The sequence below is a fragment of the Microcebus murinus genome, chromosome 2 (genome assembly GCF_040939455.1).
Source record: "Microcebus murinus isolate Inina chromosome 2, M.murinus_Inina_mat1.0, whole genome shotgun sequence".
NCBI lineage: Eukaryota > Metazoa > Chordata > Mammalia > Primates > Cheirogaleidae > Microcebus > Microcebus murinus.
The window spans coordinates 32,176,685-32,424,284 of NC_134105.1; the positions used below are offsets into that span (position 1 = coordinate 32,176,685).

Below are 247,600 nucleotides of genomic sequence, written 5' to 3' on the forward strand. Positions count from 1 at the left end.
GGCAGATGGCATCCCCAGAGCAAGTGTCCCAAGATAGCCAAGTGGAAGCTGCTTGGCCTTTTCTTACCTAGCCTTGGAAGCCACACAGCATCCCTTATGCTGCATTTTTGGGGTTAGAGGCAAGTCATAAAGCCAGTCAGGTACAAGGGGAGGGAATTAGCTTCTACCTCCTGATGGAGAAGCAGCGAGGTCACCTTGTAGAAGTGCTACACTACAGTGTGGGATGGGAGATGTTGTCGAGGCCATCTTTGGAAAAATACGGTTGTCCAGAAGCTGTGTGTGAGTAGATGGAAGAAGTCATGGGACAGTCACTAGGGACTCAGTGCTGCCGCCTGGTGGGGAGAGAGTCAGCCTTTGTATCTCTTCAGTCAGGACAGTCACGGGATTTATGTTCTTTGCCCTAAAGGAGTTTCATATACCAGGGCCTTGTGATATCTCTCCCTCTTTCATCTCATCCCCTAGGAGAAACGAATTTATGATCTGAAAAAGAAAAACCAAGAACTAGAGAAATTCAAGTTTGTGCTTGACTACAAAATAAAGGAGCTGAAAAAGCAGATAGAACCTCGAGAGAATGAGATCAAGGTGATGAAGGAACAGATTCAGGAGGTAAGAAGCAAGCCATCTGCAACACCGTGGCCTCTCAGACCCTTTGTCTCCTCTTCCACTGTTGCTAGCTGGTGTGGTGGGAATGAAAGGAAACTCCTCACAGCCCCTTCTGCTCCCAAGGTGTCTGCAGCCTCCACTCCACAGGGGTTCCACAGGGAAGGCCATGGCCCAACTCAGGGGTCAGTTGTCCAAAAGCAAAATGTGTTCAGCTTTAGCTGGCCAGGGGACCCTGGGATGAACTTTGGCTTTACTGGCACCTCAGTGTGCTGCGCTCTGTGCCCTCAAAAGGGAGACGCAGCTGTTGGGCCTTTGGCCACGAGAGGGCAGTGTGTGCTCGGCCAACAGCTACCACCGGGCAGCACGCCCCTCTGGTTCAACATCTTTTCTCAAACTGGAAATGTTGGTTGGGGCCCTAGGCAGGCCAGGGTGTTTGTACTTCATCTGATAAACAAGGAGAGGTCATAAGACTCTTGAGCAGGAGAGTAGCATAATTAAGAACATGTTCTGAGAAGCAAACAGGATGAAGGTAGAGAGGAAAGAGATTAGAAGCAAGATCAACTGGACAAGGGTTTCTGAGAGCCCAGTGAGGTACAAGTGTTCCTCTTAGTCCCCTGTGCCCCGTACACATTTCATCTCCTTACCGCGTGTGCTGACCTGTCATGTGTCAGCTCCCCTCACCGGGAAGAAAGCAGCTGATGGTGAGGGCCGTGTTTAATCTAAAACTGAATTCGTGATTTTTCCCTCTCCTTTCCTCCAGTTTCTCTGTAAACAGTTCCATCATTCACCCAGTTACTTAAGGTAGAAATGTCTTTCTTGATTCTGCCTTCCCTTAACTCCTATATCCAAATCATCACCAACGCCTATCTGATCAATTTCCAAACGATATCGCAGATCCAACCCTCTTCCCCTACCCCCATCAACCGAGTCCATTCCTCCACCGTCTCTCATCTGGACTTGACTCCAGCCTCCAGTCACAGCCAGGGTGACTCCCCAGCAAGGTCCCGTCCCACCTAGAATAAAACCCAAAGTATCAGCCCAGACCCACAGGCCCCTCGTGATCCAGCCTCCCCACCTCTCCTGTCTCTCCCCTGCTCCAGGCACAGGCTCTCTGGCAGTTCCTACAAGCCAGGTTTGTCCATCTCAGGGCCTTTGCAGGGCTGCTCCCTCTGCCTGGAAGGCCCTCCCCCCAGATCGTCACATGACTGGCTTCCCTGCACCTTTCAGGCCTCAGCTTATATGCTACCTCTTTAAGGAAGCCTTCCCTGACCACCTAGACAAAATAGGTTCCTGCTCCCCCTCCATTTCCTCTATCTGTGCTGAGCAAGGATAACAGAACAAGGGTGTCAGAGAGCACTGATGACCCAACCAGAATCGGACATCCAAGAGCTGTGGTGGTGCCAGTCTGCCCAGTGAAGCCTTTGCTCTGGGAGCCCCAGTAAAAAGGGCCAGGTGGGGATCAAGCCAGGGCTGGGGAGTCCAGAGAGGGTCCTGTGGCAATGACTTTCTCCCAGGCTTCTGGGATGAGGAAGGATGCCCCCAGCTGACCACAGAGCAGCCTCCTCTGGGCTTCCTGCCGTTCTCAAGTGACTTCAGAGCCCAAAGATGATAGCTGTCTTAGACCATATGGGCTGCTATAACAAAATACCTTAGAAGGGGTGATTTATAAACAACAGAAATTTATTGCTCAAAGTTCTGAAGGCTGAGAAGGCCAAGATCAAGACTCCAGCAGATTTGGTGTCTGGTGAGGGCCTGTTCCTCATAGATGGCACCTGCTATGTGTCCTCATGTGGCAGAAGGGCAAAAGGGGCTGACAGGGTCCCTCTGGTCCCTCTTGTAAGGGCACTAATCCCATTCAGGAGCCCTGTGACCTAATCACCTCCCAGAGGCCCTACCTCCTGATCCCATCCCCTTATGGGTTAGGTTTCAGCATGTGAATTCTGGGAGGACACACACATTCAGACCAGCGCAGCAGCCCGAGAAGATGAGGAAAAGAGTAGAGGCCCCACCCACCTGGAAGGTCAGCATGCCACAGGCCCCTGGAAATTGCTGCCCCATTTCTCCGCCCTCGTTAGACATGTCTGTCAGCTGGATTTAAGGTTGGGTCAGTCCTTTGCTAAAGCTCAGCTTAACTTTCCGCCCCAACACACCTGGGGGATTATCACCTTCTCAGGAAGTAACATGCCAGCCACAGCCTTGATTCTTAGCAGGGAATATATTCGCACCTTGGGCCCCTCCTACCTCCACCCCTGGTGCCAACTGCTGTGAGGCCAGATATCTGGGCCTGGGTCCTTCCAGAGGCCTCTGACCTTGGGGCTTCCCTCTGGGGGTCATAGACACCTTTGGCCCATCTGCGGTGGGTCTTCTATGAAGTTCCTTTTCCTGTAGGAAGGAAGCCTCAAGTAGAGCTGTGACCTCTAATAACACTCCCTGATTCAGGTATTAACACCTTCCCTCACAAACACTTGGCCAGCCTCTCTCTGATGACTCAAGGGTCCCTCTGGCCTGCCTAATGGAGAGGTTTCCAGAACCTTGTCCTTTTAGTTTACAATCACGTATTTATATGTCATGGGCAGGGTTTTCGCAGCCTTGGCACTACTAATATTTGGGGTGGATAATTCTGTATTGTGGGGGGTCTGTCCTGTGCATTGTGGGATATCCAGCAGCATCCCTGGTCGCTAGCCACTAGATGCCAGTAGCACCCCCTGCCTAAGGTATTACAACCAAAATTATTTGCAATGATACATTTCTTAAACTAGGTTGTGAATGCCTGGATGCTCATTTAATGTTTGTCCTTTATGTCTTACCTATACATTTATATCATTTTATGTATTAAATATTTAATAACAGAAATAAAAATACTAAGTAAAATGAAAGAAAAATGTCTCCAGGCATCACCAAATATCCCCTGGGGGCAAAATACTTTCCCCTTCCCCACTGAGAATCCCTGAGTGTGATGAAAAGCACATGGAAAAGTCGATGTATTTCCACACTGGGAGAGGGTACTCACTCCCACACACCACGCTAGTCTTTTGGCTGTGCAGCCAGCTCCTCAAATTTGATGTGTTTCACAATTTTTCTACAAAATGGATTACTTTTATTCTTAGAGTGGTTTGAGGCTTTGCCTGGGGGGAAGAAAGAGCAGCAGTAAATAATACACTGTGTATCTCTTCCATTCTAACCTAATCTGTCACTGCGGATTCAAGATTGTAGAGAAAGAAGCACAGTTAGCTGTAGGCACTTAGTCATGACCTTCAGGAGCCCTGCAAACTAGAGAAGCCTCTTTTCTCTCTTCCAGCTGCCATTTCCTCGGTCTGGGACACTGTCTCCTCTCTCAGGCCACAGTGCCAGCCTCTTGACTGGTCTGCCTGGCTCCAGCCTTGCTCTTTCCAGTAGCACCTCTGCATCAGGCCCTCCAACATGCAAATTAGATCAGCCCACCCCTGGTACAATCCTTCAGTGACTCCCCGAGCTTTCAGGACAAAGGCCAAACCTCTCGCCATTCAAGCCTCTGCCCTTGGGTCCCACATGACCTCGCTCAGCCACCCTCCCCAGCTCTTCTCCTCTCTCTTCTTCCTCACATGCCCCCTCCCACAGCCACCCTGAACCACTGTAGCTGCAGAGACGCACCAGGCTGCCCACGCCTCTAGTCCTCTCTGTGTAGGCTGTTCTCTCTGCCTGGAATTCTCTTTCCCCATTTGTCCTCTAGCACTGATTTTTCCTACAAAATCAAGCTGAAGTATCCCTTCTTTGGGTGCTGCCTGCTCAGCTCCTCTGTGTACACATGGGGTGCTGTCTACCTCAAACACAATGTGTATCCTCTTCTACCTTAACTTCTGGTTTCTTTCTTGTCCCAGACCTGAGGCCTCTGGAAGACAGAAACTACCTTTTATTCAGTTTTATATCCCTAAGCCTACGACAGCTTGGCAGCCCTTTCTAATGGGCACATTCTTTCTTTAGCTGTGCAAATACCCACACTTGATGTGTATCCAAGTGCCCAAGCCAAGGTGGCTCTACATAGCTCCACCAACACTACCTATTTCTCTCAGCAGGTCGTTTCAGGCCTTCTCGGGACCTTCACTGTTGTTCCCCTTTGCCAACCACACTTGTCATTCATTCATTCATTTATTCATCAAATATATATTGAGTACACACCCTTTATGCAAGGCATTGGGTCAAAGGGCTGTTCTATCTATACAAAATGCTTCCAATAATGAGGAAAACATTCTTGTTAAAGCTACCCCTTCATGTCCAGAGCATGGATGTGGCTCATTAAGGCATACCCCAGAAGGTTGCCAAGACCCTCAAAATTTAACCAAAGGACCTGGGATAGATTAGGGGGAGAACTCTATCCAGCCATGAAAAAAAATAGTGAACTCTCTCATGTCCCCAATATTATGTGCACCAGATTTCGTGTGTAAATCAAATATCACTTCTTTGCTTTGCGCAGGAATTAGGTCAACTGAAAGCTCACACACGGCTTGTCTCATCTTAAATCAAATGCTCCAGTTGTCATTCCTATGTCTTTGGTTAATACAAATGCCACAATACATTTTAAAATCTGTCAGAAGCTCACCGGTGGTTTCTTATTTTTCTTTTGAAGATAGGACATTCCTCTGTTGTACTTTTTAAGACTTTTTCAACAGAATGATGGCTGAGATTTCTTCTCAGCCTCCCCTTTCCTGTTTTGTGCCTTGGAGCAGGGATGACTACATGCCTGCTGGTCCCTCAAAACTTTCTGCTTTAGAGTCAACTCCAGACTTTCTGCTCTACAATGACTTGTGGCCCCAGAGGGTCAAGATTCACCTTTTACAACCTCACAAAGCAGGTGAGAAAGGTGCTTCTCTGGAGGACCCTGCCTCATGTTAGAATTGAGGCTCCAGTGCCTGAGCATTAGCCACTTATAAAGAATTCAAAAAGAGAAAGAAATCAGCATGGTGGAAGGAAAGGGTAAGTGACTAGGAGGGAAGACTTCCAGCCTGGCCATAGAACCACATGCTCCTATTTTAACATATCAGCCCTGGGAGTGGGGAGAATTTAGGATGGCAAGGAGTAAGAAGAAAGGTTTTGATCCAGAGAACATATGTTGGAACTATTAATAGAAAAAATAAATGTCCTGGTATTAGGGGAAACGTTCCCACCAAAAGACTTCAACTCTCAAATATAATTTTCATTCTCTTAACTTTCTTGTTCTTGACTCTTTTTTCCTTGTTGACCACAGATGGAAAGTGAACTGGAGAGTTTCCATAAGCAGAACACGCAACTGGAGCTGAACATCACGGAATTGTGGCAGAAATTACGAGCCACTGATCAGGAGATGCGCAAAGAGCAACAGAAGGTGTGAGGGTTTTCTTGGATTCAGGATCTGGCGCCTGTCTACAGCGGGCAGCTGGCTTCCAAGAGACAGAGCCAGCCATTGCAAAGATACAATTTTAACTCACATTCCTCACTTGCTCACAGCCCTGCCTGATTACAGGCCCACGTACATGTACGTGACTGAAACCATTTGGGACTATTATAATACCTGGCTTTGGGTAAGGTGATCATGGTGTGGGAAGCCAGTTTCCCAGGAGCATTTGGCTTGTTTGGCCTAGGGAAGAACATGCTCAGAGAGGTCATTTGTAGTCACTGGTTTAAGGCTTTAATTACCAAAAAATTGCTGAGGCTAGGAGAGCCTCAAAGATCATCTATTCTAGTCTCTTTATGTAACAAATAAGGAAAGTAAGGTCAGAGAAATAAGGAGGTTAAGAAACTTCACCCAGCAGCCATAGCTAGCTGTACACACAGAGCCAGCACTGGAAACGGAGTCTTCTGGGCCTAGGCCCTTGCTCGGCTGTGCCCTCGTCCCCTAGCACAGGCCACTCCATAACACGTGTTGGATCAGATTGGGTTTTTCCATCCATCGTGTTAGGCATCGGCTCTGTACAAGGCAACACTGGAAGCTGCAGAGCTGCAAACATGAGTGGACAGAGATCCTGCCCTTCTCCCTCTGAAGAGGCAGGTGATGATGCCCAATAATGCACAATAATGGTGTTGCACGGTAGAAAATGATGCAGTATGGAGAAAGGGCTATGGGAGCAAAGGAAAGAGAGACTCTCTCCAGGCCAAGGCGTGGGGGAGGCGGGTAAGAGCTGCGAGCAGAGGGGGAGCCAGCCTGAATGTGCAGAGGAACCAATCCGCAGGCTGTGCGATTTGTTCCCTGCCTGCTCATGCCCTGCTTGCTCCTGGGTGTCGAGAAGAATAAGCACTGGGTAAGCTAATAAGGGGGACGTGGAAGCCCTGGCCAGGGATCTGCAAGAGAAATGGTGCCACGTATCTTGGCTCTAAAGGGATATGGGGGCCACATGAGCTCCCGTTCATCTTTTAAGGCCTGTGGTCCTGAAAGGAATCCAGAGCCAGTAAAGGAGCCCATCAGTGTGTCTTAAGGATGAAGTGCACTGCAGGCTGTTCAGGCTGGTGCCCAGCCCAAGGCAGGCGCCCGAGAATTTTGGTGCCTCCACCTCTCAGCTGTGTGCCCATCTAGGTCTCTATGCCCTCTGTGGCCCCTGGCGGTCATCTGTGAGTCCCACATGACGTGTCTCTTGTCCCTTCTGGTGCTGTTAGCCTCTGCCTGCACCCCCTGCCCCTCCACCAGGGAGCACCCTACAGGGCCAGAAGGCAATGTCTCTGATTGCAGGAGCGGGACTTGGAAGCGCTGGTCAGGCGGTTTAAGACAGACCTTCACAACTGCGTGGCCTACTTCCAGGAACCGCGGCTGCTGAAGGAGAAGGTCCGTGGCCTCTTTGTGAAGTACGTGCAGCGAGCAGACATGGTGAGCTCAGCCTCCCCTCCTGCCCCGCCATGCCCTCCCGGGTCCCCCACCCTCGCTGAGAATCCCCTGGGCCCATCAGGTGGAGATCGCAGGGCTGAACTCAGACCTGCAGCAGGAGTATGCCCGGCAGCGCGAGCACCTGGAGAGGAACCTGGCCACGCTCAAGAAGAAGGTGGTCAAGGAGGGCGAGCTGCACCGCACCGACTACGTCCGCATCATGCAGGTACCTGCGCACTGCCCTCCGCTCCCCTGGCCGCCGAGCCATCAGAGAGGATGGGGCTTGTTGAGGGTCCCTCTGAGATGTCTGGGACTGGGAGCTTGCCCTAAGACTTTCTTTTGGCTTTTAGCTCCTCTCCTCTGGCCCTCCACAGCCCGTGCTGGCTGTGACCGTGGCCTAGAGCCCACCAAGGAGGTTTCTAGGCACCTGCATGCCCCACCAGTGCCCCCCTCACTTCACTGGGCACCTTGTTCCATTTGCCCGCCCCGTCTTTATCCGAAGTGCGCCTGCGTCCTGCCTCACTCCTCTCATGGCCTCTGGCCCCTCCAGACTTATATCCACGTCACTGTAGCTCTCTGAGTCACTCTCCCCCTTTCTCTCTCCTCTGTCTCCAACTCTCATTTCACCTTACTTTGTTAGCTGCTTTGTATCCTGCTATTCACGTCACGCAGCCCTGCTGAAACATACCATTCTCTGCCTGCCCCATCTGACTTTTCTGGTGCCTCGGTTCCCTACCCTTATCTCTTGGGTCCCAGCCACGCCACCTGGAGTTGGCCTGACTGATTTAATGAGCTCTTCACACCCACCTCCCAGGATCCTTCCTCGGCTGTCACTGTCAAGAGCCTGACCCCATTCTTGCCGCCTCCACTTACGCACATTAGCAGGACTGCCAGTCGGGATTCTTCTGCCAGATTTCTATTTGGGTGTCAGTATCGTCTGAGGCAATTAATGTGAATTAATATCAAAAGAGAACATCAGAATCACATTTATAAAGCACATACCTTTTTACGTTCACATTTCTTTAATGCCATAATTAAAATACTGGAATGGAGACAGGTTGCAGTTGGATTGAAACAAACCAGTTCCCAGCTTGGCCAGTTTGTACACAGCCGGGCAGAGCACACTGTAGTTCAGGCCAGACCCAGGCACAGCTGGTCTCATGTCATCTTACCACCACCCCCCACTGAAAAGCAGCCTGGTTCATCTAACCATTGCCCTACTCAGGGCCACCAAAGCAGCTGGAGGCCCAGAGACAGGAGTGGATCAACCAATAGAGCCCTTAGGCACCAGCAGCCACACACACAGCCTTTGCTAAGGACCTCAAGTGCCCAGAGCATGGAGAGCCCCAGGCTCTGGAGGACAGCGAGTAAGGCAGTGGAAACAGAGTGACAACAGAAGCAGTTGTCAACACTGAGCACCCCTCTGTGCCCTGCTACCAGAGCACAGGGACTGGGTCCCTCTCTCCATGCCAAGCAGATGCCCAAAGAAAATGTCTGTCCTAGGACAAGGAAGAGAAGGAAAGAAGTGATGACCACAGCTAGCCAGAGGGTGCAAGCATCAGCATGAGGCTGCTGGGGGTGGGCATCTTGTCCTCTTTTGCTCCCCCATATGCTAGAGGGTGCTGGGCCAGGGTGGGGGTAGGGAGCAGAGGAGACCCAGGCAGAGGGGCCATCAACAAGGCAATTCCTTGGAAGGGTGTCTTCTCCAGGAGCTTACAATGCTTGAGGATTGCTTGAGCCCAGGAATTCAAACCTGCAGTGAGCTGTGATCAGCCAGTGCACTCCAGCCTGGGTGACAAGGCCCTGTTGGTAGGGGGAATAAAAAGATCCAAGGTAGAAATCCAGTGGGAGGGCTCAGAGCCAGAGTCACAGAACAGCTGGGGTGCATGTGGCCTGGGGGAGGGAAGGGGACAGCGCAGCTGATCCTAGACCCTAGCTGGTGATCAGGGCTCCTGATGCCTTGGTGGGTGTTGGTCAGGAGCTGGCTGGAGCCACAATCTGTAGGCACCAGGTCCCTGGCACTTCAATCCAGAAGAGCTGAGGAAGGCCAGGGCAGACATGGCATCAGAAAATAAGGTCACTGCCTCATCTGTATATTCAGATAGGAGCTCAGGGCCTCCCCACCCATTCCTCAGCACACTTGCAGATATGAAAATAAGAGTTGCTATGAAATACAAACATCTAGGACACACATTTTATTCATTCAGTACACATTTTTTGACAGAGCAAGCTCTGTGTCAGCCATGGAGGATTCCAAGATGAATGTGATAGTGTTCCTACCCTCCAGGAGTTCATCATTGGGAACTTGGACCAGATATAAGTAACTACTGCTCAATTCAGTGTGTGCAGTGCTATAGGCTTGTCACAGAAGTAGGGTTCAGTTATGCCTTGAGGACCCAGAAGGTTCCTGAGGGGAATGGGCATTTGAGCTGGGCCTTGAAGGGTGAGCAGAAGGTGATCATGGAACAACCAGGGGGAGAGCCTTACAGGCAGAGAGAAAGCAGAGAAGAGCGAGGCCTGTGGGGAGTCTGGAGTCCCGAGAAGACCTGAGCTGATTCCAGGGCATGGGGCAGGGAGCAGAGCCCACTGGGGTGGGAGGGAGCTGAGGGTCAGGTTGAAAAGCCATGCCAAGAAGCACAGTTTATCCTGCACACAGGTGTCCCTGTAGGTTTCTTAGTAGGTAGGGGTATTTCTTTGTTTCAAAAGGATTAACTCAGTTGGCAAGGCGCAGGACTCGTGGGGAAAGGAGCAGGTGTCAGGCAAAGCATTAGGGGTTAAGGGTGGATGAGCAGGGCTTGGAAGGGGAAAGTGGTGACGTCAAAAGGCATTTCAGAGTAGAAACGGTGCACAGAAATGTCAGGTTAGACATGGGAGGAGGACTGAAAGAAGAGCGGAGAAGGATTCCAGGATGGCTTATTTGTGCGGTTAGGCAGATGGCGATCTCACTAACTGTGGGTTCCAGAAAGACGCCACTGATGCAAGGATTCCAAGTTCATGGACTAAATCTGTTGCCTGCTTTTTCCACACTGTGAGACTCCGCCCTATTTTTAAAGGCATCAACTCAGCCATGCCAGTAGGGGGTGCTGTGGGCATTCCCTTCCCTCTCCACCTGCTGTGACTGTGAAAGATCTGCTGGGGACATTAGTCAGCTCCAAAGGCCACGGGCCGTTCTGGACAGCTCACCATAGGCTTTTTGTTTAGAAACGTTTTTATGTAAACAGACTTCATCGTCCACTTCCAGTCTCACATTCCCCAGGATGTGGCACTTGATAGACCCCAGGTCAGAGTTTCCCTATAGCCAAGTAGCTGGGTAGGAGTGTGGAGGATTGGAGGGGCTTTGGGAGGCCATCCTGACTAGGGAGGGTCAGGGACAGGAGGCTCCACAAGGCCATTGGGTTCACATTGGATTCACATTTTTATTCACGAAGCACGTACAGTTGATGTCAATGTGACCTCCGGGCCCCTCGGAACACAGCCACTGAGAAAACATCTTGGGGGAAGCCAGACTCGTACTTACTGGGAGTGTCCTTGGCCATCACATCATAGCACATGTGAGGTTGTGAGACATTAGAATGGAGGGGACATACATGGGAGATGAGAAAATAGAGTCTGGGTAGCAGGGAACATAGAGGAACAGGGTGCCCTGGAGGCAGACACAACCCAATTCAAACGCCAGCTCCACCGTGTGTACACTGCCTCGCTTTCCTCCTAAGGCCACTGGAAGGATGAAGGAGGTAACATGTGCAAACTGCTGGATATGTTGCAGGGATCCAGTCAACTCTGCAGTTATGATTACTCTTGTTGTTATTGTTATCATTAGGCTTTTTTTTTTTTTTTTTTTTTTAGACAGAGCCTTACTCTGTTGCCCAGGCTAGAGTGCCGTGGCGTCAGCCTAGCTCACAGCAACCTCAAACTCCTGGACTCAAGCGATGTTCCTGCCTCAGCCTCCCGAGTAGCTGGGATTACATGCATGCACCACCATTCCGGGCTAATTTTTTCTATATATTTTTAGTTGTCCAGCTAATTTGTTTCTATTTTTTCAGTAGAGACAGGGTCTTGCTCTTGCTCAGGCTGGTCCTGAACTCCTCAGCTCAAATGATCCGCCCGCCTCAGCTTTCCCAAGTGCTAGAGCCACCGCACCTGGCCTATCATTAAGCTTTTAGGGTCTTAAGTTCTGCTGCTCCCTCTTGGCTCCAGGCCTGGAACACTCTTCTCCATCTCCTGACTCCCCTGGGAGCCTCCTTCACACTGGCTTGGGCCTCCGCTTCAGACTCTCTCGGCATCTCTCCACATTGCAGCCAAGCAGGACCTCCCATGTCCGGCTCGATGACCAGTGTATAGTAAGCTTTCGGGAACTGGTTCTCAGGCGATTTTTTTTTTTTAATGAATGAACAGAACAAGCGAATCAGGCTGCCTTGAGCCGTGGGCCGCCATCACACTCTAATAAGGTTAAGTCGTGCCCTGGAGGCCCATGTGGGTTTGGTCGCATTGTGAAGGTGTCAAATCTGGCAGTAGATTCAGAACAGGCGTTCACTCCACAAGGTGCCAGGAGCCAGGAATCCCAATCCAAGGGACAGTGGCGGGGAGGCTAGAGAAACAGGGAGATGCTGGGGCAGGGCTCCATCTGGGGCCATTGCAGATTCAGCTCAGACACAAAATCCATAGGATTTAGCAGCAGAATAGTTCGAGATGACCAAGAAGAGAAAGTAACTTAAGAAGTGAACTAAGAGGACTGGCACATGGCGCTAGGGTTAGGGTTAGGGTTCACTAAAAATCGGAAGGTATAGACCTGTGCTTAGATGAAGAGCCTCTGCAGGGACGGGATCTGTTGGGGTGTCTCCAGCTCAGCCCCTGCTCCCTCCTGGGCTCCACAGGCGCATCCCCATAGCAGAGAACTGCTCGTGGCAGCTCAGTGAGGACAGTGCATAAGGTCATCCTGTTCTCTGGGATCTGACCTCGTCCATATTCACCACTCTTGAGATAAAATCCCAACTAAAAGCACAATTTGTTCCTGGCACAAGTCTGTTTTGTGTAGATTTGGCCTGCATTTGCTTTTCTGGTACTCAGACCCTCCAGGGCTTTGCTACTCAAAGTGTGGTCTGGCTAGCGGACCAGCAGCAGCATCTCTTGAGAGCTGGTTAGATTTGCACAACGCCAGGACCCATTCCAGACCTACTGAGTCAGAGCTGAGTCTAACAAGATGCTCAGTCACTGCTGTAGACAAGCTGATTACTGAGGCTGTGGGCTTTAAAAGCAAAGCAATCAGTGTCTCTGGAAGAGTCCATGGTGACGGGGACTCTTCCATGGTGCCACCTTAGGGCACTCGTGCTGAGTGTGAAATGGAAGGCAGAGATTTGAGATCGGGGAAAAGAAGAGAAGAGACTGCTTGGTCCCAGAGTACAGAATCCCCACCCCCATCTGGCCTCCAGCAAACTTCACCTTCACTCCTCTCTCTTCCCTTTACTCCCTTCGCAGAAATGCTGCAGGGCCCCCAGCTGTGGCATACTTCTGTGCCTATGCTCCTGCTGTCCAGTTGTCTGGGACACCCTTTGCTTTCTCCTTGGTAACTCCTTCAAGCCTCAGCCCAGGGATCAGTTCCTTGGAACACACTCTGGTCATTCAGGCAGGGCTAAGTGCCTGCCCTCTGTGCCCCACTCTTCCGTCACAACAAGGACCACCACACTAAGCTGTGTCCATATCCCCCACCAAACTGTAAACTCCTTAGAAGCAGGGGCTAGGACTTACTCTGTGCATACCCTAGGATCAGCACAGAGCATGCATAATATCGGATGCGTACATAGTAAGTATTTATTGATGAATATGTGCATGGATGGATAAATATTTGTCCAATACAAATAATAAGATAAGTGAAATTCCAATGGATATAGCAAATCTTAAATCTCTGTTTACTTTTCTGTGTTACTCACTAAACAGCATGCTGCTGAGGGCAGACCATGTCTGCATTCCAAGAACTTACCAAGTTTGCTGGTACCTCAAGAGGCTGAGCAATGAGCTGGAATAAAAGCTCAAGCCCCAACAGTGGATCCATAGAGTTAACCTGGGACCAGACCCAACCCTGCCCATTCCCCACACCCTCAGCCCCAGGAGACCATGCCCTGTGCCCACTGATCACTCATCCATACATACGTCCTCTCTCTTCCTTCTTTTCTGCAGGAAAATGTCTCTCTGATCAAGGAAATTAATGAGCTCCGCAGGGAGCTGAAATACACTCGCTCCCAAGTCTATGACCTAGAAGCAGCTCTGAAACTGTCCAAGAAATTCCGACCACAAGAAGTTGTAGACTCAGGTAATGTCACCAGTGGCCAGAGGAGATGGGCATTGGGATCAAGAGACTAATGGCAGCCATGAGCAGGTCTCCCTTTGGCTTCCCCTGTGTCAGGTCACATGCACCCATGGCCTTCTAGGAGCCTTTCCATGCCACGTGCCTGCTCTCTAAAGGATCTGTGAGGACCTTCCTACATTCAAACACACACAGGTCCCCTGTCTGAAATCCTTGGGGTTAGCTGTGGTTCGAATTTTAGAATCTTTCAGACTTTAGAAAGCGCATACTATATATAACATACGTTCCCCAGAGGGGTCTGGGGCAGTGCTCTGAAATCAAACACTTTAGTATTTCTGTAGTGACATATGAATATTCACACTAAGCTTCCTGAATTTCAAAAAGCATTCCATTTTTAGATCTTTTTGAATTTTAGAATTGTGGATAAGGGATTGTGAACCTGTACAATTTAAATGAAGACAAAAAGAAAGATGAGAAACTATTTAAAGTGAGAAGGGAAAGAATTACATAAATATTAAATGAGATAGTTACTGCAATTAACTATCCTAAAGTTTCTCTGAATTTCTGACAGCCAAGGCAAAAAAGGAAACAAAGAAATATGATAGTGTATATAGTTTTCATTGTAAGGCAAAGGAAGCTCTCTTTTCTGAAGAAACAAACCTTTTCCTGGTGCTAAATTCTCTGAGAAACTTATCACTTGGATCCTTAGGAAAAGAATGTTGAATAACAATGGATAGTCACGTAACTACAGGTTTTCAGGCAATAACCATTCTTTGAGTATCTACTTCTCATCTGAGCAGTCAATAAAAACCAAGAGTATAAGGCACTTCCATGGAAAATTAAGCCAACATAGTTCCAGTATTTTGTTCTCTGGTGGTTTATATTCAGGATTAGAGATTAGAGACCTTGATGAATGGAAACGTCCCACAGCTATGGATTGGTTCTTTCAAATGTCAGTTGTCTTGTACACTATGATTATGTAAGATATTAGCACTGGGGGAGGAGACTGAGGGTACACAGGAACTCTATACTATTTTTGCAACTTCTTATTAGTCTTACATTCCATCACTGTATATATTTAATTACAAAATTAAATATATATGTAATTATATATGTATATGTTTATAGTTTTGTTGTCTCATGTACCCTTTTGGTTAGAGTTGAAGTTGAGAAAGGAGGAGTACCTGAGTGGCAATATTTAGGTCCACAGGACTGACTTGAGAGCACAGAATGTGTTATAAAGACTGAGATAGTTGACTTCTTAGAGGTTGAAACCATCTTCTCTTGGAAATAAAGCACAAAGGTGCTTGTGAACAATTGCAGGACTTCTGTTTTAAAGTGTTTCAAATATGCCCAAGCATCCTAAAAGACACTCAGTTGGGACCTCCTCAGGATGCTAACCAGGTTCTTCATATTATTATTATGGAAATTTCCAGACATACAAAAATTGAGAGAAGAGTCTAATGAATACCCATGAATCCATTCCCCAACTTCAACAAGTACCAATCAGCTCCTGTCACTCTTATTTCATCAGTAACCCCCCCACCCACCTATTTCCTTCCACACCCACCATGGATTGTTTTGAAGCAAACTAAACATCATATCATTATTTTACTGAAGGAAAATTTCATTTTACTCAAGGAAGATTTCATTTGAAACAATTGAAGACAGGTATAACCAACTGTCTGCCTTGATCTTAAAAAACCAAAGTCCGACCTCTGATTTTGAACATGAGTCAACCAAGACAAGTAAGCTCAAAATATACAGATTGTTTAAGGAATTGACCAGTTATGTTGGTACATAAGAATTCTTTGTCTGAACAAGAGAAGTTGTCATCCCCAAACCACTATTTTAGTTTTAGCAGCATTTATATTAAGTTTCCATATGCATGACAGTTAACAGACTAATAGAATATACCTGCTTGTTTTTCAGTTATCAAAACTATATCATTAGAACTTCTGATTGAATGTGGATAGCTGAAAACCCACTAAAATGGCATAAATAAACCATAGAAACAAAGAGAGCAAGAAAGGAAATGAGACACAAAATTTTGAAAGTTGGAAAAATGGATGGATTAATAACTGACTTCATATATCAGAGAAACCGGAATCCTAAGCCAGAAGCCAGAGTGGGGAACCTAGAAGAAACCTAACGTATACCACAAAACCCTCAAAAGGTTTGGAAATTATGAGGAACAGATATCTCTGGAAGCAGAGATAAAGGTGGGGCTGAAATCAGGAGAGAAAATCTGTTTAAGAAGCTGTTAAACTGGGCACGGTGACTCATACCTGTAATCCTAGCACTTTGAGAGGCTGAGGCAGGAGGATTGTTTGAGCCCATGAGTTCAAGACTAGCCTGGGCAAAATAGGGAGACCTTCTCTCTACAAAAAATAAAAAAATTCGCGGGTGTGGTAATGCACACCTATAGTCCCAACTATTCAGGAGGCTGAGGTAGGGGGATCACTTGAGCCCAGAATGTGAGGTTGCAATGAGCTATGATGATGCCACTGCACTCTACACTCTGGCCCAAGCAACAGAGAGAGACTGTCTCAAAAAAAAAAAAAAAAAAAAAAGGAGAAGAAGCTGTTAGATCCAAAACAATGGCTAAAAATAGACCCACGTTATGAAATTTCAGAATACCAGAGCACAAAGATAAAAATCCTCCAAACTTCCAAAGGGGATAGGGGAAGTTTTCATACAGAAGATCAATAATCCCAATTACAAGAAACAAAATCAACATGTAAAATTCAGTTGCGTTTTTTATACACTAACAATGTACAATCCAAAAAGGAAATTAAGAAAACAATTGCATTTACAATTGCATCAAAAAATAAAATACTTAGGAATAAACTCAACCAAGGAGGGAAAATACTAAAAACTACAAAACATTTCTGAAAGAAATTAGACACTAATAAATCAGAAGACATCCTGTGTTCATGGATTGGAAGGCTTAGTATTTTTAAGATGTTAGTATTACCCAAAGCAATCTACAGATTCAATGCAATCCCTATCAAAATCTCAATGACATTTTTGCAGAAACAGAAAAATCCATCGTAAAATTCATATGGAATCTTAAGGAAGTCTGAATAGTCACAATTATCTTGATAAAGAAGAACAAAGTTGGAGGCCAGGCATGGTAGCTCATGCCTGTAATCCTAGCACTCTGTGATACCGAGGCGGGAGGATTGCTTGAGGTCAGGAGTTTGAGACCAGCCTGAGCAAGGGTGAGACCTAGTCTCTACTAAAAATAGAAAAAATTAGCTGGGCATGGTGGTGCACTCCTGTAGTTCCAGCTACTTGGGAGGCTAAGGCAGGAGGATTGCTTGAGCCCCAGGAGTTTGAGGTTGCTGTGAGCTAAGCTGATGCCATGGCACTCTAGCTCAGGCAACAGAGTGTCTCAAAAAAAAAAAAAAAAAAGAAAGAAAAGAAAAGAAAAAGAACAAAGTTGAAGGTCTCACATTTCCTAATTTCAAAGCTTACTACAAAGCTACACTAATCAAAATAGTGTGATATAGACTATTATAGTGTAAGGACAGACATGCAAACCGATGGAATAGAATAGAGAGCCCAGAAATAAACACTTGCATGTACAGTTAAATGATTGTCAGCAAGAGTGCCAAAACCATTTAATGGGGAAAGGACAGTCTTTTCAATAAGTCATGTTGGGAAAACTGGATGTCCACATGCAAAAGAATTGAGGTGGACTCTCACCTTATGCTATGTACAAAAATTAGCTCAAAACAGATCAAAGATCTAAATATAAGAGCTAAAATTATAAAATTTGTAGAAGAAAGCATAGAGGGAAAGCTTCATAACATTGGATTTTGCAATTATTTCTTTGGTGGATGACACCAAAAGCACAGGCAACAAAGAAAAAATAAATTGAACTACATCAAAATTCAAAACTTTCATGCATCAAAGAACACTATCAACTGAGTGAAAAGGCAGCCAACAGAATGGGAGACAGATATTTGCAAATCATATATGTGATAAAGGATTGGTATCCAGAATATAAAAGGACTCCTACAACTCAACAACAACAACAAAAATTTAAAATGGACAAAGGATATGAATAGACATTTCTCCAAAGAAAATATCCAGATGGCCAATAAGCACATGAAAAGATGTTCGATATCACTAAGCAGGAAGAAAATGTAAATCAAAGCCATAATGAGATACTACTTCTCACCCATTTGGATGGCTGCTATAAAAAACAAAAACAACAAACTGAAAATAGCAAATGTAGACAAGGATGTAGAGGAATTAGAACCCTTATCCACTGCTGGTAGCATTGTAAAATGGTACAGCCACTGTAGAAAACAGTACAGAACTTCTTCATAAAGTTAAATAGGATCACCATATGATCCAGCAGTTCCACTTCTGGGTATATACACAAAAGAATTGAAAGCAGGGACTCAAAAATAGATGTGTACCCCCACACTCATAGCAGCATTGTTCATAATTGCCAAAAGTGGAAGAAGCCCAAATGTCTTTTGATGGATGAATGGATAAACAAAATGTGGTATATATATGTGATGGAATAGTGTTTAGCCTTAAAAAGGAAGGAAATTCTGACACATACCACAACATGGATGAACTTTGAAGACACTATGCTAAGTGAAATAAGCCAGTCACAAGAGGTCACATATATGATTCTGCTTAAACGAGGTTCCTGGAATAGTTAAATTCATAGAGACAGAAAGCAGAGTGGTGGTTGCCAGGGGCTGGGGAGTAGAGGGGAATGGGGAGTTGGTGTGTAATGGGTATAGAGTTTTAGTTGGATAAGACAAAAGGTTCTGGAAATGGATGGTGGCCATGGTTGTACAACATGTGAATGTACTTAAGTTCACAGAACTGTACACTTAAAATGGTAAATTTTATGTTATATAGATTTTACCACAACTTTTTTAATTTTAAATTTAAAAAATTATGACATCATCCATGTATAACCATAGGAAAAAAATGTCTTTTTCATTTAGCCTTTTGGCATTAAAAATCCCCATTGCATTGGACTTATCAGTAATAGTGAGAAGCTAGAAGACAATGGACCAATGTCTTTAATCTTCCAAAGAAAAATGAAATTGTAAACCCAGCCAAACGAGCAATCAGGGAGAGGTTAGAATTAAGACATTTTCAGATATACAAGTGTCTCCGTAGATTTCCCTCCCATGCACACTTTCTCAGGAAGCTACTCATGGATGATGTTCATCAAATAAAGGCAGTAAAGCAAGAAAGACAAAGGATTCAAGAAACAGGACACTTAATAACAGAGAAGCAAAAAAATCCCTAAAATGCTGACAAAGGCAGATTGCCAGCTATAGCTGTGCCGCAGGACTAGGGACCAGTCAGCCAGACTGAGCAGGTCAGAAGGCTCTTGGAGAAGATGAAATTGATAGAATGTCTAAATATCTAATGAGAGAACATTTACATAACTACCAAAGAGTTGAGATGGAATTAGCAATATGTACATATAAATTAGGCAACTGAAAAAAAATGATTAACTCCAGAGAAAGCAAATTATTGGGGAGAAAAGGAAAATGAATCATTGTGTACTACATGGCTCAGCTGTGACCAGCAGTTACGTAAATGATAACAGTGTAAGTTCTGACTATTAATCCACTCAGAATTGGAAGGATCGAAGGAGGAGAAGCATGCATGGGGCAGGGGAGGGTGCTGAAGAAAAGCTACATCTTCATCATTCACAGTGGGAAGTCAGTGGGTAATGCCTAAATATGATAAATCAAAGAAGCCACACAAACACATCAATCAAAGCGGAGTGTGGAAGTAAATTTCAAAAAAATTAGCTAAAATAACTGAAATTGTTGCCTCTGAGGATTGAGAAATGAAGTGGAATATCGAACAAGAGATTACCATTATTTGTAATAAGGCTTATAGAGTTATTTAACTCCAAGCTACGGGCATATATAACGTTGATAACTAATAATTATTAAATTAAGCAAATATTAGGAAAAGCATGCTTTCCTTCCAGTTTTCTATTGCAGGCATATCTTTAAAAAGAAAAGAAAGAGTCAAAGCAATAGAGAATGAATTAGGAAACTAAAGGTTAAGTAGAGGGGGAAACCTCTGCGGTCTGCGGTGTCTGGCCTCCCTGCCTCCGTGAGCGGGAAGAGCCGGCCGGGGCAGTGCGTCCCACCGCCTGGCCTCTGGGGACGGTGGACCTCAGCCGGTGACTGGGCAGCCTGGAGGGCCTGACAGCTGCCTCCGCATCGGGATCCTTATAACACCTGAGAAATCACTGGGGCAAAGAGACGATGGTGTGGCCAGGCCTGCTGGTGGCAGGGCAGAGAGAGGAAGAATTCCAAGTGCTGAAACACTGTCAGCCTCACTCCGCTGGTACGTGTAGGACTGTGGCTTCACAGACACAGGGTGGGTCCCCCGGGCAGCCAGATAGTGACTGGGTAAGTAGCTGTGTGTAAAGGCAGATGGGAGAGAACACAGGGATATGTTGAGAGACTATGCCAATAACCAGGAAAGAGAGGAGGGAACTGAGAGCAGGTGAGTGGGCTTGTAGGCCTGTGTGTGCCATGCCTCCCCTGCTCACTGAGGGGCCCAGGGCCAGGGCACAACTTGACTGAGGGGATGGTTACCAGGGGCATCCAGCAGCTGAGAGAGGATGGAGAGTGAAGACCAGGAAAAGAAGAAGTACTAACGATCGAGAGCCTAGGGCTGGGTGTGGTAGCTCACGCCTGTAATCCTAGCACTTTGAGAGGCCAAGGCAGGAGGATCACTGGAGGTCAGCAGTTCTGAGACCAGCCTGGACAAGAGTGAGACCCTGTCTCTACCAAAAATATAAAAAACTAGCTGAGTGTGTTGGTGCACACCTGTAGGCCCAGCTACTCCAGAGACTGAGGGAGGAGGATTCCTTGAGCCCAGGAGGTTGAGGTTGCTGTGAGCTGTGATAACACCACTGTACTCTATCCTGAGCAACAGAGCACAGGCCTGTCTCCAAAAAAAAAAAAAGATCAAGAGTCTAGAAACTGCAGAAAAGGAGAAGAGAAGAATCAAGGAGCAAAAGGCAGAAAGAGAAGGATCCAGGCTTCTCCTGGAAAGGTGGACAGAAGGGGCTGAGTGCTCTTTGAATGCTGAGCTATTAGACCAGTTAGAGGCCCAAGGCAGGGCTGATCACTTGCTCTTTGAAACTCTCTTCCTTGGCCTCCACCACCTACTCTTTTCCAGTTTTCCTCCAGACATATAAGAGTGGCAGTGGGCAGGAGAAAGCCTCCCCTTGCACTGAGATGTTGGACAGTGTCAGAAGCTGTCTGTCTGCAGACAGTTTCTTTGTGAAGGAGATGGCAGTGCCACCTGTGAAGAGCGAGGGCGAGGAGGTAGAGCACAGGTCCAAGTCTGGAAATGCTGCTGTGGGGGATGGGAGGGTCTGCCAACTGTGGACATAAAGCCCTCTGGGGTTGGAGCCCTGGAATCTCAGTTTTTGCAGCAGTGCACGGTGGCCTACAGTGGCAGTGGGGACAGTGAAGGGGTTTGGGGGCATCTCAGGCCTGGGCCGCACAGGGCACACGGGACAGGAGGACCAGGCAGCTGGAACACTGAGGGGTCATCAGGAAGGTGGAGGAGGAAGCTCCAGTGAGTCCCACTGGCCAGAAAAGGGAGTGACCCTAAAAGGAACCCATGTGGTAGGTAAGAAATGGAGCTGTCCAGGAAGGAAGGGTGTCAGTTCAGTGAGAGAGCTCTTGTGTGTTGAGCACAAGGCAGTTGGAAAGGTTGTGGGATCCAGGTGGTGATGAGGGAGGGGAAGCCACAGGAGCGGATGCTGACACAGCGTGGAGGCCAAGGCCATTACTGCTGGGAGCTCAACGTGCAGGGCCAGGGGACGTGGTGACCCCTGGATGCTGGTGGACACTGATGTTGCCCAAGATGACAGCAGCCTCCAAGACAGGGAGGATGATTCAGCCAAAGAACACCATTAGTGAGTTCACACCGGCAGGGCTGTCTGTCTGCAGGAGCAGGGGTTTTACAAGAGGAGGACTAGTGGTTTGGAAGTCAACACGGGTCAACAGGGAGTGCCACCCTCCCCGAGGTGTGCGGAGCAGGAGAAAGGGCCATGGGGAGTGCCTCAGGGCGGGTGGATTCTCGGTCTCAGGGGCTAGGCTGGGTCATGTCCCCCATTCACCTCATCACTCAGAAGTGTGTCTCTTCATTTGTCCGTCTCTGCTAGACAATGAAGGGGTTTGTCTCTGTGTTTGGCATCTGGGATTATCTGCCCCATGGTAGGTGCCCAATCAATGTTTGAGAAAGCAGGGAGGGAGGAGGGGGAAAAAGGTGGCGGTCCAGTGAACACACCCGCACTGGTCCTGCTCTGTCCCTTACAGAGCCCAGCAGGGACAAGGTCAGCGGCAGCCCCACCATGAGACTGAACGAGCTGGAAGAAACGGGGAGAATCATCGAAATGCAACGCCTGGAAATCCAGCGCCTGAGAGACCAGATTCAGGAGCAGGAGCAGGTCCCCGGCTTCCACACCCTTGCTGGAACCCGGCTTCCTTCCCTTGGCTCAGAGGTGAACTGAGAGGTGCAGATCAAGTGACCCCTCTGCTGAGCCATGTGCCGCCACAGCCAGAAGCGCAGCACTGCGTGCCTGCAGCTGGGATCCCTGGAGTCCCTGCAGCCCTGACCCCACCCGCCTCTCTCGCCCTGGGGAGTCTGGGACACAGTCGGAATAAAGGTGTTTGCCCACACCTTGTCCAGATTCTGCTTAGCTGAGGGTCGGAGCAGGGAGGGGAAGTGGGGAGCCTGAGAACTGGGGGCTCCAGTTCGTCCAAAGCCACCGCTGCTTGTCCCTGTATGGGCACAGGGCAGCCTGGTACTGAGCTCACACTGGACTTGGAGCTGGCCTCCTGCCACCCCTCTCCTCTCGAGGATGGGGCTTCCTGCTGCTTCTCACCAGGCTTTCTCCTCTGCCAGCTCCATCAGGACCAGACAAAGCCTGCTACGTGTCCTTCTCCTTTATGAAACGCAGTGAGGCTTTCTGGGGATTTTTATGTCCGTGTAAAGAGGAGGAAAAGACAGCAGTAAAGTAATGGACATGGAAATGTTACAAGAATTCCCCTAAAGTCTTACGGTATATGCTGACCCTGTTCTTGGGACGATAAGCAGAGCTCGGCCCTCATTCCTCTCACCTCCACCATTCCACATTTGCCGTCTTTGCTCTGCGGGGCCTTGCCCCACTCCTCCGTTTCTGGGGGCACTTGTCACTCTAGCTGTTCCTCTCAGGTCCTGAGACACACGCAGGCACCGGGAAAGATAGTTCTTTATGCACTAATGAGCAAAAGAATATAATCCAGCATCCCTGTCTCCTGCCTGCAGAGGCCGGACACTCCTCCAATACTGAGATGACAAATGTTTAAGCCCACAGTCCCTGCTGTTCCCTTTGGCTGGCCATCTTAAACCTGGCATCTTCCCATCTTCCCCTAATCTGCTTTCCCGAAACTCTGGGCACTGCTCTTGGGCTAGTTTCAAATGATCACTGAGACTTGGCTATCGTGTTCGGCAAGGTTCTCCTGAAGCCTGTGGATAGCAGAAGGAAGGTGCATGCAGAGCCAAGTGTTCCACAGGTCTACAGGGGACTCTCCTCTGCGCCCCTATGTCCCCTACCCCAGTCTGCACCTGTCATAGCAGCCAGCTTGTCCCCCCCCATACCTGCGTGCTCTCCACATGTCCTCCCCCATGGGGGACCAGGTCCAGAAAGCAGGGAAGAGTCCAGACACCCTGGAAACTTCAGCCGCAAAGACATTGCAGGCTGGGTAGGCGGGCTCTTCTGGACTCAAGCTCCACTCCAAGCTCGCATCTTGGCTTTACCTTTGCAGAAGAAACTGACTTGAAATGAGATTGGGGGGCAGAGTCAGACCGTGCAGGGAAGAAGGTGCATGGGCGTCACTGCCCAAAACTCTCCAAGCTCTGGTGTCACTGGCCTTTCAGTTCCTATGAGAGGCCGAGGTCTTTCCCCTCCGGGTGGCTCCACACGTGGTTTCTTCTGCCTGAAGTGCTCTCGCCCCTTGTGACACCTCCCTTGTGACTCCTTATCCTTCATACCTTAGCTTCAATGTCACCTCAGAAAGGCAGTCCTGACTCTCCCCCCCTGCATGACACCCGCCGTGCTGTTTCCCTCCTCACCCTCATGTCTGCGTCTGCTACGAGGAGGGATCCATGAGGGCAAGAGCTGCACCTGCTTTTAAAGCTCATCTGTGTGGGGACCCGATTGAGGGGAACCTGATAGTGCAGGCAGGCGGCCCAGGTAGGGGCAGTTGTGGATGTCCAGCTGGGAGAGGACAGTGGCTTGGACCCCGATGAGGGCAGGGGAGGGAGAGGATGACTCGAGGATGGCGGGAGTTGGCCGAGCCAAGGGGAGGCGAGCACCGGCCGGGAAGGGGAACGATGGATGAAGAGGAAGCTGGAGCTTTTCTGAGGCCCAGAAGGAAATTCGCTGTGGCCAAGACATGTTGACACTAAAGTGATAGATTTTGCAACTGAAAAATATCTTAGAGTCAAGACGTCCCATTTCATGTAAAGATGGACCTTGGTTTACCGACAAGGAATCAAAACCAAGAGGAGGAAAGGACTGGCCGTGGCCGCACAGGCAGGGCCGGGTCCAGCCCAGGCTGCCTGGTGACTGCGAGCCCACGCTCCGGTGCCCTGCGCTGGAGAGTCCCAAACAGAGCACCACAGGCCAAGTGGTGGAGAAATGTGACACCCAGAGAGTCTACGCCAAAGGTTAAAGGAGCTGAAAGCTCCCAGGCCAAGCTAACCTGAGCCTGAACCTGGCCGCTGTCCAGCTGGTGAGGAGGAGGAGGAGGAAGTCCAGGCCAGGGAGAGCCCCACCCTGCGGAGCCCGGCGCCTTGGCCAGCAGGTCGGCGGGCTGTTTTCTTGACTACACAGGGTGAACACACTCCTTGCTAGTAAGTCCCAGACCAGAGGCACAGCCTGGTTCTCCTCTTCATGCTCTGTCTTCAGTGCTGCTACAGCAATCTGCTGGGTGGCGTTGGTTCTCTGGCTGCGGCCAAGACCTCCCTCTCCTTCGTCTGCCCTGACTCCATGGGAGGCCAGAGGCACTCACCCCTCTGGTGTCCCCTCCTCCCTCACAAGGTCTCTTCAGCCAGTTGACCCCTCATGGAGGCAGCAGGCCGGGCAGTCACCTCCTCCTGCGGCAGCCACAGAGTCCCTGCTTGTCACCCTAGTGACTAGGCAGGGACTGTGCTTTTGCTCTGCTTGTTGCAATCCACTGTTGGGCTCTGAGGACTCATTTAATTCTGGTGTGACAGCTGGTGCCATTGGTGGCTGCTGTGCTACCCTGGTGTGAGAGCCTCCAGAATTCCTCTCTCTGGGCCCCAGTCATCCACTGGGCCCCCTCCTTCTAGAGTCTTGGCATCAGCTGTGGCCAGTGTGAACTGCCAGCTGAGCCTCCTCTGCCATCCTTTCTCTCAGCACTGAGGACCCTGCCCTGCAAGATGTTCTGGCCTCACCATCCTGCTTGGTACACAAACATGGTCAGCCATTGCCAACCAACTGGTCCCAGGCCCCTGATGGGCTGGGTGGGCCTGGGTGCCCAGGTAGGACCCTGTTACAATCATTGCTCTAGATGTGGAGTGAGAAGTGAAAAGGAAGCCATCTCAGTTCCAGGAGTGGGGTTCACTCTTCCTGAACTCAACTGGGGTGAGCTCTCCTAGACCACTGGAGGTTCAGGGCCTACTTACACACGTTTAAGATGCAGCCAGACTCCCCTGAGCTGGGCGGGGCTGGGGAGCAGATTTACAAGGAAGTAACCCTGCTGCTCGCACCCAGCAGTAGGAGGGACTAGCGTTACTGATTACCTACTATGACCAACAGTGTGCGAGAATTTGTTTTTATTGCTCATCTAGTATGTGTCGTATGGTGGGACTTGGCAGGGGCAGTGAATGTGAACTAGTACCTACTAAGTACCTACTGCATGTATTTATACAGCAAATGTGTTATAAGTGGGACTATGAGATTCTAGTTCTGTACATGGGAGAACCAACTCCAGCCAGTTTAAGCAAAAAAAGGAGAATTTTTTATCTGGCTTTGGGGGTGTCTCATGGAATCTCATGGTAGAGATGCAACCAGGCCTCAAGGACTTGAACCAGGGCCCGAGACACTGCTGGAAGCCCTCTCCCTCTCCTGTCCTTGTTCCTCTCTGCAGACCAGCTTCCCACTGCCAGTTCAGCTGGCACAGGGTACCGGAGCGCCTCTCATTAGTAGAAGCCCTCAAGCTGAAACAAAATCTCTGGTCCAATTTTCAGTTGTCAAAGGAGAATCTTTTCAGCTAGCTTGGGGCTCACTCTATCTAATCAACTACAGCCGTAACAGTCATCACGAAACATAATCCTGGTTGCTGGGGTTCTGCCCTGCAGTGAGGATGGTTGCTGTGGGTGGGAATGACGTCTATCTCGGGGAACTGTCACTTACTGACCATGGGGTGGGGGTGCCTGGGCCACTGAGGACCTGTGGTTGTGCTGCCTTTACACCCACTTGTCCCCAAGCCTGCCCTTCAGGACAGCCGGGAGGCACCTCTCCACTCTCCACTGTCTCTCCAGCCTGTGCACAACACCTGCTCCAGAGAAGGGGTGCAGTAAATGTTTGCTGAATTAATTAACTCTATTATTTTTAGTCCCCCCAACTATGTAGACTAAGTACTGGTGTCCCTGTTTTACAAATGAAGAGACAGAGATGCATAGAGACTAAGCAGTTTCTCTAAGGCTACACAGCTAGAGCTAAGACTTGAAACTTCAAGACCAATTTAGCTCCAAAACCAGTGTTCTTTCCACCATTCATTCATTCATCCAGCAAACATCTATTGAGTATATGCCGGGCGTGTATACTAGGAGCTGGGGATGTGACAATGAACCAACAGACTCAAGTCCTTTCCTTCATGAAGCTTACATTCTAGGGGTGAGGACAGACAAAATTCCAGATTGCTAAGAAAAATATACAGCATATGAGAGAGTGACGAGTGCTAAGGAGAAACATAAGGAATAAAGGCAGTAAAAGAAGTAAGGTCAGGGGTAGAAAGTATTAGGGGAGGTTGTGATTTTAGATGGGGTGGCCAGGAGGTCTCCCTGAGAAGGTGACCTCTGAGAACATTCCTGAAGGGAGGGAGGGAGCCAGGTGGGAGAGACGCACTCCAGGCAGCAGGAACAGCCAGTGCAAAGGCTCTGAGGCAGCAGGAAGGAAGAGGTGGTGGGCAGACGCTGTTCCTCTGAGAGAGGTGAGCAGTGGCATGACCTGCTCCACCTTTTCATGGGCTCACTGTGGCCACCAGGTTGAGACTAGCCCAAGATGGGACGTGAGAAGCAGGGAAGCGGCCGCAGCCCCTCCTCTCTCCCCTCCGTACTCCCGCCCGCCCCCCCCCCCAGATGCATCTGGGGGCTGGTCATCCTCACCTTCCACTCCGTGCCCATGGCCACTACCTGCTCCTGACCTTCATCACCGCCCATCTCAGCTACCCAACAATTTCTGCTTTGGGGACAGAGTTCAACAGCCCTGAGGGGAGCCTGCTTTTCCACTTTAACTCCAAGCTAACTGGTAAGACCCAAAAGTAGGAAAAAGACTTGCACAGTCAATGTTTAAACCGAGGAAGCTACTGCAGACAACTTTGGAGAGACAGTAAATAAAAGAATGAGAAAAAAAATTTTTTTAAAGATAAAAAAGAATTTAAAAAGAAAAACAAACAAAGAAAAAATAAACAGAGGAAGATTTTAGGCTTTGTTTCTCCCTTCAAACCCCCAAGGGAACAGAAAAGGAAAGAAAATCTCATGGGTCCCCTGCCCCAGCTCTGCCCAGGATGGCTGGACTGTGGGGCTGGCTGGGGCTGGACCCTCCTTGGGACCAGAGGGTAAATGAATGTCAAATGTGTGCAAGAGTTTGCAGCCACCAGCCCTGCTGGGCCCCCTGCTGTGCTTGACCCTCTGGGTTAAGCCCCTTTATTATGAAGGGGATCCCTTGTAATGCTTTGCAACGAGCAGGGTGAAAGCCTGCAACGCCACACCATTGTCCCCAGTCCAGCCTGCCCTAACCCTTTCTTGAGGGGAAGGACATCTACAGCTGTGCCGTCCTGGAAGGACACAGCTGCAAGACAAAGGCAGTGGCTGAGCATTTGAAATGCGGCCGGTCTGACCTGAGATGCTCCGTAAGTATAAAACACACACCGAACTCTCAGGACTTTGTGCACAATAAAACTATAAAATAGCTCATAAATAACTTGTATATTCAAATGTATTTTGGAATCAAATAAAATATCTTCCTTTCAGTGTATTGTTTTCACCTGTTTTTAAGTTTTTAATGTGGCTGTTAGAAAAGTTTAAGTTGCAATGTGACTCACACTGTATCTCTATTAGACAGGGCTGTTCTAGAGTTTGATGGGCCCCTGATCAGCTCCAGGGAGCAGGGCAAAGAGAAGCACAGTTATTTTGTGAACTGGTAATGGAAAGATAACTTTGACTTTGTTTTTCTTTTCTACTTCATCCCCATCACAAGGACAGAGCAAGAGGCATCGTAAGGGTGCAGGAGACAAGGGACAGCCTGCTCCCTTCCAACCAGCCACCCCTTCACCAGTCTGGAGTACGGGGTGTGTGAGGCCAGATTTGCCTTTTAGGACCAGAGGCCCGGCCATGTCTTTGATACTCTTCGGAACCCTCCAGGGGCACCTCACACAGTCCACATGCCTCACCCTGGCCTCCCAGGTCCTGTGCAGCCTGAGCCAAACTTGTCTTCCAGCTCCATCTCACGTGCTCCCTGCTCAAAACCCCACACCTGTCAGTTCCCACTTTCATTTCTTCAGCCAGTCATTCAGCAGGTTTCTTGGTTACTCCCCACATGCTGGCACCTGAGGTCATGATGGTTAGCAAAACAGACACTATTCCTGCACTCACTGGGGACATGTCTAGTAGGGAATGACAGGTAAGTAAATAAAGGACAATTAAGTACACTGCAGTATGAACAGTTGTGGGAGAAGCACAGCTGGCGTGGGTATACCAAACAGTCTCCTAAACCAGCCTGGTGGTCAGGGAGGGCTTCCTGGAGGAGGTGTCGACTCAGTTGAAGAATGTGAAGCTGGGAAGTGGTAAATATTCCAGGCAGGGGGACTCTGGATTCAAAAACCAGAAGAGCAGAGTGGAGTGCAGAGCCTGCAGAACTGAACGCCACTGACTGATTGGAGGGCAGGGTGCCAATGGCAAATGCCTGGCCTGGTGTGGATGGCAGGGGCTTTGTGAGCTTTGTGAAGGAGGGTGGCATCACCTGAAAGGCCTTTACCCTTCCTCCCTGTTCACTCAAATCCTGCCTCCCCTAGCAGGGTCTGGCCATGTTGGGCAGGCCTGCCTGGGCCAGATATTCAAGCCTTTGAAGGAGAATGAACAGGGGCTTTGGGGGCTCCAACCCGGGACCAAGGGATAGAGGTACTGGGGCTGGGTTTGGGGGTCAGCTGGTGTTGGCATTGGGTTTGGGGGACTGGAATCAGGAGCAGGAGTCAAGTTTGGGGCCAACGGTGGGGTTGGGGTCTAGAACCTAAGTCCCGAGTTTGGGTTAGACTTAGAAGTTGGAGCTGAGATTTCAAGCCAGATTTGGGGTTGTATTTGGAGCTGGGATGAGAACTGGATTTGGAAATGGGGCTGGGGCTGGGGCTCAGACGGGCAGCAGGAGCTGGGGCAGGGATAGGAGCTGTGGCTGGAGTTGAGGCTAGGTTCTGAGGCTGGGGCGAAAGCCACACTGGGGTTGGAGCTGGGGGTGGGTTGGGGCCCAGGCTCTGGGACAGGTACACAACATTCCTCCTGCTGCCCAGGTCTGCGAATTTTTGTTCAGAGCCCTACAACAGCAGGCAGAGGCCCCTCCCTTCCCAAGAATGCCTCTGCCCAGTAGAAGGAGCAGTGCCACGTCAGCCAATCGGCTCAGGCCCAGCCTGGAAACAACACCTGTTAATCCCTCTCCCGCCAGGCTCACCTGAGCGCAGTTTAAGCAGGTGAAGCGTCTCCCCGGAAACGGAGCTGGAGCGCCCCACCTGCCCGGTCCTGTCTGCTCGGATCAGATCCAGCCCATCCAGGCCTCTCGTGAGTTCCCCACAGTCCCTGCCGTTTCCCTCTCCCCCACTTTCTCCCACTGGCCCTTCCCCTGCAAACCTCCATCCCAGCCCCAGCCTAGCCCTGGGTCTCAGCACACCTGTGCAAGCACTTTCGGAAAAGTGAAGTCACAGCCACAGGAATGCTGGACCTGACTCCACAGCCCCACCCACAGCCCCTCCCCCACTTGGGGGGGTCAGCACCAGCCCCGCCCACCCTGTGGGGCAGGGCAGCCCCCACAGAGGGTCTCCTGGAGGACAAATACCTCCCCAGGGTGTAACCTGTGCATGGCCACGTAGTCATATTCCTGAAGTGATCCAGGACCTAAGTCCTGTGTCCTCCTGGAATGGGAGGGGTAACATGGTGTTCATTTATTCAGAAAGCGCGCTTTGAGCATCTACACAGGCTCTAGGCCACATTGGAATTCTGAAACAAAGATGTCAAATGACTCAAACCCCCTCCCCAAGATAAATGTTCTTGTCCTCACTTTTCAGATAAGGAGACTGAGGTTCTCAGAGATGAGCTCACTGGGAAACCCAGACCCTCTTGTGAGCCCCACACCCAGCACTAAAGGCAGGAACCAGCCCTGCTTGCTTCTGCCCCCTGCTGCAGCCTGGGGCTCCCAGAGCCCGCATGTCCCCGGCTGCTTCACTTTTGCCCTGCTGTCCTCCAGGACAGGTTAAATGAGCAACTGCTGTCACATACCTCACCAAGCTCCCACCAATGGGAAGGATGGGGGTGGGGTTCAACTCCAGAGCCCTCCTTTCTCCTTCCTCACTTTAGGGAAAGCATGGAGGAGGTTGGTAGGGGGTGTGGGGGTGGAGAAGAGAGGGGCGAGCAGGGGTGTAGGGGGCAAGGAGGCAGGAGCAGTGGGAGGAGAGCTGGGAACTGCATGGAGAAATGCCGGAGGTAGACTTCCGGGATGGGAAGGGCCTGGCCGAGGTGGATTAGCTGCCAGGAGGGAGGAGGAGTCCAGTGGTGGCTGAGAGTGTGGTGATGTCTTGTGTGCCTGAAGTGAGGAACACAGGAGGAAGAGCAGGACATGCGGGCTCTGGGAGCCCCAGGCTGCAGCAGGGGGCAGAAGCAAGCAGGGCTGGTTCCTGCCTTTAGTGCTGGGTGTGGGGCTCACAAGAGGGTCTGGGTTTCCCAGTGAGCTCATCTCTGAGTACGATGACGAGCTTGGGTTGGGACCTGTTGCATCAGGGGTGACTGTGGGACATCAAGGTAACAATTGACCAGGGAGATCAGGTTGGAGAGACACGGATTTGGGCACCAGCAGTTTATAGCACCAAACTCAGGCTGTAAGATTGGTCAGGATGTCGGGGGCGTGACAGAGTCCGATCCTAAACCACAAAGAAGGAGGAGACAGCCTAAGAGAGAAGATGCAGGGCCAGGCTTCTGGTTCCAGAAGGGTTAAGTCATAAGCCCCTGTCCCTCCCCACAGCTCCCCACAGGAACCAGCAGTGACAGCTGAGGCCATGTGAGTAGGTCCTGAATGAGGCTTTATCTCTGGCTGTTCGTCCCATCGTCCACCGTGGCACCAGCTCCCTTGGCCAGCCGGGATGGGACAGGCGACTGGGAGAGCCAGAGCCAGAGAGGTCAGGGCCGGCAAGGGGATTCCCCAAAGGGTGCTGGGGGACTGTGGCGGGGCAACTCTCCTGGGGTCACAGGAGAGGCTTTCCCAAGGGACAAAGCTGGGGAGGGGCTTTCCTGGGGGGATTCCAGGGGACATGGGGAGGATTCTCAGGGGTCACCTGCAAGGCTCCCAGGTGCAACCATGATGCACAGGTGACTGGGGAGGTAAGACTGTGATTCTTCCCCTGCAGGTGATGGGGACCACAGCCTGCACTGCAAGAGGAACGGGACTCTGGGCCTGTAGCTACCAAGCAGGTCGTGGGGGCACCAGGCCATGAACTGCACCCTCTGACCCCTGACTCTGCCCTCTGCCCTGACGGCTGCCTGAGCACGCCATGTCTGAACAGGCGGCCCAAGCCCGGGAGTCGCAGGGGCTGCCCCCGGATGTGCTGGCGGAGCAGGTGGAGCTGTGGTGGTCCCAGCAGCCGCGGCGCTCGGCGCTCTGCTTCGCCGTGGCTGTGTGCCTCGTGGCGGGCTGTGGGGCAGGTGGCGTGGTCCTGCTGTCGTCCACCAGCAGCCGCTCGGGCGAGTGGCGCCTAGCGACCGGCACCGTGCTCTGCCTGCTGGCCCTGCTGGTTCTGGTCAAGCAGCTGATGAGCTCGGCCGTGCAGGACATGAACTGCATACGCCAGGCCCACCATGTGGCCCTGCTGCGCAGCGGCGGAGGGGCTGATGCCCTCGTGGTGCTGCTCAGTGGCCTGGTGCTGCTGGTCACCGGCCTGACCCTGGCGGGACTGGCCGCTGCCCCAGCCCCTGCTCGGCCCCTGGCTGCCATGCTGTCGGTGGGCATCACTCTGGCTGCCTTGGGCTCGCTCTTGCTGCTGGGCTTGCTGCTGTATCAGGTGGGCGTGAGCGGACACTGCGCCTCCATCTGTACAGCCGCCCCCACCCACGGGGGCCACGGCGGCAATGGCAGCATCTTCAGCATCTCAGGACAGTTGTCAGCTGGCCAGCGTCACGAGACCACATCCAGCATTGCCAACCTCATCTGACAGAGCCAGAGCCCTTCCCCCCACCTGCCTCAGCGACCCCAGAATCGTGCCAGGTGTGTGTGTGTGTGGTGCATGTGTGCATACGTGTGTGGCTAGGCGTGCCCAGGGTGCGGCAGCCCTTGGTGGGACTGTGTAATGTGTGATTAAGAGCCCGCGTGCTCCCACACATCTGCACCCCGGGAAGGGTAGTGTGTTCCTCCTCGGAATTGAGTATTTGTGTCCATGGAACGGCCCGTCTGTGTCTGGGACCCCTGTTTCCAGCACCCCTCAAACCCTGTCCAGCAGCCACCAAGGATTTCCACAGGGGTGACTATTGCCCACTCGAGACGGCACAGGGACCACTCATCGGGGAGAGTAACTGGTGGCAGAGTGGGAGGAACGGGGGCTCTGGAACAGGACAGACCTAGCACGGCCTCCCCCCGGAGCACTCCGCAGCTGGGGTTCTGGGGCAAGCGACCGAACCTCTCTAGCCGCAGGTGCTTGTGGTTAGTGGTTGTGGTCACAGACTGTGAGGATGAAGCGTCATGTGTGTGGAAGGACTGGGCTCATGCAGATGTGCAATAAAACGGTGGCTGCTACTGTCTTGTCATCACCTCACCGTCTCACCCCAGAGACCCCCCCCCCCGGCCCCGGCCCCAGCTGTCCAAAGTGAGCCCTTTGCTCCTGTCCCAGCCTTATAAACAGCACCACAGAGGTCCCCTCAGCCAGGCCAGGCACTAGAGGGGAGCGGGCTGAGTAGATGCTGAGCTTCGGGTAGGTGGAGGGTTTGCAGTCCCAGGGAGGTGGTGCAGGGACCTGAGTCCTTCGTGTTTGCTCCCTCACGGGTTCAGGACGAGGTCGTCAGTACTGGGCTGTCCGGAGCTGGTCTCTCTGAAGACTGCTCCTCCCTCTCACTGCGTCCCTTCAGCTGATTCCCTGCAGCTCCCCACCCCACCCCTGAAACCAGCACGTCCTGTGTCTGTGCAGTGGCTGCACCAGCTGGCCCGCTTCTGGGCTCCTGGGCTGGTAAGAGTCACTTCCTGCTTGGAGTCAGCCGTGGAAGGGAGCTCCCCTTCTGTGGTGTGCAGTTACATTTCCTGGGTGGCAACAATAAAGTTCCACTGGAAGCAGTGCTCAAGTTACTCTGTCATCACTTCCTGCTTTGCGAGGCGCAGGTTGCACGGGGCTGGGGCCCCGTGGAAGAAGACACCCAGAGAGGCAGGCGGGGAAAGGAGACCCGCCTCCAAAGAGACTACCCTAGAGCTACCAAGGCTTTGACTAGAAACGATTGCTTTCAGCAGGCAAGGTTGAGGATGTCTCCTTGAGAAAATGCTGGGCTGGCAGTGAGGGCAAAGGTGTCGCAAACTGAGGGAGGGAGCAGCGGGAGGAGACCAGAACGCCAAGGACACGCCTCTCCCTGGGGGTTCCGTGGGCGACTCTGCTCAGCATATTCAAAATCTTGCTTCTCTCATCTGGAACTAACTGGCTCCTCTGTCCCGTCTGGAGGTGCCACCGCTCAGCAGGCATCCAGGTGAGAAACCTCAGGTGACCCAAGACAGCCACGGCAGCTTCACTCTCTCTATACCCAAGTCCAATAGCAAATCTCCAGCTCCTGTGGCTCCCCTCGCAGACACTGAATCCATGTTTTCATACCCACTGCCTCGCAGGGACCCTCTGTCTTCGCTTGACTCGCACACTGTCCTCCTTACTCTTCTCCCTGCCTTTGCTCCCTTCCCCTCTCAGATCCCCTTCTCCCAGCCCCGCCCCCACTCACACACGCTTGAGCCAGAGGGATCATCCTAAAAACGAAAATGAAAATCTACCTTAAAACCTCCCAGTGGCTCCCCACCTCTCACGGCTCCCGGACACAGTTTGGTCTCACTCTCCCCACAAAGCCCCCCACGAGCCACGAACTTGCCATGTCCTCTCACCTCAGATGTTCTGTTCTCTTTGCCTTCTGTTCTCCACATCCTCTGGGGCATCTTCCCTGACCCTCTCCCCCTAAACTCCTGAGCTGCCCCCGCCTGTGCCGTGACACCCTGCATGGTGGCTCCCATCTGCGGCTCTCTCTCTGCGTGCCCGTCTCCCCATCAGGAGGGGAGCTCCTCCCACAGGGTCTGCGCCCACTTCTCTGTGCACCCCTAGTTCCTGGCACGAGCCCCCCACACAGTCAGTGCTTTGTTGGATGGGGGAAGAAGAACTCCCGCTTGGCCAGCAGGCAGGTGTGTGCAAGGGGCAGGGAGAGACCCTCTGTAACTTGGCCGGGGGGGGGGGGGGGTGTAGTTAGGCCACTACCCATGTTTCCCAGAATCTTTTGCCCCCGCCCCGGGCCCTGTGCTCTCTACCCCAGAAGTTCATTCTTCCTGGATTCCCAAAGGGATCTCTCACTATGAGCACCTCCTCCGTGGCTGTTAGAGGACCACAGAATGCCCTTCTATCCTATAGGATAGGGAGAAATTCCTTTTCCTTTCATCCGAGACAAGGTCACACTCTTTCACGATTCTCACAATATTTCTTTTCTAAAGGAAAACAGATGCACAGAACCTAGAAGGTGGGGAGGGGGAGTGTTAGCATAAACCCCTGATGGAGCAGCTGCCGAGGGCAGGGCCGGCGCCAGCCTCTCCTGGGACGGTGTGAGGCTGAGGTGAGGGCTTAGCCCGCAGGGTAGTGGCAGTCGGCACCTGCACGCCCAACTCTAACAGGAGACTGGTGACGGTGCGAGCCGGGTGGAGGCACAGGCCAGGCAGAGATGCGTCCACTCCTCAGTCCCCAAAGCAGACTTCCCACCACTTCTGCCTTCCGATAGTGCAAACTGTTTCTCTAAAGCCCTCCTCTGTCTACGTGGCAACCAGCGGCCTACCAGCCTCTCTGCTCGCTCCCTCTACTGCTGCCCCTGCTGTCTTCACCCCCTACTATCCAGCTAAACTTCTGCATCTCATCACTCACCCAGCGGAGGAATTTGGACTTTGTCCTGAGGAACTGAAAAACATGGAAAGATTTTAACCAGGGAAGGAGAGTCCTGTGGCCAGATAGGATTTGGGACTTGGTGGCTGCTCTGTGGAGCTGGAGATTGGCCTTAGAAAAATAAGAAGAAATGGCCAAACAAAAGCCCATCTTGGCTGGCCACTGAGGGATGAGAAGTTGCCAAGCTAGCAAGGGTGGGAAGAGTATCCCAGAAAGAAGGAATAGCATGAAGAAGGGGCCATACCCTGAAATCTAAACTGGTATTGAACGAAGAGAAAAGGTGAGAGGGGGCTAATGGGGAGACAGGGAGAATGGCCTGGACCTAGAGGCTCCCATCAGGTGGCAGGTGAAGTGTAGAGAAAGTTGACATATGTCCCTCCTGGGCTTAACGGTCAAACTCCAGGTTCTCAGCTGTGTCACCTGCATGTCTGAGAAGAACACTTTCTAGAAACTGCCAAATCTGGGCCAGTCCAGGTGGTCCTCACATGATATCCAGTCACATCCCACAAGAGACCTGGGCTTTCTGGGGACACTCAAGTTTCCCTTGAGGAGCTTCCTCCAGGCCCCAGGGGATCTGCACATGTCCCCTCATGTCCCGATTCCTGCACAAGGACAGGGGCTGCCTTCCTGATTCTTCTCCAGGGGACCTGTGAGACTCCCCTGGGCATAGCCTTGGCAGTCACCCCAGGAATGAGCCACAGATGCTGAGGGCCAAGCCCAGACACCAACAAGACCCTCTGGCTCTGCCCTCATGGCATGCTCCCCAGGACTGGAGCCTGCACCCTGAAACTCCTCAGCCCCATTCGCTGGGGGAGGGAGGAGCCAGCCCAAGCAAGATGGGAGCGACTCCAACAAGCAAGAAGTTCCTCTCGGAGTCTGTTTTATCATTTCTTCATGGTGAGGTCATGGCATTATTGCTGGGTGAAGTAGGCACATTGCAGTTAACTTGCTTGAGCTGCATCTCGATCTACAAAAGGGGCTGCCCAGCAGGACTGTTAGAAGAAAGTGCTAGAACAACATCAGTGCCTTAGAACACTAATGATAGTGTCATTTGTGTTGCTATTATATTCTTCTGCATCAGAGATTCTAATTCTAATCCTTTGCTCTCCTGACCAGATCCTGCCATCCGAGTCCTGAGAAACAGAGATGGTCAAATCCCCAGCCAGGAAGTGAATGAGGAAGGAGGCGGCTTGGCAACTCCTCCCTCAGGATTAACACTGGTTACCCCTTGCAGGTACCCAGTGCCCTGGGGGTGCCCGTAGGGACATAACTAACACTTGCTCTGTTCCATCTTGCATAGAAACTCATTTACTCCTGCTAACGCCCATAGGAGGTAAGTGATGTTAGGATCCCCATTTTACTGAGAGGTTGGAGCACTGAGGGGCTAAGTAACTTGCCCAAGGCCACACAGCATGTACATGGCAGAGCTGGGGTTTGAATCCAAGTAACTTGTGCTCTCAACTCACTTCCCCACTCCACCAGAACTCTGTGGGAATTTCTGTGCCCTTCACCCAGGGTAAGGGACACGGCCTTGTCCTTGGAGGCCTCAGGCCAAGGCAGCAGGTGTCTGGATTGACCCCCATGGTCAGTCTGGGTTTCGGTTCCCAGGGCAGAGTAGGCAGTAGCAGCTGCTGGGGAGTAGGGGACAAGGTGTAGGCCCAGGCTGGGCCTGATGCTGGAGAGGCCAGACCAGAGAGGGCCTGGCCGAATCACAGGCCCCCGCGCCTCTTTGCGTCTGGGCGAGGCATGCGGAACACAGACCACAGTGGGAAGGAGTCCTCCAATCACAGGAGGTCTTGAAGGACAGGGTCCAGGGTTCTTGTGACTCCAGGCTCCTGCTCAACCCACTGTAGGTTCTGAGAGGAAGCCCCAGCTGTGGACCCTTGTGTGTACAGGCTCAGGAGGAGCAATGGCTGATCTGGGATCCGGCCCTTACTCTCTCCTGGATCCCTCAGAGGCCTGGACTCGGTCCCAAAGAGTACGTGGAAACAGGGACAGCTGAGCTGCTCCTGGCACAGAGCGGCATGTGGGGCAGCCTCTCTGTGCAGGGGGATCGAGGGAGCCTGAGGGCAGGGGTGCAGCTTCTCCTATGTACATGCTCTCAGCCCTTAGGTCTGTGGCCGGGCAGCCTCTGCTCCTCCCACGCCTGCCAAGGTCAGACCCTCTCTGGACTCAGGAACCACTGCCAGCCTGGGGCTCGGTGAGCCGGGCTCCCCTCCTCTCTGGCTGCTTCCTCGAAGCCTCCTCTGCTGATACTCCCTGCATGTCCCCCACTGGGTCCTCAACACCTCCTCCCACTCTGCCCTGCCCTGGAGATTTCATCCACTCCTGCCCTCAGTGACCCGAATGCTGAGTGTTCCCAAACCCATGTCACCGGCCTGGACTTCTCCCCTGGGAACTCAGCTGTCCCTGGGCACCTCCCCGTGGAAATCCTGCATCCAACATTAAAGCTCCATTCCCCCAGCCTGCTCTTCCTCAGTGCACCCTCCCACCCCCCCCCAGAAGCCGGGGCAGCTTTGTTGATGCCTGCCTACTCCCCAAATCCAGTCAACTCTGCCTCCCTCCCGTCCCTGGAGTCCCTGTTTCCATGCCGCACCTTAATCAGGTCTTATCACCTCCTCCCTGTCTGTCCTCTCCCATCCCTCTCTGCACGGCAGCCAGAAGGACTTCCCCGTTATGATCACGATACTCCCTTGCCACAGACGAGCCTCAGCTCAGGCTAAAGTGTGAGCTCTGTGTCTTGGCACCCAAGGCCCTCACCAATCCAGCCCACCCCTGGGCTTCCTCACTGTCGTGGGCACCCCTTACCCCCTGCCTCTTCCTCAAGCACCTCTCCCTGTTAGCCATCACAGACTCACCTTCTCTGCTGGCTCCTTCCTCAAAAGGTGAAACCACATGCAGGAGAACACACGTGGGGTGGCCGCCTGGCTTACAAGGACTGCCCCTTGTCTGGGAATGACCTTCAACAAATGAGCAGGCTCCCCAAACCACGGATGTGCCGTGTTCCCAAACCCCCTTGGCTGCTTGGACCAGTGGTGGGTACTTGACCCAAACTGGGCCAAACAGATTCTCTCCCTGAGAACTGGAAACTTGGAATCCAGAGTTTGGGAGTCCTATGCCCCTAAGTGACAGAGCGCTAGAGGTACAATGCCTGGCCTCTGGCTGCTGGGACCACCTGGCTTCCTGCCCTCCCAAGTCACTGTCCTTTGATTCCACGCAGCAGCCAGGATTTTCCCCAAAACTCCTTGTGTTGCTTGCAAATAGAAAGCAGCTTAACTCAAGCGTCTCCCACCTTAAACCTACCTCCCTTGCTCAGTTTCCCCACCAGCTGCTAGGACCCTGTGCTCCTCCTCTTCATCAAGACTCGTAAAGTCTTCCACATCAGACTCCACTTCCTCACCTTTCATCATTCCCTCTCTGCCCACAGTGAGTCAGACTATTTATTTGGCATCTGCCTTGTGCAGGAATCTGAGGATACAGAACAAGAACAGCCGGGGACCCCAGAGAGCTGTCTGGCTGTGCGGACAGGTGCAGCAAGGGGTAAGTGCACATTATAATAAAGATTAAAATAAAATGTGGCCAGGACTCACAGGGTGTTATTAGAGGAATGGGCTCATGTCCCTGGAGGAGGGAACATGTGAGCGGTGTCTACCGCTATGAGTGGTAAGTTTCAGTTCAGGAAAAATAAAAATGAGCTATGACTTTTTATTCAAAATGAAAATACGTTTATTAATCCCTGTGAAAAACATAATATATTATAACCAGAATACCCACTTCATTGATAGGAAAAAATTTCATTAAGGAGCTTGGCACTGGTTTTCACCTGCTCACATGTTATCACCTGGGCACATTTGAAATGCTGGCAAGTAGGCAGGCCACATGGGGCCTACTACTGGGGTTTTCGTCACTGTCACAGAGTTTTTAGGCAAAGGGACAATGTGAACAGAGGTGCATGGAGAAACTGCATGGGGTGGCAGGTGGGGAATGACAAACATTTAGTCACATAGGGAGAGGCAAGGAAGGAAATCAAGAGGGCGGATCACAGAGGGACTTTTTCCATGCCCAAGCCTTGGTTGGGCTTTGTCCTGAGAACAGCAGGGAGCCATTGAGGGTTATTGAGCAAGAGAGAAGTCATTGTTACGTTGGTGGCTAGTGTCAGGGAAGGAAGGATTGCTCTAACCCTGGTCAACCTTTAAGCCCTCTGCCTCTGTCCCTGAGACTCAAGGCTCCCACATAGAAGCCACTGTCCTTAAGCTGTCAGGCATGGAGGGAGGGGGCAATGTCCAAAGATTGGGGCTCAGAGGGAGAAGTGTTCCCTGCTACCCTCTGTCCCCAGCTCGCCAGCTCCAGGCTGAATATAATTGTCCTCAATGAAGCCGTCATCATCATCTTCGACCAACTCTGGGCGGTTCCCCCTCCCTGTCTCAGCCAGTGGGCGGTGCCGATAGCTGGCATAGTACCGGCGACAGAGGTGGCATTTGGCAGCAAGTGCGATGAGCAGAGAGAGGACCACAGCCCCCAGCACAACCCCGACCAGCACCGGCCATGCCCGGGCCCCAGTGCCTGGTCCAGGGGCTGTGGCTGATGCCGTGGGGAGCTCCGAGGTCCCCGTGATGGCTGCAAAGAAAGGGATAGCATTATGTGTGAGCCTCAGATGGGGCTCTCTGGGGACACCAAGAGGAGTGCAGGCAGGGTCCTTGCCACCAAGCCCAGCATCTAAGGGGAGCCTCCCCAGTCACCGCCCCATGGTCACTCACTGTGGTTTGGCTCAGTCATGGAGAAGCCTGACGATGCTGGTGAACCTCGGCCTCCACCAGAAAGAGCCCGGCTCCAAGGAGACGCCCCAGATGCCAGGCAGCCCCAGGGCAGTCCTGGAAAACACACATATGTGTAGGTGTCAGGGATGGCCGCAGGGTGCACACTCCAGGTCACACTCACAGCCATGTCAGTGCTGCACAAATGCTGGGCGTGGCAGAGCAGGCCACACCAGTGTCCACAGAAGAGAAACAAGCTGAGCTCACAGCAACTGTCCACCTATAAGGGACAGTTGCAGAGTCCGGCTCTAGAAGATACTAAAAAAATAAATAAATTCTAGAACTTACTGAGCACTCTTTATGATTCAGGCACCAGGCTCATAAAACCCTGTAATGTGGGTATAAGCATGACCCCCTCTTTGCAGATGAGGGCTCTAAGGCCGAGGATGGTGAACTGACTCAACCAAAGCCCCCAGCCTGCTGCACTGCTTGGCAAGCTAAGGACAGGAGATGGGGCAGAGGTGGCTCCCCAGCCAAAGTGGAGACCACACATGTGGAGGAGGATGCACGTCCCCACCCAGGGCAGGGGCCTTTCTATTCCTGAGTGGGAGCCACTGCTACTCCACCTCAAATCCCTGTCCATCCACCTCTACCAACAGGATGCCCACTCTCTGCCCCCAGAGGGAGGCTCGAGCCAGGAAGCATCCACACAAGCATCACCTGAACCAGGAAATTACCTGGATGGGAATCCCCAGGGCCAGGACACCTAGAGGAAGAACACCTGGATTAGGGGAGTAGCACGAGGAAGATCCTCTAGGCTTGGGAACACCTGGAGGAGCAGCACCTGAATCAAAGGTGTGTCTGAGGAGGCACACCTGAATCTGGGGAGTCTCTAGAGGAAGAGCAGCAGCGTTGGGGACATACCTGGGGGAGGAGCAGCTAGGGCTGGAGAGTATCTGCAGGAGGAGCACCTGACTCTAGGGAGTCACTGGGGTCAGAGTAGCCAGGCTAGAGGAGTGCCTAGGAGAGAAGCACCTAGTTGAGGGGAGTATCTGTCATATTTGTTGACACAGATACCTTAAAGACACCCTCGCTCATCACGTCCAAGCTGGTGTCAAGCCCTATCAGTTCTTCCTCTAAATATCACTGGAACGACTCTGCCCCCCCCACCACTGCCACTGCTGAGTCCAAGCCACCTTCACCTTGGACCTCGACTCTAGCCAGTATCTCCCACCGGTCTCTCCCCACCTCTACTCTGTTCCCCAGAGTGATGGGTTGAAAGTCCAAATCTGCCCCCATCACTTGCCTGCTTAAAACTCCTTCAAGAGCCCCCCACACCCTCAGTGCTGCCTGCAGACTCCTCCTTGCGCCCCTCAAGCCTTGCAAGCCAGCACGTGGTCCTCAGGCCAAACCCTCCCCCTCTTCCCTGCTTCTCCCTCCCCCACACCCAGACTCACCCACCCTCTCTTCCCCGCCATTCCCATTCCCTTTCTCTGCGTTTGGGACCCCTGCCCATCACGGCCAAATCAGTCCATACTTGCCCATGAGGTTGTCCCAGGGTCCCCCACCCCAGGTGACCCCACACTGTCCTGCCCAGTCTGCCATCAGTCAGAACTGGCAATTGCCAGGCGGGCAGCTCCCCGAGGGCCAGGCCTGGCTGATGAATCTGTGCCCTGGTGCCGCACGGAGCTGGGCACGCTCAGAGCTACTCGTGTGACGTGCGAGATGGGGGGGCGCCCTAGGAAGGTGCCGTCAACAGCTCACTCGTTCATTAGCCTACTGTGGGCACTGGGTCCTCAGAAAATGACAATTTGTTCAATTGGAATGAACTGAATTCAATTTGATGTTTCTAAGACTTTACTCCTCCCTGCCCTGGCCCTGGGAATTCTCCCCAAGGACACACATACAAACACACACACACCATAGCCTCCCAAGGGCACATATCTACTCCCCAAAACGCCTCTGAACGCACAGCCCACACTGAGCTGCCCGTCCCCCTACACACACACACACACACACACAGACGTCACGCCACCACCTCAGGTCACACTTTCCTCCACTAACAAGCGCACGCCTGCTCTGATCTGTACCTCTTTCCTGCTGCCAGGAGCCCCTGGGGATCTTGCAGAGCCTGGGGACCCCCTCGCAGCCCCCCACTAGCTTCCCCCTCTGCTCCCACCTTCAGGAACTGTACACAGTCCGTGGAGGAAGCTTCCGGCTGGGGCCGGCAGAACCTGGATCGGTGGGCGGGCCAGAGCGGCCACTTGACTCACCTGGGGAGGCAGCGGGCGGGCGGGGCGAGCTGCAGGGGGGCGGAGGCGGGGCAGCGGGCAGTGCTTCCAACCGGGAGGGCTCTTTCTGCATCTTCCCAGGCTTTTGCCTAGAACTTTACCAGCTCAGGCCTCACCCCAACCCTGTGCTGGGGGTGACACAGCTGGGATCCAGAGAGGGGTTCAGTGGGCCCTAGAAGGTGCAGACCCCGCAGCACACAGCTGCTCAGGCTAGTGGCCCCAATAAACAAGTGGATTTCCGGTGACAGGTCCAAAGTCCAGAGTTGCAGGGAGCTTTGCAGGCCTGTGAAGGCGGTGAGCTGGAACCAGAGGGAAGGGAGGGCATTCTTCCCAGGCAAGCCAGAGGGACTAAGGACACTCCAAAATTGCCTGCAAAGGTGTGTGTGTGTGTGTGTTCATCTGGACCTCAATGATCTTGTGACTCCACCAGCCAGACTCTGAACCTCTCCCGTGGTGCTCCCTGACTCCCTGTTGCCTCCCTGTCAGTCCCTGAGCCTGGCGCCTCCTTGTCCTTCAACACCCAGTTCAGGAGTCACCTTCCCTGAGCCTTCTACCTACAAGCCCCGCCTACCGCAGCACTTCTCTAGGGATCTTGTGATCATTTCTTCCCGGACTGCCTCCCCGCCTCCTGCCCCCACGCCCGCCCACTTAGCCTGGGAGCTCTCCCAGGGCAAGGCCAGGCTTTGACAGCCTCTGGGCTCCCAGCACCCAGCACAGTGCCTGCCCCGGCTGGGTCCTAGAGGCACTGGAATTCACAGGGACCCGCAGGGCACGGCTGGAGCCAGGGCTGCGGAGAGGGATTGCAGGTGGGGCGTGGTAGAACCAGCTGCAAGGTGGAGGTAGGGTCATGCATGGCCTGGAATATCTTAGGACAGAGTCTGAACGCTCACCACCAATGACCCTTTCCACCTCTGCCACCTTGCCTGGGCAACACCTTCACCCTCTGTTCCAGCCACGCCAGACTGTTTTCTCTTCTATTCCCTGGCCTCCCAGGCTTTGCAGGCCCTGCCCCTACAGAAGACAATAAGTAAAGGCTCTGCACATCCATCATTCAGTCATTTATTCAATGAATATTTTTTTGAATGCCCACCACCGAGTCACAGCCAGCCCACGTGGCACACATTGCAAATCAGTGTAATTGCAAATCAGCAAATCATTGCAAATTGGCTATATCAGTTCCCACCGGCTCCTCAGCCTGGAGCTCTGGTGCAGTGAACAGCCTTTACAACCTTCTGTGGCGACCCAGGCAACCATGTGGTAGGCTCTGTGCTAACTATTGGGGGCAGACTTTGTACCCCCATAAAGCTTTCCTTCTGGTGGGGAAGAAGATGGATAATACACAAGTAAAGAAATAAATACGATTATTTCAGATAACGGTGAGTGCTATGAAGAAAGTAAAATAGCTTTACAATAGCTTCGTGGGAGCATCAGAAGAGACTGCTACTTCAGATGGAAAACGAGGGAGCTCACTGAAGAGGGCACGTTTGAGCTGAGATCTGGGTAAGGATAAGACAGTGATTGTGCCAGTACCTAGGGGAAGAGTGTTGCAGGCGAAGGGAATGGCACCTAGGCACAGACACCTACCTGGATGGAGTGCAAAAAGGGGAGGTGAGTCAGGAGCCACCTGTGGGACCTCAGGGTTGGGGGAGTCTTTGCCTGGGAAGGGAAGCCATTGGTCGCGTGGGCAAAGGACCGATCTTACATTTCAAAGGGATCGCTGTGTCTTCAGTGTACAGAATGGACTCTCGGAGGCCCAGGTAGAAGCTGGGAGGCCAGTTAGACGGTGTCACCAACCATCCAGGGGAGAGGACACATGGCATCAGGGAAGTCAGGAGGCGGGAGAAGTGCGCAGATTCCAGGTAAGTTGTAACGGTGAAGCTGACACAATTTGCTGATTAGATGTGGGTTTGCGATAAGGAAGGAAATCAGGAATAATTCCAAGTGGTGGCCTAAGCCACTGGAAGATGAGAGCTGTCATTTAGTGAAGTGGGAAGACTCTGGGAGAGGACCTGGGAACTCAGACACCTGGGAGACATCCACGCATCACATGGAGCAGGCAGAGGGGAGACCAGCCTGGATGCAGTGGGAGGTGGGGAATACGCATTTGGGAACCAGAAAAATGTGGGTGGCTTTTAAAGCCAGGATCTGGTGGGGATCCCCAGGGAGCAGTGTGGAGAGAGAAGCAGAGCCCTGGAATATGCAGGAGTAGAGGCTGGGTGGCGAGGAAAAGCAGGAAAGGAGAGTGAGGAGGGCATTGAGGCTGGAGGCAAACACTGAGACAGCGTCCTGGGCAGAGAGGACAGCTTTCCAAAGGCGAGGGCCTGGTTTGCCATTAGCCAACTGCTGCAGGCAGCTCAGAGAAGATATGGACTAGAATTGACCTTGGAAACTGGCCAAGTGGAGGTCACTGGTGACCTAGACAAGAGTGGTTTCAAGAGACATGACAGCATATTGGGGACAAACTCCCAAGTGGAGACCCAGGTGTATGGGAGCAGAGGAAGTGGAGGCTACTCCTCCAAGGAGTTTTGCAGAAAAAGGAGCAGAGAAATGGGTCAGACACTGGGGAGGGGGTGGGACCCAGGCAAGGAGCTATGAGACCATGGTCCGTTGGGGGCCTGCATCTTTTCCTCTGCCAGCCACTCCAAGTGCGGGGCCGGCGATTTGCCAGGCAGAAAGGATCAAGCAAGAGGGGGCCAGGGAGCCAGCTGCGGGCAAGGGCGTGGTTGCCATGAGCAACCGTGGGACCCTCCCCAGCACACAGAGGGCAGGGGGAACTGGAAAGGTGGTAAGGTCCCTGGATTTCAGGATGGACTGCTGGTGGCCTAGACAGGACGAAGGGAGAAAACAGGACATGCTGGGCAGATGTCGCCACATGGCAATGGAAGTTCCCTGCGGGATGCAGTTCTTGATGAAGTCCCAGCATTTGAACCATGGGGTGACCTGGAAGCAGGGGCTACAGACCAAAGGTGGTTTTTCTCTTATCTGAAGCATGTGATTAACTCAGCCTTCTGAAGCAGAGGTCCAAGGATGGCATTCTAAGAGCCCTGTTAATGAGCAACAGAGCTAGGATTCAACCCAGGCTTCTGACCCCACATCCAGAACCTTTTTAGTTACATCCCAGCTACACCCCTCTGCTCCTAGGGTACAGGTGCCCATCAAAGTGTTCAATTCCTCACAATCATTCTGAATGACAGATAAGCAATCACCTTCCTTTCAAATATGGGGTTGTATTTCCCAAAGGAAGCTCAGGGCGCTGCTACCAGACAGCCAGGAATGGATGCTGAACAAGCCAAGAGCCGGGCGCCCCGTCCCCACCCCACCCTGCCCGCAGCAGACAGGACTTCCAGCCGGGGCCTCCGCCTTGGGGTGGCTGCAGAGCCCCTTTGAGAAGCCGAGCAGAGCAGGAAGACACGTGTGCACACCAGTCGCCATTCTCGAATGTGCTCACAGGCCTGCCCTGATAGATGCTCAAGAAAAACTTGGGTGGACGCATGGTTAGTTCCAGGGGCTCACTGGCTCACTCCAGGTTAGAGCTGGTGTTAACCCTGTTCACTCTGCTCTATTGTAGACAAACAACCCTGGTAGATAGGTAGAGAGCACTTTCTCTCTACAAGCCTCTAGAGGAGGCTGCCCGCCTCCCATGCTTCCGGCCACTTCCAGCCACTTCCAGCCTTCCAGAGAGGAGTCAGCACCTCCTTGGGACTTAGAAGCGTCCTTAGGGGGACACCACACTCTTCCTCCTCTGCTCAGCCTCCACCTCCCCGGAGGGTGCCTTTCCCCACTCCTGGTCTGCCCTCGCTGACCTCCCAGACATGCCCAGCATCTGAAGCACCCCTGCGGTCCCACAGGGGACGTGGCCTGAAGCTTGGAGAAAACAAGCCCTCCGACCCAGTTACCCTAAGAAGTCACAGTTCACAGGGTAAGGTCACAGCATATGTCCTCAGTGGAGCTTCCCAGGAGGCCTGAAACCAGGGTAAAGTTTCCTGATTGCAACTTCTAGGGTTTCCTCACTTCCCCAAGGGCGACAAGACTATCCAGGCCCAGGGCATCCCATGAGGCTCCCAGGGCGAGCTGACCAAGCCTCTTAGATACCAACCGCACCACCCTGAAACTCCGGTATAATTACCTCATAGAGTTGCCACATTGGATCCAGCATCCAGCTTCCTGAGACAATTTCCTCCCCGGCCACCAGCTCCAATCTGCCACATCAGATATACCAAGATAATCAGACACCACATATGCACGGGGGAAGGACGTAGCAGTCTATGGGCCCCGTGGTTCCTTATGTCTGGGTAGCCAGGTCTCGGAGGAACAAAGCCTGGCAGGCTTGGCAGGGACTACCACACCCTCTCCTGCGGATGTCACGTCCGTGCAAGTGGCCAGGGTGGTGGACCAGCGAGGCAGCTGCCCACCCCACTGCCTCTCTGGGCCCAGGCAATTCGAAGAGCCATCTCAGCCACATTCTTGCTTTCTCGTGGAAGCCCTGTTAGAAAGGGAAAAGTAGGAACTAGGGGCCCACCTGAGCCCCCAGGGGTGTTGGAGCAGTTCCAACGCAGAAATTCACTGGTGGCAGACACCACTTAGGCCTGGAAGGAGAGGTCTGTCCCCTGGGGGCAGGACGCCCACACCAGCGTGTTGTTGCAATAGCACACACTCAGTCCTCCGCTCCCCAGTTGGAACAAGTGTCCCTTCCTCACGGTGGGGGAGGGGTGGGGGTGGCAAAGTGCCTATATGGCTTGGGGAGAAGGGTTAAGAAAAGGGCGGAGTTGAGATGCTGCCTTCAAATCTTGCCTAATCCCGGTGTAAGCAAAGAAAGTAAATAAGGAGTGAGCCTAATGGACTTGTGTTGTCACTACCTCTTGTCCTCAAACCAACAATTAAAATAAGACTGAACAACCAAGAGGCAAGAGGAGGAGAGTGGCTCCTGTGAGGAGTGTGGCTGTGGCCCATGGTGGCAGCTGTCCCTCATAAAATGTGTTTTGTATGCTACGCAGGCTGCTATTGTTTGAGGCCGAAGGACAATGAGTCACTTGTGTCTAGTGCTACTGGGCGTGCTGCTGGTTCTAGGATTTCAGAGCGACCTGGGGTGAAGCAAGGACCTGGTGCACCTCAAAGGCAAGAGGCCCTTAGATCCTCGCCCGCCCATCTCTCCTGGTCTGTCCCCCGCCTTTCCAAAGGCCCTGCCCCGTCATAACACGCACGCTCCTTGTTTGTTCAGAATAAAATCTCTAATGCTTTCTGAGCACATGAGGACTGATTTCCTTAAATCATTTTTAAGAATTTGAGGGATGACAAGTGCAGACGATGGAAACCTCCCTGTGTACACCAGCAGAGACTTTTAACCGCTTCCTGCCTAGGTAACACAGTCCGATAGGCCAGTGCGTAGTTAAATTCTCTGGCTGTGGCTCTGACCGTCTGGGGTCAAAGCTGAGCTCCACCACTTTACTAACCTGAGGATGCATCAGTTTCCACGTCTGCAGAATGGAGATAATAGTAATAATAATGAAACTTATCTCAAAAGGGTGGGAGTCCATGAAGCGTAGCTAACACTTTTTCCTGGCCCCTGTAAATGTTTAATAATTGTTAGCCATTGTGATTGAGGTTGCTTGGTGTTCTAACAGTGCAAGACTGCATTTCTGAGTAACTTCATTCTGACCACGATAAATAAAAGTTTGTTATGCTTTAATAAGTCCTGAACTTCAAACTATCTGAACCCCGTGTGGGGCGTTGATTTCAGCTTCTGACCTCACAGGGCCAAATGGCCTTTGTCAATTAGTTTGTATAAAAGGGACTTCATTCAAAGCCTTGTTGAATTAACTGGGGCTTCCTTTAAATAAGGGCTTGTTTTTAGAAGCTTTCTTTTTCCAACAAGGAAAAGAACACAATGGGTTCCAAGTAATCTACTGTCCTCATCACAGCTTGTCACAAACACCTGGCACATCTTTCAGACCAGAGTGAAAACACAAATACACACTAACTTGCTAACTTCAGGGACACAGCCTCAGCCTGATGTTCCAAAGCATTTGCTAATAAACTTCCTCTCACTACAGAGTTATTTCCTGGAAAAACAGCAAAAATTGTTTTTGAATTGACAAGATGGCTTTAGTTGTTGCTGAAGTTAAGTGAAAGTACCATTGTTACTATTAACCTAAAAAAAAATCTTAAAAGAATTACTTTTTTTTCTTTTGACAAGAAGAAAAAGATACTTTTCCTTTCTTTGCTGATCAATATGAAGAATGATTAATCAGTAAAGTCAATTGCAGGCAAAGACAGAACTGAGGAATCTAGTTAATGTGTTGCTTGTTTCAACCAAAAAAAAAAACACTTCATAATGTTGTTTGGGCAAAATTTACTTGGTTCTTCAAAAAGCAATTGTAACAAACAGTAGAGAGAGTTAAGGCATTTATGGGATATACAAAGACACCAGCATTTGCAATTGCAATAACAAAGAAATATCTTAAATACTTTGCAAAATATTCTAGGAGCCAAGACACAAGGGCATGCTTTAGGAGAACACAGGAATGTAATTTGGGAGGAAAATTGGAATTACCCATTTCCTTTAAAATCACTAAGCAAAACAAAGCAGCATTCAACTTCACATACTGACTTTACATAGTTTATATATAATAGTTCGACTTAAATCCAAGAAGCAAAGTTGTGACTCTTACTTTGTTTATTTTGAAAAATAATTGCATGGACACCCAGATAGTCCATCTCAACATGACAGGTTTACTTTGGAGGAGTCTCTGTTACTTAGAAGAGGACCAATTGGACACTTCAATTCAAACTGACCCTGAAGTCAGTTTTGGGGGGCAACTTGGAGAGATTCATTCTCTTCCCCCTGGTACAGCCTCTGTTGATCCATCCCTAAATTTCACCAGCTTTTTTGTGCATAATTTGCATAACAATTTCACCCGAATGGGTCTCAATTGCACCACCATTTCTGCAAGAAGACTGCAGACCTTGTCCACATAGAAAATTAAATCAAATCCATAGACATTTTCAAAAGAGTCTGTCAAATGTTTCCACATATATTCGAGGGATGTCTGGAAAGTATGCAGCCATACAACCATTCTCGTTATATTAATAATGGGTGGATACTTTCCAGACAGTCCTCGTAGTATATTTACACGTGGTCTAAAACCCTCAGGGAAGTCTAAGAAGCCACATGGAGGACCAAAATGAATGTTGCAAGAGGTATAGATCAGTTTGTTCTCTAAGCCACCTATTAATAGAACCTGGGGAGTCAGGCTTTTCTGTCCCTCTTGAACATGAGGGTCCCGTGGAGAACAATGGGCCCAGCCCACTGAGGGGACCACAGAGGATGAGATTTTACTTTCCTAAAATGAAAGAAAAAGAAAATAGAATTTTCTGTTCCATTGTTGCATGGTTCTGGCTCATTCAGAAGCAAAAGAAAATATTGCTTTGACTGGCTTTCAGCTGAGCATGCCCCCCAAAATAGAACTTGATACCACCACAGCCTTTCAGCTTACCCAAATACAGATTGAACATCTCCAATCCAAAAATTTGAAATCCGAGATGCTCCAAATTCCAAAGATTTTTGAGTGCCGCTGTGATGCCTCAAGTGGAAAATTTCACACCTGACCTCATGTGACAGGTCACACACTTTATTGAAAATGTATAAAATTACCTTCAGGTTATGTGTATAAATAAATTTCATGTTTAGGATTGGGTCTTATCCTCGAGATACTACATTATGTATATGCAAATATTCCAAAATTTAAAAAAAAAAAAAAATCCAGAATCTGAAACACTCTGGTCCCAAACATTTCAGATAGAGGATACTCAACCTGCACAAGCAGTATGAATATATGAGGTCTGTCCTGAAAGTATCCAGCCACATAATATGAAAATGGAGACATTTATTGAAGAAGATACGAGAAACACTGTGCATAGGACAATGACACCTCAGTCCCCTTCAAAGTAGGCACCTCGGGACCCCACACAGTTCTCCCAGCATCTCTTAACCTAACCTGTACACGTTCAACATTCTCAGGTGTTCTGCTTGTTGCAGGCCTTCCAGAACGTGGATCACTTTCAACAGATTCTCAACCATCTTTGAAGCATTTGTGCCACATTTTTATTTGCTGTGCACTCATTGCATCATCCCCCAAAGCCTTCTGAAGCATCCAAATAGTTTCTGCGGAGGAATGTTCAGGCTTAACGCAAAATTTGATGTAGATTCATTGCTCTACTCGCTCAGGCATTTTGAATGCAATGGCCACACAGTACATGTGCTCACTCAACAGCGTCTAGCGCCCCACTGACTAGTACAGTCCACTCTCCTTGCCTGCCAGGTTACAGAGATGTTGCACAAACCATTCCTTGTTATATTCACAATGGCTAGATACTTTCCATACAGACCTTGGATATTCTTACTTTGTCCTTGCTTAGGCAAAAACTAACATACTATATATACTCTTCTGTGCCTTGTTTTTTTCACTTACTAATTAATGTGGCTTGGAGTGCTTTCGAAAATCAACATATAACCAGGTACAGTAGCTCACACCTGTAATCTCAGCACTTGGGAGACCGAGGCAAGAGAATCACTTGAGCCCAGGAGTTTGAGACCAACCTGGGCAACAGAGCGAGACCCTGAATCTTAAAAAAAAAAAAAAAATTATGGTTGGTCCGAGTGCAGTGGTGTTTACAACTAATTGATCGCAACCAGTTACAGATTCCTTTGTTCCCTCTCCACTCCCACTGCTCCACTTGACCAGCCTTAAAAAAAATAAAATTAAAAATTAAAAAAAATCAGTGTATGGACTTAGAAAGTTTCTTCAACTATTTTCACAGCTGTATAATACAACATTTATTTAACCAGTTCCCTGTTGATTGACACAAACTGTTCCTAATCTTCTGTCATTACATATAATGCTATAATGAATAACCATGACATTTGGTATTATGCGACTATATCTGTAGGATAAATTCCCAAGGGTGCAATTGTGAGTCAAGGGTAAATGTATTTATGATTTTGACAGATATTCCCAAGTTGCCCTCGGTGGGAGTTATACCAACATGCGCTATATATGAGCATGACTACTTCACAACCTCACCAAGACAGGGTGTTATAAAACTCGTGGATTTCTGCCAAATTGATAGGTGAGAATGGTAGTTAGGAAGAATTTTATTTTTTTTTATTACTCTCACAGCGAGTGAGGTTGAGCATGTTAGGGGAACTTTTGTATTTATTTTTTTATAAACTTTTCATAATCATGAAACTATGTGTTAACCTTTTATCTTTTTCATAATCTTTGCCCATTTATCTATTGGATTTTATGAGGTTTTATTGCTTTCTAATCTGTAATATGAGTTACAAATATTTTTGACATTTGTCTCTTATTTTTGCCTTTTAGATTTTTTATGTGTAGTAAATTTGATTAGATTTTCTTTTAAGGTATGTGAATTTTGAGTTTTACTAAGAAAGGTCCATCCAATCTAAAGGTACAAAAGAATGCATGATTTTCAACAAGGCCTGTGTTGGAAAGGCGCGGGGCAGAGTCCCTTCACCTCATGCCTTGTGTCCCAGTCTATGTCACGATACAGCGTGTTCTGGACGGTGAAGGGGAAAAGGAGCATATCCTCAGAGACGACCCTCCCCAACACCTGTGGGACTTCTCCCGTGACCTTAATTTCCTTGCCACTTAACCTGCCACACCACAGACTCAATTCAGACCTCAGTCGTGACATCAGCCACCTACACCCCAGCCCTCTTTGTCCGTTACCCCACTAGACGAGCACCACTCAAAATGTGGTCCCTGGCCCAGCACTCATCTGAAGACTATTACAAAGACAAGGACAAAAATGAAGAGCAAGCATTCAGAAATTTTCACAGCAATTTGACCTCGCTACAACGTCCAAGTGCACAACCAGCAGACTCGTATAGACCAGATGGGGTGTCAAAGCATCCACACAAGAAGTGGTATGTAGCGAGAGCTGCCTACCATGGGTGTGCAGTAGGACCACGACTCTGTTGATATAATTTGAGAGGCTACATTAGACTGCTCTTTAGTCTTTCCTATCTTCAGCCTTAAAGGAGGTATTTCTTGCTCCTCCCATAACCCAGTGCTAGAGAAGAAACCCTTCTCCAGGAGAAATTCTTTAAAGTCTAGGCGTTCACCCCTCCCCTCTGGTTTCACTCTCTTCCCAACCCAACCTGGGTAGAACCTCCATGCACATTCACACTACTCAGTGCATCGGCCCCAACAGTCACAGTCTCCACCTGGAGTGAATCCACTTCTGACCCAGGCTGCCAATGAGTGCTGAGTTCCAGTTGGGGGCCCACCTCCTTCTGGGATCATGGAAACACAATTCCCTTCAAGGAAGACCCAGCCCTTGCCCATGCCTTTCCCTGTTGTATTAATAATACAACAGAACAAACACACAGTTATTTTGTTGTTGTTATTGTTAAATATTTATTGAGAGGCAATTATTTGCAGTGATGTCAACCATTTATAACTGTGGTCCTTGCCCACAAGGAGCTCACAGGCCAAAAGGAGACACTGCCCAGGTATTGCAAGGAAGTTGAAGGCTACACAAGGAGAGGTACAGGAGGCCATGAAAGAATGTAACCCTCACGGGGGAGGCATGCACGTTTGCAGCCGGGCAACAGCTGGGCACTGTGTGTGTGTGTGTGTGTGTGTGTGTGTGTGATATGGGGTGGTCAGTAGGAAGAGGAGATATTTTAGTTATATCTCTCCCTTCAAAATGGAAAAGGAAAAGGCAACTTCTGTTCTTTTAACGTTTTTCTTAGACTGAATAATTATTAGCACATGCAGGAAAAAATAGTGCAATCGGGGTTGTGCCTCCTGATGGCCAAATCAGATCCTCCTTGCACTTCCCTGTGCCTCTGCAGCTGTGATCTGGAAACTAGACCCCAAAAAGAAACACCACTCCCCAGGAACCTCAATATGGGCCAGATGTCACCGGGTATGTTGCTAAATCATACACTCAGTCTCTAAGAGGAACCTCAGTAAAACATGGGCCTTGCCAACAAAAAAAGTAGGCTGGTCCCATTCTTTGGACAAATGCCTTGAGGCTTTGCGTCTTCAAGTTTCTGCCACGACACAATCTCTCCTGCTCTCAGGCTATACATTCCAAGGCATGATGTCTGTCCTTTTGTGATTGTATCCTCAGCATGTGTCGAAGGGTCTGGCACATGGGGTAATGTCATAAATACACACATACATGGCATGCTCTCACCTTGGTCTCACCAGCCTGCTCTAAAGAAGGACTTCTCCAAAGGCAGCACAACAATACTGAAAAATGCACAGTCTTCAGTATCACTGGAAGCAGGTGACACCGTCAAGCAAACACAGACCCATTTAGTTCCACAGCCCACTGGACCCCCAGATGAGTCTTGGACAGTGCCAAAGCCCTTTATTCAGTTGTGATGGGCAAACAATTACTAATTTCATTAACTTTTCTTTTTAGATCCAATTATGGGCTACTTACAGTAACCTTCTAAATGAAGGTCACTAAAATTTAGCATTTGAAAACTAAAATTGGCATGTAGAGTTTACTAAAAACTCTAGAATTCTACTAGGAAGCCTGGCTGCCCGGGAACCCCAGCAACCCAGCAAACCTCCTGCATGTGCCCACGTGCCAAGAGCTGGAATGTCCACTATTTGCAGGAAGGAGGCTCTGTTAGCAGTGAATTATCTGCCTTATGTGGAGTTGGTCATGCTGCTGCTCTTGCTTTTTCCTTTTTGTATAAATTGTGTTTAGTTTAACTCCATCATTATCAATTTAGTTTGTTTTGGGTTGGGGGGTTAACCTTACAAAGTGTTACCTACACAAAGTATAGGATTGCATATTTGCATGGACATTATCATTGGCCCATAATTTTCCAGTGACTGAGACTTTAAGATGCACACTATGGATTAAGTATTCCTATTGCAACAGCAGATATATACACGACCCACTCAAAATGTGTGCAGTAACATTTTATTTGGGACATGCTGTTTGTAAACTGATGCTATTTAAATTATTTGCAACATAATCTCAGCACATATAAAAATTCTTTTATATTTATAGGATATTGTTTTATAATACAAATTCTTGTGTACAAATTCTATAATATTTGCATTTTATTTATCTACAAATCATTATTAGATTTCATTTCCCAGTGAAAGTGGGGAGGACAGATGGGCCCAGAGTCTACACGTGCCAGAGTCCTGGAGTCTCAAACTTCTCCATTCAGAGCAAACACCTATACCAACATCCATGTTACTTTTAAGAACAAATGCCCCCCAAGTGCTCTCCATACATTTGCAAAATGACATCAGGCCCACCAGGTCTTCCAAGAACAAAGGAAAGTTTCCACACAAGTGCACTCTGCCTACAAACCTGCCACACAAACGGCCCCAACATTTTCCAGCTCCTTTCTTGCCCCAGATTCAAAGATCTTGGCACCAAGATGTGCTGACGTCCAAGGCATCAGCCACTCTCCCCGCCCCCACTCCCACTCCCACCCAGAGCCTTGTCTAGAGAAAGCTCTTCTCGGCCTCAGACCTAGGAATGGGAGTCTTTGTGGGCCTCACGGGGTCGGGAAGTCTTCCCTGATCCTTTTTCATGCTACTCCAGGAGTCAAACCCTCTTTTCAGGGACCTTCAGAGAGCCCTGGGCCTAACCCCACTGAACCGAGCTACAGGGACCCAGTTTCCCCAGGAAAGTGCATTTGAGGGGGTAGATCCAGAGAATGACACCTATACCCAAAACAGACTCTGGGACAATGTCCCCACCCCAGAGGAAGGGTTTGGACTTCCAGACCTAAGTCATCTAAGCTGGCACCAGGTCTCGTCCCATCCCAACCATTCCATTCCAGGCCAGAGGGGTCCCCGATTTAACCAGCGAGCCTGGCCATCTGGCGGCTCCTCCCTCTGCCCCCAGAAGGCCCTCCCGTGGGCATTCCTTGCCTACGGGTCATGCTCTGTTCCGGTGACTGCCGGCGGTGGTGAGAGGTGGAACAGTGGATGCCAGGGCAGTGGGAGATGAGTGTGGGGAAGGCAGTGGAGGCAAGATCCACGGGGCTTTGGAGGCTTTGCCTAGAAACTGGGACTGTTCCCCTGTTATTGTCAGCCGTCAACAGTAAGCGCGCCTCCATGGGAAGACTTCTGCTGGCCCGGTGCCCGGGGATAGATGTGGGTTTGCTGCAAAAGGAATGACGTCTGGCACACAATAAGCAGACAATAAGCTGAAGCCTCTGTCAGCAGCTAAAGCTGAGGGCTATCTATGCAACAGACTCACTCCTGTGTGTCCCTCTAGGTCTGCTTAGCGTGTGCCCTTGTGGAGCGACCTGCCCACAAGAAAGTAAGGGCCAAGTCAGAAGTTCAAGTCTCAGCCTTGCCATGACCTCAGAGTGCCCTCGAGCACTGCAGGACTCAGTTTTCCTATCTGTAAAGTGAGAGGTACACAAAATAGACCCGAAGGCTCTCTGTTGCCCTGTGTTCCTCTGAGCGTGTGCGTTCTCAGAGCCACAAAGATCCTCGTGTCACACGTGTGAGCTGCTCTCTAGGATACCAGGTAACTTTCTGTGTCCTAGGGCACACCGCAAGGAGTCACGTGGGCTGCTTTGTGTGTATGTGCTGGGGGAGGGGAGACCCCAGAACAATGTCCTCCCCCCATCCCTCCTCAATAGGCGGAAGCCACTGGCTTCCTCCCTTTCCTGCCTCCCTTGCGCCAGCAAGACTGAGGACTGCAGGGAGAGGGGATGGGAAATCAGTCCAGCAGTCCCCAGGTCTGTCCTTATCACAGCCCTCCCCCCACCTCAAGTGACCCCATTCCAGGGCCCTCCAGGCCACACCCATTCCCAGCCTTGAGGAGGGCCAGATCGAGAGGCCTAGAGGTTCAGGGGCAGGATAAGTCCTCCCACCCCTCTGGCCTGCCACCCCTCCCACCCAAGCCACCTCATTTCCTCTTCCTCCCAGACACCGATGCACACTGACCAGCACTGGCTGAGCACTCAGACCCAGAGCAACTGACCCCAGGCCAGGCTCGTCCTGGCTGGCCTGGGTCAGCCTCCAGAGTATGGTCTGGCTGGGGCCCCCTCTCCTGCTCGCCATCCTCTTCCTTGCTTCTCATGTAGGTAAGTCTTCCTTGAGCCCTCACCCCATTTCCAGGCCCCAATGCCCTGATTTTCCCCCAAGAAACCCTATGCCATCATAGAGACAGAAAGTAGAACGGTGGTTGCCATAGGCGGGGGTGGGGGGGCAGGGGGGAGGAATGGAGAATCTTTGTTTAATGGGTATGGAGTTTCAGTTTACAAGATTAAAAGAGTGATGGACATGGGTGGTGCTAATGAATGCACGATACTATGAATATATTTAATAACACTGAACTGTATGTTTAAAAATGGTTAAGATGGTAGATTTTTATATGTATTTTACCACAATAAAAAATTTTGGAAAAAAAAAGAAAGAAACCCCATCATCACTGCCATCGCTTAGACCCACTAGAAAGTGAGATCAGGCCAGGAAAACCCAGGCAGGTGCTAGAAATCACTGCAGCCTGGGATAGGGCAGGGCAGGAGGTGGATCTTAGGACCAGAGGGAGCACCAGCACCCATGGGCCCCATGATGTTTTCAGTGGGTGCTCATAGGGTCAGTGTTGGATTCATTCAATTATTCATTGGAAAACATTTATTGAGCACCGATAATACCCTAGGAATTGTGCTAAGTGCTGGGCCATTAGCTGAGAGGTTGGCAACCTCCAGATCTGTACAATGACATTAAATAACGCTGACCTCCTACAGTCGTTATGGGGTTTAAATGAGATGCTGCGTGCAGAGCACATGGCACAGTGCCTGGCGCTGGGTAGGGGCTTCTGAGTACAGGGAAGCTGATTGCTCCAGCCCACTGGTCACAGGATTAGAACACAGAGGCTGCTTTTGGGTGGTTCCTGGTCTCATACAGAGAACGGGACATGGAAAGAGGGCTAAACGGAGAGAGACACAAGGAGTGCCAGAGGAACATTGAGGAGGAGGAGTCAGCTCACTCTCCCTCAGGTGACAGACGAAAAGGGAGTCAGGAAAGATCCACTAAGAGACAGTCTTATTCCAGGAGGCCAGAACAATACACGCGATTCTCAGGGGCAGGGCTGTGTTGGGAAAGAGGTGCCTGTGGGGAAGGCAGCAAGAGAGCCAGTGGGAACAACAAGGGCGTGGGAACATGTGCATTATCCCAAGGGCAGTGGGCAGCCATGAAAGGTTGTAGAAAAGAGAGTCATGAGGTCAGATTTGAGTCTTAGATGGATCACTTTGGAGGATGAGTTGGCTAAGGAGAGGGTATGGCTATCGGAACGGTCCAGGTGAGTAGGGATGAGGGCTGAACAAAGGCAGGCTTGGGAAATGCAGATGAAGTCAAGAAGCCTTTAGGAGAGTGGTCCCCACCTTTTTTAACACCAGGGACCAGTTTCATGAAAGACAATTTCTCCACGGGGGTTGGGGACCACAGTTTTAGGAAACAATGTGTGGAATTTTGTGACTGATTGAGGCAGCCACCATAATGCTCAGAGGTGTGGACTTTAGGATCAGACAACCTGGCTCTGCCAGTTGCTAATTGTATGACCGTGGGCAAGTTACTTAACTTCTCTGAGCTTTCCTTTCCTGGCTATAAAATAGGGATAATCGCACCCACCTCCCAGGACAGTCAGGATGGTAAGATGAGAGAACGTCAATTAAGTGCCCAGTACATAATTGACATCCAATAAACATTAAATATTATGACAGTGGGATTATGAGGTGACTCTGTAGTTTGTGTCTTGGGTGGCGGGTGCAGTCCACTGAGTCAGGGAGCACAGGAGAAGAACAGGTTTGGGAAAAGCCGATGAAAATACAGGTCACGGCCGAAAGGCTGTCCCCAAGTCATTGACTCAGAGGTGACAGTTAATTCCAAGGGAGTGGACAAGCTTGCCCAAGGAAACCTGTGGAACAATTGTCATGACCCTCCTCCCTAAATTGAAAGAATATCACCTTCCCTGGAGGGTGTGGGACTCCAATGGGAAAGGGGTGCTTGGTACGAGGTAGGTGGTCAGTAAATGCTGGCTTCCTGTACTCCTGGTAGGCTTTTAAAGAATGCTAACTGATAAGCTAAGTGGCACTTTAATTAATTACCTGACAGCCAGCAGGGACAGGGAAGGAAGGGCTCGGGAGGGCATGGGACCTAGAGCTGGGACAAGCTCGCCGGGCTGTCCACTGTCTGGCCTGGACTGGACTCTGGCCCCACCTGGTCTCCCTCACTCTCTGCCTCACACGTTGTGCTCCAGACACACTGAATGTGGGCAGCCTCATCCCCATACCATAATATTTTCACTCCAGACCATTACCCAATCTGTTCCTTCTGTCTAGAATGCCCTTTCCCTACCCCTGCCCTCTGTCCCTCTCTACTCTCCCCATCCCATCAAGTCCTGCTCCAGTTTCATCTCCCAGGAAGCATCTCCTCATCTGCCTGCCTCCCCCATGCCAGGTTAGAGGCCACTTCTCCGTGATGCAATGTATAGCACTCTGCATTGGGCACCTGCGTCCATGCCTGCTCCCCCAACTAGGCAGTGAGCTCTTTGGAAAGCAAAGACCAAGACCCACCTGGCCTTGGTGTCCGTCTGGGCCCCAGGCCTGCCCTGGGCCTGCCCCTCCCGCCTCTGGATCCACCCCAGCAAGCTGTTTCTGCTCCACAACCTGCTGGCTGCAGAGCCTCTCCTACTTCAAATCCCAGCCCACCAAACGTCTCTGCATGTCCGCAGAGACACTTCTGTTCTCCAGGGCTCCCCCAGCTTGCACCCTGGGAAGGTGGGGGGCGGGGAGAAGGAGCTCGGGGCAGCCAGTGCAGGACAGTTTTAGTGACAAGCTGGGAAACGGGACTGATAGGAATAGAGTGAGGAAATGGAGACAGGAGCATAGATCATTCTTTCCAAAAGCCGCTCAAAGGGAAGCCATCTGGCAGGAGAAGGAAGGGGATGCACAGCCAGAGAAGGATTTGTGGTTTTGTTTTTGTTCTTTTAGGATGAAGTGACTTGAGGGAAAGGGGCTGGTGCAGGTGCAAGGGGGGAGAGGGGAATGGAAGTGCCTAATAAAGTGTCCGCCTGTGGGGTCTGAGCCCCAGGGCAGGGCAAGGAAGAAGGGTGGAGGTGGGTACCCTCCTCAGGCTGTGGAATAGTAAGATCAGAGGACTGGGGTGGGGGGTCCCCAAGCAGAGGGATGGCTGGGCCCACGATGGAGTCACCAGTGCCCTGGCCCCAGGGGCGGCTGTGGACCTGACGCTGCTGGCCAACCTGCGCCTCACGGACCCCCAGCGCTTCTTCCTGACCTGCGTGTCCGGGGAGGCAGGGTCGGGGAGGGGCTCGGACGCCTGGGCCCCGCCGCTGCTGCTGGAGAAGGACGACCGCGTGGTGCGCACCCTGCCGCCCGGGCAGCCCCTGCGCCTGGCGCGCAACGGCTCGCACCAGGTCACGCTGCGCGGCTTCTCCAAGCCCTCGGACCTCGTGGGCGTCTTCTCCTGCGTGGGCGGCGCCGGGGCACGGCGCACGCGTGTCCTCTACGTGCACAACAGCCCCGGAGGTGAGTGTGGCGGGCAGGGGTCAGGGGCGGAGTGGGGGGACCGCCTAGCATGTCGCTGTGCTCCAGAGGCTGAACCCTCCTCCACCCCACAGCCCACCTGCTCCCAGACAAGGTCACACACACTGTGAACAAAGGGGACACAGCTGTGCTTTCCGCACACGTGCTCAAGGAGAAGCAGACAGATGTGATCTGGAAGAGCAACGGTGAGGGGCATTTGAACGCTGGGCAGGTAGACCCAGAGTTCCAACGCTGAACCTCCATCGCCCTCCGGATCCTCAGCTTTGGCCTCTTACACTTGTCACCCAGATACATCTCGTACCCTCCTGGCCAACCTCCAGGGCCCTCCTCTGTCCGGGACCAGGTCCCATGGGTTGCACCTGAACCCATCTCAGCTCAGCTCCGAGCTGACCTCCTACCAAACTCAGAGGACCAGGAGCCTGTGGACAGCTACCTCCTTCACTCTAACCCCCAGACGAGCACTATATTGAATCCTCATCTTTGTCCCCTGGGAGTTAGCAGGTGCTGTCACATGCCCCCCTGGAAGGAGAAAAGCAGCATCCCATAAGGAGGTAGAGAACTGGTAACAAAGTGCCAACACAGGCAGGGGTAGGTCTAGCCTCCCCCAAAGATCTATCCAGCCCAGATCCTTGATGCCTGCAACAGACACATGATGAGGCCTGGGCAGACCTGTGGGATCTCAGCCCCAGGCCTGCCCTCCATCCTGGCCCAAGCAGGCCCTTTGGCTAACCCCTGGGAGGAAGCTGCTTTCCTGTGTGGCCCCAGAGATTCCTGTGGAAGGAGGACCTTTCTCTTGGCCCAAGGAGTTCTGAGCTCCAGGCCCCCTGGAGAAAGGCAGGCAGACCTGGGTCTCTAGAGCCTGTTCAGTCCTGAGCAAAGAGGCAAGAAGGGGGTGGGGCAGGGACTGGGACACCCTTCTGATAAGGGATCTGCAGGTCGTGGAGGGAGGGGCTCAGAGGAGAAACCCCAGAGCAGATGGCACCTGAACTGTGCCCAGGAAAAGTGGGAAGACAAAGAAGCCAGGCAAAGACAGAAGGAAGGCTATTCCAGGAGGGGGCTGGTAAGAGCACAGGCTGGAGGGTCAGGAAAGCAGGGATGTCAGGTCCCAGGCAGGATGTGGAGCAGTGTGGGACTGAGGGCTCAGCAAGGGTGGAGTTGGTGAGCTGGGTGCTGAGGAGTTGGGTTCATCCTGAGGGCAGGGGAGAACTGGGAGCTGTGTGCAGGAGAGTTACAGAGGGGTCTGTTGTGGAAAGATCTCACTGGCTGCTGAGTGCGGACAGCAGGGAAAGGCCAGACTGGAGGCAAAGAGCCCGCTTACGAGGCCGTTGGTGGCTAGGACCAGGGTAGTGGCCGTGGGCTGGGGACTGATTTAGGAGCGGAGGAGCAGGTAGACTGAACAGGACTTGTGATTTGCTGGGTAGTTAGTGGAGCACAAAGAGGGTGCTTTCGAGCTCTCTGGCTTGGGTGCTCGGCTTTCATGGTGCTGTCCCCAGGTCTGACCACTGTGCCTGGAGCCCACTGGTGTGACGTGGGCAGAGATGGACACAGGGAACTGACACCAGCCCTCACATGGTGCTGAGGCCCCTGACCCGTTCTCCACCCCAGGATCCTACTTCTACACCCTGGACTGGCATGAGGCCCGGGATGGGCGGTTCCTGTTGCAGCTCCCAAACGTGCAGCCATCGTCGAGTGGCGTCTATAGTGCCACCTACCTGGAAGCCAGCCCCCTGGGCAGCGCCTTCTTTCGGCTCATCGTGCGGGGTCAGAGGCAGAGGACAGAGGTCTTGGGTGGTGTGGGAGGCTGGGAGCCCTGTGGGTATTTCCTGTGGGTCCGCTGGATCACCCAGATCCCAGAGCTACCCCAGTCTTCAGTGGCAGTGGCCAGAGGGGGGAAGGTCAGCCGCTGAAGACACTTCCCTCCAGGTTGTGGGGCCGGGCGCTGGGGGCCAGGCTGTGCTAAGGAATGCCCAGGCTGCCTGCATGGAGGTGTCTGCCACGACCATGACGGCGAGTGTGTGTGCCCCCCAGGATTCACTGGGACCCGCTGTGAGCAGGGTAAGGAGCAAGGGCACTAGGACCCAGACAGGGGAGGATGGCTGAATGGCAGAAGACCCTAGAGCCACGGGAATGGAGCTTGGAGGGTGAGGGTGCCAGGTAGACCCCTGGAACCCAACAGAGGCCTGTACACCCAGGCACCCTCTTTCTAGCCTGCAGAGAGGGCCGTTTTGGGCAGAGCTGCCAGGAGCAGTGCCTGGGCACATCAGGCTGCCGGGGCCTCACATTCTGCCTGCCGGACCCCTATGGCTGTTCTTGCGGGTCTGGCTGGAGAGGAAGCCAGTGCCAGGAAGGTACGCACTAGCCCACGCTCCCAGTCCCTGTCCAGGACAGCTGGCCACAAGCTTGACTGAGGCCCTGACTCTGACCCTGACTAACACCAAGCCCTCTGCAGTCCCCGCCCACCTGACCAGTGCCCTATCTGGGCCCTCCCTGCCCCTGCCCTGGGCCCCTCTAACCACACCTCCTCTGTTCCCAGCCTGCGCCCCTGGTCATTTTGGGGCTGACTGCCGCCTCCAGTGCCAGTGTCAGAATGGCGGCACCTGTGACCGGTTCAGCGGCTGTGTCTGCCCCTCTGGGTGGCATGGAGTGCACTGTGAGAAGTCAGGTATGAGCACCAGGGTCTCTGAGACCCCTGCAGATGAGCCGGCCTTCACCAAACACATCTCCCTGGCTCAGAAGCGACGCACCCCTCCTCTCCCTGTAACGTCCAAGCCCCGCGCTCAGGTAGCTGTATTCTGGCAGGAGTTCTCAGCCATCCTGACCCGAGGGACACCAGCCCAGAGCACATGGGAGTCCAGAGGACACCGCCAACCAGTTGCGGGGAGGGTTGGGGAGGGCTCTGGGAGGAACCGTGATCTCAGATTGGAGAGGAAGGACAGGAGAGGGATGGCCAGGGAAAGAACATGGGCAGAGGCCCAGGACTTGAGGACTCAGGCGTGGGTGCCAGGCCATGGAGTGGGGGCCTGGGGAGTGCTCAGAAGAGGTCAGAGCGTGGGACTTTAGAATGACCCGGCCAGAGGGTTTGCACTCAGTAGGATAAGGGCAAGAGGGAATCGTTGAAGAGGCACAAGGTGGTGAGATCTGAGTTTAAGAAAGGACCCCTAGCTGCTGGTGGGGGAGCGGAAGCAGGAAACCCTGGAGGAGTCCCCAGCGAGGGACCAGAAACGATGAGGCCCGAGCTGGTGTGCTGGCCTCAAGGACAGCGAGGGGCCGCCGGCGGGCATTAGAGGATGTTAGGAAGTGGGAGCGGGTAGGAGGCAGACTCTGCGCCGTGGGGCGTGAGGCTGAGGGTGCTAGAGGAGGACTTCGATGGCTTTCAGGCTTGAGTGACGAGGTAGATGGCGGTGACCCACTGCGAAGCAGAACACTGGATGAGGGGCACTTCGGTGGCCACGTGTCTGCCCCATGGGAGCTCCAGGATGAGTGTCCTCTCTGTCTCTCCCCAGACCGGATCCCCCAGATCCTCAACGTGGCCTCAGAACTGGAGTTCAACTTAGAGACAATGCCCCGGATCAACTGTGCAGCCGCCGGGAACCCCTTCCCAGTGCGGGGCAGCATGGAGCTGCGCAAGCCAGATGGCACCGTGCTCCTGGTCAGCCCCGAGCCCCTGAGCCCACGGGCCCCATCCCGCCAGCTGCATGGTCCATCCCTAAGACCCCTAACCCCTCAGAACTTTCTGCAGTCTCTACCCAGTGGCCAGACCACGCTCAAATGAGGTCGGGCTGGTTGGTGAGGGGCTACCACGGGCAGTCCAGACAAACACACATGTCTGCTACACCAGTGCTCACTCTCTGCGGTCTGTCCCCTTCCCCCATCCCTCAGTCCACCAAGGCCATCGTGGAGCCAGATAGGACCACAGCTGAGTTCGAGGTGCCCCCCTTGACTCTTGGGGACAGTGGGTTCTGGGAGTGCCGCGTGTCCACATCTGGTGGCCAAGACAGCCGGCGCTTCAAGGTCAATGTCAAAGGTCAGTGACATCCTAGCTCCATGGAGAAGGGACAGTGAGCAGAGTCAGCACTCTCTGATGCTGCTCAGACTGGGGATCTTAGCAGGAGGGCAAGGGCATCTAAGGTCACAGGCTAGCACCACACGAAAAGGGCTGTGGTCAACCAGAGGTCCAGGCTGGCCAGTATCAAGGCTGGAGCACAGCTTAGTCCCATCTGGAAAGGACATCTCCTGCCACAGACACTGGGGACACCCTACAGCCTCACCGTCCTCCTGCCTAGCCATGCTGCCCCTCCACCACCGCACACACACAAGTCCTAGTCCACCAGGGGAGTGCATGGGGCTGTGGATCTCAGAGGGTGACTGGCTTCGCTTCCAAGGGGCGGTGCATGCCTAGGAATCTGCCAGGAGAATAGGAGGGAACTGCCAGTCCTGGGGTTGCCCAGAGCAGAACACCCCATCCAAGTCCAGGTGCCCCTTCACCCTCTCCAGCACTGTGAGCCTCGGCCACTCACACACCTGCCACCCCTAAGCCCATCCCTGCTCCTGACCCCTTTTCCTCCACATGAGCACCCCTTGCATTGCTGTTTCTCACTGTCCACTCTCCCTCCAGTGCCTCGCCTTCCCCAAGCCCCACCACCTGGCTCCACCCTCCACCTTTCCCTACTCACTCTCCCCGGGCTGCGGGCTCAGACCACCTGGGTTTGAATCCTCTCCCCTCAAGTTCCTTGCTCCATCACCTTCAGCAAGGTACTTAACCTCTTTTGTTTCTCTCTCTGTAAAATGGGGATAAGGTTGCTATGAAGATAAAATTAGATAAGGTTGCTATGAGGATGAAATTAAAGGATGCATTTAAGCATTTAGCACAGTGCTTGATATAGGTGTGTGCTCAATATATGTTGACAATTACTGGTATTTTAAATGTCATCTAGTCCCAAGATTTTGATTGTTCTCTGGCAGTTCCCACATGAACCGAAGGCACAGGGACCCCTCAGGACCCAAACTGGGCCTGTGTTTCCCCCTAAATCAGCACCTCCTCATGACATGCTCATTGCTGCCTGACACCCCTCAGCTCACAGCTCTGCATCAGGCTTGTCCCTCTTCCCTCCCTCCCTCTCTTCCTTTCTGCCTTCTTAGAAAGTCAGTCTGGGTCCGCGGACACTATAGTTCACACCTGTCATCCCCACACTTTGGGAGGCTGAGGCTGGAGGATCAGTTGAGGCCAAGAGTTCAAGACCAGTCTTGGCAACATAGTGAGACCCCATTTCTACAAAGACTTTGTAAAAAGTAGCCTGGCACGGTAGTATGCACATGTAGTTTCAGCTACTCAGGAGGCTGAGGCAGGAGGATCCCTCAAGCCCAGGAGTTCAAGGCTGCAGTGAACTATGATGACACCACTGCACTCCAGCCCCAACAACGGAGTAAGACTTTGGCTCTGAAAAAAAAAGAAAGAAAGTCAGTCTTGGTTGGGCGCGGTGGCTCACGCCTGTAATCCCAGCTCTCTGGGAGGCCGAGGCGGACAGATTGCTGGAGGTCAGGAGTTTGAAACCAGCCTGAGCAAGAGCGAGACCCCGTCTCTACTATAAATAGAAACAAATTAGTTGGCCAACTAACATATATAGAACAAATTAGCCAGGCATGGTGGCGCATGCCTATAGTCCCAGCTACTCGGGAGGCTGAGGCAGAAGGATAGCTTGAGCCCAGGAGTTTGAGGTTGCTGTGAGGTAGGCTGATGCCACGGCACTCACTCTAGCCTGGGCAACAAAGCAAGACTCTGTCTCAAAAAATTAAAAAAAAAAAAAAAAAAAAAATTAGCAGCATAGTGGTGTGTGCCTGTAGTCCCAGCTACTCGGGAGGCTGAGGCAGGAGGATCACTTGAGCCCAGGAGTTTGAGGTTGCTGTGAGCTAGGCTGATGCCACAGCACTGTAGCCCAGGCAACAGAGTGAGACTCTATCTCAAAAAAGAAAAAAAAAGTCAGTCTGGTAATTATTTGGAATAGGCAAGGGATTCTGTCAAGGCATCAATGAAATAATGCCACATCACTCCCTCCCTCCCTCTGGAGAGAGAAACTGAGGCAGGAGAGGAACAGTGACCATGGAGTGGGGAGGCCAGGCAGGAACTTGAAAGCTGCTTTGGAGTAGAACCAATTGATTTGGGGTTGCCTGGCCAGACAGACCTAGTTCAAACCCTGGCTGTGTGACCGTAGGCAATCTATTTAATGTCTCTGAGCCCTGGTGTTTCCAGCTGGGTAATGAGCCTTGTCGGAAGGGCAGCTGTGCGAATCAGAGGCCATGCAATGAGGCATTGACTAGAGCAGGTGCTTCATCACCGGCACCTTTTTTTTTAAATTAAGAAAGTGGTGAGGCCGGGTGCGGTGGATTACACCACGCACGTCTGTAATCCTAGCACTCTGGGAGGCCCAGGCGGGCAGATTGCTCAAGGTCAGGAGTTCGAGACCAGCTTGAGCAACAGGGAGATTTCCCCCCCCCCCCTTGTCTCTACTAAAAATAGAAAGAAATTAGCTGGACAACTAAAATTATATAGAAAAAATTAGCCAGGCATGGTGGCGCATGCCTGTAGTCCCAGCTACTCGGAAGGCTGAGGCAGAAGGATTGCTTGAGCCCAGGAGTTTGAGGTTGCTGTGAGCTAGGCTGATGCCATGGCACTCACTCTAGCCTGGGCAACAGAGTGAGACTCTGTCTCAAAAAAAAAAAAAAAAAAAAATGGTGAATGCTGAGGGGAGTGGCGGAGAGCAGGGTTACACCCATGTTGCCCCCACCCTGAGTTCCAGCGCCTCTGTTTACCCCCACGCTATACGGGCAGAGTACTCACCCCAGAGTACTCACTGTCTGGCCACATCACTCCCTCACGCCCTTACTGCCGAATTCCTGACCATAGCTCTGTCCTCCCTGGGTCCTGGCCACTCTGGTCATCTGCTGAACTTGGTCTCCCCGAAGCTCCAGACAAAGCCCACAAGTGTCTTTGATGCCCACCAGAGCCCCTCCTTTCCCTGAGGCCTGGACAGGCAGTGTGGCCATGCCTCACCCCAAGTCTCCCGGCAGTGCCCCCGGTGCCCCTGGCTGCACCTCGGCTCCTGGCCAAGCAGAGCCGCCAGCTCGTGGTCTCCCCACTGGTCCCGTTCTCGGGGGATGGACCGATCTCCTCTGTCCGCCTGCACTACCGGCCCCAGGACAGCACCATGGCGTGGTCGGCCATTGTGGGTGAGTGGGGGGAGCCAGGGCAGGCCAGGGTGCTGGGTGTAGGGGAGCAGGAAAGGGAGGGTGGGTGGTGCAAGGAGAAGAGTGGGGCTGAAGGGGGCATGGCAGCTTGTGGAAGAGGCTGGGGCTGAGTGCTGTGTACCGCACACCCCATCCCCAGTGGACCCCAGTGAGAACGTGACGTTAATGAACCTGAGGCCGAAGACAGGATACAGTGTCCGTGTGCAGCTGAGCCGGCCAGGGGAAGGGGGAGAGGGGGCCTGGGGGCCTCCCACCCTCATGACCACAGACTGTCCTGGTGAGTGGACTAGAGACATCCCTTCCTGTCCCCGCAGGGGTTCCTGGCCTGTCCCCCAAGGCGCCCCAGCTTTTCCCCTTGGAGGCTCACTGTCCTGTCCAGCCCCGAGGACCCACTGGACAGTTCTGACCTCTGACCTCTGGCCCCAGAGCCCGTGCTGCAGCCATGGCTGGAGGGCTGGCACGTGGAGGGCCCTGACCGGCTGCGAGTGAGCTGGTCCTTGCCCTCGGTGTCCGCGCCGCTGGTGGGCGACGGTTTCCTGCTGCGCCTGTGGGACGGGGCTCGGGGGCAGGAGCGGCGGGAGAACGTGTCGTCCCCCCAGGCCCGCACCGCCCTGCTGACCGGACTCACGCCTGGCACCCACTACCAGCTGGACGCGCGGCTCTACCACTGCACTCTCCTGGGCCCCGTGTCGCCCCCCGCCCATGTGCACCTGCCCCCCAGCGGTATGCCCGGGCTGGGGGCGGGAGGATACGGACGCAGGCACACAGGAGGCCAGGAAATTGGGTGGGCATGGAGTGGACACAGGACACACCTAGGGCGTCAGGCGGACATGAACCCAGCGAGGACGGGGGACGTGGGAAAGATATGGGATACCAGGAGGATATAGGGCACCAGGAGCATGTGGGACGGGACACAGCATGGGGAACGTGTGGAGGACTTGGGATGCAAAGGGACAAGGGGAAGCAGGAGCTCGGCAGGGTGGCTCCCTTTCTGGGGTCCACAGAGCAGGGGACACGGAGCAGCTGTGTCTGACCCACAGCTACGCAGCCTGAGCCCTGTCTTCCTGCCCCCGTCTCCCCAGGGCCCCCAGCGCCCCGACAACTGCAGGCCCAGGCCCTCTCAGACTCGGAGATCCAGCTGACGTGGCAGCGCCCAGAGGCCCCGGCTGGGCCTATATCCAAGTACATTGTGGAGGTGCAGGTCGCTGGGGGTGCAGGAGACCCGCTGTGGATGGATGTGGACAGGCCTGAGGAGACGAGCACCATCGTCCGAGGCCTCAATGCCAGCACGCGCTACCTCTTCCGTGTGCGGGCCAGCATTCAGGGTCTTGGTGACTGGAGCAACACGGTAGAAGAGGCCACCCTGGGCAACGGTGAGCGGGCAAGGCCCCCGGGACTCCAGGGCCTGGGGCTGCTCAATGCGCTCTCTGTCCACATGACCCCGCTGTGCAGCCCGGGCACCCCAGGCCCCTCCCAACAAGTGACACGGCCCTGTTACTGGGGACTCTGACCTTTCCCTTCTTGTGACCCACTGTCCTACGGCTGGGAAAATCATGTTGCCCCTGTGGCACCCCTGGGCCCTTCCCCCATGTGGCCTAAGTGACCTCCCCGTGTCCTGTACTGGGCTTTTTGACCTCTCCCTCAGTGTGACCCCGTGTGTGGCCTCTGGGTTCCCTGACTCAGGCGTCCCCACAAGCTGCCCCTCTTACTGTGTCCAGGGCTGCAGGTTGAGGGCCCGGTCCAAGAGAGCCGGGCAGCAGAAGAGGGCCTGGACCAGCAGCTGATCCTGGCCGTGGTGGGCTCCGTGTCTGCCACCTGCCTCACCATCCTGGCCGCACTCCTGACCCTGGTGTGCATCCGCAGAAGCTGCCTGCACCGGAGACGCACCTTCACCTACCAGTCAGGATCGGTCAGTGACCCACACCCGCCCCGGCGCATGTGTGCAACCCCTCATGCCTGTGTGTTTCTGCCCATGTCCACGCAAGTCCTTATGCACCGTATGTGTGTGCACGTGTGTGCGCGTGCGTGTGTGTTTATGTCCCAGGTATCAAGCTATACTCACAACACTTAAGAGTGCAAAATATAATCTTTATTTCTCTAGAACTGAACTCAGCTCATGAGCCCATTTATGTGAGTGTTGAAATATTTAATATTCCCAGTTCAAAGTAACTCAGTTATGTCTGTATTTCACCAGGGCCAGTTCCAGGCTTGGACTCCTGGACTTGGGTTTTCCTCTCCCCTGTCCTTCTCCTAGGGGTGATCTAAGCCCAGGTAGCACAGAGGTACCACGGAGGGGCCCCCGGGCCCCCGCTGGCCTCCACCTTGCAGGCCCTTGAAAGCCTGGGAGCCGGCCTCTGCCCACACACGTCCTTGGCGGGTGTCCTCAGCCCTGCTGTGGCCTCCTGCCAATAGGCCACCCCTGCCGTGAGCTCCTCGTCCCAACCCCTGTCCTTGCAAATCCCAGGGCCTCCTTTGGGAGACGTAAGAACTCTGGGGGCTTCCGCATACCCTGCAGAGGGCAGCACGTTCTGCGGCCCCCAGACCCATCGCCACGACCCCTGCAGCCTCGCCACCGCCCTGAGAAAAGACCACCAGCCTCCACTCTTCCTGCTGCCCTGTAAACCTGCCAGGGTTTTCCGTCCTCCTGGCAGCCCAGGCACATCCAGCCCTCAGGCCAACACTTAGACGTGGGGGGAGGGGACCCAACGTCCCCTCATCTTGTCACACCCTCCCCTCTGGCCTCCCACCCCAGGTCCTGTCTCCTCTGGGATCTCCCTCACTGTTGTCACTCACGACCTGAACTCTACCCTTGGTCCTCCAGGCCTGGACTCTTGATATTTAGAGGCAAGCTTTGGCATTTAAAAAAAATAAAGCCCTCTTCTCTCTCAAGGGCTGACTCTTGTGATAGAAAGCCTAGTGTCCAGGGCTGGTGTCTCTGCTATGCCTTTAAAAAAGTCCACTCAGAGATTCAACTGGCCTCTTTGTTCCAGGCTGTGTCGGCCCCGCTCTGAGGTCAGTGCACGCAGAAAGCCGTCGCTGCTGTGGTGGGGGAGGGGAACGATGTCGAGGGCAGGAGGTGGGAAGGCAGCCACATATCATTACTCAGGCACGTGTGTGTCCCTTGTGGGGAGCCCCTGTGTATATGTGTGTGTCCTGGATGCAGTGTGTCTCTGTGCACCTCCCTACTCACGTGTGTACACGTACCTATGCACGGCCGCACCTACATACGGTGCTGCCTTAAGCACACGTACGTGCACGCTAGTGTGTGCTTCCGGTTGTCCATGCTTCATGCAAATCCGTGTGCACCATGTCCTCGGCCCTTGCCTGTCAGACTGGGCTTTGGGGCACTTAGGGAGCCCCACCACAAGGCCTGCCTCCACCCCTCTTCCAGCTCCTTTTTCCTTTTCCTGCCCTCAGCCCTGCCCCGGTAGTTCCCTCCCTCAGTTGAGGGAACTGGACATTCTTCTTTGTTGTGGTCTTGCTGTACTCAGGTCCTGGCCTGGCTTTAGAGCTGTGAATAGACGCCAAGTGCATGCACAAGGGTGATATCTTATTCTGCTACTGTGGAGAAGAAAAGCCCTCCGCTGGCTCCCAGCTGCTCGGGGCTTAGCATGTGTTAGGTGGTCAGTACACGTACCTCACCTACAGCCAGCCCAAGGCTGGGATCCTCACCAGAGCCTCCCTGGTGAGAATGAAGCCTAGGTGTGGGATCAGTACAGTGGTGGGGCGCTTCCTGCTGCACAGCTCACCCTAGTCCTTTTCTGTTTTAAATGTTGGAAATATCATCCTTCCCTCGTGACTCCTAGCAACGTTACCTACAAGCCCTCCTTCTGCCTTCCGGAGCCCCACACGCCAGATGCCCTGGCTGCAGCTCTGCCTTTCTCTCCATGGACATCTGTCCACCCAGTGGCCCACCTGCGGCTCCACCACCTGAGATTCTGTGCCCGTGTCTGTCCCTGGCTGACCACCAGGACGCCCTCTGTCCATTTGTCTAGCCACTGGAACCACTCTGTGCACCTGTCTGTGCCCTCTCCTGCCTCCACATCTCTTGCGTGGACTGTCTACCTACCCATTTATCCCATCCTGTGAAGGGCGAGGAGACCATCCTGCAGTTCAGCTCAGGGACCTTGACGCTGACCCGGCGGCCAAAACCGCAGCCCGAGCCCCTGAGCTACCCAGTGCTGGAGTGGGAGGACATCACCTTCGAGGACCTCATCGGGGAGGGGAACTTCGGCCAGGTCATCCGGGCCATGATCAAGAAGGATGGGCTCAAGATGAACGCAGCCATCAAGATGCTGAAAGGTTCCCCAGGGGTCTTCTGACCCAACACTGACCCTCTCCTTTGTCCCACAGATCCCAGGTCCCCCTGCAGCAAGCTCCCTCTGTCCCTCCCTTTGTCCCACAGATCCCAGGTCCCCCCGCAACAATCTCCCTCCAGCAATTGCCTCCCCACCAGCCCATGCTCTTTCTCCAGAGTTATATCTGGCAAAAGTGATACTGGATGTTTTACACAGAATATGCCTCTGAAAATGACCATCGTGACTTTGCGGGAGAACTGGAAGTTCTGTGCAAACTGGGGCATCATCCCAATATCATCAACCTCCTGGGGGCCTGTGAGAACCGAGGTGAGCTCCCAACTCATCACCTACTCCTCCTTCCAAACCCCTGCCATTGGCCATCACCTCTGCCACATCGGTAGTTTGCTGGGCGCTGCAGGTGACCTGCACATCCACCTCTCCCTCATGCGTCAGGTTTCCTGTCTATTACGGTTGGGCACCTGCTCCCTGCCCAGGCTGCCTGTATCTAAATCATGCCGTGTGTCTCTTCCCCTCCCAGGTTACTTGTACATCGCTATTGAGTATGCCCCCTACGGGAACCTGCTAGATTTCCTGCGCAAGAGCCGGGTCCTGGAGACTGACCCAGCTTTTGCTCGAGAGCACGGCACGGCCTCCACCCTCAGCTCCCGGCAGCTGCTGCGTTTTGCCAGCGACGCTGCCAACGGCATGCAGTACCTGAGTGAGAAGCAGGTGTGTGAGCGCGGCGGGTGATGGAGGGGCCAGGGAAGGCCGCTGGGCGGCTTCAGGAGGTAAAGTCAGCCAGCTGGGGTTGGATGTGGGGATTGAGAAGCAGTGAGAAGGAAGGATGTGGCCCCCGTTCCTGGACCTGGTGAGAGGCGAGTGCAAGCGCAGCGAGGCGGCAGCAAGGGCGAGAGGCGTGTCCGCAGGGGGTGCAGAGTGAGCAGTTGCAGGTGCCAGCCCAGCACTCAGGAGAGAGGCCCAGGCTGCAGCAGCAGCAGTCTGCTGGCTGCCACCCTGCAAATGGTACCTGATGGCGAGGGGACCGTGAGGTCACCAGGCAGGGCGATGGATGGAAGCCCATGCCCAGAGCTGAGGACACTCTGCCTGAGTGCAAGAAAGGGACGATTGCCCAGGGGGACACAGGCATTTTAAGGGTAGCAAGGCTTTGAGTATCACTGAAAGCAGAGGGGAAGGGCCAGTGCCAAGGGCAGAGTTGATGCAGAGAGGCCTCTGCATCAAGAGGGTGCAGGACCAAGGGGGGCAAGATGTGAGAGAAAGGGGGTAGGGGGCATGACAAGAGGGGAAAGTGCCATGTGGCCACCATTGTCCCAGGAAGAGGGATACGGCCTGAGCTTGGCCATGGCCCTGGAAGGAGGGCATGAGAGCCAGCACTGACTTCTCAGACAGGAGTTAGCTGATCTAGGATTGAGGCCCAGGCGGGTGGGAGGAGAGGAAGGGGCACTACAGGCATCAGGGTGCCCATGAAGACTTGATGGTGGGACCAGACCCCTGACTGGCCCCAGTGTCATGGGCTTCCTCATCCCCCAGTCTTCTCTGACCTCTGACCTTGCCTGCAGTTCATCCACAGGGACCTGGCCGCCCGAAATGTGCTGGTCGGAGAGAACCTGGCCTCCAAGATTGCAGACTTTGGCCTTTCTCGAGGGGAGGAGGTTTATGTGAAGAAGACGATGGTAAGTATCATCAACCCTCCCCCTCAGGGCCTGCACCTAGCCTTGCCCCCCAGAACCCCCAAACAGGCCCTTCCTCCACACTCAACACCTCAAACCCACTCTCTGCCAGGGGCGTCTCCCCGTGCGCTGGATGGCCATTGAGTCTCTGAACTACAGCGTCTACACCACCAAGAGTGATGTGTGAGTGTGGAAAGGGATGGGATCAGGGGGCCTGGCCCCCAAGGGTCACCCAGGCATAACCCAGACACATGTCAGAAATGGCTCAGGTAGTGTAAGGCATGACTTGGCATCCCTAGGTATGTTCCGGTGTAACACAGGTATGTCTGGAGTACACCTTGGCAGTGCCCAGCATCTTAGTGGGAAGGTGGTGGGACTAGCTGGAAGGAGGTTTGTCTTGGAAGGTGTCTCAGGGGTAGGATTGGGGTAGGGGTAGGTTAGGATTGTGTTTGCATAAGAGACAGCAGGTACCTTAGAGAGGTTTAGGAACACTTGTGGATAATTCTGGGCAGAGATGGAGAGACCACTAAAGAAGTGCTCTCACCTTCCCCTCTGAAGGGCAAGGTCATGCCCACCTGAGGATCTTACCAGAGTATGACCCCCAGGGCTCCCACCCTCCGGTGGTCATCTTGGCACACTCCCCCTACCAGGGATGTCCATCTCTGCCTGAACCTGCCCCACCTTTCGCCCTGACTCTGAGCCTCTCTGCCCCTTGCCCCAAGCCCTTTGTCCTGGCCTGCCCAGCTCACTGTCCCCCACACTGACCGCCCCTCTGATCATCACACACCTACTTCCTGCTTCTGCCCCAGGACTCCCTGGATCTCCTCCACCCACTCGAACTCTCTCCCTGGTCTGATGCACACCTACCCAAAGGGGATTACAGCGTGAGAGGCAATTAAGAGCAGATTTAACTGGGTTTGAGCCAGACTACCTGGGTTTGAATCCCTGCTCTGCCACTGACTAGCTGTGTGATCTTAGGCCAGCTAGCTAACATCTCAGTGCCTCAGTGTCTCCATCTGTAAAATGGGGATAATAATAGAACTTATATCACAGGGTTTATGTGAGGGTTAAATGAATTAACATATATATTAATGATCAGTGCCTGAACCGTAGTAAGTGCTCACAAAAATGTTGTCTATAATTATGTTGAGCCTGGGCATGGGAGACCGTGCAGGAGCTCAGTGGAGCAGAGACAACAGCTGGCTGAGGCCAGGCGCCCGCAGAGTCGCATGCAGGGCCTGGGAGGGGCTGCACATCTCTGGCAGGCGGAGGCTAAACTTCGGGGCCTGGAAGGTAACTGAGGGCATCCTTCTCATTTCAGCTGGTCGTTTGGGGTCCTTCTCTGGGAGATAGTGAGCCTTGGTGAGTCCTCAACCCCCATTCCCCGGAGCGTCCCCACCTCACCCCTGTGGGGCCCTGTGCTGACAGAGCCCTGTCCCCTCCCGCAGGAGGCACGCCCTACTGTGGCATGACCTGTGCTGAGCTCTATGAAAAGCTGCCTCAGGGCTACCGCATGGAGCAGCCTCGAAACTGTGATGATGAAGTGTGAGTGACCTCAGCCTCCAGCTCTGTGACCCCATCTCCGCGATGAGTTACCCCAACTTCGATCCCTGTGACCCCATCACCCCAGTCGGCCCTGACCCCTCATCTCAGCAATGCCCCTGTCCGCAGGTACGAGCTGATGCGCCAGTGCTGGCGGGACCGTCCATATGAGCGACCCCCCTTTGCCCAGATCGCCCTGCAGTTGGGCCGCATGCTGGAAGCCAGGAAGGTGAGGAGGCTGGGGTGGAGGCTGAGGTTCCCCCGAGTGCCATCTCATGGGTGCTAGCCACACTACCTGCCCAGACTCTCTCAGCCGGGCTGTCACCATGCTGGGCTGGGCCTCAGGATGCAGCCCGCCTCTCCAGCCCTTGCTGGGTTAGATGCTAGCCCCAAACTCTTCCAAGGCCCCTGCTTAGCCCCAACAGCAAATCCCTCCCCAGGCGCCAGGTCCCAGTCTGCCTGCCTGTCTACCTCTGTTGAGGCCATCAGCCCTGCTCACCTGGGATACCTCTCCTCACCTGGCACAGAGCCCAGAGCAGAATGTATGAATGGTCAACTAACTAAATGGATGGCTGGGGAAATGGAAGATACAGTAACTGTATGAATGAATCAATGGAATCAGTGGATGGATGATACGGTAACTTATGAATGAATGAGTGAATGGATGATACAATCATTCTATCAATAAATACATAATTCAGTAACTGAATCATGTGAATAAATGAATTATCAAGTAAGTAGAAATGAAAAATATATCAAAATTAGTAAATATGAACAGTTTTTCATATGAATTAATCGATGACTAAATAACTATCTTAAGAATGAAGGAATAATCAAGTAACCATATAAACGAGTGAATCATCAAAAATAGCCTTTGAGTAGATGAATGAGTGAATGAATGAATGTATAAGCAAATAGTTCATTGGATGGATGCATGAAAACCCTGCTCTAACAATGGTGTCAAGGGCCTGTCACCAGAGACTCCCAGCTGTGTCTGATGCCCACACTGCCCAGGGCTGGTAAGGGCCACCCTTGGCCAGGGGACCATCTTGAGTCTCCGGAACAAAGCAGTGTCAGTTCAAACGCCCCAACCGCATTAAAGTCAAGGAGCTTCAGGCCAGATGCGCCTTCATCCATGGCCCCCATTAAAGCTTGCTCTTTCCCCAGGCCTATGTGAACATGTCGCTGTTCGAGAACTTCACTTACGCGGGCATTGATGCCACAGCTGAAGAGGCCTGAGCCGCCACCCAGCTAGAACCTGGCTCTGCTGGCCGGAGCACTCTGCACTCCACCCTGTGACTTCTGACCCTGACTGTCTCTGACCTAAGCTGCCTCAAGGACTTTTTTTTTTAACTTAAGGGTGAAAAGAGGGGATCCAGGGATGGGGTGGGTTTAGGGGAATTGGGTCCCATGCTTTGCAGTTGCTCCCTCACCCCCTGCAGCTGCCCTCATAGCTTCCCCGGGCACCCTTCCTTCCAGTTCAGCTGTCCTGCAGGTGTGCTCCCCGACCCGCTGCGCCCACATGCAAGCCCCCGCCCCAGCCCCTCCGTCCAAGCCAGCACACACACCGCCAGCACACCCTGTTCAGCTACTGCCCACTCCCTGCCTGGTATTCAGAAAAGAATAAATGCTCTGAGAAGCTCCATCCAATGTCTTATCTTTTCCTTTAGTTAGTGAGGGGGGTGGGACGTGGGGGTGGGGGGTGGGAATTAAGCCCAAAAGAGACAAACTGATCTTTCCAGGAAAAGAAACTGTTACTAGTTACACTCTCTGAGGCCCAAGCCCTCTGTTGAGGTGCCCTCTCCAGGATGGGAGACGTTCTAGAAGACCCATTTTACACGTGTACCCTAGCCCTCACCTCTGTCCTAATCAGAAGTCCAATTTCCCCTGGTCCCACGCTGCTCTCCAGCTTCCCTCACCAACGTGTCTTCCTGAATCTCTGGGTGGCTGCCAGCCTCAGGTTCCTTGCTGTTTCCGAGTGGTCCACGCCAGGACTGGCTGCAGCTCAGCCTCGCTCAGACTGGCACCTCGGCACAAGAGTCTGGCCCGTCTTGAGCTCCTCAGGCTCCTGTCCCTTTCCTTATGCTCCAGGTAGCCACCTGACTGCCCAGCTTGTGAGCCCAAAAGGGAGAGGAGGACAGAGGTCACTCCCAACTGCAGCCAACCATGCTGGGACTCCTTGGCCTTGCTCAGGGTGTCAGAGTGCTCCAGGAGGTGCTCCTTTCCTGGGCTCTTGCTCCTTGTCTTGATAGTTAGTCCCACACTGCCCCATGCGGTGTGGCCTCCGGGCTTCCTACCCTTTGGGTGGCTCATGGCTGGCCTCAGATTTCTCTCCCCCTGGTCCTTTAGAAACAAGACTGGTTGCGTCTCACACATTTTTTCAGTGAACCAGATGAAATCAAAGAAGGTCTAACACTGTCAGGCAGAGCACAGATTCTGGCATCACACAGACATGTGTCCAAGCCTCTGCTATAACACTCATGATCTGGGTGGCCTTGGCCAAGTCACTTAAGCTCTCTGAGCTTCCATTCTCTCCTCTGAAAAGTGGGGTTAGTAATAATTGCCTCACACAGGCCTGCCTTTCACTGCGGGGCCTGGGCCACAGTCGGCGCTCAGCACATGTCACTGACATCACTATGCTCCAAGGCAGGAAGGGGAGGGGTGACGATCAGAGTCCGCATTCCGAAAAGACTTGAATGATTGGAGTATGGGGATAAATTTAAAAGGAAGAAATTAACTGGAATAAATGGGAGGCTATGTAGGATGGAGGAGATAGGATTTGCTAGAATAAAACTTCATTTCAGAGCCACATCCACTGCAAGGATATTGCCATGTCCAGGGTGTGGGGATTAAAAAGTTGTCCCTGGTCTGGGCGTGGTGGCTCACGTCTGTAATCGTAGCACTCTGGGAGGCTGAGGCGGGCGGATTGCTATAGGTCAGGAGTTCTAAACCAGCCTGAGCGAGACCCCATCTCTGCCAAAAATAGAAAGAAATTAATTGACCAACTAAAAATATATATACAAAAAATTAGCCTGACATGGTAGCGCATGCCTGTAGTCCCAGCTACTTGGGAGGCTGAAGCAGGAGGATCGCTTGAGCCCAGGAGTTTGAGGTTGCTGTGAGCTAGGCTGACGCCACGGCACTCACTCTACCCTGGACAACAAAGTGAGACTGTCTAAAAAAAAAAAAAAAAAAAAAAAATGTTGTCCCTGATGGGGACAGATATGTAAACAACAAAATACAGTGGATGTGCTCTGAGAGACAGAGGGGACCTGGGGAACACTTAAACAGGAGTTGGGGCAGGAAAGTTTTCCAGAGAAACTGACGTTTTTATCTGGGCCATGAAGAGGAAGCAGAAGTTCACCAGAGGAATCGATCCTGGCACAGGAAACGGCACCTGTGACGCGTGTTATGTTCAGGAGCTGCAGATAGTTCCGTGTGGCTGGAAGGAAGGAGAACTCAGCTCTGTGAGAGGAGAGGAGAGGGAGGCCGGGCCACGCCGGGCCTCTCAGGCAGCGCCGAGGACATGGGTCTGTATCCTCCGGGCAGGGAGGCCATGCAAGAGCTGCAAGCAGAGGCGTGTCATGATCAGATTTGCATTTTTTAAAAAGTCACTCTGGATACTCTCTGGAGAATGGATTATATAGAAGAAAGAGTGCAGGTGAGGTGCGTGCTTATAAATTAGATACCTTAGATGAAATAGATAAATTCCTAGAAAGATACTAACTAACAAAACTGACTCAAGAAGGAATAGACAATCTAAATAGACTAATAACAAGTAAAGAGAATGAATTAGTAATTTAAAAAAAAAAAAAAACTACCCACAAAGAAAAAGCCCAGACCCAGAAGGCTTCGCTGGTGAATTCTACTGAGCATTTAAAAAATAAATACAAAATCTTCGCAAATTTCCAAAAAACAGAAAGGAAATAATGTTTCCCAATTTGTTCTGTGAGGCCAGTATTACCCTGATACCCAGAGTGGACAAAGATATCACAAGAAAAGAAAACTACAGACGAGTATCTTTTATAAATATGGAGGCAAAAATTCTCAACAAAATACTAGCAAACACAACCCAGCATCATATAATTAGCCAGGCATGGTGGCGCATGCCTTTAGTCCCAGCTACTCAGGAGACTGAGACAGGAGGATTGCTTGAGCCCAGGAGTTTGAGGTTGCTGTGAGCTATGATGACACCACTGCACTCCAGCCTGGGCAACAGAGCAAGACCCTGTCTCAAAAAAGAGAAAAAAGAATCTAGCAACATATAAAAAAGATTACACGCCAAGATAAAGTGGGATTTACCCCAAAAAATTCCAGGTTGATTTAACATCTGAAAATCAATTAATGTAATACATATCAATAGAATGAAAAACAAAAACTACGTTATCATCTCAATAGATGAAAAAAAAACCATTTGACAAAAGCTGACACCCTTTCAGGATTAAAATAAAAACTAAAAATATTACAAATAGAAGGAAGCTTTGTCAGCCTGATAATGGGTGTTTACAAAAAAAACCACAGCTAACATCATACTGACTTAATAGTGAAAGACTGAATGCTTTCACTATTAAGATCAGGAACAAGACGAGGTCTGCTCTCCCCGCTTCTATTCAACATTGTACTGGAGGTTTTAGCCAGAGAAGTTGGGCAAGAAAAAGAAATAAACAGCATCCAGACTAGAAAGAAAGAAGTAAAACTATCTCTATTTGCAGATAACATGATAGTGTACATAGAAAATCCTAAGGATTTCACTAAAAAACTATTAGAACTAATAAACAAGCTCAGAACAATTGCAGGATATAAGATCAATATACAAAAAATAATTTTCTTCTGTACACTTACAGTGAATAGTCTGAAAATGAAAATAAGAAAACAGTTCCATTTATAATAGCATTAAAGAGAATAAGATAGAAATTTAACATAAAGTGTAAAACTTATACTCTGAAAATTATTTTAAAAATCATAGAAAGAAGTTAAAGAAGATCTAAATGAACAGAAAAGCTTCTCATGTTCATGAATTGGAAGACTTAATTTGGCAAAATGATAATACTTCCCAAATTGATCTACATATTCAATGCAATCCCTATCAGAATTCCAACCAGCTTCTTTGTAGCGATTGACAAATTGATTTTTTAATTCATATGGAATTGCAAGGAACCCAGCTAGAATAGCCAAAACAATCTCAAAAAGAGGGGGAAAGTTGGAGGACTCATACTTCCAGATTTCAAAACTTACTGCAAAGCAACAAAAATCAAGACAATGTAGGACTGGCGTAAGAACAGACATATAGATCAATGGAACAGAAGTGAGAGTCCGGAACTAAACCCATGTGTCTACAGTCAACTGATTTTCAACAAAGGTGCCAAAGCTATTCAATGGTGAAAGAATGTCTTCAACAAATTGTGCTGGGACAACTGGATAGCCACATGCAAAAGAATGAGGTTGGACCTCTACCCAAACACCATAAACAAAAATTAACTCAGAGCAGATCAGAGACCTAAATATAAGAGCCAAAACTATAAAAACCCTTAGAAGAAAGCATAGGAGTAAATCAGCATTACCTCAGACTTGGCAGTGGATTCTTAGATGTGACACCAAAGGTAACAAAATTAAAATTAGATAAATTAGACTTCATCAAAATTGAAAAATTGTGTGCATCAGAGGACACTACCAAGAAGGCAAAAAGACAACCACAGAATGGAAGAAAAATTTTGCAAGTCATATATCTTATAAGAGACTTGTATCTAGAATTTACAAAGAAGTCTTACAACTCAATAGTAAAGGGACAGATAACCCAATTTTTTTTAATGGGCAAAGGATCTGAACAGATATACAAATGGCCAATAAGCACATGAAAAGTTGTTCAATAAGATTAGTCATGGGGAAGTACAAATCAAAACCAAAATAAGATACCACTTCACATCCAGTAAGATAGCTATAATCAAAAAGATAAGTGTTGGCAAGGAGAAAACAGAACTCTCATACACTGCTGGTGGGAATGTAAAATTGTGCAGCCTCTTTGGAAAAAATTTGGCAGTTCCTTAAACAACTAAACATAGAATTCCCATAAGACCCAGAAATTCCTCTCCTAGGTATATACCCAAGAGAAATGGAAATATATGTCCACACAAAAACATGTCCATTATGTTTATAGCAGTATTATTCATAGCAACCAAAACATGAAAACAACCCAAATGTCTATCACCTGATGAATGGATGAACAAAATATGGTATATATCCACACAGTGGAACATTACATGGCCGTTAAAAGGCAATGAAGTATTAATACACACTACAACATAGATGAACATTGAACATACCATGCTAAGTCAAAGAAGCCCATCACAAAAGACCACACATGGCAGTTATATTTCATTTATATGAAATTCCCATAGTAGCAAATCTATAGTGATAGAAAGTAGATTAGTGATTGCTTAGGGCTAGGAGGAAGTTGAGGGGATAAGAGGGTGAGAGTAAAAGGTACAAGATTTCTTTTTGAGATGATAAAAATGATCTAAACTTGAGAGTGCTTGCACATGTCTGTGATTATACTAAAAGCCACTGAGCCATCCTTCATATGGATGAATTGTATGTTTTGTGAATTATAACTCAACAAAGCTGTTTTTTCAAAAAAGTGGAGGCCATGAGATCAGTGATGACTACCACAGTACTGCGGTTGAAATGACAGTGTGGTCGTGGTGAACTGGGAGATATCCTGCGGAGAAAGAATGGAAAGGGGTTGGAAATGGGAGTGGAAGGAGAGGGAAGAGTCTAGAGTTACTGCAAGCTTCTGTTCACATGACGGCTGGATGGAGATGCCAGTCACTACAAGAATAAAGTCAGCTAATGCTTACAAGTACTTAATTGCCAGGCACTGTTCCAAGCACTTTGCACATATTAATTCATTCAATCTTCAACAACCCTGTTAGGTAAGTGCTACTATTATTACCCTCATTTTACAAAAGAGAAAACAGGCTCAGAGAGGTTAGGTAAGTTGGCTGAAGTCTGACAGCCAGTAAGTGGCAGAGCTGGTATTGAAGTACAGATATTCGGAGTCCCTCACTTGGCCACAGTACTCTGCTGCTTGACTGGCACAGCGGGAAAGGGCCAGATTTGGGCAGGGTACGCTTCCAAATTCAACGCGAATACGTCGATTACACGTGCCAGGTGGTGGGTCCCAAAAGCACCCTCCCCAACAGAAGCCCCCCACATGCCTGCTGTGGCACCACAAGGACCCAGAGCCCCACTACAAGAAGCCAGCAACCTGCAGGTAGAGAGCAGAGTCCTAAATGCTCAGCCTGGCCGCCCTCGCCCATTCCAGCTTCAGTTCTTACTGCTGCACTCACTCTGCTCTATAGCCACATTCTCACGGAGATGGCCTGGAGCAAGAGCCAGCTCAGCAGCACAGACTTGTTCCCAGAGAAGCGATGGAAAAGCAAAGAGGAAAAGCCTCACTGGGCAGGCAGCTGGGGAAGGCGAGCATGGTGAGCACTTTATCCGAGGGGCCTCACTGCAGCCCATTCTAGCCGCAGAAAAGCAACTTCCCCCGTCAGCCCTGAGTCAGTCATTCCCCAGGGCCCCAAGGAAGGGGTGATTTCCTGCATGGCCCTCTGGGCATCTCAGGCTCCTCCCTTGGGCTGTGCATCCTCCTATCTCACCCCAGGCCCTCTCCAGGGCTGTCCTGGGGCTGGTCCTCCCGCTTTCTCAGGGGGCCTTGCAAGGGGTCAGAGAGAGTCTAGCAGCCCAAGTGAGGATAGCTCAGGAGCCAGGATGTCTCGTGGAGGACAGAGGACAGAGGGCTGACCAAACGGGGTCCCCTGCAGCTCTCTCCCTTAAGGTTTCTGCTGCGTTCTATTGGTCCTTTCCCCATTTACCTGAATTAAACCTCTCCAGATGCCTGTTTTGAATTCAACCTCATACCACTGGACAGACTCACACGAGGCCCTGTGCCAGGCACACAAAGTTAAATAACTGAATGAAATGGAAATAGCTATAATGTGGTCCTAGTGAGAGGTGTCTCTGTAGTGGTTAAAAGAACAGGTTTTGCAGTCAACCAGGCCTGAATTCAAAATCTCAGCCCCACCTTTAACAGCGACTTTGGACAACTCATTTACTCTTCTAAACCTGTTTTCTCTTCCATAAAGTGGGGACAAGGGCCCCTAACAGTTGTTGTATGATGAAATGAGGCAGTGCGTTCACATTGGTGCTGGCAGATAGCAAGTGTTGGTTACTGGTAGCTGGTGGACACCGTGAGACGGAGCTGGGGAGGAGAGGCAGGCCCACTCCCACCCAGCTCCTGCTGTGAGCCAGGCTGATGCCATGGCACTCACTCTAGTCTGGGCAACAAAGTAAGACTCTGTCTAAAAAAGAACAGAAAGACTCCCAAGAAGTAGTGACCTGGGGACAGGTCTTGAATCACAGAGAAAGTTCCCCAGGCTGATGGGGGGGGGTGTCGTCTGTGCCTGGGAAGCAAAGGGAAGCAGACCGTGTGGCAAGAAAGGGGGCTGAGTTTGGAGACTAGAAAACCTAAAACCAAGCTTCACGGAGAGAGCAGCAAGGGGAAGAGGCAGGGGTGGTGAGGGCCCTCTGCTCCCCCATCAAGAGACAAGTGTTAGTGCAAAGGATCACGTGAAGCCACGGAAGGCTCTTAAGCAGGGAAAGAATAAAAGTAAATTTGAACCTCAGAAAAAGCACCGAGTAAGGAGATACCATTTGCCAACTATCAGAATGGCAAGCTCAAAAAAACAGCGACAAAGAAAGGTATGGGGGAAATACAGTGTCCTAACACACTGCTGGGGTACAAATGGAACATTCATTTCAGAGAGAAGGCTGGGAATGTTGGGGAAAAGATGGAGAGACAGAGAATCCTGGTGCCCAGAGCTGCCTGTCCCAGACTTTCTGACTGGATAAAACCAGCAGGTGTTGGGAGATCTGGAGAGGTGGGGGGATGGGGAGATGGGGGCAAGTGCACAGGGGTGGGCTACAAGAGCCAAGAGCCAGTTCTCTTCCCAAACCACTGCTCAGCGACGTCACATTAGTGGCCTGAGACTGGCCTGATGGAAGTACTTAACACCACAAAAAGCAGCAAATGCTACAAATTAATACTCTCCCTGCCTCCACTTCTCACCCGGGAGCCAGTTTAGCACACACTACTGCCTAAGCCAGTCCTCATCCAGCAACCTCTTGAGTTCTCTGAGCACTGGCTGCCCAGAGGTCAAGTACCAGCTCTTATAAGCCAGGACTCTGGCCTTATATCCCAACAGAAAAGCCTCAGCCTGCTGAGTGGGGCTGGACCTTACAGAGCCTGCAGGAGTCCTTAACTAAAGCAAGCAGACTCACTTTTCCCCAAGGCCTATCCCAGTTTCTGCGTGATTTTCTAAAGAAGTCAAGGACTGGGGAAGGCAGCTATTTCCAGCTATGCGGATGCAGAGGAAAATGGGAAAATGACAGGGACAGGTAGCTGGACCTCCTCCCACGCAGGAGCAAAAAGCCCCCATCCCAACTCTCTGGCAGTCCTGGACAAGCCCCTGGTGGGCTCTGTACTCTTAACCACTAATATACTGCCTCCCTAGAGAAGACGGAGGACTTGGTAAGGATTTGGGTGTAGAAGTTGGGGGAGAATGAAAATATGAGGGTAACGCTCAGGTTTCAGGCTTAGATGCCTAGGCAGTCTATGCAAGATGCAAAATAGAGAAAGAAAAGATCCAGAAAGGGTGTGTGGGAGTTAGTAATAGTTCTGTTTGGGATTTGGTGAGTTTGACGTGCCTGTGAACAACAAAAGAGATACCCAATAAGTAACCGAGAATTTGAAGTTCAAGAGAGTGATGAGGTCTTGGAGGTACCGGTATATAGATAGAATTGAAGCTATGTGATCACTCAGGCAATATCAAAGGCTAAGGAAGGACACCTGGGGAATAGCACGAGAAAGAGCAACCATAGAAGGAAACTGAGAGGGAATGTTGTAGGAGGTAGGAGAAAACCAGGAGGATTTAACACTGTGGAACCCAAGGAAGAAGATCAAGTGTCGCAGTTGAGTATGGTGAGGATCAAGATGAGAGACACAATGAGGTTGTCGTGGCTAGTTGAGAGTGAAGAAAAACGTGGTAGGAGATGAGATTCAAGCAGGCAGGAGCAGGTTGGGCGGGGCCTGGCATGCCATCCAGAGGTGGGAGAACTGTATTCTAAGTGCAATGGGAAATCTTCAAAGGATTTTAAGAGAGGAGTGAAGAAGTCTGACATGCATTTTAGACATATCACTCCATCATCTGGAGGGACTCCAGTCAGGAAGCTGTTGCAGTAGCCCAAACTTGGATGAGGGTGGTAAGAGCAAGGGTTTAGATTCGGGCACATTCTGAAGGAAAATCTGACAGCACTTGCTGATTATTGGGATGTAGAGTAAGAGAAAGGATGGAGGACTACTGAGGGTTTTAGTTTGAGTGACTGAGTATACGATAGTGCTATTTACAGAGGGTGGCAAGACTTGAGAAAAAAAATAATCAGGTTAGGGGTGGGAACAAGAATCCAGGGTTAGGTGGGGTTGTGGTTGCTCATGCCTATAATCCTAGTACGCAGGGAGGCAGAAGGATCTCTTGAGATCAGGAGTTCAAGACCAGCCTGAGCAAGAGCAAGACCCCTTCTCTACCAAAAATAGAAAAATCAGCCAGGCATAGTGGCACATGCCTGTAGTCCCAGCTACTTGGAAGGCTTAGGCAGGAGGATCACTCGAGCCCAGGAGTTTGAGGTTGCATGAGCTATGATAACTCCACTGCACTCTACCTGGGGCGACAACGTGAGACTTTGTCTCCAAAAAAAAAGAACCAAGAGTTTTATTTTATTGTTGTCGTCTTAAGTAGAAGATACTTATTAGACACATAAGCAGAAAAGTCAATAAGGCAGTCATTTGCCCAAACCTGGAGCCCAGGGAAGAAGTCACAGTTAGAGAGGTTAATTTTGAAGTCATCAGTGTATATATGGCATCCAAAGCCATGAATGTTGTGTTTCCTCTCTCACTTGATCTGACAGAAGCTCGGGCAGCCCTTGACAGGGACTGGGGAGGCAAGTCCATTAGTCCTTGTGAACTGAGAGCCAGACAGGGCTAAGGACAAACCCGGCTCAGGGACTGCTTGCAGAGAAATGGTGCCAGAGAAGCCAGGACTTCACAGGAGGGCTGAAGGATTTCCATTTATCACACCCACCCCCCACAATTCTGTTACTAAATTAATTCGGGAGGAAGAAAGGAAGGTGATATTGGGGACACTTAGTTGGGAAAGCCAGGAACAGGAGCCCCAGCTGAGGCCTGAGAAGCTAAACGTGGGAGTTAATATGGTTGTGCACCAATCCCCCAGCCCTGCCCCATCCACGCAAGGGTCAGAGCTCCTAGAATGGGCATATGATCCACCTGGTTACAGCACCCCAAGGAGGAGGCCTGGGGTCCAACAATGGAGTCACACCCACCACTCTGCTCCAAAGGTGAAGAACATGAGCACAAGCTGAAGAGCTGAGACCAACCATCCTCTGATTCTGAGAAAGTCAGATAAAAGTACTGAAGACCACCGTCTATCAAACGTTAATGTGTATTCACATCACCTGGGCATTTGGGTAAAATGCAGATTCTCCTTTAGTAGGTCCAGGGCAGGGCCTAGGACTCTGCATTTCTTTCCTTCTTTTCTTTTCTTTTTTTTTTTTGAGACAGAGTCTTGCTTTGTTGCCCAGGCTAGAGTGAGTGCCATGGCGTCAGTCTAGCTCACAGCAACCTCAAACTCCTGGGCTCAAGCAATCCTCCTGCCTCAGCCTCCCGAGTAGCTGGGACTACAGGCATGTGCCACCATGCCCGGCTAATTTTTTCTATATATATTAGTTGGCCAATTAATTTCTTTATATTTATAGTAGAGACGGGGTCTCACTCTTGCTCAGGCTGGTTTCAAACTTCTGACCTCGATGATCTGCCCGCCTGGGTCTCCCAGAGTGCTAGGATTACAGGCGTGAGCCACTGCGCCCTGCCAGGACTCTGCATTTCTAACAATGTTCCCAGGAAACGCTGTCGCTACTGATCTACAGGCCACACTTCCAACAGCAAGGGGCCAGAGGCAGCTGTGGAGGCTGCCCCAAATGGAGGGCACATGTCCAGTTCCGGGGAGATTGTGTTTATTTGCACAAAGTCACGGAATCTATTAAAGTGGAAATATCCACCATGAGGCCATGGCTGTGAGTCAGGCAGTCATTTCTCAGCACCTTATACCTCTCAAGAACACAGCGTGGTTGTTAAGCACTTGTGTCCTAAAGGCTGGCTCCTGAGCTCTGCCTCTCAGTATGTAAGCAACCTTGGGCAAATCTTTAACTCCTATGCACCTGTTTCCTCATCTCTACAATGGAAATAGTAAGACTACTGTGAGGACTGTTTCGGTACACAGATACAAAGTGCTTAACACATGGCAGCATAGTAAGTGCTCAGTGAATGCTGCCATACTGATGCTACTATGTCCTTCTATGATAGTTGACACAGACACATGAGGCTTATTCTCCTTTTGGTGCACAAATATTTAGCCCCCATAACCCCCCACCCCTGTCACCAAAAGGCCTATGTCCGCTCTTTCTAATTCCTCCTCCCCTCCTCCCCACTTCCCCTCCCCTGGCCCCTGGCCCCAGTGTGGTCTGGATGGGCCCCAGAGAGGCAGGGACAGGGACAGGACGTGGGGCTGTATCTGACAGGAACCTGAGGGGCTGGCCCGGGAGGGGATTGGGGCCTGGCTTCCTGAAGGGAGGATGGGCTGAGGCAGGCACATAGTGCCGGAGAAGATGCCCTCCTGGGCCCTCTTCATGGTCACCTCCTGCCTCCTCCTGGCCCCCCAAAACCTGGCACAAGTCACCAGCCAAGGTGAGGTGTGCAGAGGGTGGAGATCACCTATCACCAGGAAGAGGGAGCCCTGGGAGGGGATGCAGAGCCCTGGGAGGGGAAGGAGAGGAGGAGGCTCCCACTGGTCCCTTAATCCTGCCCAGAACGTGCCTGGGAGTACTCAGAGCCCAACCCACCAGTTGTTCCTCAGATGCCTCCTTACTGGCCTTGGACTCAGAGCCCCTGAACTGTTTCTCCCGAACATTTGAAGACCTCACTTGCTTCTGGGATGAGGAAGAGTCAGCACCCAGTGGGACATACCAGCTGCTGTATGCCTACCCAGGGTAGGTGCTGGGCTGTGCCCCACTCCCCATGGATCTGCCCCTGCATTTAGCTCAACTGAGACCCACTCCAATGGCTTCCCTATCTTTGGTCCTACCCAAGGACTACTCCAAGTGCATGCCCTAGGTAGCCACTTTATGAACGGATGTGATTTGGATGTATGTGGGCCCCAACTCGGGCCCCTATATAACACCTAATCCCACCTATCCCAAGCAGTGAGAAGAAAAACAGCAGTGATGGAAACAGAAATTGGGCATGGGTCCAGGTCTGGGTCCTCAGGTCTGAGCATGGTGGCTGTGTAGGTAGGACTTCTCCTATGCCCACAGGGAGACGCCTCGTGCCTGCCCCCTGAGTTCCCAGAGTGTGCCCTTTGGAACCCGATATGTGTGCCAGTTTCCCACCCAGGATGAAGTACGCCTCTTCTTTCCGCTGTACCTCTGGGTGAAGAATGTGTTCCTGAACCAGACTACGACCAAGCGTGTGCTCTTTGTGGACAGCGTGGGTAAGGGCCATCCTTCTATCACCCCGCCCCTCCATTTGTCGCCCCCAGTCTGGCTCTTAAAATCAGACTTGTCTGTACTCTTTCAGGACAGCAGGGATGCCCCCCATTACCGGACCCTAGAGGTACCTCAAGACTCCCTGTCATTCCTCCCAGCCTAGGCACCCAGAGCTCGACTTATCCCACACGTCATTTCACACCAGGGACACCCTGGTCCTCCTATCATCCACATATTCATTTACTAACCCATTCAACAGTTACAGAATACCTACCGTGTGCCAGACACTGTGCTAGGTGACGAGGATACAGAGATAAAAAGAGATCCCTGCTTTCAAGGAGCCCTTGAGTCTAATAAACCATTACACTGCGTCGAGGTCACTGTTTTCATGGGGGAAGAACAGAATAAGAAGCCTTCCTGGCCTGCCCTCCAGGAGAATGATGGTCTGTGATCTTTCCGAACCCCGAGGCTGCCCCCGATTCAGCCGCCAGCACCCCTCCCTACCACTCATGGGTTGAGCCATAGACTGTCAGGCTCAGAGAGCTGCGTGCCCTGTCTTGCCCGCAGGCCTGCCAGCTCCCCCCAGCATCATCGAGGCCAAGGGTGGGAGCCAGCCAGGAGAACTTCAGGTCAGCTGGGAGTCCTCAGCTCCTGAAATCAGTGATTTCCTGAGGCATGAACTCCGCTATGGCCCCAAGGACTCCGAGAACTCCACTGGTCCCACAGTCATGCAGCTGATCACCACAGAAACCTGCTGCCCCACTGTGTGGGGGCCAAACTCAGCCCCTGCTCTGGACCAGCCTTCATGTGCTCAGCCCACGATACCCCGACAGGATGGACCCAAGCAGACCTCCCCAACTAGAGAAGTATTCCAGCCCTCTTCTTCTCCACCTCCTAACCCCTACCCCCAAAGTTGCCCCAGGAAAGGACATACCATATTTGGGGATTCCAGTGAGCTCAGCAGGGGCGGGGCACCTCTGGGCAGGGTCTCCCTTCCCGCAAATCCCTTATTCCCTTTCTCTGCAAAAAAGAAAAGAAAAAACAAAAACTTTGGGGATTCCAGTGTATTGGGTTGGTCTTTGGGGAGTTATACGCTTTTTTTTTTTTTTGAAACAGAATCTCGTTCTGTCACCCAAGCTAGAGTGCCATGGCATCATCATAGCTCACAGCAACCTCAAATTCCTGGGCTCAAGCAATCCTCCTGCCTCATCCTCCTGAGTAGCTGGGACTATAGGAGTTTACCACCACACCAGGCTAATTTTTCTATTTATAGTAGAGATGGGGTCTTGTTATTGCTCAGGCTGGTCTCAAACTCTTGACCTCAAATGATACTCCTGCCTCAGTCCCCCAGAGTGCTAGGATTATAGGCATGAGCCACCATGCCCAGACAGATTATAGGCTCTGATTAGCCCTTAGGAGCCATGTCTAGTTAGAAGTTTCCAGGCCGGGTGCGGTGGCTCACGCCTGTAATCCTAGCACTCTGGGAAGTTGAGGCGGGCGGATTGCTCGAGGTCAGGAGTTCGAAACCAGCCTGAGCAAGAGTGAGACCCCGTCTCTACTATAAATAGAAAGAAATTAATTGGCCAACTAAAAATATAACAGAAAAAAATTAGCCGGGCATGGTAGCACATGCCTGTAGTCCCAGCTACTTGGGAGGCTGAGGCAGGAGGATTGCTTGAGCCTAGGAGACTGAGGTTGCTGTGAGCCAGGCTGACGACACGGCACTCTAGCCTGGGCAACAAAGCGAAACTCTGTCTCAAAAAAAAAAAAAAAAAAAAAAAAAAGAAGTTTCCCACTTTGGGTCATTCACACTGGCAAAACTAAGGGCTTTCATGGCTGGAGATTTCCCTAAAAACTCCTGAATGGCACCTGACACCTTCTGACCTGGCCCCTAGCCTGGGTGCGTATCTCACCAGTAAGGAGCTGAGCTCCTCTCCACAGGGGTGCTGTGGGCCTTCAAATGTACGGGGCAGAGGCTGTCTTGGCTGGCAGGAAGGCCTAGATCCTAAGGCTGGGATTTGTCTCCCAAGGCTCCATCTCTGACAGTGATGCGGGGAAGCTGCCTCATCTCAGGGCTCCAGCCTGGCCGCTCCTACTGGCTCCAGCTGCGCAGCCAACCTGACGGGGTCTCCCTCAGTGGCTCCTGGGGGTCCTGGTCCTTCCCTGTGACCGTGGACCTTCCTGCAGATGCAGGTGAGTCAACAAAAGAATAGAATTCTTTTAAAAAAAGAATCTTTTTTAAAAAAAAAAGATCTCCAAGGAGGCTTAGGATTGATATGAGGGTTCTGGGGACCATGGTACCCCGACAACCTCAAACTTGCCACTGGACAGGATGAACTATGCTCGGGGAGAGAAGACAGAGCAAGAGCAAATGTTCTAAGTTCTGTGTGTGTAAATGATCTGAATACCCTATAGAGTACTGGGACATGGGACCTGATGGGACTTACTTCTTGACCTCAGAGGCAATTGGACTGCAATGCTTTACCTTGGACCTAAAGAATGTCACCTGTCAGTGGCAGCAACAGGATAACGCTAGCTCCCAAGGCTTCTTCTACCACAGCAGGGTACGGTGCTGCCCCAGAGACAGGTGAGAGTTGAACTGCTGATTGAGTCTGATGTCACAATTGTCTGATGGAGAGAGGCGCAATCTTACAGAAGGAAGGAAGAGGCTGTTCTTGGTCCTCCTTGTTCTTCTCCTTCATCCCAAATCAAACAGCCTCCATGCTCTCTTATCTATTCTCTCATCCTCTAAAGGGTATTTTATCTCCTCAACCTCTCTCTTTTCCTGTTGGGAATGGCTTGGTTTAATTCAGCCTTAATCATGTCACCTGGACCACTGTAACAGCCTACAGTCTCATACACCTCTAATTTATCCCCCATGCTGCTGAACAGAATGACTTTTGTTAAGCTCAAACTTTGCATGATCTTTGTAAAACTCTAACTTTGCATGGTCTTCCCATACTCAAATGTGTACTGCAATTTCCCATTATCTATTAAATCCACACAAAATTTAGGCTGGCCTTGGAAGACTGCCACCAAACACTTCAATAGTCCTTCACCCTCTCCATATCCAATCCATAACCAAGTTTTGTTGATTTTCCCTATGAAATATCTCTAGAATCCATCCACTTTTGCCTAGCACTGCCATTATCCCAGTACAACCCATCATCATCTCTACTTGAACCACCAAACAGACCTAGTCAATGATCACATTGAATCCTTCAAATCATTCCCCACTTAAGAGCTGGAGGAATCTTTAAAAGTACAAAAATGAACACTCCCCATTTAAAAATCTTCAATAGCTTCCCACTGACCTTAGGATAAAGAAAAGAATTCTATCAAGTATTTAAGAGTTCTAAGAGACTTGGCCACTACTCATGCCTTCAGCTTCATCTTAACCTATGTTGTCCGTGCCCCATATGTTCCTACACTGGCCTTCTTGGGTTCCCCCATATCTGGCATATTCTCTCTTGCCTCTAGGTCTTTGCAGGTGCCATTTATCTAGCCTTCCTGTCTTTACTTAACTTCTACTAATCCTTCAGATCTCAACTCAAGTCTCACTTACTGGGGGAACCCTTCCCTGACCTTCCTTACTAAATCCAATGGTACTTTTATACATTCTTGTTGTACCATGTATCTCTCCTTCCTAAGTACTTGTCATAGTTACAGTTTTACATTTACACTTTGTGTGATTATGTGTTTGATAATAAAAATCTCTCTCAGAACTCCAGTTGAGAAAGGCTGACCTTGACTGTATATGATCCATGAAGGCAAAGTCAATGTCTGTTTTTACTCACCAATATATCCTTACCTACCAAAGTGCCTGGAACATAGTAGGTGCTCAGTAAAAAACTGTTGTTTTAATGAATAATGAAAAATCACTATTAACAGTTTTAATGTATTCTTCTAGTGTTTCCTCTGCATTTACATATGACTATATATAGTATTTAATTTTTCAGTACAAATTGGATCACATTATATATTAATATATGATTTGTTAACTCGCCTTTTTACTTAAAAATATGTCTTAGAGATCATTACAAAAAGATGTAACTCATTCTTTTTAATAACTGCACAGATACCCATTGTACAGAGGTGCTGTGAATGGATCAAAGGGTGGCAAAACGGAAGTTATTTCCTCTACCAAAACCTGCTGTTCCTCTATTGTCCTCCACTCTACTGTCAACTCAGTTTTCCAGGCCTGAAAAATAGAAATCATCCTGGACTTCTCCCATTCCTACACCTTCCAGGTCCAATCAGAAATAGTCTTGTCGTTTCTACCTCTTTAATATCACTTCACTCATCTCTTTCCTTTTATCCCACTACCACTACTCTATTTTCACACCATCATCACTTTGCACATGAAAAACCACAACAGCGTCCTAATGGATTTCTCTGCTTCTAGTCTTCCCTCACAAATTCTTTCTAAAAACTGTAGTTAGAGTGAGCATCCTAAAGAACACAGCTAATTATGATACTTCTCTGCTTAAAAATCCTTAAAAGTCTCAATAATTGCCACAAGATTAAGTTCAAGCTCCACAGAGAGGCCACAGGACATCTGTGATGTGGTCTACAGTCTCACTTTTACCACTTACCACCAGGCCCCCTCTGCTAAAACCATCTGAACCACTTAGAATTTCCCCCAAAGCACCACACTCTTATCTGTGCATAAGCATGTGCCTGGGGTGCCTGTCTGTCCCCTTTGCCTATCCTATTTTTAGTCCGACAGTAGTCTAAACACTGCCTTATCCAGGAAGCATTCCCTGACCCTCCCAGTCTGGGTTAGATGCTTCTCTCCGATGCTCCCAAGCCAGCCTATGCACATCACAGAAAAATATCATCTGTTCTCTGTCTCTCCCACTAAAATAAGAGCTCCTTGAAGATGATTCTATTCCTCTGTGTTCTCACAGTTCTCACTGTGCCTAGCACAGTGCCTGGCACATAAATTGGCAAACATAAGTGATAAATAACTTTAGTGATGGCAGGCCACTTAGAGGTTATAGTCAGGAGGGAGACATGACTCACTTGTTCAATAAACAATTACTGAGAATGACTATGTACCAAGCACTGGGGACAGACAGAGTGACAAACAAAATGGAAGAGGTTCCAATATTGTTGGGGCTTACATTTCAGTGATGGGGAAGGAAAAAAGACAAGCAGACAAATAAGTAATGAAATAAAGGAACAAGGTTATATGATAGAGGTTAAGGAAGGGGGATGCTAATTTAGACTGAGTGGTTAGGAAAAGCCTCACCAGGGAGAGGTGACAGGTAAGCTGAGATCCAAGTGGCGGAGAAGGAGTGAGTCATGTGATGACCTACAGTCCGGGCAACCTCAGGGCAAAGACAAAGCGCAAAGACAGTGCATTTCACATATTTATGGCACAGAAAGAAGGCCTATGTGGATGAAGGATGACAAACTGGCATGAGAATCATAGGAGATAAGAATGGCAAGGTAAGGAGGAACCAAATCATATAGAGTCCTGTAGGCCCTGGAATGGAGTCTGGATTTTATTCCAAGAGGGACGAGGAGCCACTGAAGGATTTTAAGCAGAAAAGTGACACGATATGATTAACATTTTTAAAAGATGTTTCTCTGTTAAATTATAAACAAGAATAGAAGCAGAATCAGTTAGAAATTTGCCATAATCTAGGCATGAGATAATGGTGGTTTCATCTCATGTCGCTGTGGTGAAGATCAAAATAAACAGATATGTGATATATTCTGGATATTATCATATCAACGTTTTTGGAAGCAAATTCTGGTAGCCACATGGAAAACAAATGGAAGGCAGTAGCAAAAATGGAGACAGAAAAGACAGGAGGCTGTTGTAATGATCTACTAGCAAAATAATACATAGGGGTGAGTAAAAGGGCTGCTATATCAGAACAAATTAAAAATATAAGATGTTTTCCTCCAGAAAGATGAGCCTCTTTAATCTCTGAAACAATCCTGTGAGGTAAGTATCATCAACCCCTTTTACAAATGGAAGGAAACTAGGGCAGAGATAAAACAAGTGATTTGCCCAAAGTTGTTTCCGGTAAGCCAAGACCTGAACTCTATAGCCCATGATATTTTCACTTATCATGCTAGCTCTTTTCTCAAAGAGAAGAGGCTAGACAACAAAGCAGACTTCAGAAAATAAAATGTCATTGATATAAAGACACAGGGAAAGCCCTGGAGGCCTACCCAAGGGAGGCATTAGATTATAATCCATGAAGGTCATAGTTCCTATGGGATGGGGAGTATCAGGATTGGTCCCTGGGGCAGGCCTGATTCAATGACTCTATGGGGCTGGCTCTTAGGTACCCCATCTGGGAGAAGTGTGAAGAGGAGAAAACAAATCCAGGATCACAGACCCCCCAGTTCTCGCATTGCCACTTCCAGTCACGAAATGACAGTGTTATTCACATTCTTGTGGAGATGGCCACAGCCCAGGGTGCTGTTCACAGCTACCTGGGCTCCCCTTTCTGGATCCACCAGGCTGGTAAGGACTTTCTTCCCACACAGTTCCCACCCCCACCAAATCTGACCCTCTGCCCAGGATCCCCAACTCCGACACTTCTGACCTGTGGCCCTGGTGGCATGATGCCACCCACAAAAGGGCTTAAACCAGTCCCTGCTGACATCCCTACAGTGCTCATCCCTACCCCAAGCTTGCACTGGAGGGAGGTCTCCAGTGGGCAGCTGGAATTGGAGTGGCAGCACCCATCATCCTGGCCAGCCCAAGAGATCTGCTATCAGCTCCGATACATGGGAGAAGGCCATCAGGACTGGAAGGTACAGTCACGTAGTGAAGGCCACAGGCCTCCCTGCACAGGGTATTCCTGAAGCTTGTCACATCTGTTATCAGAAGTGAAAGTGTCTGTGGATCTGTGTCTGGGCTAGTGTATCAATGTTTATCTGGTCTAACTGGTATCTTAATCGCTCTTGGGCATCTGATACTGCTGGCTACTTTCACTTCACAGTTTCTCTTTAATTTGTCTCTGGGATATATCTCCCCTGATTTTCTTCCCACCTCTCTAACTAAACTTACTCTCCTCTCCTGGTTCCTTCCTTTCCACCATTTCATAAAATAGTGTGCATCCTATAGTCCCATCCTAGGCTCCTCTTATCAAGAGGAGTCTTGATAAACATGTTCTCCCTAGGTGAGTGCTTCAACCCCATGGTTTAAATGACTACACATTAATGATCCTAATTTTATCATTCCAGCCCTTATATGAAAAGGAAGTTACAAACCACAGGCATATTACCTAAACTTTTGAAGTCTCAGTTTCCTCCTTGCTGAAATAAGGATAAAGCTATCTACCTTATGGAGTTATAGTAAAAATTAAATACTGTATATAAATACCTAGCATATTGCCTGACATATAGGTGCTCAATATGCATTAAATATTAGTTTGTCTATTTTCATTCTCATTTACCACACATATATCCAACTTCTTACTATACAGTTCTACCAAAACCCCCTTCCCTCAGATATTTCAGACTTAATGTATACACAACTGAACTCATCTTCCTCCCCAAAATTTACTTTTCCATCACTATAACTTACATACAATAAAGCATACACATCTTAAATATACAACTAGTTTGTACATGTGTACATATACACCCATATAACCATTATCACAATCAAGATATAAATTATTTCCAGCACCCTAGAAGCTCCTTATGCCCTCTACAGCCTCCCCACCACCAAAGGTAGCCACTACCCTGACATTATCTTTGATTCATTTTGACTGTTGTTGAACTATAAAATGGAACCATAAAGTATGTCTTCCCCAAACTTGCTCCTCCTCTGTCCCTCATCTGACAATGGCACTATCACTCACCCAGTACCCAAGCCTTGAAGCCCCTTTGACTCCTCTCCCTTTCCTCTCATTCCTTCCCTTTATTTATTAGCAAGTAAACTGAGTACAATGTTCCAAAAGTCGTCAAATCCCTACTAGGACTGTCTTAGCCTCATCTGTGACTGACCAGCCTTCCATGCTTTTGGCATACTAAACTACTCTGCAACACCCATCCAAGCAGCTGAGCAGCACTAAATGCTTGTGTTCCCATGGTGCCTTGCACTAATTAATTGTTGTGATTACTTTCCTGTTTGGATGTCTCCTTCATTAGACAAATGCGAGACCGTTCTTTTTCCCAAGTGTCTAGCCCAATGTTTGGCTTATCACAAACAGTTCACAATGTTCGCTAGTCTTCCTGCTTGTACACATACATGATGCTCGTACCCCAGCACCTAGCACAATCTGGCATCCTCTGCGGCACGGGTATCATTTGTGGCATGGTCTGTGTGGCTGAGTATCCGAGTGTCTTGGGTTGACCTGGAGCTGTGGTGAGAGTATCCGGCCAGGTCTACGTGTACCGCGATCTCTGCCGAGGTTGTACCTCGGGGATGTGTGTTGGATGCGCAGTTCTCAGAGCAGGTGTGGTCTGCGTGCCAGGGTGTGTATCCTGACAGGGCGTGGCCCGGTTAGGGAGAAGCTCTTGGTCAGGGTGCTCCATCCTGCATGTATCTGTCGGGAAATGTGTTTTCTGCCTATAAGACTCTTTGTGGGCATCCTTGACCGCCCAGGGATTCAAAGCGGTAGGATTTTGGTCACACACACGCCGGGTTCTCGAGGCCCCGACGCCAGGCCACCACACGCTTCTCTGCATAGGTGCTGGAGCCGCCTCTTGGGGCCCGCAGAGGGACCCTGGAGCTGCGCCCCCGATCTCGCTACCGTTTACAGCTGCGCGCCAGGCTCAACGGCCCCACCTACCACGGCCCCTGGAGCGCCTGGTCCGACCCAGCGAAGGTGGAGACCGCCTCCGAGACTGGTGAGGCCAGGGCCGGGCCAGGCCAAAGCCGGTTGCGCGTGCGCAGGGGGCGGGGCGCCGGGCGCGCAGGGCGGGGCTCTGGTCGCACCAGTCTGCGGCTGCGCTGATTTCTGCGGTGCCCTGGGGCGGCGAGGGGCTGAGCCAGAGCGGGGTCTGGCGGGCTTGGGGGCGGGACTCCAGCCAGGTTCCGCTGAGGTCTAGCGGTTTTTGTCCCCTAGCCTGGATCTCCTTGGTGACTGCTCTGCTCCTCGTGCTGGGCCTCAGCGCCCTTCTGGGCCTGCTGCTGCTGAGGTGGCAGTTCCCTGCGCACTACAGGTACAGCCCCCACCTTGCAGGAGATCTGCCTTGGTCCCGGGGCTGGCAGCCTCTAAATATAAAATGGAACCATAAAGTATGTCTTCCCCAGACTTGCTTCTCCTCTGTCCGTCATCTGACAATGGCACTACCACTCACCCAGTACCCAAGCCTTGAAGCCTCTTTGACTCTTCTCCCTTTCCTCTCATTCTGGGGTCACTCTGTAACCACAGCACATCCACACCTATGGCTTTAGCTGCTTCCTGCGCATGTCCTCTGGGAGTCGCACTGTCCTTTTACACTCTAATACGCTCACTATATTGGACACCTCAAACAGCCCCACCTCCTGCTGCTCACCTCAGTTCCAAGGCTACCATCCACCCTTCACCCAAGCCAGACCGCTCAGGCGCCTCCCTGCCCACCCCGCCTGCATCCAATTGGCCATCAGGTCTGGTCATTCCACCTCCTAAACCTAGCTCAAACAATGGTCCCCTTTCTCTAGCCCTACAGACACTACCAGACTCACTGAAACAGAGCCTCTTCTCCCTCCAAACTCGCCTCACAGCCACCAGATTAATCATCCTAAAACGCACACACGAATCTATCATTCTCCTCCTTAAATCCCTTTAATAGCTCCCAAGATAGAGTCCAGGCTCCCTAGGATGACAGGCAAGGCTCTGCAAAATCTGGCCCCTGCCAGCACTTCCACCCTACCAAACTGTCCGTGATTTTCTCCACAGGCCAAGTGGTTTTACTTCAGTGCCTTTGCACATAATGTCCCCTCTGCCTGAAATAGCCTCCATGTGTGACTGAACCCATTCATCTTTAAATAACTTTCCTCACGAACTCTTAAGAAACCTTTCCTGACCTTCCCTCTTGGCCACTCTTTTTGTGCTCCAATACAGTACCAGCATCGTTTTACTGCATTTATTTCTTTATAAATCTTCCCTTCCCTATACCTTACTTGGTCATTGCTAAATCCTTAGCACAGTGCCTGCCAAACAGCAGGTCCTTAAATAAATGTTATTAATAAATGGCTCGTTTACTTGGGAATACTAAGGCCAAGGAGAAATGTCATAGGCAGCTATAACATGAAGGATAGAATCCATCCCACTTCTGTCCTTCAGTTAGTAACATCTGCTGATTCAAGACTTAGATCAGAAGTCAGCTCCTCTAGGCAGCAGCTTTTGATGGTACTAGGCTGGGTCAGGTGCCATTCTCATGGACACCCATCTCTCTTTGAACATGTCTCTCTTTGAACTTTTATTTATTTTATTTTATTTTATTTTATTTTTTGAGACAGAGTGTCACTCTGTTGCCCTGGCTAGAGTGCTGTGGCGTCAACCTAGCTCACAGCAACCTCAAACTCCTGGGCTCAAGTGATCCTACTGCCTCAGCCTCCCATGTTGCTGGGACTACAGGCATGTGCCACCATGCCCAGCTAATATATATATATATATTTTTTTTAAGTTGTCCAGCTAATTTCTTTGTATGTTTTTAGTAGAGACAGGGTCTTGCTCTTGCTCAGGCTGGTCTCAAACTCCTGAGCTCAAATGATCTGCCCACCTTGGCCTCCCAGAGTGCTAGGATTACAGGCATAAACCACCATGCCTGGCGTCTTTGAACTTTTAATCTGCCTATATGGGCTGGGCACAGTGACTTATGCCTGTAATCCCAGTACTTTGGGAGGCTGAGGCAGGAGGATCCCTTGAGCCCAGGAATTGAGACCAGCCTAGGCAACATAGTGAGACCCCCATCTCTACAAAAAAAACTTAAAAATTAAGTTTTTAAGTTCATTAAATTAAGTTTAATTAATTAAGTTAAATTAAGTTTTTAAATTAAGTTTTTAATGTGCCTGGTGGCACATGCCTGTAGTCCCAGCTACTCCAGAGGCTGAGGCGGGAGGATTGCTTCAGCCCAGACGTTTGAGGTTGCAGTGAGCTATAATCAGACCACTGCACTCCAGCCTGGGTGACAGAGTGAGACCCTATCTCTAAAAAATAAATAAATAAAATTAATCAGCCCATATGTACAAGTAGACTGGAATGCAGCCTCTGTGCAGGTAGCCAGATTCAGCAAAAAAGTTGGGTAAGAAGAGGGAGGCAGTGCTGAGCCAGGCATACTCAGTTCCTTTTCCCCAACGTATTAGGTAAGTCCCCTGGATAGATATTAGTGAGGTCACAGAAGAGGCTTGAAATGTTGTTCAGCTAAAGTCCCTCCATGTGGAAATATGAGGATAAAGAATTGGAGGTTCCCCCAACATGCCTTAATCCATACTCTTCCCAGATGGCCCACCCTCTCCAGGAACTTAGTAATAAGCTCCACTGGTTCTCTTCATTCATTCATTCATTCATTCATTCATTCAACTAATTTCTTTTCTTTTTTTTTTTTTTTTTTGAGACAGAGTCTCGCTTTGTTGCCCAGGCTAGAGTGAGTGCCGTGGTGTCAGCCTAACTCACAGCAACCTCAAACTCTTGGGCTCAAGCAATCCTGCTGCCTCAGCCTCCCGAGTAGCTGGGACTACAGGCATGCGCCACCATGCCCAGCTAATTTTTTCTATACATATTAGTTGGCCAATTAATTTCTTTCTATTTATAGTAGTGACGGGTCTCGCTCTTGCTCAGGTTGGTTTCAAACTCCTGAACTTGAACGATCTGCCTGCGTCGGCCTCCCAGAGAGCTAGGATTACAGGTGTGAGCCACCGCGCCCGGCCTCAACTAATTTCTTGAGCACCTACTATGGGCCAGACACTATTCTACATCCTGGAGATACAGGAGTCAACAAATAGTTATACTTTCTGCTCTTGTGGAGCTTATGTTCTAGTGGGGTGAGACAGACAAAAACAAATATATATAACATAATAAATATACAGTAAGTCAAGTGCTATAAAGAAAAACAAAGCAGAGCAGGATATAGATGGGGAAGGGAGGTGGTACTGCAGTAGTCCCCCCTTATCCATGGTTTTACTTTTTGCAGTTTCAGTTACCCTTGGTCAACCACAGTCTGAAAATATTAAATGAAAAATTCTAGAAATAAATAATTCGCAAGCTTTAAGTTGTGCACTGTTCTGTGTAGTGTGATGAAATCTCTTGCTGTCCCTCCCCATCCTGCCCGGGATGTGAATCATCCCTTTGTCCATAGAATCCATGCTGTATATGCTCCCCACCCGTTAGTCACTTAGTAGCCATCTCTGTTATCAGATCCACTGTCGTGGTATTGCAGTGCTTGTGTTCCAGTAACCCTTATTTTACTTAATAATGGCTCCAAAGTACAAGAGCAGTGGTGCTGGCATATTGCTATAATGGGTCTATTTTATTATTAGTTATTGTTAATCTCTTACTATTAATATGCCTAATTTATACTTTATCATAGGTATGTATGTATAGGAATAGACACAATATATGTCTGCTGATTCAGGCACCCACTAGGGGTCTTGGAACATATCCCTGGTGGATCTGGAGGAGACCAATGTGTTTCAGGTAGGGTGGTCAGGGAAGGCCTCTAGTCAGGATGACATCTGAGCAGAGACCATATTGAAGTGAGGGAATGAATGGAGTGTTCCAGGCAGAGAGAACAAAAAGTGCAAAGGCCCTGAAGCAGAAAACCTCGCCACCCTTTGTTGTAGCTGCTGCCACTGACTTCCCTCCCCAACCTGAGGTTTTCTCTCATCTACACTCCTCTACCTTACTTGATTGCCTTGACCACACACTTTATCTCTCCAAGCCTCTCTTCCTGCCCTCACTGCCTCCTCCACTTCCCCACCTCAGTACTCTCCTCATCCTTCCCAGTCACTCCCATGATCCAGTCTCCTCTTCCTTCTTCCCCAGGACACTGAGGCATGCCCTGTGGCCCTCACTTCCAGACCTGCACCGGGTCCTAGGCCAGTACCTTAGGGATACTGCAGCCCTGAGTCCGGTGAGTGTGCTCCCTCCCCTGTCCCCATCACCAACACTGCCTGGTGCTGGGTCCTTGCCCCCACAACACAGCTGGTTCAAGGTCCTTATCTACCTGTGCAGCATCTCCAGGTACTGCCCCCAGCTCCATGCCCCTTCTTGCACAATCCAGCCCCTATTCCCACAGGATCTGCTCTAATCCAGCTCCCCTCCCCATATCTCTCCCAGCCTAAGGCCACGGTCTCAGATACCTATGAAGAAGTGGAACCCAGCCTCCTTGAAATCCTACCTAAGTCTTCAGAGAGGAGCCCCTTGCCCCTGTATTCCTCCCAGGCCCAGATGGACTACCGAGGATTGCAGCCTTCATGCCTGGGGACCATGCCCCTCTCTGTGTGCCCACCAGTGGCTGAGTCAGGGTCCTGCTGTACCACCCACATCGCCAACCATTCCTACCTACCACTAAGTTGTTGGCAGCAGCCCTAAGCACAGGTTTCTCGCCCCAGTACCCTGGACAGATCTTGCTGTGAACCTCTCTACCCTCCCTATCCCCAACATAAACACCTGAGACCTCACCTCCATCCCCCTCTGCCTACCCTCACAGTTGGGCTTCGTAGCACTGATCTTCCTATACTGCTGCTGACATAAACTCAAGAGTTTTCTGCAGAGGCAGGCTTATTTGACTAAGCTGCTCTAACTTTTACCTCTTTCTCTCTCCTCTTTAATGCCAAACTCCTTGCAAACAAGTCTTGCAAGGAGTCTTACTTCCCCACTTCCTATTTACTCCTCAGACTGTTTCAATTACTCCCCCCACTACTACATTGCTATTGAAACCGCCTAGGCAAAGTTCACCTCAAATATTCTAATTGCAAGATCCAATAGGATCATGTTAATCATCAATTTATTTGATCTCTCCGTGGCATTTATCATGGTTGACTACTCATTTCTCTTTTAAATTCTCTGCTAACTTGACTTCTATAACATTACTTTCTCTCCTGGCTCTGCTCCTGCCCCTCTGAGTACACAAGCAGTTAAGAGGCAAAACTGTGGAGTCAGAGCTAAGTTCACTTCCTGTCTTTCACACTTGTTAGCTGTGCAGCCTTGGCAAACAACTTAGTGTCTGAGCCTTAGTTTTCTCAACTGTAGAACAGAGATAATAACAGTACCCCATAGGGTCAGCAAGAGGATGATTAAATGAGATAATATAAGTAAATCACAGTGCCTAGGGCATAGTAAATGCTTAATATATCTGAAACTCCTGTTGTAATTATTCCTTCTTTTTTTTTCTTTTTTTAAGTTAGGTTTCCACACATAGCATTGATTTTCTTAATCTCCTAGTCTGATTTCTTCTGCCTTAATTATTGTAGACCCTCAAGATTCCATTCTTAACACAGTCTCTAATCCCATCTATTCTGAGTGCCTTTACTAAATGTTGACCATTCCAAAATTATCTCCAGCCCAGACTTCTACTACAGCACCTATGCTGCTTTATGCAAGTAACTATTTACATGTCTGTCTCCTGCTACTAGATTGTGAGCTCCTTAAGGGCAAGGGCCCTGATTTATTTGTCCTTTTCCCCCAGCACCTAGAATAGTGCTTGATGCATGATAGTAGGACTTCAATAAACATTTCCCAAATGTATGAACTCTTTCTGGGCAATGTTACCTTAGCCCTGTGCAAACTTCCCTCATCCTCTTAGCCAGTGATTCCCCAACCTTTTTGACACCGCAGACCAGTTTCCTGGAAGACAGTTTTTCCACGGATGGGGTGGGAGAGGGTAGGAGGGATGGGGGTGCATCACTGCCTCGTTCCACCTCAGATCTCAGGCGTTGGATTCTCACGGAGAGGGCACAACTTGAATCCCTCGCATGTGCAGTTTGCAGTGGGGATCATGCTCCTATGAGGGTCTGATGCCCATGCTGATATGATGGGGGGCGGTGGTTTGGAGCAGTGATTAGAGCAATGGGGAGCAGCTATGGGTGCAAGTCAGGCTTTGTTTGCTGGCCATTCATATGCAGCAGTAAATGTACACAGATAATTCCAGTTATGGTTTTCTCTAACCCATTCAGATTCTCAAACAAGTGGTTTTTCAGCTGTTGATGTTTTTGGGGTTTTTTGCTGGCTCCAAATATACACACTGTATCAGTCAGGATCTCACAGAAATAGATGACATGCTCAAATTGAGTAATTTGATGAGAATTTAATAAAGGGCATATAGTATTTACAAAGAGGAGGGCAAGATTTGGGAAAACCATCAAGGAACAGTGCAGTACCATGGGGCTAACAAGGAGCTGGCACCACCCCTGGGCATCCAAGGGTAAGGGGAGGGAGTGGTTCCCAGATCTCCAAGAGTAGCTAAGAGAGAAGGCTGCCTAGCAGGAGTTGTGGCCTTTGGTAGAGGAATGTGGCAGGGAGGGAGCCAGGGGAATCAATAGCTCAAGCTCACGTTCCTCCCAGCCTAGTCTTGGGTGCTTAGGAGTAGAATCAGAGGCTTTCATATGGCTGAGGAAGGAATTATGGAGAGTGAGTATACTGGATGTCATCCATTTGCCCCATCCAGATCTACTCTTCATCTTTCTCCACCCTATCCTGTGCTCTCCAAGGCTGATTCATATGGCCTACATCAATGAATTCCCTTGGGCTCCAGTTTCTGTTTGGGTTCCACAAATGGGAGGATATCATGGGTTGAATTGTGTTCCATACACACACAAATTCAGATGTTAAAATCTTAACTCCCAGTATCTCAAATGTGACTTTATTGAGAAATACGGTCATTGCAGATATAAATAATTAAGATGAGGTCATGGCCCCTAATCCAATATGACTGGTATTCTTATAAAAAGGGAGATTTGGACACATACACAGAGGGAGAAAGCCAAATGAAGCTGAAGGCAGAAATCATGGTGATACCTCTACATGCCAAGGCATGCCAAAGATTGCAAGCAACCCACTAGAAGCTAGGGGGAAAGTATGGAACAGATTCTTCCTCACAGCCTTCAGAAGGAACCAGCTCTACTGACACCTTTATCTGGGATGCTAGCCTCCAAATATATGAGACAATAATATTTGTCAGTTAAGCCACTCAGTTTGTGGTAGCTTGTTACAGCAGCTGCAGTGAGCTAACACAGAGTAGGTCAGAGGATGAGCTATACAAGCAGCCTATGCTTGCTGGCTGCACACTCTACTTATCCCATCCTTTCTGCAGCCCCTTCCAAGTGGATCTCAAGCCCCCACTTTCCTGATCCTGCTCACCAAGGTCACTGGTGATTTGTTTCCCAATGGCCAAATCTGACCTTTTCTGTCATTACTCTACTACTTGACCACTTTATAGCATAGTGGATATCCCACATCAAGGTCCATATAATCTCCATTTCCCTCCTTCATTCTTTTATTTTTAAATGTACAAATTCCCTGAGGTTGTACCCTTATCCTTCTTCTCTACAGTTACCCTTAGTCCAGAAGTCACAAATTGCTAGCCATGTTCTCCCCTCAGATATGTTTTGTTTGGTCCTTCCCTAGACAGAAATCCTCACTGGTTCCACAATGCCTAGCAGATAAAGTCCAAAGTCCATGGCTTAATATTTAAGGCCCAGACCAGCCTGATACTAGACTACCTCTTTTATTTTCTGTGGTTCAAGAACTCCCCTTTTTTTTTTGAGACAGGGTTTCACTCTGTCACCCTGGGTAGAATGCAGTGGTGTCATCATAGTTCACTGGGCTCAAGTGAGCTATTCCTGGGCTCAAGTAATCCCCCTGCCTTAGCCTACTGAGTAGCTGGGGACTACAGGCACATGCCACCACACCCAGCTAATTTTTTCTATTTTTAATTGTTTGGCTAGTTTTTTCTATTTTTAGTAGAGATGGGGGTCTCCCTCTTGCTCAGGCTGGTCCTGAACTCCTGAGCTCAAATCCACCTGCCTCAGCCTCCCAGAGTGCTAGGATTACAGGCATGAGCCACCACGCCAGGCCCCAACTCCTTGTTTTCCCAGGTAATTGGAAATAGAGAATGCGAATGCTTCAAATTCAAAGATAATAACAATATTCAGTTTGGGCAAAGAGCCCCAGATTTTTCTGTCATTATCAGGGTTGGTGTTAAGACTAATGATTGAGAACCTGATTTTTTTCCAGCCTCTTTCTGAGACTATATAGCATATTGTTAGGATTGCAAGAGTTAGATAGTTTGAATCCTGGCTGCACTCTTATTATTGGCTGTGCGCCTTTGGGCAAGTTCCTAACCTTATTCTGACCCAGTTTCTATAAAACGAAGATACAATATCTGCCTTATGGGATTAAGGATTGAACTCAATAATGTATGTAAACTTTTTTTTTTTTTTTTTTTTTGAGACAGAGTCTCGCTTTTGTTGCCCAGGCTAGAGTGAGTGCCGTGGCATCAGCCTAGCTCACAGCAACCTCAAACTCCTGGGCTCAGGCAATCCTCTTGCCTCAGCCTCCTGAGTAGCTGGGACTACAGGCATGCGCCACCATGCCCGGCTAATTTTTTCTATATATATATTAGTTGGCCAATTAATTTCTTTCTATTTATAATAGAGACGGGGTCTCGCTCAGGCTGGTTTCGAACTCCTGACCTCTCACAATCCGCCCGCCTCGGCCTCCCAGAGTGCTAGGATTACAGGCGTGAGCCACCGCGCCCGGCTGTATGTAAACTTTTAACACAGTAGTTAGCAGATGGTCAATAAATGGTACCCATTATTATTATTATTGCTGCTTCGCCTCTGAGCATATTCACACAATTCATTTCTGTCATTATTAGAGCACTGGATTGAATGGAAGTCAGCTTTGGATTTCCACCAACGTCTTTGTATGACCTTGGCCAAATCCCTCCCCCTGAGCGCAGATGGAGAAGGGTGGACCACGCATAGGTTACACGTTAGAGTGTGTCTCTAAGATCCTCTAAAGAGACACCTCTAAAGACACCTCTAAAGCCCCTGGGAGTAAGCCCAAGTGTCTCCCATAGGGCAGTCTAACCTTTTTTTTTTTTCTTCCAGATAAGCAGGTTTAGATTTTGGTCCTTTTCCTGGCCTTAAGGAATTTCCTTCCCCTCTTCCAGCCTCATTTTCCCTCTTTGTAAGACAACAACAAACAAACACGTGTGTTACTTCCTCTCTAGTAAGGGTGTGTCGGGGGGTGGTTCTGCCAGGCGCCGAGCAAATAGCGGGATGCACCCGAACTAGCTCCGGACTTCTTCCTGCTCCTAAGCTGCTCAACTCCGTCCCCTCACCCTGCCCGCGTGCCGCCCGCTGGCTCCCCTTTCCCTTCTCTGAGGCTCAAGCGCCTTGGGTCCCTCCGCCGAGTTCCGCAGGCGTGTTATCATAAATACGACCCACGCGCGGATTTCAATGTGAGCGTCATTAGGCTCTCAGACACCTCAAGCACCCGGAGCCCGACACTCCGGACTCGCGCCAGGTGAGGGGACGCGAAGCGGATGGGAGCGAGCGCGGTACGCCGAGGCAGCTCAGGCGCCAGCCCACCCGCGCCACCCGCTTTCAGACACCAATTCCCCAGCACCGCCTTTAAGCCCCTCTCCGACCCTTCAAATTACGCTCCCGGATGGACTCTCGTGAGATCCGTAGCATGCCCGGAAGACCCGCCCTCTGTGCGGTAGAGGCCAATGGGCGAGGGCGACAGTTGCGACGGTTGGGTTTTGAAGGAGCCAATGAGTGCTCGGAGCGGAGAGTTTAAGAGGCGTAAACCAGCCGTGCTGAAGCCGGTCTAGGATTGGAACCTGCTCGGGAGCATACGGTGAGAGGCGGCTGGGCTGAACCCGGGTGGGGCCGCGGCCAGCGGGTACCAGGCATGAGGGGCTGCAGCCGAGGGTGCCTCTGATTGTGTGGCCGGTCGGGGACGGAGGAGCCCCTCGCTGTCCCCTTAGCACGGTCTCCTCTCTTCCTCCAGGGCTCGGCGGGCACCAACTGGAAGGACCCCTCCCCCACAGGCGCTCCCATGGCGCAGTTCGTGTTCGAGAGTGACCTGCACTCGCTGCTGCAGCTGGACGCGCCCATCCCCAATGCACCTCCCGCGCGCTGGCAGCGCAAAGCCAAGGAAGCCGCAGGGCCGGCTCCCTCTCCCATGCGGGCAGCTAACAGATCCCACAGCGCCGGCAGGACTCCGGGCCGAACTCCTGGTCGGTGGAATGTGGCGGGACACGGGAGCAAGAGAGAATGGCTGGGAGCAGCCTTGATGCCTCCTCCCCCAGGAGCCTGGTCAGACTGTCTTCTCTCTCTCCGCCCCAGGCAAATCCAGTTCTAAGGTTCAGACCACTCCTAGCAAACCTGGCGGTGACCGCTACATCCCCCATCGCAGTGCTTCCCAGATGGAGGTGGCCAGCTTCCTCCTGAGCAAGGAGAACCAGCCTGAAGACAGCCAGACGCCCACCAAGAAGGTATGTGTCACAGAGGGTATCAAGGCATGGGCTTATCCATGGACTATGTCCATTGGATAACAACATCATGCTTCACCACCACGTTTACATGCCAGGAACACCAGAAAGCCTGGGCTTTGAACCTGAATGGTTTTGATGTGGAGGAAGCCAAGATCCTTCGGCTCAGTGGAAAACCACAAAATGCCCCAGAAGGTAAGACCTAAAGTTCCTGGTTCTTGGAGGGAGATGTCAATCCATCTCTAAGGCTGAGGGGAGCTACCTGTCTTCTCTTCTTACCTAAGACTAAGTGTAAGGGAGGTGTCAGTTTTCCCAGCGTCTAGACCCACTCTGTTGCCACAGGTTACCAGAACAGACTGAAAGTACTCTATAGCCAGAAGGCCACACCTGGCTCTAGCCGGAAGACCTGCCGTTACATTCCTTCCTTGCCAGACCGTATCCTGGATGCCCCTGAAATCCGAAATGACTACTGTAAGTGTAGCCTTATCCTTGTCCTGGGGATGGAGAAAGAGGGCCTGGGGACCAAACAAGGAATGCTCTTCCCTTTCCACATCTGGCAGACCTGAACCTTGTGGATTGGAGCTCTGGGAATGTACTGGCTGTGGCGCTGGATAACAGTGTGTACTTGTGGAGTGCAAGTTCTGGTGACATCCTGCAGCTATTGCAAATGGAACAGCCTGGGGAATATGTATCCTCTGTGGCCTGGATCAAAGAGGGCAACTACTTGGCTGTGGGCACCAGCAGTGCTGAGGTGCAGGTGAGACTTGTGTCCCTGCACTGCAACTCTGCCATCACCCAGGGGGCTTGCCCAGCTGGTGGATGTTAATGCCAAGCCCAAGTCTCTTATCATACTGGTCTTCTCTCTCTAGTTATGGGATGTGCAACAGCAGAAACGGCTTCGAAATATGACCAGTCACTCTGCCCGAGTGGGCTCCCTAAGTTGGAACAGCTATATCCTGTCCAGGTCAGCGGTTTTTGCCAGTCTTTGGCAAAATCAGTCTGATTTTTGCCCCTTCTGCCCTTAACTGTACACCCCTGAACTGAAGCAGCCCTCGCTGGTTTGCATTTGGTGCTGCCACAGAACCTGATTCCCTTTCTCCTTCCTCTAGTGGCTCCCGCTCCGGCCACATCCACCACCATGATGTTCGGGTAGCAGAACACCATGTGGCCACACTGAGTGGCCACAGCCAGGAAGTGTGTGGGCTGCGCTGGGCTCCAGATGGACGACATTTGGCCAGTGGTGGCAACGATAACTTGGTCAATGTGTGGCCTAGTGCTCCTGGAGAGGGTGGCTGGGTTCCCTTGCAAACATTCACCCAGCATCAAGGGGCTGTCAAGGTGAGAGGGGTTGGGCTAAGGTCTCTGCAGACCCTCATCTATAACCTGGGGACTGTTAAGGGGAGATGAGATGGTAGGATTGGACTGGGTTAATCTGTGACCCCTATAGTTCCTTGTGTAGTTCTAGTACCTGCTGACCCCACGTTTATCCCACCTAGGCTGTAGCTTGGTGTCCCTGGCAATCCAATGTCCTGGCAACAGGAGGGGGTACCAGTGATCGACACATTCGCATCTGGAACGTCTGTTCTGGGGCCTGTCTGAGTGCTGTGGATGCCCATTCCCAGGTAGTCTTTTACCTATTCCAGACTCTCACTCCCAGATGCGTTCTTACTCTGTAGTCTTTTTGGGCAACTATGGTCACACAGTGGCTTCACCAACTCTATACCCTGATGATTCCCAGACTTTGAGCTCAGCTCTCACTCAGGAGCTCCATTTCCAACAGTCTGTGGCTGTCTCCACCTTTATGTCCTACAGGCACCACCTCAAGAGGTCCCAAATTAAACTTGTCACTTCCCCTTGCCTCCCTGAAATGCGTTCCTCCTTCTCTTCTTCAATTGCTTCAGAATGGAAGAAACTTCTCAGAAATATAAAAAACCTCTTAGAATCGTTCGTCTTCTTCACCACAATCTGTCAGTTTTTCCTCAGAATATCATTTACATCTGTCCCCTTCCCTCAGACTTACCCTTCTTCCAGTAGAGGCCCATTACAATGGCTTCCTCATTGGGCTTCAAGCATTTATTTCCTCCAATCTGTCATCTACACTGGTCTGAGTGGCATATTATTGTCCTCCTTAAGCCTGTAATGGCTCCCCATCACCTATGGCATATAATCCAATCCATTAGAATGACATTTGAGGCTTTTGCTGGTGGGCCTCCCTGCAGCCACTTCAGCTTCCTCTCTTTCCACTCCCCCCACATGCAACTTCACACTGGACGTGGGCTCTAGAGCTAGATGGCCAAAATTCAAATTCTGCCTTTGTCACTTACTTAACTTGCATGTGACCTTAACCAACTTGTTGAACTTCTGATTGATTCCTCATCTGTAAAATGGATAATACAGATGTTCCCTAACTTAAATCCCAATAAACCCATCATAAAGTCAAAAAATTATTAAGTTGGGGACTGTCTGTAATTGTCTCTTAAAGGGCTTTTGTAAGGACTGATCATTCAAATCTGAGTCCATAGCACCTGGCAGGGTGCCCAACACTGGAACTGACTCAGTTCTGATTTGAGTAGCTTGTATGTTGTGCCCACACTATCCCCTTTCCACAGGTGTGCTCCATCCTCTGGTCTCCCCACTATAAGGAGCTCATCTCAGGCCATGGCTTTGCCCAGAACCAGCTGGTTATCTGGAAGTACCCAACCATGTCCAAGGTGGCTGAGCTGAAAGGTAGGTGGCTATATGAAAAGCCAGACACAAAAGGCCACATATTATGACTTTACATGAACTGTCCAGAATAGGGAAATCCAGAGAGACAAAACACATTCGTGGTTTCCCCCAGGGGCTGGGGGAAGAGGGTAATACGGAGTGATGATAATGTTTTGGAATTAGATAGATTTATTGGTTGCACAAATTTGCAAATATACTAAAAACCACTCAATTGTGAACTTTAAAAGGATTAATTTTATGTTATATGAATTTTATCTTAAAGCAGTTACAAAAAACAAAAAAGGCAACGTGGCCATGAAAATTGGGAGGACTGTGGGTGTGTCTGCATTAAGATATACTGTTCTCATTTGCCTCAGGTCACACATCCCGGGTCTTGAGTCTGACCATGAGCCCAGATGGGGCCACTGTGGCATCAGCAGCAGCAGATGAGACCCTGAGGCTATGGCGCTGTTTTGAGTTGGACCCCGCTCGTCGGCGGGAGCGGGAAAAGGCTAGTGCAGCCAAAAGCAGCCTCATCCACCAAGGCATCCGTTGAGGACCAATCTATTGCCTCAGTTTTTTATTTTTCTAATAAAGTCATGTCTCCCTTTCTTCTCTTTGCATGACCTGTGTCCCAGGGGCTCTTCTCTACTGGGATCAGAGAGCTAGAAATGTCCTCTAGGAGCCTTGACCATCACTCCTGTTTGTAGACAGGGCTAAGCAAACTGGGTACCCTTCCTCTTCCACTCACACATGTACACACATGACCTCAGTGGTTTCCTCTGTCACTTTTAATTAAGACACAAGTGAGTAAGCAGCCTCCACAGGCTGTATTCCCAGGCCCCCACCCACCCTGACCTTTGGCCCAGAAGCTACTGCTTCAGTGTGGGGTGGAGGAGGGAAACTGGGTCCACAGTGACAGATTATTGCTGACCTCTTCAGTGTGAGGAAAAAGGCCACAAGGCCCTGATGGGGGCCAGCCCTGAGTGCTCCTCTCCCAAGTTTAAGGCAGAGAGGGGGAAGTAAGTGTCCAGCCCTTTTAGCCCCCAGCTCTGGAGTGGCAGAGGGCAATGAGACCACGTCCCTGGAGCTGGTCAGGGGAAGTGGGTGAGGAACGAACGGAAGCGGTGGTCCCTGTAGACCAATTGTGGGGAGGGGAGGGCCAGTCCCCTGCTCAGTCCTGACCACGCAAGCCCTGGTCACAGGTGTAGGCGGGGAGGGCACTGACGGATGCTGCCAAGGTGCAGTCCTGAGGCACTTAGGTGGGCGCCTATCCAGGCCACGTTTCTCAGTTGGCCTTGACCTTGGCAATACCTGGAGCTCCGTTTTGCTGAAGTACACGGGGCAGCCGCTTGCCTTTGGTGTAAGATTGATACCAGAAATTGGAGAACAGCACGAAGAAGATGGTGCCATACATCCAGATGAGGTGGATAATGACTGGGTACTGGTAGTTACAGCTAGGCATGAAGTAGTATTGGGAGACGTGCAGCGAGACCAGGACAAACTGGATCTAGGACACAGAAAGGCAAGGGTCAGAGAGGACTATAGGGAAAGAGAGACTAGGGAAAGAGATAAACATTGAGTGGGGAGGGAAGGGGTCAAAGGTGAGACAGGTTGGAGAAAGGCAAGATCCAGACTACGAACATTGGGGGGATGGTTATAAGCCAGGCCCAAGCCCCTCACCAGTTGGATGGCTGTCATGTGCTTTTTCCACCAAAGGTAAGGCTGAGCCACAGGGCCGAGGGCAGATAACCCATAGTAGAGGTACATAACAACGTGCACAGAGGAGTTTATCATGGCATGGAAAGAGCCCATTCCTCCTGTGAGGAGACAATAAAACAGTGTCAGCAGAGTCGAGCCTCTGGTCCCCAGTGTGCACCCTCTCCCCGCAGTGGCCCACACAACTCACCCGGGGCAATCTTTATCCCCCACCACCAGCTCCAGGGAAGCACTGAGTGATGGAAGACATGTAGGAAGGTCACCTGCCCATCCTTCTTCCGGAGAATAAAGATCACCTGAGAGAAGAGTAGGGGAAGGGGGTTCAGACTCAGGGCCTCTACCCTTCTTTATCTCCCCAAGTTCTCACATCTCATATAACTACTCACTGTGTCCATCAGCTCAATGAACTTGGAGAAGAGGAAGAGCCAGGCCACTCGAACCATCTGCAAGAATTCAGGGCAGCCTTAGGACCCCACAGGCTACTCTAAGAGCCTCCATAAACTGGGCTGTGGGCACAGGTCACACCCAAACTGCTCCTATCCCCCAGGCTGCTCTGATCTAGCCCTGGACCCTACTTACCCTAAGTGCTTCAGGGCTATTGGAATAATCCACAGGGTCACAGCGCCAGGTATAGGTACTCAGCCAGCCAGACATCAGGAACTAGGAAAGGGTATGGATTAGATCTCCAGAGTTCTACCCTCCCAGCACTTCTCTCCCCTTTGCTAGCTGCAGGCGTGGATCTGAGCCTCTCTGGAAAGGACAGATGCCATGGTCTGGCCCTACAGCTCCACCCCACCCCTCACCCGTCTATGCTGCCTCCAGGAATTAAAGCCCAGGCATCCCAGGGGCCCACCTCATAGACAATGTATAAGGAGAATGCCACGAGTGAGAAGTTGTAGACAATCATGAAGCCACGGAGCTGGAAGGGCTTCCGATTAGCCATGATGCGAGGCCCAAGAGAGAGAACGAAGTACACATAGGTCAGGAGGATGGAGGTCATTAGCAAGGGGGATCCCATCAGAGGGTAGCCTTGGATCCGGGGATCTGTGAAGAAAGGTCCAAGGAGTCAGAAAGGGCCAAGGGTTCCAAAAGGTCTTCACCAGCTCTACAGACAAGAAGTCAGGTCATAAAAGGGTCAAGGGGTTCATGAGGTCTCTCCATTAGCAGACAGCCCTAGATCCAGGGATCCCAGGGAAGAAGGGAGGAAAGGGCTGGTGGATGGCACCTTACCTGCATGCTTCATCATCTCCTGGTACACATTCACCACAGCCTCCATCCTGGCTAAGGACTCTGGGGAGGTATGGAGGGTAGATGTCAGACAGAGCACACTGTGCACCCCCATCCCTGAGACAAGACACAGAACCAGACACCTCCTGATGCCTCATTCTAGAAAGGACAGAAGAACAGTAAGAGGAAGCAATTGCTGGGGTCTAGGAGAGGAGGAGGCAGTTTGGGGAGGTGGGGAGGGAGGACATCTGCTCCCTACACATCCTGCCTACTGGGAAGGGCTCTTCCACCGTTTCTCTCCACACCTTCCTCTCCTCACTTTCTGCCCTCTCCAGAGAGTTTTACTTCCTGGCCTCCCCTCCCCTCTTCCTCCACAGAAGAACTCTCAATCCCTGGTTTCTTTCCAGAAAGTCTTAACTCCTCACCAACATCTTTAGAATGAACTTCCTCTCCCTTTCTTGCCCAAGTCTCTCACCTGCCCAACTCTGGGTGGTTCTTCTCTCCAGGAATGCTCCCCTTCAACAGCTCCTCTCTTGTTCTCTCTTCTCCCCGGTCCCTTCCAGGGATTCTCATCTCCCCAGGGTCCCTCCTCTCCCCTGACAGTACTCTCACCTCCCTGGTCCCTTCTACCCCTTCCGGAACCCTATGTGCCTGGGATTCCTCCTCTCCCTTGCTGGGACGCTCATGTCCCTGGGTTTCTCCTCTGCCTTCCCAGGGCTCTCACCTCCAGCCTCTCCTCGGTGCTGTCCTCTCTCCTCTCAGCAGAGCCCTTCCTCTCCTGGAGCCTGGCTCTTTGAGACTCCTGCCCCGGCGGCTCCACCTGTCTGACTAGATCTGGCAGTAGCCCCGCCCTCCACCCACCCCGGCGGAACTGCGCATGGGGTGGAGGGTGGATCCAGGCCACAGGTCAGTGCCTGGAGGGGAGCAGGACCCACCAGGATTGGGAAAGCCAAGTAAAGCCCCAGACTCAGCACCCACCCACCCTGGACCAGGCAGATGAGCTAAGGTCCAAGGTTCCGAGTCAGAAACCTCCCCCAGACTCCAGCCCTAGCCTTGGCCCAAAGAACTACTGAAAACCCACACCCAGCATCCTCTCCTGAGCCAGCCATAAATTCTCAGTTTGTCCTACTTCAGAATGGGTACAATCACCTTCTCTTCCAGGGAGGGGCAGGGAAGCCAGTGGCATGTGAGGAGGTGGGGGAGTGGGGGAGGTCTCAGGAATCTCCCCTCCCTCAGGGAGGGGCCCTAATGGGCTAGTCCCCATCCCCCTCAGAGTCTGAAGGAATGCCGGGGGAAGGCTCACAGGGACACAAAAGCCTCTGCCCAGACTCAGGAGAGCCTGGGACTCTGAGACAGTCCCAGGGGGACAAGTTATTCTCCCAGCCAGGGCAGCAGGTGCTCCTGGCTCCCTCCATCCAGGGACCCACCTGCACAGGTGCTAAGTGAAGACGCACACCTTCTGACACATCCACCAGGGGCTGCAGTGCGCCCTGCGCACACCCCTCACAGGTGCTGGCCCACACCTCCATGTCATCCCCCACTTCTTCAGACCCACCACGGTCAGGCCCCAGCGATGCCATCCGCACAGGCCCCCTTCATCTCAGCTGCCCACCCCAATGCCCTGACAACAAAGCCAGCACACGGGAGGGCTAGCACAAATACAGCCTCCTGCCTCTGACACACCAGCAAACTGGCCTCCATGGACTGTGGCTCGCGTGGCTTCCAGCCCTCACAGAGCCCTCACGCAGCACCTCACAGGCTGGGCACCATGTGCAGGCGCATCTGCTCCCCGCCCAGGCCCACGCCCGCTGGAAGGCGCACACACAAGTCCACTCGCACACGTGTGAGCCCCTGGGAGCAGACACGCACCTGCCCTCGTCTGGCACAGCTCTCTTTTCACCCAGGCCAATGATCACCTCTCCCCTCACATGCAGATTTTGTGGGGTGCTCTAGGCTTAGGCATGTGCTCTGACACACTGAGTTTGCCAGCTTATCGCTCTCAACCACCAAGCCCCAGTTCACCACCCCCCCATATACACACACCCTGGAGGTCAGGAGAGACTCAAGGCTTCTGGGAAGGACCTCTGCCCAAGCGGGAGGAAAATCTGGGTGTGTCCCCGTAGGGGAACTCGGCCTATCCCTTCCTTCCTTCCTTCCTTCCTGATGGATGGAAGGGAAAAGGAATCGGGCAAAGGAGGGGGGAGGGGAAGGGGGAGAAGGAGGGCAGAGGGGAAGGGAGGGGGTGAGGAGCAAGAGCAGGAGGTGGCGGAGGAAGGCCTGGGTGTAAGCAAATGAGGCCAGGGACGCGGGTGTCCAGGGAGGGAGGGTGCAGGCGAGGCCCGGCCCCAGGGAACTGGGACCTCCCACCCACTCGCCCCAGTAACAGCCTCGCCCACAGCCCGGGCAGGGCAGGGCAGGGCAGGGCAGGGCTGGCAAGGGCTGGGCCAGGCAGGGGGCGCAGGCACGTGGAGAGCCCGGGGAAGGTCCAGACTCACCAGCGGGGGGCCAGGAGGGCAACAGCGGAAGGCTCGAGGGAGCAGGGCCAGAGAGAAGTACCCAGGGCCAGCCTGCCTGCCTGCCACTTCCTCATCTGCTGGGCTGACTTTCTGTCACCAGAGGGGGAAGGGCGGGCCGGGCGGGGGGCGCCCGCTGATTGGGCGGCAGCCCGGGGCAGGAGGCCGGCCAGCGCAGGACCGGCCGGGGGGCGGGGGCAGGGGCGGGCCGTGGTCCCCGCAGGAAGCTCAGCAGCCCGGACTCCCCACCCCTTCCCTCCCGCTCTCTGCCCGCCCCGGTCGCTGGCTGCGGCCCGGCCCGGCGCGGGAGCGCGCCGCTTCCTCCTGACGGGCAGCCCAGTTCGCCCACTCTCGGCCCGCCCGCGGGCGACTGGCACCCATCTGTTTGCGGCTGGTCCAGCTTACGACTCGGGGGAGTTCCAGGGCTCAGTCTTTCCTTCCAAGAGCTCCTTCTCCCGCAGAGTGAGCCCAGAGGGGCGGGCGGGAGGCAGACCAGGTGTGCTACGGGCCGACTCGGGGTGGCGGGAGGTCTTAGCGGGAGCGAGTAGCTGACCAGGTAAGCCTTCTCTACGAGCCTATAAACTTGGACGAGGCCTAGCGTTAGGATCCGCTGAGAGCACTGCCGGGAATGGAGGCGGGAGAATACAAGTAACCTGGGGCAAGACTAGTGAATCACTAGCTAAACTGGCCTTCTGGGTGGTGAATGGCAAAAAAGGAAGTGAACCTGACTGTGGCTGAATGTAGCAGGTCTTGAAGGCCAAATGGGGCCATTTGATTTTTATTCTAGCAGAAGAGAAACTGAAGATTTTTGGGGAGGCTATAATCAGACTTGTATCATTCATCCATCAAACATTTCTTGACCACCTACAGTGTGTAAGATTGTTAAGCTCTGGTGACACTGTCCCTGCACCCATGGGGTTTACAGTCTAGCTGAATCACTTCACTCTGGCAGCCAGTGTAAGGAGGGTGCTGGAGGGAGACCAGGTGAGAAACAACAGCCTGACCTAACAAGGTTTGGGAACTGATGGGATCAAAGAAGGCATACAATATAGAGATTTCCTCCAGACAGCAAGACTAGCTCTCTATATATTTAGTTGTCTATTCTACACTCCCTGGCCCCCATCTCCGCCATACTCACCGCCTAGACTGAACTAGTGAGGCAAAGACTAGGTTTTAGTGAAATGAAATCTATATCTCCAGCAGTTCCTAGAACAGTGGTTTGCATACAGTGATCCAATAACTGCTTGTAGCCTGGTGTGAATGTGGACAGAATTAAGGAATTCAGAAGAGGTGGTGGGTGGGAGAAATAGTATGTGCTTAAATGGTGGGAAGTTCATATGTGAAAGTTCAGTCCTAGAGCTCAGGTAAGAGGTCTGAGCCAAAGTACAGATATGACCCAGCCCATTAGCACCTGCCCTTAAAAAAAAAAAAGGAAGAACTGACTATTCAAAAAACTCAAAACATCTTAGCAGTGTAAACTAAGGCCCTATCTAATATAGTCCCTACCTGGTCCACGCATTCATTCTACCTGTGCTTTAACTATTCCCCAGAGATGTCAGGTCTTTCATACTCCCCAACCACCAAGCCCTGCCTCCTGGCTCAGTACAAGGTACAGTGAAGTCTCCCAGGCAGTAAGTTACTCCTTCCTCTTGTTCCCACAGTCGTACTACAATATAATTATCTGCTCATCTGCATCCCCTAACTATAAGCTCCTTTCAGCAGAGGCCATGTTTTAGTCATCTCTATCTCTAATTATTTTATTTTAATTTTTTAGGGACAGAGTCTCCCTATGTTGCCCAGGCTAAACTCAAAACTCCAGGGCTCAAGCGATCCTCCCACCTCAGCCTCCCGAGTAGCTGGGATTACAGGGTCATGCCACCATGCCTAGCTCCATCTCTGTATCTATAGCATTTGGCCCATTGTCTGGCACTCAGTTGACCCCCATAATGTTTGTTGAGTGAATGTTAGCATGCAGGGGACATTGTGAGAAGGGAAGAGAGGTCAAGGAATCCAGAGTCAAGTAGGGAGGACATTAAGAATTCAAAAGCCTTTCTACTTCCATGGGAACAGTTTCATTGAGTCAGTAAATATTTATTGAAAGCCTAATGTATTCCAGGTATATGCTAGTGACTTTGGGGGTCACACCTGACTCCAAAGTCCTAGTTTAAATGTACCAATTTGTACCTGTGTGACATAATGTAAGTGACTGAACCTCTATAAAATGGGAATAATAATAGTACTTATCTCATAGGATTATTGTTTAGTTTGAAAGAGATGACCCATGTAAAGTGCTCAGCACTGTTGCTGTCTCAACATTTAATAGACAGCGTGGGGAAGCAGTCCAATAATAAATTGATAAGGGACATACTTATATATAGATTCATAAGCATTCATTTAGCAATATTTCTAAACACTGTGTGCAAAGCACTGTTCTGAGAGCACTACTGAGAAGTTTCGGATTAAGTGTCCAACATGAGAGTCCACTAAAGATGATAAAGCAGAAGATTACAGATGATGAAACTGTCCCAGAGGTTAAACACAGTAGAGATAGGGAATTTCAACAATGCATTTATTCACCTGGACTATGTTGGTATATGATCATGGCAAGCCCTCAATAAATTTTGACTGACTACATGGATGAACATGCTCAAAGATACTTCATTCAGTTCTTGTCCAGGTCCTGGGAGAAAGCATCCTCAAGTATCTGATATAGACCACCTACCCCCAAGTCCTACCATGTGGTATCTCCATGGCCCTAGGGTTCCTGCAAAATAGTGTGAAGGAGAAGACACACATATAAATTAACAATTATAGTAGCATGTGATGAGTATTCCTATAGAGATAAACCCAGAAGGTTATGAAACCACTCGGGTGGGGGGTACTAGCCCAGGGTGTGAGTTAGTTGTAGAAGGATTCACAGAAGTAACACCTAAGTTGAGCATTAAAGGACACTTTTTAGAAGGCAGAGAAAGCCATTCCGGCAAAGGGACGTGAGTATGTGAAGGCATAGAACCAAGGGATGTGGCAGGCTTGGGGGACTCTAAATAGTTTGGTATGGCTCCAGCTCAGAGAGCTTATGGGAAGAGCAAAAGGTAGGCAGGAGTCAATTTATGAAAAGGCTGTATGCCATGGTAAGAAGTTTGGATTTGATTTTGTTTATATTTTTCAGTCCTGGCTGCCCACCAGAATCACCTGGGGAGCTTACTGCCTGGCTCTTACCTCCAGATTGATTCCAATGGTTGTTTTTTAATGGGAAGAGGCTGGAGCATGTGTATATGCTAGGTGGAAGAAGACAATGGGATCCAGCATCCACAGGGAGAGATTAGACTCTGGCTAAGGAGATCACCTCCCACACTGAAATGTGGGAGTCTTCATCTAAAGGAATCTATTTTTTCCTTTAATCAGAAGGTGAGGTATTTGCTCAGCATGAGGGGGGAATAGGATAAGTTTTAGGGAAGTAGCACAGTCTAGGGCAGCTGAAGGCAGAGTGCCAGGAAGGTTTGGTGAGCAGAGCTGAAGGCCCCACTGGCTGGGATTCCATGAGTGCACAGTGGAGAAGGCTGTGTGATGTTCTCCAGCAGAGCTAAGTGACTGGGAGGCAGGGGAGCAGAAAAGGGACAATTTGGGATTTGCAGGGAAGCCAGGTGGAAGCCTTGCAGATGAGAAGGTTCAGCAAAGGCTAAGTAAAAAGAAAACTAACCAGGCGTGGGTGGATCAACTGGAAAAACCCAAGGGGTCAAGGAACTCCCAAACTTGATAATGAAGGAGGCCAGGTATAGTAGGAAAAGAATACCCAGTCCAACAGCTAAAACCTCCTTCATGGAGCCTTCCTGACTCATGGGAAGTGAGGTGATGACTTTCCCTGGGTCCCACCCTGCTGACTCACTCCTCACTCACTGCTCTCTAAAGGGCTCTTATCCATCCTTTTTCTCAAGGACATAAAACCATTGATGTAGTTTCTCTAAAAGTTCAGCCTGGCCAGGCGCAGTGGCTCATGTCTGTAATAGGAGACCGAGGCAGGAGGATTACTTAAGGTCAGGAGTTTGAGACCAGCCTGAGCAGCATAGCGAGACCCTGTCTCCACAAAAAATAGAAAAATTATCCAGATGTGATAGTGTGTGCCTGTAGTCCTAGCTACTTGGGGGAGGCTGAGGCAGGAGAATTGCTTGGGCCCAGGAATTGGATGATGCCACTGCACTTTAGCCTGGGCAACAGAGCAAGATCCTGTCTCCAAAAATGAATAAAATAAAATAAAAGTTCAGCCTGAAAACCACTATCCGTATGAACTCCATTTCTGTGATTGTCTGAGACTGTATATATTTTGGCATAAAAATTAGATGGAAGTGGGATCAGAGAAGCAGGAATGGCAGTGAAGAAAAAGTGGAAAAAGGTATGCCTGCATGTTTATGTGTGTGAGAAGAAACAGGCCATGGGAGACACAGGGGAATGAATCAGCTATGACAACAGGAATGGAGGATCTAGGGAGAGGGGCAATAGGAGTGGCAGGTGAAGACAGAAGCAGCCTCCTGGGGACTGTGTCAAGCTTCTCCCTTCCCCATCCTGTAAAGGTCAAAGGGCACTTCCTACACAGTACCCACACACAGGAGCTGAGGGGAGGGTTGAGCCCATGAGGACAGGAGAGCAAAGATGAGGGCAAAGGGTTTGCCAGTTAATCATTCTGTATGTCCCTGGGTCTCAGCCAGCAGGCCAGTGTCCTCAAGCAGGCTAGGACCTTGACTGAAAGGACTGGGGCTAGAAAGACATCTGGCTGTCAGAAGGGAGAGACTGCATGCAAACACTCATCATTCTATTTGGAATTTGAGGGTTTGCCTGGACTCCTCAAAGTTCAGGGCCAAGGTCTGATCCATCAGTGGGTTGCCAGTGCCTACACATTATGGGTATCATTCACTGTTTGCTGAGGTGAACAAAAGAAACTCAGGAAAGGGGAGAGAGTGAAGGGTATATAAGAGAACCTGTAGAAAGAACTCTGGAGAGAGAAAAGGGGAAGCTTTTTGTTAGTGGGTAAACCAGGTTATCAGGATGGAGGAAAGAGAGCAAGATCTGGAAGACATGTGAGAAGGGCCAAAAGGGAAAAAGAGAAGCTTGCTATTCCATTCAGCACTTTCTTTGGCAAGCATAGGGCCGGCTGCTCTCCACATACTCACTCTTATGGTTCAATCCTGTAAAGTAAGTACTATCATCACCTTTTTTTTTTTTTTTTTTTTTTTGAGACAGAGTCTCGCTTTGTTGTCCAGGCTAGAGTGAGTGCCGTGGCGTCAGCCTGGCTCACAGCAACCTCAATCTCCGGGGCTCAGCGATCCTCCTGCCTCAGCCTCCCGAGTAGCTGGGACTACAGGCATGCGCCACCATGCCCGGCTAATTTTTTCTATATATATATTAGTTGGCCAATTAATTTCTTTGTATTTATAGTAGAGACGGGGTCTCGCTTTTGCTCAGGCTGGTTTTGAACTCCTGACCTCGAGCAATCCGCCCGCCTCGGCCTCCCAGAGAGCTAGGATTACAGGCGTGAGCCACCGCGCCCGGCCTATCATCACCTTTTAACAGATGAAAAAAATGGAATCAGAGAGGTTGAAGGGTTTGCTCAGGTCACATACCAAGTAAGGTAGAAATAATATAGGTGTTCAGGCTGAGAAAAAAGGATGGCAAATGAATGGACATAGGAAAGCACAGGACAGGCATAGGAAATTGCAAGAGATTCAGTTTGGCTAAGGATATGGTATATTAAAGACCTTCACATGATAGACGGTTGAAAAGTGGGTTGGCCCTAAATCAAGAAGTTTTTTGAATTAAAAAAACGAGTATAGTTTGTATTGGCACATCCCTGAGATTTTTGTTTGCTTTTTTGAGACAGGGTTTCACTCTGTCACCCAGGCTGGAGTGTGATGGCACAATCATAGCTCACTACAGCCTTGAATTCCTGGGCTCAAGGGATCCTCCTGCCTCAACCTCCCAAGTAGCTGGAACTAAGGCACATGCCACCACACATGGCTAAGATTTTTTTTCTTTTCTTATAGTTTTGTTTCTTTCTTTTTTTTTTTTTTTCAGAGATGGGGTCTTCCTATGTTGCCCAGGTAGGTCTCAAACTCTTGCCCTCAAGTGATCTTTCTGCCTCAGCCTAACAAGTCTCTGAGACCCAAAGATTTTTGAGTAAGGGTTTAATATATTTCCCATTGTGCTCTAAAAAGACAAGCTTGGCTGGGCGCAGTGGCTCACGCCTGTAATACTAACACTCTGGGAGGCCGAGGCGGGCAGATTGCTCAAGGTCAGGAGTTCGAAACCAGCCTGAGCAAGAGCGAGACCCCGTCTCTACTAAAAATATAAAGAAATTAATTGGCCAACTAAAAATAGATATATATAAAAAAATTAGCCTGGCATGGTGGCACATGCCTGTAGTCCCAGCTACTCAGGAAGCTGAGGCAGTAGGATCGCTTGAGCCCAGGAGTTTGAGGTTGCTGTGACCTAGGCTAACGCCATGGCACTGTAGCCTAGGCAACAGAGTGTGACTCTGTCTCAAAACAAACAAACAAACAAAAAACAATTAAAAAGACAAATGTGGCAACAGTAATGTACATTATCAAGGGGAAAGCAGAGTAAGGAAGGGAGAGCAGCTGGGAGACAGCTCAGAGGTACAGGTGTGACACAATGAAGGGCTGACCTAAAGAAATGGCAGTGAGAAGGAAGAAGAATGGATATAACAGAGAGAGGACCCAGAACTGACAGCAAGTTGTCTACCTGGATAGCTCAGGTGGAGCAGGATGGAGAAAATGAATGCAGTTGGGACCCTTCGTGAGTTTGAGGTGAGATGGCCCATTTGGCAGGCAATCTGCAAAACAATATTGCACATTCAGGAGAATGGACTGGGCTGGAGAAAAAAAATCTGAAGATTCCTGTATAGAGATGAAACCACACAAAGTGGACTGTGGTAGTTCTAGTTTCGGTTGTATTCATTTCCTTTAAGGAATTCTTCCCCAACTCCATTGGCTTATTAATCCTGGTGTTCTCTTCAACTTCCTCCAAGTCCATGCTCCTAATGGCATGTAATCCAAGCAAAACCAGCGTTCTTCCATAAGATGAGTTATAATAGTGTAGAGTGACAACCGTGATATAGCACATCTTATATTTTCCTGGTTAGAGCTGGAACCCATACTACTAAATGAAGTATCCCAAGAATAGAAAAACAAGCACCACATATACTCACCAGCAAATTGGTATTAACTGAGCAGCACCTAAGTAGACACATAGGTACTACAGTAATAGGGTACTGGGCAGGTGGGAGGGGGGAGGAGGGTGGGTATATACGTACATAATGAGTGAGATGTGCACCCTCTGGGGGATGGTCATGCTGGAAACTCAGACTTGTGGGGGGAAGGGGGAAAAGGGCATTTATTGAAACCTTAAAATCTGTACCCCCATAATATGCCAAAATAAAAAAAAAATAGTGTAGAGTGGAGAAATGTAGAGACAGAGTCCAGACACATTTGAGCCCCTGAGCCCATCTAAAGCCATCCATATAATCCAAATACAATTGGGTCCCTTTTTTTTTTTTTTTTTTTTTTGGTTAAGCTAGCTTAATTGTAATGTGTTAAAAAGAAACCAGTCTAATATACTATCAGGAGATTGCTCAGAAGAGAGTAGGAGAACAATAGTTACCATTTGAGTGCTGACTATCTGCCTAAAGGGCTTTGTATGCCCTGCTAAGAATCTTAGACTTTATTCTGTAGAAAAGTAAGAGCTACTTAAAGGCCTAAATTTAATTTTAAATAGGCTCAATTGAAGGTACATTTTGAAGTTGGTACTATAATCCCATTTTACAGTGGTGGAAACTGAGGTTCTTGCAAGTGAAGTGACTTGTCTAAGCTCACACAGTGGATAAGTGTCCAGGCCAGCATTTGAACTTGTAAATAAATAAACTTCAATAGAATTATGGATGCTATAATGGAGGTCTGTAGAGGGTACAAGAGAGGTTCAGTTTAAAAATGGTCAAGTGTACAGGAGAGGAAGTGGTAAAGACTTTAGAGGAATAGGTGACATTTGAAGTGAAAGGATGAATTGTTCGCCAGGTGAATAAGGGGGTTGGAGCAGGAAAAAGAGAGGACAGACATTCTGAGGAGGGCAGAGCATTTGTAAGCAATGGAGATGTGAGGCAGCACCTGACCCCCAAGTGCCTCCTGATGGCTACAGCTGAGAGAACTTACAGCAGAGTGGCAAGAATAGTGGAGTATGCTATGACAAAAGAAGGTCTGAAAGACGGGTGGGTGGTGAATGCGAAGGGAAGAGAGGTAAGCATGGGACCAAACAGCTCTGGTTTTGATACCCAGTGAATTACACAGCCACCCATGAAGACCTGAGCCCAGACCTAGCAAGCACAGACAAACAAGGCAAGAACTCATCACAACTGCACACAGAGAAAGCTATGAGTGGTGAAGGGTCCCCTTTAGGGACAGAATGTAGGAAGACTGTAGAACTGAGTCTTTAGCTGGTTTGGACAGGGAAGAGATACAGTTTAGAACATATGAAGAATAATATTTCAGGTAAAGGAGCTTGTCATTTGGTCTCAAGTCAAAATGCTACCATTTAAGACCAAACTGGGGCTTAAGGAAAGAATACAGGCAGCAACTAAGTGGAAGAAATAAGATTCGCAAAACTAGAGTCAAGTTTGTCTTATCATGTCAAGCACTCCAATGTAAAAATGTCCCAGTGCCTACTCTGCACTCATTGCTAAGGAAATACCGCGGGGGATGAAATGTACGCAAAAAGTCTCACCTGAGGCTGAGCTCCTAGGCCATAAGCATAGGGGAGCTGCCAAGGGAGGGAGAGGTTATGACATCTTAGAGGGATTGGTCAATAATTTATTCAAGCAACAATTCCTAAGCAGATTTCTAAATGCTACGCTGGGGATAACTAATATGTACAGAGTTTCTACTATTGTCAAGCACTTTGTATGTATTAACCCATTTACACTTCATGATAACCTATGAAACAGTCACTATTATCATGCCTAGGAATAAGGAAAGGAAGACACAGATAGGTGAACTAACTTGCCCAAGGCCACACAGCTAGTAAGTGGCACAGTTAGGATTTGAACCTGGACAGACTGGCAGTACAACCTGCTCTTTTAACCAAAATGTTATTTTATACTACCTCTCCAAAGTCAAATAAGTCATAATAGTAATAATAATAGTAGCACTACCATTTATAGAAGCTGTAGTATGCCAGGAACACACACATCATCTTCATCACACAGTTATCAGGTGGAAGAATGAGAATTCAAACTCAGGATGTTTGAACTTGGGGGACAAGAAAGTGCAGCAGGAGCTACAATAAGTTTGTACCATGTACAAATGTGGTGCAAAAAAGAGGAGGTAACTGATCTTACCTGGTGGGAATGGTGTTGATTTGTGGACGGACTTGGGTTGTTGGAAAGCTTCACAGGGGGTGATTTGTGAGCTAAATTTTGAAAAATGATTGAGCATTCATTAGAATGATAGGGTAAAGTGTTCCATGAACAGGGAACAGTGGGAGTAAAGGAATGGAGGTTTGAAAGAGCCTGCTATGTTCAGGAAACTGCAAGCAATCTACATGGCTTGGGAACTGAGTGGGTGGCAAGACGATATAGATTAGTGAGGAGAGGGAAGCAGGGGGCTAGATCACACAGAATCTTACTTGCCTTTCCAGAAAATTTAAGCTATGTTTCAAACTCTTCCAATGAAGTAGATGTAATGGCCAAAAAAAAAAAAAAGAGTAAATACACATCCCCAAGGAATCTAGTGGCTTAGTCTGAAGTTCTTTAGACTGACTAGTACAAAATTTGTGAAGTCTGTTTTCTCTTAATAATGCATGTATGCTAAATTTCTATTGTCTGTTTTAAATTACTTACCTACAGGTAAAATGAACATTCCAGGATGATTTAATCTTGACTTTCAGTATGCCTGGCACAATGCCCCTACCAACCACCAGGTACATGGACCACAGTTTGAGAAATATGGGGAGTGAACTATGAAAAAGATTTTATTTATTTATTTTCTTTTTTAATAATATTTTTAACTTTTTTTTCCTTTTTCCCCAATCTTACACATTTACACAACCATGAAAAAGATTTTAATCAAGGTAATAATTGATGAGATCTGCAGTTTAGACAGTGCTATCTGGCAGCCTTTTGGAAGACAAGTTAGAGTGGGCAGGACTGGAGAAAGGGAGTCTGGACAATACTTTTAGTGAGAGAGGCCCAGAGCCTAAACTGTAGGGCAGGATAGATAAACACTGGGGAGACAGAACCGATGGGATTTGGTATCTGATTGGGTATACGCAGGCTGGGGACATAGAGGGGGAATAGGTAAGGATGGCTTCCATATTCCTGGCTTAGGCCATGCCCAAGAAAATTAGAAGAGAAACAGGTATGGAGGGAAGGATAATTGAATTTGGGCATTCAGATCCAACAGAGACCAGCCTAAGCAAGAACAAACCCCATCTCTACTAAAAATAGAAAAATTTAGCCAGGCATGGCAGCACGAGCCTGTAGTTCCAGCTACTTAGGAGGCTAAGACAGGAGGATTGCTTGAGCCCAGCAGTTTGAGGTTGCAGTCAGTTATGATGACACCACTGTACTCTAGCCAGAGTGATAGAGCAAGACTGTGTCTCAAAAAAAAAAGGGGGGGGGTAATCACAGAGAAAGCAGGTGGAATAAAAAGAAAAGAGGGTTAAGGACAAGTCCTAGAGAATAATGACATTCAAGAAGCAGGCAGATGTATATAGAAATCCAAAATCTCCAGAGAAGGTATGGCCAGAGTAGATGAACAGAGGGGTGTGTGTGCCATAGAAGCCAAGGGGGAAGAAACAGACTTAAAGGAAGTGGCCAGTATTATTATCAAATTCTGCAGAGAGATTAAGTAATAAGAAGATTGAAAAAACTTTGGATTTAGCCATTTGGCCAACAATAATCTATGGTATAGTTTCAGAGGAATGGTAGAAGCTCAACCACAGGGGCTGAAAAGTAAATGGGAGGTGGAAGAAGAGACAGTGATTATAGGCTCTTTATTTCGGGAGTGTGCCTGTGAATGAGGCAGTGAGAAGGGATGTTGGGTCAAGAGGGATTTTTAACATGGAACAGACAGTTAAAATGGCACAAGCCAAGGTCATGGAAATGGATATATCCCAGAGAAATTAGCAAAAAGAACAAGGATGAACTGCATGGCTACAAGGATGGACAACAAAGATGAAAATTCAAACTGAGCACAAACTAGGGAAATTGGGGGAAGGGCAAGGGAAGACAGTGGAATGGCAGAGAAAACATAGGAAGGGGAGCAGCTCAGGGCACTTGATATTTGATTCAGTAGGAAAGGTTATCATCATATTGAAAAAGTGAGAAGAGGCTCTCTGGTCCATATATCTTGCTCAGGGTAGAGAGAGATGTCTGAGAGTAAGAAGGTCACTTTTGACATACATGACAGAACTTGTAACATGTGGTCACTTACCACCTCTTTGATGAGTCTTCACTAGAGAATGATGTGAAAGTTAGAAAACAGTTTTAGGGTAATGGTCTAAAGGAATGTTGGTATGTTAAATTGTAGGTGATGGGGAGAACTATAAGAACAGTTTATAGGAATTTGAGGGATTTGGAGGCTGATCTGGGAAAAACTTAGCCTATTTATGTAACACAATTGTCCACTGAAGAAAACAAACAAACAAAATGCCTGGGGGAAAATGGGCTTGAAGATCATTGCCAGAGACTTTAGGGCTAGAAAAGATCACTGGGATCCCCCCAGGTGAGGAAACGGAGGTCCAGGGAATTCAGGTGCCTTGTCCATGATGCACTCAGGAAAGCTGCCATGTCCGAATGGTTGCGGACATCTTGAGAGCATGTGACTCATGGAGAGACCACATAGGAACCCAGGAACTGCCTCAGTGACACACTGGAGCTCAGAAACAAGAGACAGAAGTTAGAGAGAGGAAATGTATCCCATGGGACAATGGTCTGTCAGATGGGTTGGAACAGAAAACCCTGTTTGTAGGGTGGAAGCCCTTTCCAAGTGTGAGCCTCTGTGCATTCAGGTTTTTAGGAAAAAGCCACATCAAGCCTCCCTAGGTAGGTGCTGTGAATCCCCAGGACTAAACAGATAAGGGACCACAGCCCCTGTTTCTACTCCAGGCCCAATGCTAAACTTCAATAGGCTATTTCCTAGTGCCCTGCCCTGTCAATTTTGGAGCAGATAGAAAAGGCAAATGGAAGAAAATGTATACCCCTTAGTAGTTCATCTAGACAGTAATCAGGAACTGACCTAGGGTAGGCGTTTGGAAGGATTCAGCCTCTGTCCTGCCTGGTGCTGGGATCAGCTCACACGGCTCCTGTGTCCACAGGGCACAGAGAATACATTGTCCATAAGGAGGATTATTCTGTACAAGAAACTCAGACAAAGGGAGAGGTTGTTTCCAGCTGCCTGGGGGAGGTGAAAGGGGGGTGGGAAAAGGGACCAGCCTTGCACTGAGGCATTCCTGCAGAATTCAGCTTCTTCCCTTCAGCAGCAGGACAGGAGATCGCAGCCCTTCCAGCTCAGTCCAATTGCTGGGACCCATTAAGGAAATGGAAGCAGCACTTGGCTACAGACTATTTTGGCCGTTTCCAAAAAAGTACAGGCTTCAGGGAGGTGACCCAGCTTTTCAGGGCAGCACCAGACACCAGAAGGGGAAGAGAATGGGATGCCTGAGAAATGAGCAAAAGGCAGGTTCAGTGGTGACCAAATCTCAGGCTCAGGGAGCTGGAGATGGAGAGGGCCTAGGCAGTGGGCTTCCTGCTGACATTGACTTAGTAAGCTCCCACTTTCAGTGGGATGAGTTCTGTGCTACAGAGCAAGCTCTTGAGGTTTCACAGCTGCTGCTGCTTTCTCCATCCTAGACACAAACCTGGGAGATAATGGCCTAATCTCTTTCTCCAGAGACCCCAAGAGTAGAAGGCACAACCTCCAAGCAAAAAAGGGCATTCAGAAACAGAGGAATATTACCAAAGGAGGCTGAGAGTCACCTCTGCAAATCCTAAATCTGAGCAATCAGGTCATGTCCTCTTCAAAGGAAGCACCATATATATTCCCTTCCTGAGGGAATAAGCGTTAGGGGTGAGAGATACATATTCTCCATTGAGGTGTTTTCTGGGCAGTGTGGACCCCAAAGTAGGAGATCCTACAGAAGCTTGTGTACCCCCGAGGGGAGGATAGAAATGAGAGCATGTGCCCCCAGAGTGAAAAATATAGAGGTGAGAGTGCCTCCAGAGTGTTTGCTTAAGGAGTGTTTGCTTAAGGGTGCAAGATAGGTGACATCCTATGTTCCTGTTGGGGCAGGAGGACATCTCCACTCCTGGAGGACAGGGAATCCTTATCAGTAGTGCTGGGAATGAAGTCATATTAGCCTGGGCCAACAAATAAACAAACTTGGGGTTGGTGCATTCAATAGGAGGGAATCTTTTAGTGGAATAAAGGACAGCAGTCACCAAAAGATAATCCAGGGGTTTTAGAGAAGCACAGTTTGAACTCTTTCCACCATCCCAGCTGGCTCTGACATTTCCAGTGGGATGAGAAGATAAAGAGCACCTGAGTGAGCTGATGACATGGATCCTTTGAATGGAGAAAAGGTCTGGCATTGCCTCAGAGCGGACGACAGGACTCACTTGCTGCTATGCATTGTGGTCAGTGAGCCTGTGGATACCATTTCTTGTCTTGATGGAACAGGAACAGATGTGACATCTGGAACCACTTTTCCAGTCCTTTGCTGCCACAGCCTGGCAGAATTCTGTTTGGCACTAAATAAATGCCAAAGTACCAGTGTGGGACAGAACAGAAAAAAGGCAGCTGGAAGGTATGAGCAGGAAGTCTTAGTACTTTTAGAACAAAGCTAATTAAAGGTGAGAAAACCTTTAATGAAGAACAAATTAGAATTGCCTTGCAGCAGTCTTTAAATTGTCTCTGACCCTAAGTAGTGCTCTCATAAACTGCTATCAGACAAGCCTGAGCCAGTGAACATCAACTTAAATAACTTTATTCAGAGGAATCCCTTGGTCCACTTCTGCTGACTTAACCCCTGCCCCTACCCACAAAGGAGTGGTAAGAAAGGCATCTTAGGCTGGATGTCCACACTCACTCTGTTCTTCAACTTTATAAAAGCAGGCAAAGCTCCTGGAGGCTGCCCTCTCCCACCATTAATCCAGCTCCTGTTTGAGCCACAGGCTTAGTAGAATGGAGAAAAGCCATCCTGGTTAGAGTCCAGGAACTAGCCACCATTATGAGGAAAACTAAATCCCAAAGACAATGTGAAGTACAATGTCCCCTCCCTCCAAAATAAGAAAAATGAATCCAGAGGAAGGGGTTTTTCACGTGGTAGGGAAATACTCTTTTTATACAGTCCTACCTGGCAGAGCTACTTCCTGAGAAATCACCCACCTACCAGCCCTTTCACATCATCCTTCATGTGTACAGGGTGGGGTAAAGGATAGGGGACTCTGTGCCTATTCAGTAAGAGCTGAATTGGCTTCTCAGAGGATGAAGCGTAGAGCAGGCCCAAGCTTCACCAGAGCTGTAGGTGGACAGTTTGGCCTAGTCCAGAAGCCTCTTCACCTGAAGCTTAGAGGGATAGCCATGATGGAACCTGGGCACGAGGGCCTGCAGAGACAGTGTAAGGATGTAGAGGCTGCTACAGTGTTTGGCAGCAGAAAATATGCACAGGCTTATTTGATCTTGTGTCCATTAGCTCACAAGTGACAAGAAGCAATATCAGATCACAGTAAGTTCTGGATCAAGAATTGTGGAGGGTGGTAGGGAGAAGTGGCTGTATAAACTATCATTTATTGAATACCTATTATTTCATATACTGTACTAAGTGCTTTACATTCATTTTCTCATTTTAATCCTCACAACAACCCTATGAGGTAGGTATTATTACCATTTACAAATGAGAAAACAGGCTCAGAAAAATTAGGTCACTTGTTCAAGGTCACACATCTAGTCAGTGGTAGAGCTGCGATTTGTCTGTTACGGAAAGCCCATGTTCTTTTTATTGTACCCATCTAGGTGGGCCTTGAGCAAAAGGTAATTTCACTGCTCAACTCTGCAAAGAGCACCTGGGAGTGGAGGTTGCCAGCCACACTCACCGCTGATAGGGATGCATTGAAGCTGACTTGATATTGGTTTTTATTCCACTTGGCATTTTCCCTAAGAGGAAAATAAAAAAAGACATCTGAAGCAAGGTAAGACTTTCATGAAAAATCAGAAATGTGGTATCCTCAGGTTCCCTTCTGCCACTTCCTTTGTTATCTCAGAACCTCTGTGTGGCAGCTGACTCTGGTTGGCAGAGATCAGAGGTGTAGTTCTTCACCCACCTCTGTCCCTGAAGGTGTCTAGGAGTGATATGGGAGAACAATCCTTTAGACCCCCATTTAATGCCACAGGTAAAAGACTACCATGTTCTCTCTTGTTCTCTCTTGTCCCTTTTCCTGGGCAGCTTGGGAGAAATACCTCTTCTAGCTGCTTACATCTATTATTCTCATAATTATTAAAAGTGAGCAGGAGAGAAGGCAGGAAGCCAAGAGCAAGAAAGACAGGATACAGAGAGAATACATGTAGGACCAGGAAACTTGTCAATACCTGATGCACCTGCCAAACAGTCTTGATTAAAGTCTGACCATTGATTTTGCTACCTAAGAAGAGACAGTGACAACACACCTAATATCCAGAGTAAATGAGACAGAAAGATAGTTACGAGAGAGATGTGAGATGGGGATGAGAGAGGAGAGCAGTTTCTGTTACTCAAATTTCTTCCTCACTCTCTGGTGCCTGCTGCAGAGTGTCAGATGAGATTTTTTACTTCTGAAAATTGTTTTCTGGGTCATGGAACAAAGGAGAAAATCTCCAGGCCTGGGGATGCTGGGGTCCCAGATAATCTAGTTTATTCCCACTCCCCTGCTCAAAATCAACTGCATTTCAATTCTTGCTACGTTACCTGGTTGACCTGCTTGAGCCATCTGAACCCCACTGAGCATTGGCTGCTGCTGGCTTGGAGCTCCTGCCATCTGCACCTGCTGTAATCCTGATGCTCCTGCAAGGATTGTTCCGGCTCCTGGCTGGCCTGGCTGGCCAGGACCACTGCTACCTGAAGGTCTCCAATTAGACAGCCCCTTGCCAAAGGCAACAGCTGCCACCAAGGCATTGGTGTCTGCAGGGTTAAAGGTCTGCTTGTTCGGCCGAAGACCTGAAGAAAAAGCAAGTGTGGATCCTGAAGTATGCCTCTGGCCTGGGACTGAACCTAGCAGCTGGAAGACCAGTGTGAATGCCAAGGTTTGGGGTCCTGACTTCAGAATTTAACTCCCTCACAGCCCAGAAGAGTCAGGGGACCCCCAAGCCTATCTTAGCATTCTCCCATCTCACTTTGTCCATTTCTTCCACTGGCTCCAGGGCTGGCCTTAAGTACAAAAGGCTAACAGAATGGATGCAAACCCTTTCCTAACCAGTTCATTCTTGTGTCCTAACTTCACTACTACCAAAACCACCATTCCTATTCCAGTGATGTTATACACCTCTCCCTCTCCACTTTACCACCAATCCCTTCATACCTCCACTCTCTGATTCTCGTTCTTCTTTGCTGATTTTCTCCAGAAGATTTGAGCACATTTTGTTCAAGCTTTGGATCTGCTTCTGTAACACATGCAAATTTGTGCAGAGATTAGAGTAAGTAGGAAATAATATGGAGAAATTTCTTCCTTGTGCTCTTTGAGAGGCAACTTATATATAACAAACTGTGCATCTCTACTAGACAGGAATGGTAATGCCTAGCTTCTCACGATGGGACTGGGACATGGGCAGCAAGGCAGTTACTCAGTCCAACCTGAGCCACATCAGCACCAATGCGAGCAGCATCTGTCGTCAGTTGCTTCTCCTGCTCTTCAACCTCAGGGTCAGGCTTGGTTCTCAGATGGTCAGGGACTACCTCATGGCTGAAAACAGGCACCCGTCCTTCAGTCTGCCGCTGTAACACACAGATTTTATTGATCCTACTATGCACTCAAGAGTATTCAATCTGGTCTGATACACAGTCTCTTCCACAGGTGAACAGTGCATTTTCAGGGAAAACACAACCTGGGACACTGGCCCCTTCATTCCCATCTGTCATTTCTGTCTTTTCAACAGCCATCAGACCTAGGGGCAAATTAAACTACCTCTCTCTGCTACATTTTAATTAAAGACTAGATTAGACAGTCACAAAAGGACACTTTTTGGCTTGAGATAGATATTGGAGGAGAAAGGTCTCTGTCTTGGTGACACAGGCCTCGGGTTATTACAGCACTATTTGGGAGTGCTCCCCCACCTCCAGTAGGACAAATAGGCTTCAAAAATGCAGCCTTTGCTTCTTTTTTTTTTTTTTTTTTTTACAGAGTCTTGCTTTGTTGCCCAGGCTAGAGTGAGTGCCGTGGCATCAGCCTAGCTCACAGCAACCTCAAACTCCTGGGCTCAAGCAATCCTACTGCCTTGGCCTCCCGAGTGGCTGGGATTACAGGCATGCACCACCATGCCCAGCTAATTTTTTCTATATATATGTTAGTTGGCCAATTAATTTCTTTCTATTTTTAGTAGAGACCAGGTCTCGCTCTTGCTCAGGCTGATTTCGAACTCCTGACCTCGAGCAATCCGCCTGCCTTGGCCTCCTAGAGTGCTAGAATTACAGGCGTGAGCCACCACACCCGGCCAGCCTTTGCTTCTTTATTTTTTGCGTACTATTTCTGGACTGAACACCCTTTGCTTCATATTGCCACAAGCTACTCCACATTCAGAACTTCTAGAATAACTAATCAACAACTGTGCTCTAGGCTCTCATTTAAGAACTTTCCTCCTCTTACCATGAGATCTTCATCTCGGTCTGGGGACAACACCAGAGGGATGATGACCTGGTTACGGAACAGTGGTGTCTTTTCATGCTTCAAGACCTTGTTCAGAGTGTTCAACTGTCCAGAGAGCAGGGCAAAGCTGTCCAGGACAGAGGGCCTGGTGGTGGTAAGAAGGTGTCAGAATGTTCTACTCTTTCCCTGGAGTGGTTCCTAGTAAAGTAGTCTCTAGGGGATCCTTCAGACTAGGAACACCCAGACTCACCCCAAAAAGTCTCATAGTCCTATGACTAACCTAGGTGGGAACCAGACTGGCTAATATGGATGATGAGCTTATGAAAGAGGGGCACACTACACTCTCAGTTTCTGACGCTGATGTAGAAAAAGGCAGTTAATTGTTTGGATGAGGGTGAGGAATAGTGGCAAAATAGGAGTGAACCATGGCTACATTATTACTACTAAAAATTTAAAAACTGGGTAAAATCACCTTTCCAGCATGGAAATAGGATCCACACTTCCAGAGTAGGTTGGATTTAAAAGATTCAGCCACATCTGTGGCAAGAGATCCAGCATGAATAGAGGTGTAGTGGGAGGACCCACTGAGGGTCTCCTCACCAGAGAAGTCATAAGGCAAGATTAAAAGCTAGAAAGAACCTCGGTTGAGAAACTGAGCATTTCTCTACTTCCTTGCCATGGAACCCATTTGTTAAATGTTGTGAAACCCAGCTCTTTCCAAATCTAAAGATGTTTGCAAACTGATAAATGGTTACATCATTGGAAATGACCTATCCATCAGGCCTGCCGCCCCCCCACCCATGGAACCTTCCCCAGCTTGCCCTGGCAACCCTTACCAGGTCAGCCTGTCATACTCGTTCTCCAACTTGTAAATGAAACTCCCCAGTGAGTTCTTCAGATCAGCCACTTGACTCAGCAGCGCATCTAAGGATGCCTCAAGCTGCTTCTCCTCCCTCTGCATCAACAGGAACAGTTGGTTACCCAGATAGACATGGGCATGACACATACATAGGAAGGCTGAAAAGCTAGACTGTGCAATGCCAGTCAGGTAACACAGGACCTCATTGGCATAGGATAGCCAGGTTGTTTTCTATCTTTTGTATTTGGGTTACAGACAGCATCAACTCTTAGACCTTTCAACTTGTTCACCTGACCCCAAGTCCTCCCACCAACTGATTCCTTTCTCTCATCATAAGCCATGCCTGGTTTTTCTCTGTATTAGGTACACCCTCCTCTCCCTCATTGAGAAATTTTCACCAGACCTAATGACTAGGGTTCATTATTTCACATGCACCTCTGAAACACATGTATTCCAGGTTCCTCTGTCCTAGAATCTGCCTTATGAACCTGGATGTTCTTGTCATCAAAACAACCTCTGGGAAATCTGCCAACTCATGAAGATTTCTATGAGTACCAGTCTTGTACTCCCCTCTGCCTTCCTCCCACCCACCACACCAGCTCTTCATTTGCTCTTGGCATTTGATGTTTCAACCTTCTCCTTGCTGAATTAATTTGCACTTATTATCTGTGTCAATATTCCTGTGCCTCTTTCCCAAGCTCAGTCAACCCATAGACATTTACTGAGAGACTACCAGGTACAAGAAACTGACACTGAAAAAACAAACAAACAAAAAAATCTGCATGTGCTCCTAGCTACAAGACAAAAAAAAATTTTTTTTTGAGACAAAGTCTCACTCTATTGCCCCAGCTAGAGTGCAGTGGTGTCGTCATTATAGCTCACTGCAACCTCAAACTCTTGGGCTCAGGTGATCCTCCTGTCTTGGCTGGGACTAGAGTAGCTGGGACTACAGACGTGTGCCACAACATACGGATCATTTTTTCTATTTTTTAGTAGAGATGGAGTCTCGCTCTTACTCAGGCTGGTCTCGAATTCCTGACCTCAAGAGATCCTCCTGCCTTGGCCTCCCAGAGTGCTAGGATTACAGGCGTGAGCCACCACACCCGGCTAGACAATTTTTTTTTTTTTTGAGACAGAGTCTCACTTTGTTGCCTAGGCTAGAATGAGTGCAGTGCCGTCACCTTAGCTCACAGCAACCTCAAACTCCTGGGCTCAAGCAATCCTGCTGCCTCAGCCTCCAGAGTGGCTGGGACTACAGGCATGCCCACCATGCTCGGCTCATTTTTTCTATATATATTAGTTGGACAATTAATTTCTTTCTATTTTTAGTAGAGACGGGGTCTCGCTCTTGCTCAGGCTGGTTTCCAACTCTTGGCCTCGAGCAATCCGCCTGCCTTGGCCTCCCAGAGTGCTAGGATTACAGGCGTGAGCCACCGCACCCCGCCTAGACAAACAATTTTAAATGCGGGGGTCTGCAAAGCATTTCCTTTCCATCTATGGTCTCCTGTTTTACTCCACTTCTTCACCCTTAACAACCATCCAGCACAGGCTGGGAAGAGTGATGCAAAACTGTCTTGCAAATCCGCCAATGTGCCTGACAGGAGCTTGATCCTGGATTCCACCATGGCTTCATATTATAAACAGCTTAACTTTCGGCCACCGCGGCCCACAATTCCTTCACCTCCTCGGGCTTCTCTCCAATTATAGATCCCCTGTTATGTATGCATCCAACAGCTTAGGACGGGGCTGGAGCCAACCCATCACTTTCTTGAGCCGTCTTCTTGGACTGAATCTCAGCCTTTCCAAATTACAACCTAATCCCTTCCCACACGCAAGCAAGACAGTGCTGCCTCCTCCTTCCGTATTTAGCCCGAGTTTGTTTCTTTCCTGTCATCCGGGCGCCAGCCCCACCTCTCATCTGAGCCGCTCCCTCTCCAGTTGGCCTCGTCCTCCATCCCACGTTCCTTATCAGCCACGAACTCTGTCCTGTCCTCTCAGTGCCAATTCCTCAAGCTCCGCAGCTACCACTCTTGGTCCCTTTACCTGAAGCTAGATAGCAACTAGTAGGCCCAACCCAACTCTCACCTGCATTGCGGAGGCCGTGTAAAACACCTCCTCTTCCGTTTTCCCAGACCCCAAGCGCCTCTGAGAGGGCTGCGTTCACCAATCAGAAAACTTGGAACTCGGCCCTCCCACTCACTTCCGGTTCCTGCCGGGAGCCGAGGTAGCCAGGTCAGGGGTCAAGAGTGGAGCACTCTCACTGGCCCGGGCCGGCGCGGGAGGGCTGTGTGATGGCCTCGGAGCGCCCGGAGCCGGAGGTGAGGGGCGGCTGGGCACAGCGCTGGGCCCCGAGATCCTAGGGGGAGGGTCCGGCGGGCAGGCGTGGCATTGGCCTCCTCCGGGTCTGAGGGTGGCCGGGCCGCGTAGCCTCTGCAGGAACCGGCCCGCCTTGAAGGCCCAACAATCAAACCTCCTTCCCGCGGTCTGCAGTTTCCTGGGGGCTGGAAGAGAAACTCTTCACTTTGTTTTGGGTTTTTTTACTGAAATTTCATCCGCGTCGCCGACTCTTTGACCTCATGCTAGTGGTATTAACAAAACCTGTATTTTGATTTCTGTTGCAGTTTCAGTGGGCAACACGGTAATAGACTGACTTTGCCTGTGTCTGCATTTCTTCAAGCATTGGAATGCCGTAAACAGCATGAATTAGTTTAGTTCTAACGCTCATGCTTTTGCAAAAGCAGTTTTAGTTTCGTGAAAAAGCATTTGACTGGAACCGAAAGCTCGTTCCAATCAATATTGGCGCTGTTATATAGCTAGCTGTCTGTGTAACATGGGGCAAGTCTTAACTTCCTGGATCCTGTTTCCTTCTTTATAAAGTATTTGTCTTATAGTGTGTTGTGAGGATCACATGTATCAAACCAGAAAAGGTATATGAGGTATTCTTTAGAAATGCAAAGGACCATGCAAGGAACTTTATATACATTGTGTCATTCAGACTTGTGCAAGAAAGGTGGCAATATCCATTTTCATTTACAGAGAAGAAAACCGAAAAGTGAGAATGGTTAAGTACTTTACCCAAACGCTGCTTAGCTGGGGAGTAGCAAAGTTTTGGATTAGAAGATCTGAGCATAAAATCTCAGATTTGGGTAAAAAAAAAAAACAAAACCACCACCAGGAGAGGTGCTCAGTACTACAAGAGAATTTACTAGCAGGTGGGAAGCGTGAGGGATGTGTATAATGATGCAAATAGTAGTTATTACTTATTGAATACTTACTGCATGCCAGGCACGATTCTAAGTAAGCACTTTACTGATATCGGTTAATCCTCTCCACCCTCTAAAGTCGACACTATTGTCTAAGTACCAAAGTTACACAGCTAGTAAGTATTAGAGCCAGGACTCCAAAACAGGTAGTCTGACTTTAGAATTTGTGTTCTTAACCATAATGTTTATAGTATAAATAATAAACTAGCCACAGAATGGTAAATCTCCAGTTCATTGGGATTTGGTGTGATAAGACCCAACATTGAATATGGTTGTAGGAAACTATGCCTTATTTAAAAGAATCAGACATGTTCACAGGTGGTAGAGTATCTCGTGCATCAGAAATATCGATATTGAAAGTGCCAAATCCTAGCCACTAGACCATCAGGGAAGAAATACCGATATTGAGAAGAACTGTGAAACAATTTAGAATATGTTTCATTATAAATTAAAATGAGAGGAAATGGAGGGATGTTGTGTGGAAATGCAACATACCATTTATGCAGATAGTCTAAACTGGCACTGTCCTGTAGAAATCTAATGCAAGCCACATATGTCATTAAATTTTCTAATAGCAACATAAATTAAAAAGAAACAAGGGAAATGAATTTTAGTAATTTATTTAACCCAATATTTCTAAAATATAATTTCAACATGTAATAAATATAAAAAATTATGAGATATTTAGCATTCTTTTTTATACCAAGTCTTTAAAATCTAGTGTTGTATTTTACACTTACAGCACATCTCATTTTGGACTAGCAACATTTCCAGTGCTTAGTAGCCCCACATGATAGTGGTTACCATATTGAACAGTGCAGATCTAAGGTAATTTCCAGTCAAGATACAAAGTCGTAGGAGTCTCATTCAGCCAAAAGTTAAGCGTTCATTAAGTTCTTGATTTATATTTCTGAAATTTTATCAGAAGATAAAAAGAATGAAGAGTTCTAGCCTTGGCGAAATAAAGTGACTTAATTTTAGGATTGTTAGGATCCCAAGAGAGAAAGATTGGGCATAGTCAGATTTAGGAAATCCTTCATTCATCAGATACTTGAAATATTTTATGAGTGTTGCTATGGACTGAGAATTGTGCTAAGTATCAGGGTGGATACACAGCAGTGTAAGACAGACATGTACCCTATCTTTATGGAGTAAACAAGCACTATGATAATAAGTGTTGTAAAGGAGTGAGTGAGGGTGTTTAACCGAGGTTCTTAATATACTCTTTTAAGAAAAGAGGGATTATGGATCAGGAAGGCTTCTCACAGGAATGACATTTAAGCTGAGGCCTGAACAATAGGTTATAAGAAGAGACAAAAGCATTATAGGCAAAAGGAATTGTGAAGATCTTTAGGTGAGAAGGAGCTTGGAGCCTTCAGAAAACTGAGGAAGCAGCTCGTAATGTGACAGTGAGAATAGCTAACACTTACTGAATGCTTACTAAGTATCTAATACTCTTAAAACTTTCATAAAATAGACACTATTATTATCCCTGTTCCACAAATGAAGAAACTGAAGCACAGGGAGTTTTAAGTCTCTGTGCCAAACCCAAATAGTTAATAAGCAGCAGAACCAGCATTTGATCCTAGGGGCTCTAACACTAGAATGCATGTTGTTGGCCGAAGGGGGGATTGCTGAGAAATAAGGCTGGTGAAGAACATACAACTCAAAGCCATGATAGAGGTAGGACTTTGGTGTAAAGTGGTAAGGAGGCTTCAGCCAGTTTACGAGATAAAAATCTGCATCATTTTGTGGGAGTCTGTTAACAAAAGACAGCACAAGGATTAGAAAAGGCTCAAAAAATAATTTAGACCTTAATCACAAAGGGACAGTTGCGATAAACAAACTAATGAGATGGACTGTGTTTCATTCATCCTGGTATACATGGTATGTAGCACAGTGCCTGGTAATGTTTTATTCATTACAAATTGTATAAATGGTATGTAGGCCTTAATAAATGTTCCAAAGAATGATAACCTTCCCCTGTCCTGTTCTGACTCTCCTGTTTAATTGCAGCATCCCTATGAAGATATTCTTATCCACATGTCATTAATGAAGAAACTGAGGCCTGGAAAAATTAAGTAACTTGTCCAAGGTCACCTACATAGCAAGTAGTAATAGAGCCAGATTAGAATCCGGGTCTCTGACTCCAAAACCCTGCTTTATCTTTGCCAGACTACTCCAAGAGTATTGTACATCAGACTCAAAGGAGATTACCATTGGGGACTTGAAGTTCCATATGAGTACAGATGCTGTGAGAACTAATTCGGGATTCTCAAATGTTAATCTGAAAGAATAGCTTGGGGAGTTTGTTAAAATGTAGATTCCTGAGCCCCATCAACTCTGAATTCAGTTGCTCTAGTATGGTGCCCAGGACCTGAACTGGCATTTTAATAAGCACCTCAGGTGATTTTGACACAGCTGGTCCTTGGATCCCACTTTGAAAAACACTATTCTAGCTCCTTAAATTATTAAATCTTCTGGTTCTGATACGTTATATCTTGAAAGTGAAAAAGATGATGGTTTTTTGTTGTTTTATTTTTTTAGTGACAGAGTCTTGCTCTGTTGTTCAGGCTGGAGTGGAGTGGTGCTATCACAGCTCAGTAACCATGAATTGTCAGGTTCAAGGTATCCTCCCGCCTCAGCCTCCCAAGACATGTGCCACCAGACCCAGATAATTTTTTTTTTTTTTTTGAGACAGAGTCTCGCTTTGTTGCACAGGCTAGAGTGAGTGCCGTAGCATCAGCCTAGCTCACAGCAACCTCAAACTCCTGGGCTCAAGCAATCCTCCTGCCTCAGCCTCCCGAGTAGCTGGGACTACAGGCATGCGCCACCATGCCCAGCTAATTTTTTCTATATATATTAGTTGGCCAATTAATTTCTTTCTATTTATAGTAGAGACGGGGTCTCGCTCTTGCTCAGGCTGGTTTCAAACTCCTGACCTTGAGCAATCTGCCCGCCTGGGTCTCCCAGAGTGCTAGGATTTACAGGCGTGAGCCACTGAGCCTGGCCCGGATAATTTTTTTATTGTAGAGACGGGGTCTGACTACGTTGCCCAGGCTGGTCTCAAACTTCTGGCTTCAAGCCCTCCTCTTGCCTTGGCCTTCCAAAGTGCTGGGATTACAGGCATAAGACACTATGCCTGGCCTCAAGAAGTGATGTTTTGAAAATGTAGTTGTTGATTCTGAAGGATCATATGTAAGGGGAAATGCTGCAAGAATGCGAGGCAAATGTTAGGCACATGTTCCTGGTTTCAGAAAGGTGGATTCTTTAAGAACTGATTGATGGGCCAGGCACGGTGGCTCACACTTGTAATCCTAGCACTCTGGGAGGCTGAGGTGGGTGGATCACTCAAGGTCAGGAGTTCAAAACCAGCCTGAGCAAGAGCAAGACCCCCGTCTCTACTAAAAGTAGGAATTAATTGGCCAACTAAAAATATAGAGAAAAAGTTAGCCAGGCATGGTGGCACATGCTTGTAGTTCCAGCTACTTGGGAGGCTGAGGCAGAAGGATTGCTTGAGCCCAGGAGTTTGAGGTTGCTGTGAGCTAGGGCAACAAAATGAGACTCTGCCCCTGCCCCCCCCAAAAAAAAAAACCAAAAACTGATTGATGAACTAGATTTTATTTTGGCTTTGGATAGTCCATCATTCAAAATAAACTTCAAGGCAAGGTGGAGAAATGAAAGCTGTACAGTAATGAAATTTAGTGGCTTGCTTATAATTGGAGGAAAGCTTTCTAATAGCACTGTGTCCCCATTTGACTTACCCCCATTCCCTCCTTACTAATCAAACCCCGCTCAACCTTCAGCATCATGTTCTCCTAAAATACTAGCCTAGGCCAGATTACTTTGTTATTTGTTGTCATAGAACCACATTCTTACCTCTTGGAGCACTTATTCAGTTTGTAATAATACAATAATTAGAGTGATTATTTGATTAGTGCTTTTGTCCTCCATCCATTATAAAGTTAAGTTTTATGAGAGCAGGGAATATATATTTTTGCTTTCCATTGTATCCTTAGGATCTTGCCTAGTGCCTAGCATGTAGCAGGCTCTCTGTAAATTTGTTGACTGAATGAATGAATGCATGCTTACTTTGCCTTTGTCCTTTTTGGAGTTGGATGAGGACCAGATGGCATTCTGATCAAATTAGCAGGGAAATTAAGCTGGAGAGATTTACTAGAAGGAGCAACATTCTAAGCTTCACAATAGAATAATAGACTGAATTTATCCAATGTGATAGAACTAATTGGATAATTTTATGTGTCCAAAAAAGCCAGCTGCATGAGTACAGAATGGGGGATGTGTCTTAACAGCAGCACAAGAAAGAAAGTCATGGTGGTTTCCTGAGTCAACAGTATGGTAAAGCTTCAAAAAAAGCAAATATAACCTAAGAGAATCTGAATTTGTGTCTTTACCTGGGTATTATGTTCCATTCTGGCCCCCCTATTTTAAGTTGAAAAGTAGACCAGCCTGAGTTTATTCATGGGCATATAATGTAAGATATAAAATAGGAAACTTGAAACTATGCCATTTGAGACATATTTGAAGAACCCAGAGATGTTTATTCTGGAGAAGCAAAGACTCAGGGCTGTCATCACATGTTTGATAAACTCTCCTTTGGCAGAGGGTCAGACTTTCTCTGTGTATCTTTAGGAGGTAAAACCAAAAGTGGGTTAGATATTTTCAAGAGAACAGATTTCAAGAATGGGTCAAGATATTATCAAGAAGACAAGTTCTGGCTCTGTGTGAGGACATTTCCAAAAATGCCTACTGAATGGGGATGAGTACAAAAAGCTGAAGTGAATGGCTATGCAGGACTTCTTCAAAAAACTGACTCAAAAGAAGCAAAGTAAACAGCAACGTCTTGTTATTACTAATATGTCCATTTATACAGAATTTTTTACAAGGTGCTTTTTACACATCAGGGTAGGTGGTGGTATTTTATATTATAGAAGAGAAAACTGAACTCAAGCCCAGAGTCTCAGCTATCAAATCATGCTTTCTTTCCTTAATACTGTTCTTTCTAAAACACATCTAATGGAACCTAAGGTAAATCCGTTAGAACCCCCGCTCCTGCTGCTCCCAGGATTCCAAAAACAGCAAAAGAAAAAATAAGGTAATACTAGAAAAGAAAATACTAGTGACAACCTGGTAAAAACAACTTTTGTGGAAGCAAAGGACAAATCCAAACAATAGAATAGGTTAATTTTTCCATAAAGTTGTTGAGGAAGGATGGGAACTCTTGAAAAACCAAAAACAGAAGTTGATAAAAGTGAAAAAGAAGGAATTATCAGTAAATTAAGAACATAGCTGAAACAGAAGAGAATAAATATAGCATGTAAGAGCAATTGCCCTCATTCCTACATTCATTCAACAAATATTATTTGAATATGTAATAAGCCTTAGCAATGTGCTACATACTAGGGTTACAGCAAGGCACAATATATAGACTTGGCCTCTACCTCCCTGGAGCTTCCAGACTTGTGGAGAAACAAACATTAAAAAGTATGCAAATGCTTAAACTCAGGTAGGTGCTTTGTGAATGCCTAACAAAGGATCCTCATTTAGTGCAGATAGTAATGGCAAGATTCACTTATTAAACCCAGATTTACCAAGATTTTAGTCCTAGGTGATGGGGTGACCAAGTGCCCCAACTCTGTCCTTATAATACTGACCCACTGACATGTGCTGGCCCCCCTTTTAACCCTGGCCTGGTATGGGCCAAAAACCTTTTTCCTTGGTTTTTCCTTGCATAGCTGAAACAGACTGGCACTTAAAAGAAAGTTTTTAATAAATACCAAAGAACAAAAGGAAAATAGTGTCTACACTAGCATTAAGATGATCTTACCTGGAGAAGAGTTGTACTAATTATGATTAGTTTTAAGTGTCCAGTTTGCTTTCTTTCTTAGAACATAAGGTGAATTCACTTATTTAGCAAAATTGTATTGAACATCTTATGTGCCAAGCACCGCACTAGTCTCTGGGGATAGAAATAAACAAAAGGGCAGCTAAATTAGGATATCCTTCCTGTTCTGTTAACACTCTGAGCCCCAAACCATCCTTTTCTAGATAAGAACTTTGACAGGATCCAGCATAGTCAACACATACTGTCATACTCACACCAGCTAAGTTAAACATGAAGGAGAGGTTGCCTGGTTCATGAGAGTATCCCCCTCTAAGATCAAGGGTCAGAGAAAGAAAGGTCAAGTAATTGCTGTGATTTCCTTCCTTAGACACCTTTTCTGTTTTTAGGAATGTGGCAAAGAGTGTACAGTTTAATCAGACTTTTGAGGGGGAAGAGTGTTAAGAATGACAGTAATAACTGTCTCTAGTTTTTCTTTTCTTTTCCTTTTTTTTTTTTTTTTTTTTTGAGACAGAGTCTCACTTTGTTGCCTAGGCTAGAGTGAGTGCCATGGCGTCAGTCTAGCTCACAGCAACCTCAAACTCCTGGGCTCAAGCAATCCTCCTGCCTCAGCCTCCCGAGTAGCTGGGACTACAGGCACGTGTCACCATGCCCGGCTAATTTTTTCTATATATATTAGTTGGCCAATTAATTTCTATTTATAGTAGAGACGGGGTCTCGCTCTTGCTCAAACTGGTTTCGAACTCTTGACCTCAAGCAATCCGCCTGCCTTGGCCTCCCAGAGTGCTAGGATTACAGGCGTGAGCCACCGCCTGTCTCTAGTTTTTCTAGCTAACTTGGAAGTCGTTCAGCAACATACTAGTTTCTAATTCTACCTTAATCATCCTTGACACCTTCCTTTTTGTTACTTTCCTCCTATGTCTTCACTTCCAGTTAATCACCAGTTCTTGTCTGTCCTAAAGATCCCTTTGAAATGCAACTGAGCTCACTCTTTAGTTTGGCTGACTTCCCCTCCTCCCCCCATAATAAGACTTTCTCAATGAAAGACAGTGATAGTTTTGCATTCTAGCATTGTCTTGCATTAATTTTATCAAGGCCCGCTCTTAAACAGTTCACAGAGTGGCTACTTTGAGTAGTTCTGTCTAAGCTGCTATCATCTCCCCTGGTCATTAGTGGCTCTTTCTGAATCACATGATACCCAGAGGGAATTTTTTAAAAAGCAGACATAATTACTGCCTTGCTGAAACCCCTCAGTAGTTTGACTTTTCTCTTAGGGTAAAACCCAAAATCTAGCCAGGCCCCTTCAGCAATGTTGGGAAGCAGTATAGAGAGTGGTATTTCCCAAAGTGTGATTTCAGATGTTATAGAGACATAACAAAAAAAATATGAAATCACAGTATTGATGTTTAAATTGTCTTTTTGTCTTTCTGATTAGTCAAAGCATCCTTTCAGCATATTGCCCCCATCTTGTTCCTTCTTTTAACTGCTCTAAATCTTTTCTGCTTTTAAGTCCCCAATTTGATCCACTTGTTACTCTCAGTAGGTGGGCTTTGCAGCTCAACAGGCCTTGGTTTGACTTCTGACCCCATTCCCACTTTTTAAGTTAAATTTCTTACATTTTCTGGACCTTGGTTTTCTCCTGTGAAATGTTTTGTGAAGACTGAATGAGCTTACTTAGAGACCCTAGCATAGTACCTAGTAATAATCTGCAATAGTTAACTTTTATATGTTCTTTTATTATGTTTGTTAAGTACACTGTGCTGAGCACTTCGTATGCATGATTTCCCTTGATGCACATAACAGCACTTAAGATTTGTGTTAGGATTATCTTCATTTTACAAATGAGGACACTGAAGCTTAAAGAGGTTAAATACCTTTTCCACAATCTCACAGCTAATAAGTGGCTGAATTGGGATTCAAACCTAGGCTGCATTTGAAATTCTTGCACCTAACTTCTGTAGAGTACTATTGGATATACTTTAGGTGCCCCATAGATGTGAGTTCCTCCTCCTTCCCTTCTTCTGTTATCCTTGCCATTTCCCAGTGCCTATTTCTGTATCTTTTTACCCTTGCCTTCAGTCTTGGAGAATAAGAAAGACTTTCTACATCTTTAGTTGTCTACACTCTTCTCTGACATCAGGCACTCTTCATTATTGCTTTTCCAGGGCTATTTCCATCTCTCCATGCACATTTCACCATTTTGGAAAAAAAAAAAAATTACTTCCTTTCAACATTAAGTTTCTCAGTAGGCAGTCATTGACTTCTATGTATTTCTCCTCTACTACTTGCTCTTCAATTCTTGCAGCTTGCTGTTCTTCCCTTCACTAATTAGGGACACGGGAGGAGAAATTTGCCGTTTATCTAGAATAAGCAAGAGTAAGGGAGTAAGGAATGTTACAGATAAGGAGTAATCAGGAAGAGACATTGGAGAAGTTCAGACCAGATGACCTTTATTTTCTCTGTGAACAGTAGGCAAGTTTATATGCTGGGAGTGAGGGGGTTGAGAGATTTGAAAACCTGTGGGGAATAGGAAAGGCTTCTAACTAAGGAGAAGTTGAGGCAACTGGTGAAGGCCTGTTAGAGTTGGTACCACTGGCAAAGTGACACATTTCTTTCTGGCAGAGTGCAGCTGCCATGGTATACATGTGAGTGAGGGAGAATGTCGGATTCATCCCAAGACAAGATTTGTGCGATGGAAGATTTGGCTTGTGCGGTGGAAGGAAGAGGACATGGGCAAGGGAACTGGTGCTTATTAGAACATTGTTAAAGTGACCACCTGTGAAGCATTGGAGGGAAGGAACTAGAGTGTTGACAACTGAGAAGTGTGTGAGTAGAGACTGTGACCCACAGAAATTTGATACATATATATATTTTTAAAAGACAGGGAGGGCAGTGGCATGACCATAGCTCACTGTAACCTCACCCTCCTGGGCTCAAGCAGTCCTCCCACCTCAACCTCCCAAGTAGCTGGGATTATAGGCATGAGCCACTGTACACTGCCAGGGGTTTGGTTTCGAGATATTCAGGAGGCTTGCCATTCACTCAGTGAAGACTGCATCAGAGCCTGCTGTTGTCAGGATTTATTAGGAGCAACTGCCTGGCATTCATTTAGTGTGTCAGGGACTTAATTAAGTCTCTACTCTGTCGGAAGCAATTTGCCAAACACAGGGCACAAAAATAGAGTAAGACTTAATTCCTGCTCTCAAGAGCATATAGTTTATAGGAGAAACTCACATAAATGCTTGTGGAAACATAATATAGAAAGATTACTTCATCTGTATAAGGCAAAGGGGAACAAAGTTGAGAATTGATTCCCTGGGAACACCTTGTGTGGAAGTGGGGTAAACTTTTCACCTCTGCTGCCTTGCCTCTCTCTTAGAGATTGGGATATCCTTGAGCAAGTTACTTGCACAGTGATCTGCATATTTTAGGAACTCAGTGCCATTTTTTAGATTCACGAATGTCTCTTTGTCCCCAGGTGGAAGAAGCTGGACAGGTGTTCCTGTTAATGAAAAAGGATTATCGAATTTCCCGAAATGTTCGCCTGGCTTGGTTCCTCAATCATCTGCATCAAACTGTGCAGGCTACACCCCAGGAAATGCTGGTGAGGTCTAGAGACAGGCAGGATATAAAGGGCTGGCCCAGAAGGTTCTGTTCTTTAGGAGGGTGCTAGAAACAGGAGGGGAGACTAATTCTGAGGGTCTTAAGTCAAGGAGGAGGCAAGTGGCTTTGCCTACAAGATGATGAAAAACTTTTTAAATAATTTTTCTCCGTAGTGGGGGAAGAGTTTATGGTTGTGTTGAGGAAGGTGGAGCCAATGGTGTATCATTTTGGATATAGAAGGCAGGTGCTGGGAAGAAAGGGGTGACTCTTTCCTGACCCTTTTCTTTTCATCCTAATTGTCAGCTTCAGTCTGAGCAGGAGTTGGAAGTGCTCAGCGTCCTGCCACCTGGGTGGCAGCCAGATGAACCAGTGGTCCCAAGGCCATTCCTCCTCGTACCTTCTACCCAGGTCACCTTCCTGGCTTGGCAATATCGATTTGTCATTGAGCTGGACCTTAGCCCATCTACTGGCATTGTGGTATGTGGTTGGAGGGAGACAGTGGGAAAAAATGATGGGGTGGAGGGTGAGGAAGAGAGGGAGAGGCCTAGGGGAAATGAAAAATGATCCCAACCTACTTTTGTAGAAAGAGGAAGGCTTATGAAGGAATGGTGGGTGTTTAAAAGGAGATCCTATTCCACGTGTGCCACTGTATTTGTGGGTGTGATCAACCATAAAATGAGGGTCCTACTGACCCACAGAAGCTGCTTGTTTCTGCACTCTGCTTAGGGCTGGCTTTGGACCCCCTTGAGAGATCTTTCTCTGCATTGCCTTCAGGATGATTCCACAGGGGAGATCTTGTTTGATGAAGTTTTCCATGCCTTGTCTCGCTGCCTGGGTGGGCTGCTTCGGCCCTTCCGAGTGCCTGGATCTTGCATCGACTTCCAGCCTGAGATCTACATAACTATCCAGGCCTACTCCTCGATCATTGGCCTGCAATCCCACCAGGTATTGCTGCTTCTCTCTAAGTTTGTACCCTCAGACCAAGTTTCTCATTGTCCACTGACCAAGCCCTTATCCTATCTATTGTTTGTGCCCGAAGTCCCCAGCTCTGCTGGCTTCTTGAACCCATTTCCTAGAAATCCCCATGATCTCTCTCCCCTTGAGAAGAACCAGTTCCTCTGGTCTTAAAGGATCTTCTCATAGGCTTTAGGTCAGTTGGTATTGATTGGACAAACACTGCTCTCACCATTCCTATAAATCTCTTTGGTTCTGGCCACTGGATGTCTATTTTCTCTGATCCCTACCCTTCCTTTGGTTCTATCAGATGGTTTGCTGATATGCTGGCTCATGATAGTAACCTCAGGAGATGGTTTTTTGGAATAGTTTCATGATTTTGAAATTTAATACCCAGAAACATAATTTCTTTCAAGGACAGAGGAGGATCATTTTCTCTGAGGGCCCTCTGAACTATTGGGTATAATGCTAACCACACAGATAATTACAGGGCTTATCCAACACCCAAGCAGGCTATCACAAGACACTCCTTTTGGGCAATGGCCAAGTCTGTTACTGGTATATCTGTTTTTGGCTTTGATAAGCATTGGCCCAGTTTTCCCTCATTTGCTTTTAACCATCCTCAACTTATTGGTAGGGGCTTGCCCCGAAGCTGTCCCTGCTGGCTACATTGTCACCTTGGCTATCAAACTGGCTTTTAAGAGTCAAGGTACCAGGAACAGCACCTGAGGGTCTTAAATATACAACACAATTGGTGCATGCCCAGATCCCAGGCAGGGACTGCCAGCCCTCTAACCTAGTTTAAAGTGCTTTCCTAGTATGGCTGTTAGTAATGTTGGTTGTGGGCTATATCCCAAGACAGGGGCCAGGCTTTGCAGTTACTGATAGCCAAGGTAGGGAGAGCATGGGTGTTAGGTAATCACTCAAAACTTGGTACAGTTTAGCAAACACTGAGGCCTGATCTATGGCAGGCCTGGGCTAGGTCCTGGAACAGATATTGAGGAGGTAATTGCAGTTGAATGTGATGAGGGCACTGATAATTTCTGACTCAAGTGCTATGGGAGCATTGAGACTTAGCACCCAGCCAAGCCCAGGGCAGTGACAGGGGATTCTTTCAGACAGAGTGGCATTTGAACTAAGTCTTGAAGAACGAATTGAGCTTAACCATTCAAAGAAGGGGAAATGGGCTTTTCAGGACCAGCGCAAGCAAATATGGCTATGAAAACTCTGCTTTCAATCACAGGTGTTTTAGGGAACTACATATTATTCAGTTTTGACAGAGGAAAGTTTGAGTGTAGGGAGGTGACAGCAAGGAGGAGACTGTAGACGTAAGTAGGGGCTGGTTATGAAAAGCAGTGAATGTCATGCTAAGGACTTTGTGCTGTGTTCTAAAGGGGAGTTCAATGCAGTGGTTAAGAGCACTAGATCTGGGATCACTACTTACTGGTTGTGTGTCCTTAAGCAAGTTACTCAACCTTTCTATACATCTGTGTCTTTTCTCTAAAACAAGGATGTTAACAGTACCTATATTGTATGATGATTGAATTAACACATGTTGAGCACTTAGAACGCTGCCTACCACGTAGAAGACATGTGAGTGTTAGCTATTACAACAATCAGCGAAGTGGTAGGGAACTGTTGAAAGTTTTAAATGGACAGTAATAGGATCAGATTTGTACATTAGGAAGATCACACTGATTTGTGACCAAGGTGGAGGAGGGACTGGGGGACAAAGTCCGGATGTGGGGAGAACAGGTAGATAATTGCAGCATGGGAGAGAGGAGGTCAGAACAAGGATAGCAGCTGTAGGGAAGGAGGGGATTTAGTCAGTTAAGCCCCCAGCATCATTTACCAGTCCTGAGCCAGCCTCATTTTCTCTGTAGCTCCCTCAAGATGTATCCTGCTGCTCTTAAAAAAAAAAAAAAAAGTTAAATTACATCTATAATACATGTTCATTGAAGGAGATATGAAAAATACATAAAAGCACGTTCATTGAAGGAGATTTGAAAAATACCTGAAAATACAAAGAAAAACAAAACTCATCCATAATACAATGCTCAGAAGTAACTATTAACATATTATAGAATTTCCTTGTAGTCTCGTGAGTGTGTGTTTACCCTCCCTCACCACCATCCCTTCATCCAGAGGGAGGGAGACACATCAGTCTCGTTCCAGACATAGAATTTTATGTCCTGCTTTTAAAACACATAATATGGGTGTTTTTCCATGCCACTAAATATTCTTTAAAAATCTAATTTTTAATGGCTATTTAACTTACTATTTTATCATATTTTATCACGATATATTTAGTCAGCCCCTTGTTATTGGCCACTTGAGTTGCCCCAATTTTCATTGTTCTGAGCAATACAGATATGAACATCTTTCTCACCTTTTTATGGCTCCAGTTCCTGCTACTTCTCTGATTCTGCTTTTCTCCTCAAATGCCTGTAGAGTGGGATAGTGTCCCACTTTCCCTCTTTTGACTGTCCCCATCCTGTTGGGAATAGGGAGGAAAGAAGTAGTTGTTCCATGGGTGGGGCCAGGCTGTAGGAGTGCAGTGGGGAAAGGGGACTAGTTCCTGAGGGCCAGCGCTGCCAGGCCTGCATGCAGTTTTTAGGATGGGGGCACTTATGTATGTTTGAAGTAGAAGGAAAGGAGCTCATGGAGAAAGAATGAAGATATTAGAGAGAGAAAAGATCCAAGATTAGATGGACAGATTAGCTGTAGGAAGAAAGGTAAGGAAGAGGAATCCTAAGAATGAGAACACAGGTAGATGTAAATATTTAGCAAACCTGGAGGGTGGTTTTCAGAGTTGGAAAGTCGTAGGACCTGGGGTTAGGGTAAGCAGGGAGTTCCTATTGCCCGGCTTCCTTTGTCTTTGAAGAGGGTGATGGAGGTGGGGGGAGGAGTTATTTGCTCAGGGTAAAGGGAAGGAAGGAACATTCATGGGGGGAATAAGAAGAGGATTTTGAGTTTAAAAAAGAGAAAAAGTCTAGAACAGCCTCTGTGTGCAGTATGCTTAGAAATTAAAAAAATAAATAAATAGAAGTTGTGAGTCAGAATAAAAAGGGCTTTGCCAGGCTGAGGTGGGGCAGTTTGTAGACAACATCCTGTAGCCCAAGGTGAACGGAGCCGGCAGGTGTTACGGCGCCCCCGTGTGGGGTGTGGGGAAGCCCAATGTGGAGGATCATGGATAGAGGAAAGTTATAACTCAGGTAAAGGTGACTCATGCCTGGGGGCCCTGAGCAGGGACACAGTGTACCTACCTGGGCTGAGCACCAATGGAGTAGATGTTGGGATAAGGGGAACTGGCTGTGGAGCCAAACCTTAGATCCTGGTTGGGTGGGAAGTCACCTAGATGCAGCTATGGAGAATAAACAGAGCAGAAGTATATGGTCTTTTGTCCTTCTGACCGTCCTTTCTTAGTCCTTGTGCTTCTTATCCTTGTGCTTCTCAGGTGCTGGTTCAGGGCTGCCTCTTGGACTCTTCCCAGCGGGAGGTGTTCCTACAGCAGGTGTATGAGCAGCTCTGCCTCTTTGAGGACAAGGTGGCTGCCACGCTGCAGCAGCAGTATGAGCCCCAGAGCCAGGTATGTAGGAGAGAAAGTGGCAGAGGCAACTTAGAAAGAGGAGCAGCTAAGGACACAGGGCAGAGAGGGGGAGTAAGCTGAATGGACAAGGGAAAGAGCAGAAAGGGGCTAAGAGCCAGCAGACCGAGTGAGCCAAGGTGCTAGTAAGTGCTAGTGAGTGTTCACCACAGGCTCCCTGTTGGAGGAGTACTCAGATACACTCCCCCAAACAGATTCTTGCTGGGAGAAAATGTGAAGGCATTTTTTTTCAGTCCTAGATCTTCTCCCCCAGTGGATCTGAGAAGGTGATCATGGGTGGCTTTGATCTCTAATTAGCATTTTGTACAATCAGGGATAAAGCTGCTTGGGCTCAGCTAGACTGCCCTGTCTTGTTACTTTGGGTACACCAGAAGTAGTCAGGCAAATGGCAGTTCTATGTGCCTGATGACTCATAATGTACTTTGACTGATGTATAAAATATTTCATAATGGTGATGGAAAAATATGGAAAGGGGCCCTTATTGTCAAAAGGTGGAGAAGCCTTGCTTTAGTATAGTCTGGTGCTTCATATGATGCTGAACTCCGAGGGTCAGCATCTGAGTACACACTGGGGAAGGAACACAGGACTCAGCTGCATAGTAGGGGGTTGGGGTCCTCATAGGATTAGGCCTGTGGCAGTGCTGGGCTATAAATTCTGACTTTTCTGTGGATGGGGCAGCAATGCCATCTGTCCTACTCTATCTTTTCTATAACTTGGGGCCAGGCAGAGGACCAGTCCTCAGACTTGGGGGAGCCACTGGGCCGGAAGGTGGGAGTCTCCATGGTGACAGCTGATCTTGGGCTGGTCAGTATGATTCGTCAGGGAATACTGGCACTACAGTTGCTACCTTCAAACTCTAGCGCAGGTCAGTAGAAGGAACATTGGTGGGATTGGGGAATGGGATTTGGGTGGGGGATCAGCAAAGAAGAGATTCCAAGATATCAGCGGGCCCCAGGGAAAAGGATGTGTTTCCTTTTTTGTAAAATATAAGTCTGTATGAGTGCATATTCCAATACCCTCAGCTCTGACAACCATCCGAGACCCTAGTGGGAAGGAGTAGAGCTTCAAGGGCATCACTTAGGGGAGACTGTGATCTAGCACTCAGGAGGAAGAAATAGGAGGAGAGGGGAGAAGGAAAGCTGTTTCAAGTTTATAAAACACATTGGTGGGCAGACACTGAGCTCTTCCAGGCCCTGTCAGTTAGGTGCCTCCCTGTGACTTTGGTCTGGCCAGCGTCTCCAGGTCTGTTTGGTGTCCCTGCTCCAGGTATCATCGTGATCACAGATGGGGTGACCAGCGTCCCTGATGTTGCTGTTTGTGAGACACTGCTGAACCAGCTTCGCAGTGGCACTGTGGCTTGTTCCTTTGTGCAGGTGAGGACTTTTTAAGGAGGAGGAGAGAGAAGTAGGATATCTCACAAAATTGGGTATTGCTTTCTTGCAGGTAGTGATTTCCCAGGTAATGTTGATGACACAGTTACACGGGGGGAAGGAGTCATGTCTAGAACAAAGTAGGCGGCAGTGGTGGGAGAGGCCTCTCATCTTTGTCTTCTTTCCTTAGGATTTGGGAGCCATGTTAGGGTAAAAAGAATGCACAACTTGAAATCTGTTCCAGTCCCACCTCCCCCAATAGATTAGTCATTATTGTTTTGGGTATATGGGTCTGAAAACCCAGCTCAAACTAGCTTAAGCAAAGATGGGGAGAGGTATATTCATGGAACTGCAGCTAGTTTGGGTTGAGGAACTATAGGGTGGGAGGCAAAGAGCTATGGAAAACAAAGCTGGAGGGGAAGGCACAGGCCAGAGTGTGAAAAGCTGATTCTGCTATGTTAAGGAGTTAAGCATAACTCTGTGGGTGATACAGCTGTATAGAAGGAAAGTCACTAGTTGGGTTTATGTTCTACTAAGGCCACTCCTGCTGCTGGGTGAAGGGCAGGAGTGGAGGAAGGGAGGCTGTTAATTGCAGTGGTCTAGGTGAGAGAGGGTCAGGGCTTAAATTAGGGGAATCAGGAGTAAGAGGATTAAGAAAATGAAAAGGTAGAGTCAACATGACTTTATGATTAGCAAGATGTGAGTGAGAGATGAGGGAGAAGGAGGGGTTAAGGATGTCTCCAGGTTTCTGACTTCAGTGATGTTTAGGTGGCAGGCAGTGCAAACAGGAAGAGAAGCAGTTGGGGTGGAGTGAGGATGAGATGATGAATTCAGGTTTGTGCATATTGTGTTTGAAGTGCCTGTGGTTCAACACAGGATAGCAGGTGAGACATAGCCTTTAGAGTTAGGCATGCCTGGTCTGCATCCTGGCTCTGCTTCTTAGCTGTGTGACATCAGGCACATCACTTCTCCTCTTGGTCAGATTCATTTGTAAATGGAAATTGTAAAAGTACCTACCTTATTGGGTGAGATGATACATTTAAGCTAATTAGCACAGTGTGTGATCACTTAATACATGGCTGCTCTGCGTAATGGTGAGCAGTTGAATATGCAGATTCTGATGCTCAGGAGACAGCATTAGTTCAGTTGAGAGACAGAGATTTAGGATTTGTCAGGCTACAGAAGTAATTGAGAAGAGAAGAGGATCCCAGAAAAACTCTGGGGAACGCTGATTTTTAAGTCTGTCATAGAAAGAGGGCCCAGCAAGGAATGAAGAGTCAGACAAGAACCAGGAGATTCTGGTGTCAGAGAAGTTAGAGTTTTTGGAAGAAAGGAGTTGTTAATATTGTTAGAGGGAGCAAAAATATGAAGTAAAATGAGGAATGAAACCTGCGCTGTAATGATTAGAAGGTCACAGGGATCTTTTTCAGAGTTTGATTTCAGTGAGGGGGTGGAAAGGGAAAGGATTGCAATGGACTGCAGAGTGGATAGAAGAGAGGAAATAGGAACAAGTGTTGACACAAGAAATTTGGCTATTTGGATCAAGAGGGGAACGAGAGAGAATAGTAGCCAAAGGGAAGTATAGGGTGGCAGGAGGGGCATTTCGTTCTGTTTTGTTTTCTAAGCTAGAGACTTAAGCACATTTCTAAGGATCTGTGGCGAAGATAGGTTTGGAAATAAGGGAAAGAAAAGGGAGCCTGCTCGAGTAGAAACAGATTGAGGGATTCTTTTGGAGCAGACACCATGTCATTTCTTTCTGTGAGACTAGAAGGTGGAGGTGAGATGCATATAAATTTTGCCAAGGGCCTCTGATTTCTGTCTGAAGTAAAAGGTGAATGTCATAAGGAGGGCAGGCCAGAGTTGGGAGGAAGGAACAACATTGAGGACAGCCATGAAGGATTAGCTGAGTTGGGGGTCATATGTTCTGATGTGGTGTCAACCTACACAACTATACAGTTTTCTCCATTTGGGCACCATTGGCCACATAGAGGTTGTGAGCCCAGTTGGGGTTTTGAGGTAGATGGAGAAAAGAGTGAAGAGGGCCAGGAATTTGAGAGTGATGTTTATGAACTTGCTTGAACATAGGATCCAGGCTGGGTTGAGGAAGGAGGGTCTGGAAAGTGCAGATAGACTTAGAGAATGCAGAGGTTCAAGGCCTGGTAGTCTGAGTGAAGTCAAAGAGCAGCAGGAGGAGGAGAATGACAGGAAGCTAAAGGGATAGTGTGTTGTGTAATCACTGGGATGTAGCAATTTGAAATTGCAAAGCTGAATTTATTCCAAGGGCCAGTATGTAGCCAGTGGACAAGTGAGTGAAGTGGAGAGAGTTACTGGAGATGAGAGGTGCAGAACTGAGAAGCCAGTGAATTGAGTCATCTGGAGCAGGTCTGCAAACAGTTTCGGCAAAGGCCAGCTAGTAATAATTAAGCCTTGTGGGCCATTTGGTTTGTCACAACTACTCAGCTCTGCTGTTGAAGTATAAAGTAGCCATAGATGATACGAAGCAAAGTCAGTGGGCTTGGCTGTGTTCCAATAAAAGTTTATTTACAAAAATAGGTGATGGGCTAGATTCGTCCCACAAGGCATATGTAGTTTGCCAATTTCTGATCTATAGCTTTGGTACTCAGAATGTGGCCCACAGACCAATAGCACTGGCATCACCAGAAAGCTTGTTTGAAGTGCAAAATCTCAGGCCCTATTCTAGACCTACTGCATTTTTTTTTTTTTTTTTTTTTTTTTTTTGAGACAGAGTCTCACTCTGTTGCCTGGGCTAGAGTGCCATGGCGTCAGCCTAGCTTTAGCAACTTCAAACTCTTGGGCTCAGCGATCCTCCTGCCTCAGCCTCCAGAATAGCTGGGACTACAGGCATGCGCCACCATGCCTGGCTAATTTTTTCTATATATTTTTAGTTGTCCAATTAATTTCTTTCTATTTTTAGTAGAGATGGGGTCTTGCTGTTGCTCAGGCTGGTTTCAAACTCCTGACCTTGAGCGATCTGCCCGCCTGGGCCTCCCAGAGTGCTAGGATTACAGGCATGACCCACTGCACCCGGCCTAGACCTACTGCATTTTTAACAAAATCCCTGGGGGTTTTATATGCTTTGTAAAGTTTGAAAGGCACTTTGTTAGAGGCACACTGAAGTCTGTCAGGATGATGACGGGAAGCCAGTGAACCAATTGTCAAAATCTTTAATGAAGGTGGTGGGGGGATTTGATGTTGAGGAAGGGCAGAAGATGGTGTGGCCAGATGACACAGGCTTCAGACTGAAGGGCTCAGGGAAGGAGAGGTGCAGAGCAGCTGTCTGTCCTAGAAGAACACTGGCTCACTTTTCACTCTGTGGTCCAGGGAATGGGAACAGCCACCCAGCCTTGTCTCTTCCTCTTCTGTTCTTCCTTCTTTTGTGCCTCTGTTGGAGCCAGGTCTCCAATCACTCGTTTTCCCCAGGTGGGAGGAGTTTACTCTTACGACTGTAGTTTTGGCCACGTGCCCAATGTGGAATTGATGAAGTTCATCGCAATGGCAACGTTTGGCTCCTACCTGTCCACTTGTCCCGAGCCTGAGCCAGGCAACCTGGGTCTGACTGTCTACCACCGGGCATTTCTCCTCTACTCCTTCCTGCGCAGCGGGGAAGCACTGAACCCTGAATATTACTGTGGTGAGAGGCAGCCTGGGACGGGTGTGGGAAGCAAGGAATATAGAATGGGCCAGAGATTATGCAGGAATTGGTCTAAGCAGGGTTTGGGTTCTCAGAGGCCTGAAAGTATAGCTGGGACTGACTCCTCTGTCACTGTTCCCTCGGTGGTTTCAGTGTAGCCATGTCCCCTACAGCTCTGTCAGCTGGCAGATAACCACTTGCCCCTCCCCATCCTCACTGGTCCTCTAGGCTCTCAGCACCGCCTATTTAACGAGCACCTGGTCTCTGCGAGCAGCAACCCCGCATTGGCCTTGCGCCGGAAGAAGCACACTGAGAAGGAGGTGCCAGCTGACTTGGTCAGTACCGTGTCCGTACGGCTTCGAGAGGGCTATAGTGTTCGAGAGGTCACGCTGGCCAAAGGTTAGTGTCACGAGGTCCTGCTGTAATCCCACAGACCTGTAAGAATCTATGTGGGAGAGGGCCTGCTGAACAAAGCAGAGGACCCACAGGTATCTCCGCATGAAAGAGTGTCGTCATGAAGACTCCACTTGTCATTTGAGACAAGTGCATTTTGAGTTGCCTTCAGGGCTTAGTTCTGGTAGCATGTGGCTCCCTAATTCCATCTCCTTTTGCCCAAGGTCAAGCAGCTGAGGGTGGTGTGGGGCTCTGAACTTGGCTTGGCTTTCAGATTATTCCTGCAAGCTTCTGTTTGTATCAGTTAGCAGGCTCTGGGCCTGGAACCTGTGGCCAGGCTGGAGTTCCATGAGGTTAGGGGGGTTGCAGAGATGATGCAGTCCGAGGCCTGCAGTCCTGCGCCTCCTTTCCCTTAAGGAGGGTCCCAGCTGGAGGTGAAGCTGGTGCTGCTGTGGAAACACAACATGCGCATTGAGTATGTGGCTGTGGCCCCCTGGCCCCTGGAGCCTGAGGGCCCTCGAGCAACACGAGTGGAAGTGACAATGGAAGGTGGCTACGACATTTTGCATGATGTGTCCTGTGCACTGAGGCAGCCCATTCGCTCGCTGTATCGTACCCACGTTATCCGGCGTTTCTGGAACACACTGCAGAGGTGAGTGAGGTCACCTCTCAGTGAGTGCTGCCCCATTTGTTGTGTAGAGGGACAGATTCGTGAAGCAGGCAACTGGGAGAGTCACCCAGAGCACCAGGCTTGTGTCCAGGGTCCCATGTCCCCCTGAAGTTCCCCTCATCTGCACTCAGCAGAGTCAGATGTGACTCAGACTTGACCCTTGTTCTACAGCATCAACCAGACGGACCAGATGCTAGCCCACCTTCAGTCCTTCTCCTCAGTGCCCGAGCATTTCACGCTTCCTGATAGCACCAAGAGTGGGGTGCCACTCTTCTACATCCCTCCTGGCTCCACCACCCCGGTGAGTGGCTGTGATGGGTAGTAGCCCCATTTCATGCCAACTTGGACTGGCATGGCATCTGGAGCCCAGAACTGCCTTCTATCCCTTTTCTCTCAAATCTGAGGCACCTAAGCCAGAAGCCTATGCTTTAGCCTTGAGAGCATCTCTTCCCTCTTCCTAAGGCCCTGGGGTAGAGGAGCATCTATAAAGAGAGGCTGTCCTAAATGGACCACGGGTGGCAGAGGCAAACACTTGCAGAATGTCTAGGTGGTGGTATCCCAGCAGACCGTGCGCTCCCTCGTGCCATCTCCATGTGACGTACTCTGGCCTCCACCCCCCCCCTCCTGTTTCCAACCACCATGAACTGTGTACTTACTGAAGACCACAGCTTCCTTGCTCCTGTGCTTTCTTCAAACCCAGTCTACCCTGTCAGCCTAGCACTGATGGGCAGGTGGCTTATACTAGTGTGCAGTGGCCTCATCATGAGGTCCTGCCACCACTTAGTGGCTTTCCTCCCAAGTTAGTGATATAAGCTAGGCAGGTTCCATCCTTCTGGATTCAGCTTTAAAGTGCTACACAGTGTGTCCCTGGGCTCAGTCATCCTAATCTAGCCTTCATAGTGAAGCCATTTTTGCCTCTATCCCAGGCTGAGTGGTAGCCTTTAGCCTTCAACCACCACTGTCTCTGACCCCCTGCACTGAGTCTTCCCACAGTTCTGTTTGCTTTTTGGAGGTTGTACCCTGGTTCTCCACAAGTGCTCCTATGAGCCTGTCCTTGCTGTCCCCAGGTGCTCTCCCTTCAGCACAGTGGTTCTGACTCATCCCATGCCCAGTTTGCTGCGTACTGGAAGCCGGTGCTGTCCATGGATGCTAATTCCTGGCAGCGCTGGCTGCACATGCATCGCCTGGTGCTGATCCTGGAGCATGACACGTGGGTACCCTCAGGGCTAGGGCTACAGCTAGGGTGGAACAGCAGGGCTCGGGAAATAGGGAACGGCGGGAAGGGGAACGGCAGATGAGCCCCTACCAACTGTGGCCAAGGAGCAACTATGGCCCTTTCCTTGTCTTCCTGCTCAGTAGCCCCCGTAACCTCAGGTAGGGCCTAGAAGAGAGAGAGAGGCAGCCATCTCTTCTTCTCCCCCAAGACTGGGGCTGGGAGGTCTGACCTCAGTCCACACCCCTCTTCCTAGACCAATCCCCAAGCACTTGCACACCCCTGGCAGCAATGGACGCTACAGCACTATCCAGTGCAGGATTTCCCACTCCTCGCTGACCTCTCTGCTTCGGGACTGGAGCAGCTTTGTGCTAGTAGAGGGCTATTCTTACATCAAGCTGCTCTCCAGGTGGGCAAAGTGATGTCCCCTCACCATTCCCCCACCACCCTATCCCATATCTCCTCTAACCCCAGACCTCACGCTCCCAATGTAGGGCTGCTCACTGACTCTCATCTCTCCCCAGTGCCCCAGACCAGCCCCCCTCCTCCTTCTACATGGTCCGCATCATTTCCAAGGCCCCGTGCATGGTTCTTCGCCTGGGTTTCCCCATTGGCACACCAGCACAGGACCGGCACAAGGTAAGCTGGGCCCTAACTGAGTCTTAGACCAAGGAGCCCTGGGGTGTAGACTAGCTCCATCTCCCCAAACCCCACAGGCCAGGGCTAGTGGAGAGAGGGTCCCCCAGACCAAGTGAGGATTGGAGTAGAAGGTTCTCTCACGTTGCCTGTAGGCCCCTTTTCCCACCCTGTAGATGGAAGTAAGAGGATCTGACCACGTTTTCCTTTCAGATTGTGTCAGGCTTGCGGGAAGAGATCCTGCGCCTGCGTTTCCCCCACCGGGTGCAAAGCAAGGAGCCAACACCGAAGGTGAAACGGAAAGGACTGGGGGGCATTGGTGGGGGCAACTCACCCTCCAAGTCACCCCCGACTCTGGGGCCACAGCAGGCCCTGTCTGACCGTCCTTGCCTTGTGGTCTTACATAAGCCACTGGACAAACTGCTCATCAGGTTGGTACAGAGGGTGGGGAGGGGCCCACAGCCAGGGGGGCAGGGTATGGCCCAGCTGGGTGTGAGTAGAGATCAACTGGGGAGTTGCCCCCTTTCCCAGGTATGAGAAGCTACCCCTGGACTACCGGGCACCCTTCTTGCTGACACTGGAGCCACCAGGGCCACTGCCCTTGGTGTCAGGCCGCTCAGCCTCTTCTAGCCTAGCGTCACTGTCCCGCTACCTCTACCATCAGCGCTGGCTCTGGAGCGTCCCGTCAGGACTGGCCCCTGCACTGCCGCTCAGTGCCCTCGCCCAGCTCCTCTCCATCCTCACTGAGTATGTCACTCAAGCCTATTAGGCCACTTGGGGCAGGGAGAGAGTGAGTGTAGACTTGGTTTTGAGACTGACAAAAAGCCTAAGCCATACACTTCCCCTCTCTAAGCCCTACTCCACTGCCCTTCCGCCAACTCTGCGTCCTCCAGTCCTAATTGGACTTGTCACACCCCAAGGGACCACTGGCAGACTGCTGGGAGGTGTGTGTGTCAGGGGAGGGGCCGCACTCTGAGTGTCTCTTCTTCCCTCATCCTGGCCCCGCCCCCACCTTTATGGGGCTTCAGAGTCCGACTTTCTGAAGGGTTCCACTTCGCCTGCAGTGGGGAAGGAATCATCAACATGGTCTTGGAGCTTCCCATTCAGGTATGTGCCATCCTTCGTGACACCTCCCTGGCAAGGTCCGTCATAATCTCGGGGACACTTGCCTCTGAGCTGGGTTGGGACTGCTGTAAACTCTGCCTCACAGAGGCCATGTGGGTAGAGGACGCAAGGCCTGAGGCACCTCACAGGACAATGTGGTGAAGAGACTAAAGTTCTGAGGGCCACAGCGTGGCCAGGCCAGATGGCTGCATTGGCTGGGATTTGCCCAAGATCTCCCATTCTGCCCACAGAATGAGCCACCAGAGCAGGCCGCAGCTGAAGAGAAGCACACCTGCGTTGTCCAGTACATCCTCTTCCCCCCACACTCCACCTCCACCAAAGACAGGTGAGACAGGCCTCTGTGGGACCTGCCTCTCTGCAGAATCCACCCTCTCCCCACTGCCCTGGAAACATCTGGCTCCCATCCCCGAGGTGATCTTGGTTCAGAGCTGGGGCAGGGCTTGCTGTGTTTAGGTGCTTCGTCAGGTGGATGCTGGCCTGGAAAGGCCTCGTGCAGCTCTGTGCCTGCCTCCTTCCCGTGCTCTGGGAGGCCTGTGCCCTGCCGTGAGGCTGCGCACTGGGCCCTCCTCTCCCCCAGGCTCAGACCCTCCTCCTTTAGCTTCTCAACAGATGACGACAATGATGTGGAGGTGGAGGCCCTGGAGGGAGACTCAGAGCTCAATCTGGTCACTGAGGTGTGGGTGGAGCCACAGTGTGGGCGAGTGGGACCTGGCCCTGGAAACTGGAAGCACCTCCAGGACCTGACGTACTCTGAGATCCCTCAAGCTGTGAGTGACCTCAGAACAGTACCCGCACCTCTTACTGGGTTGGGGTATCGTCTCCTTTGGAGTTCTGCAGCCCTTGGGCTTCCTGGTCCCTCTGAATGTCTGGGACTGTCGGGGCTTCCTGGAGGGCTGGAGGCCGGGATATTCTGGGCTAGGAGAGGTTGACTCCTGACCTCTGATATTTCTTCTCTAGCTCCATCCGCGAGATGCTGCCTGCATAGGCTCCATGCTGAGCTTTGAATACCTGATACAGCTGTGCCAGAGCAAGGAGTGGGGTCCTCTGCCCCCAGAGCCAAGGGTCTCTGATGGTCAGTGGTGGCCCATTGGGTGGAGCAGCAGAGTGGGTAGGGAGAAGGCAGCCACGGACAGTTAATCTGGGTCTTGCTATGTGTCCTGTCTTCCTTCTGTCCCTCCTAGGATTGGACCAGGGAGGAGACTCCTGTGTCCATGAGATCCCTTTCCATTTTGACCTAATGGGATTGCTGCCACAGTGCCAGCAGCTCCAGATGTTCTTCCTTTTGCTTTCTAGAGGTGGGTGGAACTTTGTACACTTTCACCCCACACCTAAAGGGCCAGCAAGCCTGGGATTATTAGAGAACAGGGAGCAGATGAGTCAGCGAGGGAGCAGAGCGCTGATGGGGGCAGGAGGAGGCTGTGAGGCTGTAGGAGGGGCTTTACTGGTTAGGACTGAGCCAGGGGCACTGGGTGGCAGGAGACTCTTGGTGCTGAGCAGAGTGTGTGTCGGGCAGAGCCAGAGGGTGTCCCTCTCGCCGAGGGGCCCTGTCCCGCCAACGACATGGTGCTGTGCCTGCTGCACAGCTGCCTGGGGCAGGAGCTGAGTGACCGAGAGATCCCGCTGACCCCCGCTGACCAGACTGCCTTCTTGAGCGAGGTGTTGTGGCGGACCTGCCACGGTCCAGGTGAGCTCCCACCTTCTTCCCAACGCCAGACTCCAGCCCAGCCCTTTCCCCACCCCGACAGGGTGGTTCCTGCCTTTGAGTTTTGGCCTTCTTCCTCCTCTCCATCTCTTCAACTCAAGCCCAGCCTCTCCACTGGCTCTGCCCTCCTCTACACATCTCTACCCCTATCATAGGTGCAGAGGAGTCACCAACTGGGGGCCATGGGCTCCCGAAGGATCAAGCAGTTGTCAGCACCCAAGCCACTGGAGACTCAGCTTTTACCACCCTGGTCAGCACCGATTTTTCTCCCAGTGCCCTTTGCATACTGACCTCCTTCCATCACACCTTCATGCCCAACTTCCTGTCACTTTGAATACTGAATGCCTTCTGCCAGTGACAAGCAGATCCTTTTGTCCTGGATCTTTCAAGCTGTACCTAAGATGAGTCAGCTCTAGGGTGGAGGAAGGGAACGGGGGCTGCATGTTCCCTTATAGAATGCTTTAATTTTCTGTTTCTTTCTTACAGAGTGTAGGTCTCCCTGAAGCATTCAAGCATCTCATCTCTGCCCAGCCCCCTCTGTGGCGCTGCTATGCAAGGCTTGTGAGCCCCCAGCATGTGTTTCTGACTTTTCTCCCAGCTGCCTTCTCAGGTACCAGCCACTAATCTTCCTCACTACCCCCCAGACACAAACACTGAACTCCCTCCCCAGCTCACAAGGCAGCTCTGATCTAGTCTCTTTTCCTCCTCAGATGTCCAGCGTCTGGCTGCCTGTGGCCTGGAGGGACCCTCTCAAGAGGAGACAAAGACTAAGTTTGGGGATTGGAATGAGGCCTCCAGCCTGAAAGATCTGGGAGCAACTGGAGTCAAGGCTGCAAAGTCCCAAGTCCCCATCCTCAGTGTCACCCTGGCCGATGGTGAGGCTGCTGACTCGCTCGTGCAGGTGTGGGAATGGGCAACAATGGAGAGCATGAAGACCATGTGACACCTTTTCCCCACAGACAATGCTCAGAATCAAGGAGATGTGAGCCCATCCTTCCGTCGGGACTTACAGGCTTATGCTGGGCGTCAGGCTTCCCAGACAGAGGGTGCTGATGGGCCCCGGACCCGGTGTCCTGTCTACATCTATAGCTGTTCACTGGAAGCACTGAGGGAGCAAATGGTTGGCACACAGCCCCCTCAAGCACCCCGAGACCTTGTCTTCCGGTGAGCGCCCTCTACATTGACCTACATTGTCCCCCACCATGGTTCCAGCCAAGGCTTAGATATGCACTAACGGTATGGACAGACAGGCTGATGGTCAGCTGATGGCAGGAACTCAGCTTCTTAGCCACGTCCTGCCAGCTCCTTGGTTGGTGTCCCTCAGCAAATCAGCTGAACTTGCTAGGCTGTAAATACATTTGGTGATCTCTTGGAATGTGGGTGGCTGATGAGTGTGAGATCTCACTTGAGGGAGTTGGCCAAGCTCTGTTTTCCCTCCCATTCCTAGGACTCAGTTCCTTGACCACCCTTCTCCGTCCTCAGCCTGGCTGGAGCCCAGGTACAAGGAGGCAGCCAACCACTGTGCCTTGCTGCAGGAGCATGCGCAGCGATGCTATGTCCGCGGTGAGCAGGAGGGCCCTGTGAGGGAGGAGCTCACAGGGGATGAGAGCAGGGATCACGGGTGAGGAATGGAGAGACTATTCTAGAGCCTGACCCATGTGGCCCTTTCCACTTCCATCAGGGCTGTTCCGGAGCTTGCAGCAAGCACAAATCGTGACCTCCCAAGATTTGCTGACAGCAGTAGATGCCTGTGAGGAGCTACTCCAAGAAGTAGACATCACCCCTTTTCTGCTTGCACTGTGTGGCCACACTTGGGGTTTGCCTCATGCACCCCCAAGCCCTGGTCCCCTTAGCCCTGGGCCCTTCAGCAGCAGCATCGAGGAGGGCCCTGAGCCTCGGGAACGAGCTGTCCTAGCTTCTGAATCCAGGTTAGGACTGTACTTGAATGATATTACATGGGGGAACAAACCAAGTCCCTGTAAACCTGGGGCTTCCAGTCCAAGTAGGACCTAAGCACCAGTGAAGCAGGAGTGCTTTGTCGCTGGCTCCCTGTCCCCCATGCCGCCGCGCAGCCTTCTTTCTCGTATTTGGCACAGACAGCAGTCTCCCTCCCAGGCTCTCCCCGCCTCTCCTGCTTTGGTGTGGAGGGATGACCTGGGGCAGGGATAGGGAGTTCCTGGTCACCAACAGTGAAAGGAGAGACTTGTTCTGAGGATATTTCACAGTAGTAAGACTCTCGCCAGGTGATCTGTGAGTGTCACAGGGGCCCAAACTGTATTCTGCTCACTGCTGGGTCCCCAGCTCACCTTAGGGGCTTCAAAAGGTCCCTGTTGAAGGAGGAGGGGAGGGAGAGAGAGAGAGAGCAGATATCCGTGTGTCTGGCATCTGCAGTGTGTTAGCACTGGGGAAACAGAAGAACCCTAAGGACGGGTATGCTGATGGCTCCTAGGCTGGCACTCCGGCCCCGTTCCCTCTCTGGAGCTTTAGATCCTCCACCTTTCATGCCCCCAGAATTAGTGCATTTTCTTCCCACCAAACCTTGCTTCTCCACCTATCTTCTCCATTCACAGTAAAAGATATCACCCTTTACCCAGTGATCTAAGTCAGAAAACTGAGTCATCCTTACTCTGTTCACAGAAACACCTAGCTATTAAGAAATGTGGAGGTTAGAGCCCAGATGGGTGGTTTGGTTCTCTCTGCCTCTTTCGCTGTCCATGCCGTTATGTTAAGCATCCTTCCTATAGACAAATAGACAGCAGTGGTGCTGCTCCCCAGTTGGGAAGCGGCTCCTCCAGGACTTGGTGATTCTTAACACTTCAACACCCCTCACCCTGACCACTCAGCATAGAGACCGAGGACCTAAGCGAGCCTGAGTTTCAGAGCACCCGTGTCCCTGGCAATCCAGACCCTGGCCTGGAGATCTCTCTAACAGACATCTGCCAGCTCAGAGGAGAGGCACATGATGCCCTTCAGAGCCTCATCCAGGTGGGAAGCTTGGGTGCAGGTAGGAGAGGCGTGGAGTCCTACCTGTGCAGGGGGACAGTCTCTCCTGGGTGGGGGTATGCATGTCCTTTATTCTAGAGCAGGGGTTATGTCCCACTGAGAGTTGGCTGACATAGCCTCCTTCTAACCCCCAACAGGAGAAGTTCTTGGAGATCAGTCGTCTCCACTTCTGCACAGTGCCCTCTAATCCCCACTACTACTTCTACTGCCCTCCATCCAGCAGGCGAGAGGTGAGTGGCTTTCTTTCTACCTCCCTTGTGCCCCCAACCCATGGCCCAGAGGCCTGCCTGAGGCCTGAATGTGGCTCTTGTCCTGCTTTAGATCAAACTGTCTCTTTCTTTTGCCTAGGATGAAGGCCCCCGGGACACAGTAGACAGAAAAGTCAGTGACCTGGAGTTTTCAGAGGCTGAGCTGATGGGGGAAGAAGGTGTGTGGGCAAGTGGGTAGAGGTGGGGAACACTGCTTCAAGCCAGGATCCGGGGTTCTCCACTGCCAGCCTCTCCCATTGACCACATGACTTGCACCACTAGGAGACACATCTGCTGGCTGTGTGGTCACTGAGAGTGACCCAGAGCTGGAGGTGGAGTATCGTGAGAGCCGTGAACCAGACCTGGGGCCTGCTGGGCTAGACTCCACGTCGCTGTCAGATGCAGACACCGTGAACCCAGATGAAGACTCCTTCAGTATCTTGGGGGGCGAGTCACCCACTGGGCCTGAGAGCCTCATGCATGACCTGCCACCACTCTTCCTGCACCTCACGTGCTCCGTGCGGCTGCGTGGGCAGCACAGCTCAGTACCGGTGTGCAGCCTGCCCACCTGCCTGGGTGAGTTTAGGGGAGCCCGAGGGAAGGGCAAAAGTCCTGGTACAGACTGCTTACCTGTCTGTGGGTAGAGGAGAACCTAAGGGTATAACTTTATAGCACTGAGAACCTAGAATCTGTGCTTGTCTTAGGCACCCCCAGCAACACCTAACTGTCCCCCTCTCCCAGGCCAGGTGCTTTCCAGTCTGGAGGGCCCCCCCGTCGGAGGCCGAGTTCCCCTGAGGGACCTCAGTGTCACTCTGGATGTCTTCGTGCTGACCTTACCTCTGGAAGTGGAGCTCCCTCCAGCCTCAGACCCTCAGCACCACCGGTGTGGCAGCAAGTTTTGCAGGGGGCCCTGGGGCCTTGTTAGGGGAGGGGTACATTAAAGGAATCTAGGGTACTTGGGGACTAAGGAGACCTTGAGTCCAAGAAATGAGTGATGAGGAGACCCTGGAAGGATAGTAGGTCCTGACCTTCGACTTCTGCTCCCACCCTGTTCAGGTCAACATCTGAGAGCAGCGCTTCATTCCCACGGTCCCCAGGGCAGCCATCATCTTTAAGGTCAGATGATGGCCTGGGAGCCCCACTGCCACCCCCAGAAGAAGAGAGGTATTGCGTTATCTCCCTCTCAAGAGTTCCTTGCTCTCCCCTCAATTTCATTTCTGGAAACCAGTATCTAAATCTTTCTTCCATTTAGGCACCCAGGACTATCCAATTTGGCCACACCCCACAGACTGGCTATAGAGACCACCATGAGTGAGGTGAGGGCCTTCCCTCCCCAAACCTAAATGACAGCCCCCACACTGTAACTGGTACCCTTTCCATTACATGCATGAGATGAGTGTCCCCTTTATTCTGGGATTGAAGTGAGGCCTCCCTCAGTCAATGAGGCAAAGTATCTTCCAGTGTCTTCTAGTCTGGGAACAAGTAATGCCCCACTAAGCAAGGAGGTGCCTTTGCTACTTCCTGGCGTGCTCTCTGGCCACAGATCCGCTGGCTGTTGGAAGATGAGATGGTGGGGGCACTCCGAAGAGGGGGCATCCCCCAGAGCCCCGCCCTGCACCGTGCAGCTGCCCACATTCATAGCTCTCCTGGACGTTCCACCTGCCTTCGCCAAACTCTGCCACTGAGTTTTGTGTTTGGGCCAGAGCGTTCCCTCACGCAATTCAAGGAGGTAAGCTGCCCTCAGAACACTCCATGGTCACCTTGAGGTCGTCCTTCTCTGGACCCCAGGCACGGGCCTGGAAGGCCCTCTCTTAGGTTGAGTCCACAGAATTACCCCTCCTGTCACCCTCCTCACCATATTGTCTGCCCTCACTCCTGTGCCTGGCACCCCAACCCAGGGGAAATAAACCCAGCTCCCAAACTTGTCACTGGGTCTATTAAACCTTAGCTAAGTCACTGAACCTTTTCCTACCCCAGCAATAGGGATGCCAGCACCTGCCTCACCAGTAGTTCAGGGTGTCTAATGAGGACATGTAGTGCGCCATGTATAGCAAGGGCTGCCCCTGCCTCAACTGTGATCTTGGCTCCTGCTTCCTAGGAGTTCCGCCGCCTCCATCTCCCTGGCCACATTCTTCTTGAGGACCCTGATAGTGGCTTCTTCTTTGTGGCAGTCGGCCAGCAGCCAGGTGGGGCCCATGGGGAACCCTCTTCAGCGGCCTGGGCTTGGCACAGTCATGAGGACAGGGCTGAAGGCGTCGAAGGGGAGGTGAGTCTGACTTGGAAATGAGGTTGGGGTGGGTGTGTGGGGCCTATACCTCAGTCCCGACTTCCTGCCTCTCAGGCCCTAACAGCCAGCCCCCAAGCCCTTGGGTCCCCAGAAGATTCTGAGGATGTCCCCCTCATCAGCCTGCCACAAGGAGGTAAGAGAGGACTTGGGCAGCAAAGTCTGGGGCCAGGACCAGGGACTTTTAGATCCCTGGTCCTGTTTCCAGTTCTGGAGGGAGGCCCTAGACAGGAGTGAGAAAGGCTCCAGGCATTTCCCTTCTCTAAGCAGGGAGTCAGCCTGGGCCCAGTCGGGGACTAAGCCTCATGTCCAGCCAGGGCAGTGTGGACTCAGACCACCTAGGTAAGCTGGGGGCAGGGAGCAGAAGACTCTAAGCTGATGGGAAATGGGGTTACTGCACAGGGAAGGGTCTGGGCAAGGGGCATCAGAAAGGACTGATCTGAAGGGACCAAGCACCTGGAAGATTAGATGAGTCAGCTTAGGATGGGATTGAACTTCAGCACATCTGACACAGGTTATGATGGTGGCAGTAGTGGATCAGACAGCGAGGGTCCCAACGAGACCCTCAGTGAGAAGGTCCCCTTCACATTACGGACTCCACCTGGGCCAGCACCAACACAGCCTTCACTGTCAGGCCTCCCTGGCCCCTGCCTGCCTGACTTCTGGCTCATTGTCCGGGTACTGCAGGACCGTGTGGAGGTGTATGCACATGCACGGTGAGTAGAAGCCAGGGCTTGCACACTGATGCTCATGTTAACCCCTTTTCTGTGCTCCCACAATACCTCTTTCCAGTGTTAAGTGTTGGCTGGATGGCAGTAGCTCACGCCTGTAATTCCAGCACTTTGGGAGGCCAAGGCAGGAGGATTGCTTGAGGCCAGGAAATCAAGACCAACCTGAGCAACGTAATAAGACCCTGTCTCTACAGGAAAAAAAAAAAAAAATAGCCAGGTGTGGTGGCTCACACCCATAGTCCTAGCTACTTGGGAGGCTGAGGTGGGTGGACTGTTCGAGCTCTGGAGTTCAAGGCTATAGTGAGCTAAAATCACACCATTGCACTCCAGCCTGGGTGACAAAATGACACCCTATATCTCTTTTTAAAAAAAAGTAATACTTGGGACCGAGAGCATGGATGGGGAGCTGACTTACATTCTCAGCTTGGGTGCTCCAGATCACTTCCCATATCTTATGACAAAGCACTTCATTCTTGACTTTCTTAATGAAATTGAAAAGCTGATGGGGATTTTGCCTTATAGCTGAGCATTAAGAAAGAATATCTACAGTCCAGAGAAGCTTCAGAAGTTGATAAATAAAAATAAGGCATAATAGCTAAAATTTAACAAGTGCTTACTGTGTGGTAGGCACTGTTCTAGAATTTGACATGAATCAGCTCATTTAATCTATGTAACAACCATACAAAGTGTTATCCATATTGTATGGATGAGGAAACTCATGCACAGATAAGTTAAATACTTGCCGAAGGTCATAGTAAGTGCCAGAGCCAGGATTCATGCCAAGGAATCTGGTTGAATCTCTAATCTTGGGGGTAGATAGGGTGAACAGGGAAGGGTGGGGTTGAGAAGGGAAGACCACCATTCTAACAAAGAAGATTTGGAAATAAAGAAGACATGCACTGCACAGAAGCCTCCGGTGGTACCAGTGTAGGAGCTTGTGAGGCAAGCATAGAGCCTAGGCCTCCAGAACTGCTCTTGAGAATTCCACTTTTCCCAGTTTCCATCAGGTTAACTTCCCTTTGTCCAAGCCTATTTCCTTTTCATGCTTTCCCTTGGCCCCAGCACCATGACCTCCCCTCCCCTTCATGATACATATAAAACCCTTCTCCACTGCAGTTCTGTGTCAAATCTACCTTTCTTTCTAGGAGCCTGATTCGGGAGGATGGGGGGCCAGGCACTGAGTGTCGCCACCTGCAGCAGCTCTTGGTGAGGCGAGTTGGGGAGATCTGCAGAGAAGTCAACCAGGTAAGGGCAGGGCTCTCTAGGCCCTGAGATACCAGACTCGATGAGGAAGGAGTTTCTAAGAACTTAACCTTCAGAGGCTGTTGGTCCATCTCAGATTCAACAATAACTATGGAAAGCTTTCTTTGACTGCCTAAGCCCTCACACCCCAACCCAGTTAGTGGGATACTGTTATTCCCCCAACTCCCCACATACTAGGGAGCTCTCCACCAGTCCCCAGTAACAGCAGGTTACTCTGTCATACCCTCCCAGTAACTATGAGGTATTCCTTGTCATTGCACTGTGCTGGCATTAGCAATGTAATAGTGAACCCGATAAAGGGAAACCAACTCTGGAGCTTGTGTAGAATAGGGGGGAGATAGGCATCAAACAACTAAATTACACAAATTATTTCAATTTCGATTATGAAGAATTGTACAAAGGAAAAGTAGTGACTGCTATAGAGCGTAATATAGGGATCTGACCATCTGAAATATCAAGGGAGGCTTCTTGGAAGAAGTGATTTTTAATCTGAGACCTGAAGAATAGTGAACAGACTCTGGCAAAGAACAGGGACAAGTGTTCCTAACTGGAGTTCTCTCTCAGAGCCCTGAGCTCTGTGAATGAGGGATACCATCTCTGACCTCCCAGTGAGACAGATGTTCTTTCTGACCTCTGACCCCCAGTGATCATGGGCATTCTCTCTGGCCTCTGATCACCCCGGCCACCACCACCCACTTAGGAAGAGATACTGCAGTTTCCTGACACCTTGCTCTTTCTCCCAGAGACTGCTTCTTCAGGACCTTCATGACAGTCACGTGTGTAACTCTCTTCTTGTGGCCGAGAGTGAAGAAGATCTGTGGCGCAGTGAGACCCCCTTCCACTCCCGCCAGCGGGCCCTGCTGCCCAGTGATGGTGAGGTCCCACCAGAGCTTTCCTCACAGGCAGTGCTGCTGCCCACTCTTCCCTGCAGTACTTTGGGGAGAAACTGCGGGCAGAGTCCCCATTACTTGGTCATTGGTGCCAAGTCATGGAGAGGGAGCAAGGAGGATAGGACAGAAACGGATCACTGCATTTGGCTGTGTGTTCATCAGTGACTTTGATGAAAGTAGCTTCAGTGGACAGATGAGAAGAGAAGCCAGAGGAAATTGAGCAATGAAAGAAAGGACAGATAGGTGGAGCAGAGAATCACCACTTTTTCACTAGCTTGGCAGTGAAGGGAAAGAGAAAATAGATATGACAGTGACTAAAAAAGATGGAGGCTGGGAAGGAACTTTTAAAACTCCACTTAAACTAAGGTAGAGACTTGAGCATATTTATGTTCCACAGGGAAAGAGCCAGTAGAGAGGGAGAGATTGAAGAGTACAGGGGAGAAGAGGGAACTGAAGGGGCACCAGGCCCTGACCTCTCATCCTAAAGGCATGCTTCTGCCTGCCTGTGTCCTGTGACCCAAAAAGATCATCTTTCCCTGGCAGGAAAATAGACAGGGATGAAGAGTCTGAGGGAGTGAGGACAAGTAAGGCCAGTTCCCAGGTGAGAAAAGACCAGAGGGGAGGAGCCTGGGAACTGGCCTTCTTGTCCTTACTCACCCAGACTCCTTGTCCCTGTCCCCCTGTAGGGAAAAGATGATCATATTGGGTCATGAGACAGGGCCAGGTAGAGACGTGCCCTCAGGAAGACAGGTCATAGCACAAAGGATTCCAGAACTATCTGGAGGAAACTTACAGAAGGAGCCAGGGAGAGGTGTCAGGAAAGGCAGAGCATGAGGAAATTGGTAGAAGAACTGGCCTCTGATTGGCTCTTCCTCCAAACAGGCAGGCATAGGACCCCTGGAGGATTTCTGGGCATGGTAAGGAACCATGACAGTCTGCTCAAGATGGTAATTTCTTTCTTTTTTTAATTTTTTTTTTTAAGACAGAGTCTCACTTTGTTGCCCAGGATAGAGTGAGTGCCATGGCGTCAGCTTAGCTCACAGCAACCTCAAACTCCTAGGCTCAAGGAATCCTTCTGCCTCAGCCTCCTGAGTAGCTGGGACTACAGGCATGCGCCACCATGCCTGGCTAATTTTTTCTATATATATTAGTTGGCCAATTAATTTCTTTCTATTTATAGTAGAGACAGGGTCTTGCTCTTGCTCAGGTTTCAAACTCCTGACCTTGAGCAATCCTCCCGCCGCGGCCTCCCAGAGTGCTAGGATTATAGGTGTGAGCCACCGCGCCCTCAAGATGGTAATTGAAGTCTTGACACTTCTACTCCCTTCTCCTACTCCTGATGACCTCTAACCCCAACTCATGGAGAAAAAGCTAAACCATGTCATCCTTTGCAGTTCTCCCTTCTGGTTTAAAAGTAAAATCAGACCACTTATTATTTTTAACATTCTCAGCAAGTCGGTAGCCAAACATTTCTGACATCTCTAGGAGAGTGCGCCTTTCTCAGCACGTCGCAGGATGTATTCCATATCAAAGCAGAATCCCATAATTGGTGGACTCCCATGGTTTTGAAGGCATCTTCTGCAAATTGAGGATGAGCAAGGACAGCCAAGCACTTTCACTTCAAAATGACTTCCAACAGCCGGAGCAGTGAGACCAGTCAGAAGCCAGACACAATCCTTGCTCATTTTAGTCTCTCCAGATTTTTTCCCCTGAAACCCTTAGCAACCAGCATGCTGTTCCTACTTTCTACACGGAAAATCTTCAGCCTCCTGGGTAGCCTATATGCTGCTCACACCTCACAGCAGCTTCTCTGGGAAACCAGACCCCCACTTTCACTTACTGGAAGGTTGCCCATCAACTTGGAAACCTGAAAAGGGTCAACCACGGCATTGGACTTGGCCATGAGCCCCTGTGTACTGCCACACCACCCTTTGGGTTCTTTGTCCTCCAAAGTGCAAGACATCATTTTCCCCTACTGTGCCACTGGTGTGCATAAGCAGCCCTACCCTTTGTGTTTTAATGACATTACTGTTGCAACTCCATATGAAGACACAGGGTTACAAAGTGCAACTGACATACCTTATGACAGGGTCAGAATTTCTTGGCATCATCTTGAGGATTTCCTCATGCTTTGCCTTTGTTTACACCTCTCCCTGGCTCCTTCTGTAAGTCTCCTTGAACCTTTGTACTATGACCTGTCTTCCTGAGGGCATGCCTTTCCCTGGCCCTGCCTTGTGACCCAACATGATCATTTCCTTGCAGGGGAATGGACAGGGACAGGGAGTCTGCGAGAGTGAGGACAAGTAGGCCAGTTCAGAGGGCTGTGTGTCCTGTCCCTAATCTGTGCTGTCCCTTTCTCCAGATTATGCTGCAGATGAGAACTGTGCACCCCGAGGATACCTAGCAGCCACAATGCAGTTTGTCCCTGGCCATTTCTCCTGTGACGTTGTGTGGGGAACTGTGATTCGAGTCCATTCACGCCTCAAAATGGGGCCCAGCATGGGGGTCTCTCGGGGTATATGATTGGCATGAGGGGCAGGTAGGGGGTGGGAGGATCTGGAGAAGGGAGTTTCCTAAGCCTGTGATATCCCCCATCCCCTGCAGCCATCCAGGCCCTGCGCTCTGTGCTCAACGCCTTCTCTGTGGTAAACCGGAAGAATATGTTTGTTTATCAGGAGCGAGCAACGAAAGCTGTGTACTATCTTCGGTAGGGCTCCCTGGGAAGGTGGGATGAAGCATGAGTCAGGTGGCGTGGGAGGAGGCATGTACAGAGACCTTGCCACTCTATCACAGGCTCCTGGAGACATCGTGCAGTGACCAGCCGTGGGAAGGGGATGCCCTGCCCCCTTCCCTAGCTCTGTCCCGAAGCCAGGAGCCCATCTACTCTGAAGAAGCCTCGGTATGTATCACCCCCACTCCCTGGTGCCCCCATGCACCCCTTATCCTGTGCTCCCTGGAGCTGGGCCCTGACCACAGTTGTCCCTGTAGGGTCCTCGTTCTCCCTTAGACATGGCTTCGAGCCGCAGTTCAGATGCTACTCGTCCTGTGGGCCAAGTGGACAGACATATCCAGCTGCTGGTACATGGTGTGGGGCAGGCAGGTAAGGACTGTGAGGAGTGAAGAAAGGGAGGGACCAGATGAGAGTCCAGAATCCTCTGGGATGTCTCTTAGAGCCTTCTGCTACTCTGCACTAGGCCCTTTCTAGGTCCTGCTATATGCTCTGGGCTCTCCTCAAACAGGCTGGGTGGGAAAGGACAGACTCCTGTGATATTCAGTGGGTGGGACTTGCAGCTGATTGAGGTGCAGCTTGGGGAAGAGGAGCTGGGGTGACTGTGAGGAGGGCTGGCGGTGCCTCCAGCCTGATAGCAGGGACATGTTTGAGGTGAAGAGGGTGGTTCAGTTTGGGCTACGTTGGGCCTCAGGTGTCCAGTAGGCAGCCGGATATTCCAGCTAATACTTACGGCTCACCTAATGTGCACTGAGTCTTGGGCTAAGACCTCATAACTTCTCTTGTAATCTTTCCAATAAACCTGTAAGGGTGATGCTATTATAATTCTCATTTTATGGATGAGGACACTGAGGCTTTGAAAGGTAAAACTCACATGTCCACAGTCACATAGTGAGTAGCTTGGCAGTACTACAACTTACAGCTGGCCCCCTCCAGAGCTGGCACTCCTAATACTGTGTCCAGTATACAGGGGAGTGTTTCAGTCTTGGGTATAAGGGGTGCTGTGGGGATAACTGGATCCTCTGCCGGTATCCCCAACTTCCCACCATGGCTGTGTCAAGGTCCTGAGATCACGGATGAGCTAGTGCGGGTTCTGCGTCGGCGCCTGGATGAGGCCACGCTGGACGTCATCACGGTTATGCTCGTTCGGAACTGCAAGCTGACACCAGCTGATGTGGAGGTCAGCTCCCTCCAGACTCCAGCATCCTTCCCAGGCTCAGCCACAGGTGCCGGGACAGTCTGGGCTGGAAACTCTGGTTTCAGCTCTGTCCTCCTCTTCCCACTCTGCAGTTCATCCAGCCCCCTGGAAGTCTCCCCTCAGAGGTGCTGCATCTGGCCCTACCCCGCTCCTGCAGGCCATGGCTTCCTGCCCTGGCCTGGTACCTGCGGCAGAACCTGCTCACCTTCCTGCACTCGCCCAAGTACACAGACAGCAACAGCCGGAACCACTTCCAAGTGAGACTGCAGTCATCTCTGTCCACATTCGTGTGCACCCACGCCTCCTGCCCACGCACACCCCATTGTGGGACTGTTTTCTACAGATACCCCATATGGACCTTTCCCCATGGACCTATATACACTCATGCTCCCCAGACACCTTTGTCACCTACCAGTGTCTCCTTGTGCTCCCATGTGTGCCTGCACCCCATTCCCCACTGTGGATGCCGTCCCGAGGGTTTTGTCCATTGACTTGCTCTTAGTGCTCTGTGGCTGTTCTCTCCCCAGCATCCACTCCCACCACACGGTGGCCTCCCAGACTTGGACATCTACCTGTATAACAAGCCTGGTGGACAGGGCACTGGGGGCAAAGGTATGGTGCAGGGCACGGGCCTGTGGCTGAGAAGGCTTTTCCCAGCCTTGCAGCTGAGGGGGACCTAGGGAGGGAAGGTCTGCGAGTCTCTGCTCTGAGCCCTCCTGTTGATGTCTACCCAGGGGTCGCCTGCATCACTCTAGCCTTTGTGGATGAAGGAGGGGCCCCCCTGTCACTGGCATTGTGTCCCCCTTCTTCTCCGGGGCCCCCAGACCCACTGCAAGAGGAGGAATTTGAGCAACTGACTCAGGTCATTCGCTGCCCAGTCATGCCGGACAGTTGTTCAGGTGGGCAACTTGGTCAGAGGATGGGGGTTTCAGTTAATGCTGTGGGTGGCCAGGGTAGCAGGTAGGGTGGGATCTAGGGCCATCTTAAGTGTACTCCATTCTTTCTTACAGCTCAGAATGGGGCCCCACGGCTTCGACTGGACGTGTGGGAAAAGGGGAACATTAGTATTGTGCAGCTGGAGGAGAAGCTCCGGGGAGCAGCTCGCCAGGCCCTGGCCGATGCCATCATGGAGCTTCAGCTGTTGCCAGCTTCACTGTGTACAGAGGACACTCCCCAAGGTATGCAGGTCAAGAAGCCCGCAGGGGTCCAGGAAACATCACAAAGTAAGCAGGGCAGTGTGGCAGGTGAGAGTGGGAAGGTGGAGTTCAGGGAAAGCATGACAGAGGCTGCTTTAGAAAAACATATTCATAATTGTCCATGACCTTGTCTTTGTACCATCAAGGTGATACACTGGCAGAACAAGTATAGTTTGTCACCCACTTAGAACTATATTATCAGGAGGTCACAAGCACCTGTACACTATCAATTCCATATACTGTCATTCACCAACAGGTAGAGTAGGTGGCAAGTCATTCTCACACCAGTCTTGAGGCTAGGTTGTCTGGAACAGGGATGGATGATCAGTGATGGGAGTCTTTAATGTCTGGTGTCCACAGGAAGTCTCAGGAGCGGGTCATTGGAAACCAAGAACTCTGCAGGCCGAGCTAGCACCTTTCCCCCTGCCCCCGTCCCTGGGGAGCCTGTGACTCCACCCAGCAAAGCTGGTCGGCGTAGCTTCTGGGATATGCTGGTAATGGGAGGAAGTGGTGGGGTTGGCATCTACCTTCCTGCCTGCCTTCTAGCTCTTCCTGCACTCCTCCATGCCCCCAACTCGCCTACAGGCCTTGCCATAGATCTTTTATGTAAAACTACTCTGTCCTGCCAAGCATGGTGGTACACGCCTATAGTCCCAGCTATGGAGAGACTGAGACAGGAGGATCCCTTGAGCACCGGAGTTCAGGTCTGCAGTGGGCTATGATCGTGCTTGTGAATAGCTACTGCACTCCAGCCTGGGCAACATAACGGGACCCTGTCTCTTAAAAAACAAAAACAAAAAAACTTCTCTGTCCTCTGGATGGGAGTTTGCAGAACATGGCAAGTTCTTGCCAATGTAGAAAGAGCCTCAACTTAGTGTCTTCACTTCCATTTTTCTTGTCAGCTCCTCATGACAGCTTGCAAGACAAGTAGAGCTTTCACCAATGAGGGAGATGAGGCTCAGGAAAGTCAAGTAACCTGCCCAAGGCTGCTCAGCCTTCAGGGCAGCCAGGGCCTGCACCCAGGCCTCCAAGTCCTCCGAACTTGTTACTGTTCACAGTGCCTCCTCCTTCCACACCTTCACTCTTCCGGTAGCTCTTCCTCATTCATTGCATTGCCCCCAGAGTAAAACAGAATGTGGAGATTTGGGTTCCCCCAAAACAACGGATGACATTGTCCTGGATCGGCCAGAGGACACTCGGGGTCGGAGGCGTCACAAAACTGAGAGTGTTCGGACTCCCGGTGGAACTGAGCGGGCACCAGGCCAGGATTCTGGAGCGCAAAGACAAAGGTGTGTGTGTGTTGCGTGTTGTGTCTTGAGAGGGCATGGGTGTGAAGTCGCAGGCAGGTGTTGGTTTGTACAAACATCCCTGTGTCATATGTGGATGTGAGGCTCTTACTCCTGCTGTGTCTTTAGACGCCGGACAGCACAGCTAGAAGAGGGTGAGGTGGGGACCCTGCATCCTGTGTTTGCTCACGTCTCTCGGCGCTGGATGGAGTTTATGGTTCAGATTGGTGAGACCCCGGCCCCCGCCCGCATCCCTCCACCCTGGCCTGGTCTCCATCCTGCAGCCCCACAGTGACTTCTCTGCCTTCCAGGGTGCGCCTCAGTGTCCAGAAGCTCCACCCACATGGTGTCCCGCTTCCTCCTTCCATCCGTCCTGTCTGAGTTCACCACTCTGGTCACCTCAATGGCTGGAGACACCAGTGTCCGTGTCTTTGAGCAGCATTTGTGAGTTTAGGGTCTCATAGAATTGAAGAGAACCTCCCTAGACTTCCTAAAAGCTGGGCCTCTAGGAAGCCAAACCCATGGAGGCAGGGCTAGAAGGTGGAAGCTAGGCCCAGGGAGGTAAAGGCTGGGCCAGGGAATGGTGCCATGTATGTCTCCTTTCTGTCCACCCCTCCCTCCCAATAGGGGTTCAGAGCCAGAGATCTTCAGTCCTTGTTCCCCAGGGCAACTGGGCCCAGCTCCCCACCCAGCAGCTGAGCGGCATCTGCTGCTTCTGGGAAGGAACTTCTTGCAGTGGAGGAGACCAACCCAGCAGGGTGAGGGCACGGCCTAGGGAAGGGTGGGTTCAGAGTAACTGATGGTGTGGTCTCTGACCCTATAGGGGTTGGTAGTATCCAGGGCAATCTGTCCCCAGACCCCATTGTACCCCTCCCCAACCCTGTAGCTGCCAAAGCCATGCAGCGCTTTGAGCCAGGAGGTGACGGGAGCTCAGGACGAAATGCTCCCCGGCAGAGACTCTTGCTACTGGAGGTTGTGGATAAGAAGGTAAATGTGAGGCCAGAACTGGGTGGGAGGAGGGATCCTGTGATCTCACTGAGCCTGACCCCTGACCTCCAGCTCCAGCTGCTGACCTACAACTGGGCTCCAGACCTGGGGGCAGCACTAGGCCGAGCGCTGGTTCGCCTCGTGCAGTGGCAGAATGCACGAGCCCATCTCATCTTCTGCCTGCTCAGCCAGAAGCTTGGACTCTTCCATCACTACGGCCAGCTGGACTTCCCAGTGCGAGATGAAAAGGTGCCTGCTGCCCTGGCTCCCTCTAGTTCTGGCTACTGAGGGGTCAGTTAAAGGAAGTACCAGCTCAGAAGCAGGGGAGATGGGACAGTCTAAGGGCAGAGGTAGTAGGGAGGGAGAGTCTGAGAGACAAAGCCATGGAGTAGGAGAGAGGGTCTGAGGGCAGAGGCTGTGAACCCACTGTGATTCTCCATGTCTCAGGAGCCAAACCCATTCCTGTTGCCGACCATGGAAGTGGAGACCCTCATCCGGAGTGCAAGCCCCCCACTGAGCCGTGAGCAAGGCTGGCTGAGTGGGTCCTCTCGTGGTGGGGGTCCCCTTCCCCTGGACACATTCCCCTTTGATGAAGCCCTAAGGGATATCACGGCTGCCCGCCCCAGCTCCACACTTGGTCCTGTGCCGAGACCCCCTGATCCCGTCACCTACCATGGACAACAGTTCCTAGAAATCAAGATGGCAGAGCGCAGAGGTGAGGGCACTGGGCCAGGCAGTGGGGAGTCAGAGGGAGAAGGTTGACAGCACCTGAGACTAGTATAGATGCCTCCAACCCCCAGAGCTGGAGCGCCAGATGAAGATGGAAAACCTGTTTGTAACCTGGCAGCAGCGTTCTGCCCCGGCCAGCATGCCCATCAGTGTGAGTGACCCCACCCTGCATCCTCCACAAGCATCCTGTGCCCCTGCCCTGGCACTGCTCCAGTGCTCACTGCCCCACTTCTCCAGGCCGGGGAGCTGGAGACCCTGAAGCAGTCATCCCGCCTGGTGCATTACTGTGCAACAGCCCTGCTCTTTGACCCAGCTGCCTGGCTGCATGGGCCTCCTGAGACATCTGGGCCCCCTGAGGGGCAGGTGAGGCTTAAGACTCCCAAATTTCTTCTATGAGATCTCTGTATATCCCACAGTGACCTCCATTCCTCCACCCCCAGCAGAGTGGTTGATAACAGATAGAGTCTTTATTCTCCACTCTCACAGAGGCGCCATCGCCCCGAGTCAGCGTGTGGGAGCCGTGAAGCCCCCGCGAGCTGCGAGTCCTTGGACTTGCCTCCACCAGGGGCCCGTGAGGAGCCTTGGCTGAAGGAGCTAAGCTTGACTTTCCTGCAGCAATACGTGCAGTATCTGCAGAGCATAGGCTTCGCGCTTGTACCGCTGCGGCCCCCCTCGCCCACCCGCAGGTGAGCCCATCCCTCCCTCCTTCTGTCTCCTCCTCTCCTGCGAGGTGAGGCCCCGCAGCCCTCCACAGAGTTCCACACTGACAACTCAGGCTGTGCGTGTTCGTCCCACCCAGCCAGCACACATGCATGTGAGGGTCTTGGACACGCATGTCCTGAGTGTCCTCAGACACTTCATGGAACTCAGGAACTCACGCCATGCCCACACATAGAACTGTGTTCTCACAGAGCGCATGCCCACACACATCCTGGTGCTTAGGTGCTTGTATTCCTCCACACAAGAATCTCACAGGTGCTCCTAAGCTCTTAATGATTCCTGCCCTGATCATGCCTCTGACCTCTCCTGAGATTTAGTGGTTCCTGGCCCAGGAAAGTCCTTTTCTCACCCAGGACCTTGCACTGGGCCTACTACCTGCATCACTTTTCTCAGCCTCTTCTTGGTCACGTTCACCCACTGGCCAATACTGACAGGTCTGAGTCTGGGGACATAGGCAGCCCCTTGGTGACCACCTTCCATCTCCCGTGAGCTCAGGGACAACTCTGCAACCGTCTTTCCCATCCTGTATTGAATCTCAGATGCACATGTTTGTGGCCCCTGCTGTGTTCCCAGCCCCTTCCCAGTGGCTATATGGGAAAAATGATCTGTCCACATTACAGTTACTTTCGTGTCTTCAATTTGTGTTTATCGAGGCATTTTCTTCCTTTATTTTCAGTTAGACTCCTTTTTAAGCTAGTAAGCATAAAATGTAGTTCTTCCCTACTCTAGACACCCCTGGGGGCACAAAGCCAATTCTGATTCCTTTGCGTTTTGTAACCAGCTGTCCATTTCCCAGAGTTCCCTCTCTTTTCCGGGTGTTAGGAAGACAGGCCTGCCCGCATCTCCTGGGCCCACGGTTCCTTTCTCAGTGGCCAGGCCGGCCCCTCGTAGTACGCTGAGGAGCTGCGCCACTTGCTGCTCCTGACAGCCTGTTCCCGGCTATGGGAGCATCTCTAAAAGACTAGTTTGAAGCCAGGCGAGGTGGCTCACGCCTGTAATCCTAGCACTCTGGGAGACTGAGGCAGGCGGATCGCTCAAGGTCAGGAGTTCGAAACCAGCCTGAGCGAGACCCCGTCTCTACTAAAAATAGAAATAAATTAATTGACCAACTAAAAATATATATACAAAAAATTAGCCGGGCATGGTGGCACATGCCTGTAGTCCCAGCTACTTGAGAGGCTGAGCAGAAGGATTGCTTGAGCCCAGGAGTTTGAGGTTGCTGTGAGCTAGGCTGACGCCACGGCACTCACTCTAGCCTGGGCAACAAAGACTCTGTCTAAAAATAAAATAAAATAAAAGACTAGTTTGTATACTTGCCATTCAGTTATGCTTTTCCTTAAAATCTGAATTCTTTTTTTAAAACAAGACACTGGAGTAAATGTTTCTAGAGCAAAATTTAAAGTCAGGCCTTCCTTTCTCACCAGTCTTTAATGATCACCAATCACTACTGAAGTCTTGTCCTGACCTCCTTGGGGATTAAATGGGACATTTCTTCTGCCAGTGGCTTTGACCCCAGCAAGAGTTGTGGTGGTTTTTAACCCCTTAGCGTGAGGAATGGGTTGACCTCTTCTCTTGTGTCCTTGTTCCCAGTCCCTTCCCTGCTCCTCTTCCCTTGCCTCTGAGTTAAGAAATGAAGAGCAGCGGGCCTATGAAATCCTGGATCTGCCATCCTCCAACCAAAAGAGAACCACTGTTCCCTTCCAAGGAAAGTGCCTAACCAGGCATCAAGCATCTCCTTGAATTTTCCTGATTAAATCTTAGACATGCATCACCCCCTCTTGCCCTGCACGTACCCGCTCACTAGTAGAGAGAAAGCTGGTCACTCCCTCCCCACTGAGCACTTCTCTCACCTCCCCCTGAAGTAGCAGCTGCTATGGAGCCCAGCCTTGCCACTCACTCACTGTGGGCCCCTGGGCAAATCCTTCCCTGCTGTGGACCTGTTTCCTCCCCTGCAAACATCCCATGTAGAGCATATTGTGGGTCTGACAGCCATAACCCTTCACCTCACCCGCCTTCCCAGCCTCTTGTCTCTCCTTTTCACAGCACCAGCCGGCTGCGGGCCATGGCTATCCTTGGAACTGAGGGTCGAGGCTCCTTCTCCTGCCCAAAAACCAAGACTGATGGGAGCCCCAAGGTAACTCATTGTCATGTAACAGTGAAGTCAGCGATGCCCTAGACACCAGTGTCACCGATGTGGAATTATTTCCCTAAGGCCTGAGGTCAGTGATCCTGAGTGATGTACTGAGGTCACCGATCCCAGACTGACACCATTAAAGGCAGGGACCCAAGGGACTTACAACTGCTGGTTCAAAGCTGGTGAGCCCCCAACTCTTGCCCCCTTTTTCCTTTCTTCAGAGCACTGGCTCTCCAGTCACCACCTACCACCTGCAGCGGGCACTGCCCGGGGGCATCATCCTCATGGAGCTGGCTTTCCAGGTGAGCAGGAGGCGTACTGAGTGGGGAGAGCTAGACACACCTATCTCTGGCCCTCCTGACCTCATTTTTACTCTCCCTTTAGGGGTGTTATTTCTGTGTCAAACAGTTTGCTCTGGAATGTTCCCGGATCCCAATGGGGCAGGCTGTCAACTCTCAGGTATGCGGTGGGGACAGAGGAATAGTGTGGATGATTGAAGCTGACGCACCCCAGTATGCTGTGCCCCATGACCCATCTGGCGGGCAACAAGAGTAAAGTAGTGGGCGGTCTGGCCAGGTGATTAGCCAGGCATTGTGGCCGAGCTAAATCAGTGCTCATTCTGCTGCTGTGACCACACCAATGGCCAGTCTGACCCTGAGGGCAGTGCACAGCTGTATTCAGCTGTAGCACCAAGGCAGAAGGCAGTCCAGCACAGCACCTGCCTGGCCTGTGGTCATCTAGCATCTGTGCCACACTCTAGTAGAACCTGGGAGACAGAGTCAAAAGGCCCAGTCTCTCCAAATGGCCATAGCCTCATGTAAACCAGGAGTTACTGACACAAGACAGTATAAAAAAGTGAGACTAGGATAAGGAGGGCCTTCCATGGAAACTGCTCTGGCAGAGGGGCTTGCGCTGGGCCCACAGCAATAGGGGAGTCTGCTGTGCTCCCTCTTCCCATGGAAAGAGGGAAACATGTACTGGGAAGACAGTGCTGCCACACCCTAACCCCATCCCCTGCTGCCACCTCCCCAGCTGTCCATGCTGTTCACAGAGGAGTGTGACAAGGTGCGGGATCTGATGCATGTGCACTCATTCAGCTATGACTTCCACCTGCGCCTCGTGCACCAGCATGTGCTGGGCACCCACCTGGTACTGCGGCACGGCTACCACCTCACCACCTTCCTGCGACACTTCCTGGCCCACCATCCTGACGGACCCCACTTCGGTCGCAATCACATTTACCAAGGTCAGTGTCCTAGGACAAGCCAGTGAGCCCAAAAAAGAACAGGCCACACAGTGTCTCTAAAACAAGTGGTCCCAGGTTGTTAATCACCTCATGTCACACATACTGTGTCCCCATGTTTCCGTCCTGTGTCTGTCTGTCTTAAGGTCTTCACAATCTGTTTCATGTCAAAGATGGGACCCTATGTCACATGTACCCTGTTCTCTGTCCTGAGCTACTTTTATCCCATCTTGGTGTTCCACAAGAACTCAGGAGCCCCCAAGAAAGCAGAGCCACTCCGCCTGCCAGTCAGAGCCCTGGCAACTCCTGGCCCCCCACCGCACTACATCAGTGTGTCTGCCCCAGCTTAGTGACTGCTGCCTCCTATCACTTGCCTCTCAGGGACACTGGAACTCCCTACACCACTCATTGCCGCCCACCAGCTGTACAACTACGTGGCTGACCACGCCAGCTCTTACCACATGAAGCCACTGCGTATGGCCCGGCCAGGGGGCCCAGAACATAACGAATATGCCCTGGTGTCGGCATGGCACAGGTAAGGCTGGGGGCACCCGCACACACTGGGGGGGAGCTGAGGTTGGAGTCGTGCTTACAGTCAGGAGACTTGTGTTTTCCTGGGCAGAGGGGTGGGGCTGGTCTCATCAGAACTTGAGAGGTGACATCTCCCCCACCCCCACTGCACAGCTCCGGCTCCTACCTGGACTCCGAGGGACTTCGCCACCAGGATGACTTTGACGTGTCTCTGCTTGTCTGTCACTGTGCTGCACCTTTTGAGGAGCAAGGAGAGGCAGAGCGGCACATTCTGCGGTCAGCAGACCCCACCTTGAACATGCCCATCTCCCAGCCTGCCCCCTGCTCCTGCCCTGTGTGTTCCTTGCTGTGACCATCACTCTCCTGTCCTCCTCCCCACCCAGGCTGCAGTTCTTCGTGGTGCTCACCAGCCAACGAGAGCTCTTCCCCAGACTCACTGCCGACATGCGCCGGTTCCGGAAGCCACCCAGACTGCCCCCTGAGCCAGAGGCTCCTGGGAGCTCAGCTGGAAGCCCTGGGGAAGGCTCAGGGCTTGTTCTAGCCCCTGGACCAGCTCCTCTGTTCCCACCACTGGCCGCAGAGGTGGGCATGGCTCGGGCGAGGCTGGCTCAGCTGGTACGGCTGGCTGGAGGGCACTGCCGCCGGGACACTCTCTGGAAGCGCCTCTTCTTGCTGGAGCCACCAGGGCCTGATCGACTGCGGCTAGGAGGGCGCCTGGCCCTGGCAGAGCTGGAGGAGCTTCTGGAAGCAGTCCATGCCAAATCCATTGGGGACATTGACCCCCAGCTGGTAAGGGACGTGGGCCCCAGAAAGGGCTAGGATGGATGCCAGGCTGGAGGGCAGGAGTCTCAGCAGTGATTGGGACAGCAGACTCAGGCCTATGCACCCTCTCCCAGGACTGTTTCCTGTCCATGACGGTTTCCTGGTACCAGAGCCTGATCAAGGTTCTCCTAAGCCGCTTCCCCCAGAGCTGTCGCCATTTCCAGAGCCCAGACTTGGGAACGCAGTACCTGGTAAGTCCCCCTGACCCTCCCCTGAAAGGCGAAACACAGAGAAATCCTCATCGGACATGACAGATGCCACCCTCAGCCTAACCAAACAAGTTGTGCTCTGGAGAGAGGCCTAGACGGAATGGGACCACACAGATATGTGGAAAACCCTTCAGGCACCACGTCCACAGCACGACTTGCTGAGAAGTAGCTGAGAGCTCTGCCCTCAAAGACTCACCAAGAACACAGACCTTGGCTTGAGATCCTAAGGGCCAAGCTCTGGAACTGACAACCCAAGGTGCTCTCAGCACACCATCAGGGGTTAATCTCAGAGGCTGGAGTCCCAGAAGGGACCTCTTGGGCTTTGAGCCTTGTTACACAGAGTGCGGGCCTCAGACCAGCAGCAGCAGCATAACCTGGGAGCTTGCTGATGTGCAGACACTCAGGCCACACCCTAGACTACTGATTCAGGGTCTGCATTTTATACCAGCAGTCTCCCCAGGTGATTCGTGTATGTATTAAATTTTGAAAGCATTGCTGTAAAGCTGCAGTCCCCAACACCCGGGCCACTGCTCAATACTGGTCTGAGGCCTGTTAGGAAATGGGCCACACATCACCTCTCTGAGCTCCATACCATGCCCCCCACCCTCACTCCTGGTCCATGGAAAAATTGTCTTCCATGAAATCAGTCCCTGGTGCCAAAAAGGTTGGGGACCACTGTAGTAAAGGACAAGTGGAGAGGACAGGCATAGTGGCTCATGCCTATAATCCCAGCACTTTGCGAGGCTGAGGTGGGAGGATCACTCAAGGCCAAGAGTTGAAAATCAGCCTGGGCAACATAGCAAGACCCTACCCCTACCAAAAATAGAAAAATTAGCCACGTGTGGTAGCACACACCTATAGTCCCAGCTACTCAGGAGGCTGCAGTAGGAGGATCACTTGAGCCCAGAAGTTTGAGGTTGCTGTGAGCTATGATGACACCACTGTACTCTAGCCTGGGTAACAGAATGACAATGCTGCCACCCTGTCTCAAAAAAAGTAAAACAAAAAATAAAACACAGGTAGATAAAAGCTATGGTTGTGGGCACAAGCATGGAGAATTTTTTTTTTTTTTTTTTTTTTTTTTGAGACAGTCTCACTTTGTTGCCCAGGATAGAGTGAGTGCTGTGCCGTCAGTCTAGCTCACAGCAACCTCAAACTCCTGGGCTCAAGCAATCCTTCTGCTGCCTCAGCCTCCCAAGTAGCTGGGACTATAGGCATGCGCCACCATGCCCGGCTAATTTTTTCTATATATATTAGTTGGCCAATTAATTTCTTTCTATTTATAGTAGAGACTGGGTCTCGCTCTTGCTCAGGCTGGTTTTGAACTCCTGACCTTGAGCAATCCACCCGCCTTGGCCTCCCAGAGTGCTAGGATTACAGGCATGAGCCATCTCGCCCGGCCAAGCATGGGGAATTAAAAGAGACTAAAGAGATAGGCCCAGCAAGAACTGAGGTTTGTGGGAGGAGGCATTTGAGAGACTTCAAATGTACAACTAGGAGCTGGAGCCTGGTGAGGGGTCCTGCAGCACAGTGCTTGTGAGATGTGTGTTTCAAGGTTCAAGGGGTTCCTCCAGAGAGGCTGAGGTCAGTTAGGATAAGGCTGTAGTAGTGTCTGTGGGTGACAGGAAGGCTGGAGCAGGGAGTGGAAGGCTGGAGTGGGTTTGCCGGGAAGGGCAAAGCATCCCTATTGGGGCAAGTGGAGTCTGAGGTGCGTGAGGACCTTCACTGTCTGCAAGGTATGTGGGCATCAGGGATTGGAGCCCAGGAGAGGTCTAGACAACAGCTGTGTGGACAGGTGCTATCTGAAGCAGTGGGAGGAGAAATCAGCCAGGGACAGATCACACAGCTGAGCACCAGGGCGATCAGAGACCCAGGACGGGGTAGGGGGCGGGTGACCAAGGAGAGGTCACACCAGGGCTAGAGCACTCTCCGTTACTGATTGGCTTCAGCATACCAGGCTTTGTGTGGGGCCTCGAGAATCAAGTGTGACCCTCATCCTGGTGATGCTCAGACAGGCTGACTCACAGGCCAGGGAGGCTGAGGTTCAATTTGGAGCCATTTCCTGAGTGACCTTGGGTGCAGGTGGGGTTAGGTTGGTGATGGAAGTAGGCCTTTCTCATCCTCCCATCTCCACAGGATGCCTTTACAGAGGGTCTGTCCCTCCACAGGTGACACAAATCTTGGTCACCTTCTCATGTCGTCTTTCACTGCAGGTTGTACTGAATCAGAAGTTCACTGACTGTTTTGTGCTGGTGTTTCTGGACTCCCACTTGGGAAAGACGGTGAGAACAGGGGCAGGGGCCTTTGTGTCAGCCTAGCGGGAAGCTGTACTCCAAATGCTCCACCCCAGAGCCTGTGGAGCTTGGGTTGCCCACTCTCCCCGAGCCCTGCTCCCCGTCCCCACCCATGCCCTCTCTCACCACCACACCCCTACTGTGTTCCCCACAGTCCCTGACGGTGGTGTTCCGGGAGCCCTTCCCAGTACAGGCCCAGGACAGCGAGAGCCCCCCTGCCCAGCTGGTCTCCACCTACCACCACCTGGAATCCGTCATCAACACGGCCTGTTTCACCCTGTGGACCCGCCTCCTCTGAGGGCGTGGACCACTGAATGTCACTGTTCCTCAGATCATGGATCTACAAGATTGCCCACCTGATGTGGGACTGGCCAGCCCTCTGGGCCTCAGGGCAAGCCCAGACACTGAGTGACACCAAAGGCTTTGTGACTATGTCTTGGGGGTCTGCTGCCCCAGCCTGGCAGCAGGGACTGCCCTCCGTAAACCCTCATAGCTGCTGACCAATCCAGGGATCCAGAGAGTCAGGTCAACTCTCTGAAGCCACCCTGGGCCCTTCCAGAAGGGGGGGGGTCTTCCTTTCTGCTCACCTGGTGGAGTTCCAGGCATTCTTGACCCCCAGTGGCAAGCACTCACCACCAGACTCCCCTGCCTGAATCCTGCCCCTGGGCTTGGCTCACTGTCAGCCACCTGCCCCTCCGGAGTCCTCTGGTCTTTATTTCCCGCTTGGGCATCACTGCTGGACACTGCCATTGAGATAAGACACCTTGGTTCCAATCCCAGCTCTGCCCCTGAAGCACCTGTGACCACCGTCAAGTCCCTTTGCTCTCAGACCCTTGGTTTCTCATCCTCAGGTGAGGAGGTGGGCTCCAAAACTCTCCTGTCTCCACAGCAACCCTGGCACCAGCCAGAGGATCTGAGCATGAACTGTATGTCCCCTTCTCAAGGGGAGGGAAGCAACCCAGAGAAACTAAAGTGTTAGACACTATGTGTCCCCCCCACCCTGACCCCTATAACACAGACATGTGAAAACATTCAGCAATCGTCTTTAATTCAGAGGACTCGGGATGCCGACTCACTGTCTCCGAGAGGCGGGTGGGTGGCATGCAGGACCTCACTGGCCAGCCTGTGGGTGGCCCTGCCTATCCCAGTATGAACGTAGCCAACTCAGGCCCTCCACTGTGTCTCCTGTGGGGAGAGACAGGCAGTGGCATCTCACCCCACAAGGAGAAGAACAGCCCCCATCCAACACCTGTCCCTCCAGGGCCACCCTGGAGCCTTACCCCACCCTCACCTTGAGGCCGATACTCGCAGCCCACAAAGCCTTTGTAGCCTTCGTCTTCCAGCAGTTGAAACAGATAGGGGAAGTTCAGCTCTCCAGGGCTGCTGGGTTCCCCTCGGCCCGGGACCTGCGCCACTTGCACGTGCCCTGGGGACAGATGTGGGGGTTGAGAGGCATGGGAGGCATCCCAGCAGACTTGGAAGTTGCCAAGGGAGAGACCTTCTCACCAACAATGGGCAGAAACTTCCGGATGTTTCCTGTCAGGTTCCCATCCATAATCTGCCAGTGGAATATGTCCTGGGGGAGAGAATGCCAGTCAGAGACCCCTCAGACCCCCACCCTCCTTCCCAGATTTGGAGCACATGGGCCCTCTGCGAAGTTGCCCCCCCCTTACCATTTGTAATTGGAGGTTGGGTCTTCCAACCTTCTGTAAGATGGCTGCCGCTGCAGGGAGAAGCCAGGGAGGAGCCGTGAGACTCAGAGGACCACAGGAACCAAAGAGGACAGGGGCAGGCCCAGGGCTGGGGTCCTACCCTGCTGGGGCGTGTCCAGGAAGTACTGAGGGTCAGTGACGCGGGTGTTGATGGGCTCCAGCAGTCCCACGAGGTTCTCCTAGCACCATGTTGGATGCTATGAACAAGGCTCCTCCCCAGGTTGTCCCCTAGTAGTCACTGGTCAAGACTCTCACGTGTCCCTCTGACCCTGGCCAATGCCTCACTTGTGTCCACACTGTGGGCCCTCTCCTACACCCACACCCACGTATGTCTGTCTGTATGTGTTCCCACTTGTCTCACCTGAGCCAAGACCCCAGCTGCGTGCCTCAGGTTTTCCAGAAAAACTGTCTCCATCTCACCCCTGATTGTTGCCGGATCAGCCCCCTGCGGTACTCGACCAGCCATCAGGTGGATCCTGTGGGGAAGACGGGACTAGAGGCCACTCCCCTGGCTCTGTGCACCTGTTCCAGGATGCTCTCTGACTGGGCCTGCCCTCACCCATCTATCTCCCCAGCTCTCCAGTCCAGCACCACCTGGGCCATGATGCTGGGCCTCCCAGCACCTTCAGAGACACTCCTGACAGCCTAAGACCACGCCCTTTCCCAGACACCTCTGGGTCAACCCATTCCTCCTGCCTCCTGTACTGTCAACCTCTCCTTACCCTTGGTCCTTCTCAACCTGATAAGCACATTAAAGTCTCTCTTTCCAAAATTATTTGGGCCCTTACCTTTCTCCAGTATTCCAGGCAGTTCATCTACTTCCTCTCCTACATCTACTTCTTAGCCTCTTCCCATCTGATTTTTGCCCCCACCACTCACCAGTAATGATCTCCTCTAGCAAGTTCCTTCTCAGCCTGTTTGGCCTCTGCAGGGGTTGACATTTGATTTGAGCCTTCTGCCTCCTCCCATCACTTCCTGATCTTTCTCAGCCACATCCAGCTTAAAGAGACTTCCAGGCCCTCCCAACCCCAGCAGGCTGCATCTCCAGCCTCAGGAACTCTGCCTAACACACCAAGCTTCCTCTTGCCTCTGGCTACAGCATCCTTGGCTGGAATATTCTTTACCTCCTGCCCTTCAAGAAAACGCCCATTCCTTCAACACTCAGTTGCAGCATCACTACTGGGTGTCCACTCTGCTCCCACAGCTTGCTTGAATAGCCCGACCTTTAATGGACTGCCGGGAGTATTTACTTTGCTATCTCCCTGGACAGACTGAGTTCCCAGCATGGGGTCTCGGCATGGGATAAGCATGAAAGAGTGGCAAACAGAGTGACACAGACAGATAAAACACAAAAGGCAATTTACAAAGGACCAGGACCACAGGAGCAGAGAAGGGCCAGAGTGCTCACACAGACTTCTGAGCGTCTCAGACCTGGCGTCCTCTTCTCCCTGACTCAAACCTGCGGCAGGGTCATGGGTCTCACTGGAGGGGAGGGCAGAGGGATACCTGGGACAGCCCAGAGCCTTGGCGTAACGCACAGCCTGCTCCAGTCCCTCTCGGAAGGCCGCCTGTCTCCCGGGCACGGCCCCCAGCCCCATTTCCCCCTTCTCCTGGTCTCCTGCGGAAAGAACGGGCCTTAGCCCGGGCTCGAGCCCCGCCCCTCCCCCGCCGCCCCCGGCCCCGCGGCGCACCCGGGGGCGTGTTGATCAGCACCACCCGCAGCCCGGCTTCCCGCGCCGCGCGTGCCAGCGCCTCGGGCGGCTCCGCGTACGGCCAGGCCACCTCGGCGGCCTCGAAGCCCGAGCTGCCCGCGGCCCGGAGCCGCGCGGGGAGGCCCGGGAGCTCGGGGAACAGCCAGGACAGGTTGGCCGAGAAGCGCAGCGGAGCCATGCCGCGGGAGGACCGGCCGGGCAGAGTCCGCGCGCCGACCGGAAGGCGGCGGGCGGGGCGCGAGGGCGTGCGCGGGGAGGTGGCGCCACAGCCCTCGGGAGCCCCAGGGGCCAGGCGGGGCCGCAAGCGCCGCTGGAGCCCTCTGCTGGCCCTCCGAATGCACGCGTGCCGTTAGGGGCTAGAAAAGCGACTCGAGAAACGCCGGGGCAGCCCAGGAAAGCGCCTTCTGCGGAGGGGGAGGGGAGGGGAGGGCGGCCCGGTGGGCGGGGCGGGGCGCGGCCGCCCAGGCCGGCTTAAACTGAGGCACGTGCGCTCCGGTGTTTAGCATTTCCCCTGATTGTAAACACAACATCTGTTCCTTAAGGAGCGTTTGGAAGCTGTGTGACCAAATAAAGAACTTTTATACCACCAGTTATCGCAACACTGACCCGTTAACTTTCTCTTACAAATTAAAAAAATAAATGTGCAATTTTTCTTTTGGAAATTCTGATCATACTGTACATGCGGTGTTAGAGCTTGTTTTTTATGTGATATTTGTGAGAATTTCCTCATGTTATTCATTAGTTTTCAAAGTCAATGCATTAGCTGCTCATTGTTGCACACCCACAATTATACTACTGTGTGATTGGATAGTGTGCATAGACTATAAGAGCACTTTAATGCACCTCTTAGTCGCCATTGCTGAATCTTTGTCTTAGGTACCTTTTCTAGAGATGCCCATTACAGCTTTTGTCCGTTCACAGTGTGTGTCTTTTATAAGGAAAACTGCCACTACCCCTAGTCACCACACTGGGCGGCTATGGGTGGCCTGTCCCGTCTTAGCCTCAGCTGATTGGACAACGGGAAGACATCTGATCCAAGGGCAGCCAGTCCACAAACGAGTCAAGACCTCTCACTTACATAGTTTGGAAAGATAACCTGGCCAGATTCCCCTCTCTAGAGTTCAAACAAGGAAATGCTGATAGTCAATTTAAGAGGTGGTGTTGCCAGAAAATCACTGGGGCTGTAGAAACGAAATGGGCAGGAGGAGGATGGCAAAGGAAAGCTGGAGCAGGGAGGAGAGTAACCAAGTCCTGTGAGTGGAGGTAGCACATGAGAAACCCCTGGTGTCCCCAGGCTGCCCAAATCCATATCTGCTCCCAGGTCTGTGTACTTCTTCATGCTTAGACTTTCCTAGGTTTCTATGTCTATGTAGCCCCTCTTTTTTTTTTTTTTTTTTTTTTTTTTTTGAGACAGTCTCACTCTTTGCTCTGGGTAGAGTGCTGAGGCGTCAGCCTAGCTCACAGCAACCTCAAACTCCTGGGCTCATGCAACCCTTCTGCCTCAGCCTCCCAAGTAGCTGGGACTAATGGCATGTGCCACCATGCCTGGCTCATTTTTTTTTCTACATATTTTTAGTTGTCCAGCTAATTTCTTTCTATTTTTAGTAGAGACGAGGTCTTGCTCTTGCTCAGGCTGGTCTCAAACTCCTGAGCTCAAACGATCCTTCCACCTTGGCCTCCCAGAGTGCTAGGATTACAGGCGTGAGCTACCACACGGCCTATATAGCCTCTTAATTTTTCTTGAGATAACTTGAATGATTTTACTTGCATCTACAATCACCCAAGTGATTGGGCAGGTTCTTATGGATAGATTACATGGTCAAAATATCGGAACATATTTAAGTTCTTGATGGCTGTGCTAAATTTCCTTTCAAAAATGTAAATTTATATTCCAACAATACATGAGTAAAAGTCATCTTGATCTATTTTCTGTAATATCTTTGACAGAGAAGCTCAAAGTGCAACATTAGGAGCACCCAGCTCTTACTGTTTGTTCTGTCACTGCTCAATTCCATGCCAGGTCAGGGCCACTCAGACACCTGGAGCCCAGGCTGTTCCATGCAGGTTCCAAGCTCCGCCTCTAAGACCAGACTGCCATCAGCTACTACTGATCACCTGACTTCTTGCCCATGTGCAGCTGGCGTTATACTTGGACCTTTGGCTTGTCCTGGAACATGTTTGTTGGGTATAGTTCAATTAGGATGTGACCTCACTAAGTTTAACATTTTAATCAACCCCAACTTTAGCATGTCTACAATCCAAAGTTGGCAATACAGAGTAACATCTAAGGGAAATAGTTCCTTTATTAACATTTTCCTGTAAATTTCTGAGTACGCAAACTCTATTTAAGATTTTGTTGGTTGGCCGGGCACGGTGGCTCACGCCTGTAATCCTAGCACTCTGGGAGGCCGAATTGCTCAAGGTCAGGAGTTCGAAACCAGCCTGAGCAAGAGCGAGACTTCGTCTCTACTATAAATAAAAAAGAAGCCTGGGCAACAAAGTGAGACTCTGTCTCAAAAAAAAAAAAAAAAGAAAAAAGAAATTAATTGACCAACTAATATACATAGAAAAAATTAGCTGGGCATAGTGGTGCATGCCTGTAGTCCCAGCTACTCGGGAGGCTGAGGCAGGAGGATCACTTGAGCCCAGGAGTTTGAGGTTGCTGTGAGCTACGCTGACGCCATGGCACTCATTCTAGCCTGGGCAACAAAGTGAGACTCCGTCTCAAAAAAAAAAAACACAAAAGACTTTGAAAGTACTACCATCTACAGGACTGTATGTCAGGAACAAAACTTGTCCAACCCACTATGGTCTATGCCTTGTTTCCTTGTAAATCTTTTAACGCAGCAGGGATGATGTATAACCTAGATGTACATAACTCAACACTTTCACATAATATATTAATATACATAAGATGTACAATGTCCGTGAAAATTACTTGCTTTATTCACCATTTGACTTCTATGTCTTATACCACTTTGCAACACTCTTAAGTTATTATCATAGATGTTAATTCTTTGCATTTGACTTTTAACGAAAGAATCTGTACAGGTGTGATGGTAAGGTAACAAGAATTTGTAAGTAGTTGCATGGATGATGGCTAAAACTTGAGTATATAATTCAGAGTCTCATTTGATCATTGGACAGCATTTGCCAATGCGGTAAACATATTACAACTCATTTGTGAAATGCAAATCAAAATCTCAATGAAATTCCACTTTATAACTTGCAGATTGGCAAAAATAAAACAGACAATATCAAATGTTGGATAGGATTTGGAACAACTAGAACATTTATTCACTGTTGATTGGAGTATATATCACTACAACCACTTTGGAAAGCAATTTGGCATTATCTCTTAAAGCTGATATGCCTCTGATCCAACAGTTCCTTTCCCAAGTGTATTCTCTAAAAAAACTTTTGCACAGTGTACCAGGAAACAAGTTAAATGGTGTTCCTAGCAGCAAAAAGATGGAACTAACCCAAAGGTCCCTACAAACAAATATATTAATAGATGAGTTGTAGTATAGTCATACAGTGCTGTATATAAAAACAAAGAGGAAGCTGGTGGCTCAAATGATAATATTGAGTTTGCTCTTGTGTTAAAGCAATATATGAAGAGCTTAGCGAAGTTTGGTTCAAATTGAAAACATCGGTGTGAAGGCATCGAATGGATAAATCTCAGGAACATAATCTTGAGAGAAAGAAGCAAATCACAGAGAAATACACACAGTATGTTTCCATTTATATTAATAGAAAGTCAAAAGCAGGGAAAATCAAACAATATCTTGTTTAGAATACAAACATCTGTGGTAAAACAATGAAGAAGATAAAGTGAAAAATGATCACAAAATTCAGCAAGATGGTGACCTGTGGAAGTGGAGGGGAAAGATGGCTTTGGAGACTGAGAACGTTAGCTATCCCTTCCCTCACACTGAGTGGTGCAGTCGTGTATGTTAATTTCATCACTCTTCTTTATAGCTTACATATATGTGTGCATCACTACCACCTGTTAGCACATTTGATTAAAATACTAACATCTTTATTGTGGTGTCTTTATGATCTCAAGGTTTTTCTACAGACTCAGCTTATTTGTATTGTTTGTATATTTTGGACTATAATTACTGCTTTTTTAGACTCAACTTGTCACTACTCAGTGTGGTGGTTGTTTATTGCATTATCTGCCCAGAACCTGTGATGGATGGCCTGTAAAATAAATGGTCCCCAAGGATCTCTGCCTCCTGGTACTCCCCTTCCCTTATTCGTGGGCGGGACCTAGCAAATCACTTCTAGCAAATAGAATATGGCAAAAGTGGTATGGTGTCCCCTCAGAGATTAGGTTACAAAGAGGCCATGACTTCTGTCTCAGGTGCCTTCTCTCACTTTTATTCACCTGCTCTGAGGAAAACCAGCTGCCTTGTGAGCTGCGCTGTGGACAGACACACCTATGTGTCAAGGAACTGATGCCTCTGGCTGTTATGAACTGAATGTTTGTGTCCCCCAAAAATTCATATGTTGAAGCTGTAACCACCAATGTGATGGTATTTAGAGGTGAGTCCTCTGGGAAGTAATTAGGTTCAGATGAAGTCATGAGGGTGGGGTCCCCATGATGAAATTAGTGTCCTTGTAGGAAGAGGAAGAGAGACTTGAGCTCGCTCTCTCTCTGTCCCATGTAAGAACATAGTGAGAAGGCATCCATCTGCTAGCCAGGAAGGGGACTGTCACCAGGAACCAAATCTGCTGGCACCTTGATCTTGGACTTCCCAGCCTCCAGAACCGTGTGAAATAAATGCCTGTTGTTTAAGCCAGTCTATGGTGTTTTGTTACAGCAGCCCCAGCAAACTAGTACACTGGCCAACAGCTGGCAAGAACCTGAGGCCTGCCAATAGCTACATGAGTGAGCTTAGAAGCAGATCCTCCCTCACCTGAGCCTTAAATTGCCTGTACCCTAGCCAATACCCTGACCGTAGCCTTGTGAGAAACCTTGAGTCAGAGACACCCAGCTAAACCACACCAGGGTTTCTGAGCCACAGAAACTCTTGGTAGTAAGTATTTGTTGTTTTAAATCACTGAGTTTGGGGGTAATTTGTTAGCCACAATAGATAACGGATAGAGGATCTCTTTTTCTGAGAACACTTCCCCTGTTTGGGGGAACTATGTCACTTTCACCACTTACTTGGTCACTGTAAGGTGTGAACGGATGCTGCCATGTTATGGGATTCTTTCTCCAGCGACTGGTGAATGAGTAGGCACCTGGCCCAAGCCGGACCAACCATAATACCTGTTATAGACATTGCAGACTGCCTAGCCAACATCTATTCCCTCTTTTCTCCCTCCTAATAGAATCATGCTGTGGGGACACTCAACCAGAGACAATAAAGGTAATGTACAGCGAGAAGTGGCAAAGGAAAACTGAGAGAGGCATTGTGCTCAGGACTTGGAGCCTCTATAGGGGAATCAGTCAGCGTAACCTTCTGGCTTCATCTTAACTGTTTCCAAAGTCAAGATGTCCCAGAACTTTCTTTTCCCAACTGAAAATCCAGCATTGTGCACATTTCATGAAATACTTGGCTCTCTTGATAAAAAGCAACTTAAAGACCTGAACCCTGGGACACTGGGGCTATATATTTCTAGCATATCATGAATTTATATAATTTCATATAACTGGTAGGCTTGGTGACCACAGCAACTTAGGGATTTCAGTGTCTAAGAGGGAATCTGTCTTTCAAAGTCATGAGTTTATGCTAATGTTTTTTATTTCACCCAATCTTCATTAAACTCTTTTCTACCTTGCTCTATATAAGAGCATCTTCATTTCTATTTAACTTTCTTGAGCTACCAGCCTTTCTGCCATTTTTATACAGTGTGCTCAAATCAGATTCGATATATCATGTTATTTATTTTAACACCCAACCATGTGTTCATTTGGGTGCTAACCATGTGTTCACTGTTCTAGACAGTTACAGCTGTCTAGATTTAAGAATATCAACATTCAAGTGTTACTCTATTACTATTAATTTTTGAGCCATTGAGCCCGCATTTCTAAGGCTTCAGAATTTAACTTTCCTACTTTACTCAATTTTACTAGTAATAGTCCATAACACATAGATTCATGATAGCTTGTAACAGTGTCAAAAAGAAAACTAAATCTTGGGTAAATTTTTTCTTTCATAGGTTTCTGTTGTAGCCAAGCATTCCTACAAGAATATCCATGGTATATCCACACTAGAACTCTATAGCTAAAATTTCAGCAGATTTAAGCAGAATCATCTCATACACACACATGGCACATTGAATAAGATCATTATACAAAACAGTATTGAATCACTTTACAAAATTTGTGCTTGCATGAGCGATCATCCATATTCTTGGAAGAATATTATAATATTTGCTGTTCCGTGTTATACATCCTTATCTTTATAAGGAAGTTCCTATAACTGGCCCTTTATCTTTAGTTTCTATTCTATTACTGGGTGGTTGGAGCACATCCAGAAACCCTTCTCGTGCCCCTCCCTTCCATGTGCGTGCCGTTAGTAACACACAAGGCTCTTGGTAGTCTTAACTACGGAAGCGTTAACTGATTGCGCAGCCAACTACATGCAAACTTTAAACCTATCTAAGTACAAGCAGTGTGTGTATAGCTCAAAGGGTACAAGTACAAAATAAGTTTTTTTTTTAGTTTATAATTTTGAAAAATCTCAGTAACCCGTATTACAGAATCCTATCCTTCCCTTGTTTAATTTTTACACCCATGAAGAATACCCTTAGTGTTATGAGTATATTTTTGCAACTTATTTTTTTCCCTTAGCAATGTATAAATAGGAAGTCTTGAAAAAGAAAAACATATAAAAATCAATCTACCTTATTATAATACTCTCTCTCCTTCTGGCCAGTCTTTTAACTGTATTTTATTCCAAAATATAAAGATCTTATCATTTCCCCCTTGATGGTTAACAAGATTGCTTCCAAATCTTTACTATGACAAATGATAAACACTCTTGTTTATGCTTTCTTTTTTGCATACAAATATGAGTATTTCTGCAGGATAGATCCCCAACAGTGGCTTTGCACTCTGAAAGTTCTGCTCACTGCTAACTGGCTCTTCACTCTTGTCAATTTTCATTCCTACTGACACCTACAAGAGTGCCTGTTTCCCTACATCTCCATCAGCACCTGATAACATCAGCCTTTAGAAATTTTGCCAATCTGAAGGGGAAAAAAACATCAAGTCCTTGACTATTACTGAGGTTGAACAGCTTTCCAGATGTGTACCAGCCGTCATTATTCCCTCTTCTGCAAGTTGTTTATTTGCGGTCGGTCTTTGTCTACTCTGCTTTCGGATTCTCAGTGTTGTTAATTAATCAGTTTGCAGTTCTTTATAAAAATTCTGGTTGTTAAGTCTTTGGTTGCTTTTTGGTTATCTTTTGATTTTTATTTAAAGTGTCATTCGCTATTCAAAATGTTGGCGCTATCAGGCTTCCTCTTCCCTTGTGAAAGGGGCCCTTCCAGAACAAGTCTCCTGGCCTCTGGCCCCGCTCCTCAGTCTTTCCCTGGGCAGAGCAAGTGACTCAACTGGAGGGTGACTTCGGCAGAAAGGAGGAGCCGAAGTGCCAGGCTCAGCTGCATCTCCTCTACCCCCCTCTGTCCCGAGCTGCTCCTCCATGCCCTTGAGTTTCACAGGGGCAGGGCCTCACAGGTCTGACCTCAGGGGTGGGATGTTAGCAAACCTGCTGGCCTGGCAGACCTAAGCCATATTGTCCAGTATCAGCCTTGATGGTAATAAAAGTAATATTTGTATTTCCATCTGCCACACTCCTGTGTCTATCTCTTAATAGGTTCTTGCATCAGTCAGAGTCCAAACAGAAAACAGATGGCATACTCCAATTAGGATAATTCAGGAGATTTAATAACAGGACTATTTATGAAGGTGTGGGCAGGCGTAGGGGAGACACATGGGACACCACACCAACCCGGGGCCTCTGAGGCCTGAGAGGGTGAAGCCGGGGTGAGGGTTGCTGAAATCCAGGAGGAGGTGGCCATGCAGAAGCAGAAGCCCTCACTTGAAGGACACAAGCAGCTTCGGGCAAGCCCACCGGGAGGAAGCCTGAGAAATAAATAACCCGACCTTCCTCTCCTCCCTCCCTCTACTCTCCTACTAGATCAACCAAGCAGAGCCAAAGGGCAAAGGAACCTGCTGGTGTAATCAACACGGGTCCACCTACTTGGGCAGAGAGCGGGGGAGGAGAGATCTGGAGGGATAAACAGAAAATACCTGGCACAGTTCTTCTCTTTCCTCCCTCAGTATATACTCTTCTTTTTATGTTTATGTTTATATTTTGGAGACAGGGTCTTTCTCTGTCGCCTGGACTAGAGAGCAGCGGGCACCATCGTAACTCACTGCAACCTCCAACTCCTGGGCTCAAGCGATCCTCTTGCCTTAGCCTTCCACCAAGTAGCTGGGACTACAGGGGTATGCCACCACCCCTGGCTAATTTTTCTATTAATATTTTTGTAGAGACCAGGTCTCACCCTTGCTCAGACTGGTCTTGAACTCCTGGCCTCGAGAGCGATCCTCCCACCTCAGCTCTCAAAGTGCTGGGATTACAGGCATGAGTCACTGCAGCCCTGATTCTTACCTTTCATCTGGGTGAAAAAGTCAACGTCCTCCTCAAAGGGGATGCACAAAGTCTCACTGGCTACTGTTTCATCAGGAGGTGATCTCAATCTGGCATACTCCCTCCCGAAACCTAAAGCATTACTTCCACTGGTGTTCTTCCAATAAGGAATTGGGTAAAAGTGAGAAGAGATGTGGTAGGCAGAATTCGGAGATCGCCTCCCCAGATTCCTGCCCCCTGAAACACACACACCTTCTCTCAGTTATTCAATCAAATATTGATTGCGGAACTGCTGGGAAGGGATTTGGCAGATGTAATTAAGGTCCCAAATCAGCTAGAAAAGGGAGATTATCCTGGGCAAACCTGACCTAATCAGGTAAGCACTTAGAAGGAACAGGGCTCTTCCTGGTGGAAGAGATTTGAGGTTTGATACTTGAGAAATTCTCCACTGTGACCATGAAGATGGAGAGAGCCTGGGGCAAGGAATTTGCCGGCTTCCCAGAGCTGAGAGCCAGCAAGGAAGCGGGGGCAGCAGTCCTCTAGCCACGGGAACTGACTTCTGCCACAACCATGCGAGCTCGGAAGAGAACCCTGAGCTCAAGATAACAACGCATCCAACACCTTGATTTTAGCCTTGCGAGACCCTGCACAGAGCATCCAGCCATGTATGCTGTGCCCGGACCACTGATTTACAAGGCTGTGAGCTAATAAATGGGTATCCTTTTAAGGCAAGTTTATGGCGATTTGTGATAGAACACTAGAAACTAATACAGGGAGCAAACAGTAAGATAACATAAAACACAGCTTTTATAGCCCCCATTTCTGTACCGGGTCATGGGGCCTACATTGGTAATGACCACTGCCTTCCCCCACCACTCCATCCAGGTTCCCTTTGTTCTCATCCAGCATCTCCATCGAATGGATTTCTTTACCTGGTGGGATAACCCAAAATGTTCATTCTTGTAGGATCTGAATCTTTGGTGGTTTTGACATTATTGGGCTGTCACAGTTTTCTACTCACTGGGACTTCAGAGCAAGAGAGGACTAAGAGGTGCCCTGAACACAGTCCTCCTTGCCCCTACTGTGTAGCAGCAACACAATTTCCCCCGGTGATCAAGCTCAATCACCCAGCCAAGAAAGAGAGCTTCTTATCTGTCTGTTCATTGGAACCAGGATCATTTTTCCTGATGGAAAAATTACTACTTTGGACACTAAGACCTTCGGATCCGCTGAGCCTAAGGCTGCAAGGATGCAAAGCCAAAACATCTTCAAGTGGATTGTTAGCTATGATGGTGAGTAGGGCCACTCCTCCCACTATCCCTTTGTTCTCAGACGCAAGTACCCTGGTTATGGGCACCATAGGCTGACTTCTGACTTAAAGTATACACTGTATCCTATTTGGGAGATGACCCAGACTTTGGAGGGTGTTGTGTTCTAGCTGGCACTGTAACTGAGCTATTAATAATCTATTCCACCATTTTCTCAAGCTACTTGCTTCTAAGTGATAAGCCAATGGTAATACCAGTGAATGTCATGGATATGAGCCTACTGCCATACTTCTCATGCTGCCAAATGGGTCCCCTTATCAGAGGTGATGTTGTATTTGATACCATGGTGAAGAATAAGGCATTCTGTAAGTCTACAAGTGATGCCGGAAGAAGCATTTCAGGCAGAGAAGATAAATACATACCCAGAATATGGGTTTTTTTTTTCATTTTTTTAAATTTCAGCATATTATGGGGGTACAAATCAGAATATGATTTACAACATGAGAGCAAAGTTCTGCTCCCATCAAGAGGCCCAGCAGTTTGTGAGGCCAAAAGTAGGAGGATCGATTGAAGCTAGGAGTTCAAGACAAGCATGGGTATCATAGTGAGATCTCATCTAAAAAAATTAGGTGGGCATGATGACACTTGCCTATAGTCTTAGCTACTCAGGAGGCTGAGGCAGGAGGATCATTTGAGCCCAGGAATTAGATGTTGTAGCAAGCTATGATCACACCACTGCCCACGAGCCTAGGTGACAGTGAGATCTTGTCTTTGAAATAGAAAAAGATGGAGGGGTCCAAGGTGGCCTTCCTCCAACCCAAGTGTGCTTTGTCCCCATGCTGTGAAATTCAAGAGGGAGCAACTTGTCTCTTACTTTAAGTGTCTCCCAGACAATGAGCTCCTAAAAACTTCAGTTATATGGTATGCTTCTCAACCTCAGGCACACATATCTCATAAAGGCATCTATAGTGCTTGGTGCTTCCCACTGGCCAGATCTAGCATAATTAGCATAATTCCACCAACGTAATGAACCAGGATGCCGTCCTGTAGGATATCAAGATAATCGAGTTCCCTTCACACTATATTATGACAGAGAAGAAGAGACTTGACATTGCCCTGGTGCAAGATGGTAAGGGAGGATAAGGGTATGTTATCTGACCAGCTATGTAACAGCAAACTGCTTCAGCTTTTCCTGAAAAGAAAATGTTTCCCAGGTCAAAAGCTGAATGCCAGGTGTCATGGGCTATGTCGAACTACCACAGCAAAGATTTTGCATTTGGTGCTCTAGTGACTGACATCACTACTTGACTTAAGTTTACAAAGATTTCTTTCTCCATGTCCCATCTGGCTCTTGCACTGGTCAGGTAAATAAGTGAAATGCAGGTGTGTTTGGAATCTTGCACATCTCAAGTTTTTGATGGTAGCATTAATCACTGTCATTTCCCCAGGATTGCAGGGTGGCTTTTGACTTTCTTGGTGTGGTGAGGCAGGAATGAGGGGCAATAGTTTGGGGAGCTTGCACTCTGCCCTCCTTCTCACCGTAAGAGCCTGCATCTCATGGGTCAGAGGACCAGCATAAGAATTCTGACAGCTATGAAGTATCTCTCTTTTCACCACACACTCTGAGAGTGACAGAAAAAACACAGGGTTGGCACAGGATCCCGCGGACACTGTATTAGACAGACTTGGGCTAGGGTTCCTTCCATACCTCACCTGACTTTCATAAGTTCCAAATCTCACCGGTGAGGATCATGGTGGCACTTCAGGGCTCTTCAGGACAGAGTTAATTCAGAACCAATATCTATTGACCTTGAGAAGGTCTAGTATTTCCCCCTCCCTGGTGTATAGTTGCCTTAGTAAGTGGCTGCAGGCCATGCTGAGGAAGGGTTTGGGGAACACATACAGTACACATTCGTGCCTGCATTGCAGGGTCCTGCCTCAGTCGAAGGTCTCTGGGTCTAGCAACTGACTTAGGTCTGGGAATTGGGTAAAAGGCCCTGAATCCCCCTCCAGTTTCTACCCAGAAACCTAGAATTTTTCATCTGTATTTGTCAAGCTGCACCTTCATAGGCTGCCCAACTATTTCATTTCTAGAAATCCTTGCCATAATTCCCTGTGGATCAAAACACTCTGATTGCCATTCTAAATCTGTGGCTTGTTGTGGGCCTACCTCATCTCTGACAGTCAAGCAGGCCACCTTGCCTCTTCCACCCTGGGATCCCACCATTCCCTTTAAGATCAAGGAACCCAATTCCTTTGCATTATCCTGATTGTCATCTCCAGCCTAGACAGTCACTACCGGGCTCTTCAAGGACTTCTTATTACAATACTTTAGTGAGGGAGATGTCCTCCAGGCCCTCTGGGGGGCGATGGTCAGGGAGAAGTGGGCAGGTCTATGCAGTACAGTGGTTCTCACAGCGGGTGCATCTGATACCTGCAGACCTTTGAGAGCCACTGCTGTAGCATAGGCTTCTCCAACTTTCCCATGCATATAAATCACCTGGAATCTTTATAAATGCAGAATCTGGTTGGGCAAGTCTGGGGTCAAGCCTAAGGTTCTTCATTTTCTAATAAGCTGCTAGGTGACACAAGTGCTTCTGATCTGGGACCATGGCTTTGAGTAGCAATGCTATGAAGGAAAATGGGAATATAATGGCTCTATTATATCAATGGTTCTCAAACTTTAGTGAGAATCAGAATCATCTGGGGAGGGTTATTAAACCACAGATTTCTGGGCCACACACCCAGTGTGCCTGATTCTATAGATCCGAAGTCAGGACCAAGAATTTGCATTTCTAACAAGTTCACAGGTGATGCTGATGCTGTTGGCCCAGGGACCACACCTAGAGAACCGGTTCGGTTGTCTGACATCCTCACTGTCCACTGCCACACCTTTTCCCTAGATCCTTGACTACCCCCTCGACAGGCTTTTGTAACTCTTTAAATGCATGAGCCATCTTCTTCCAGAGCAGGCCTTGAATTAATACTTCTCCGTCCGTATGGGCCTGAAAGTGATGGGGTAAGGAGATGGGGCCTGAGGAGAATTGGCCTTAGCTTGGAGGGAACAATTAATGTGAGATTTTCATGCAGAGGAGAGCTAGTTCCTTCAGTCAGAATAAGAGATTCAGGGGAGAATGGAGGTTCCAAATTCTCAGCCTTAGCACGTCTTCCCTTGGGCATGATGTGTCCCCTTCCTGTTTCTTAGGGTCCTACTCCTTCTGCCAGTAACCGTGCCTCGGCATAGGAGACTTGGCAGGGTCATGCACTGAATTGATGCTGCAAATCCACCACCCTTACGCTCAAACCCTAGGCTCGGTTCTTGGTCATACTCCAATTACTGGAAATGAGGGACTCTTTCATCGTGGCGGCATTCTGGTTTTCCGAGTGTCCTTTTAATTGTATTATATTTCCGTAGCTTTGATTTTCTCTTTCTCCCTATATAAACTTTTTAGGATGGTAAAAAGAGCCCAGTTGTTTCTGCTATTCTTTAATTACTGTGTTGCCATAGCAATCGAGCGCCAAAGCCACTCCTCTTAACTCCTTGCCCTTCGCTGCATTTTATCACATGCTCCCACCATTGATAATTTGAGTAATGATGTTGCCACCACATGCCATAGATCACTCCTTTCCTAATTCTTCCCCAGCAAGGTTATCCCTGTGCTCCTCAAATATATGAGCAACCGAACTCCAGAATCCTGTTTTGAGGGACTCTTTCCCGATCCACAATTCCTACATCAGTCAGAGTTCAAGTAGGAAACAGATGGCACACTGAAATTAGTGTAATTCAAAGCGGCTCGTGTGAAGGGGCTATTCGCCAACGTTTGGACAGGGTGTGAGGGACCCACAAGGGACAGTATGGGATCCCAGAACTAATGACACAGAGTTATTAACACCCCTCAGCCTGAAGGCATGAAGAGAGGGAGTGGTTTCTGGAATCCAGAAGGAAATTCCTAGAGACTGGGCCAACTGGAGAGAAGTAATGACTTGTGACCGAGGGACACAGCCAACTTAGGGGACCTGCACTACCTGAGTCCCATTGGCATGATCCACGCAGGTCAGCTGCTTGGGACCACAGAGGATGGAGAAGGGTGAGGAGTGGGTCCTTGTACATGTATTTACCATATATCTTATAGATCATGGGTGTGATTGAATGATTATCGATTGTTTCAAAACAACAACAATAATGTCTTGGGGAGTTTAAAATATACGTAGAAATAAAGTCGGTGACAAAAATTGCACAGAACGTGGGGAAGAGGGGATAAATGGAGCTAACCTGTTGGAAATTTCTTTTACTGTTTGAGAAGTAATAAAAGAACTAAGTTAAGGTAAACTCTAGTGAGCCAATCGGTCATATTTTTTAAATGAGCTTTTTATTTTAGAATAGTTTTAGATTTAAAGAAAAGCTGAGAAGATAGGACAGAAAGTAACCGTGTACCCTGTATCCACTGTCCCCTGTTATTAACATCCTATATTATTATGGCATATTTGTCACAATTAATGAACCAATATTGAGACGTAATTAACTAAAGCTCCTACTTTATTTACATTTCTTTAGTTTTTACCTAATATCCTTTTTTGTGTGTGTGTCCAGGATTTGATCTAGGATAACACATCACATTTACTTGTCATGTCTGTGTAGGCTCCTTTTGGCTGTGACAGTTTCTCAAACTTGCCTTGTTTTTGATGTCCTTGACAGTTCCGAAGAGTATTAGTCGGGTATTTTGTAGAATATCCTTCAGCTGGGGTTAGTCTGATGTTTCTTCTTATGACTAGATTGAGCTTATTCTGTTTGGGGGACAAGGAAGAACAAGCAGGAAGGAGCCATTTTCATCACATCCTATCGAGGGGAACATGCTGTCAACATGACCTGTCACTGCAGATGCTGACCTTGATCACCTGGCCGAGGGAGTGTTTGTCAGCTTTCTTCACCGCAAATTATTCTTTTTCTTCTTCCCCATACTGTGCTGTTTGGGAGAAGTCACTATGTGCAGTCCACACTTACGGAGTGGGAAGTTATTTCCTGCCTCCTTGAGGGCAGAGTATCCACATAAATTATTTGGAATTGCTGTGCAAGGGAGATTTCTCCTCTCCCATTTATTTATATATTCAATCATTTGTTTATATCAGTATGGACTCATGGATATTTATTTTATATTGGGGGTGATTATCCAGTACTATTTTACTTATTTTTTGCTCAAAATTTTCCAGGTGTGCCCATGGGGAGCTCTTTCATTTGATTCCTGTGTCCTTTTGACATACCCTCATCATTTTAAGACATTTCTTTATTTTCTGGCACTACCAGATAATTCAGGCTTACCCTGTGTATTTTCTGTCCCAACTTTAGTCAACCATTTCTCCAAGGTGCTCTGGTTTCTGTTATTATAGAAGTGGGTGCCACCAGGGTGTCATTCCTTCCAGGCCCTCTCAGCTGACAGAGCAAGGAAATATATATGTGCACACTAGCCTGTATACACACACACACACATATATATGTGTCTGTATATATCATATAAATGCAGCTATGACATATATATACATACATTTCTATATGTAATCATCTTTGTCTATAGTAAGCTAAACATGAGTTCATACTGATGTAAGGAGCTATTTCAATCTCTAAAGTAACCACTAAAAGAATAATAAAAGAATGTAAAACTAACAAGGTAATGGAGGGAAAAAATGGAATAATATTATAAAAAAATTATTAGTCCCGAAGAAGGCAAAGACAGAGAAATAAAGGAACAAAAACCAGGTGAGATAGACAAAACAAAGAGAAAGATGGTAGACTTAAATGTAAGAAAAATAAACAGTAAGAGTATCAGAAAAAATTTAGGGAGACATTCACTCCATGGGGAGAGTCTGAACTCTGGTCAATTTCTTTAATTCTTTTTTTTTTGAGACAGAGTCTCGCTTTGTTGCCCAGGCTAGAGTGAGTGCCGTGGCGTCAGCCTAGTTCCCAGCCACCTCAAACTCCTGGGCTCAAGCGATCCTGCTGCCTCAGCCTCCCGAGTAGCTGAGACTACTGGCATGTGCCACCATGCGTGGCTAATTTTTTCTCTATATATCAGTTAGCCAATTAATTTCTTTCTATTTATAGTAGAGATGGGGATCTCGCTCTTGCTCAGGCTGGTTTCAAACTCCTGACCTCGAGCAATCTGCCTGCTTTGGCCTCCCAGAGTGCTAGGATTACAGGCGTGAGCCACCACGCCTGGCCGGAACTCTGGTCAATTTCTGTCGTGTGCCTGCTCCTACCAGGCTTATTCCACGCCATCGACAGCACCACTGAGTGTGGTGTACAGAAATGTTCAAATTTCTGTACAGCACTGAACTCAGGTTCTTTTTTTTTTCCTTTTCTTTCCCTCTCTCTTTCTTTTTTTTTTTTTTTTTTTTTTTTGAGACAGAGTCTCGCTTTGTTGTCCAGGCTGGAGTGAGTGCCGTGGTGTCAGCCTAGCTCACAGCAACCTCACACTCCTGGGCTCAAGCAATCCTTCTGCCTCAGCCTCCCGAGTAGCTGGGACTACAGGCATGCGCCACCATGCCCGGCTAATTTTTTTTTTATATACATATCAGTTGGCCAATTAATTTCTTTCTATTTATAGTAGAGACAGGGTCTCGCTCTTGCTCAGGCTGGTTTTGAACTCCTGACCTTGAGCAATCCGCCCGCCTCGGCCTCCCAGAGAGCTAGGATTACAGGCGTGAGCCACTGCGCCCGGCCCCTCTCTCTTTCTTTCTTTCTTTTTTTTACAACTTAATTGAAGTATAATTGATATACAATTAACTATATATTTAAGAATACAATTTGATGTATATGTAAAGTATACAATTTGATAAGTTCTCACATCATCAGCAGCACAATTGAAACATCTCATCACCTACAAAAGTTTCCTCCTTTCCCTTGATAATCACTCTCTCGCACTCTTCCCTGCCCCACTCCATCTCCAGGTAACCACTGATCCGTTTTCTCATCACTAAAGACTGATTTGCATGTTACAGTGTTTTTGATTAATGGAATGATACAATATGTACTCTTTTTGGTCTGGCTTCTTTTAGCATAATAATTGTGAAGTGTATCTATTTCATATATGTCAATAGCTCACTCCTTTGCATTGAAAGATAAATTTATATTTCATGTATATTCATAATTTATTTATCCATTCACCTGTGTATGGACTTTGGGTTGTTTCCAGTTTTTTGCTATTACAAATAAAGCTGCTAGAAACACTGGTAAATCTTTTGTATGAAAAGCATATATTTGCTTTTCTCTTAGGTAAACCCCAAGGAGTATAATGGCTGGATTATACAGTAGATGTGTGTTTAATGTTTTAAGAAAATGCCAAACTATTATCCAAGGTGGTTGTACCACCGTATATTTTCCATCAGCAGTGCATGAGAGTTTCAGTTGCTCCACTTTCTCCCAGTACTTGATATGGTCAGTCTTTTCTAATTTTAGCCTTTCCAGCAGGTGTGTAGTGGTATCACTGTGGCATTATTTGCATTTCCCTAAGGACCACTGAAGACAGATTATTTCCTGTACTTAACCGTTAGCAGTTTCTTTAGTCAACTGAAAGTATGTACAGTGCACTCTGCTTTTGTTTACCTGAAAATGCCTATGTTTTGCCCTTACTCTTTCTTTTTTACATTCCAGAGAGAGTGGAAAGGGTCAGTCTCCACAAGTGGAGAAGGACCTTGCCCTTACTCTTGAATGAAGATTTTGCTGAACACACAATCAAACAATTACTTTCTCCGGAAACTTTTCTCCCATCTTTCAGCTTCCACTGTGACTATTAAAAAGTCGGCTTTTGGTCTTATTATTATCCCTCTGTCATGATCTGTCTTTTTTCTCCTCTCTTCATCTTTGGTGTTCCGCAGTTTCACTAAGATGTGTGCAAATATGTATTTATTTTTATTTATCCTGTTTCGGAATTGTTTGTCTTTCTGAATCTGATATTGATAATTAGCATCTTTTATCTATTTTTGAAATTCTCAGCCACAATCTCTGAATATTGCTGCTCCTGTTTCTTCTAGAACTCCTGTTCTTCTTATTCACTCCTCCATGTCTCTTAATCTTTCATATTTTCACTATCTTCATCTCTTCTTAATGTATTTTGGGCAATTTCCCAGATTTATCTTCTCTTTCCACCTGTGTATAAGCTACCCTGTAGGCTCTCTATTTTTTTCCATATTTTCTTTTTAGTTTCTAGAAGTTGTACTTGGTTTCTTTTCAACTCTGCCTACTCCCTCTTGATGGTCTGTTGCTTCTGTGTCAAATGATCTGATAATTCCGACAGCTGTCACATGTACAGGTCTGATTCTGCTGCATGTTGTTTCTGTTGACTCACACACACAGTCGCTTATGTTTTAAGACTGTTTTTCTTATGTGTGTGAACTCATATTCCTTAGAAATTTATCTGTGGAAATCGAGGCCTGGATAAAAATGTGTTCCTTCATGGAAGATTTGTTTTTGTTTCCACCAGGCAGTCAGGGGCACTACAAACCCAGAGTCACTTTACCTAAATTTTAGACTGGAAAATTTTTTATTTTTGAAGCATAACCTAATGAGACACCACTTCCAAGTGAGTACAGTTCTATGATTAGGAAACGGGTGTCTTCATTGTCTTTTCCTGTTGGTGGGATTTTTCTAGTTCACTCACTTTTCTAGTTTATCCTCAGGGAACCCCAGGTTTATGGGGAGAGGTCCAATCCAACCTCCCTGTCCCCTTAGGCCTCAAGTTGCAACTCCTGTCCTCTACACTTTGTTAGGGCACCAGGGATTGGCAGATGTCACCAGGCAAACAACAGCTCCAGCTGGAATTTTTCTGGAGTAGAGCATTCTTCTTGTTTATGATAATTTCTCTTTCTTTTCTGACAACATTGCCATGCCTTTAAAAAGAAAGATGCCACTGTACTTCATCCAGCATTTTAAGTGCTTTATGCTGGGAGGGTTTCTCCAGATAGCTATTGCTGGTAATAGATTATTTATATTTTTTACCCATCTGGAAATTTTTTATATGTGGTGTGAGGCAGAGGTCTAAGAGTCCTGCTACCATTTTGACTGTTCCTTCTTTTTCCTCAGAAGTGATATCTTTGAATAAACTTTATATATATATATTTTTTGAGACAGAGTCTTGCTCTGTCACCTGGGCTAGAGTACAGTGGCATCATCATAGCTCACAGCAACCTCAAACTCCTGGACTCAAGCAATCCTATTGTCTCGGCCTCCCCAGTAGTGGAACTACAGGCATGAGACACCATGACTGGCTAATTTTTTTCTATATATATTAGTTGGCCAATTAATTTCTTTATATTTTTAGTAGAGATGGGGTCTTGCTCTTGCTCAGGCTGGTCTCAAACTCCTGAGCTCAAATGATCCTCCTACCTTGGCCTCCCAGAGTGCTAGGATTACAGGCGTGAGCCACCGCACGTGGCCCTGAATCAACTTTTATTTTTATTTTTTATTTTTTTTTTACTTTTTATTTATTTATTTTGAGACAGAGTCTCACTTTGTTGCCCAGGCTAGAGTGAGTGCTCTGGCATCAGCCTAGCTCACAGCAACCTCAAACTCCTGGGCTCAAGCAATCCTGCTGCCTCAGCCTCCCGAAAAGTAGCTGGGACTACAGGCATGAGCCACCATGCCTGGCTAATTTTTTGTATATATATCAGTTGGCCAATTAATTTCTTTCTATTTATAGTAGAGACGGGGTCTCACTCTTACTCAGGCTGGTTTCAAACTCCTGACCTCAGGCAATCCGCCCGCCTTGGCCTCCCAGAGTGCTAGGATTACAGGCGTGAGCCACCACGCCCAGCCCTGAATCAACTTTTAAAACAATATTTCCCTCCTATTTTCTATTGCTCATTGCCAGCTGGATATCTTAAAAAGTCACAGAAATCTGCTTTTAAGTGAAATATACCTGAAATAAAATTAGGGATATTTAGTAAATATTTTATTAAGTTAAAATAAAATAATACGATTGGCTAGTTTAGTGGCTCTGGGATTTTACTCCTGTGCATTGCCTTAAGAAGAAATCAAAAGCTCCCAAAATCTATATAACAAGTGGGATTTTTAAAACAATCTTATCATTTGATAAGAGGAAAAAGGGACCTAGGTCTTCTCCTGACATATAGACGAAGCAAACACAGGTAGGACAACAACATTTTGCATTAAAAAATGCATAACTTTGAAAGAAGAAAGAATTTATAACTTTGGATTTTAAAAATCATACTGGAACAGAGTTTAATATCAGTTTTAAGACCAAGTCGACTTTATATCAGCCAAATTCATACCAAAGGAGGGAAAACAGAGCATGTTGTAAAACAATTTACCATGTGTTTTTCATAAATTTTAATATAAATGAAGTGCATTATACACTGCTCAGCCCCATTCACACATAGACAGACAGACATTTAAAAGAAAACATCTGTTGCAGTTTTCACAACATAAATTTATATTTTCAATCATGTTAAATTGTTACTTGGGAAGCACAATTCCAAGGAAAAAATAATTTCTGAAGCCCTATAAACACTGGTTTTTATTTGATTAACTCTCAATCAAGCTAAAAATACCAAAAGAGACCTCTAGAAGCAAGCTCTTTATTCAAAAAATCAATCCCACTTAGAAGGGAAGACATGGGGGAAAAGTCAAACATGTTTTTTTAAAGATGCTTTTTTATTTTAATCAGTAGACACAACTCACAAGGAAAAAAAAGACCTGATTCTTCCATTCAGGTAAAATTTATGTACAATAAAAGCTCAGATTTTGATGAGTTTTGACAAGAATATACATCCAAGTAATCATCATAATCAAAATATTAAACAGTTCCATCACACTGAAAGTTCCCTTGTGCCCTGTTCCTGTCATCTCCCACCCTCACCTCCAGAGCTAACGGCTGTTCTGATTTCTATCACAATAGCTTAATTTTGTCTAGATCATACATTGGAAAAGTTTTCTGTAAAGGAACCTTCAGGATTTTAGGCTCTGCAGGCCACATACAATTTCCAGCCCTCCTCTCCATCCTGGTTCTTGCCCTCTTCCTCTTTCTCCTTTACAACACTTCAAAAATGGTAAAAGCCATTCTTACTTAACTCAAGGTCATACCAAAACAGGCTCTGGGGCAGTTTGGCCAGCAGGCCATGGTCTTGAACCTGACATAAATGGCAACACACAGTTTATATTCTTTTTTCTCTGACTTCTTCCACTTAGCATGCTTTTAAGTTGTAATACATGTTATTGCATGTATAAATAGTTTGTTCTTTATATTGCTTTTGGTTTTGTTGATTTTTCTCTAATATTTGTTTCTCTTTTGTTTTTTTCTGCAATTCAGTGGTTTTTAGAATAGTCGCAATAATCACCACAATCAATTTTTTGTTTGTTTATTTTGAGACAGAGCCTGTCTGTTGCCTGGACTAGAGTGCCGTGGCATCAGTCTAGTTGACAGCAACCTCAAACTCCTGGGCTCAAGCAATCCTACTGCCTCAGCCTTCTAAGTAGCTGGGACTACAGGCATGTGCCACCATGCCCGGCTAATTTTTTTATATATATATTTTTAGTTGTCCAGCTAATTTCTTTTTATTTTTTTTAGTAGAGAAGGGGTCTCACTCTTGCTCAGGCTGATCTCAAACTCCTGAGCTCAAACAATCCACCTGCCTCGGCCTCCCAGAGGGCTAGGATTACAGGCGTGAGCCATGGCACCTGGCCTGTTTGTTTGCTTTGAGACAAGGTCTTGCTCTGTCGTCCTGGCTATAGTGCCGTGGTGTCATCATAGCTCACTGAAACCTCCAATTCTTGGGCTCAAGGGAGGCTCCTGTCTCAGTGTCCCGAGTAGCTGGGACTAGGTGTGTGCCACACGCCTGGCTAATTTTTCTAATTTTGTAGAGATGGCATCTCGCTCTTGCTCAGGCTGGTCTCGAACTCCTGGCCTCAAACAATCCTCCCGCCTCAGCCTCCCAAAGTGCTAGGATTACAGGGCATGACCCGCTGTGCCCAACCCATGATCAATTTTAGAACATTTTCATTATATCCCCATCCCCCCAAAACCCATACCTTTTAGCAGTTACTGCCCTTTCCCCCACTGCCAACCCTCTTCCAGCCCTTGTCAACAATTAATCTACTTTCTATCTTTACAGAATTGCCTATTCTGGACATTTCAGATAAATGGATCATACAACATGTGGCCTTTTGTGTTGGGTCTTTCATTAAGCATAATGTTTCAAGATTCATCCATGTTGTAGCATATATCAGTACTTCATTCTTTTTTATTGCCAAATAATATTCCATTATATGGCTACCAAATTTTATTTATCCATTCATCAGCTGATGGACACTGGGTTGTTTCCATTTTTTGGCTATCATGAATAACACTACTATGAACATATATGTACATGTGTGAACATGCTTTCATTTCTCTTGGATGTATACCTGGGAGTTTAGTTGTTGGGTCATATGGTAACTATGTTTTTAAACTTTTAAGGAACTGCCAGACTATTTTCCAAAGTGACTGCACCATTTCACATTCTTCCAGCACTGTAGGAGGGTTCCAGTTTTCCACATCCTCACCGGTACTTGCTATTATCTGCCTTTTTTGTTATAGCCATCCTAGTGAGTATGAAATGGTATCTCATTGTGGTTTTGATTTGCATTTCCCTGGTGGCGAATGATGTTGAGCATCTTTTCTTGTGCTGTTTGGCTATGTATATATCTTCTTTTGGCTCTATTTGCTTTTTACCTCTACGTCTTTATATTACTACTAGTGGTTTCTCTAGGGATTATAATATTCCCTTAATTTCTCATCATATTCTACTCTGAACTAATATTATAACACATCACATATAAGATGACATACAATGATATAATTACATTCTATCTCATCCTATATTTTATGCTATTGTTGTCATAAGTTTTACTTCTACATATTTTATAAACTCCACATTACATTGTTATTGTTTGCTTGAAATATACTTCTGAAGACTTTAAGAAAGAAGAAAGTTGTTTTGTATTTAAATGAATACATATCCTTTCCGGGACTCTTTATTCCTCCCTGTAGATCCAAGTTTCCATTTGGTAATTCTTCCCTCCCACCTGAAGAACTTCCTTTAGTACTTCACGCAATGCAGGGCAATTATGTGGCCAATGAATTCTCTTCACTTTTGCTCGTCTGAAAATGACTTTATTTCACTTTCATTTTTAAAATATATTTTCACTTAACATAGAATTCTAGGTTGATGATCTTTTACTTTCATCACTTTAAAGACATCATTCGATCATTGTCTGGACTCTGTTGTTCCTAATGGGAAGTTGGCTGGCATTTTTATTATTGTTCCCCTATATATAACGTGTCTGTTTTCTCTGGCTGTTTTTAAGATTTTTTTCTTTACTTTTAGTTTTCAGTAGTTTGACTCTGATGTGCACAGGTGTGATTGTCTTTGTATTTATCCAGCTTGGGGATTTCAGAGCTTCTTGGATCTGGGGCTGCTATAAATTTTTAATCAAATCTAGAACATTGGCAGGCAAAACTTCTTTAAATAAAATTCAAACGTTTTCTGCTCCACTCTATTTCTCCTTTCCTTAATAGGATTTCATTACATGTTACCTCCTGGTGCTATTTCACATGTCATCGATGAGCTGTTCTCTCTCTGTGTCTGTCTCTCTCTCTTCCTTTTTTTCTCTCTGTGCCTCAGTTTGGATTATTTATAGCAACCTGTCTTCAAGTTCCCTAATCTTTTATTTGGTTGTATCCAATCTGCTTATTTTTAACTGAGATGTAATTCACATGCCATAAAATCCACCTTTTTAAAATGTGCAATTAAGTGGGTTTTTGTATATTCATAAAGTTGTGCAAATATCACCATCATCTAATTCCAGAACATTTTCATCACCTTAAAAAGAAACCCAATAGCTATTAACAGTTGGTTCTTATTCTCCCTGTCCCCCCATCCCTGGGCAACTGATCTAATCTCTGTCTCTATGGATTTGCCTATTTGGGACATTTCATACAAATGAAATCATAAAACATTTGACTTCTTGTGTCTGGCTTCTTTCTGTTACAATTTTTCAAGGTTCATCTATGTTATAACATGAATTAGTACTTCACTCCTCTTCATGCCTAAATAATATTCCATTGGGTGGATATATCACACTTTGTTTATCCATTCTTTGGTTGGTGGGCATTTGGATCGTCTCTACCTTTTGGTTATTATGAATAATGCTGCTATTGACATTAATGTACAAGTTTTATGTGGGCATATGTTTTCTTTTCTCTTGGGAATATACCTCAGGGTAGAGTTATTAGATCATAAGGTAACTATATGTTTAACTTTTAAATGAACTGCCAATTTTTTTTTCACAGAATCATACAATGCTAATGAAATTTTACATTTCCGTCAGCATTGTATGAGGCTACAATTTCTCCACATCTGCACCAACATTTGTTATTGACCTTTTAAAATTATTTTTATAGTCATTCTAGGGGGTATGAAGTGGTAGCTCATTGTGGTCCTAAATTTCCCTGATTACTAATCATATCACGCATCTTTTCATGAGGTTTTTGGCCATGTGTAGACCTTCTTTAGAGAAATATCTATCAGATCCTTTGCCCATTTTTAAATTAGGATATTTATCTTTGTTGTTATTGAGTTGTAAGTGTTCTTTAGATATTCTAAATACTAGTTCCTAGTCAGATATATGAATTATTAATACAAACATTTTCTCCCATTCTGTAGTTTGTCTTCTCACTTTCTTGATGAGGTCTCCTTTGATAAAGAAAAGTTTTTAATTTTGATGAAGTTCAATTTATCTGTTTTTTTCCTTTGCTCGCTTATGCTTTGAGTGTCATAACCAAGAAACTATTACCTAATCCCATGTTATACAGATTTAGCCCTATATTTTCTTCCAAGGGGGTTATAGTTTTAGCTCTTACATTAAAATCTTTAATCTATTTTGAGCTAATTTTTGAATATGGTGTGAGTTACGGGTTAAATTCATTCTTTTGCATGTGGACATTCAATTGTTCTACCACCATTCCCCCATTGCATGGTCTTGGCATCCTTGTTGAAAATCAATTAACCATAGACTCTCAATTTTATTCCATTGATCTATATGACTATTCTTTTGCCACACTGTCTTAATTAATGTAGCTTTATGGTAGGTTTTAGAATTGGGACGTGGGAGTTCTCCAACTTTGCCCCTTTTTGAGATGATATTGGCTATTCTGGATCTTTTGAATTTCTATATGAATTTTAGGATTATTTTGTCAGTTTTTGTGAAAGAGGTAGTTGGAATTTTGACAGAAATTGCATTAAATCTGTAGATAAGTTTGGAGAGTATTGCCATCTTAACAATTTAAGTCTCTGGCCGGGCGCGGTGGCTCACGCCTGTAATCCTAGCACTCTGGGAGGCCGAGGTGGGCGGATAGCTCGAGGTCAGGAGTTCGAAACCAGCCTGAGCAAGAGTGAGATCCCATCTCTACTATAAATAGAAAGAAATTAATTTGCCAACTAATATATATACAAAAAATTAGCCAGGCATGGTGGCGCAGGCCTGTAGTCCCAGCTACTCGGGAGGCTGAGGCAGCAGGATTGCTTGAGCCCAGGAGTTTGAGGTTACTGTGAGCTAGGCTGATGCCAGGGCACTCACTCTAGCCTGGGCAACAAAGCGAGACTCTGTCTCAAAAAAAAGAAAAAAAAATTTTAAGTCTCCCAAATCATAAAAATAGATGTTTTTTCATTTATTTAGATCTCCTTTAATTTCTCTCAACAATATTTTGTAGCCTTCAGTGTAGAAGTCTTATACATATTTGATGATATTTATACCTAAGTATTTTTTTTCTTTATTTCAGTTCATTTTAGTTTGGTGTTATAAAAGATAAGCTCTTAATAAAATCTTGGCCCAAATGACATCGACATGAACTTTGACTATATAATACTTAAGTATTTTACTCATTTTCATGCTATTTTAAATAGAATTGTTTTCTTAATCTCACTTTCAGAGTTCATTGCTATTGTACAGGAATACAATTGATTTTTGTATATAATCTTGAATCCTGCAAACTTACTTTATTCATTTATTAGTTCTAATAGATTTTAGCTTAGATTTTCCATATACAATATTGTCATTTGCAAATAGAGATAGTTTTACTTCTTTCTTTCTACTCCAGATACCTTTTGTTTCTTTTTCTTGCCCAACTGTTCTAGCTAAAACCTCTAGTAAAATGTTGAACAAAAATGACGAGAGTGGACATCTTTGTCATGTTCCTGGAGCACAGTGTATGATCACAGCTCACTGCAACCTCAAACTCTTGTGCTAAGTGATCCTCCTGCCTCAGCCTCCCAAGTGCTGGGACCACAGGCACATGCCACTACGCCCAGCTAATTTTTAATTTTTGTAGAGACAGAGTCTCACTATATTGCCCAGGCTGGTTTCAGACTCCTGGACTCAAGCAGTCCTACTGCCTCGGCCTCCCAAAGTGCTGGGATTATAAGTGTGAGCCACCATGCCTGGCCTGCAATCAGCTTTTAATTCTATCAGTGAGTGGTTTGTTTTAGAGATGAGGTCTGAACTATGTTGCCCAGGCTGAACTCGAGCTCATGGGCTCAAGCAATCCTCATACCTCAGTCTCCTGAGTAGCTGGGACTATAGGCATGTGCCACTGCACCCAGCACCAATGAGTGTTTTTATGTCAGTTAGTATATTTTTTAGTTCAAGGATTTCCTTTAGGTTTTTAAAATATATAACAGCTTTATTCAAATATAATTTACATACCATACAATTCACCCAGTTGAAGTGTACAATTCAATTCACAGAGTTTGTGGTTCTTTTTTTACCACTTTTATATCTCAACTGAAATTCTCCATCTCTTAACACATTATTTTTATCTTTTCCTGTGTATTCTTTAACATATGTATCAGTTATCTTGTCTGCTAATTCCAATTTTGGGATATCTGAGCATTGGTTTCTGTTATCTTATTTTTTTCTTAACTAAGAGTCACATTCTCCTGTTTCTTCATTTGTGTAACAATTTGCTATTTCATATAAGACATCGTAGGTAAAACATTGTAGAGATTCTGTATTCTATTATCCTCCTTTGAACACAGTTGAGTTTTGTTCTAGCAGGCAGTTAAATTACTGGTGTATATCACCTGGAAGTAGTGGAGGCTTGGCTTTTATGCTTTATTAGAATCTGTTTGTTTTAGTTTTGTCTTTATTCCTAGGGAGAATCTCTTGGTCCTGGGCATGGCCCCTATGGGATTTCAACAGAAAGCCTGAGGTGTTTACCAAGCTCCCCCTAACATAATGAGCCCAAACTCCAAACACTTTCCCCTGAAGTGGGCAGGTACTGAAGTCTCTGCTCAGCAATTTCAGGCTTCCAGCTGTTATTTTCCCCTAATCTTTTTGGAGCCTCTTCACTCGTGTAGTTTGGGGGTTAGCCAAGGATTTGAAGAAAATGTATGCACAGATTTGGTGCTCTGCCTTCTGTAGCTCCCTTCTTCCTGGTGCTCCCTCCTCAATTTCCTGCGGCCCTGGCAGCTTCACTCTCTGTCCTTTGACTCCTCGGCTGCAGCTTTCTATTTGTTCTCTAGCCTGTGTTCTGCAAGAACTGGGAAGTGCTCCCCTAGGAGAAGCCATAGAAACGTGGATCTCACCCAGCATGCTCTCCTTCTTTTAAGAATTAAATCCCCTCAAGTTTCTGCCTGTTTTCTCAAGTAGCTTCAAGCCATTTTAAAAAATATTTAGTTGGTAGCCAGGCAGGGAAAAATAAAATAAAATAAAAAAACAAAAATTATTTAGGCCAGAATTTATCATTTTTATTCTAAAGAGGGACTAGTCTAATACAAGCCACTCTGTCAATACCAAAAGTTCAGACCTTGTTCTGGAACTGTTATCCTTTTAATATTCATTATTAAGAGGTATTCATTAATTACCTATTTTATTATAAAGTAATAAATATTCATATGTTTAAAAATTGCTTAATGATACAGAAATATACAAAGGAAAAATTAATTTTTAAATAATTAAAAAATTAATCACCTGAATTACCCCCATCCCATTCCCCCTCCACGATAATATGACATTTATCCTTGTAAACACACACATACATACATATATTGTTTTTACATAAGTGGTGTGATACTATGCATATTATTTGATAATCCACCTTTTTTTCACTTAACATTTTTTACCAGTTTTTCTGTAAGTACATATTTTCTTTTTTTTTGAGACAGAGTCTCGCTTTGTTGCCCAGGCTAGAGTGAGTGCCGTGGCGTCAGCCTAGCTCACAGCAACCTCAAACTCCTGGGCTCAAGTAATCCTGCTGCCTCAGCCTCCCAAGTAGCTGGGACTACAGGCATGCACCACCATGCCCGGCTAATTTTTTGTATATATATTAGTTGGCCAATTAATTTCTTTCTATTTATAGTAGAGATGGAGTCTTGTTGTAGCTCAGGCTGGTTTCGAACTTCTGACCTCGAGCAATCCGTCCACCTCGGCCTCCCAGAGTGCTAGGATTGCAGGCGTGATGTAAGTACATATTAATATTTATTTCTTTCGTCAAGATATGCATAGAGCATTTCCTAGGTGTCAAGCACTGTTCTAAGTCCTGGGGATAAATCAGTGAACCAAATGTACAAAAAACGCTTGCCTCCATGGAGGCAAGTGATGGCGGGAGGAGGTAAATCAGAATAAACAATAACAAAATAAATAAGTAAGGTGTAGCATGCAGTGGAGAAGAATTAAGTGGGAAAGGCAATAGGAAGTGCTGCCACAGCGGAGGAGATGGGGTTTGCAATTTTTCAAAGGGTGAACCAGGAAGGCCTCACTCAAAAGTTGACATTTGAGCAGACTTGTAAGAGGTGGCGTAATATGAGGAAAGAACTTTCCAGGCAGTGGAAGAGCAAGAGCAAAGACTTGTCAGGAGCCTGCTAGCTTGTTTGGGGGACCATTGAGAGGCGGATCGATGTGCCTGACACAGAGTGAGCAGGGCTGAAAGAGACGAGGTTAGACTGTGGGGTGGTGACACCGTACCTCGGAGGCCACTGCAGTTGCCTATGTCTATGTGTCACCCCATGGAAGTGGGGGAGTTTTCCCCCTTTTTCTTCAGTTGGTGCCACATGGTGTTCCTGCTGAACCCTGGTCCCCCAAACCAATGAATGCATTTCCACTCTGGTGATGGCCTTGTTGGTCTGGGTCTTTCTCAGTGGCTGCGACCCAGCTGTAGTTTCCCCAAACACAATACCATGCTGAGATACTCCGGCTGAAAGACACACAGCTTTCCCTGTCATCTCTTGGATACTTATTTGGAATCCAGATTCTATTTTCCTTCATGGTGATTTCCCCACTGGAAACCACAGTGTTCTCCCTGCTGGCAGAACTACATCAAGATCGGGCTGCACCTGACCAGGTCTGCCTAACTTCAAATATCAGAGAAGAAGAGAGGCTGAGACAGTCATCTCTTCCCTTCCAGAAGGCCTTGGGCTTCTTTATAAATCAGTTTACCTTCTCCTCAAAGACCAAGCTTCCGTGTCGAAGACATAGATAAGAACCCTGCTTTTATGAAGCCACAAAAGACTCCATCTCACCATTCTCTTAGGGCAAGGGGTGCCTGTCTAATGTACCCTGCCATAAATAATGGATACCACTAAAGTTATCCTTCCCTGAATGGAAGAGGTTTGTTTCAAGGTGAAATATTAAACATACGCAGAGAAGAGGGGCAGCTTCTTGGCACTCTCTTACATATGGATGCACCATAATTTAATTGATCTTTCCTCTACTTTTGGGTATTTGTTTCCTTCCTTTTTCATTATTATAAATAATTCTGCAATGAATAACTTGGCATGAGTGCAATATATTTCTGTAGAATAGATTCTTGAAAGCAGACTTGTTGGGTCAAAAGACATATGCATTTAAATTTAAAACATTCCCCAATTGCCCTACAAAAATGCTTTGCCAATTTTTATTCCTGTAAGAATGTCCATTTCCCCATGCTATCACCATCACTAAGTATTAAGAACCATTTTTCACCTTTGATATTAATATTGTTTCAATTTCCATATCTGATTATTAGGGAGGCTGAACATGTTTTGGGTGTTTTTATTTTTCTGTGAACTGATTGTTCATAGCCCATGCTTTCTATTGGATAGTTTGTCATTTCCTTATCTCGCACATGTTTATTCCTAGGTACTCTGAAATTGTTGTTGTAAATGATTACTACAGATGAATAGAAAAGCTATTGATTTTTAGTACATTGGCCTTACTTCTGGCATTCTTCCTGAACATTTTTCTTGATTTTAATAGTTTTACAGTTGATTATCTTTTCTTCCTAGAGAGACCATCATATCATTTGCAAATAGTGGTTTATTGTGATTACTGATATATTTGGACTTATGCCTACTCCTTTTATTCTATATTTTCTATTGACCATGTTTCTGGTTTCTTTTTTCACTTTCTGCCATTTGAGGCTTGATAGCATTTCTTTGTTCTTTTTGTGGTCTGGAAGTTCTATGTTCTGTTTCTATGCTTCTAGTGGTTGTCCTTGCATATTTTGTTAAATATTGAAACAAATTTTTCTGTCAATGTCAAGAATCAAATCAATTCATAACCTCCCCCCAAACAAGATAAGATCATTAATACATTTGAACCCAACTTCTCATGCCTCATTTTCCTTGTTTTATTGAAATCATTTGAGATTTTAGTGTCAGATTGTTTTTTAAATCTTTTTTCACATTGCATCTCTATTACTTGGGAATCCTTTAATTTCTGCTTTTTCAATATAGAATGTTCTATTTCTTTTGTCATATCCCATGATTTAAAAGGTAGTAATCCTGTTTTTAATTTTACTAGTGATCGACTTTTATATTTACCACATTTCTCTGATGATGAAAGTTAAGAACAGTCAATATCACCTAACTCCCTTGCTTTATCTCAAATGGTTTTAGCGTACCTTTACCTGCCTTGCCCACTGCTCACTCATTTCCCAGTCTTTTAAAATGGACTCTGGTTTTATAAATCCAACTTGCATTTCAATCATATACGTCTTTTTTAAAGAATGGATTTTTTTGTTCAACTTTTACGACATATTTAGTTGGTTTTAATGCTCGTAACCAGTTTTTTATATTACAGTGTTCCCATTTCCAAGTTCTTAATTTTACTTCTTCTCCTGAGCAGCTGAAGTATGTCTTCCAGTTGTTTACTTAGGGAGAACACATTTCTACATCCTTCTCTGTAAACTGAAATATATTTCTGTTGTCTTCTCACATGAATGACAACTTGTTGGGTACAGAATTCTGTGTCACCATCTTTCTTACTCAAAACTATAACTATTGCTCCCTATCTTCTGGTGTTCAGAAATGCCAAGGCAAAGCCTAAGACCAGCCTGAATTTTCCCCTTTGTGACCCAGTCTCATATACAGAACCATGTAATATTTTCCCTTCATCTTAGAAAAAAATTGTTTTCATTGTCAAGATAAGTCCTGGTATACAATTCTTTATTAATTTTCTTGGGAATTAGAAAAAATTGTTTTCATTGTCAAGATAAGTCCTGGTATACAATTCTTTATTAATTTTCTTGGGAACTCATTGGTTGATTAGCCGATCATTTCTCAGCTCAGGAAATCATAGTCTACTGGGTATGTGACTATGACTTCCATCCGTTTCATTGTCATGATCATAAATGTCTCTTGGCTATGCCCTCCTCACCACCAGCTCTCACCAGGACGAACACAAGCGCCTCCATCCTAGTCTCTCTGCTCTCCCTCAGCCTCTTCTTCCTTTGCATTCTCTACTTCCATTCACGACTCTAGAAAGCTGCCCACAGTGGTCAGAATATGCTCCAGTCTCTCTAGCATGGCCGTTGCAGCTCGCACTGAGCGTGCCCCACCTGTCCCGACTCACCTCCCACGACAAAGCTCCACCTGCTCCGTCTTCCTCCTTCATGGAGCCTGGCTCCCTCTGCCCTTGTGGCCCAGCCAACCCCTCTGGGTTCTTTAGGGCTCGGCTTAAATATTGCTTCCTCAGGAAACCTCTCCCTGACTTGCACCCACAATCCGTTACGTCCTGCTTTAGCTCCCTAAACTCTGTCTTTTGTTCATTTTTCCCCGTGAGTATTTATTAAGTGTCTGCTACATGCTGGGCATCATTCTAGACATCAGAGGTACATCAGTGAACAAAAGAGACTAAGGTTTCTGCCCCCATGGAGCTTAATTTTACAGACATTTCTTCATAGTGCCTCTTAGAATTATTCTTCAAACTAATCGATTGTGGAATTGGTTTTATTCTGCCTCCCTCCTCCCCCTCTGAGTGCAGGGATCAAATTCACCTGTTTACTATGGTAGCTCTAGGATGTAATAGACATTTAATAAATATTAGCTGGGCGAATTAAAGCTATTTTTAGAAGTTGGAACTCCTTCAACTTGCAATCCATCTCAAACTAGCTACAAAAAAAAAAGTGCAAAAAACGAGGGATGTGTTTATCAGCTCGCTAACTGGGAAGTCTGCGGGCTGCTCTAGCACCATGCACAGCTGGATCCGGAGCCTTGCCCAGCGCCGACAGGCTCCCTCTGCTCCCCTCTGTGTGCTGTTTCATTCTCTCCAGCTCTGGATGGATTTCCTCCATGTTGCCAAGGGAGATGGGTGCTGACAGTTCCAAATTCACATATTCTCAGCTTAGCAACACTAGGGGAAAAAAAGCATTTGTTTCTCCTGGCATCTGTATGTGTGCAGGGCCCAGACAACTGGGGACTGGTTCAGTGTAGGTCCCCTGGCCCTATTGCTGTGTCCAAAAGAATGGAGCATTCTGTTTGGCCATTCCTGGGTGGGCCACCTCTCCCTGAGGGTCTGGTCAAGTGGGCAGAGTCGTGTGTTGGATGTGACGGAGATGAGAACAGTAAGTCTACTTGACCTCTGAACCAGGATGTCTCAGAGCCCAGGAGGTATTCCCCAAAGGAATAACAGGTGTTACCAACAGGAAGAAAGAAATGTGCTACCAGGGAAAACACAGTAACTGCCCCATTTATTATATAATGGGTTTTCTTGCTTTTTTTTTTTTTTCCTGAGGCATGGCCTCGCTCTGTTACCCAGAGTGAGTGCCCTGGTGCTCACCTTTAGCCTGGAACTCCTGGGCTCAAGTGACCTAGCCTCCCAAGTGGCTGGGATTACAGGCACACACCACCATATCCAGCTAATTGGTTTTTTTTGAGATGGGATCTTGCTGTGTTGCTGAGGCTGGTCCCGAACTCCTGGGCTCAGGCGATCCTCCCACCTCAGCCTCCCAAAGTGCTGGCGTTACAGGGGTGCACCACCGTACCTGGCCTTTCTTGCATTCTTCACTTTCTGCAGCCAGTGCTTTTTGCATCTCTCCCTCTCTCAGCCTGTCACCTCTGTCTGCTCTTTAATAACTATTTCCTGGAGGTGCTGTCCTTATGCTGAGGATGGGTCGTAGAGGAGCACCTGGCACCCTGCGCCTGCTCTATGCAAGCGCATTTTGAGGACAGTGGCCTCAGGTGGCTTTCTCATACTTTGAGGATCTCTGCACCATGGTAATGATCCATTGCAGAAGTGCTATACAGACTCAATCACATCATTTTGCCCCTCTGATCCTGAAGAGCAGGTTAGCGAACACCCCACCTGATTTCAGGTGTTGAGGAACCAGCTCTTATCTGGGCCTGCCAGATGCCCAGTCCCTGGCTGTGTTCAAGGCCCAGGCACAGACAAGAGCTCCCTTTGTACATGTGCAGCACCCTCAGCTGCATCAGTTTAGAGAACTCCCAGGGCCACACTGTTTTTGAGGACACTGCACACTGTTTTTATATAACCCAGAGTTAAGGTCCAGGTTCAGATCATCAAAAACAGGCTTATTCCAGAACTGTCAAAGAATAAAAAAAAAAAAAAAAAAAAAAAACAGGCTTATTCACCTGCATGAAAGTCCATTGGGATCTTCCTAAGTCAGGCAGGATGTAGGACAAGTCTTCACTGTGCAAGACTGTCCTAAGTATGCAGAGCATCCAGCACCCCTGGACCCAGACCACTAGATGCCAATGGCACCCCTTAATCATTGTGACAAACCAAAAGTGCTCCACAAATTTTCCAAGTACCCACTGGAGGATTGTCTGCACATACATGGCTCCTCATCTTTTGAAGACTTTGAACTCGGGTTTACTCTCCCCACACCCCCAAGTCCTGCCAGTGTCCTGAGCGACTTCACTGCCCTCCTGGATCACCCCTCCAGGAATGTAGCAACTGCAGCAAAGATCAAAGGAAGACTGACCTTTGTTTTGCTTAGAACTTTTCCAATAGTTGCTCAACATTTGGAAACCACGGAGAACAAAACCCCTTGCGGTATCTTCAAGCCAACACGTCGCAGTGTCTCAGGCTGCGTGTGCATCTGTGGTGTTCAGCGACTTCACATTCACATACAAGCGTGTGACCCCTTCATGATGTCTTCAGTGCGCTCGTGCCTGAGATCTGTTACCATATATCATTTCCCTTTTATTTCTCCTTGATATTACTGTGGGGCCTTTATTTGGACATTTTGACATTTGAACATGTTGGACGTTTGAAACTACATATATGGTAGATAATATTATTTATGCATTTATTTCAAGGTAGTAAAGGGGATGCTGATGTTACAAGACATTTTTTATGTGTTGGGTGCGATGGAATTGAGAGCAATAAGTCTAGCCATTTGGCAGATGTCAGCAACAAGAAGAAATATTTTTCTGTTCGGAACTATCTTACTTTCCTCAATGACAGAGCCATAGCAAAGGCACACGGCCTGCCTTTCGCCAAGTTCATCGGGCATTGACACTGCTGGGGCCCCAGTAGCAGCTATAATTCTGGTTTCTCCACCCGTTCTCCTCACTAGCATCTCACGTGGCTCCCAAGATGACCAGCCCAGGAGACAGAGGGTCATGGCAGCAGTGCCCCCAACAGGCTTGGACAGGGCCCTCCTCCACTCAACCGTGGCTTCCTCTCTTGTTCAAGGCCACTACTTTTCCTGGGGTCTCACGGAGTCCCTCCATTTTTTCCTGAAAGGGCTCACACTTCACGGGCCTAAGGTCAGATTCAAGACAGGCACTGGTGACTCTGCGGTCCCCTTTTCCCCAGGCACATGTCCCCTGAAATGTCCCCCAGGCCAGGGCAGGCCAGAGCAGCAAAGCCCTCCCTCCCACTGCCGCCGGACAAGAGCTGGGCGCCTTCTCTGAGCCCCGGCGCCACTCCTCCACCCTGCCCGCCCTCTCGCAGGCTGTGTGGAAGCGTGTGTGTTCGGGAAAACAGAAGAGCAGAAACCGGAGGGCTTCATTTGGATTCCAAGCACAGGGTCCTCTCTCACATCCCCACTTGAACCTTCTCTGGGATTTCCCCGCTTACCGTGTCGCCTGCGTGTGCGGGCCGCACAGGGCTGTGCCTGCTCCTCCTCTGACAGCCTTGAGGCCGGTCCCTGCGTGTCGCTGCATCCCAAATAAACAGAGCTCCAACTCCAAAGGCAGTGACAAATAATGTGGATTTTTTACTGAAGGTTTTGTCAGACAACAGAGAAGTCACAGTGCTCCCCACAGCTCCTCCCGGCAAATGCCCGCAGCAGCTGCACGGCCTCCCCCTCTCCGCCCTTTCTTCCTTGCCCTGTCTTTCCTGGGGGCTCCGGCCTCCTGCCCCACACTCCTCCTCAAAGGCAGCGTGTAGAGCCCAGCCTGAGCTAGAGGCCACCTGCGAGGCCTTGGTTCATCTGCCCACTGTCTCCTGCTGGAAATTCTTATGGTCTGCAGCAAAGAGAAGCAGGTGTGCCGTTTGTTTGTGTCCTGGAGTCTCTTCCAGCTCAAGCCTGGCCTCGCGGCACCCTCCACGCCCTCCGGTAGCCGGTTTTGCCTTCAGCTGAAGCTTTGCTCAGGATTGTTCTTGCCAGACCCCACCTGGCCTGCAGGGACCCTCTGTGATCGCAGAAGCCTTTGGTGATAGCTTGGGGCACGTGTGGCTACCACGGGGCAAATCCACAGTCCCAGCCAGCCACCAGCTCCCACATCCACGTCACACCCCTTCCCTGGAGAAAGATGGCCTTTGCCACGCTCTTTTCCTGTGTCACCATCTGCCCAGATGCCCTTCATTGTCACAATCCATTCACGTTTGCAGGGCATGAGAGGGTGGAGGTGCCATGCCACAAAGCCCTGGGCTGTTCTGGGTTGTTCTTGGGGCTGTCTGACCCTTGCTGGGGGCCACGGGGTGCCAAGAGACCCTGCAATCCCAGTGGAACAAAGTCGCCACCTCAGACACAAATGAGGGAGTGGTGTCCAGCCAGGGCCGAGGGCCGATGGGGCCCTCAGATTAGGGCATTGTCCCTTGAGGATTTGGCCTGCATCCTCTCTGGCCTCCCATGTCCATCTGCCCTCTGATCCCAACCCCGACTGTGTCACCTCCCTCTCCTCCTCGCCTTGCTAAGCGCGGGAGTGCAGGTGCCCTCCAGGTTCTGCAGGGTCTAGCATTGTTCAGGAAAACCTGGCTAAATTGTCCCTGCACCCACTGGCTTCAGGCATTCCAGATTCTCGATGCTGTGCTGTGCACCTTGTCAGATGCTTCACTCCAAATGTTTCTGGAGTCCACACACATGTGGGGAGTGTCTCCCCACCCCTGGTGACTAACTCAATGCCAGAGGTAAGAGCCCTCCACTCACAGAGCCACAGAGACGATGGCTTTGGCAGCTGGGGGTTCCATATGGGTTGATTCTCCAGGAGCAAACACTGAAAGGAGGATTTACAGGCAGGTAATTTAAGAAGAGATCCCAGGAAGAGCCAGTAGGGAAGCAGCGAGAGGGGCACAAAGAAGGGAAGGAGGCTCAATCCCATAGAGGACTGGAGGCTGGTGCAGGCCACATGCCAGGACTGCCCTGTCCAGGGAGCAGAGGAGCTGCAGGATTTACACACTCGGCCCCTTAGTCACTGGTAACGGCTGTGCCACCCCATGTCAATTCCTGGTGACTTACACCCTTTGTGCATTTACTTAAAATGGGTTCCAGACTCTGAACTCAGTCTCTGGCGAAGATGGATGCAGGCTGTTGGAGGTGAAAGCACCTGCAAAAATGATCCAGGGGTTATGGATAGGCAGAGTGTGGACAGCATCAGCTACAGAGTCTCTAACCATTTCCTAATGCAAACTCGTCCTATCTTCCTATCTGAGGCCTGCACCTTCCCACACTCTCTGGTATGTTGCAGCCTCCACTCATCCCGGGAACAGAGTCCCTTTCTTGCTCCATGGTCTGTCCCCTGGCATCTGCTCAGCCAGTGGGTTAAGTAGATCCGGAACCCAAACAGCCCCAGTGCCTCTGCTCCCAACTCCTCCCTGCTCCAGGAAAGGATTCAACCCCTTAAGAGACTGGAAGTCTGCTGAGGCTGGAGTTTCCTACTTCCTCATAAAGCGGGATGGAAATAGGGCACACCATGTGGCCTGCAGGGCAGACAGCCTCCAGACAGGTGGGGGTGTCCGTCCTCTAATCCATCAACCGAGTGACACGGATTTCCCTCTGCTCCACGGGGGCTGACACTCACCCCTCCGCAATAGCACCTGAGCTCTCCACCGCCACTCAGGTTAGGAGGTGTCGCCCTCCTGGTAAGACTCTTCTGTTCTGTTTCTGTATCTTTTGCTGTCTCCAGATTCGATGTTGTGGAGAGAGCTTCCCACACCCCCATGGACGTGTGGGTGCCTCACCTCAACCTGGGGTCAAGGTGTCACTGGGCTCCCATTTCAGGGGGTCACCAGTCACTTCCTCTCCCCATCCTCCTCCTCACCATCCATCTCCCCCCTACTCCTCATCAAAAGAGAGGGCTGGCTTTTCTTTGGTCTGACGGCGCCTTTCCTGTTCAGCTTGTCATGGGGTTTATGGTCAGTGTCCTCAAACAGGTGGATTCTCACCCCTCCGGGTCTCTCCTGGGTGGAATTTCATTTAGATGTACCACCTTAGCAGTCCTGCCTCCCACTGCCTGTCATAACTCTTAGGAATCCTGACCAGGCCCCTATCAGATATGGGGCTTCCTTGATTGCTAAGCTATCTCCTGCCTATCTGCGGCCACCAAATCCTTTTTTTTTTTTTGAGACAGGATCTCCCTCTGTCACCTGGGCTAGAGTGCAGAGGCAAGATCATGGCTCAATGCCATCTCAAACTCCTGAGCTCAAACAATCCTCCTGCCACAGCCTTCTAAGTAGCTGGAACTACAAGCATGCACCACTACACCCAGCTAAGTTTTCCACTTTTTGTAGAGACGGGGGTCTCACTATATTGCTCAGGCTGGTCTCGAATTCCTGGCCTCAAGCAATTCTCCTGCCTTGGCCTCCCAGAGTGCTAGTATTACAGACATGAGCCACCATGCCTGGCCTGTCAAATCCATTTTGAAACCCAATCTCCAGTCTGCAACCTTGGCTCTGCACCTGGGTGAATTGTAAAGCAACTTTCAGTTGCATTGACAAGAACATTTGTGGCTCAAATTACTAAGTAAAAGGACAATTACTGGTTCATTAATGGAAAAGTCACAAGGGCAGTCAGCTTCAGGCTCAGCTGGATCCAGATGCTTAAACAACGGGTTAATAAGCTATAGCCTGTGAGCCAAATCTAGCCTGCCACCTGTTTTGTAAATAACTTTTTACTGGAACACAGCCATGCTTATTTGTTTACATATTGTCTGTGGTTGCTTTTACTCTACACCCACAGAGCTGAGTAGTTGCAACAGAATCCACACGGCCCAGAAAGTTGAAATTATTTACTATTGGCTCTTTACAGAAGAAGCATGCCAGCCCCTGGCTTAAACAATAACATCAGGAATCTACCTTTATCTCTTCTTGCCTGAAAGTTATTGTCAGCTCCCCTCGGCCCTGCCCCCTAAACTACAAAGACTGCAAGTGGATGGAGTGTGGTTTCCCCATGAAGACTGGAGTGTGGACCAGGAGAAGGATAAATGGCTTTGGAGCAGGCCAAAATGACAGATGTCTGCTCTCCAGGCTCTGATCTTGTTCTCCATGCAGTGTCACACCAGCCGCCACAGTGACAAGCCATAAGCCACTTGGAGTTTGTCCTTCAGCTTGGTGGCATCCCAAGTGAGACTGTCCCCATGGGTCCCCTTGCTATCACGCCCAAAACAAGGTCAACAAGTGCCTGTGGCTCAAGTCCATCTATCACGATAGAGAGTGCACAGTCAGCAGCGTTGTTCCTGGGGCTCGTGTGGGTTAGAACATCCTTGCACCGGGCCCTCTGCTCTTTCTGATCTGGATAGAGCATTCCAAGCACGTTTACTAACGTTCTGTTAAAGCCCTTGGGTTGGATGTCCCCCTTGGGGAGCAATCCTAGCCTTGCCAATTGAAATTCTGCTGGTAAAAAGATTCTCAAAATCTCACAATTTCTTGGTGAGAAGGTTTAAAAACAGGAAATCCATAAACAGAAAAGAACTTAAGAATCTCCCACCACACCCCTGCTGCAGAGGTTGCTTCTTGATCCCTGGGGAGATACCCCGGCCCGGGGGGGGGGGGGGGAGCACCATCCAGATGTTGTCCAGTTTCAGAAGGTGACAATCAAGGAGCACCATTTTTGTCCCACTTTGCATCGTTTCCAGATAGGCCGGTTGGTGGGCCATGTTTTCCAGGCAATGCACTGGGGCGCAGGTGTCACTTTTTGTTTGGATGTCCTCTGCCATCTTGGGCCAGAGGAACCATGCTCTAATTAGCCCCAGCATCTGTTCCCTCCCCAAGGCCCGAAATCATCATGCATGGACTTTGGTGCCACTGAGCATCCTTTTTGAAACAGTACCAACTGCATCCACAGTCCATTTACAAGACACAAAGAATCTCGTGTAATACCCAATAATTGCCCCAATAATTAGGGCAATTTCTGTCATTCCTAGAGTAGGGTGTTCGGGCCTATAAGAGGAGCTTTGTACCCTTCCTGCCAAAGGGACTCACTTCCCTTTCACTGTCACCCGCGGCTCCACATCTTCCTAGTCAAGCTCTTTGCCAATTCCCCCTTCCATCTGAGGCAGGGAGGTAGATCTGGATTATATAATTCAAGGTTGCAAGTACAACTTCTGAGGGCTGCCCCAGGCTGTCAGCCAAGCCTCTTTTCCAGACCCCTCTGCCATTCCAAATGGCCTGCACTCCCTCATTAAGATGGTCTTGGTGGCCTGAGGACATGACCTTTGTAACATAGCAGCTGTACCTTCAGAGCACAGGGTAACAATGCTGCAATGACAGGCCACCGGAGCTTCCACCCAGCAAGTCTCCTAATATCCACTGCAGTGCTGGGGTAGGACAGCCCACCCCTGGAAGGGGGCTTCACGTTCACATTCCTTAGATGTGCTCTGATAAGCCATGCGCCACTAAAAACACTGCTCTGTCAATGGAGTACTGAGCCTCACTACCAGATAGACTTTAAAGAGCAAATGTCACAATTTTATTATCCTTATCAACTTTTTTTTCTTTTTTTAGAGACAGGGTCACACGCTATTGCCCAGGCTAGAGTACAATGGTGTGATCATGGCTCAGTGCAGCCTTGAACTCCTGGGCTCAAGCAATCCTCCCACCTCAGCCTCCTGAGTAGCTGGGACTATAGGCTAGTACCACCATGCCTGGCTAACCTATCAACCTCCTATAACCCCACCTTCTATCTATTTGTCCTAGATCAAGATCGTTTGTCTGTTGGCATCCTTTCCTTTAGGGAACTACCCCTCCCTCGACCCATGTGGTTTAGGTGGCACTGATCCCCACTCCTGCATCCCCAGGGCCCAAAGGTGGGTATGTGATACAAGCCTGAGATTCAGACTATTCCATTTCTCTAGCCTTAGTGATTAGTTCAGGGATGGGCACATAACCAAACTCGGCCAATCAGAATCTTCTCTGGGAGTTTTCTGTCAGAACTGTCAAGAAAATACTTTTTCATTTTCTGCCCATGGCCATTTTCACTGCCCACATAAAGGACTAATTCTATGATAGAAGAGAATGAAGCCAACAAGCAACATGAACCAGAGGATAAGCCGAGATGAGAGATGGAGAGGGACAGAACAGACCCAGACACTGAGTAAAACTTATTGACCATTATTTGAGCCCCAGGACCCATCTATTTCTGGGAATCTAGGCTTTGAGAAAATAAAATATTATGGGCCCCCAATCTATTATTTCATCTTTGTTTAACATTGTAGCTGAAACCAGAGGTTTCAATAGCAATAAATAAAGAATCTGGAGAGAATGAGAAAGTATTGACACAAGGGCTTTTGAGAATGCAAAACATTGGACTGGACATAATTTTTTGTGTGGCAAAGATCAGGAATAGGTTGAAAGGAACAAAGAACAGAGAGAGAGAGAGAAAGTGAAAGAGAGAGAATATTAACCATATGGAGTTAAGATCTTATTTCGAATTACATTTAATCTTATTTTATATCTTGTCATCATGATATTGAGTAGTTTGTATGCAAGAAGCTCTCATATAACATTCTACTCTAACTACAATGGTTTATTGTTTTATAACCCTTAACCTTGAAAGTTTATTGTAGAAAATTGTACTTACTCATTGTAAGTTTGTTATGGGAAATTGAACTTTCCATCAACCCTGTAATATTTAACCTGCTGAGTATGACTTCAGTGCTCTTGTTTTATTTAAACCAACTAGGAATACAAGAGTGGCATAGTTTCTTGGCATTAGGAAAAAAGTATTTGTAAGTTTTTTTCCCTTTGCATACATTAGGCAAGAAAAACAAATACTGATTCTAACAGACTCACATTAAAAACACAATGCACAACTGAAACATTCTCTTCCACACCCTGGACTTTTCAGTCATGTAAACCTGTACATTGTCCTTTCTCTTCCACGTGCAAGGGAAAGAATCCTGGTAACACACCTTCCAAGGGGGAGGTGAGAGAGGCAGAGGCCAGGTGTGTCAGCAGGCTCAGTGCGGGAGCTTGGACTAGCTGATTCCTGGTGTTCTTAACACCTTACCCTCTCTGCCAGGGCCTATGGCTGCCCCCGACACTGGACAGATCTTTGGATCCTGGCTCTGAGCTAACACTGATTCCTAGAGCTCTAGGAGCCCACTGTGGTCCACTGGCTAGAGTGGGAGTGTATGGGATTGGGGTAAATGAAGATACTAACCTCGGCCGTGCCAGGTGGCTCACGCTTGTAATCCTAGCATTCTGGGAGGCTGAGGCGGGCGGATTGCTCGAGGTCAGGAGTTCAAGACCAGCCTGAGCAAGAGCAAGACCCCCATTTCTACTAAAAATAGAAAAAATTAGCTGGGCATGGCAGTGCGTGCCTATATTCTCAGCTATCGGGAGGCTGAGGTAGGAGGATTGCTGGAGCCCAGGAGTTTGAGGTTGCTGAGCTAGGGTGATGCCATGGCACTTGCCTAGGCAACAGACTAGAGACTGTCTCAAAAAAAAAAAAAATGTGCTAACCTAAGTCCACCCTACAGAAGGCCCAGTGAGGCCAGACTCCATCGCAATCATTCTCCTGGCTCCTGAAGGTGTAGTTGGATCTGCAGCACCAGCAGCTCCGGATCCCCCCACCAAATCCCAGACCTATGTGGATTAAGAGCTTTTCTTTAATCACAGAAAGGACCTAGTGTGAGCTCCTGGATTCTCCCTCCGTATTCAAACAAAACAGAAGCTATTAATGTATTACATCCCAGGAATAATTACAGATGTTAGTGAAACCACTAACAACTTGAAATCTATAGATTTAGTGATTCCTATCACTTTCCAACTAATTCTCCAGTTTGGCCATAGCCAAAAAAGGACTGGCCTTGGAGAAGGGCAGTGGATCCCGTATGTTTCTCCAGTGACAACCATCCACAGTTGGTGCACGGATTCGGTCAGGTCACATGTACCCACACAGAAACCTTCACTGGCAGCCCCCCTCAAGGTTGTCTGCGGCTGTCTGGTCGAACCATCGGTTCTCAACAATTGCACCTCCAGCAGCTCCAGTGCCAGGGGTGACCGCAGCCTCCACTGCACCCGGCTTTTGTTCCCTCTTGCGCCAGATGCCCCTTGCTCCTCCGTGCGTCCCTGACCACACTTCATGCGCCACAACACAGCAGGTTGGCTCAGTTCACTGTTATGATGGGACGTGGTCACAGCCGACACCAGCCTCGGTCAACACTTCTGGTGAGTTCCCTCCAGTACTACAACCTAAACTCAGAAGGGAGGAAAAAGTTTACCATGAACAACCATACTGTCAGCCCAAAAAACACACACCTAGAAGCACAGAAAAATGCGCAAAATCGTTATCGACTTCTGACAAGGGTTTCTTCCAATTGGCACAGAGAGTATCCCAAGAACTGTTTTCAGGGCTGAACTTGAACAGCGCCTTAGTAAATGAGGCCCTTTTCCTGAAAGGATCTCGGTGCACCCCAAATGACCACCCTGTCAAGGTGAGGAGAAAAAGGTCTTCGAACCGTCTAGCTCCTTCTCTGGCTCCACCTTCTCCAACCCCTGCCTCCCCCTGCAGGAGCCCACCTCCTGACCCCCTAGGACTCTGGTAGAAGCTATCAGCTGTTTGATCCCATCGTTTTGCTCCAGAAGAGAAAGGGTGGGGGTGGGGACAGGGCCACTGGTTGGTAGAATATTGACAGAAAGACAGACTTTCATTCTGCCAGTATTGATCTCCTCTTGGCACATGGCCTGTGTGTTATGATGCGGAAAGAGCTGTTGTCTCTTTGGTCAGGAGTCATGCGGCCACACAGCCCTGATGTCACTCCGGTCTTCGTATGTGCCATGCTTCAGAAAGGCAGATGTGGACACAGAGGGGAACTTGCACCACCATAGCTGTCATTTCTTTTCTTTTCTTTTTTTGCCTTGATATGCAGAGAATCCAGTTGTAATTTCTATCTCAGAGTGATTTCCACAATTTCCCCCTGACCTTGAGATGGTATTCCAAATTCCATCATCACCTCTCAGGCCTGATCAATCTTCATTTCTTTGTGCCATAAATCTGCAGCCTTGGCAGTGCTAGTGAGGTTGTACTCGGGAGTTTAAGAATGGTTTAACCAAAATGCTGCTGGGTACCAACCGTCAGGTAGAAAATCCCAGACAAGCCCCAGCCTTTAACCCACAGGTGACTGGATCTCCTTGAGCCACTGCTTCTGCCACTTGAAGCCGGACTTGAGTCAGTCCCTACACACTGTGAAATTCCCCCCAGAACAAACCCAATTCCCAAGTGGCTGAAAGTCTTGTGGAGAGCTGGGGAAGGTTGCTGACCCTCTGTGCAGCAGAATCCCCTGAGAATCTCCTTCAAAATCCACGCCCACCCTCGGCACCTCTTCCGGACAGTGGCCACACTCTTCCCCTCCTCATGCTCCCCTCCTCCCTCCCTCCCTCAGCTCCACTGCCGCTCCCTGCCAGGCTGGCGCTGGCCCTCTGTTTTGTATATCAAAATCCTGCCAGCCTGAATATACCACTCAGCAAAAGAGAAGCCAGCCAAAGGGCTCTCTGCAAAACAAAAGCCCAGCCATTAGCTAAACAGCTAAACAAACCAAATATTGAACACTCCGTGTCCAAAAGTTGGATAAGGCCAAAATATATCTATAGTAAACTTTGTCCTTTTTTTTTTTTTAAATGAAATGTCTACTCCTCTCCCCAACCCATCTTTCTGTCCCTCTTCTCAATGGGTGAAGTTATGAAAGTAGATTTAAAAGCTCTGCCCTGGCGAAGTTTGGGACAGCGTCATTCTCTCACCAACGTTCCAAACGGCAAATTTTTGTTTTTCCTAAATTACCCTCTAAGCCAGCCCTGTCCAACAGAACTTTCTGCAGTGGCAGGAATGTTCTATATATGCACTGCCCAATATGGAAGCACATGTGGCTACTGAGCACTTGGAATGTGACTAGGGTAAACTGAGGAACTAATTTTCTCATTTTATTTAATTTTAATAAATTTTAATTTAAATAGTCACATGCAGCTAGTGTCTACTGTATTGGCTAGCACAACCCCAGCTTAATTCCTTCTATGACAATGAGGGACATTATATAAAACTGCCAAAAAAAAAAAACCTTGAAATTAAATTAACTATAGGACAGCATCCAGGATGTTCAATAATTTGTATATTGTCCTCTCACTAGAGGAAATTTTTCCCAGATCTAAGGAATTAAAAAGGCAAAAACTGCTCCTAAACTAGTAAATTTGTCTAGTTTTGTTTTTAATCTTAAGGATTGGAAAAACCTATGTATCTGGCACATTTCCCTTTTTCCTTCGGCTGTCAGGAAGCTCAATCATATTTAGAACCCATCTCTACCATGTACACTTTTAGATGCTAATATCACCCTCAGTTCCATTCGTCTTTTTTCCATCTTGTTGTCTTTTTTTTTAAAGTGATAGTTTAATGACTTTTAGTAAATTTACAGAATTGTACAACTATTACCACAAGTTAATTTAAAGACATCTTCATTACTCCCAAAAGAATCCTTGTGCTCATTTCCAGTCACTCCCCATTCCCACAGGCAACCACTAATCTACCTTCTGTCTCTCTGTCTCCATAGATTTCCTTTTTCTGGACATTTTAAATAAACAGAATCATACAGCATGTGATCTTTTGTGTCTGGCTTCTTTCACTGAGCATAACATTTTTGATGTTCATCTGTAGCATCGATCAGTACTGCATTCCTTTTATTGCCAAATGGTATTCTACTGTATTGATAGACTACATTTTGTTCGTCCATTCACCAGCTGATGAACATTTGGGTTGTTTCTACTTTTTGGCTATTATGAATAATGCTGCTATGAACATTCTCACATAAATCCTTCTGTAGAGACATGTTTTCATGTCTCTTGGGCAGATACCTAGAAGTGAAATTGCTGGGTCACATGGTAAATTTATGTTAAGTGTCTGACAAACTGTTTCCAAAGTGTGGCACTATTTGTCATTTCCACAAATAATGTGTGATGGTTCCAGTTTCTCCATATCCTCACCAACATGTGTTATTGCCTGTTTTTTTTTTAATTATAGCCATTCTAGTGGTTGTGATGTAGTATCTGTTGTGGTTTTGATTTGCATTTCCCTAATGACTAATGACCTTGAGCATCTTTTCATGTGCTTATTGGCCATTTATATATCTTCTTTGGTGAAATGTCTATTCAATTCTTATGCCCATTTTTAAATTGGCTTATTTGTCTTCTCATTAGTGAGTTGTAGGAGTTCTTCATATATTCTGGAGATAAATCCTTCTATTGAATATATGATTTGCAAATAATTTCTCCCAGTCTGTGGTTTGTATTTTCATTTTCCTAATAGTATCTTCTGAATTGAATTAAAAAGTTTTAAATCTTTATAAAGTCCAATTTATTATTTTTTCTTTTATTACTTGTGCTTTTGGTATTGTATCTAAGAACTCTTTGCCTAAACTAAAGTCATGAGGATTTATTTAATCCTGTGTTTTACTTCTAAGAGTTTTATAGTTTTAGGTCTTACATTTAAGTCTATGGTCCACTTTGAGTTAATTTTTACATATGGCATAAGATGAGTCTAAATTCATATATTTTGCATGTGGATGTCCAATTGTCCCAGAGCCATTTGTTAAAAAGACTGTCCTTTCCTCATTGAATTGCCTTGGCACCTTTGTTGAAAATCAATTGACCATAACTGTAAGAGTTTATTTCTGGACTCTCAATTCTGTTCCATTGATTTGTATGTCTATCCTATGCCAGTACAACGCTGTCTTGATTACTGTGCTTGTTTTCATTTTTTGTTTCTTTATATGCTTATCTTTAATTTTATTTAAATGGGAGAATATGTCATCCCCCTTTCCTTTCCCCAAATTGATACTAGCTCTTGGCAAGAACGTAACTGAGGCTTCGTAAAATCAAACCATCAAAGCCTCTCTTGTGAAAATCATTGAGAAGTCATTAAAGGGACTATGACCATATTCTTATTCTAACAAATCCCAAAGGGGATCAAGAAAGGAACAAACATCTACCCTTGCCACAATAATCGGATTTACTGATTCCCAGGGAACAGGGAAGACACACTGCTAATTATGAGGCAGTTAAGGAATTATTTCATTTCTCAATGTGGCTTTAGAATGTACTAGACCTAAGAAGTGATGTCTGTCTTTGAGCTATGGGTATGAATGTATTTGATTTAGCAGGCTCATGTTTAAAGAAACTAATAGAAATATTGAATATTGAAAAGAAAGCCCAACCTGGAGGGCCCTCACCCACCTTGAAGGATGGATCATAGAATGTCAACACCCTTCCCCATGAGAGTGATCATGCATTACTCACCAACTTGATGAAGCCTGCAGACCTGACTCCAGAAGAATTGCCATGACTAGCAGAATTGAACAAGGGAAGGGAAGTGATCCAGGAACCCCATCCTGGTGGGGAAAGAGGGGGACTTCTGAAAGTGAAGAAACCCTGCAAGGGTGGGTGTGGGAGGGTTGCTGAAGGATGCACTACAGAGAAAGGCCGTTTAATTAATGGAGAAGAGGAAAGTGAAGTCAGCATTTGATTCTTGAGGCACTTTTCTCTTTGGTCTCTGGGAAAATCCTAGTTATTACTCAGCTATAACATTCTCCTACAGCATTGTAATTCCTCTTTTAAGTTGCGCTGCTCTTCATTAAAGCAAGTCACCTATGGCAGCCCAGCCTCAGGTGATGGTCTTGGGAGGATAAAAAGGGGCTTTCGAGAAGGAGCAGGGGACCTGCCCCAGCCCCACCTCTTCCCTGAGCAGCATCCCAAGTACGTCCCAAGCTCCAGGCGGTGGCCAGCATTATGCAATGTGACCTGTGCAGAGCGTAGATTTATTAATAAAATGGTGGCCCAGTTCCCAAGTGAACAACTTGAGAGGCATAAGACTGAATCATCTACTTCCCTGTTTATGTCAGATGAAACCCACCTCTGAAGGGGGCACTGGGAAGAGGTGAACATCTAGGTGACATTTTAAAGTGCATTCATTTCTTCACAGCTCTATAGAGAGTCCTACTATGTGCCAGGCTTCTTGTATTACATATTTTTTGTCATCTAAATCTTTTCTGAAAGAAGGTAAGGTACAGAAATAGAGAGAGAGAGAAAGAAGAAAAAAACACTCAATAAATCTTGGTTGAATAAATGAATTGCAAGAGCCAGATGGCATGAGCCTTAAATGAGCAGGGATTTTTCCAGGAGGCTGAAGGAATAATGATCTGGGAGTGGCTTTCGAGAGTTAGAAAGGCACTACCCTGCCTCACTACTCCATGACTATGGGATGGCCGCCTCCCCAGAAGGCAGCTGCTGTGTCCTCAGTCGGACAGAATTGGAGAAAGGATGTCTGCAGGGACTGAGAGTGTAAGATGCTGGGGAAGGAGTGGAGGGGAGTTGGCGTGGGGGAGGGGGAGTGCAGAAGGTGGATGGAGGATGAAATGGGCTCTCGTTCAGACAGTATTACCAGGATTACCAGGATATGGAGCCTGGTGGGATTAGCTTTTAAATGGTTCTCCAAACTGGTGCTATTAGAGGCTTGATTATGCTAATTCTAATAATCATCAAATAGCTTCTGCTTTCAAGAACCTACAATGTGCCAGGATCATGATGAAGCTCTTTACAAACATGATTTCGTGTCATTTTTACAATGCTGCAAAGTAAATATCATCCCCTTTTTACAGAAGATGAAACTGAGACTTGAAGAAGGGAAGTAATTTGTCCAAGACCCCACAGCTAATAAGAGCTGTGATATTATTCGGACCCAGGTCTGTGTTTCTTTAAACGCTAGGCCATCCCTAGCAGCCCCATGTGATCCAACAGAAGCCAGTTCAGCCTGAGGCATTGGGTGGTGTTGGTGGCATGTGGGGGAGTCTTTGAAAACCTGGAGTGTCCACAACATGCACCTTTGCAGCTCCAAGCCCCTGGCCAGAAATCCCACTGCCCTGCTGGGTCCCACTGCCTACATTGCCCTGAATCCCCCTGGGCTCCACTCCTCTTTCCACAAAGGGCTGGGGGCCCAGAGATATGCAGCCTCTAGGTGACCTTTGCTGTCTCAGCAGGGAGTTGACCCCCTAGGCCCCTTCCTGAGCATAGCTGTGCAGGCCACATTCTGGCCAAGGTGTGGCTAGCCCCCTATGCATTTATTTGGAGTTACCAGCCACCCACCGAGCTGAGTGCTCTGTGCATATGCATAATTCACTAATTCATTTATTCAAAACTGGTGTATTGAGTACCTACTGGGTGCCAAGTGCTGAAGATCTGGTGGAGAATAAAATAGATGTGCTCCCTGCCCTCATAGAGCTTACAGTCTAGCAAGAGAAACCATTATTAAACAAAAATGGAATCAAAACAACTGCAGATTGTAATAAATTCTATGAAGGAAATAGAAAGAGGGCTGTTGCAGAGTGATGGGAAACTATTTTAGACAGGGTTGTCAGCAAAGGCTTCTCTGGGTGCGTGACTTTTCAGCTGAGACACTCTAGACCCCTTATCACCATTCTTGGTGATGGGGTGAGGGGCAGACCCACCACTGCCACAGCTAGCACCTGTGGTTCTCTTTTGGATGACTGACTGCCCTTGAGTACTGGAGCCACTCTGCCCGCGTGCAAGCTGGAAAGGCCTGGAAGTGTGTTTATCCACCATCCACCCACTCTCAGCCCCACTGATCCCCCTCAACAAATGACTCCCAAAAAAGTTGGGAGGTACAAAGGCTCCAACTCCCTTGACTGGGGTGGGGACAACTCTGAGGCATAACTTACATTCCAGAGTCCCCCAGGGGACCAGGCTGAAGCCACCCTCCAGAGAACTTGGCTTGGAATCACCCCCTGCGTGACTCACCCCCCTCCTTTACCAGTCCCCCACCGGCATCCTTTCTTAATAAATCACTTGCACACAAATCCTCATCTCAGGGTCTTCTTCTGGGGAACCTGACCTAAGACAGACATGAAAAATGAGAAGGAGCCAGCCATGCAAATAGCTGGGAGAAGAGCTCCAGGTGCGACAGGAAGAGCTGAGAACAGGAAATCTGAAGGGTGAGGCTGACATAGGTAAATGAGTGAAAGAGTAACTCTCTCCTGTTTTTCTTTCCTTACTAATGAATGACCTTTCCTTTTGTCTCCTTTGTGGGCTCTTCTGCCTTTACTGGGTCTCTGGATACTGAGGGTAACAATAGCTAACATTTATTGGGTAGTTGCTAGGTGCCAGACACTATTCTAGACACATTACATGGATTTACCGTATAGCTATAGAATGGATAACATGGGAAGATAGATATTAATCAATTAAATGTGTAACAATAAGTGTAAGGAATGCTCCAGCAGAAAGTAACAGGCTCTGCAAGAGTGTCTAACCAACAACCCTGATCAGACATGGGTCAGGGAAGGCTGCCCCAAGGAAGCGATGCGTGAGAAAAAAGTGAAGAATGAGCTAAGAAGTGAAGGGGGTAGGGTGGGAAAGTCTTCTAGAAAGAAGGAGCAAAGGCCTGGTGGCTGATGGGGAGAAGGAGGGGAAGACATGGTGTGATTGAGGAACTGAAAGGAAGCTGGTGCAGCTGGAGAGGCCTGGAGTGGGGAGAGCATGATCCAGGGTGAGGATGAGGCCAGGGAGTCGGCAAAGGGAGGGCGTTTGATATAAGCTAAGGAGTTGGCTCTTTATTCCAGGACCCATGGAAGCCATTAGAAGGTTTTTTGGTTTTAGTTTTTTGTGACAGTGTCTCATTCTACTGGCCATGGTAGAGTGCAGTGGCATCGTCGTAGCTCACTGCAGACTCCTGGGCTCAGGGATCCTCCTGCCTCAGCCTCTCAAGTAGCTGGGACTACAGGCATGTGCCACCACACCTGGCTAATTTTTCTTTTTGTAGAGATGGGATCTCGCTATGCTGCTCAGGCCTCAAGCAATCCTTCGCCTTGGTCTTCCAAAGTGTTAGGGGACGTGAGCCACCACATCTGACCTAGAAGGTTTTAACGGGGGAGTGATGTGACCCCATTTGGGGCTGCAGCACAGAGATAAGATGGGAGAAGGGCAGAGCAGGTGAGGCCAATTAGGAGGCACTGCAGAGGGGCAACGAGGTGTCAGTGGAGTTGATGAGGGGGCAGATTAGAGATGCCTCGGAGGTAAAATCCACAGGACTTGGTGATGGCTCCTAGTATTCTGGCTTGCCTATTAGCTGACAATGGTGCCATTGAGTAGGACAGAGAACCTTGGAAATGTGTCAGGAGTGAAGAGTCACAAGGGAGGTCTTGGACATGCTGGGGTCAAGGTGCCTTTGAGACACCGAGGCAGAGATGTGGACTCGGCAGTGGGTGAGCTCCTCTCGGACAGGAGCTTGGACAAGAGGTTCTCTGGGCTGGAGACGTAAAGGTATGAATCATCAACAGACGGACAGCAATTGGAGCAGGATGAGATCACCAGGGACAGAGTCCACAGTCGGGGTGAAAGGCCTAGGATTGGGCCTTGAGGAACAGGATCATTTGATGGGTGAGGGGGTGGGGACGACCCTGCCAAGGAGACCGAGAAGACCAAGGAATTAAGAGGCAAACCAGGGGAGATGGTGTCAAGGGAGCCAAAGAGGACAGTGTTTCGAGAACGCAGTAATCAAAAGGCCTAACAAAATGAATATGGAAAAAAATGCCCTTCAAATTCTGAGACAGGGAGGTCATAGCACAACCATCATGTTTCAAGGGAGTTGTGGAGGTAAGAGCTAGATCCACTGAGTGCTGGATGAAGTGAGCAGGCATGCCACGCTCTTCTGAGGAAGTTGGTGGTGAAGGGGAGGAGGGGGGGAGGGAGCTGGCGTTATGGACGCAGTTACAAGGCTGAGATCCAGTGCTCAGCGGGGTAGAGTGAGGCGCCAGAGAGCAGAGGGCCTGGGGACCGAGGGCTGGACAAGCACTGTCTGAGCCAGGAGGAGGCTGCTTCCTGTAGAGAGGGCCTGAACGTTCGAGTGGGAAGCTGGGGAAGGTCCTGCCTGGTGGCTTCAATCCTCTGTTCGACGAAGGCGGCAAGGTCACAGCCGAGAGTGAGGGAAAGCGGGTTGGTGGAGTGTGGGTTTCTGCCACACAGATACGAAAAGAGGATTGACAAGAGTGTTATTAAAATGTTGGGCCTTGGCATCCAAGCTGGACAAGGAGGAAAGTGGAGAAAGGAGAGAGCTGACACATCAGGGGAACACAAAGAGGACAACAGCAGAGAGTCTGATGAGTCAGAACGGTGACTGCGAGGTAGAACGGGCCAGGTGGGAGCAGGGGTGTAGTCTGGGACGAGGACAAGGCCCAGTGTGTGACGGTAAGAAAGAGTGGCTCAGGCAGCCTGCAGGAGGCCAAGGAGCTGTCTGCATGCACGGGCACTGAAGCGACCCAGGCTCATGGCAGGAAACAGCAAGGCCCCTGAGGCCACTAAGCTGAAAACAGAGCACAGCCCTTGGCTTTGGCAAAATGGAGGTGAACAGTCACCACCTGGAGAGCAATTTCAAGGTGAACTGTGGCGGGCCGGGGTGTGAGCAGGAGCTGGCAGAATGGAGGCATCCTATAGAAACAGCTTTGGGCTTGGGGGAAGGAGGGCAGAGAAATGCTCAAGTCTCTCCTGCTCTGCAGCAGGATGTGGGGTCAAGGGAGGGAATTATTTTAGGATGGGAGAGACTTGGGCTTGAACAGATGGGAATGATATAGTAATGACACAGGGGGAATGGAGAGGCAAAGTACTGGGGGAGCTGGGCACAGGTGGGGACCAGCCTCTGCCAGGTGGCGGGATATATCCTCCTTGGAACCAGGAAGGAGGCTAAGGATGGAGTAGATGGGACAGGCTTACAGCCTCCTATGGTGGCTTCCCCTTCCCAGGGAAGCATGAGGTGAGACCATCAGCAGTGTGTACTATTAAGAAATTAACCCCTGCATCATTCCCCCTACCCCCACAGTAACTCATGAGGAAGGAATGAAAGGGATGTGTTCTAAGGCCTGGCCTTTTCTCTCCCCCTTCATGCCTGAGAAAGTAAACAGGCTGTTTTGCAGTTCTTGGTCTGAGCTCTTTCTGAAGGCTACATGTGTCCTGGGGAGTTGATTCCCTGGGAGGGAGGAGAGGGACAGGACAGGCGTTCTGCATCCCACCCTGACCTGCCCCCAGGAAAGTGGCTGTGCATGACTGAACATGCTGAGGACTAAGGCCTGCAACTTTGGGGGCCTACGGGAGAGCCCCCCTTGAAAGAGCCTGGGAGGGAGGGAGTAGAGGGTCCTCTCCACCAGGACCAGGGTAGACAGTGAGGCCCTGCAGGTGGGGGACAAACAGTGGAAGCCCCGTGGCAGTAATGGCTGATGTCTGCAAAAGCAGCAGTGGCCTGAAAAATACTTCAGCCTTTCCCTGTGAGGGAGTGGAGCTCAGACTGGCTGTCTTTGGGGCTGTGCAAACCCCTGGAGTACTCGGCCGATTGGCGGGAGCTGGAGGGGAGCTGTGAGTGATATGGAAATCTTGCTGATCTGGTGGGTAGGGACTCAAGCTGAATTTAATTTGATTTAGACCAACTAAGAGATGTATTTACGCCATGAATTTGTGGAGAGTGTCCAGCGGGCCCAGGCCCTGAACAAAGGGTGAACAGTGAGTGGGAGTTGACATCTGGCTCCCCTCACCCTGCACCCTGAGGCTGGAACATAGCAGACACAGAGCTACCACGTGGGGCCACTCGGCCTTCACAGATGAGCACAAGGACTTCCCTCCCAGCCAGGCCCAGGAGCAGGGCAGCAGGGCAGCCCCACACGGACCCTGTGCTCACAGCTTGACAATCTGGACAGAGCCCTGGCTCCTTTCCTCCCACAGCCGTCATGTTCTCCTAGGCCGGGCCACCTGAGCTTCTTGTCCATGTGCCCCTAGGGCTGGGCCTCTGGTTTCATCACCGTGGGTTTGTGTCCAGTTCCCAGTGCTGTACGTACTGAGAGCTGGGCAGGCTGCTCACAGGAATTCTCCTGCTCTGTCTTGGCAAATACTTTGTCACGTGGGGTACCAAAAATGGGTGAGCAGGGGGCCAGAGACCAGTGGGTTGGGATTCTGAGACCCCTGTATCCCCGTGGAGTTTGAAGCAAGAGCCTGGTTAGCACAGCAGTGAGTGGGGCTGCTGACTTGAGCTGCAGGAGGGCAGGGGTCCTGACCGCGCTCACTAGGCTGGTGCTGGGCAGAGAAAACAGGGTTAGCAGAGCTGCAGCCCTACCAAGGCCCAGGCTCGGTATACAGGTCAGCAAACACCACAAGCCCCTCTTCCAGCACATGCCAGGCCTATGGGTCTGGACAAGCTCTAAGGCTTGGTCCCCTTTTCCCTCAGAAGGGGAAATTCTATCTTTTCATTCCTTCAATAAATATTTACCATTCGTTGTGTGAGGCCCTGTGCTGGCCACTGGGATATGACAGTGGACAAGGCAGACTTATCCCTTCTGCTTTCAAGGAACTCACAGTCTGTAGGTGGGGTAGGCAGACACAGACACAGACAGTGGTGACACCCAGGCTTAGGGCTGCAGTGGCAAGTCCAACCCAGCCCAGAGGTAAGGGATGGCTTTCTGGAGAAAGTGATGGTTCCAAACTGGTAAAGTTGGTTTCAAGGTACCAAAATGCACCCAAGGCAGAGCAAGTTGCAAGGGGCGTTATTTTGTGACTATGTGTAAGAGATCTCATGACTGGTTTTGTTTTATGTGGACGGAAACCCAAAAGTCAGAAACTGTCTCTGCATGTGTCCCTCAGGGATCCACATGGTCCCTAGTCTCCTTCTACTTTTCAAAGTTTGCAGGGTTGATGACTGCTGGGACAGGGGTACAGAAGAGAAGGTCTCTGCATTTTTGGCCCAGTGACTAAGTGGCTGAGGATGCCCTTGCTGAGACAGGAGTGCCTGAGTTGAAGATGAGCAGATCTGAGACAGGAGAGGCGTGAACTCAGTTTACCTAAGGGGCATGCAGGGTGCAGTATGGAAAAGGCTCTTGGTTATAGGGATCTGGAGCTCAAGGGAGAGGCCCAGACTGGAGATGGAGATCTGGAAGTCATCGGTTTACGGCTGGCAGTGGACAAGATGGGCCAGGGAAAAGGGGCAGAGGGGAGAAAAGAGGAGGCCTAGGACAGAGCCCCGTAAGAGCAGAGGAGGAGGTGTTGAAGGAACTGGAGAAAGCGTAGCCAGTGACAAGAGTGTGGGCCAGTGAAGCCAAGGGGAAACTCTGTTTTCATAAGTCAGCGATGAGCAGGCATAATTAGCTAAAAACTATACTTTTTTTTTTTTTTTTTTTTTTTTTTTTTTTTGAGACAGAGTCTCGCTTTGTTGCCCAGGCTAGAGTGAGTGCCGTGGCGTCAGCCTAGCTCACAGCAACCTCAAACTCCTGGGCTCGAGTGATCCTTCTGCCTCAGCCTCCCGGGTAGCTGGGACTACAGGCATGCGCCACCATGCCCGGCTAATTTTTTATATATATATCAGTTGGCCAATTAATTTCTTTCTATTTATAGTAGAGACGGGGTCTCGCTCTTGCTCAGGCTGGTTTCGAACTCCTGACCTTGAGCAATCCGCCCGCCTCGGCCTCCCAAGAGCTAGGATTACAGGCGTGAGCCACAGCGCCCGGCCTAAAAACTATACTTTTTTAAATTTAGAGAAGAACCCCCACTAAGTCCTCAAAGTTCTGAAAAAAAGGGCAAAAATGCATAAAAGTTGCAATTCCTTCCCCATGGTACACCACAATTACCAATGGTGAAAAACCAATTCACTGGGAATATTCATTTTTGATCTGTTTGTCATCCAGACCAAATCTTTTGGCCAGAATTGCTGGAGCCAGTCCCATCCCCTTCTCGCGCACCAGGGGGCGCACACGCACTGTTTGTGAATCCAAGTCCAGGACAAAAGCGGGCAGTGAATTAGGTGGTAACCAGAACTTGATTCCTCAGCCCAGATTCCTAAACCCCATGGCAACCTTGCCCTGCACATTACCACTGTGGCCCCTGAATCCCGGTGCCTCAACGATCCCCAAACCTTGTTTCTTTCTCACCTGCATCCAAACTCAGAGGGGTATCAGAGAAACCCCACAGAGGAAAAACCACATCTCCTCTTCTGCTCACTCACCCGAAGCAGCTTTATAGGTCCCTCTTCCTTCCTGGTGAAGCCTTAATGGCTGGCACTGGAGGTGGTGTGTGGCTTCTGCTGACTCTTAAGTGATGGTAGCAGGGACTAGGGTGGCAGAAGGGGTCTGAAGGCAGGGGCTTTTGGTTTGGAGCTAGCCAAGTCCCTCCCAGGCTTTAGGATTTGGGAACAAATCTTCAGGTAGGTTATGGGCTTAGCCCAGAAATTGGATCAGCACTTGAGTTTCATATGCGGAGTCAGAAACTCAATACCAAGGTTTATACTAGTTTTGAGGGGCATTATTACATGTTGATATCAGGGGCTAATGTGAGGTTCACAATTGGAACTGGTATCACCATTGGGGTGTTGGCTACCCTTCAGTTGGGGTTGGCACCAGGCCAGAGAAATAGTGGGTGAGTATGGGGATGAAGGAGGCGTGTGTGGAATTTCTGCAAAGCCAGCCTATCTTGGATTCCAAGATTATTATTAGAGTTGGGTCAGGTTAGCGTCATAAATGGCCTCAAGGACGGGTGGGGTTTGAGGTCAGTATCTATGTTAGTGGTCCTTTTCTGGTGATCCACTCGGAATTCTGGAACTGAGTATCCCAATTCAGAGTGTGTTGGTGTTGACCTAGGAATGGAAGTACAGTAAGGATTGCGGTTCAGAAAAGAGAGTATCAGGGTCTATAGTAAGGTAGCTATTGGACTCTAGGGTTTATTTAGGGATGGGGGGCTCAGCATTGGTACAGGGGCCCATTTAATGTTCAGGGTTGGTGCTAGTGTCACCATCAAGCTTAGGGTATAGGTAATAAAGGGGTTTAGAAGTCAGAAGTGATATTTGGGGTCAGTTTCGGGGCACATTTAGAGGTCTGGACTCAATATTGGGTTTGGGGCTGAGCTCACTATCAGGTTAAGATCTGTAAGCAAAGAAAATTGGGGTCCTAGAGTAGTACGAGGTTCATGTTAGGATTGGGAACCACTAGAAGATCTGGACTTAGTATTAGAGTTTGGTCT

General features: G+C 48.9%; 9 protein-coding genes and 1 long non-coding RNA gene across 16 annotated transcripts; 5 read left to right on the forward strand and 5 right to left on the reverse strand.

Annotated features, from left to right (window-relative positions):
- The first annotated feature begins 28,250 nt into the window (after nt 1–28,250).
- On the forward strand, nt 28,251–47,667 carry TMEM125 (transmembrane protein 125). Its single transcript, XM_012775847.3, has 9 exons — nt 28,251–28,324; nt 29,689–29,801; nt 31,255–31,408; nt 31,637–33,947; nt 36,497–36,614; nt 38,845–38,920; nt 43,796–44,033; nt 44,116–44,284; nt 47,420–47,667. The coding sequence occupies exon 4, from the start codon at nt 31,781–31,783 to the stop codon at nt 32,435–32,437; it is 657 nt and encodes a 218-aa protein (XP_012631301.2). The 5' UTR covers nt 28,251–28,324; nt 29,689–29,801; nt 31,255–31,408; nt 31,637–31,780; the 3' UTR covers nt 32,438–33,947; nt 36,497–36,614; nt 38,845–38,920; nt 43,796–44,033; nt 44,116–44,284; nt 47,420–47,667.
- Nucleotides 39,083–43,274, reverse strand: C2H1orf210 (chromosome 2 C1orf210 homolog). Its single transcript, XM_076010187.1, has 6 exons — nt 43,134–43,274; nt 42,542–42,724; nt 42,408–42,436; nt 42,225–42,313; nt 40,138–40,251; nt 39,083–39,997 (listed from the first exon to the last, which is right to left on the reverse strand). The coding sequence occupies exons 1-6, from the start codon at nt 43,272–43,274 to the stop codon at nt 39,678–39,680; spliced, it is 876 nt and encodes a 291-aa protein (XP_075866302.1). The 3' UTR covers nt 39,083–39,677.
- An 8,691-nt stretch (nt 47,668–56,358) lies between the features above and the next one.
- On the forward strand, nt 56,359–76,433 carry TIE1 (tyrosine kinase with immunoglobulin like and EGF like domains 1). 2 transcript variants are annotated; one of them, XM_012775858.3, is made up of 23 exons: nt 56,359–56,535; nt 59,683–60,000; nt 60,093–60,203; nt 61,624–61,779; nt 61,942–62,073; nt 62,226–62,366; nt 62,552–62,680; nt 63,522–63,667; nt 63,898–64,042; nt 67,084–67,242; nt 67,400–67,537; nt 67,687–67,983; nt 68,343–68,633; nt 68,979–69,169; nt 71,352–71,562; nt 71,775–71,885; nt 72,097–72,287; nt 73,136–73,249; nt 73,359–73,429; nt 74,568–74,608; nt 74,695–74,791; nt 74,918–75,017; nt 75,956–76,433. In XM_012775858.3, exons 1-23 carry the CDS (start codon nt 56,478–56,480, stop codon nt 76,025–76,027), a joined length of 3,420 nt encoding a protein of 1,139 aa, XP_012631312.1. In that variant the 5' UTR covers nt 56,359–56,477; the 3' UTR covers nt 76,028–76,433. The 2 variants fall into 2 exon arrangements, with proteins under 2 accessions (XP_012631312.1, XP_075853482.1); XM_075997367.1 differs by having other exon boundaries at nt 59,770–60,000.
- Nucleotides 76,434–87,571: 11,138 nt separating this feature from the next.
- On the forward strand, nt 87,572–103,110 carry MPL (MPL proto-oncogene, thrombopoietin receptor). The gene is made up of 12 exons (XM_012775861.2): nt 87,572–87,662; nt 87,832–87,964; nt 88,289–88,464; nt 89,027–89,325; nt 90,490–90,652; nt 90,920–91,046; nt 94,765–94,946; nt 95,097–95,239; nt 97,126–97,285; nt 97,504–97,600; nt 101,407–101,494; nt 101,701–103,110. Exons 1-12 carry the CDS (start codon nt 87,584–87,586, stop codon nt 101,953–101,955), a joined length of 1,902 nt encoding a protein of 633 aa, XP_012631315.1. The 5' UTR covers nt 87,572–87,583; the 3' UTR covers nt 101,956–103,110.
- A 3,766-nt stretch (nt 103,111–106,876) lies between these two features.
- On the forward strand, nt 106,877–111,195 carry CDC20 (cell division cycle 20). The gene is made up of 11 exons (XM_012775877.3): nt 106,877–107,229; nt 107,383–107,611; nt 107,721–107,869; nt 107,965–108,061; nt 108,209–108,337; nt 108,427–108,623; nt 108,736–108,830; nt 108,976–109,204; nt 109,363–109,488; nt 110,476–110,593; nt 110,950–111,195. The coding sequence occupies exons 2-11, from the start codon at nt 107,431–107,433 to the stop codon at nt 111,126–111,128; spliced, it is 1,500 nt and encodes a 499-aa protein (XP_012631331.1). The 5' UTR covers nt 106,877–107,229; nt 107,383–107,430; the 3' UTR covers nt 111,129–111,195.
- Nucleotides 111,196–111,345: 150 nt separating this feature from the next.
- ELOVL1 (ELOVL fatty acid elongase 1) lies at nt 111,346–116,147 on the reverse strand. Of its 3 annotated transcripts, XM_012775875.3 has the most exons (9): nt 116,014–116,138; nt 115,562–115,678; nt 113,522–113,581; nt 113,145–113,335; nt 112,871–112,951; nt 112,678–112,734; nt 112,482–112,587; nt 112,256–112,392; nt 111,346–112,082 (listed from the first exon to the last, which is right to left on the reverse strand). In XM_012775875.3, exons 3-9 carry the CDS (start codon nt 113,565–113,567, stop codon nt 111,861–111,863), a joined length of 840 nt encoding a protein of 279 aa, XP_012631329.1. In that variant the 5' UTR covers nt 113,568–113,581; nt 115,562–115,678; nt 116,014–116,138; the 3' UTR covers nt 111,346–111,860. The 3 variants fall into 3 exon arrangements, with proteins under 3 accessions (XP_012631329.1, XP_012631326.1, XP_012631328.1); XM_012775872.2 differs by lacking the exon at nt 115,562–115,678 and having other exon boundaries at nt 116,014–116,147; XM_012775874.2 differs by lacking the exons at nt 115,562–115,678; nt 116,014–116,138 and adding an exon at nt 114,243–114,382.
- Nucleotides 116,148–118,586: 2,439 nt separating this feature from the next.
- Nucleotides 118,587–136,953, reverse strand: MED8 (mediator complex subunit 8). 3 transcript variants are annotated; one of them, XM_075997400.1, is made up of 10 exons: nt 136,866–136,953; nt 134,758–134,876; nt 133,922–134,066; nt 132,913–133,053; nt 132,641–132,722; nt 132,031–132,279; nt 131,183–131,243; nt 125,429–125,499; nt 122,785–122,875; nt 118,587–118,795 (listed from the first exon to the last, which is right to left on the reverse strand). In XM_075997400.1, exons 1-10 carry the CDS (start codon nt 136,869–136,871, stop codon nt 118,750–118,752), a joined length of 1,011 nt encoding a protein of 336 aa, XP_075853515.1. In that variant the 5' UTR covers nt 136,872–136,953; the 3' UTR covers nt 118,587–118,749. The 3 variants fall into 3 exon arrangements, with proteins under 3 accessions (XP_075853515.1, XP_075853530.1, XP_075853525.1); XM_075997415.1 differs by lacking the exons at nt 133,922–134,066; nt 134,758–134,876 and having other exon boundaries at nt 136,866–136,938; XM_075997410.1 differs by lacking the exons at nt 118,587–118,795; nt 122,785–122,875; nt 125,429–125,499 and having other exon boundaries at nt 129,479–131,243; nt 136,866–136,952.
- Nucleotides 136,954–137,004: 51 nt separating this feature from the next.
- Nucleotides 137,005–188,358, forward strand: SZT2 (SZT2 subunit of KICSTOR complex). Of its 2 annotated transcripts, none has more exons than XM_012775867.3 (72): nt 137,005–137,098; nt 147,385–147,510; nt 147,813–147,986; nt 148,284–148,454; nt 151,921–152,052; nt 152,794–152,935; nt 153,337–153,443; nt 156,882–157,092; nt 157,321–157,491; nt 157,903–158,137; nt 158,327–158,456; nt 159,223–159,365; nt 159,625–159,777; nt 159,893–160,007; nt 160,218–160,435; nt 160,536–160,751; nt 161,033–161,111; nt 161,360–161,454; nt 161,728–161,896; nt 162,087–162,201; nt 162,311–162,424; nt 162,643–162,813; nt 162,987–163,081; nt 163,318–163,441; nt 163,542–163,706; nt 163,791–163,995; nt 164,279–164,394; nt 164,513–164,759; nt 165,675–165,816; nt 165,972–166,064; nt 166,183–166,261; nt 166,365–166,658; nt 166,824–166,965; nt 167,139–167,246; nt 167,335–167,398; nt 167,626–167,811; nt 168,181–168,348; nt 168,424–168,502; nt 168,634–168,708; nt 168,881–169,082; nt 170,243–170,342; nt 171,104–171,233; nt 173,613–173,765; nt 173,855–173,957; nt 174,044–174,149; nt 174,239–174,350; nt 175,040–175,158; nt 175,269–175,433; nt 175,704–175,788; nt 175,911–176,075; nt 176,187–176,354; nt 176,733–176,866; nt 177,495–177,661; nt 177,788–177,885; nt 177,970–178,102; nt 178,286–178,416; nt 178,545–178,645; nt 178,718–178,894; nt 179,093–179,360; nt 179,446–179,525; nt 179,612–179,737; nt 179,861–180,060; nt 182,138–182,228; nt 182,450–182,530; nt 182,613–182,687; nt 183,261–183,474; nt 183,853–184,006; nt 184,156–184,278; nt 184,386–184,791; nt 184,899–185,015; nt 187,247–187,315; nt 187,482–188,358. In XM_012775867.3, the coding sequence occupies exons 1-72, from the start codon at nt 137,072–137,074 to the stop codon at nt 187,623–187,625; spliced, it is 10,293 nt and encodes a 3,430-aa protein (XP_012631321.2). In that variant the 5' UTR covers nt 137,005–137,071; the 3' UTR covers nt 187,626–188,358. The 2 variants fall into 2 exon arrangements, with proteins under 2 accessions (XP_012631321.2, XP_075853508.1); XM_075997393.1 differs by having other exon boundaries at nt 168,637–168,708.
- Nucleotides 188,355–191,115, reverse strand: HYI (hydroxypyruvate isomerase (putative)). The gene is given in 9 exon segments (XM_012775878.3): nt 188,355–188,464; nt 188,466–188,512; nt 188,619–188,753; nt 188,834–188,903; nt 189,001–189,050; nt 189,140–189,218; nt 189,401–189,515; nt 190,546–190,657; nt 190,731–191,115. Coding segments are annotated over 9 exon segments (894 nt in total). The 5' UTR covers nt 190,930–191,115; the 3' UTR covers nt 188,355–188,377.
- Nucleotides 191,116–225,189: 34,074 nt separating this feature from the next.
- Nucleotides 225,190–226,919, reverse strand: LOC142876415 (uncharacterized). The gene is made up of 2 exons (XR_012923319.1): nt 225,983–226,919; nt 225,190–225,664 (listed from the first exon to the last, which is right to left on the reverse strand). It is a non-coding gene; the product is annotated as an uncharacterized LOC142876415 (long non-coding RNA).
- Nucleotides 226,920–247,600: the final 20,681 nt, after the last annotated feature.

Bases quoted from the DNA above. Each gene is read 5' to 3' on its own strand.
- TMEM125 (XM_012775847.3), top strand. From the start codon at position 31,781: ATGTCTGAACAGGCGGCCCAAGCCCGGGAGTCGCAGGGGCTGCCCCCG.
- C2H1orf210 (XM_076010187.1), bottom strand. From the start codon at position 43,274: ATGACCCTACCTCCACCTTGCAGCTGGTTCTACCACGCCCCACCTGCA. The intron at 40,252-42,224 runs GTACAGATCAGA...TGTGTTTTCCAG, and splicing joins CTCCTGGCAGCAGGAAAGAG to GACTGCCCTGGGGCTGCCTG. The intron at 39,998-40,137 runs GTGAGTGACCAT...CTTTCTTTGCAG, and splicing joins CATGACTGAGCCAAACCACA to CCATCACGGGGACCTCGGAG.
- TIE1 (XM_012775858.3), top strand. From the start codon at position 56,478: ATGGTCTGGCTGGGGCCCCCTCTCCTGCTCGCCATCCTCTTCCTTGCT. The intron at 60,001-60,092 runs GTGAGTGTGGCG...TCCACCCCACAG, and splicing joins CGTGCACAACAGCCCCGGAG to CCCACCTGCTCCCAGACAAG. The intron at 67,243-67,399 runs GTGAGTGGGGGG...CCCCATCCCCAG, and splicing joins GGCGTGGTCGGCCATTGTGG to TGGACCCCAGTGAGAACGTG.
- MPL (XM_012775861.2), top strand. From the start codon at position 87,584: ATGCCCTCCTGGGCCCTCTTCATGGTCACCTCCTGCCTCCTCCTGGCC. The intron at 87,965-88,288 runs GTAGGTGCTGGG...CTATGCCCACAG, and splicing joins CTGCTGTATGCCTACCCAGG to GGAGACGCCTCGTGCCTGCC. The intron at 90,653-90,919 runs GTGAGTCAACAA...TCTTGACCTCAG, and splicing joins GGACCTTCCTGCAGATGCAG to AGGCAATTGGACTGCAATGC.
- CDC20 (XM_012775877.3), top strand. From the start codon at position 107,431: ATGGCGCAGTTCGTGTTCGAGAGTGACCTGCACTCGCTGCTGCAGCTG. The intron at 108,831-108,975 runs GTCAGCGGTTTT...TCCTTCCTCTAG, and splicing joins AACAGCTATATCCTGTCCAG to TGGCTCCCGCTCCGGCCACA. The intron at 109,489-110,475 runs GTAGTCTTTTAC...CCCTTTCCACAG, and splicing joins CTGTGGATGCCCATTCCCAG to GTGTGCTCCATCCTCTGGTC.
- ELOVL1 (XM_012775872.2), bottom strand. From the start codon at position 113,567: ATGGAGGCTGTGGTGAATGTGTACCAGGAGATGATGAAGCATGCAG. The intron at 112,735-112,870 runs GTAAGTAGGGTC...GAATTCTTGCAG, and splicing joins ATAGCCCTGAAGCACTTAGG to ATGGTTCGAGTGGCCTGGCT. The intron at 112,588-112,677 runs GTGAGTAGTTAT...CTCTTCTCTCAG, and splicing joins TCATTGAGCTGATGGACACA to GTGATCTTTATTCTCCGGAA.
- MED8 (XM_075997400.1), bottom strand. The intron at 133,054-133,921 runs GTAAGAGGAGGA...TGTGTGTTACAG, and splicing joins ACCGAGATGAAGATCTCATG to CGGCAGACTGAAGGACGGGT. The intron at 132,723-132,912 runs GTTGGACTGAGT...CATGTGTTACAG, and splicing joins TTGGTGCTGATGTGGCTCAG to AAGCAGATCCAAAGCTTGAA.
- SZT2 (XM_012775867.3), top strand. From the start codon at position 137,072: ATGGCCTCGGAGCGCCCGGAGCCGGAG. The intron at 177,662-177,787 runs GTGTGTGTGTGT...CTGTGTCTTTAG, and splicing joins TCTGGAGCGCAAAGACAAAG to ACGCCGGACAGCACAGCTAG. The intron at 179,526-179,611 runs GTGAGTGACCCC...CCACTTCTCCAG, and splicing joins CGGCCAGCATGCCCATCAGT to GCCGGGGAGCTGGAGACCCT.